The 237191-nt window shown below is 36.4% G+C and overlaps 1 protein-coding gene, 3 non-coding genes and 1 pseudogene across 8 annotated transcripts; 1 reads left to right on the plus strand and 4 right to left on the minus strand.

Annotated features, from left to right (window-relative positions):
• Positions 1 to 21555: 21555 nt before the first annotated feature.
• On the minus strand, positions 21556 to 236689 carry XPR1 (xenotropic and polytropic retrovirus receptor 1). 5 transcript variants are annotated; one of them, XM_042925578.1, is made up of 16 exons: positions 220197 to 220353; positions 217911 to 217987; positions 208628 to 208679; positions 102919 to 103020; positions 91448 to 91671; positions 88395 to 88544; positions 88045 to 88128; positions 82991 to 83072; positions 72914 to 73104; positions 72518 to 72697; positions 66504 to 66675; positions 65141 to 65335; positions 37520 to 37686; positions 33142 to 33281; positions 27157 to 27378; positions 21556 to 23971 (listed from the first exon to the last, which is right to left on the minus strand). In XM_042925578.1, exons 3-16 carry the CDS (start codon positions 208665 to 208667, stop codon positions 23911 to 23913), a joined length of 2010 nt encoding a protein of 669 aa, XP_042781512.1. In that variant the 5' UTR covers positions 208668 to 208679; positions 217911 to 217987; positions 220197 to 220353; the 3' UTR covers positions 21556 to 23910. The 5 variants fall into 5 exon arrangements, with proteins under 5 accessions (XP_042781512.1, XP_042781509.1, XP_042781511.1 ...); XM_042925575.1 differs by lacking the exons at positions 217911 to 217987; positions 220197 to 220353 and adding an exon at positions 236454 to 236689; XM_042925577.1 differs by lacking the exons at positions 217911 to 217987; positions 220197 to 220353 and adding an exon at positions 228719 to 228983.
• Positions 34903 to 35009, plus strand: LOC122212541. Its single transcript, XR_006199210.1, has one exon. It is a non-coding gene; the product is annotated as a U6 spliceosomal RNA (small nuclear RNA).
• Positions 52191 to 52271, minus strand: LOC122212507. Its single transcript, XR_006199183.1, has one exon.
• On the minus strand, positions 52348 to 52489 carry LOC122212517. The gene has a single exon (XR_006199193.1).
• On the minus strand, positions 138381 to 141545 carry LOC122211986 (annotated as a pseudogene).
• Positions 236690 to 237191: the final 502 nt, after the last annotated feature.

The following is a 237191-nucleotide window of genomic DNA, read 5'->3' on the forward strand; positions in this document are numbered from 1 at the left end:
AGCCAGACAGAGGGGGAGGGGTGGGAGAGCCATTTCTGTCAGAGAGATTAGCACAACCACAGGCATCCAGGTGTGAAACTGCCTGGTTTCACTGTTCTAAAGTGCAAAAGTTACACTGGAAAAGGCAAGGGCAGGGCTGAAGCTGCAAAGCAGGGGTGACTCCTCTGGGGTCCGGTTGAGGAGCTTGGGTGCTGTTCTGTGTCGTGGGAACCCCTAGGAGGTGGGCTACCTTGAGCACAGCACGTTTCTGGACTGGAGAACTAATTTACGTCCTGTGTATCAGAATCCATCATTACCATTTTCTGGAGAGAAGTCTAGGAGGAGGGACACAATCACACTAGGAGGTACGAAGCCATCACATAGCCTTCTTCCTAGGGCTCGTACAACTAGGGAACCGCTTTGAACAACTAAGGAAACCCACCATCCCAAGAAGCCTCCTTCCCCTTAGCCTGGGTGAAAACATGGCCTCAGTCCTCCTCCTCACCTTCCCCCAACACGTTCTGAACACGCAGCTTGAATAAGGAGCCGTATAGAATGTGGAAATCGGGTTTCATGTAGGATGAAGGGATGGGTGAGAGATGGTCCTATAAGGTGACACCGTTAGGGATGAGTGGAGTGGGAATGGGGTGGGAGGGACACCTCTCCCGTCCCTCTACTGTACTACCTGAAGGAACTTGTCCAACCAGAAACCCCAATTCTGTGCCTGCCCCTGTCTCAGTCATGAGACACCTGGTCTCAACACACAGGCAACGGACCCTGGCAGAAGCTTCTGGGGATGCTGTTCATAGCCCCAGGGACTTTTCTTTCCAGCAGAGGCCCAGGAGAGCACTGAGAGTTGTCTCCCTTGTGCCTGCCTCTCCCCTGCTTAGAACTCCCCCACCACTTCCTTGGGCCTGTGCGGACTCTTCTGAGACACGGCGAAGGGTTGATTCCGAGGTCTGACTCGTGGAGGTTCTGATTCTGTAGGCTGGAGTAAGGCCCAGGGGTCTGTCTCCTAATAGGCTTCCTGAGTGCTTTTCAGGCTCAGTCAGTTTGGAGAAGCACGGGCCCTGTGTGCAAACTCAAACCCCTTCGTATGGCCCTGTGGGCATCCGGTGTGAGCTCACGGCCCGACAGCCCATCCTGCACGCCTGCCACACGGAACTACTTCCAGCACCCCCCAGCCCCCCCACGGGCATGCTGGGTCATGTTTTCTTGCCTTTGCCCAGCCTTTCCTCCAGCCTGAACCACCTGCTTCCCTCCACATACGTGCCAACTTGACTGTCTCCTCCTGGAACTCCCACACAGCTCACATGGCACCTTCTCAGGAAAGCCTTCCCCAGTGCCTGCCACAGTCCTCCTAACCTGGGTTACAGCGCCCTGGGCCCACTGCTTCCAGACCATTTGTCACACTGGCACTTCACAGAGCACTTCCTGATCTGGATCTGTGTCCCTGGCCCCTGAAACGTGCCTGCCACATAAAAGGTATTGACTAAATGCCAGGCAGTTAAAAGAAGGAAAAAAAATCCTTGTCAGGTAAGGATGCCTGACAGGAAAAGAGGGGCGCTGCTTGTTCAAAGGATCAAGGTCACCTTCCAAAGGATTTGGTTCATTCTCTTGACTTGGCCCGTCCTGCCCCAGGGTCTGTGAGAAAGTAGGTCACTGGCAGGGCCAGGACCAGCACCCAGACTTCCTGGCCAACTCTGATTTTCACCTGATGTCCAGGCCTACTTGCCTCTGCCCTTCCTCCCTCTTTTCCAAACAGCCGTTTGTCACCGGCAGTGTTATGGGACTCCAATTCTGAGTGAGCCTGGAAATTTGGAGATAAAATAGCTCCCAGAAGAAGAAATGGATGGGGGAGGAGAGAGAGCAGATCATGAGAGGGAAGCACAAACAGGGTGGGAGAGGATCCCAGAAATACATACGGTCAGGCAACGTGACATCTGGGCCCTCCAGAGAGCAACTACCTTGTCATGCCTCTCTGCACACTCCAACACACACACACACACACACACACACACGTGCGGGAACACATACATGCCATGCTCTCCTATGCCACACCTGCCTAAACGGACCAAGTCCCAGGGAGAACAGAAGCGTGGTTCTTACCTGGCCTCAGTTAGTCTGAACCACTCCCCCCAGCAGGGAGCCCACTGGGGCAGGACAGGGACCTTCCCTGAAGATAAAGACTTTGGACATCACTGCCTTTGATGCCCACTCACCCCACATCTGCCCTGACTCTGCTAGGCATCTGTTCCTATGCCCAAGTCCAAACAGCAGCTTTTCATTTCATAATCCTAATCACAGGGAAATGACTAGGATTAGGAAAATATTTTAATACTCTCCCTCCTACTCTACCATGGCCTGCTCTGTGGTGGGGGCATCAATATGAGGAGAGGGCACCTGGCTTTAACTTATCTGTCAATAATCACTATCATCTTGGCTGAGTCAATTTTCTCATCTACAAATGAAAGCAGATTCAGGGAGAAAGATATTGGAGGATGAACTCAGCCCTGAAGTCATGTTTGTGACAGTTTTTCATCTTGAGAAAAGACAGAAAAGTGCTCAGAAATCTATTAATAATTTGCTTAAGACATATGAGAGATGATGAAGGAATATATTAGTATAATCTAGAAAAGTAATAGCCCATTTAGAAATAACTTTTATGCCAAAAGACATTTACAAGAAAGTTAATGGCAACATTGTTCACAGTACAAAACATCTGAAGACCATCCAAATGTTTATCAATAGTAGAAAAGATAATTTTAGCATATTTGTAAAATGGAATATGAGATATCAATAAAAATGAACACATGATAGCTACATAGAACAACGTGGCTGATTCTTACAGGTTGTTGAGCAAACAAGTCAAAAAAGAAACAGATGGCATTAAGCAGAAAATTCTTTAGAGACACATATCCTACATAGGCGGTCAAACTAGTGGAAAGCAAGAGAATTATTAAAACAGATAATATAATGGCCTCAGTGTGGGAAAAAAATGTCAGATGACAATTGGAGAGAAGGGTATGAAGGGTTTCAAAGGCAGAGGTAATGCTTTTTGGAGTTGGGTGGTGAATATATGGATGTTTACATTGTACATTATATATATATATATATATATATGCATATATATGTATATATACATGTGTATACACACACACCATATAATATATATAATGTATGTAATATGTAGCATATATATAATGTGCATACAACACATGCCATAATTTAAAATATATATAATGTACATACAACATAATTTTTTACAAATATAGAATCTATATATGAAAAAAAACCCTCTTTACCATCTATGTGAAAGAAGACCTGGGTAAATGGAGAAATATTTACTCCATGTTCCTGATACTTATTGTATATTATGAAGATGAAAATTTTCCTTGTATCTAAAGAGTTAAATATAATTTCAGCCAAGAGTCCATATATAGGCAAGAATATTTAAGAGAAAAAAATGTATACAAGAAAGAGAAGGAAAGAAAAAAAAGAAATGAGAGGAGGCTTACTCTACAAAATACAAAATTGTACTGTAAGTTTATAATAATTAATATAGAGATGGACTGATGCCAAAATAAACAGAGCAATGTAACAGAATGAATATAGTATATATATATATATATATATATATATATATATATAGTATGTATGTTGTATATGTACATGGTATACACACAGTATATTTATGCACATAGTATAAAAACAGATCCTAAACTTTCTTCATCTAATAAAGGGCATGTACAAAAAATATATAACCAGGATGATACTCAGTAGCAAAATGTTGAACACTTCTCCTGAGTTTGGGAACAAGGAAAGGACATCTAGTACCAGCACTCCTCTTCAGTGTTGTAATGGAATCCCTATCTGGTGCAATACAGCTAGAAAAAGAAAAGAAAGCATGAATAATGAGACAAAATTACTTGCCAATTGCATGATTACAAAACAATCCAAAAGAAACTCTCAAAATTTAGAAGTAAATTCAGCAAGGCTTCTGGCTACAGAATCAATATATAAAAATCTATTGTATTTCTATGCACTTAGCAACAGGTAGAAAGTGAGATTCATAAAAAATACCATGAGCGAAAGCATCAATCATCAAATGCCTAGGAATAAAATCTGACAAAGATCATTGGGAAGACTTTACATTGAAAACTACAAAACGTTACCGGGAGAAATTAAAGAAATGTGAATAAGTGGAGGAATACGCCACGTTCATTGATCAGAAAACTTACTGTCGTTAAGATGTCAGTTCCTCCAGGATTGATCTAAGTATTCGTTTTATAGTTCAGTAGGGCTGTGGTAATGAAGTGCCCCAAACTGGGTGGCTTACACAACAAAAATGTATTGTCTCACAGTTCTGGAAGCCCGAAGTCCAAAATCAAGGTCTCAGCAGGGCCATGATCCATCTGAAGGCTCTAGGTTCAGGCTTCTCTTCTAGCTTCTGGTAGTTGGCTTGAGGCAATACAACTTGAGTCTTCTCACATGGTATTCTCACTGTATGAGGGTCTGTGTCCAAATCTCCTGTTCGTATAAGGACATAGTCATATTGGATTAGGGACTCATCCTACTCTGGTATGACCTCATCTTAACTAATTACATCTAGCAACGGTCCTATTTCCAAACAAGGGCACACTCTGAGGTATTGAGAGTTAAGACTTCCACGTATAAATTTTAGGGGACACAGCTCAACTCATAACAGTACTCAATGCATTCTGATCTGTATTACAACAGATTTTCTTTCTGGTATCAATTGACAAGCTGATTCTAAAGTTTATATGGACATGTAAAGGATATAAAATTGTTAAGACAATTCTTAAAAAGAACAGTGCTGGAGGACTTATGCTAGTAGATCTCAAGACTTACAATAAAATGACTCCAATTCAGACGATGTGGTATTGGTAAAAGTATAGACAAATAGAATAGAGTGTCCAGAAACAGACTCACACAGGCACAGTCTCCTGATGTACAACCAAGGCTCTACAGCAGTGCATTGCAAGAGAGGATAATCTTTTCAATTATCAATGCGAGGTCAATTGTATATCCATATCAGAAAGGAAATAAACCTTGACCCCTTGACCCCTACCTCATACCATTCACAAAAAGTAATTTGAGATTGATTATAGAACAAAATACGGAAGCCAAAACAATCAAGCTTCTAGGAGAAAACAGGACAATATCTTTATGGTGTGGGTCAGGAAAATCTTCCCTGGGGGGCACAAATAGTACTAATTTTCAGACAGAAGTGATAAATTGGACTTTGTCAAAATTAAGAATCTCTGTCAAAAATCATCTTTAAGATACTGAAAAGGCAAACCACAGACTTGGAGAAGATGTTTGCAATATCTATATATGGCCACTATATACCTGAACTTCTTAAAATCAAGGAAAGACAGAAACCAATTTTTAAAATGGACCAAAGACTTGAACAGGCATTTCACAAGGAGGATATTCAAATGATCAACAAACGTGTGAATAGGTGCTCAAAATTATTAGTCATTAGACGAGTGTAAATTAAATCACAATGTGATACCACTACATTAAAGAGCAGAGGAAAGGGACCCTTGGGTGGCTCAGCCAGTTAAGCTTCAGACTCTTGATTTCGGCTCAGGTCATGATCTCACAGTTTGTGAATTCTAGCCCCACATTGGGCTCTGCACTGACAGTGAGCAGCCGGCTTGGGATTCTCTCTCTCCCCCTCTCTTTCTGCCCCTTCCCTGCTCACGCACTCTCTCGGTCAAAATAAATAAATAAACTTAAAAAAAGTAAAACAAAATAAAGAAAAGAAAAATGAGCAAAGTACATAAACAGTTTATAGAAGAGGGACTATAAACAGTTAATAACCATAAAATGGTATGTTTAAAATCATTAGAAAACAGAGAAATGAAAACAAACTATCCCAAAGTTATCATTTTAACACTTTAAAATAGCAAAACACGTTTCAATGTTAATCCTGAACATTGGGGAGAATACAGTTAGATGAGCTTTCTCATATACTGCTTGTGGGGATACAGCACTTTTAAAGACAATGTGGCATTATGAAACAGGGGTCTGAAGTATGCTAACAGCTCTGGACAAAGCAATGTTTTTCTTTCTTTCTTTTTTTTTTTTAAGGTTTATTTATTTCTTTTGAGAGAGAGACAGAGACAGCAGGAGCAGGGGAGGGGCAGAGAGAGAGGGAGAGAGAGAGAGAGAATCTTTGCTGTGCTGTCAGCAAAGAGTCGGACAGGCGTTTGATTTCCTGAACCATGAGATCATGACCTGAGCCAAAATCAAAACCTGAATGCTTAACCGACTGGGTCACTCAGGTGCCCCTGTCTTTCTTAAGATCTGTGTTAAGGAACTAAAAAATGAGGACAAAGATTTGATAAAAGGAAGTTCATTTGGCATTATTTATAGAGCAAAATATTAGAACAACCCAAATGTCCAACTAAAATGGAAATTATGATATCTTCAAAAGGTAGAGCATTATGTAGCCATTAGAAGTAAGCCCTATTTTGAAATGTGTGTAATAGGAATATGCTCATGCAAAAAATAAGTAAAAATTTTTTAAAAAGGAACATGCTCATGTAATAATAGCGTTAAGCAAAGAAGCAGGATATGAAACAATCTACAGTTTGATTTTAAGTATATAAAACATGTATGTGAAATCTACATTTGTACGTCTCTATCTGTATACAAAATAAGACAGAAAATACATCAAAATATTCATCTCTGAGTTTGGGGGCCTGGGTAATTTATACTTTTTGATATTTTCAGGCTTTTTACATAGGCAGAAAAGGAGTCATTATAATGTTATAAAAAGCATTTAGAGGAATAACTTTCCTCCCTGAGAGTATCAATCAACATTCTCTCTGCCATTTAATTTTAGAGGACCACTTATCACTGTCTTCCTTCTGTAAGCCATCAAATAAAGGAAGTGGCTCTTCTTGTTTTAAGTTTACTGGGTCAGTAAGCATCTTCCCTGATTGGTGGTATTGTCCCTTGCAGGGAACAGGATGAGTCTCCCGGGCATAAGGGAGATAGAACTGGGTAAACAGTACTCCACAGTGGGGTAGAGATAAGGAGTCAGAGAAATATACCTCACCCCTCTGAGTCAGATCCCTATTCCTAGGTGGAGGTTAGATATTATAGTCAATAATTATTTTATTCAGTAACTTTATTAAAATATATAATAATATATATTATATATTATATGTATATTATATTATATTATATATATATATATATATATATATATATATATATATATATTATATATATTTAGTTTACATCCAAGTTAGTTAGCATATAGTGCAATCATGATTTCAGGAGTAGATTCCAGTGATTCATCCCCTACATACAATACCCAGTGCTCATCCCAACAAGTGCCCTCCTTAATGCCCTTTGCCCATTTAGCCCATCCCCCCACCCACAGCCCCTCCAGCAACCCTCTGTTCTCTGTATTTAAGTCTTTTCTGTTTTGTCCCCCTCCTGTTTGTATATTATTTTTGCTTCCCTTCCCTTATGTTCATCTGTTTTGTATCTTAAATTCCTCATATGAGTGAAGTCATATGATGTTTGTCTTTCTCTAACTGACTTATTTCGCTTAGCATGATACCCTCCAGTTCCATCCACGTAATTGCAAATGGCAAGATTTCATTCAGCAACTCTCTTTCTTATTGTCCATCTCGCCTTCAAGAATGTAAGCTTTATGAGGGCAAAGACTCTGTATTTATCATTGTATGTCTCCTATGACAAAGAGAAATCAGGTCCCATAAGCTTGGGTAATAATATAGGCTATCTCATTTTCCTGGCAGGTCATTAGGCCCAAAGGCATTTCAGAGGTTCAGGGAAGTTTTGAACTAACAACAAAACAAAACAAAAACAGACTAAATGAGTTTGCCTTTGTTTCACCCTGCCTTCCTCAAAAGTAATTGACCATAGAAGCTGTTTCCCTCAAAATAACAATCGACATCCTGGGATGTCCACTTTGGGACCACCTGACCAGATGGCCTCTTAGGTTTCTTCTCACCAGGATCGGCCAGGCCTCTCCATCCCGGGGGTTGGGGGGAGCAGGCAGCTGCTGTACAGCACTTTCCAAGATCCCACAGAAAGGTCCACACTGCAAGCAGAGAAGCCTCCCTCAGGGCCAAGGAGCAGCCCCTCCCAGCTCTATTTTATTTATTTTATTTTATTTTATTTATTTTATTTTATATTTTATTTTATTTTATTTTATTTTATTTTATTTTATTTTATTTATTTTATTTTAGAAAACCTAGTACTATGAGTTAGAGACCAAAAAGGGGAGACTTTAAAAAAAAAAAAACAACCCAACCCAATTTATACTCTGATTCTTTGTCAATTTGATTATGTCAATGCACCTTAAAACTAACAGCCTCAGTTTGCCCATCTGTGAAAAGGGAGAGCTAGGGAGACTTGATTGGCACCCATAAAGCATTAGCCCTCAGAAGTTCCCAACCTGGGGTCCTCAGACACCTAATGGGGAGAAAAGCATAAGCTATTTCTAATATTTAAAGAGGTCTAATGGAAATTATACATTTACCATGAGAAGTGTCTTTGCTTTTGACTGGTATTGTATCAAGTCAGTATGGCAGCATTGGTTGTCAGGGGGACAAGGATTATTATGCAATAAATATGGTAGGTTTGTTGGACAGATTTTTTTTTTTTTTTTTTAACAAACTTAGTATCTGTAAAAGTAATAAAGAGATCAGCTGGTAATGAAAGGGTAAGGTGCTCCTGACTCAAGAGGTTGGGGCCCCAAACCAATTTAAAAGTGCTATGGTAGGGAGCAAAGGGGTGGGTGGGACAGTGGGGACGTTAGGGTGTCCTCAAGGAGCTCCTGGGAGAGGTCTCAGCTTGTGTGTGGAGGTGTGTGTTTAAGGTATGGAACGGCTGTGACACAGTGGCCCTTTTCAGAGCATCCTGGGAAAGGGTGTCAGTGGGCCAAGACAGGGTGCCAAGTACCATCTGCAGTGAGCTAAGGGAAGCAGAGCTCTGAGTCAAGTAGGCTCGGAGATCAGGCCCAAGTGGATTCTGTGCAACTTCTTAGAAAGCCTTCTGGCAGGGCCAGTGTCTGGGGGTTTTCAAGCCCTCGAAAGCTCTGATTTTATATGTGCGAAGTCCTGCCCCCATTGAGCCCCGCATCACCTCTTCATAAGCAGCCATGTCTACAGATGTAGTCTGTACAGTTCATTGCTGTTTACTTTTCCCTTCAAGATGCTGTTCACTTAAGGGGCATCCGGGTGGCTCAGTCGGTTAAGCATTGATTTCGGCTCAGGTCATGATCTCACTACTGTTCGTGGGTTTGAGTCTCATGTCCAGCTCTGTGCTGATGGCTCAGAGCCTGGAGCCTGCTTCGGATTCTGTATCTCCCTCTCTCTCCGCCCCTCCCTTGCTTATACTCTGTGTTTCTCTCAAAAATAAATAAACATAAAAAAAAAAAAGATGCTGTTCACTCAGAATCACCCCTCTGGATTCCTATTTTCCCTTCTCTCCCTTGGGTCCCTCCCCCGACATTTCTCCCCCAACATCCAGCTCCATTTCTGCACCAGCCTTGGGAGCTGGGCCCACGAGTTTTCTTTCTTCCCCAGGAAAGCAGTGGTGAAAACCATGTTTGGTAGATCCCTACACATCACCAAAAAGATGGTTAGCTTTTTCTCACTCTTTGATATGGAGCATCTAAGACAAAAAGTCTTTCCCTTGCTAATATTGATATTGAGATGATATCTAAGTGTTGGGCCATTTCTGTGAAGATTTAGAGGAAACAAGGACAACTGAAGGGGATTCCATTTGCCCCAGGACCTCAACCAGGCTGCAGGCTTTAGCTAACTGGCTAAAGCTGAAAAGGATTTTTCTCTAGGGTTTTTGAGACCAGAGCATTTTGTTGTGTGGCTTGTAAAAAGTTGTGTCTCACGGCTTGATAAATAAACGTATAATTTGGGGTGGAGGGGTTAGCCATTAATTAAACTATAGGGGAAAACGTGAAAGATGCTGACATGGACCAAAAAGATTATTGGGGGGACCATCTAGTGCCTCCTTCCAGATTATCTAAGTTACCTTAGAATTCTATAAGTTGTAGAAAAATGGATAGTAGTACAAATGATTTTTATCCATAGAAATGCCAGTTGTGTTTAGAGAAATTGCCCCATGAATATTGACCAGCCAAATATTGCTGATTTTGCATTTATTTATAAGTTTTTCTCAACGTTCCAGATGTCTATATGTTTGCCCGTGTTTTGGATTCTCTTTTAAGTAGGTTGTAACATTTTACTGGTTCTCTCATTAATTAATGACCTAAATAAAATTTCTGATGTGTGTCCATTTTATAGCTATAGGAGAGGCATGATTACACTCTCTTTTAAAAACTATCTTTTGACACATCCACAGAGAAAGGGCCATGTGAGGACACCGTGAGAAGATAGTCATCAGCAAGTCAAGAAGAGAGGCCTCTGGAGTAACCAAATCTGCTGATACCTTGATCTTGGACTCTAGAACAATAAAAAATAAATTTCTGTGGTTTAAGCTACACAGTGTGTAATATTTTGTTGGGGTAGCCTTACCAGACTAAGACTATATACCCAATTTGTTTATTCATTTACCTATAGATGGATATTTTCTTGTTTTCAGTTTTTGGCAATTATGAATAAAGCTATTAGCATTCATACACAAAAAGTTATCTTTTGATGAATTTGTTCAACTTATTTATTCAATTAATCTTTCCTAATGTAAGCTAGGCATTATGGCTGGACACCAAAGACAGAAAAATATGATTCTAGCCCTTGAGAACAGTCTAGCATGAAGGGGGGCGGGGGTGTTGAAGTGGTGGGAAGACTGAAAAGTTACCAGATTTATTTTTTTATTTAAAAAAATTTTTTTAATGTTTATTCATTTTTGAGAGACAGAGAGAGACAGAGCATGAGTGAGGAAGGGGCAGAGAGAGAGAGGAAAACACAGAATCTGGAGCAGACTCCAGGCTCTGAGCGGCCAGCACAGAGCCCGACGCGGGGCTCAAACTCACGAACTGCAAAATCATGACCGGAGCCAAAGTTGGACGCTCAACAGACTGAGCCACCCAGGCGCCCCAAAGTTATCAGATTTAGTAAAGATAAGGAGTGTTCTATCACTCAGCCATAAAAAAGGATGAGATCTTGCCATTTGCAACAACGTGGATGGACCTAGAGGGTAAAATGCTAAGTGCAAATGTCAGACAGAGAAAGAAAAATACCATACGATTTTACTTCTATGTGGAATCTAAAAAACAAAGCAAATGAATGAACCCAAAAAAAGCAGAAACAGACCCATAAATACAGAGAACACACTGATAGTTGCCAGAGAAAAGGGGGTAGGGAGATGGGCAAAATGGGTGAAGGAGAGTGGGAGGTATAGGCTTCCAGTCACGGCATTAATAAGTCATGGCGATGAAAGGTACAGCATAAGGAATCCAGTCAACGACAATGGCGTCGTGTGGTGCCAGATGGTAGCTACACTTGTGATGAGGATAGCATAATGTAGAGAGGTGTCCATTCCCTATGTTAATGCACTTGAAACTCATGTAACATTGTATGTTGACTGTACTTCAATTAAAAAAAGTAAAAAAAAAAAAAAAGATAAGGAAGCGTTCTAATGGGGAATAATAATGGGGGCACGTTAATCTTCTTGAAGGAGTAAGTGAGAAGTAGTGCTCGCTGGCACTGCCTGGGCAGGTAAAGAGCAGGAGGGGAGAGTTCTCTGGAGAATCAGCCTCACGCACAGAGACAGAGACACATGCCTTCCTAGAGGTTCCATTTTGAGAACAGGCAGAGATGAGGGTGGCCTAACAGACGGAGGTAAGTTTCCAACGGGCCTCGTGTCCTACAATGCATAGAACTGATCGTAGGTAACGTTTAAAATTACGGGAGAGTACAGTTTTTGACTTCTCATATCTCCTGGCATACCTAGAGGAACAAATACCCTGGTTTGATAAGTCACTGATGATTTTGAGTCACTGATGAAATGACACGGTTGGATGAGTGTTTAAAAAAAACAGACCCAACGACGTTCCAGAGGGTAGAGGCAAGATGGATTAGCAGCAAGGGACTAGCACTTCAGGGTGGGTTTCCAAAAGAAGGCAGTGAGAGGGGGTTGGGGGTGGATGGTGTTTGTTAGAGATCTGCAGCTGTGAAATGAAGGGGGAGAAGGAGGATGGGGACAGGGAGAAGTTGAACTGCAGTGCAGGGCTGACAAAACCTTGGCCAACCCAGCATGGAACTCTGGAGCGAATGCGGTAGCTCAGAGTGTCGTGTGTGGGGACAAGATGGCTGTGCTTTTATGTGCCCGGTATAAAGTACACTCACTCCATGTGGATTTGTCTAGTCACTGAACGTGTGTGGGTTGCCCCAGGAAGGGCATGGTTTTGAGTGAGGCAGCTCTCTGCCGCTGAGGCAGACCTTGAAGGAGCTGTCAGCTCAGACACTGTTTCCCGTAGCCCCCAGACCTGTGCCCACATCTGCGAAACAGGTCCTTTCTTGGAGAGAGGTCTGGGCAGTGTGTTTCTGTGTCCACCATAGTTCACTCTTTGTGCCATTCAGTTTGCTTTTCCATACATGTTCAGACAGCAGTTTTTTTCAGGATTCTGGTGAGCTTTTCTTCCTGAGAAGAAACTCAGAAGAGAGAAATTAGTAGGATGAGCCAGCCCCAAATGGTGCAGTGGGATTCTGGGTCACAAGTGATGCTCATCCATTGTGGATGCCTTTCATCATCAGTTACCAGTCCTCCTGGCTTCAGAAGCTAGTCTGATAGGACCCAGACCTCATCTCTAGGGGCGCGAGCCCCTTTGTAAGCTGAGGTTTCTATAGCTCTCTATTTACAGCCACTATTGGGCAAGAGAGTACCAGATGTGCCCAAGTCACATACGTTAAAAGATAATTTTATTTTTAGAAAAAAAAATCAGGACTCTCAGCCACAAAGATGAATGAATTATATGTGTATTATTTTATGTGTGTATTCAAGAAAGTCAAAAGAGCACAGGCATACTTGGCATTAAGGAATGCTGGGATGAATTGCAAGTAGAGACCAATTTTTTTTTCCAACAGGGGGAAGTCAATCAAAATCACTACCAGACGAGACAGCATTTACGTATAATTACCTACAATTTACAAAGAGTTGAAAAAGAGCTTGAAGACATGGAACATGACCAGAATCTGATAATCTGGAAAAGTATGCTATAAATGATGCATAGCGTCCACTGAAACAAAAACATCTTTTCTACACCTGGGTGCCAAACAGATTCTTCTCTGCCCACATCGTGTAATAGCAGCCCTTCCTCTTCCTGATGAGCAGGTCAGTTACACTATTGACAAGGTTACTCTTGCCTGCTAGTGCTTGGACATAGGAAGCTCACGATTCAGCGGGACTGCAAAGCCTGCAGAGCTCAGAGTTAGGGGGAAAGAAAGCAGAAAGTGGATTAATAAATAGGATGGTAAGTGCAGCTACTCCTTGGTACTCAGACCCTTGTGTCCTTTTTGTGGGCACAGTACCATATATAGGTTTTTGACTCAGTGCATATACTGAATCCTGGAGGGTGACACCCATACTCACAGAATGTTACCTCTGATATGGCACTTTAGCTAGGTCAGGCTGGCAGCTTCTAGGTGATGAATTGTATGCTACGATAAAGTGAATCCCATGGTCATGAGCTCTTTCACATAACTTCTATGCTGTTAAGTTGGTCTTCTAGTCTGAGGCGATATTATACGGAATCCCATGCCAGTGGATTGAACATTCTGTAAGCCTTCACATGGTGGTGCTATTTGAGACTCTGTGGTCAGGAATCCATGACCTGAATATGTACATGTGCTGAGAACAAAGAACAGACTTCTGACCTTTCCAGGATGGAAAGGGCTCAATGCGGTCAACTTGTTGCCAAGTGACGGGTTTGTCTCTTGAGGAAGAGCAACCAATATGGCGTCATACTGGGGACTTGGTGTTGCTCACTGCAGTAGGCGGGATATCTCCAGTGGCAGCAGTAGCCAAATTATCTTTGGTAAGTGAGAGTCTGTGCCATTGGCCCGTGGATAGCCTTCATCTCTGCTCCGACACTTTGTTCATATTTCCATTGTGCCAACACTGGAGTGGCCGATGAGAGAGGCTGGTTGAGGTCGGTGGGCTGAGTCATCTGTCTAATTGCTTGTCCTCTTCCTCATCAATGGAGGATGCTCTCTGGGGATGTAATCATGTGATACAGAGATGTTCCTACTTTAAGTCCACTTCTAAATTTTTTTTTTGAAGTTTATTCATTTTTGAGAGAGACAGAACGTGAGCAGGGAGGGGCAGAGAGAGAGACACACACACACAGAATCTGAAGCAGGCTCCAGGCTCTGAGCTGTCAGCACAGAGCCTGATGCAGGGCTCAGACTCACAAACCGTGAGATCATGACCTGAACCAAAGTGGGATGCTTAACCGACTGAGCCACCCAGGTGCCCCCCCGCAAGCCCACTTCTACAAGTCCATCCACATACCCCTACCCCGGACCCCTTATCCCTAATTTTCCTGTTTTTCCTCATCAGTTAGCCAAGCCATTTGCCACTATATATTCTAACCTTGGGGCACTTCTCTTTTCTACACCAAGTGGATGACCAAGTGCAATATTCAAAGCTCTGAGCATTGGGAGGATTTTCTCTCATTCCTGTCTTTCAGTGCTACCCCTGTGTGAGCCTGTAGTACAGCTGCTATCCAATTTCAGCTTTCACACATGGACTTGACCCAGCCATGAAACAACTCGGGTTTTTCCCTCCTTTCAGTCAGTCTTACAGGATCCCTCATACTGTTATAGATGTGCCCTGAAAGAGGAACTCTTGGGCAATCATGGTAGATGACAGGGAGTCTGAATTACCTGCTAGCACAGCCTGCTTGTGCCCTCTCATCCTGCTCGTGCTCAATCCTGGAGGTACCACTTCCACTTTATGATGGATCATCCCTGGGTCAGTCTCACGGGGTCTTATAGGGTGCTGCATTTGATGGGCAGTTTTAGGGACAAAATTAGTTGTTGACTCTTTCTACTAGGGCCCCCTAGCACGTTTGGAGTTGTTTTCCAAAGGCATACAATTCTTCACTACAGATGGCATGGCCTTGCTGGGAGCCTTGGGAACTTGCATTGTGATTCTCTCATTGGAGCTTGTCACAAACTCCACATGATGTCTTTCCTCACTCTAATCCCATGAGGTCTGTCAGATCATATGGCCCAAGGAGCGGGATTACCTGCATGGTAGCATGGGCTGGTTGCAGAGGCCTTTTCTGCTCTGGGACTCACTTAAAGTTGGCTGCCTTCTATGTCACAAGGTGCCGTGAATCAAAACGGTATCTCTAGGTATTGAATATGCTGACTCAAGAACTTGAAGAGGCTTACCAGGCATGTTTCCATCTTCATGCTGAGGTACAAGATGTAATAATTTGACTTTTGTTTTACACATGTCCTGGTTACTAGACCTGATTCTTGGACTCCTGAACATGTTACAGCTCCTGAATCATCTCAGGGTTTAGCTTCAACTCTCTGAAACACACATGTCTTATAAAGGTCTCCAGTGAGCTAGCCACCTCTTGCCCATCTGACCCTGTCAATATAATATTACTGATGTAATAGATAAATGTGACGTTCCGTGGGTGTCCAGATGGTACCAATATGTTTGAACTTAATATGGCCCTGGAGTAAAACTGTAATGTATATTACTTCCATGGAAATGGGAATTCTTTCTGATCTTTTGTTCTGATTGAAAGAGAAAAGAATACCATCATCAAATCAATGGCTGTATACTATACACTTGGGGTGGTATTGATCTGGTCTAATGCAGGCACTGGCCTGCAATTGGGGTTATTATATCTGAGATTGTGATAGTCTAGTGGCCCTTTCTATTCCATCTGGTTCTCTCAGAGACCAGACTGGTCAAAATAATAAGGATTGAGAGGAATTGATGAATAGAATATGGCAATAAATCTCTATTCTCCACTCCCCACAATATGACTTTACATTTTTATATGTCTGGGGTGGAAGGTTAATTTAAGACACTTCCACTTGGCCTTTCCCAGTATGATAGCTGTTATTTTGCCGACCAAGTATGCAAAGCAGGGGTTGGGCCAACTGCAAAATAGGTCATTCCAGTTATATATTGGCAGACTGACCATGGATGCTGTGGATCCCTATAAACTGGACATTGGTCAGGACTACATTTATTATCTGGCCACTATCATCAGACCCACTGTAACATGGGGGCCATGATGATTCAGGTCTTGGGCCATCAATAACAACTCAGGCCCTATGTCCAACTGTCATCAAATGTCTATTTCCTTTTCCCTAATGCACAGTTACCAATCATTATTGTGTGTACTTGCCATGATATTGCAGCATTTTTCCTCCTATGGACCCAGCCACCTCTTCTGTCAGCAGTTGTGGGTCTGAAAACTGGCTCAGGTTCAGAAATCGGGCAAGGGATTGTGAACTTTTACTGGGGCAACTGCCCTCGGCTTTGTAGTTGTCCATTGTTTATTTCTTCTGCTAGTATAAGCTGAGTAGTACAAGCTGGGTGACTGCCCACCCATATTGCTTCTAGGGACACTGTTCTAGTAATCATTCTCTTAACTTTCTATGGTTCTGACCCTGTCGTCTGCCACTCTGACCTTGCCAGTGATGACAGTAATTGTGACTTCCTGGCTTTGGATGGTTTTGTGCTGCCATCTGGCTCTAATGTTTCAGAGTCTTATCATCCCCACTGCTATCAAACAACATTGCTCTGTGGTGGTACCTTCACGGAAGAGTCAACTCTGAATTTTTAGTGATGCTAGTGCACCTCTGAACAGCATACCCCTTAGGACCTTTGTCCATGGCCTGTCCTCTTGGGCTTCCAGCCATAGTGTATCCAGAGCACCCCCTTTCCTGAGCTTTTAGCCCTACCCTCACTGCCAAGGCAATTCTGGAATTTTAATTCTGCTCAATAACACGGGCCATCACTTTTTCCATGTTTCTAGGAGCCATGCTAGTAGCAAGTTGGCACCAACTCCTGGAATCTTTGCTAGGGAGTTAAATTCTGTATCTTGGGGAGCACTTCCAATTTAAAAACTCTTCTCTATTCAATCTTATATTCTGGCTCCTCTCTTCAAGCAGCCTCAGGATCTCCTCCAACTCCTATCAATATCTGTAGACTGTCTTATGGCTCCTTTAGTGTATAGTCCCTATCCTCCCTTAGCTGGCCCAGCATGTCTCCAGCTGAGTTATGAGAATCCTCAGGGGTGCATGTGCTGTCTTGCACAAGAGAAGCCTCTTTACTGTCTCCCATCATGGAGAGGGGATGGGGTGTGCTAGTAAGGATTATGGATTAATAGGTCTATAGACTCAGACTTTTCCTAGGGGGTTGTGGAATCAAAATCTTTGCAGGAGTGGGGGGAGGGATCCAACTAGATGTTGCATCTGATGTGCCCCATTTTCCCAGTGAGGACACTGACCTTGCATAACAGAGCTGCCTTGGTTGTGTAACTGTCTGAAATTCTGTTACTCTATTAAGTTCTGGCTTGGTCTTCATTTTCTCTTCTTTTCTCTTTGTCTTCCACTGTACGAAATGAACTTTGTATGCAACTAAAGAGGTCCTCTGTTTCCACATTTGGCTTTCAATTGTCTGGTACTTGCCCTCAGCTGTTTATTATCCTTCTGTAGGCATCAATGACACTTAGAAAAGCCATCCAATCTCATCGCCCTACAGCTACTGTCTCCTCTCTACATGGATATGTAGTGGTAACAGGAGTCCAGCTCTCCAAAATACAACATATCATTTCACCTAATACTTGAGATTCTGTGTATATTAAAAAAAGACCTGTTGCATCAATCCATTAGATGCCTAATATTATCTAAAGAAAAAAGGCCATTTAAGATTATTTTTTAATTTAGTAAGAGTTAAAAATTTTTTCACCCTTGAAGTCTGTTTGCCCTAAACCCTCCTACAAGTTATTCCAAGTTAGAAGAATCATGTTCAGGAATCCAAGAAACCCAGAGAGAAAAACACAATCACACAAGCCATTCACCAATGACAAAGGAGTCAGCAAACTGTTGGAAAACAGAGCTTGTAATAATGAAAAAAGGACAGAGTTTGTAACCAATCACTTATTTTCTTTTAAAAACACAAAACCACATTAACTTTTTGCTTTATACAACCATCTAGAAACTATAAAACAGTACCACATTGTGCATTTAACCTACTTATCAAGAAGGGAACTCCACACGTCGTAAGAATTCTACCCATATAAGGAAAAAGGAGACAGCTAATAGCATAGTCACAGATACAACATGAGTCCAAGCAAGCATCAATTCTTTGACGTCACCTTTTCCATTTACCAGAGTGGAGAGAGTAAGAAAGAAAGCAAGGGCGAAAAAAGAGGGAAAGAAGCACCCACAGAGAACTAATCACATTCCAGTTACTTTTGACAACTATAGCTCAGGGTTTCATAGATAGTATCATTTGACCAACACAATGTGGTAGGGGGTGAAGGAAACATGATTAGAGGGAGAGGGTTTGAAAAGACAGATACATTTTACACCCTATTCCCCTCCTAAATAGTCTTGATACAAGCTTCTGTGCTAATCCAGAATATAGCAAGAAATTAATCTTAACAATGTGATAAAGCTTGAATTCTGCTTTTTTTTTGCAAATGTGAGTGGCTCACAATTTTACTTTACAGTTCAAAAGAATAACAATGTCATGACCAATTACAGGATTCTTTCAGGATTCCTTACAATCTTTCTCCCTATTCCCACCATGCTGGTGTTGCCACAGGACAATCAGGGACATTTGGGTAGGAACTTCAGGAAGTTTCGGTAGTAAGATGGAATCCTTGCTTTTTCTTAGAAGTCCACACCTTTCTGGTACTAAGTCTCCCCTCTGATTTGCGGTTGTACAGAGGAAAGGAAATAGAACTAAGGTAATATGGTGGAAGTTTAGTCAAGTAACTGGTTTGAAGGTATACAAGATGAGACTGTAATTAGCAGACACACTAAATCCAAGGCAAACAATTGGTTATTTGATTGTCCTCCTTAGGTTGATGGCACCATAAAAAACTGAAGGTGGCTTTGATATACTAATAAAATAAACCAAAGGTCTGCCACAAGGAAACATACTTTAGATGAAAATTAGTATAATGTTTCTCTTCACTTCAGGGGAAACTCTCATCTTGTCCCTCTCACTTCCTCTTCCACCATAAGTATGCAAGTATATTCTGGAAGATTCTTAAGGGGCAACTCAGCTATCATAGTTTTGCCAACTCATGTAAGAAAGGCCATTATGAACTGTACCAATCAGCAGGCTCATCTCCAATCCCAGGCAAACCTCTCATCACTTAAATTAAGCTCTTCCCAATCTAATGAGATTAACTTTTTCATGTTTGGTGAGTAGATGTGGTTTAATGCCAGTTAAATTATTGGTTTGTAGCACTGACCATTACAAATGTCTTATGCTCTAATATAATCAATTCTATCCCACATTATCACTGTGCTCTGACACTGTATATATAGATTGAAAATATAAGGCAGAAAGTTAGCTTTTAAGATTTACTACCAAGATGGACACCTGAAATGCAGAAATGTGTTAAGTAATTTATAAAATCTCATTTTAACTCTAACTCTCCTAATCATCATAATCAAGAAATAAAATTTAGATGCATCATAAAATGAACTAAGCTGGTAAATTTGATTCTTCTTCACCATTTTCTCAAGTTCTACCATAATTTGTATTGTCTTAACCTAGTGACTACAGATCTTATATGTAATGATGCTGGCTTTTTTATTAGGTTTGAGAAAACTGACGATTTTGTAGTTGAAAAGGCCATAGATTGAACTTTTTTTTTTTTTGAATCTGAGAAGCAATCTTAATTTAAAAAATTTAAATATGCTATATAGCAAGAAGTACTTATTTTCCAAGACAGGCAACTTTCATGCAAATTAAGGAGAATCATAATCTGAAATCTGTTTATCAAAGCGTAATCACTTCAGAGAATAAGTTTTTGAATAAAATAATGCCATGGATATGGTTATTTTCTAAATTATTTTCCTTAGACTAATAAATTTTCAGTTATTGCTTAGAAAATTGCATTTGGGCATAAAGAACCATTTCTTGAATAATGCAAAATAATGAAAAATGATGGGAAAATAAAGGCAGGTCTCTACCAGCAACATAACCACTGAGAGGCGAAACAGCGAGGCATCACCAATGCCACTGAGCTCACACACTTTCCTAACTGTCCTGCTTCTTGCTGCCAGGATCCAACATCTTCCTGCTCCTCTCTGCTATCTCCACAATTATTTTATTTTTCTTCAACTAAATGTCTGTTAATCTGATGCCTGTACAACTCAGTGATGTCACTTTTTTTTATTCTTAACTTGTTTTACCTCACTGGTTAAGAAAGGATGAACTGCTTTCTCATTATCATGAATGTACGTTGACCAAACCATGGTGAAAGGATACCATATATCCACAACTTACTTCCGGTAAAATCTTGTTAAAATCTTAAAACTCTCATGTTGAAAATTTGGGGGAGTTATGGATCCTAGGGACTAGGTCCTTCTTTAAGGGTCCATATAGGTTACTGATGAGGTGTCAGGCATTCTCGCACATCACTGCTGCTGAATCTGAAGTTAAGCAGCTTTCTTAAGAAAAATGAGATACTAGGAAAATAAGTTGTTTATGGGTTTTCAACTTCTTTCCAAATTTAAAAATTACCATTATAACCCAATTAACAATGACTTAATTTTTGATCATTTTATTGTCTCTCTGTATGGCATGAAACCATCAACTATTCATTCCATTCTAATGGCATAGGCAGGCTTAAGTATAGGTGCATACTTGTGAGTAGAAAATAAGCCATTTTTTCTGGGTCTTCCAATTTCTTTACACATGTCAACGAACTTTATTCTTTTATTTATACTTCCTTTTCATTCCTTTGGGGAGTATTTAAACTGATGACATAAATTGATTCTCAAATAAAAATAAAACTATAATTTCCAAACCTAAAATCAGATAAAGTTTTACCTTTGGTTAGATTGCTGCTCCTTTAAAATGACCCTGTGATATTAATTTCCTAAGAGTTCTAAGAGTTTCAGTGTACAGACGTCTCCAATAAAATATTAGGTAGGACACAGCATTGGCAACTGCTAGGGCATTTAAATGTAGAAGAGAAAAATGTACGTTGCCTTTTTTTTCAAAGAAAAAAATTTAAATGTATATTCTGTCTCCCAAACTCTTCCTCTTGATGAGGAATAGCCCTCTTTTCTCTTTACAGCTTTAGGAGGAAAATGAAGCTGTGTGTTTCAATACTTATTTGAGCATCTGTCATGGTAAGCTGAAAGTTACAGAAATCTTATCCTTCTTGAATAGACTATGCTTATAGGACAAACATATCAGAAAAGAATTCTAACATTGTATTGTCTATGAAAAAATAATACTGATTAGGGCCTAGGATCGTAACAGTTGAAAAAAGACCAAATTGGTCGTAGGATACACTGAAATAAAAACACTGGGGAGTTCAAATACCAAAAGTCAACTGCAAGACTTCATGTGTGTCATTATATAGTTTTACTAATAATAGAAAATGAAGTTGACAATTCAAATTGCTCTGGATACACATTAATTAGTACCACCAGTTTTATTTGTACAAGAAATGACTGGTCCACTGGACTTATCTAACTCAGTAATAATTACTGTTATTTCTCGACAGACCAGTGATATTTCCCCCATAGTTTTAAAGTACAAAAACAAAATAGAAAAAAAAAAAAATCCCAAGTATAAATAATGCAACCTTTAATCTATTATGGGTCACTAAATTGTTACCACTGATTATGATGATTCAATTTATTTAAACTAAAAAAAAAAAAAAAAAAAAAAAGACAGAGAGAGAGAGGTAATTAAACTATTCCGCTTCAGTTTTTGGGCCAACAAACATTGCTTGGCAAAACATAAAAAAACAACAAAAGCCAAAAATTTGTATGATTTTTCAGAAAAAAATCTCAATTTGGAAAGGGAAAAAATTTGGAAGTTTATCAGAATAAATCTGGAATAAACTCCTTTGGAAACGAACTATTTGTCAGTTAACAAATAGTGGATGGAATTTTGGCAGTAACAGTTGACTTGAATATAACCTACTGGATCACGACAGGTATGAGTGAAGACCTACAATACATGGCAGAAGGGCAGATGACAAAAGGGGCTTATTAATGGGTAACACCCACGTGTTTAAGACTAAGGAAGTGATAACAGCTCGTTTGTCTCTCGTCAAAACGACGGAAGTAATTTACTTTCACGAATCCACTGATGTTGATGCTGGAATCTTCAACTGGATCTAGCCGGATGGGAGGATTAAAACACACTTCACTTTTTCCTGGAATTTATATTAATTTTGATAGATAACAAAATGCTCAATTTAGTGCCAACCACATTTAGGAAAGTAAAATCCTTTAAGGTTGGGGCTTATTTGGATGATTTAGGAAAACAGGAAAGAAATTAGACAAGGAAGTAAAAATGGGCATTGTGCACAAACCATGAGAGCCTGAAATGTCTAAGAAATGTATTTTTTGTTTATGACCCAAGTTTAGACCCCCAAAATCTTAAAAGCAGGCTTTCTCTCACAGGAGGGCATGAAATACAATATTTATCCTTTAAAACTGCTGGGAGAAATGGCTGCCAAGGTCTGTTTTATTAATGTAATGTGAAAGAGGAAGGATTATTTGTTCTTTGCTCTCAAATATACGGTTTCCCCAAGACAGACTTTCAATTTGATCAAATTTTGGCTAAAGTAGTGAGTCCAGATGAAAAAATATCCAACAAAAGTGTAGGCAGTCTCTGAAATAGCTTTATCTTCTAACTCAGAGTTAGGAAAGGTTTCAATTACCCTAAATGCTGAAGCTTAATAAGGCATAACTTCAGTTGTTATGGTTGGAGTATGGGCAAATATATTCCACATCTGTTCCTTAAACAAAAAAGTATCAGACCTCTTAAAAAATGTCAACCAGTTGTGTGGAAGTATATAGATGCTTTGTTAGGAGAGACATGCTCAGGATTCTAAAGCAGCAGCAACGTAAAAACTCAGTAATAAAACTTTGGCTTAAAATTAAAAAAAAAAAAAAAAAGAAAGAAAAATCAAAGTCAAAGTGGTGCAAGTTATCTCGTGAAAGAGGTATTGCGGACTAAACCCTCAAATGCGGTCCAACATTAGTTTCCCCTGTCTTCTTTCACTGTTACCACCTTCATTGCACAGGAGTTATATCATTCTTTTATGGTTAAGTTTCATAAATAATGAGAAAACTATATGCAACAAATACATCATATTTCCCACCCACCCAGCAACCCTCCCCAAAATAAGAAAAGTTACATCAAATTAAAAAGTAGCTTCGTGAATGAAGGTACTGCTCTAAGTTGCACTTTCCCTGCAAGTGCAGCCAGTGCTTTTGCGCTGGGTATGAAGGAAAGGAAAAAATTCTCCACATAAACGGACAAAAAAGTTAAAAACCAATGTCCGGTTTCAACCAGTCAAAACCGGGCCAAGCGGAAGCCGAGGTATCTCGGTACCGTCCCATCAGAGGGTCCTTGCAATGCCTGTTCTTCATCCTGATAGGTATCTGTGTCCTTGTGATTGTAAACAATCCATAAGATACTAGGTTTTTGTTCCTTAAAATGTCCTCTGATTGGCAAAATGAAGTAAATATTTGTTTTAAAAATAGAAAATGAAAATTAAACCAGAAGAAAAGAAAAGAAACACAGTGAGCTTGTTTGGAGTCCATAGGATCCGATCTGGAAGAGCTCGGAAAATGTGTTATGTGTCTTCTCCTGTTTTCGGCTGGAAAGGTACTAGAGGTTGCGTTGGTCGAAGAAAGAATTGTAGAGTAGGAAAACCAAAGATGTTAAACTAGACCAGAGGCTTCAAGTGTTAGCTTCATCATCTGTGTCTTCTATCAATACCTTAGTGTCACGAGCCTTGGATCTAGGGAGAAAAAAAGCACACAGTCCATTATTAAAATACAAACATGTCATGGTATTGGATACATTTCCAATCTTACCACCATTAAAAACACATTGTAGGGGCGCCTGGGTGGCTCACTAGGTTAAGTGTCTGACTTCAGTTCAGGTCACAATCTCACAGTTCATGAGTTCGAGCCCCACATTGGGCTCTATGCTGACAGCTCTGAGCCTGGAGCCTGCTTCAGATTCTGTGTCTCCTTTCTCTCTCTCTCCCCCGCCTGCTCTCTCTCTCTGCTCTTTCTCAAAAAATAAACAAACATTAAAAAAAATACATTGTAAAAGGGCATTATATACTGCACCAGATGGACTATTCTTGGAGTTTCATATTCAGTTTCAGGTATTATTGGAAAAACATTAAGAAAATAGACTGCAACCAGAGGAAGGTAAAAAGAAAAATGGCAGGTCATGTGCAACAGAGAGAGAAATTATCCAAAATGAGAAGATCTGAGTTGATCAGCCATAAAAAAAATAATGAAATCTTACCATTTGCAACAACATGGATGGACCTAGAGGGTATGATGCTAAGTGAAATAAATCAGAGAAAGACAAATACCGTATGATTTCACTCACATATGGAATTTAAGAAACAAAACAAGTGAACAATGTAAAAAAAAAAAAAAAGAACACAAACAAAAAAAACAGACTCTTACATATAGAGAACAAACTGCTGATTGCCAGAGAGGAGGTGGGTGGAAGGAGGGGTGAGATAGATAAAGGGGATTAAGAGTACACTTATTGTGATGAGTGCTGAGTAATGCATGGAAATGCTGAATCACTATATTGTACACCTGAAACTAATATAACACTGTATGTTTATACTTGAATAAAAATAAAAGGAAAAGACCTGAGTTTGAGTATTGACTCTGTATGATGTAACTTTTGGAGTGTTAATTTTCATCTCTGTAAAGCAGGAATAATAATACCTATTTATATAATAGTACTTTTACCTCATAGAGATAGTGTCAATATCAAGTGAGAAAATGGATGAAATAAACATCAGCAAAGTATTAAACAAATTATGATGAGGTTGATAGAAATACTGCCATTTGAGGTACACACGAAACAAGGTGAGTAAGCCAGCAAAAGAGAAGACCTAAGGAAAGGCATGACATTTGTCTCCAAAAAGTTGACTAAGTATAATGTAGAAGAGGGAGGAAGTTATGTTAGAAAGTTATGTTAGAACTAGCATCAACTGGTTGAAGTTACTGTGAAGCATATTTCAGCCCAACATAAGCTATTAGCCACAATAACCATCCAATAATAAAATCAGGTGCCCCATCTACATAAACTTCATTATCATTGACAACTGTCAATCAGCATATGATGACCATCTCATCAGGATGCATTAGAAGAGATTCTTCTACTAGATGAAAAGTGGGATAAGATAATGTTAAGATACTTTTAAATTCATAAGTCCTATGAGGTACAAGCGGTACTTTGTGAAGTGGGTATTATTACTCCCACTTGACAGAGGTGGAAAACTGACGTTCAAAAAGGTAAAGAGTGTGTGCTAAAGGTTGCGTGAGTCACAAAGTCTGTACTCAAATTCAGAATTTATTTTAGATTCTCTGCTCTCTCCATTTCACATAACCTGTTCCATTGTTTTTTAAGTTTTTATTTATTTTAGGGAGAGCGAGAGAGCATAAGTGGGAGGAGGGACACAGGGGGAGACAGAATCCTAAGCAAGCTCCACAGTCAGTGAGGAACCTGATCTCACGAACCAGGAGATCAACCTGAACTGAAAACAAGAGTGGATGCTTAACCGAGTGTGCCACCCAAGTGCCCCTCTGTTCCATTGTTTTAAACATCTTCTTCTGGTTGCAATCTAATATCTCAGTGTTTTTCCACTTAACACCTGAAACTGAACGTAGTAATCTAGTGCCAAAAAGCTTCCTGGTTTCTGAAGCAGAAATAACATATGTTTAGACTGCCCTCTGCTGGTGACTAATAAGGATCAGCCATCCACATTTAGTAGCTCAATGAGACAACTGCCTAGTCCTCCAGTTCTTTTCAGCACTTACCCTGCTGACCCCACCTACCAACCCCTAGTGCCCCTCCTCCTGCTTCAAACTCTACTTCCTCACTATAATTGTATCATGCTTTGTTTTGATGTTCTTCCCACTCACCTCCCTGGCCATTCCTTTCCCAATCCTTTACTTCTTTTTTCTCTTGCCCGTGTTTCCTCAGGCTTAGCTTCCTGTTTTCTGCCCTTCTTTTCTGTACTTTATCTTCTTCAGAGAACTTCCAAATTCTATTTGAAGCCTGAGCAATTTGTACTCTGCTCCCTTCTACCTATGGGTTACTATTACCACCTCCTATTTTTTTTTTTTTTTTTTTACTTCCTCTAAAACATCTCCTTCTATTATTTTTAGTCCTACTGTAAAGCATCCTGACCCAAGTCCTCAATGTCTGATATGTAAGAATACTGCAGTGGCCTTCCAGTTGGTATTCTGGCCTTTAGTGTCCCCTTTCCCAACATATTTTGAAAAGTGCCATTAAAACTCATGAAAATACTACTTTCCTGTCATTCTTTCATGAAAAAAATTCTCTGACTCCTTCCTGCCTATAGGATCAAGCTTGTTTTTTCCAGCCTTTTACAATTATACTTCATCTATTTGGCTAAATTTTCTTACTCTAGTTCTAGTCACATGGCTTTTCCCTCTGCCCCTCATTTCTACCCTTATGTCTTCATCCTGTGCCTCTGGCCTAGTCAAGCACTCTCTTATCCTTTAGAAAACTGCTCATGCTCAACATCATTCCCATCCACTGTGAAATCTCTAGATTCCAAATGCAGCCACAATATATTCTACATTATTGTTCCTTTTAGGATCATACAAAGTTAATGACTTATAAAAATACTGCTGTGGGTATTTAGTAAGAAAATAAACACAATGGCTTATATTTATATAAGCTATTCATATATAAGAGCTCTTTCTGTGAGGAAACTGGTCTAAATCCCATCATAACCACTCTATAAGCAGGGGCCATATTCATTTCAATTTTTTGATGAAAGATAATGCAGAGGAATTAAAATGGTTGAATGCCAGTAAATTCATGTGGTTCAACCTGATACCATCTTAGCTTAATTGTTAACCAGTACTAACACCTGAAGGAAATTCGTTTCAGAAAAGCAGAAGCCATACATACTGAGAAGCGAGGCGAGGCCGGCGCAGGGATATGCTCTGGCTATACTTCCACGGACGGTTTTTCTGGCGGTTTCGTACCCCATCATCCTGGTCCATCATCTGTTCTAGGAGTGTCTGGTCATCTGCATTCAGAGGAGCCACAGAAATGTCCCGCACGGCACGGAATTCACCACAGTTATTCAGATGTTCATTCTCCAGGCGGAAGAAGTTCCACACAAATCGCCTTAGCAAAATAGGGTAGGTAGGTAAATTACTTATAAAATTTGAACATACTGTTGTAACCTGTAAACCTCCCAGTGTATCAAGTGTCCATTCAAGAAACAAAAACAAGGAATTAAAGGTTAGAATATTAAAACAGGAAAAGATGGTGTGGTGGGGAGGGAATAAGAATGACATAGACAAAAGGAAAATTCCAAGGGGGAAAATACAGCAGCGGGATGGCTATGTGTCTGCAGTTCAAGGCAGAGTCTAGGGCTGAAGACTGCATAAAGACAGTTATTTCAAGTCATGGGATTAAGAATAATGTAAGTGGAGGAAAGAAGAGGGCAGAGGATTCAACCATGGAACACTCCCAACATTCATAATTTGGGAAGAGGAAGAAGAACCAGTAAAGGAGTTAAGAAGGAATAGCCAGGAAGACATAGGAGTTTGGCTTCTGAGAAATGACGTGAAAAAAGTAAAGTTAAGGTCAGTACCAAGAACAGATACTGGATTTAGCAAAACAAAGAGGCAGTATGATACAAGAGCATAGATTCTGAAAGACTGTCTAGATTCGAATCATGACTCCATCATTTCCTAGGTGTAACGACCTTGGATGAGTTACTTAACCTATGCTTCAGTGTCATGAGTAACGTGGGACAGTAACAGTATCTACCTCAGAAGATTGTTCTGAGGAGTCAATAAGCTGATACACATAAAGGGCTCAGAACAGTGCCAGGCACATAGTGGGCAATACATGTTTGCTGCTATTGTTATTATTACTGTTATTATTAACACAAGATTATTAACACAAGCAATTTAGTTTGAGTATTGGGAAAAAAGACGAGTTGAATTAAAGGGAGAATGGGGGAGGAGTGTGAGAGCGGAGACAGCAAGTACAGACATCTTTTGAAGAGTTTTGTTGTAAAGGAGACAGAAATGGGCATGAATTGGAGGAGGAAAGTAGATTCAAAGGAGGCTCCTTGCTTTTGTTTTAAATGGGTGATAGAACATCTGAGTCTATTATTAAGCAGATAATTTTAAAGGAAAAATGAAATAAGAACCTCAAAAAGGAATTTTTTTTTATCTATAAAAAAAATTTTTTTTTCAATTTATAAAGCAGCATCATATGTGGAAGAGAAAGAACTGGGAAGGGAGTAGGTCTTGTAGTGATGGAGAGTTTCAGGTCCTAGACCTAGAGATTTGGGAAAATGAAGAAGAGGGGTTGACACATGGTTTGGAGAAAGTACTGACAGCAGCAAGCACAGTTTCCAGACGCTGTCTTATTTTATCAGACCACCCTGATAGATGTGCCCATCCTGACTCAGAGGAATGCCATACACGTCTGCAAATATCTTTATTTCATTTTCACTTGTGAAAGGTATTTTCAGTGTATAAAGAGTTCTAGGTAGGCAATTGTTTTCTTTCAGCACATTGAAAATATCATTTTATACTTTCTTTAAGTAGGCTCCATGACCAGCATGGAGCCCAATGTGGGGCTTTTACTTATGACCCTGGGATCAAGACCTGAGCTGAGCTCAAGAGTCAGGTGCTTAACTGAGCCACCCAGGGGCTTCTGAAAACATCATTTTAATGACTTCTGGTTTTCATTGTTACTTTTGAGAAGTCAGCTGTTAAACTGCCACTTCTTTGACGATAATCCTTTTTTTTAAAAAGGATTTGACGATAATCCTTTTTAAAAAAAATAAGCATTTTAATTCAAGTATACTATAGATATACAAAAGTGTGCAAATTATTAAGTGTGCAACCTGGTTATTATAAAGTGGTCACACTTTATAATTACCACTCAGAAATTAAAAAAATATAACATTATCACACCCCCAAAGCTGCCTTTATGGTGCTGTCCTATGTTCTAGAAAGTTTACTGATTTACCTTTCTTATTGATTTATCTTTCTTATTCATTCACTCATTCATTTATTTCTAATGTTTACTTATTTTTGAGAGAGAGACAGGAGGCAGAGAGAGAGAGAGAGAGAGAGAAAGAGAGAGAGAGAGACAGAGCACCCAAAGTGGGCTCTGTTGCTGACAGGGGAGAGCCCAATGGCAGGGCTTGAACTCACAAACTGTGAGATCACGACCTGAGTCAAAGTCAAATGCTTAATCTGACTGAGCCACCCAGGTGCCCCATACCTTTCATATTTAGTTCTGCAATGGAATAGATTTTGTATACAGTATGCGGTGAGAGTCAAGATTCATTTTCCCCCCATATGGATAGCCAGCTCAGTTGATTCAATATCACTTACTAAAGAACCTCTTTTTCTCCACTATTATTTAGTCACTTTTGTCATAAATCAGGTAATGCCGATGTATGTGTGGAACTGTTTCAGGACTCCCTATTCTGTTCTAGTGGACTATTTGTCTATTCTGTCACTAACACTAGACACTGTTTTAATTACAGTGGCTACATAGGAAGTCTTGATATTTGAGAGTATAAGTCCTATAACTTTTTTCTTTTCAGCATAGTCTTGGCTACTCTTTTTTTTTTTTTTTTTTAATGTTTATTCATTTTTGAGAGACAGAGACAGAACATGAGCAGGGGAGGGGCAGAGAGAGAGGGAAAAACAGAATCTGAAGCAGGCTCCAGGCTCTGAGTTGTCAGCAGAGAGCCTGACGTGGGGCTCAAACTCATGAACCACGAGATCGTGACCTGAGCTGAGGTTGGATGCTCAACCAACTGAGTCACCCAAGTGCCCCTAGTCTTGGCTATTCTTGATCCTTACTGTTTCCATGTAAATTATAGAACTGGCTTGTCAATTTTCATACACATAATCATTCATTAAATTTATTCCTAGGTATTTGATATATTCTGATGCAACTCACAGTGGTATGTTTGTTAAAATTTCATTTTCTAGTTGTTTAGGACTGTTTGTTAGGGCATTACATTTTTATTTATATTAACCTTATATTCAGGGACATAGCTATGCTTATTTTAAAGGTTTTGTGTAAATTCTTTTGAATTTTCTGCATATGCAATCATGTCATGGGTGAGTAATTAGTTTTATTTTTTCCTTTTTAATTCTTATACTGTCTCCCCAATGCACTACCTATATTTTCAGTATGATGTTAAAAACAAGTAACAACAGGCATAATAATCTCATTCCTGATCTCAAGGGAGAGCTTACAGTGTCTTCCCATTAAATATGGCCTTATTTATGTTTTTTGTAGATAATCTTTAAATTATTTATGAACAAGTATTGACTTTTCTCAGTATTGTTTCTACATATCTGAAGATTTTTCTCCCTTTATTCTGTTAATGTGGTGAGTTAACACAGATTAAGTTTTAAATGTTAGTGATTTTTGCATATTAAATCTCACATTCCTAGAATGAAACTAACTTGTGATGTACTATGCTATGATGTACTATGCTTTTTATATACTGTTGGATTCACTAGCTAATATTTTCTTCAGGAGTTTTGCATTTCTTTACAAGAGACAGACTGGTCTTCCTTGGAATGTCCTCCTAGGTTTAGAGATCAAAGCCATGCTGGTTGGACAAAATGGAACTGGGAAGTGTTCCTTTTATCGCCTCTTTTCTCTGGAAGAGTTTTGTGTAAAACTGGTAACATTTCCTCATATTTCTGGAGGAATTCCTTGGGCTTACCATTTTCCTCATGAGAAGAAGTTTAATATGAATATAATTTCTTTAATAGATACAAGCCTATCAAATTTTCTATTTTATTGGTTTTGATAAACAGTGCTTCTCAAGGAATTTGTCCATTCCATGTCAATTTTTAAGGTTTATTTATTATTTTTGAGAGAGACAGAGGGAGACACAGAATCTGAAGCAGGCTCCACGTTCTGAGCTGTTGGCAGAGAGCCTGACATGGGACTGAAACCCATGAACTGAGAGATCATGACCTGAGACAAAGTCGGACACCTAACCAACTGAGCCACCCAGGTACTCCTCCATGTAAATTTTTTAACTTACTGGCATAAAATATATCTTGAGGATTTTTGTTATTTGTAATTTGTGCGTTCTTTCCTTTTTTGCTTAATCATTCATGTTTAGGGGTGCCTGGGTAGCTCAGTCGGTTGAGTGTCCAACTCTTGGTTTTGGCTCAGGTCATGACTTCATAGTTTGTGGGATCAAGCCCCACTTTGGGCTCTGTGTTGACAGTGTGGACCCTGCTTGGGATTCTATCTCTCCCTCTTTCTCTGCCCCTACCCTGCTGGCACTCTCTCTCTCTCTCAAAATAAAAATAAACATTAAGAAAAAAGTCATGTTTAGATATTTATCAATTTTATTCGTCTTTTTAAAGAACTAACTTTGGCTTGTTAATTTTCTCGACTTTGTTTTCTATTCCATTAATTTCTGTTCTTTATGTTTCCTTCCTTCTACTTTCGTTTGGGTTTGATTTGCTGTTTTAAAATCTTCTTGAAGCCAAAGCATAAGAGACTTTTAAAAACTGAGAACTGAGGGTTGATGGGGGGTGGGAGGGAGGGGTGGGTGGGTGATGGGTATTAAGGAGGGCACCTTTTGGGATGAGCACTGAGTGTTGTATGGAAACCAATTTGACAATAAACTTCATAAAAAAAAAATTTCTTGAAGCTGTATATTTTTCCAATGTATACACTTAAAGCTATACATTGCCTTCTAAGCATGGCTTTAGCTGCATGTTCTTCTGTCACATTATCAGTTTCATTATGTTTAAAATATTTTAAAATTTCCATTACAATTTCAACTTTGACCCCTGGGTTATTTAGTCATGTATTGCTTGATTTCTATACATTTGGGAATTTTCAGTTATCTTTTTGTGATTTCAGTCCTCTGAAATTTGTTGAAACTTACTTTACGGCCTAGCATGCGATTAATTTTGGTAAATGTTCTACATGCAAGTAAAAGAATGTGTATTTAGTAGTTGAATGCAGTGCTCCATATATGTCAATTAGGTCAAGTTGGTTAATTAAACTATTACTGAGAAATGTTAAAATCTTCCCCTAAAATTGTAAATTCACCTACTTCTATTTTTTACCAATGTCAGTTTTTGTTGTTTTTTTTTTTAACATATTTTTAGGCTATGTTATTAGGTGCATACAAAATTGCTAGGTTTGGCAAATATACTTAGTGCAAAATTAGCTTTAGTGCTTTGCTTACCTTTAGGGTATCTGCTTTTACTTAGATTTTGGGCTATCTTGTTAGATTACCGATGTTTTTAGGAAGGTTTAAAAAACAATTCCTCTGGAATTTTTATTATTTCCAGTGAGAAGGCTGCCTCCTGAATAACCCAGAATGCCAAATTGCAAATAATGATTCTCAAAAGATTTTTATTTTAATTTCTAAGACTTTTTTTTTTAAGAGAGAAAGAGAGAGAGAGAGAGAGAGCAAGTGGGGGAGAGGGACAGAGGGTTAGAGAGAGGGAATTTTAGACAGGCTCTATGCTCAGTGTGGAGCCAGACATAGGGCTCAATCCCACGACCCTGGGATCATGACCTGAGCCAAAATCAAGAGTCAGATACTCAACCAACTGAACCAGGCAGGCACCCGTTTTAAGACTTTTTACCTCCCAATTTGCACTCATGAACCTTCCAATGGAGCCCAATTCTAAAAAAGCTTAAAAGCCATCATTAGTAATTATTTTAACTTTCCAAGAATTAATCTTTTAGATCTTCAAGTAGGATTTCCCAACTCTGAGGCTAATGAGAAGTTTGAGAAAAGTTAGAAAATTTAAGCCTTTCAAGTATATGTTTTAATGAATTCTAATTTGTAAGTATTGGGGTTTTTTTTAGGGGACAAAACTTTGATAGACTTTTTGGTAGTTTGCTTACCGGAAAACCTCAAGAGGAGCAAAGACAGTAGCAATGATGTCCCCAGAATGAGGCAACAATGTCATGGAGGTAATTGAGATTTGGATAGTCCAAGCAAAGCGCAGAATCACATCCTCTATGATGGCACAGTAGTAATAGGCCTGAGGAACAGTAAGCAAATTGAGTACACTTACCATTATGTTTCTCACAAATAAGCATACCTGTCACAGCACCAAGACTCACATGTCCCATCAACAAGCACAGATTAAAGAGGAAAAATGGTTTTATTTTTATTTTACTGTTTTAGAAGACCTCACCAATTTAATTTTTCTCATAAATAGTACAATATTCAAAATGAAGTTTTCCTGCATTTCATTAATCACTTAACAAATACATTTTATTCTCATATTGTATACCACGCTCTCTTTTAGACCCTAGAAATATAAGCCAGATGAGATCCTTGATCTGACTGAGATTATAAAGTGTACATCATATACTAATAATGACTCAATAGCAAAAAGATTAGCAGATTCATTAACTGTCATTTGTACTTTTATTCTCAAGTTGCTTCACTCTGCATTTGAAGGAAGTTTTTTGCCTTGTTTTTTGACGTCATTAAATAAAATGAAACTTGGATATCATATACATGGTTGAATTTAAGGAATGTTCTATTTTTACATGAGAAAGACAGCATTCAATCATTTTTTTCAAGTGCTAGTACCTAGTATCTAGGCATCCAATTTTAGCCATACAAAAGTTTTAAGTATACAAACTGCCAATAGACTAGAACTATAATTCATGGATTTGCTCATTCTTAATCTCTGGATAATCAGCTCTTTAAATATATGCATTTAAAAACTGGAAACTAGAACTGCTCTGGTAACTGCTATATGACACCATAGCATTTATTTTTTTAAAAAATTAACACAGGAATACTAGTCATGTTAGAAGGCTATTAACAAAAAAAAAAAAGCAGTCCCCTTGCCATCCTCTCCTCTCATTCTCTACAGACAATTTCAAAATTTGTAGCTATCTGTCCGAGGATTTATCCTCCATATTTCTAAATAATGTGTATATATTGCTATATCCTGGTTAATCAATTGTAGATATTATCCACTGCTTATTATCATAAATCTTATGAAGATTTAAACATATTTACATTTCTCTTTGTTCCTTTCCCCATCCACCAATGTAGCAATAATGCAGTTTTTTGATAAATTCACATCCAGTGAATTCATTATTAGGCCTCAATAAAGAGCTACAATTTCATGTTACTTTAAGAGTCCATCTTAAACTGATCTACAATTGACTATGTGGGGCTCATGTTACCAAAAACATGGAAGTCTTTTGGGAGGAATAACTTAACATGAGGTCATGAGACAAAGACAAGTTTTAATATGGAGATAACAAAGATACTTTCTGGACCTGGATGTGGTGCTCACTAATATGCATTGTTAATCCCTAGGAACTGATTTCAAGATTCATATAACTGTGTTCTTAAGTTTTAAATGAAGCTACACTGGACTCCACCAAAAGTTTCTTTTCCCTTTTCAAGGAGAATGAATCTTATTCCAATATTTGTCTTTTTAAAATTGAAAGGAATGTGGTGATCCAGCAGAACATTTTTCTTATAAATTTGCAAATTATAATGGAGGAAAGCATATACTTTATTTTCTAGGGTCATGAAAATATGCAGTAAGGAAACTGATTGAAAAACTCTATTCACTAATTTTATTACATAGAAACAAATAAGTTAGAACTATTTAAAAGGAGGCATGGATTGTGCTCGCTTCGGCAGCACATATACTAAAATTGGAACGATACAGAGAAGATTAGCATGGTCCCTGCGCAAGGATGACACGCAAATTAGTGAAGCGTTCCATATTTAAAAAAAAAAAAAAAAAAAAAAAGGAGGCATGGATTAACATTTATATAAAGACACAAACAGTTCATCTAAGCAATCAGCACAAGAAGTAAATGTATTATATGGCTCCGTAAGACAAGAACACAAGCAGCAATAAGGCATATGCATCTGGTGAGCACAAAAGTGCCATCACTAACCTGAGCTCATGTCTGCTCTCTGACTTGCCCTTATTAACATTACTGATTTCTTTTCTTCCTTCCTTCCTTTTTTTTTTTTTTTGAAGATTTTTTTTTAAGTAATCTCTACACCCAACATGGGACTCGAACCTATAACACCAAGATCAAGAATCACATGCCCCACCGACTGAGCCAGCCAGGTGTCCCCTGATTTTTTCTTCAAACGAGATTTACAAAGATATGTCTAGTACCTAGGCCATATATTCTAAATTTGCACATTGGAATTATTGCTATATCTTACATAAAAAAGATCAGTGTTAATGAATATCCTCCTTTCTGTCTTCATTTGCTTATGTGAAGTTACCCTACTCATTCTTTGTACCCACTCTCCTACCATCCATCTTCAGTCGTCACATGTGAAAACAGCCTTCCCTACTCACCAACTGAATATTACATTTTTACACACTTTTCAAAGTACAGTTCTGAGGTAGTGATGACATTTTGACATAGTATATGAAGTATTAGTAACCCAATCTATACATTCCCCCCCCCCCCCCATCACAGAATTTTAGAACTGGGAAAGGATCAAGAAATAATCTAATAGAAGAGAATACACTGTAGTATAGTTGCCTAAAGTTATATAGCTAGTTAGTGAGAGACCTGGGATCAGAATTCACTTACCAGGATTTCTAGTTCACTGTTTTATTTCTTTCAGTATTTGAGTAAAGACACTCTTGGTCTTTGACTTTTTAATTCAGGTCCTCCTACCCAAATACAGACAAAATCCTAAAATAATTCCTAAGGAATTATCCATATATTTCCAGACTACATTGGCACTCCACATTAACAAAAACCAGCTGAAGTAAATGAAAAGAGCAGTCTTCTTGATGCACTGAAGGAGTCAGGCACTTCCTTTCCTTTGTGCTTTCAAAGCCTTGCTCATTCAGTCAAGTCTTTATTCACTGACTCCACAAATATTAAGTCTACTATATGCCAGGAACTATGTTGGGCAGTGAGGGATATGAATACCTAAGCAGATAACTGTAATACAATGTGATAATTGTTGTAACAGAAATTTGTAGAGGGTAAAATGGGATTAGGACAAATGACTAAATATGCTTGGAAAAATAGTCTTTTTAGAGACAGTAACACTTAAGCTGACTTTTTAAAAGGAGGAACAGGAGAGGATGTGGAGAAAAAGAAACTCTTGTGCACTGTTGGTGGCAATGCAATTGGTGCAACCACTGAGGAAAACAGTATGGAGAAAAAGAAACAGAAATACCATATGATTCAGTAATTCCATTACTGGGTATTTACCCAAAGAAAACAAAAACACTAATACAAAAAGATATCTGTATTCCTTTGTTTTACTGAAGAATTATTTACAACAGCCAAGATATGGAAGCAACCCAAGTATCCACTGATGATGAATGGATAAAAATGTACACACACACACACACACACGCACACACAAACACACTGGACTATAAAAAGGATGAGATACTGTCATTTACAACAATATGAATGGACCTGAAGGTACTATGCTAAGTGAAATAAGTCAGAAGAGCAAGACAAATACCATATGATTTCACTCATGGGGACTCTAAAAAACAAATTAATAAACAAAAAGCATAAACAGACCCATAAATACACAGAACAAACTTGTAGTTGCCGGAGCGATGGGAGGTAAAGGAATGGACAAAATGGGTGAAGGGGAGTGGAAGGATACAAGCTTCCAGATAGGAAGTAAATAGGTCACTAGGATGAAAGGTACAGCATAGATCCCGGGATACAGTCAACAGGATTATAACAGTGCTACATGGTGAAGGATGGTAGCTACACTTGTGAGCATAGCGTAACATACAGGGTTGTTGAATCACTGTATTGTACACATGAAACTAATGTAACACTCTGTCAATGATAACTTCAATTAAAAATAAATAAAATGAAAAAGGAGGAGCAAGAGTTTGCAAGGCAGACAAAAGGGAGGGAAGAGGGTATCTGAGATAGAGGGAACTACATGTCAAAATTAGGTCACAAATTTTGTAAGTTATTTATTCCTCTGTTCTAGACTCTACCACATTATAGTGCAATTTGTCTACTTACCTGTTTAACATAGGTTATGGCCTCTTGGAGAACCAGAACTTTACTTTGTTTTTATTTTCTATAGTGCCCAGCAGTTGGTAAAAACCTGACATTTTTGTTGACAGAATGCATTAGTATTTTTTGGTAATTAGTTGTTTTTTTTCTAAGTATATTAGGTTGGGATTAGGTATGTACCATAATAGGGTTTAGCTGGTGATACACTTGAGTTTTTGGGGTTTTTTAAAAAAACAAATACAAACACTTTTGTACATACTTTTTGGGGGTATACAATCTCTTCCCGGAGAAAGGTGTTTTCTCCAGCATTCTTATCAAAGAGACCCCAGTCCATCTTCAGATCCCAGATGAGGGTATAGCAGGAACTGATGATACAAAACACAATCCAAAGGTAAAAGAATACCATGGTGTCTGAGTGACCTCGTTCTAAAGAAAATGGAAAAGTAAAAGAGAAAATTACTAGATTAAAGTAAAATTCTTCATTAAATAAAACTCATTTAAAAAGCAGATTCTTTCTTTATACAGCTCCATAAAGGAAGTAAGATTTTATATAAATATCCCTGGTTAGGGACACTAATAGAAGTTAAATAGTAAATCTGATTCTCCTGAAGTACAAAGTAATCACCAAGCATTTATCAAGTACATATAATTTGTACAGATGTGCATTTTTGGAGGCTGTATGCTGAATACATAAAAATCCAAATAACTGCAATAGAGGTTTTGAATATTACAAAAGATGTCATTTTAATTTTTGCCATCAGGTGGCAGGTTAGGGTCAAAGATGAGAAAAAATTATGAAACCCCACTAATAAGAAATGTATCACATGTGTTTCAACAAATTCTTACATTGTTTTTATTTTAGAACATTTCCTTGGTACACTTAGATCTTGTCAATACTTACTGTGAAGGCAACTAGATAATTTTAATTCTAGATAAAATGCCAGAAAGCAACACACTGATGAGGAATTTATCCTTAAGGACATATATAAAAGCAAATTTCTCTCATTCACAAAGCATGATATTTTTGCTTCTTTAGAGGTTGTTTATAGATACAAAATGCTGGGAACACTATAAAGTACACTAAATCAGAATAAAAATAATTTGTGTATGTGCTTATATAATTTAGTATTTTTCACTCTTAAGTGCTTCATATATTCTCTAAGGAAATTCTTTGCTAAGTTTTGAGAGTCATCATGATGTTATTTGTGTTCTCTAGATGCAGGATATAGGTATACAACTACTAACATAGTCCTCAATTATCAGGAAAAAGAGGTATGAAACATCTAATTCAAAAAAGTTAAAAATTTTGGTTAGTTTCCCAAAGGCATAGAAAATAAGGATGTATCATGCCCTCACCACAATCCTTCCTATTACAATAAATTAAAGGGTGCCTCGCTGGCTGAATTGGAAGAGTATGTGACTCCTGATCTCCGGGTTGTGAATTCAAGCCCCATACTGGGTGTAGAGATTACTAAAAAAATAAATAAACTTAAAAAAATTAATTAAAATTCTTCCTACTGAAACAAGTTTTTATTAATCATTTTTATGTATTAAAGTATTACTTGAGTACAGTATGATTCAAAGGCACCCTTCAGAAATTTATATTATAGTGAGTGAAAATAGCCATTTGTTATTGATAAACTTGAGCTCAAAATGAAGTATAAACAAAGCACTAGGGGAACATCAAGGAGAACAGGAATGTTTCCGACAGCAGGAAATAAGGGGAAGTAGCATGTGAGTTATTTGTAGAAGAGTAAACAGTGTTACAAAAGTCAGGCAGATGAGGCAAGGACATTCAAAGCTGAAGGAAGATAATGAACAGTCCTAAGGGTGGGAAAGTACAAGGTGTGTTTGAGGAGCTGCAAGTAATCTAAATATAGTGTGGGTGAAATATGGAGGATATAAGATAAGGGGTCTGATTTAAAATGAGGCTGGAGGGGCATCTGGGTGGCTCAGTTGGTGAAGCATCTGACTCTTGATTTCAGCTCAGTTCATCATCTCACCGTTTGTGAGACGGAGCCCACGTTGGGCTCAGTGCCGATAGCACAGACCCTGCTTAGGATTCTCTCTCTCTTTCAAAATAAGTAAATAAATAATAAAAAAAAAAGAGGCTTAAAAAATAAATAAAATGAGACAGGAAAAGACACTTGGGGTCTGACTATGGAATGCTCTCTTGGCACTTAAGATCAGATCTGTATTTAAAAAAAATAAGCTGGCAGGTTGCCTGCATCAGAATTACAGCTGATTTAAAAAATACAGATATGTTAGAATTCTAATGTTAATCAGTTCATACCAGCTCATAAGAACTGACTGTTATATTTTCAAAACTAAGCTGATTGTTAAAGTTATTATTAAAAATTAAATTACATAAACTTACAATTAGTTCTATTAAAAACAAAGGTAATAAAAACTCAAAATTCATTACTTCCTAATTAATTTACTAAATTTTGCTTTTATCTTTTTTTGGATTATGTATGTTTATTTTATCTGTATAATGGGAATATTATATAATGCTGTGCTGATATACATCTTTTCCCAACATTCAATGTTATCTTAGTAGCTTAACCTGGCTATGGTGGAAGTATTTACACCACGGAAATCAACAAACACTACAGATCAGTACCTCTTATCCCTACTCCCACCTAAGAGCTGGCACAACACTGTTTAGCTTCTTCTGGACCCAGAAACCAATATTTTTTAAATGGTCCACAGTGATACTAATGAACAGTCAAGCTTAGACATAAACACATTTTCAGGTTTAAACTATTTCTTTTTTTTAAATTTCTTTTTAATGTTTATTTATTTTTGAGAGAGAGAGTGACAGAGTGCAAGCAGGAGAGGGGCAGAAAGAGAGGGAGACACAGATTTTGAAGCAGGCTTCCAGGCTCTGAGCTGTCAACACAGAGCCCGACGTGGGGCTCGAACTCGTGAACACAAGATCATGACCTAAGCAGAAGTCAGACACTTAAACAACTGAGACACCCAGTTGCCCCAGGTTTAAACTATTTCCACAAAAACTCTTCTTCACCAATTGTGTTGAATTGTGTTGAATATTTATACTACAACATTGTTCCACATAAATTATCAATATAAAAGGCCTAACAAAATATTTACTTATCTTAGTTTAGTTGGATGTGTTCTGACATGTTTATTTCATTCTATAGACAGAGTCTAGCTAAGTATTATTCAGTAATCAACATCATGATTGCATTAAAAATTTTTATAACTTATCTACTAAGGTTTGCAAAGAATAAAGCAAATTCAGCACTTTATAGTAAAGTTCACACTGTTTCTATATTTTCAAAACAAGATCAACACAAAGAGAGAAAGACAAGCAACTTAACTGTAAATTATATCTGCAACTCTTTCTTTAAAAAGTGAATGCTTGGGCGCCTGGTGGCTCAATTGGTTAAGCGTCCAACTTCGGCTCAGGTCATGATCTCGTGGTTGGTGGGTTTGAGTCCTGCGTCAGGCTCTATGCTGATGGCTCAGAGCCTGCAGCCTGTTTCGGATTCTGTCTCCCTCTCTCTCTGCCCCTCCCCCGCTCATGCTGTCTCTTTCTGTCTCTCAAAAATAAATAAATTCAAAAACAATTTTTTTTTTAAATTAAAAAAAAAAAAAAAAAAAAAAAGAAATTTAAGGGGCTCCTGGGTGGCTCAGTCAGTTAAGCATCCGACTTCGGCTCAGGTCATGATCTCGTGGTTCGTGGGTTTGAGCCCTGCGTCAGGCTCTGTGCTGACAGCTCAGAGCCTGAAGCCTGCTTCCTACCCTGTGTCTCCCTCTCTCTGTGTCCCTCCCCCACTCGTGCCTTGTCTCCACCTCTCTCTCCAAAAATGAATAAACATTAAAAAAATTAAAATAAATTAAAATTAAAAAGTGAATGCTTACTATGTGCCAGGCACTTTATATATATTCTCATTTCATTTTCACAATAAACTATATTTCTGTTTTCTAGTAAAAGTAATGAAATGAGAATAAACAGATATTCATCAAGAGGTAAAAAATTAGTATTTCTCAAGTAAGTTCAGGTAACATCAAGTTTTTACTGAAAGCTGATTTTCTTTTCTAATTACTAAAGAAATCATCAAATTCAAATTATTATATAAAAGGAGATTGTGTGGGGGGGAGTTCAAAAGAAAAGAATTAATAATGAAATAAAAATCAATGTGCTAGTTTTTTTAATGTCTTAGCTTTTAAACACAAGTCCTATTCTTAGAGTGTAATTCTTAAAATGATATAATGGGTCAAGTGCTTCTTTCCTTTTTTTTTTTTTTTTTTTAATTTTTTTTTTAACGTTTATTTATTTTTGAGACAGAGAGAGACAGAGCATGAATGGGGGAGGGGCAGAGAGAGAGGGAGACACAGAATCGGAAGCAGGCTCCAGGCTCTGAGCCATCAGCCCAGAGCCCGACGCGGGGCTCGAACTCACAGACCGTGAGACCGTGAGAACGTGACCTGAGCTGAAGTCGGACGCTCAACCGACTGCGCCACCCAGGCGCCCCATCCTTTCTAAGCTCATATTATTTCCATGAAATTTCTGTGAAACACATACAAGGCCTTACTCACTTTTTAAAAGGCAGGTATTCCAACAGATTATTTTAGAATAAGAAATGTTTTACTTTACTTCTTCAAATAATGATTAGCATATACCTAGTCTACATGTGTTACATTTTGGTCTCTTTTTAATTATTACCCTTACTTGATCTTTCCCATCTCCCAAATGAGGAGTGCTTTTCCCTGAAATCATCTGCCTTTATTGGTATTCAGGGAATGCACTAGAAAGATATTATCACTTTAGGCAAGCAATTACATCTAATTCTCTCTTGGCTAACTCTGGTAGCCCACTTTAGTGATGTTCAGAATCACAGAAAATCAAGTCATTGCTATTCTACCCTGAGCTTCTATTATACACCCACCATGTTAGAAGCATAATTCATGCTGGAAATATTTATGGCAATGGTATCTACTGAATCTAAAACAAATAAAAACAAGCTTCTTAGGGTTTTGTACTCATCATTATCATAAAAGGGATAAAACAAAATAACATGTTAGGAAAAGTGCTGAGAGAGAAACCAGGAAAATTACATATGAAAATCATCCTGAACCACGTTTCAGGAAAGACATTTGGTTTTATTGTATTTTTTTTTTTCAGGGAAGGTATTTTAAAAAATGAAAAAAGTGGGACTGTGTTAACAGAAAGCGAATGGTGTTCTTTTCAACCAAAATCTTTCTACTCTGATAACAGTTTACTGGTTTTTAATCTGAAATTAAATAAAAAAACAAAATAGACTGGACACTGTTTTCAAAACCCAAACCTACACAGGCAAGCTGAATGAGTTTGGCATCTAGCAAATCCAGTTTTAGTCCCATAACCTAAAACATCAAAACACTAAAATGTAAGATTAATATGGTTCTCTAAAAATTAATAGATATAATACTTCCTTGATCTTTAGTGTGTATGTATGTTTCTTTTTAATTTTAGAGACACAGTGAGTGTGTGAGCAAGGGAGAGGGAAAGAGAGGGGGGGAGAGAGTTGGGGGGGAGAGGGAGTGAGGGAGGGAGGGAGGGAGGGAGAGAGAGAGAGAGAGAGAGAGAGAGAAAGAGAGAGAGAGAGAATATCTTAAGCAGGTTCCACGCTCAGCTCAGAGCCCAACATGGGGCTCAATCACACAACCCTGGAATCATAACCTGATCTAAAATCAAGAGTTGGATGCTCAACTGACTGAGCCACCCAGGCTCCCCTGTTTTAGTTAAAATGTGAGGTCACATGTATTATACCTTCTTAGGTGATTATCATATTTATCCTCACAACAGGCAAGAAAGACATTATTATTCCTGTTTTATAGTTAAGAAAGCTTAAATTTCGAGAGATAGTAAGTGGAAAGATAACTGGATTTGAAGTGAGAAAATCTGGGTCTGAATCCAGACTCTGCCTCTTTGCAACTCTGCGATTATAGAGAATCCACAATCTTAAAATGATTGAGACAAAAATGGAAATCATTAGGGGTGCCTGGGTAGCTCAGTCAGTTAAGCGTCCGGCTTGGGCCCAGGTCATGATCTCACAGCTCATGAGTTCAAGCCCCATGTTGGGCTCTGTGCTGACAGCTCAGAGCCTGGAGCCTGCTTTGGAATCTGTGTCCTCATCTCTCTGTGCCCTCCCCTGCTCATGTTCTGTCTCTCAAAAATAAATAAACATTAAAAAAATTAAAGAAAAAAAAAAAGGAAATCATTAGGTCTACGGATAAATGAGGAAACTAGACATAGGAATCTTTATCCAAGGAACTTTTTTGTACTAGTCAGCTTTCTCTATGTCCATCTCAATTCTAAAATGAAAAGGCAGTTCTATAAAACCATGAAGTAATATTAAAAACATTTCTATGGTCTGTGAAAAACAGAATTTAAATACTATACATATATTACTTCATTCTGTATATAAACTTATGTTTGTAGAAAAAGACAGAGGTGTCTATCCCTGATAAAGGAAGATTATTAAGGGGAGTCACTTTCAAGCATTTCTGAATTATCTGAATTCTATTTTTATAGTGATATATACACATCCATGTTTTGTATAATTAAGACGAAAAAGAAAAAAGCGGGCTAAGGAAAATAGTTGCTATTAGGGTAGTGATATTTTAGAGAAAACTTAAACAAGTCTTTAATATTGCTACATTGTTTTTGTAATAAAAAACAGTACAGAGGAATTCATTTTTTCATGCAACAAATGTTTAAATGTCTACTATAAGCTGCATTGTTTACTATATAGTTATAAGATTAACTCAAAAGACAAATTTATTCCTATATTCAACAAACATATGGTGAATGTCTACTGGGTTCCAGGTATATTTTAGAGAATGGGGATGTATATAGTGAAGAACTATTAAGGGCTTAAGTGTAAAAGAAAAAAGTTATAAAATAAAAACACAGCATGTAAGTACAAATGTAGAACTGTGCATAGTGGAGGAAATCAATCAATAAACCAGGCTTTCAGGAGGGGTAACAGCCAGGAAAAACTTCCTGAAGGAGGTACTACTTGAGTGGAGTCTTGAAAGTTAACAATCTTGAGTTAAATAGGTTTATGAGGCAGAGAGAGACAGAGCCATGTCAAACAGTGTAGAAACCAGCCATCCATCCATCCATCCATCCACCCATCCATCCAGTGAGTGAGCACCTACTACATGCACATGGTAGTAAATCTTATTCATTAATGAACAAATTTCCTGCCCCCATGAAGCTTACTACTTAATGGGCATAGACAATTATCAGATATACAAATAAATAAGGTAATTTCACACAGTGAAAAGTGACATAAAGAAAAAAGAAAATGGTAATAGGACAGACAGGTAGAATTCCTTTAAGACAGTGTTCAGACAGGGAAGATCAACCAACTGAGCCACCCAGGCACTCCCAAATCATAGCAAATTTAAGAAGACCAAAATCATGCCAATCTTCTTCTCTGACCTCAATGGTATGAAACTAGAAATCAACAAGAGGTAAGTAACAATATCTACAAATATGTGGAACTAAGTAACACACTTCTAAACAACTACTGGGTCAAAAAAGAAATCAAAAGGGAAATAAAAAATTATCTCAACTGAAAATGAAAATACAACATATCAAATATTGTGGGTTAAAGCAAAAAGCAGTTTGGGGAGGAACATTTGTAACAAATGCATATATTAAAAAATTAGAAAGATCTCAAATAAATCATCTAAATTTATACCTCAGGGAACTAGGAAAAGAAAGGGGAAATTATGCCCAAAGTTAGTTCAAAGGAAGGGAATAATAAGAAATCAGAGCAGAAATGAATGAAATAAAGACCGGAAAAACAATACAAAGGATCAATAAAACTAAAAGCCGGCTTTCAAAAAATAAACAAAATTGACAAACCTTTAGTTATACTAAGGAAAAAAGAGGACTCAGATAAACTAGAAATGAAAGAGGAGACCTTACACCAGATACTATAAAAATACAGACTCATAAGAGACTACTATGAACAATTTTATGCCAACAAATTACATAATGCAGAAACATGCCTAGAAACATACAACCTGCCAAGACTGAATCAGGAAGAAATAGAAAATCTGAACAGACTAATAAAAGGGAAAGGGGCTAAATGAGTAATCAAAAACTCCCAACACAGACAACTCCAGGACCAGAGAGCTTCACTGGAGAATTCTACCAAACATTCAAAGAATTAATACCAATGCTCCTCAAACTTCAAAAACATCTAGGAGAAGACACTTCCACACTCATTCTAAGAAGCCAGCATTATTTTGATACCAAAATCAGATAAGGACACCACAAGAAAACTACAGACCAATATCCTTGATGAATAGATGAAAAATTGTCAACAAAATATTAGCAAACTGAATTCACAAACACATTAAAAGGATTATATACCATGACCAAGTGAGATTTATTTCTGGCTTGTAAGGATGGTTCAACATATACAAATCATTAAGATAATATACATATCAATAAATGAAAGATAAAAATCACATCATCTCAACAGATGCAGAAAAAGCAAAATATAACATCCTTTCATGACAAAAACTCTTTAACAGACTGGGTATAGAAGATAACAGACTTCAATATAATAAGGGCCATATACAACATAACCCACAGCTAACATTACATTCAATGGAGAAAAACTGAAAGTGTTTCCCCTAAGATCAGGAACAAGGCAAGGATGTCCACTCTGACCACTCCTATTCAATACAGTACTCAAAGTCTTAGCTGAGCAATTAGGCAAGACAAAGAAATAAAAGGCATCCAAAATTAGAAAGGAAGAAGTAAAACTGTCATTATTTGCTGATGATATGATCCTCTATACAGAAAATCCAGGAGAAGTGCCTGGGTGGCTCAGTCAGTTAAGCATCCAACTCTTGATATCAGCTCAGGTCATGATCACAGGGTCGTGGGATTGAGCCCCGGTTTGAATCCCCGTGGGATTCTCTTTTCCTCTACCTCTCTCCCCATTCGTGTGCTCTCTCTCTCTCTCTCAAAAATAAATAAATAAACTTAAAAAAAGAAAAAAAACTCCCAACAGTCAAAAAACAGTTGGAATTCATCAATGATTTCAATAAATCAGCAGGATACAAAATCAACATATACAAATCAATTGCATTTCTTTACACTAATGATGAAACATCTGAAAAAGAAATAAGGAAAATCAACCCACCCATAATGGCATTAAAACAATAAAATAAAATACTTATAAATTTAACCATGGAACTAATAACAGACAATAATATCGTACTATAATTATATGTGATCATGCTGTATCAGCAATCATATTACAATATATAAATGCATCAAAGTAACACACTGTACCCCTTACACTTATACATAGATCAACAGAACAGAATAGAGAGCTCAGAAATAGACTCACACAAATATGCCCAAATAATTTTTGACAAAGGCACACAAGCAATTTGATGTAGGAAAAATAGCCCTTCGAATAAAAGCTGCTGGGGCAATTAGACATCCATAGGCAAAAATACGAACCTCAATCTGTCATACACCTTACGTAAAAATTTACTCAAAATGGATCACAAACTTGCAAATAAGACATAAAACTCTTAGGAAAAAAAACACAGAAAACCTACAGGATCTAGGGCTAGGCAAAGAGTTCCTGGACTTGAAACCAAAGGCATGATCTGTAAAGGAAAAACTGATAAGCTTAACTTCATAGAAATTAAAAACTTTTGATTTGTGTAAGACCATGTTAAGAGGATGAAAAGACAGGCTGCAGACTGGGAAAAAATATCTGCAGATACTACCCAGTGACTTGTATCCAAAATATACGAAGAATTCTTAAAATTCAACTATAATGAAACAAATAACCCAATTAAAAAATGGCGGAGAGGTCTGAACAAACACCTGACCAAAGAAGATACACATATAACAAATAAGTAAATGAGAAGACGTTCAACATCAGATGTCATTAGGAAATTACAGAGTAGATGGGCACCTGGGTGGCTTAGTCGGTTGAGCGTCCGACTTCAGCTCAGGTCATGATCTCACAGTATGTGAGCTCAAGACCCACATCAGACTCTGTGCTGACAGCTCAGAGCCTAGAGCCTGATTTGGAATCTGTGTCTCCCTCTCTCTCCATCCCTCCCCTCCCCTGCTCACATTCTCTCTCTCTCAAAAATAAACAGCTAAAAAAAAAAAAAAAAAAAAAAGGAAATTACAAAGTAGAACAGCAATGAGACACCACTATGCACCTAACTGACTGGCTAAAACCCCAAAAATTGACTACCAAATGTTGACATGGTGCAGGCAACAAGAACTCTCACGGACTGCTGATAGGAAGCAATATGGTACAGCCAGTTTGGGAGACAGTTTGGCAGTTTCTTACAAAAAACTAAACATAGCCTTATCATAATTGTACACCTAGGTTAAGTTGAAAAATTATGACCACACAAAAACCAGCACACATTTACAGCAGATTCATTCATAATTATGAAAAACTGGAAGCAACTAAGATGCCTTTTAGCAGGCAAATGAATGAACAAAAGTGGTACAACAACATTATTTAGCGATAAAAAGAAATGAACTATCAAGACACAAAAAGACATCAGAAGAACCTTAGATGCCTACTGCTAAGTGAAAGGAATCATCTGAAAAGGCTACACACTGTATGGCTCCAACAACAGGACATTTTGGAAAAGGCACATTTGTAGAGATAGTAAAAAGGTGAGTGGTTGCTCAGGGGGAAGAAGGAGGAAAGAAAGAGATGAATGGGTGAAACAAAGGGGATGTTTAGGATAATGAAACTATTCCATGTGAAACTGTTACAGTAGATATGTATCATTATGCATTTTTCAAAACCCGCAAAACTCTACAACATAAAAAGTTAATCTTAATGTAATACACGATGTTAATGACCGAGGAAACTGTATAACAATGAGATGGGACGGGGTGGGGCGGGTATAGGGAACTCTATGTACTATCTGCTCAATTATTATTCCACAAATCTAAAACTCTACTAAAAACTCAGGCCCATTAATCATTAAAAATACTAGAAAGAAAATCCTTGTAAATGTTATCTAACAAAGTGCTAGTATCTGAAATATAAAGAACTCTAATAATTCAATAAAGAACCAAACAATCCAATTCAAAAATGGGCAAAAGACATGAAGAGACAGTTTACAGAAGAGGATATACATACCAAATAAGCCTATGAAAAGATGTGCAACAGAATTAAAACCACAATAAGATATTATTACACACCTATCAGAACGGCTAAAATTTTAAAAAGTGGCATCAACAAAGGCTGGCAGGGATGCAGAGAAACCAGACCACTCATACATTGCTGATGAGAATGTAAAATGGTACAACCATTCTGAAAATAGTTTGGTAGTTTTTCTTAAACATGCAGCTACCACACGCTTGGGGATTAATCACAGAGATATGACAATTTATGTTCATCAAAACCTGTATATGGATGTTTATAGCAGCTATGTCCATAACAGCCTGAACTTAGAAACAACATAAATGTCATTCAGTGGGTGAATGGTTAAACTATAGTATATTCACATCACGAACCACTACTTAGCAATAAAAAGGAACAAGTTTGATTTGTGCAACAACCTGGATGAATCTCCAGAGAATTATGCTAAGTGAAAAAAAGCAGATCTCAAAAGGACTATATGATCCCATTTATATTAACACTCTTGAAATGATAAAATTATTAAATGGATTGCTAGGGGGATGGGAGAAAGTGGGGGTAGGAGGGAAGACAAAAAGGTAATATGAGGGATCCTTGTGGTGATAGAAACTTTCTGCACTAGTCTGTATCAATGTCAATATCCTGATTGTGATATTGTACATACTTTTGTAATATCATTGGAGAACGTGTATGAAGGGTACATGGGCTACTATTTTTAAAAACATTTTTTAAATGTTTATTTATATTTGAGAGAGAGGCAGAGCACAAGCAGGGGAGCCCTGGGAAGACGGAGAGAGTGGGAGGGAGACAGAGAATCCAAAGCAGGCTCCAGGCTCTGAGCTGTCAGCAAGAGAGGCCAACAACGCGGGGCTTGAACTCACAAACCGTGAGATCATGACCTGAGCTAAAGTCAGATGCTTAACCGACTGAGCCACCCAGGCTCCCTGAGCTCTCTATTACTTCTAACAACTACATGTGAATCTATAATTATCTCAAAATAAAAAGTTTAATTAAAAAATATAACTTGGCTGTTTCTCTAAAACCCTTACTGAGTTAACCACTCCCTCTTGTGAACCACCTCAGTACATTACATAATACTGATAATTTACGTTCTATTTTGTTGTTCTCCCTTATGAAACTAGGAGCTCCAGAAGGAGTCTTAAAAGATATGTTGTGTTCATCTATACATGTCTAGCATCAAACACAGTCTAAAACACTCTAGGTGTTTTATAAATGTTTGTTGAATAAAATAGATGTGACAGAGGTAAACAAGAAGGCAATTCAACTACTAAGTTGTATTTATATTCAATTTACTATTTGTTATAATTCTTATTTATTGGCTTGTCAATAATAAATGGATCTCTTCAGTGATTAAGATTGATTGCTGCCTTTCCAAACTCATTTAGTAGTACAACCAAATAATATTTCTGGAGTGGATAAAATTATGTGTTTCTGCCTTTTCTCCTACGAAGAGACACAGTTTCATTTATTAAGTAAATGGAATGTTATCAACCATAATCACTTTACAAAGAAATATAAGGATCCTGGGGCACCTGGGTGCCTCAGTCAGTTGAGCATACAACTCTTGATTTTAGCTCAGGTCATGACAAGCCCCGTGTTGGGCTCTGTGGAGCCTGCTTGAGATTCTTTCTCTGTCCCTACTCTCTCTGGCTTTCAAAAAAAAAAAAAAAAAAAGAGGCAATATAAGGATCCTATAAACTTTTTAAAAAAATATTTATTTTAGGGTGAGTACAAGTGGGGGAGGGGCAGAGGGAGGAGGAAAGAGGATGGGAAGCAGGTTTTGTGATGACAGGCTGACAGCAGTGAGCTCGATGTGGGGCTCGAACTCATGAACCGGGAGATCATGACCTGAGCTGAAGTCAGATGCCCAACCGACTGAGCCACCCAGGTTCCCCGTGGATCCTATAAACTTCTGACAAGGTCTCAAGTGCTTATTTTATGAAGCTGTAAGAAAGCTTCAGGTAGTACATTCATATGAGTAGGAATTTTTTTCTTAATTGAACTGGAAAAAATCAAGTCATAAACACAAGCTAAAGTTACAGTCAATTAAAAATGGAAATAAGATTGGATAAGGTTTTAGCAGCAATAATAGTAGGGTACAGTAATTAGAGTTGAATAAAGAATATAGATCACAAAAATGGAATCTAGAAATGTAAAAATAATAACAATATATATTCTACATTATGGCTAATTAACAGATTTAAAAAGAAGTGAGAATATATATAATATGAGGCATGCCTAGAGAGAGAGGGAATGCCAAAATCTTTTCCACCATTTTCCATACAACTTGCCAACATTCTATACTAGTATAACATATCAGATCTAAAAATGCCATCTGAAACAATTCTTAGTCTCAGAGTGAAACAGTCCAAGACTGTAATGCCTTTTTATAGAAACCTTCATTTCTTTTCTTTCAAATACCTTTTCTTTCAAATTACCTTTTCTGTCTAATTAAATGTTAGGAGCAAAACCTATATTATTTCAAACTTTACCAGTACTTCTGAAACATCTATTCAAATACTTACTCTAGGAACCATCTAATCAATTGTAGTCATCAATACGCTTTGAGATTTAATTAAAAATAAAAAGTTTAAACAGTCTCTAATTACTTTAAGCAGAATAAAAGCTGATGGAAAAACATAAAATCTTTTTTCTCAGTAAAGAATCCCTGATACTTTCTGGAGTTTTTTGGGTTGTTGTTGAGACTTCCATTAGAGTAATAACACTTTTGGTCTGTCTCTGCCCTGCTTTCTCATTCCTCCCTAAGGAACTTTACACCTATTTCCTTAGAGCCTTTTTATGAAACGGGGACTGCTGTTATCAGGTAACATGCCCAAGGTACTGATCCAAAGCCCATGTTCTCATTTAATACGTTCTATTGCTTCCCTGCTATTCATTGCTTGGCTGTCCAAGATCTCCTAAACAGTACAGTAGGAGGAAGCAATATCCAAACTCAGTAGTTTCCATATTTCCTCAACACCATATCCATTTATAATCTCTATTCTTTAAATTCTACTAGTATTTACTTAAGTGTGGTCAGCAGAAACAACATGAGGCACATGTTAAAAAGGCAAATTTTGGAGTCATCATCCTAATCCTACTAAAAATAACTGAAGTTGGGCCTGAGAATAAAGCATTTTTAAGTAACAATCTATGGTGATTCATATACATACTAAAGTTTGAGAATCACAGCAATACATCATGCTGCCTTGTTGGAAATATAACTTTTTAGTGTGTAAAAAGGAGTATATTCAGAGACAGAGAATTCTGGTTTTGCTACTGCTGCCATGTGACCTGGGTCAGGCAATTTAACCTTCCTAGCTTTAAAAAAATATAATAAATGTTTTACTTCCTTTCAGGGTTGATATCAGATTCAAAATGAAATAATGAGTGCCAAGAAGCTATGTACTGGCAAATAGCTCTATTAGAATAATAAAATATAAGGGGCTAAAAGCAGGGTGCCTTGGTGGCTCAGCGGTTAAGCCTCCGACTCTTGATTTCGGCTCAGGTCATGATCTCTCAAGGTTCATGAGATCAAGCCCTTGGTCAGCCTTTGCGTTGACAGTATGGAACCTGCTTGGGATTCTAGCTCTGTCTGTCCCTCCCCTGCTCATGCTCTCTCTCTCAAAATAAACAAATAAACTTAAAAAAAAAAATAAGGAGCTAAAAGAGCTTCAGAAATACAGTTCAGGCCTTTTAATTTTTTAAAATTATTATTAATACCTTTTTGCCCAGTCTCAGTCCGCTCTCAGCACATTCCATCACCAGGTTCCTAGAACTCAGATTGCGCAGTGGTCACGTCATCATTGACCAGGTCTCACAGTTACAGCTGCAGAGGCCTCCCTAAAGCTCCCTCATCTCCAGCCTACCTGCTGCCCCTAATCTCCTGGTCCTGGTCCCCAGCCCCACTTTGCCAGACACATTTTCATAATCTTCTCAGGCTCTGGGTTAGTGGCGATGCCAGCAATGGGGCCTGATCATATAAGGAAGATACCGTGAACTCATTGGGGGCTATCTCGGGGACTCGGGGCGTCCCTGCCCTATGACACTTACTATACTCCCTTGGATGCCAACCACCCCCACCTCTGGCTCCCAGTCGCAGGGCCCCTCTCAGGCCCAGAGGCCTAGGCTTCCAGCAGGCCTTTTAATTTTTTTTTAAATGAAAACAACTGTTTTTCCTGTTTATAAAAAGGTTATACATTCACCATAAAAATTTCATAAAAAGGAAAATAAAGTGATAACATTGGACAATCACTATTTATAAATTTTGACATTTAATTTTTATTCCTGCTTTAGAAATTTTTAATATTCTTTCATTTTCTTGCATAAGAGTAATAGAAGAATGTTAAATAATAGTGATGATGACAGATATCTTTGTTAGTCCAGATTTTATTTATCAAAACAATTTTTTTTAAGTTTATTTTATTTTGAGAGAGAGAGACAGAGAGAGCAAGCAGGAGAGGCAAAGAGAGGGAGAGACAGAATCCCAAACAGGCTCCATGCTGTGAGCAGAGCCCAATGTAGGGCTCGAACTCACGAACTGTGAGATCATGACCTGGGCAGAAACCAACAGTTGGACGCTTAACCGACTGAGCTACCCAGGTGCCATGAGAATGTTTATAATATTTCACCTTTAGTCATGATAGCTGTGTCTGTGTATAAAAATATAGTACTTCTATATTTAAGATGGATCCTTACAAATTTTATATATATATATATATATATATATATATATATACACACACACACACACACACACACACACACACACACACACATATATATATACATACACACACACACACACACACACACACACACACACACACACACATATATGTTTCTTAATTAGTCAGGGTCTCCTTGGCATTTGCTGAGATGATCACATGGCTGTTCTCCTCCAGTCTGGTGACATGGTAAACTATCCCTAAAGTATCTCAGTCATGGTATATTATTGTTTTAATATTCCAGTGGGTTCTAGCTCCTAATGTTTTATTTGGAATCTTTGTAGGTATATTCATGAGTAAGACTGGGTTATATAGTTTTACTGAGGAATATCTTTCTCTGAATTATGCAGGTTTTTAAAAGAAAAAAGATGCTTTCTTTTTCTAAGTTTTGAAACACTTTAAATAGCACAAACTGTTCCTCAAAGTTTTGAAAGGTTTCACTTGTGAAAACATTTGGGTCTGACACTTCAACAAGAACCAAAGGAATAAGGAAAGCTGTCCTTAATCTATAATTTATATTTTCTATGTTTTCCTGCATTTATTTTGCTAATTTATAATTTCCTAAAAATAAACTGTGCATTTTATCCAGATATCTACTCATAATTATTTTGAATTCCTCCATGTCTGTAGTTGCAACCCCTTTCCTAATATTTTACATGTGAATTTTTTCACACTTTCATCACAGATCATGGAAAGGATACCAATAACCAACTACCATCAATTATGCTATATTTACACAATTTAATCCTCATAATAAATTTGAGGCAGGAATTATTATCTCAATTAAAAAAATTTTTTTTAATGTTTATTTATTTTTGAGACAGACAGAGACAGAGCATGAATGGGAGAGGGTCAGAAAGAGAGGGAGACACAGAATCTGAAGGAGGCTCCAGGCTCTGAGCTGTCAGCACAGAGCCCGACGCAGGGCTCGATCTCACAGACCATGAGATCATGACCTGAGCTGAAGCTGGAAGCTCAATCGACTGAGCCACCCAGGCACCCCTATCTCAATTTTATAACCTCTAACTCTAAGAAGTTAAGTCACTTTCTCCGGGTGACATAATTAGCAAGTGACTAAGTTAACCTAGTCTTAGTCCACTTAGCTGTAAAGCCTACATTCTCTCCCTCAGCACAATATAGTGCCTTTCACTAAGATGGTGCTTTTGAAATTCCTACTGTCAGAAGACTTGATTAAATTGAGCAGAGATGGATGTAGCTCTCGAGGTGGAGACACTGCACTTTCTGCAACAGAAGGTTTAATGAAAGATTAAAAAACACTGATTTCAGATATCAAGTTTTTTCAGTTCTTGAGGAAGGAAGTATACTTAGTCAGGTAGATCTTCCTCTATTTACAATGGGGTTACATCCAATTAACCCATGAGAAGTTGAAAATATCAAGTCAAGAATGGGTTCAATATACCTAATCTACTGTGTTCAGAACACTTGCATTAGCCTACAGTTGGGCAAAACCATCTAACACAAAGCCTATTTTATAACACAGTGCTGGATATCTCATGTGACTGACTGAACACTCTACTGAAAGTGAGAAACAGAACAGTTCCATGTGTTGGTTGTTTACCCCTGTGACTGCGTGGCTGACTGAGAGCTGTGGCCGCTGCCACAGCCCAGCATCATGAAGAGTATCATACTGCACATTGCTAGCCTGGGAAAAGATTAAAATTCAAAACATGAAGTATGGTTTCTACTGAAGGAGTATCATTCTCACATCATCAGGAAGTCAAAAAATCTTTAAATTGAACCATCTTAAGTCATGGACTGTTTATGTATTCATAACTGAGAAGGAAAGAAGATTATACAACAGATCCTAGACTTTCAGTTCATATTTCCTTTCTACACCAGCTATGAAACTGAGTAGGCTTCAGTATTCCACTTTGTTTGGTAGATGTTCATTTCCTTTAAGGAGAGTAGGGACAAAATAGTTTCAAGCAATACAATTCTGCTTTAAAAGAAATTATGCCTACGGTTATTATTCAGAAGCAACTAAAAAGTATTTACAGGCAGTCTTGAGAATACTACATGAGGAAACACATCCATGTGATAGTTAAACACTAGGTAGATGCTTCATCTTCCCTCCTATTAAGTAGCAGCCCTATTTTTTTTTTAATATGTGAAGAAAATACTGCTTTCAATATAAGAAAAATTCCTTTAAAAATTTCCATGAAAACTGTATCTTATACCTCAAAGTACCAATGAAACTAAGCATTAGCTCAGTAGTCTTTTCTTTAAAAAAAATTTTTTTTTAAATGTTTATTTATTTTTGAAAGAGAGACCGAAAGCGAGCAGGGGAGGGGCAGAGAGAGAGGGAGACACAGAGTCTGAAGCAGGCTCCAGGCTCTGAGATGTTGGCACAGAGCCCGACGCAGGGCTTCAACTCACAAGCTGAGACATCATGACCTGAGTTGAAGTCGGATGCTTAACCGACTGAGCCACCCAGGCGCCCCAGTAGTCTTTCTTTTCCTATTTTGTTCACAACATTCTAAGAAGCATGCTGGCAACATTCCTTATTTAACAATATATATCAAGAAAATAGCCAGCTTTGGGCGCCTGGGTGGCTCAGTCGGTTGAGCATCCGACTTCAGCTCAGGTCACGATCTTGCTGTTTATGGGTTCAAGCCCCGCATCAGGCTGTGTGCTGACAGCTCAGAGCCTGGAGCCTGCTTCAGATTCTGTGTCTCCTTCTTCCTCTGCTCCTCCCCTGCTCGTGCTCTGTCTCTCTCTCAAAAATAAATAAACATTCAAAAAAATTAAAAGAGAAAATAGCCAGCTTTAACAAATACCTAATTATTACCACAGGTATTTCTTTGCCTTTTTTTTTTATTATTATTTGAGAGAGCACAGCATGAGCAAGAGAGAGGGGCAGGGAAGATGAGGGGAGGAAAGAGAGCAAGAGAGAGAAAGAGGGAGAGAGAGGGAGAGAAAAAGGGAGAGAGAGAGAGAGAGAAAGAGAGAGAGGAGAGGGACAGAGACGGGGAGGGAGAGAGGGGCAGAGAGAGGGAGAGAGAATCTTAAGCAGCCTCCATGCTCAGCGCAGAGAGCAACACAGGGCTTGATCCCATGATCCTGGGATCATGACCTGAGCCAAAATCATGACCTGAGCCAAAATCAAGAGTCAGACACTCATCTGACTGAGCCACCCAGGCACCCTTCAGGTATTTCTTAAGTGAATTTTAAAACCCTAACAAAGACTACAACTCTAATTATTCATATTAAAACATTTTCTTATCACTTGAAACAACACTAGTATGTTAGTATTTGCTTCCTTCCAATTCAAGAATGACTTTCAATTATCTGGCAGAGAAATTACTTACATATTTGGGCTGACTCCACTTTGCTCTTACTAATAAATGTCTTTGACTCCTGTTCCTGGCAACGTCTTTGGCTTTCCATGAATGTGGTGGCCATTAGGATGAAAGGATCAGAAAATGGGCCTATCCTCTTAAAAGTACTCCTTGAATTATTCTCTCCCAGTGTAGCTTTGTGCTTTCTCAAACAAATTTATTTGAAACGTGTAGGAATACCACACTGTTCTATCTGATCTTTCTTTGCTTACCACAAGTTTAACATTTGAGAAGAGCTCAGAGCATTCTATAAACTTAGAAGGCAGTATGACAGAGTAAAAATAATCACTGGGTATGAATTCTAGCTTTGTCACTGAACAGCTACTTGATTTTTGGGGCTCCACTGTTTTATTAAGATTCATAACCTGGGTTCTTCCACTTTACAGATGTATGACTTTGGCAAGTAACTTAGTCTCTCTGTTTTCAATTTCTTCACCTGTAAAATGACAAGTGCTTACCTCTGACAAAGATGCACTCCCTAACCTAAACCTAGTTAGGCTCCTCCAAGCTCTCTAGGCCTCAAACTTGGTGTCTGTTCTTGTCAAGCCTATGTCACCTAGTTGTAGCAAGAATCTCATTAAGCCATTTTAGAGAGAACCCCTTATCCTCAATATCTGATCATTCTAGATATCAAAATTCTTTATCCTCTACCCTTCATCTAATCACTCTGGTCTTCCTTTAGCAAGAATCCTCCTGTCAAGTCAGTTTAACCAGAATCATCCCTCAACCCTGATGTTTCCTTGTAGTAATTTTCCAACCACTGACCCTTCTTCTTGGCTATAAATCCCCATTTGTCTGTTCTATATTCAGAATTGAGCCTACCTCTCTACTGAGATCTCTTTTCCTCTACTTCAAAACTTCCTGAATAAAATGTGCTTTCGCCACTTTAATTACATCCAGCTCTGATTCTAATACCTCACAGGGCTGCTGTGAGGATTAAATGAGTTAATACATGTTAAGTGCTTAAAAGAGTGTTTGGGCCATAGAAATATTCAATAAATATTACCTTTTCCTTTTAATAATATCACTATTCTTCATCTACTGTTTGTAGGTGCTTTGCATTACTTTTGACAAGCTACTATATAATATTCTACATACCATATTATATTCCTATTGATGGACATTTATTAGATTATTTCAGTTCTTTATAATGCTGTAAACATAAGTTAACTTCTAGCCACTTCTCTAATTATTTCCTTAGAAAAAGTTATGGAAAGGGACTTACTAGTTCAAAAAGTATGAATGATTTTAAGACTCCTGGTAGGATTACCAAATTGCTTACCAATTTATACTCTATCAACAGAATGAGTGTTCATCTCTCCACATCCTTGATAGCAATAAGCATCATCACTTCTTTGATTAAATATTTCAATTTTCATTTCTTTTGCAATCAGTAAAGGAGAACATTTTTCATATGTTTATTAGCCATGTTTAATTACCCTACAAAATTATCTGTTTATATCCTTTTCCAATTAAAAAATTAGTTAAAATTGATTTGTTTTGTGTCAGATTAGGTTATAGTTTAAAAGTATTCATTCTCCCCAACACTCTTCTCTCATGATTCTTACCCCATTGACGTTGGGTTTAATAATTGCTTCAGGATGGGCAGACTTCCTTTGGGCCTAGACATGTGACTTGCTTAAGCCAGTAGGAGGTTAGCAGCTATCAAGAAAGCAGATGCTTAAAATGTGTATGCAGTAGAAACTGTTTCTGCTAGTACCATGGGAAGAGTTTCCTTGGGGTAACTACTGTCCCTTTAGTTGGTGCTCCACGGTGAAACACGTGTAACAGACAAAAACCAAACATGTAGGGAAAAGTCAAAAGCCCAGCAGGAACAGTTGCCTAAAACAGCTACCCAGCCACGTCCAGCCTAGTTCCACCAATTCCCAGCTGACCCACAGATGCATAAATGAGAATAAATTACTGCTGTTTTAAGCTACTGAGTTCTGGGGCAAATTATGATGTATCAATAGCTGATTAGTATACTTACTGTATTATACTATAAAACTCTGAAGCAAAGAGATTCATTCATCTATAATCTACTACTTAAGCCCTTATATTTGCCTATTCATTTTTTCCTATTCTTTTCTTTCTGCTGAAAATATCTAGACACAATAACTTTCATTGATGTGTATACTTTCCACCAATATTCTCATGTACAATTATATATAATTGAAATGAAAATTTAAAATTCTGTTTGCAAGCAATTGTCTTTAAATTCCTTTCCCATTAGGTAAAATTGTTCCATAAGTTGAATTCATACTGTTCAACTTCTTAAATTTAAGCATCACAGAGTTCTCTCCCTGTTTCTAAGAAATACACAGGTTATTTCTAAACTTTAAACTTTGTGCTTGAGTATTTCAAAACAACATAATTTATACAGAAATGCTAACAAACTATATCTACCAGTTGTATGGTAGACTACAGAAGGTGTAGGTGACTACCGAAAAGACGACAAAAATGATCTCAGGGTATAAGGATATGTATTATTTTTTTTAAGGTTTTTTTTTTTTTTACATGACAAAGAAGATACAAAGGAAATGTAATTTATTCAAAGCTGTAATTAATACTTTTAAAGCAAACCAATTTAAGGTGAAATATAAATGGGATTGTTGGTATAATATTTATAAAACCATTTAAAATTAGCACCATGCCAAGTAGATAAAAGCTACTCAAGAAATATTTCTAAAGTCAAATTAATAATCAGAAACAAACAATATCACATTTGATTTTAGCACTGGCAGAATTTAAGCCAATATTGACAAATAATGAATCCTTTAAAAAAATCTATTTCTTGTCTGCATTAGTTAGGCTAGAGGAATTACAGCCAAATATATCAAATTTCAAAAGGGTTAAAGATTTGAGCTATTTCAATAGTAAGTCAAAAGTGAAAGCATTTAGGGGCGCCTGGGTGGCTCAGTTGGTTAAGCATCTGACTTCGGCTCAGGTCATGATCTCACAATTCGTGGGTTCAAGCCCCGCGTCAGGCTCTGTGCTGACAGCTCAGAGCCTGGAGCCTGTTTCAGATTCTATGTATCCTTCTCTCTCTGCCTCTCCCCTGTTCACTCTCTGTCTCTGTCTCAAGAATAAACAAACATTAAAAAAAAAAAAAAAAAAAGTGAAAGCATTTATTCAAATGCATTGTTTTCTTTTTAATTTTTTTTTTAGTTTTTATTTATTTTTTGAGAGAGAGAGACACAGCGCAAATGGGGGAGGGGCAGAAAGAGAGGGAGAGAGAGAGAATCCCAAGCAGGCTCTGTGCTACTAGTGCAGAGCCTGATGTGGGGCTTGAATCCACAAAACCGCGAGATCATGACCTGAGCTGAAACCAAGTTGGACACTTGACTGACTGAGCCACCCAGGTACCCTAAATGCATTGTTTTTAAAAATTTTGTGTGTGTGTTTAAAACAAAAAGTTAATGAGGGGTGCCTGAGTGGCTCGGTTGGTTGAGCGTCCAACTTCAGCTCAGGTCATGATCTCCCAGTTTGTGAGTTTGAGGCCCCCATTAGGCTCTGTGCTGAAGCTTGGAGCCTAGAGTCGGCTTCGGATTCTGTCTCCCCTTCTCTTTGCTCCTCCCCAGCTTGCACTCTTTCTCTCTCTCAAAAAAAAAAAAAAAAAAAAAAAAAAAAAAAAATTAAAAAAAAAATTTTTTTAAGTTAATGAAACAAAAGTTTCCCTAGAGAATTTTTAAAAAATTGGTGTTTCTATTATAACAAGACTAAAATTTGGAAAGTCTGGCAAAGCAGCCTATTATTCAGGGTAAAAACAGTTACATATTGGCCATACCCCAGAGAGGAAGCACTTCAGGACTATGTGTGCCCACTCAAAACAATGAAATGCTTATTTGCTCTGAAGGCACTGAACTACTGCTGAGGAATCCTCATTAGGGGGCACAGCACCCCTTACAGAATGTTAAACAAGAAGGGATCTGGATGGGAACTGGTACTGCAAAACAACCAAGCAAACAAACATAAGTAAGTATTTTTAAAAATCTAATAGCAAATGCTTGTTAGCAAATGCTAATAAAAAGTCTAAAGTAAAATATGAAGTATTTTTAAAGTAAGGTTTTTTTTTCTTCTGTATATTCAGAGAAGAGCAAAAGAGCAAAATCCACTAAGAATTTATGAATATTTTAGAATGTTGGAAACTGTAAATGAAAAACAGAAAGTCTAATGAAGTGCGCTCTCTCCCCATCAACGGGTCAGAAATAACACAATGGCTTTTTCTATTATTGTACCTCCCACAGGCTTTTTCTTGCCAAAGCCAAGAAACCTCAAGGACATACAAAAAACATTTAAAACACTTTCTTGTCTCCTCCAATCCTAATTCCAACAAAAAAACTTGTAGGAGTTGGCTTTAAATTTAGGCTTGTAATGAAATGTGATTTCTTAAAATATGGAGATTGGCTGCTAGCTAAATTCCTTTGTGTCTAAAATTAATGATGGAAAATAAAATACACTGAAATGTTTAAAATGTGTTTCCTTCTTATTATACCAAGTGACAGCTAGCTGAAATATAATAAGTAGTCTCCCTAAAACGGGTCTAAGCCCCTCCCTCACCTTTAAAAAAATGACTCTAGGTACAGAAGAAACACTTGTGCCTTCATTCATCTTAAGACCTAACCTTTGAAAAAATCTTGAAAATACCCCCAATAATGCAGTTACTATGGTAACTCTTGTAGGCTAGTTCTCTGAAAAGACTCATATCCTTGAGTCTGAACAGGGATACCTCACCATCTTCTACACCTTCCTCTCCTCATAAAATTTATCCTTTACGGTAATACTTACAAATTCAATAGAAAAAGATCTACCCCATTAACCATACAAAATCTATCCTTTTGGCTCAATGATTATTTTTAAAGTGTATGTTTTCTGATACTTTTCCTCTTGGAATATTGTCCAACAAAACAACAGAAAGCAAATTCTACTTTTGATCATCACTAAATGCCAAATTTCCCTGTTTTATGCTTTTTGGTAAAAAGAAAATTAGTGATATAAATATTTAATATGTATCAACAATACAAAGGTTTTTTTTTTTTTTAATTTTATGGCTATGATAAGATATATAACCAATGGTCTCTCTAAAAAAAATGCTTGGTTTTTAAAAATTTGACTGTGGGACTTGAATCAAGTTCAGTGAGTGAACATCTGTGTTACATGAACAAGAAGCCAAACACATTCCTAATTGGTACTTGTCCATTATAACGCCCCTACCGAAGGGATCACAAGGGTTTCTCTTAGAAAGATTTTCCATAAAGAAAGACACACATATGCCAGCTCTAGACAGCAAAGAGAATTGTATTTCATTTAATGATAAATTCCATTTGTGTAGCACGTTAGAGTTTATAAGGTGATTCCATGTACACTACACCTTATTTAATCATTATAACAAATTTGTGAAGTAAACAGAATAGATACTATTATCTCCACTTAAAAGGTGTGGTTCTGCCTGAGGGGACAAGAGGAAGCCCTGGGCGAAAGAAGAACAGAAGTGGGAAACAGCAACACTTCCACCACTCACAAATTACACAGCCTTGGGCAAAACACATAATGGGATAACTGGAATTCTCCTTCACAGAAACAATAAAATAGCTTAACTATTACCTCTGGGAAGTCTCTACTGGGGGCCGGATTGGGACTTATGCTGTCTGTAGGCTATTATGGTCCCCTGCTTATTTTAATGTCTTTTTTTCCTATTGTGGTCAAAACACATAGCACAAAATTTACCATCTTAACCACTTCTAAGCATACCGTACAAAAGTTTTAAGCATATTCACACTGTTATGCAACCAATTAATGCCTTTTTACCTACCTCCCCTACTAGATCATAAATTTTTAAGGGCTAGAACGTTACTTTGTTTGTTGCTCCATTTTTAGTGCCTAGCACAACTGATACACAGAATATTCTCAGTAATGTTTACTGAATGCATGTTTATTCTATCTGCCTATCTATGCACCCAGTTACCCATTCATCTACCTACCCAACTCAGAATTCGAATTGAGATGTTTACACAGGGGTGTCTATAAACATGTTAATTTAAGTCAAAACTTTTTCTAATTTGGGTGACTGGTTTTCCAATCAGGGGACATGGCAGATAATCACTATAAACTAGATGAGTGTAATCTGCACTACCAAGATTAAAAAACAACACCATTTAAACAATGTCATAAGATACTGACTGTCCATAAACAAAGAAAGAGAATGATTCTAACAGTTAACAAATCCTTTTTTTCATTTAGTTTATGTTTAATATTTTACTTCCTTCAGTTTATTTTTAACTTTTTGCTTTCAATAAGAAAACCTGATAGATTAACAAAAATAATTACTGATGATGGACTACTGTGCATATTTTTTGGTATATAACTGAGGATCTGTCTAGAAAACTTAGCAATGCTCCAACAATTAAACTTCTACCCTCATGTATACAGCTATTTAACAAGGTTTCTCAGAGCTTCCCTATACAAAAACTGCAAAATGGAACAGAATAAGTAATATAGATTTATCTCAATAAGAAATGTCTATGTGATAATTATTAAAATTTATAACATATCTGTAACATTACTTTGGCCAGTTATAATTACAACACAGAAAAATCTCTTAGCATCTTCTAGTAATAGGTAATAACTTAATTTCAATTTACATATATATGTATCAGACAAAAGTCATTAAAACATAAAAATACAAATCATGGTGAGTATCATGCTTTTGTATTTAGATTACTTGGACACATTTAGTAGAAACATTTTAGCAGTTTTGTTTTAAAATGTGAATATTTAAAATACACTGTAAAAAAAAAATAAGGGGGGGGGGCACCTGGGTGGCTCAGTCGGTTGAATGACCTTAGGCTCAGGTCATGATCTCGCAGTTCATGAGTTCAAGCCCTGCACCCGACTCTGTGCTGACAGCTTAGAGGCGAGGCTGGAGGCTTCTTCATATTCTGCGTTTCCCTCTCTCTCTGCCCCTCCCCACTCATGCTCTATCTCTCTCTCTCTCAAAATAAATAAACATTAAAAAAAAATTATAAATACACTGTAAACTACATTTTTAAAAATTATTTAACCTTAAGATGAAAAATTTCAGATGTAAATTTTAAAATGTCAGAAAATACAGTTTAAATAATAGTTTAAAATAATAAAATTAAAATGATAATAATATAGTTTTAAAAATTCTTTAAAGGGATACATGAGGCAAAAAAAAAAAAAAAAAAGAAAGAGAAAGTCTGACGACCACAATACCATCCAAACCACTGCTTCTAGCTTTAGGTTATTAAAAGTGAAGCCAGTGCAGGTTTGAGGAATTCAGATTTTCAGCTTCATACTGAAGAGTACCAGTATAGTTAAAGATATGTTATGTCCTAAAATATTCAACCCCAAACCACTGTTACCCAGGATGCGAGAAAAGTAAAGGGTTCTTAAGGCATAGGGTACCATGTATCAAATCTGTTGCCTGACTTATAAATTCTCTAATCACAACCTTGTGAATCATGATGCATGCCCAGACTAAAGAACAGCATTCCTCAGCAAGAGTTAAAATTACGGGAGCTTTGAGGATGTGTTTCCTTCACTGAGGCACTTAGTTAAATTATATCATTTAACAAGAGTGCCTATATAGTGATAAAATTATTGGCTGCATTATCAATATTACTGTAATTGCAGAATCTACTGCTAAAAGTGGAAGTATGTTATAAAGTGTTCTACTGGACCAAATTGCAAGCCTCACAAAAAAACCACTGCTCCAACCTTTCAAGACCATCAGACATACTTTTTAGATAAGTAGCTAAGAGGTACTAGCTCAGGCTCCTAAAATACAGTGTCTCAATTAAGAAAAAAGTCACTGAAAAAAATTTACCTAAGTATTTAAAAATAATTACAATAATTTCAATAAGTAACATTTCTTTACCACCCAGCCTCTAAGGTGTGGGCTGATACTGATTTAAAAAGACAAAGATGGAATGCATTTTAGTAAAAGGAAGCAAGATCTTTGATTGACAGTTCTTGGAAAAAGGTTAAAAATTCAAAAGGACTGACTGCATGTGGCTCAGAACCTAAAAGCTTTTTTCTCCTCCCAACAGAAGAGCAGTCTCAAGTAATAACTGGTTGCTATGGAGATAAGAAACTAGAGAGATCAGAGAACTCAATTTGCAGTTAAATGGGCTGGAAACAATCCTTACTACTTGGTGAAGGAAAGCGATTAAAAATATACATGATTGCCAGAGGCAATCTTTTTCACCTAGCATTTCCCAACCTCATTAATGAACAAGAAGGCTAAAAAAAACAGAAACAAAACAAAACAAAACAAAAAACCAACAACAAAGGAAAGCCCAAGGTGTCTAAGATAGAACACACTGAACATAATTCAGGATTTCACATATCACTAAATCCTTCCTATTCTGGATGACTTTTTGACGGTACTTGTTATTAAATGCTGGAATGAGACTCAAATTGTGTTCAAGAACAAAATGGTATAGCTGAGGGGACTGGAACTTCAGTGGAAAAAAAGAGCATGATAAATGGAAAAGGAACCAGAGTAAGAAACAGATGTCAGTAGTAAAAACCCAGGTTTTGAAAAATCTCTTCACAGTCAATCGTAGAATACCTTTGTGAGTGCTGTAAAGGGCTGCGAACGTCACCGTGAAGAAAGTTGTTGAGTATTTCCCAGCATTAACTAAATGAGGAAAGGCCCTTTTTGTGTCTCGGTAGCGGCGCAGGCACTGGATGAAGCGAAGCCAAGCAGGAATGCACTGAACGATGGCCCGCACACCATACGAATATTTGTGGCAAATTTCTGGTTCTGTGCGGATTTCAAAGAAGAATTATTATTAAAAAAGAAACAAAAGACAAGTAACTTGTTCACATCATTTTGTTATATATTGTAACCACTCTCAAGTCCATAAAAGCAAGAAGCCTGGTTTCTGAATCACTTTCTTCTTTGTAACTACTATATTCTCAAACTTTTCATGAGCGATGAAAGCCAAAAAAGGAAGGTAAATATATAGGGTGGACCTATGGGGGAAAATCTGCCCTCCCAGATTTCTGACAACCTGTTCTGGAATCGTTTTCTTTGGAATGTGGTAAAACTGTAAGAAAATTAGAAGATGAGTACAGTAATCAAAGGAAAGAAAAGTTACTCTGTAATTTGAAATACTTGGAAAACATACAAATGCCACTAGTGACTCTAGTTAATTTCATGAACTCCAAACTGCTATATCACAATAGGTAGACAATGTACCTCATTAGCCTACTTTTTAATGAAGAGCAGAGTTTATATTTTTAAATGAGAAGAATGAAGTTGGTAAATACATTTTTCTTCAAATTCTGGGAATGCATTATAGTGGGATCAACCTACAACAAAGTTGTGGTCTGCTAGCAATCAATGAATATGTGTTGCCACTGGCTTCATTAGCTTTTTGCTAGTCAGATGTTACATAATCTGTCTAAATTTGGTCTTTGTCATTAAGGCAAAATTCCTTAATAACTCGAACTCCTGGCATACACCAAGAGTGGGAAAAAGAACCAGAAAAAAACACCCCAAGATCCTCAGTAAGAATTAAAAACGATCTACAATGACTTTCTCAAAGCCCTTGATCTAAGTCCAAATACTCAAGTATTTTTGATCATTATAAAGCAATACTGTGATGGAAACTGTTGGCACTAAAGCATTTGTGATATAACTACCAATATACTAGAAATTTTTACTTTTCTTTTTTTTCTAAGTTTTAGAATTCCTTAAGTGTAAGTTGCAAATCTCTTGGCAAATGGATGACTGAAATCCTAACATTTAATTTAAGAGCCAAATTGTATCAGATAAAGAGATTGCTAAAAGAGTGCCAAGTACATTTAATTAAGTTTGTATTATTGGATGAGTTTTCACCGTGATCTTACATTTCTTAGTTATCATTCCCAATATTTCTTGGTTTACACTGGCAGTTCAGAGGTATGGATGCACATTCATACCCTACCTTCTGAATTATTTGGCAACAGGCCCCCACTTTCATCCCATCTGAGCTCAAAACTGTAGAAGCAGATCATATATTCCAGGTCCATCAATATCACTGACAGGCTGTTCAGCTGATCGGCCAGCCAGAAATCAGCAAAGCCTACTTTATGGAAGGGGGCTGTAAATACTCGAAACTGGGAGAAAGAAAAAAATAAAAAAACACAGAAACAAGAAAGTTCACTTAAATTTCTCTAATTCTTGTCTGACCATGCAGCATGATTACTTTAGCTGATAAAATGGAAACCAATGAGCCAATCACAAACACAGGGACCTGGCAACAGTGGCTAGGTTGAGAATTAGTAGTGAACTGAATGAGTTGAATAGATAACTAAGAAAGGAAATTTAAGTGGGGTGAAGACAGGAATAGCTACAGTTAGAAAACAGAAAGCAGAGAGGGTGGAAAGAGTTGAAGCTGAAAGCAGAGAGTAGCAGAAGGGAGAAGCACTGAGAGGATGTGTAGTGTTAGGGCTCTGGGGTAAATTGTGCTAGAGACGCATGCTCTATAATAATTTCTGGAATATCCTCCTTCTTAACTGGGATGAGAGCTTTGCTACCTGAATAGAAAGCTCTTCTTTGCCTACAAGGGATAGGGAGGGAAGGATGTGCAACACCTGAAGCATGCCTGCCCGTTCTCTCACTGAAGTCACTTTCATTTCACTAATGCCATGGTAATAATTGTATTTGTCTTGAAATGATGCCACAAAAATAAGCTCATACCCCACTATTATAAAAATAATGTTAAATGAATTCAGATTAAATGTACTGAGCACTAATCCATGCTGCATATTTTTCTCAAAATGCTTTTTTCATAGTCCACTAACTGCAACAATTCTATGAGCTTGGCACTATTCATATCCCCATTTTACAGAGGACCTACAACAAACTCATCCTGACCTATTCTGTGGAAGACTGTTTACCACTGTAAAGGGAAATCTCCTGCCATTGCAGAGAGAAGATGGATAGATACTAACGTAATCATCAGAAACAGGCTCCAATAGTGCAGAATGCCTTGAGATGCCCTGAGAAAATTGAAGATGGAATTAAGGCAGCTTTAATCCTCACCCTGTCAGACCCTTTCTATCTTAAAAGCTAAAAATGAACTCCTAAAACAAGGAATTTTGACTAAGCAGCAGTTTTGAGAAAATGAGTCTAAATCTATAGCTCGCCTGCCATCTAGCTATATTCATTTAGCAGACATATTCAGCATGAAAAATAATGGCTCTCTCCCCTCAGACTTGGCTGGTTCTTTCTATTCTACCTCTAAACACTTCTCTTTATTATTTGAGGGAGATAAATGGCTACATGATGAATCCATCCTAGATATCAAGTATCTATGACAGGTATTGCCTTGGGGCTTTGGACGTTAGATCAGGTATCTGCAGGACCTAGTACAGGCTTTGTGATATTTTCTAGAGCGGATATATTTTGAGGCCATGGCTCAGTTTTGTAATCAGTCTCTTGCTCTTTCAATAAGTTTGCAATAAGCCTGAGAGACAAGCTATATCGTTTGCAACCATAAGGTCTAGATACAGCAAACTCTTTTTGGTAGGGGGTGGGGGCAGAGTGAGAACTGGGGGCTTAGTGGTTGAGATGTTAGTCATTTATTCATGAAAAGGTTCTGATGCCAGTTTATATAGTATTTTAAGAAACTGTGGGGTGCAGAGTGGACTTTAAAAATTCAAAGAGACAAACAAGAGTTTAGAACATAACACCAAAAGGATCAGGAAGTCTAACTCAATCTCTAGTCGTGGACTTTTGTGAAAATTATAGCCAAGGGCAATTTTCTTATTTCTCATGGACATGAGACAGACTACTGTTACTCTCATAATCTGCCAAATTCAGCCTCAAAAGCTAGCTAAGAGAGTAAACCTCCATATGAGCAGAGGAGGAAGAGAATGCATTAAATAAGAAAAGAGGGAAATGGGACTACGAAAGGGAGTGGCATGAAAATAGAAACTGGAAGGAAGGGAAAATTTATAGAAGAGAGCAGATGGAAAAAGGAAGAGGAGGGAGTAGTAAATGTTGGTATAATACAACTAATAAAGGAAGGAATATAATTATAGTCATTCAGCATTTAACACATGTCAGGCACTGTGGAAGTACAGAGATAAAACAGTTTTTTCTGTCAAAGACTCACAGTCTGGTTGAGCAAATATATACCTAAGGAAATAGCAACAGCACTGTGTAGTAAGTGCTATTACAGATAAACATGCAAAATACCCTAGAAATACAAAGAAGGGAGGGAGGGAGTAGCTGCATCAGAGACAGGGTAGGGCTGAGTTCATACTGAATTCCCTGATGTTTACACATAATCAAATTCATCTTAAATTTATCTGAATTCCCCTTCTTGAGTGAGAATTCTTTCTTTTCTTATTGTGGCTAAGGTCTTTCAACTTCTACATTGTTGTGATTTTGCTTAAAATGACAATGACTCACTGAGTAACAGTATTAAGAAAGCTACAGACAATTCAAAATATCTGATGTTTTACTCACATACACAAAAAAGCCATTAATAAGTTATTAGAAAGGATATTAACTAACATCATTTTCTAAGTTAATGCCGATAAATATTAAAGAAGATGAAGTTTAATTTCTGCTTTTAGAGGCTTGTGAATAATCACACTCTTTGAATTTTTATATAAAATATATTTATTAGTTTGAACTACTAGATCAAAGTTAAGTATCTTAAATAAAGTGACTACCAGGTTTAATTGTTAAATGGTAGTGGTCAGGAGTACAGATTATGGAATCAGACTGCCTGGGCTCACATTTCATCTCCATTACTTACTGGCTGTGTATTTAACTCCTCTGAACTTGGGTTTCCTCATTTATACAATGTGGATTAATAGCAGCTCCAACCTCATGGTTATTAAAAGGATGAAATAAATGAACACATACAAAATGTCCAGAACAGTGCATTATTAAAAGAGACTATCTCTCTGTAATCATAGTAGAGACATATGTAAAAATTTTACTATAAAACCAAAGAAAATATTGAAAAAATCAATTCCCCAATTATATAGGAAAGGACTTTAATTTTAAAACTTTAAGTAGTCTTCTAGAAGAATTGATTGGTATTTTTGTTTAGAAAATCTGAGGCAGTGCTTATGTTTCCCAATTGGACCTCCAATTAGGGCAAATATAGATCTACAGAGATTTATGACCTAATAATACAAACAAACTGTACCTAATTTGACATTTAAGTATCAAAATAAATAAATTTCTTTAAAAAATTTTTTTTAAGTTTATTTAATTTGAGAGGGACAGTGAGGAGGGAAAGAAGAGAGAGAATCCCAAGCAGGTTCCACTCTGACAGTGCAGAGCCCAAAGTTGAAGCCACACACTGTGAAATCAAGAGTCAGACGCTTAACTGACTGAGCCATCCAGGCACCCCTAAATAAATTTCTAATAAAATTTTTTTTAGCTTTTTTGAAGGTGGTGTATAGCATATAAATTCCATACATTCAAATTTAAATATGGATATAAACAGCATCCAGTGCGTACCACTATGGCCAAATGATACATGTTCTTTTCCATTTTTTAAAAATTGAAGAAGGAGGGGCGCCTGGGTGGCGCAGTCGGTTGAGCGTCCGACTTCAGCCAGGTCACGATCTTGCGGTCCGTGGGTTCGAGCCCCGTGTCAGGCTCTGGGCTGATGGCTCGGAGCCTGGAGCCTGTTTCCGATTCTGTGTCTCCCTCTCTCTGACCCTCCCCCGTTCATGCTCTGTCTCTCTCTGTCCCAAAAATAAATAAAAAACGTTGAAAAAAAAAAAATTGAAGAAGGATATGTACTTTTACTTAATGATGAGGCTATTAAAAAAGCTGTATCAGAGAAACAAAATATTTTTAACACTAGAAATAAGTCTCAGGGTAAATTTTTTCAGTAAGATTTGAATTAAAATAAGTCAACAGGTCACTTAATGTTAAAATGCTTTATATGTGTAAGATTTTCCTGTATACAATTATTATTATAAATATAACAAACCACAATGCTTCTTTCTGCATTTCACTGATTCTTATAGCACACTTATTATTCTTATTCCTTATTACATCATCATTGCCAACCTATTCCATCCATAAATCCTCATTTATTAACATACAGCAAATGCATTAATAAATGTCTACTCAATGGGGAATCATTTTGCTAATAAGAGTAACTGGTCATGCATCAATCATAGCTAACTATTTAAACAGAGAAGGATGCACTGGGGAAATGTTCACTTAACACACAACGATATCATTCCGTTATTGCAATGATGCAATCGTATTAACATCTGAGTCTTTGAAACCTCATTTCAAAATAACTTTATAGATATTTTACAATAATTGAGGCAGGAAATAATAGGTATTTATAATCTTAACATTATTTCCTTGTAACCAGGAGAATACTACATTTTTGTGCAAATAAGTTTTAAAACTCCACAAAATCTAGCAATAAAATGACAAATAATCTCAAGATAAAAAAGGTAATCTAATTTTGTTGTACTAACGGGAAATGATTTATTTTTACTATGAATTTCAAGAGAGAAAAAAATGTTCAAGTATTTCTTCTGTCTTACAAAAAATCCTTTAAAAATCATGTGTTCTAGATGATAAAATGTGTTAAAGGTGATTACATACTTAAGACTTTTCAAAATACTCTTGTACATCTAAGTTCTACACTTAGGCCTACAGTTTGGCCTAGTGGTACTATACATAACAGGAATGATTTGCTCTTACTTATTAGTATTTAATGAAATTAGAGGAAAATAGGGATATTCTCAATTTGTGGTAAAAATCCTACCAGAAGAAATAAGAAATACAAATAAATAACAATCAACTTTGGGGAAAAAAACATGAAGGAGATCTAGGCCATTTTCTTTTCCTGATTGCTATAAATACTTACCTGTACTGGAATATAAGTGGCTTTTTACTTGTTGTATGCTTACTTACTATGTTTTTTAATAGGAAGAGCATATTTTATATCTTCAGATTCAAAAAATTTAAATAATGCTATATATAGGGAATGTACTGCTAAGAACAGCAACAACAAAGAAAAAAGTTCTGCTAACCGTAAGGGACATACAAAAGGAAAAAGAATACTCCAGTTTTCAAGGTAGTATACTTTTCTAAGGTAGGAAAAAAGAGTAAGGCAATTATTATAGGAATTCTGAAAGTATGTGTAGAGATTGGTCAATTTAATCACTAATCTTCACTTTACTGTTAGTTGTAATTCATAACCTAAGAAATAATTACAGGAGAACATTACCAATTAATTTTCAAAACAGAGCTGGTTTAGTTCAGGAGTTAAGAGAAGTCCCTTCCCCAAGCTATCTTTACACCATTACAAAAAATACAGCAACTATTTTTGCAAGAGATTCTTTATCCTAATGTTTAAATTGAAAGATTTTGAGATTAAGAAATAGGTAAAGTGGAAGAAGAAATGGAATGTATTATAAACAAGAATCAAAGTCAGTTTCTCAAATTAAACCTGGTAATCTGGTAAAATATGCTTACTGATTTTAGAGAATGAATCTTTCATAAAAATAAAAATGTTTGGTTGACTATTTCTATCAATTTGACAGGAAAATAATAGTTTTACCACTTTTTAAAAAGGAAAAAAAAAGAAATTCACAGAGTTCTACATGTTATCACAGCTGGCTAAGTAATCTGTACTAAATAATAAGGCACTTAAATAGATCATGAATTATTTATTATTAATTTGGAAAATAATTTCAATATCTGGACACTTCATACTCCCTTTTAGGAGGAAAAAAACTGCATGAATAAGTATTTCTCCCAGGGCCACTGCACTATACAACATGAGGTGTACCAATTACACTATATTCTTTACCCTTGGAGCTAGAGCACCACTCACATAGATTACAAAGTGAACCATGCCTTCTGGAGTTGTGCAACAGCAGCCTTGGTTCCTCCTGGACAAAGCCAATGACCAATACACCACTCTAAAAATGGTAGACAAGTTTCTGGACTTACCAGCAGTTTAAGCAGCCAAAACCGGGATTTGTAATAGAAAGTTTTGGTGGGGTTGATAAGAAAGAAAAACATAAATCCATAAAGGACAAGTGGATACACATATGTGGGGATGACACTAAATGGAGCAAAGAAGCATGCCAGAAGGCTTAGGCACCACAATATCCCAAGGAATCCAGCAATCTGATAAAGGATGGGAAAGAAAAGAAAAGAGAAAAATTGTTATTTTTATTTTTTCCATTACTCAGAAATATCTTCAATAAAACAAAGGTAAGATAAATGTTTAGATGTTAAGTCAATAATCTTCCTCAAGTAAAAGATGGATTTCAGCACCCATTAAACCAGCGATATAGCTAACGTGAACTATATTTGTGGGACTTTATGTCTTGCTTTGATTACCTCAAAAAGATGTTGATGAGACAAATTGCTTCTTGGATTAAGTTCAAAGATGAGCACATGATTCACTCCAGCCTGTCTCCAACCATATGTGTTGATGCCCAGTAGAAAAAGGAATTCAATCAGAAGAAAGCCACCCCGATAGATTCTTATCAAGGGCCATATATTTCTATCTGTTTCAAGTTTAAATACAGCTGAAAAAATATCAATTAGTTAGTTAGAAAATTCATAATGTCTCATTTAATTGTCTTTCCTCGTAATTCTTGATGACACAGTCCTTGGCATAAAAAGTTTTTATAAATAAAACCTAAGCTTAGATTATCTCAAGAGCATGATAAACTTGTTTCCAGGTTCTTTCCCTTCATCATTTCATTCTGCAAAATTTCACCAGAATGATTTCCCTAAAACTTCACTTTGGGCATGTTAGTCCGTTGTTCCATTAGTTTCTTAGAAATACAGAGAATCACAGAAATACAGAGAATCACATATGGAATGACATAACTTCCTTGGCTTTGTTCAGTCATTAAACTGGTTATAGTATTACCTACCTCGCAGAGTTGCCGTGAAGATTAAAAGAAATGTTATACATGAAAGCGATTGAAAATAAAAGCAAGTGAAAACTGAAATGTCATATAAATGATAACAGTTAATATTTACAGAATGCTTACTATGTGCTAAGGACTGTTTTCTATTATTTTTTTTTTAATTTTTTTTTTTAACTTTTATTTATTTTTGAGACAGAGAGAGACACAGCATGAACGGGGGAGGGGCAGAGAGAGAAGGAGACACAGAATTGGAAGCAAGCTCCAGGCTCTGAGCCATTAGCTCAGAGCCCGACGCGGGGCTCGAACTCGGGGACTGCGAGATCGTGACCTGAGCTGAAGTCAGACGCTCAACCGACTGAGCCACCCAGGCGCCCCAGGACTGTTTTCTATTATATTTTGACATATAATAATTCATTTTACTTGTTTGTTTGAGAGAGCAAAAAAAGGAGGGGTAGAGGGAGAAGAAGAGAGAGAATCTTAAGCAGGCTCCACACTCAGTACAGAGCCAGATGTGGAGCTCGATCTCATGACCATAATAAGATCATGACCCGAGACAAAATCAAGAGCTGGATGCTTAACTAACTGAGGCACCCAGCCGCCCCCTTTTTTATTTTTAAATTTATTTTTAATTTTTATATATAAAAATTCATATAATCCTCACAATGGTTCCGTGAGTTAAAAACTATTATCTCCAGGGGGTGCCTGGGTGGCGCAGTCGGTTAAGCGTCCGACTTCAGCCAGGTCACGATCTCGCGGTCCGTGAGTTCAAGCCCCGCGTCAGGCTCTGGGCTGATGGCTTGGAGCCTGGAGCCTGTTTCCGATTCTGTGTTTCCCTCTCTCTCTGCCCCTCCCCCGTTCATGCTCTGTCTCTCTCTGTCCCAAAAATAAATTAAAAAAACGTTGAAAAAAAAAAATTAAAAAAAAAAACAAAAAAACAAAAAAAAACCTATTATCTCCATTTGACTGGTGAGGAAATTAGAGCACAGAGAAGTTAAGTAATTTGCTTAGGATTACCAAGCTAGTAGAGGGCAGAGCCAGAGTTTTAACTCAGAGAGTTTTGCTCCAAAGCGCACACTCTTAACCACTACATTCTGTTGTCCATATGCCCATACAAATGTGTAGTGCCACTATTACCCTATAGCCTTCCAGTTACTGTAAATTCAAACATGGTCTTGGAATTCAAGTTCTCTATCAGTCGGATCTCCAACTCACTTTCCCAAACTTATCTCACAGGGCTCCTAAACATTAATTCTTATCTCCTGATAAATTTTATTAGTCTTTTCACAAGTTTGCTTTTTCACACTTGCTTATATTGTCCCCTGTACCTAAAATGGTCTTGCTCTTTGTACCAATTCAAATTTTACTTAATATTTCAGAGCCAAATCCTTATCTATTCATACATTTATTGAATCAGTGTTTCGTTTTGAGCCTAGTCTGTGCCAAACATTTCAGTTTGGCTAATGATTTCTCAATTTTCCATATAACTATAAAATTTATTAGACTCACTTGAAATGTAGTTATATACTGGCTTATACTTAATTTAAATAACCATTTATTAGTTATCTTTGTATTCCTACAGTACATAGCATTTAATAATTTAAAAATAACAGGGTAGTGAAAACCTTTGTTTTGGAGTCAAATACTAAAGACCAGACTTAAAATTCTAGCTATTCTAAGGCAATTATTTTATTTTTCCAAGTCTGCATTTCCTTGCTGGAAAATGGGGATAATATCTAGTCTCATAAGTTTGTAAGATTAAATGTGATCAACATATATTACATGCCTAAAACAATAACAAGTATTCAGTATATATCAGTTTCTTTTTCCTTTTGCTTGAGGAAACCTCATTTTGTTCATTAGTTTCACAAAAATTTATTAGATGCCTTTTATACCTAACACCACTCAAAGAACTGGAGATTCAGTAATAAACAACAGACAAAATATATGTCTTCAGGAAACTTCTATTCTGTATAATGTCATACTGTCATAAAGGTTTTGAAGAAAAAAAAAGTAGGGTAAGGGGATGAAGAATGATGTTATTAGGTGCTATTTTAGGTAGGGTGGTGAAGAGGACCTCTCAGGAGATGACATTTTCAGAGATCTTAAGGAAACAGAGAATGAATCATGTGAGTATATGGAAGAATAAGGCTCCAAATAGTAAGTACAAAAGGCCCTAAGATAGGTATGAGCCCGGTGCTCCAAGAACAGGAAGAAGGCCAAGGCCACTATAATTGAAATAAATGAGAGGTAAAGTCATAAAGAGTTAGCCAAGAGAAGATCAGGTAGGACCTTTATAGTATCTTGTCAAGACTTAAACTTTTACTTTAATATATGAAGCCAATGAAAGGTTTTATACATAAGTGACAAGACCAATTAATAATATTAAAGGGCTACTCCAGCTCTTACATAAAGGGACTACAAAGGATCAAGCATGATAGCAAGGTTAGTCAGCAGATTATAAATAAAAAACTCTATATGGATTTAGATCCTGATTCTTAAGCAAAAACCATAGATACAACAGCCAGGAAACAAAAATAATAATCCTAAGTCTCAAAGAATGCACAATAAAACTACGAGAGCTAATAAATTCAGCCAAGTCGCACACTGTAAGATCAACACACAAAATTTAGTTGTCTTTGTATACATCAGCAATGAACACCCTGAAATGAAATTAAGAAAACAATTCCAATTACAATAGCACCCAAAAGAATAAAACACCTAGGAATTAATTTACTCAAGAGGTGAAAGACTTGTACAATAAAAACTACAAACATTGCTAAAAGGAATCTCATGTACATGGACTTACAAGACTTGATGTTGTTAAAATGGCAATGCCAAAGTGTTTTGGAGATTAAATACAATCCCTATCAAAATTCTAGTTTTTTGTTTTTTGGGTTTTTTTGCATATATAAATAGAAAAGTCATTCCTCAAATTCACATGGGATTGCAACAGGCTCCAGATAGCTATAACAACACTGAAAAAAGAAGAGCAAAGTTGGAGGACTCACATTTTGTGGTTTAAAAAATTACTAAAAAGCAGTGTGGTACTGGCATAAAAACAGACATACAGACAGAATTGGGAGTTCAGATATAAATCTATATACGTATGGCCAACTAGTTTTCAACAAGAGTGCCAAAATCATTCAATGGAAAAGAATATTTTCTTCAACAAATGGTGCTGGGATGACTGAATGTCCACATGCAAAAGAATGAAGCTGAACCCCTATCTCAAACCATGTACAAAAGTTAATTCAAAGAAAGAAAAAAAATAGAAAAATCAGGCTTTATCAAAACTTTTTTGCATCAAAGGACATTATGAAGAAGGTGAAAGACAACCTATACAATGGGAGATAATATTTGCAAATCACGTATCTTGGTAAGGATCGAGTACCCAGAATATATAAAGAACTCTTGTAACTTAAAATAAGAAGACAACTCAAAAAATGAGCAAAGGACTTGGGTAGACATTTTTCCAAAGAAATATACAAATATCCAACCAGCACATGAAAAGATGCTCAAAATCATTAGGGAAATGCAAATCAAAATATTAACAAGATACTACTTCACACCCACTGGGATGGCTATAATTTTTTAACTTTTTTTACCATCTATTTTTGAGAGACAGAGCGTGAGCAGGGGAGAGGCAGAGAGAGAGGGAGACACAGAATCCAAAGTGGGCTCCAGACTCTGAGCTGTCAGCACAGAGCCCAATGCGGGGCTCCAATTCCCAAACCGTGAGATCATGACCTGAACAGAAGTCAGACGCTCAACCGATGTGGGCCACCCATGCGCCCCTAGGATGGCTATAATTAAAAAAATAAATAAATAAAAAGGAAAACCATAAACACTGTAAGGGCGTAAAGAAAATGGAACCCTCATAAATTTCTGGTGAAAATGAAAAATTATGCAGCCTCTATGCAAAACAATTTGGTGGTACCTCAGAAGATTAAACATAGAATTACAACATAACTAAGTGATTCCACTCCTAGGTATACATCCAAAAGAAATGAAACCAGGTACCCAAGCAAATCCATGTATATGCATGTTTTCAGCAGTACAATACACATTAACTACACATCTAGCACTCCAAAATACTATACCCATTTTCACTCATTCACTTGAATAGCTTCACAGTATTTCATTGCACAGAGGTAAATAACATCATTTAGCTTATTAAATAATTCCCAACTGATGTACATTTGAGTGGTTTCTAGGACACTGTTACTACAAACAAAATGGCAAGGAATACCCTCCTTTCATATATGTCCTTGGCATCCTGTTCAAGTATGTTTGTAAGATAAATTTCTCGAAATAAAATTGCTTAACCAAAGTGATTGTATTTAAAAATTTACATATACTGCCAAATTATCCTCCAAAGACACTGAATTAATACTCTTACTATTAGTGTATGAGTGGCTATTTCACACCCTTCTATAAACACATCGTGACATTTAAACACATTTAAATAGTCAAATTCCTATCTCTGTCAAACCAAAAAAATGAAATACGATGTATTGTTATTGTATCAAATTAAATAACAGTTACTAGAAATCTGTAAGAGAACAATTTTTTAAAAATCTAATCAGGTAACTTCTCATCTTCTCAAAACTAAGTTATCTGAAATATGTGAATTTCAGACAAATTATTAAGTATCAGATCAAATCCCTTGGAGAAACTACAGCAATTACACACATTATTTTTTGATGTGAATGAAAAAAGAATCGTGCTTGTACATGCATTACTACTGCTGTGCTTCTCTCTCTGTGTTATCTTTCAAGTACCCGCTGGGACATAAATAAGCATAGACAGCTGGCTGTGCACTTACCCTGCCTCCCCCCCACCGACCACACACACAAAGATCAAACAAAGAAGAGTTGTGAGGTGAGAGAACATAATGCAGAAACACACATATTAAAAAACAAATGAGGCTGTCTCATAAAACAGTCTATATTTACAAAAGAAAACAAAACCTGAGTTTGTCCCTGAATTAAAAAAAATTTTCTTTTCAACTCACATGAAAAAAATGAAGGTTATTTTTTCTTATTATTTAATTATGATGATGATGACAACATCACCACACTCATCTTGGAAATAAAAGAAAAAATTTCACACATAAATGACTGAGGTTTTCTTAGAAAGAACAACTCCCATGATATACTCCATATAATTTATATTGGTGTAGTGCTTCACAACTATATAAACATGTGTTACTTACACTTCTTAGCTGATGTCCATGAAGTGGTCTCAAGCTATCTCCTTCACACTAGGTGATTTTCTCATTTCTCTTCTTCATAACCCAGTCCCTCCTCCTATGCCCCACCCTCTTCCCCCACCAACTAAATCTCTACTCCTCTGTCTCCTCTTGGAATGCCCTTCATTCCATCACATCCAGCATAAATGCCATCTCCTTCATAAAGTCTTCCCGGATGCTTTCATTTAAAAGTAATTACTTTGTTCCTTTGACCTGCTTAGAACATTTAACATTTTCCATCTTGTAGTATATTATTATTGTTTTAATATATGTCTTAATCTCCCTGGCATAAAAAACTTCATAAGGAAAGGGATTTTCTTATATCTCTTAAGGCTTGCATCAAGCTTAATTATGAGATACATAAAATTTACCTGTTGAATGAATGAATTCTAAAATAACCCTGTGAATTTAAGGTAGTACAGTCACTGAACAAATAAGGAAATTATTTAAAACAAGTTAAATGAGAGGCGCCTGGGTGGTTCAGTCAGTTGAGCTTCTGACTTCAGCCCGGGTCATGATCTCATGGTTCATGGGTTTAAGCCCCTCAATGGGCTCTGTGCTGACAGCTCGGAGCCTCGAGCCTGCTTCAGACTTTGTGTCTCCTTCTCTCTCTGCCCCTCTCCCACTCATGCTCTGTTCTCTCTGTCTCTCTTTCTTTCAAAAAATGAATAAACATTTAAAAAAATGAAAAGAAGTTAAATGATATCCTTAAACCAAAACAATTAACAAACAGTAGTGTTGAGACTGAGATACGGGCTAGGCCTTTTGAAGACAAGTCAGTGTTCCTTCCTTAACAACTAGCTTGATAATCTAGGGTTAGGTTTTTTTTTTTTTTTTTTTAATTTTTTTTTTTTTTTTTAACGTTTATTTATTTTTCAGACAGAGAGAGACACAGAATGAATGGGGGAGGGGCAGAGAGAGAGGGAAACACAGAATCGGAAGCAGGCTCCAGGCTCTGAGCCATCAGCCCAGAGCCCGACGCGGGGCTCGAACCCTCAGACCGCGAGATCGTGACCTGAGCCAAAGTCGGACGCTCAACCGACTGAGCCACCTAGGGTTAGGTTTTTTATTACAATACTCCCATGCAGTCTATATAAGAAGACTGCACTCACCTAAAGAAACAGAACTAGATTAAAATATGATAATAAATTATACCAATATTAAATCATGAGCTTATAGTGGGCCATAATTATTAGATGTAATTTTCAGTAGTTGGTAGGAAGGAGAATTCTAAAAACACAAATGAATAGGTCAAGTTCATATGCTAAGAGTCATTACAACTTGGGTTATAATTTCATAATATATAATTGACAATCTTAATTAAGAATGTTAATGAGGAGAAATAACTTTGGTAAATTTTTTCTTAAACATTTGCTATATGTGTTGTACTGTGTTAGGAACCTAAAATACGAAAAATGAAAATACACAGTCCCTGCAATTGAGAATAGTAACTGTGACAGTGATAGAAACTTTCATGTTCAGGCACTATTATGATTACTAAACACTGAAAACAGAATATAATGGATATTTATACAAAACCATCGTATTTTTTACGTTTATTTATTTTGAGAGAGACAGCATGTGCGGTGTGCGGAGGAGGGGTATAGAGAAAGAGGGAGAGGGAGAGGGAGAGAGAGAGAGAGAGAGAGAGAGAGAGAGAGAGAATGGCCAGCAGGCTCTGTGCTGTCAGTGCAGAGCCTGACACAGGGCTCGATCTCATGAACTGAACCATGAGACCAAGACCTAAGCCGAAATCAAGAGTTGGATGCTTAACTGACTGAGCCACCCAGGCACTCCACAATACCATCTATTTCTAAGTTTCTTTGTAGACTTTCCTGAGCAAAATTTAATCCTTTATTAATGATTCAAGTTATCATTATAAGCATAAGAACACAGACTCTTGAGGTATACCATGACTATGTGCCCTTAAAGTAAAAGTCCTTGAATGCAAGAACCTTTGAGATTTGTGTCTTTTTTGCTGTTTGTGTGTTTTTGGTTTATCATTTAATTCCATCTCTGTCCTCTTTCATCCATTCCAATTTCCACCAATATTTTGTTTATTTTTTTAATGTTTATTTATTTTTGAGACAGAGAGAGAGAGACACAGAGGACAAGTAGAGGAGGGGCAGAGAGAGGGAGACACAGAATTTGAAGCAGACTCCAGGCTCTGAGCTGTCAGCACAGAGCCCGACGCGGGGCTGGAACCCACGAACTGCGAGATCATGACCTGAGCTCAAACTGGATGCTTAACCAACTGAGCCATCCAGTCGCCTCTTCCACCAGTATTTTCTGAGCTCCTTCTATGACCCAGGCAGTATTCTAGGTGCTAGAGATACAATGGTGAACAGAAGACAAAAGTCCAGGTATCAAGGAACTTACATTCCAGTAGGAAAACAGATAAAAGAAACATAAATATGTAATATTATGTCATGTACTTAAAAGTGCTCTGAAAAAAACTAATGTGGGCTGAGGAGACAGAACAGGCTATTTTAGGGTAGGGTGATTAAGGAAGGACTCAGTGAAGAAGTGGCATTTGAACAGAGACTGTATGAATGAAGTGAAGAAGTAAGCCACACAGACATCTTAGGGAAAAAGCCTCTTAGGCAATTGCAAGGGTTCATAGATGGGATGATATTCAAGGAACACCATAAATGTACTTGGAAACACAGTGAGACCAAGTGTGGGGAGGATGACAGGGTATAGTCAGAAAGCCCATAGGGGCAAGACCCTATAGGTCTTTTAGTCTATAGAAAGAAGGTTCAACTTTATTGTAAGAGAAGCCATAAAGAGATGTTGAGGAGGACAGCAATATGATCTAACTTACATTAAAAAAAAAAAAAAAAAGAAGAAAAGATATTGGTGGCTATGAGGAGGCAAGAGTGGCTGCAGTGAGTGCAGTGAGGCCAGTTCAGAAGGCTGGTGTGGTACACTAACAGGACACGGCTGCTTATACAAGGATGGCATTGGTGGAAATGGTCAGATTCAAAATGGGTGAAGGGGGTGGAAAGTACAGGCTTCTAGTTACAGAATGAACAAGTCACAGGGATGAAAGGTATTACAAAAGTGTTGTATGGTGACAGATAATAGCTACACTGTGGCAAGCACAGCATAATGGAAACTGGTTGAATCACTATGTTGTACATTTGAAACATCTGACACTCTGTGTCAACTGTACTTTACACACACACTGTTAAAGATAGAGCAACAGGCTTTGCTGGTGGATTGGAGATAAGGTATGAGAGAAAAGAGAGGCTAAAGGTTTTTGGCCTGAGAATCTGATAAAAAAAAAAAAATGATGATATATAGAAAAGAAAGTGTATTTGGGAGTAAAAAATATTTTTGTCCATGTAAGTTTGAAATGCCTATTACTATCCAAATAGTCAATTAGATATCAGAGGAGAGAGTAGACATACTTGAGAGTCACTGCCATACAGGTAATATTTATGGCCATAAGCCTGAATAAATTGCCTGGGTAGGAATTGAATGTCGACAGAGAGAGAATTTGAGGATTTAGTCCAGCAGTACTGCCCAACATTTGGATGTCACAAAGAAAAGAATAGTTAGCAAAGGAGACTGGAAAGAACTTCCAGCAAAGTTTAACAAGAAAAGCTGCAGAGGGTGGTTTCCCAGCAAAACCAAGTGAAGAGTTTCAAGAAGGGATGATTCACAATGTCAAATGCAGCTGAGGGCTATGTCAAATTCTGTTGGGAGGTTTAGTAAGATAATGCCTCCCTTGCTGTTATATCATTTCTAGATGTTGGGAGTGCACTTGCTTCCAGCAATCCCTTCTACCTCTTTCTAATTCATAACTTTTAGAGGATAGGAAATTATACAACCCAGTTTCTTAAAATTATATGGAGTAATTGTAAATATGTTCTGGAAAGGATGTGAGAAAGACTCCAAGAAGCAAAGTAAATAAACTTTAGTGCACAAATTTTGTAATCTTATTTACTCTCATCTGTGAACAAGGGAGTTGAGGTTCTTGATAACTGAACTCTGAAAATGTATAAAGAAATTGTACATAAAAACTAGAAAACATGGAGAACAAAAGTCATAAACTAGTAATGTTTTAAAAGGAAATATGTCCAAAAGGAAAAGCAAACTAAGCAAATGACCAAACACTGCCCCATCTCCCCCAGTCATTTATAAAAACAAAAAACAACCCTGACAGATTTCTCTTTCAGAAGCAGCTTTGTTAGTTTGATACCAGCTTTGACAGAAGGACAGAATATAACATGGGCATATTAGTAAGAATAATTTAGCTTAAAATTTTAAATGACTTACCGGCAAGCACAAGGGTAATATTCAGTACAATGAATATTCCACAAAACAGGCCAACTCTAAAAGTAGTCCATGCTGGTGCAGGCTGTAGACAGAAAAACAGCATGCCAGGTATAGGGCAAAATACTGCATACATTCAGCATATGATCTAATAAATTAGTACTATGAATCCCAAAGCTCTACCATGAAAACAAAAATATTTTATGAACTGAATTTTTATAAATCAGAACCAGAGAAACATCCTTCATCCTCCTATAATATGAAAACAGAGTAGCCAGTTATTCAAATTCTTTTACAGAAATCTGAATTACTAAATAAACAAGATTATAATCATAGACGTCAAAGTATACATACACTGAGTTTTCCTTATAGGAGAAACCTGAGTGCAATTTCATTTTTACAATGTATACATCTTTAAATTTCATAAGTCACTCTTTACTCAGAGTTCACGTAATTGGTAGAAGGAACCATGGAGACAGTGACAAGATTAACAACAACTATTTTCTATACTACTTACACTATTAATACTGGGATAATTTAAAGTGAATTTTTATTTATTTATTTTAATGTTTATTTTTGAAAGACAGAGGGAGAGCGTGAGTGGGGGAGGGGCAGACAACAAGAGACAGAGACAGAGAGAGAGGAAGAGAGACAGGATCTGAAGCAGGTTCCACGCTGACAGCAGTGAGCCTGATGTGGGGCTCAAACTCATGAACTGCAAGATCGTGACCTGAGCTGAAGTCAGATGCTTAAGCAAATGAGCTACCCAGGTGCCCCTAAAGTGAATTTTTAAAGACATGCTAGAGGGGTGCCTGGGTGGCTCAGTCGGTTAAGCGTCTGACTTCAGCTCAGGTCATGATCTCACAGCTCGTGAGTTCGAGCCCCGTGTTGGGCTCTGTGCTGACAGCTCAGAGTCTGGAGCCTGCTTCTGCTTCTGTGTCTCCCTCTCTCTCTGCCCCTAACCCACTCACATTCTGTCTCTGTCTCTCTCAAAAATAAATAAACATTAAAAAAAAAATTTAGTTCTGTGTTGTTTTTTTTTTTTTAATTTTTTTTTCAATGTTTTTTATTTATTTTTGGGACAGAGAGAGACAGAGCATGAACGGGGGAGGGGCAGAGAGAGAGGGAGACACAGAATCGGAAACAGGCTCCAGGCTCCAAGCCATCAGCCCAGAGCCTGATGCGGGGCTCGAACTCACGGACCGCGAGATCGTGACCTGGCTGAAGTCGGACGCTTAACCGACTGCGCCACCCAGGCGCCCCTAGTTCTGTGTTTTAAAAAAAAAATAATAATAAAGACATGCTAGAGATTCTCAAGAGACTGGTATATCTGAATCTCCAGAGTATAAAGGTTAAAGAATATTTTTCTCCATTTTAATGCAGATTTATATCAACTGCTTTCTAATATAAAAGAAAGTACCTGATATTTTAAAAGTAAAGGGATGAGAAACACAGGAAAGAGAAAATATTGTGGATTTAAATATTTGCAATGAGTGTTATAAAGAGATTCTGCTGGTTTTTAAGGTGATATTATATTTAAGATGGTTTAAATGTTTTCTAAAAACCTTTAAATGAAAAAAAAATTGAGACTCCCTCCGACTTACATATTATTGAGTAACAGGTATCTGCAATTGTTAGTTTAAGACTGAAAGCATCCAGAGGGAAGACTGTCATTTGTATTTAAAAATTTTTTTCTTTAGTTTAAAAATTGTGTAATTTATCATATAGGAAAGAACACATAAAATGTATTTGAACTGTTAAGGAACTGAATAATAAAGTGTGCCTATGCCTATCACTCATCTTTAGAAACAGAACATTTCTATTAACTTTGACATCTCTAACCCTTCCAGATCCATAAACCTTCCCCCCTCGCCAAAGATAACCATTTACGTGTTTTTTTTTTAGCTTTACCAACTCTTCATGCATTCAGAAACACCTTAATTTTTTGAGATTAATTTTATTATTAATAGTTTTACTGAAATATAACTGATATATATTAAAGCATACACATTTAAAGTATCTAATTTGATGTTCTGATATAAGTAAACACTTATGAAACTATCACCATAATCAAGACAATGAACATATGTATCACCTGCCGCGCCCCCCCGCCCTCCCCCGGCCAAGAGATTCCTCACGCCCTTCTGTAACACTTTTCCTCTCACCACACCCATCCTACCCCTAGACAATCATGGACCTTTCTGTCATTATATAGTAGTTTGCATTTTCCAGAGTTTCAGGTAAACAAAACCATATAGAGTATGTACTCTCTTTTGGTCTGGCTTCTTTCACTCAGTGTAATTATTTTGAGATGCATCCATACTTTCCATATATCAATGTTTATTCCTTTTTATTGCTGAGTAGTATGCCATTGTATGGATATACCATAATTGTTTATCCATTCACCTAATTGAAAGATATGAGTTGTTTCCAGTTTTAGGCTATTATGAATAAAGCTGCTACAAAACATTTGTGTGCACATCTTTTTTTTAAAAAAAGGATTTTATGTATGTATGTATGTATGTATGTATGTATGTATGTATGTATTTAAAAGTAAGCTCAACACCCAAACTCATGACTCCAAGATCAAGAGCTGAATGCTCTACCAACTGAGGCAAGCAGGAGCCCCTTGTATACACATCTTTATATGAAAATATGCTTGCAATCTGCCTTGGGTAAATACCTATGAGTGTAATGGCTAGATTATATGGTAGATGAAGGTTTAATTTTTAAGAAACTGCCAAATTGTTTTCCAATATGGTTGTATTATTTGATATTCCAATAGCAGCGTATGAGATGTCAGAGCTTTTGTTCCTCCAACATTTAGTGTGTCATCATTCTAATAAGTATATATTATCTCATTATGGTTTTAATTTGTATTTCCCTATGACTGATGATATTGAACATCCATTTACGTTTACTTGCTACTTATCCATCTTTGTGTGTTTGGTCAGATTTCTTGCCCACTTTTAGTTTACGTCGTTTGTTTTCTTATATTTGAGTACTGGAGTTCTTTACACGTTTTGAATACAAATCCTCTGTCAGATATATTTTGTAAATATTTTCTCTTAGTCTGTTGCTTTTCTTTTCATTCTCTTAATATTGTCTTCTGAAGAGAAGTCTTAAATTTTGATGAAGTGCTTTTGGTTTTACTTGTTAGATCTCTGCATAAACCAGCCATCAGGATGTTTTCCTGTATCTTCTTCAAAAATGTGTAGTTTTTGGTTTCATTTAGGTATACTTAAAATTAACTTTTGTATATGATGTGGAGTTCTAATGTTTTTCTTTTGCAGTTGGAAGCCAATTGCTCCAGTGTCATTTATTGAAAAGACTATCCTTTCTAAGCTGAACTGTCCTTACATCTTTATTAAAAATTAGTTGTACTTAAATCTTTACATCTGTCTTTGCATCTTTATTGAAAATTAGTGCACAGGGGCGCCTGGGTGGCTCAGTAGGTTGAGCATCGATTTCAGCTTAGGTCATGATCCCAGGGTCATGGGATTGAGCCCCGTGTCGGGCTCCACACTGAGCATGGTACCTACTTAAGATTCTCATTCTCTCTCTCTCTCTCCCCCTCTGCCCCTCTCCCCTACTCACACACTCTCCCTCCCTAAAAAATAAAGAAAAAAAAATTTATTTAATAAAAAAAAAAGAAAATCATTTGTCCATGTATTCATTGGTCTATTTTTGGACATTTTATTCAGTTTCATTCATCTACTTGCCTATCTTGACACTAATACCACACTGTTCTGATTACAGTAGTTTTAATAAGTTTGATAGGAAGTAGTCTCAATCTTTCAACTTAGTTGTTCTAAAGTTTTTATGGTTATTCTTGGTCCTTTGTATTTCCATATAAATTTTTACATTTGCTAACCAGTTATACATACATAATAAATATAAAGACCTATTGAGATTTTGAGCTGGATTGTGTTTTATCTATGGATCTATTCAGGAAGAAATGATACCTTAGAAATATTGGGTTTTCTAACCCATGAAAATGGTATATCTCTCATGCATTTGTCTTCTTTATTTCTCTTAGCAATGTTTTAGTTTTCAATGTAAAGATGCTGTACATCTTGTGTCAGATTTATCCCTATATATTTCTATTTTAATTATAAACAGCATTTAAAAATTTGATTTCTAATTATTCTTGATTATATATATATATACACAAATATATGCAATTTATTTTATATGTTCATCTAATATTCTGCAACCATGCTAAACTCACTTATTAGTTCTAGTAGCTATTCTAATAACTCACTGCATTTTTCTACACAGGTTATCATGTCATCAGCAAAAACCCCACCAGTTTTAGTTCTTTGTTTAAATCTGAATGCCTTTTATTTCTTTTTCCTACCCTCCTGCACTGGCTAGAATCTCTAGTACAATTTTGAATAAAAGTGGTTAGATTGAATCTCCTTTTTTGTCCCTAGTTAGGGAGAAGGCATACAGTGTTTCATCATTAAGTATAATATTAGTTGTAGGTTTTTGCCTTTTATTAGGATAAGGAAGCTTTTTTTGTTATGGATTTCCATTCCACTGTGGTCAGAGAACATATGCTCTATGACTTAAATCCTTTTAAGTTTATTGAAACTGGTTTTATGACACAGAATATATCATTTAAATGTTTTGGTATAACTACTGTGTAGACATCATTTAATAAATTTTTTTTAGAAATTTTTTTAGAACCTTGGCATTTTGGATGAAGATATGCAGTACCCGAGCATACCTGAATCCTCCACCACATATCACGAAATAAAAACCTCATCTTAATCATTTAAGGAGACCCGGAAGTTAGGATGTCAATAAAAATAAACAAGAGAAGGAGCACAGAATAAGAAGAGAAAGGTGAGAAGACATTATAATTCATCATGAAGTGAGATGTGGCATTTAATATTTTAAAAACGAAATAACAATAGTAACAACTACTTTTAAAGTTTGGCTGACATATATTTTTTTAAGTAATGAAACTAGAATTTTACCAGCTAAATAGATTATGTTCATTACTAAACAGACAAAACCAACTGGCCAGACAACTGGAAGAAAATACGAACCTGAGCAGCTCCCAAAGGGGGAACACGTAAACGCTTCATAGCTTTTTGTCTGTCACCATCTTCAAGTTCATTAGTCACTACAGCCTAGAAAGACACATTAAATTTTGACACAGGTTATACTAACCTTGAGTAATACATAAATAATTCTGAACCATTTATACATACGGTATTCTGATAACCTCTTGGTGACTATATACTGAATAAAAAGCAAAACAAAAAAATCATGAATAAGATTATATTCAAAGCCAGCAAGTAATTACAAAAAGGGAACAGAGATGAGGAATTATTTCATTAAAAATAAGACATTAATTTTATTGAAAATATATGGCACACAAATGAAATTACTATACCTCAGTTTCAGAGATGAGCTGGTTGATTTTCTTGCACGTATAAAAAGGCGCCACTTCTACATGAGCCACTCGCCAATCTGCTCCACGAGATGTTTCCAGGATCTTGTCATGCTTTTTGAGGATTTTTCGAAACCCTGTAAAATTCAGATTCTACAGAAAGAAATGAGAAAAACTACTGTAATTTCCACCACCATAAAAGGAAAACAATAAGCACTATGCATTGATGAGCTGACTGAGGACTGAGTACTGAGAGAAATGGCAATGCTTTCATACAAGCATTTACTACTAAAAAGATAAGACTCTTCTCTCTTATTCCATCTGTTTATTTCAAGGTAGTATCATCAGTAATGGTAGTACCATCAGTAATAAAAGAAACCTTGAACTATGAATCCTAGTATTTCTATTTCAAGTAAATTAATAAAAGTCTTAAACTCAAAACATCTTTATTTCCATTTTCTTATGTACAATATTCTCAAAAAGGCTAGTTGGTATTATTTTGTTTCATGATCAAAAGAAGACTGTCAGAAAAATGTTTGGATTTATCATACATTGACTACATTTCTTAGTTTTGTTTTCCGAAGGACTGGCATAGCTATGTATTTTACCTCTAATGTGCAACCATTTATGAACAAGCATGGAAAAATGGAAAATCATCTATTTCTTTTAACTTTCATTTTACTTCCATCCATTCTCAGTTTGGGGATGGGAGTGTGAAGAGAGTCAGTAGAAGTGATCACATACATAGGGTTTCACTGATGGTGGGTGAGAGCTTGCACTCTTTCTCCATTTCCACAATATCAAAATAGTATACTTTTTTACATTCTCAAATTGTTGTTTTTTTGATCAACATGCAAGAAAAAGCAAGAAACCGGCTTTTCACGGTTCTTTAAACCAGAGGCTTCCAAATTTGTTGATCACATAGTCCTATCAGTAAAAAAATTGAATACTGACTCCAAATTAGACTTTGCATGCTTCCTAGTTTGTATATAATTTTTTTTCTCATACTTTAATAAATCATCTTAAACTTTCCTTGGGGTGCATACACCATGAATTAAAGACTGCTTTCAATTTTCCTTTCTCCTCACTCTCAATATAAATATATTCTTACAGAATAGCCAGCCTCAAAGAACAGAGAATGGATCAGAACTTTTATAATTAATGATTATTTTTGTTTTCCCAAACTTTTTTTTTTTAATGTTTATTTGTTTTTGATAGAGAGAGAGGGGGGGAGAGAGAGAGAGAATGAGGGAGCATGAGTGGGGGAGGGCACAGAGAGATAGGGAGACACAGAATCCAAAGTAGGCTCCAGACTCTGGGCTGTCCGCACAGAGCCCAATGTGGGGCTCAAACTCACAAACCATGAGTTTATGACCTGAGCTTAACCAGCTGAGCCATCCAGGCGCCCCAAGGAGCTTTTTATAATGACCCCACACAAAAGCTGGTGGGAAAGTTAGTAAAACAAAATTTAAGAGGGGTATTTCCCTGTAACACACAAGCATAATCAATGAAACATGAAACGTTAATGTTTTATAGTATTATAAGAAAGAATACATTTTTGTTTCTTTTTAAATATAAATTATAATGCTATAGATAAATTTCAAAGGAAAATAATTTCTCATGATATGCTTTACTATTCTTCTTTGAATGATAAAATATTAAATTATCAAAGAAGAACACAGAATTATGAAAGAGATGGAAATAAGTACATGCATTAACAGCTTAGATTACTGCAGATATGAGACTATAATGTCTTCTTATTTTAAAACTCCCAATTTACCCCTAGAATACTTTTGTTGTATAATCTTGAGTTTTCATCCTGTGATGATTCTAACCACAGATTATTAGTACTAATCACAATAAAATGGAAAAAGAATAGTATGTAAAGTCACTAAATTTAGAGATTAGAGAAGCTTTTGCCTACTGAAATGTTTATTATTGAACAAATCATCTGTTTTTCTATAAATCTGTTATAGAGTCAACTACGTAAACAAATCTGTAAAGAATTAGAAATTAATAAATGCCTTCAATTTCCGTAATTTAATGTACATGGTAGTAAGGCTTTACAGATTGGATTTTAAAAATAGTCATATATCCTAATTGCATAGATATTCAGTCTCTATATATATTTGCTGTGACCTAATTTCTTTTCTCTCACAAGAATTCTTTTCTACTTAAAAAAAAAACCTTTATTTTAATTCTAATGTAGTTAATATACAGTGTTACATTAGTCTCAGGTGTACAATATAGTGATTCAGTAATTCCATAAAGATTTTTTTTATCACAGAGTCATATTGCAGGCTGCGGATAATAAAATTGGAAGGATTGTTAGTTGTAAATTGAAAAGTCAGTATCTTTTATAATATTATTAGTGTTAGTTTCAGGAAAGTTAACTGTCTAATTGCCTTTGTGGAAATTTTATAGGTTTGGAGGAATATAAAGCTCTTACATAGCCAGCGGTGGTTGGGTAAACATACACAATTTCTTATTTCTATTCACCACTACCACAGATGCCTCTAAAAACAGGAAGCAAACCATTAGGAAGCAAACTGTGAGTGAATATAGTGAATGTTGTACAAAAAGTTTTCAAAAACTGATCTTCAAAAACAGAAATCTTTTCACAAATCTTTTTGATGTTTATTTTTGAGAAAGAGTGAGTGAGAGAGAGAGAGAGAGCGCGCGCAGAGTGGGAGCGGGGGAGGGGCAGAGAGAGAGGGAGACAGAATCTGAAGCAGGCTCCAGGCTCCGAGCTGTCAGCACAGAGCATGATGTGAGGCTCGAAAGCACGAATCATGAGATCATGACCTGAGCCGAAGTCAGACGGTTAACTAAGCCACCCAGGCGCCCCCAAAATAGAAACCTTGTTACACTATTTTGCTACCTTTGATATGTGGTTTTTAGCCAATAAGAACAACTGAAATCACATTAAGAACCTAAAAAATAATGACATGCTAAAGATTTCCCTTTTTGGATTGGCCCGTTAGTATAGTTCACGGTTAATTCCAAATTTCTCAATTATTTGAAGATTCCATTCTCCAGGGTAAAAACTGAAGTACCTGATAGTTCTGCAGCAGGATAAGACTGAGGTAGAACTCGCTGAAGGCCAGTTTAAGGTCTTTAATATTCCTATGTTGGACACGTTCCTCGTGGGACAAGTGGAAGACTGGCTTTCTGCGTTGTCGCAGTGTAGTAACGCCAGTGCTCTCTTTCTGTGCATCCAGTGATGACTGAAGCTCATTCTGAAGTGTAGCAAACCTGCGCTGAGCCTCCGCAAGCTTCTCTGTTAAAAAAAAAAAGAAAGAAAGAAAAAAAAAAGAATTTCAAAACATCAAGATAAAAAACCTGGTAAAGTTCTCACTGACTTCTGAATTTTTAGTATTTATTCCAGTTTGTTTCCCTAAAATTTCTAGGGAAAAAAATGTTACATGTAATATTTAGAACTGGATAGGAAAAAAATGTTTTGGTGTAACATTTCATCCTATCATTCTATCCCACGTTTCCCTCCCTGTAAAACCTCAAGTGTACCCTTTGTTTTTACAGATGAAGATACAGAATTTAAAAAGCCGTGAAAAGTGAGAATGCAAAATGGTACAGCCACATTATAATCTGGAAAACAGTTTGTCCATTCTCGAAAAGTGAAACATAGAGTTAGTTACCTTAAGATGCAGCAATTTCACTCCTAGGTATATACCCAAGAGAACTGAAAACATACGTTCACACAAAAACTTGTACATATACATGAATATGTATTCACAATAGTAAAAAAAAAACCTGGAAAAATAGTTAAAAAAAAAACCCTAAATGTACATTAACCAATGAAAGCATAAGTGAAACACACACACACACACACACACACACACACACACACACACAGGAAATATTATTCAGTCATAAAAAAGAATGAAGTACTGATACATGCTACAACATGAATGAAACTTGAAGAAACCATGGTAAGTTAAAGAAACCAGACACAAAATGCTACATGTTATCTTATTCCATTTATATGAAATGTCCAGAACAGGCAAACCCAGATACAGATTAGTGATTGCTAGGGTCTAGGGGGTTGGAAGAATGGGGAATGACTGCTAATGGGCATAGGGTCTTTCGGGGATGATGAACATGTTCTGGAATTATATAATGGTGATGGTTGTACAACCTCGTGAATATTCATGATTTGAATCTCTCTCCTCAGGAATACCTCAGTCTCTTTTAATCGCTTATGTGAGTAGTCAGGCTTCCTTGGGATAATCTCCCATTTTTTTTTTTAATGTTGATTTATTTTGAGATAGTGCGTGCACATATGTGTAAGCAGAGGAGGGGCAGAGAGGGAGGGAGACATAGAATCTGAAGCAGGCTCCAGACTCCAAGCTGTCAGCACAGAGCCCGACATGGGGCTCAAACTCACGAACCACAAGATCATGACCTGAGCTAAAGTCGCACAGTTCACCAACTGAACCACCCAGGTGCCCCAATAATCTCCCGTTCTTAGTCAACTGATTTGGGACCCTGAATACAGCTGCAAAATCCCTTCAGAGCAACACCTACACAGATGTTTGACTGAATAACTGGGAAAAGATAGAGAATACATGAGGAGGATGGAATCTCAGAGGCCTCCTTAGAATTATGCTATCTCTGGACTGATGCAAATTTCTAGAGACTCCAAATGCCACTTGGTCCAGCAGTCAAATGGAGATTTATAGTGTTCAGGTTTAACTCACAGTGGACCCAGATGGTCCATGAACTCACACTATGATTACTTTCTCAGTTCTAGAATGTATAACTGGAATAGAAACATCAGGCCACTTATACAAATCTCACATTGACTCTGACCCAGGGATAAGGGCCATTATTGTCGGAAGGACTAGTGGAAGTTCCAAGAACTTCTCCCTATCAAGATAATAATCAAGAAGCAAAAACACATTCCTAGGGGAACTCCAGAGCTTAGTGCCACAACCAGAGACTTGAAAGACACAGGGATGTTGATATCTATCGTTCCCCATTTAATTCATCTATTTAGTCTGTGCAGAAGTTGTATGGATCTTGAAGAATGACTGTGGATCACGGCAAATGTAATCAAGTGCTCATTCCGACGTCAGCTGCCATTCTAGATGTGGTATCATCACTGGAGCAAATCAACACAGCCTCTAGCACCTGGTATGCAGCTATGCACCTAATAATACAGCTTCTTATCTGGCAGCAGATGCCAGCATTGTCTGAGCCCCAGAAATGGCATCATTCCCCATAAGTACTGGTCAGCCACCTAGTGGTAGGTTGAATGCAACTGGATGCAGGGGGCAGATCTGTCCTCTCTGGAATAAATGTATTCTTGATATGGTTGTGCCTTCCCTGCTCATAACATTTCTGGCTAGCACCACTATTACCTGGAATGTCTTATCCATTTTCATGGTATACTACACAGCTTTGTTTCTGATCAAAAAACTCATTTCACAGCAAAGGTAGTAAAACAATAAGCATATCCATGGAATATAATGGTCCTACCACATACCCAGAAATTGCTAGCTCAAAGAAAGACTTAAAATGAGAGACAAAACTCTTGAAGAATAGGGTTCTGCCTTATAGCATTAAGACCATTATATTGGTGTTTTCGCAAACACAGTCAAAATACAGAGTCTACGAATCAAGGAATGGAAGTGGGAGTGGCTCCTTTCACTACTATACTAAAAATTCACTCACCCAATTTTTGCTTCCCAGTCTGCAACTTGAGCTCTATTGGTTAGTTCTCAAGAAGAAATGCTTCTTTCAGAGGAATACAACAACAGTTACACTGAATTGGAAGATGAGAAACACCTGGCCATTTGGGGCTCATCATACTACTGAACCAGTAGGCAAAGAAGTTGTTTACTGATTAGTGGTTGATCCCAATGACCAAGGGGAAAGTGAATTGTTGATATACAACAGGAGCAGGGAGGATTGTGTCCATAACCCAGGAGACTCTTTGGAATATATCCTAGTATTTCCATGACAAGTAATAAAAATTAATGGGAGGCCACAGACATCAAAGAAAAGAATTATTGACGATTCAGACCCATTAGGAATTGAAATCTGGGTCATTCTATCCACTAAAGAACCCTAGTCAGTTGGGCTTCTGGCTGAAGGCAAAGGGTAGCGGACAAGGCAAAATCATAGATACAAACTATGGCCTCTTGACTTCACGCTCTTTTACATAGTTTGTATTTTCCTCTTTTTGTTGCATTCTGGGTAATTGCTTCAGCTCTATGTTCAAGTGTATAAATTCTCTTTTTTTAAATTTTTTTTAACATTTATTTTTTAAGAGGCAGAGAGAGAGCATGACCAGGGGAAGGGCAGAGAGAGAGGGAGTCACAGAATCTGAAGCAGGCTTCAAGCTCTGAGCTGTCAGCACACAGCCTGACAGGGGGCTCGAACTCATAAGCAGTGAGATCATGACCTGAGCTGAAGTCGGACGCTTAACTGACTGAGCCATCCAGGCGCTCCTATAAATTCTCTCTTAATCTCTACCTAATTTACAGGTTTAACTGGTTAAGATATTAATTTCAGTGATTATATTTTAATTATTAAAAGTCCTAATTGGTTATTTTAAAAAGTCAATTTTGATCGTTTCTTCTTTGTTCATGGTTTTGATATTCTTCTATGTCTTTAGCCATACTAAGCATATTGTTTTATTTTGTATCTAATTAATTTTGCATATTTTATGCTGCATCTTACTGTTTTGTAGTTGAGAGGTTTTCAGGATTTCTTCCTAATCATCCATATTGTAAGAAAAAGAACTATTTACCTATTTTCAAATCTCCAACTGAAAAGGCAAAATGAATCTCAAATTTCTTATTAAAGCCAAGCATTTCCACTGCAAAGTTGTTTATCTTATTATCCTTCTGATCAAAAACAATATAGAACTTTTTGGTTCTTTCTTGGTTCACTGTGCACTTAATGATTCAGTAATTTTTTCGTGATGCTTCTAGATCAAAAGATACATATAACACTTCTGTTTTATTAACAACTTAAATATTTATGCCCTAACCAGTAAAAAGCCATATGAAAAAACAGTATACACAAATACATACACAATATATAATGAAAGAATGTGAGACAAGGTCAACTATAAATTACTTGGCTGATTAAAAATCTTAGGTAACTTGTAAGACCCAAAAGCCAGAAAATCGTAAGTATATGAATGATCAACTTTTACTGTTAAAAGACTGATACACGAATTTGCTATCTGTTTACCATCCTTAGCCACAAATGTCAATACATAAATTTTGTAATTATTTACATCTTTCATCATATGGATATTAAAAATGAAAGTAGTCCAAAAAATGGAAAGAAAGAAGAACTGTTACTTCCTGCATGCCAGCAATGTCATGAAACAAATGCCTCCCCATCTGGCAAACTCCTCACTCATTTTACAAGGCTAACCTCAAATATTATTTTCTACATAAAGTCTTTCTTGCCTAACAACTCTCAGCTACAACTTGAAACTCCCGCTACAGGGCTCTCATTAGACCACAAACATGCATACAAAGCACACTGAACATATAATTCTTTGTTTATATGTTTGTTTCATTAACCGTGAGCTCTCTAAGGCCAATGCTTCTCTCTTGAGAGCAAAAAAAAATCTTCATGTTTTAATGGTGAGCAGTTTTCTAATAGCTTTTTCAGATATACTTTACACAGCATAGAATTCATCGATGGTAAGCATAGTTTGGTGATTTTTAGTAAATCTGTGGAGTTGCACAATCATCAACACCATTCAATTTTAGAACATTTCCAACATCCCATACACTTCTGTCATGGCCACTGGCTGTCATTCCTCATTCCCACCCCTAGCCCCAAGTAACCACTAATCTGCTTTCTGTTTCTATAAACTTGTCTTTTCTGAAGGAAATTCCTTTACTTTTATAAAGGAATCATACGATGTGTTGTCTTTTGCATCTGTCTGGATTCTTAACATAATGACTTTGATGTTCATCCACAGGAGTTTGTTCTTTTTATTGTGAATTATATTTTGTTGGGTGGATATACCACATTTTGTTTAAATATGCATGTTGATGGACAATTGTTTCTATTTTTTTACTATATAAATTATGCTATTAATATTCACATATAAATTTTTGTGTGGACTATCATCATCATCTTTATATTATAAGAGCTTGCATACAGTAGGCTCAATCAATGTTTGTTGACTGAGTGAATGAATGAATATGTAGGAAAAACTCTCTAGTAATCCAAGTGCCTATAGAGAAATAGAGGAATAATAAATGCCAGGGGTATTTTGCAGTTTTTGAACCAGTGATTCTCTTCCTTAAGGGGAAATGGAAGAGCACATAAAGGAAAATCCTTGTTTGGAAGTAGGGGAGTATAAAGCATATTTCAAAAAAGAATTCAATATTACCATAGTTACAGTGTTATACTTAGAAAAAGGGTTTAATACTTATCAATAGGTTTAAAAAGGATGAGAAACACTGCTTTTGACAAGTGTCCAAATCTATTTTTCAATGACACCACAGTTTTCTAGAGTCAGGGCTCCAAAAAGTTCAAATATATGGGACAGCACAGAATTTGGGAAAAGGTATATATGTACACAAAAATGTACTTTGGCCTATGAATTAAACTCTACAAATATACTTAAGAAATAAAAATGAATATTTCTAAGTAATTTTATGAATACTGATAAAAATAGCCTATCTTGGCAATAAATTCCAATCTCTACACATTCCAGTAAATCCAGTGACTGAATGAGAACAGATTATTTTAAGAATACATGCTTAATGCCATAAGCTCTCAGATAATAAAATATTTGATAAAAATTTCCAATAACCATTCAAAACTTTCAAAGCACCTATATGTCCCTTAAAGACATTAGGGACATTAGGGTTAACGAGATCTTATTTTTATTTATTTATTTATTTATTTGTTTGTTTGTTTGTTTATTTTGAAAGATAGAGAGTACAGAGTACATCTGAGCTGTCAGAGCAGAGTCCAATGTGGGCTTGATTTCGCGAACCATGAGATCATGACTTGAGGTGAAATCAAGAGTTGGACGCTCAACGGACTGAGCTACCCAGGGACCCCAACAAGGTATTTTTTTTAGTTTTCACCAGATTTATATATATTTTACTTTTAGAGAAAAGTTATTTCAGAACTATAAACTATCTTAATAACAAAGCTATTATAGTTATGCAACTCAAGAATAATTGTTGATAAAACAACGTTAGTGTTTTAGAATACTTTGATTTTTTTGTATACTTATCTTGCAATGTTATGATCTTGCTAATTCAATTTATGGATGTCAGTATTATTTGAAATACAAAATTTGTAAGACGGCTGACCCATCCTAGATGATTCAGGGTAGTTAATTGTTATATTACATGACATTTTTGTGCTTTTATCTGGAATTCTTATTACCTGAGATTGTTACACCTCAAATACTGAAGTCTAAAATTTCCATGTGTGGGTAAAACAACTCCAGCCTCAGCAGACTATCTGTTATACTCCTCAATCCCAAATATGTCATGTACTTTGATTTCACAATGCATCTGGATAGGTGTTTCCCTGGAACACTGCACTCCAACTCCTCTCCGACTGTTATCCTCAATATGCTACTCCAAGAGCATGTGGAGATGCCTACGCATTTTCAAGGATGCAATTTAAATTTTACTTCTTGTGTAGGCTTTTCCTCAATCCCTCTCTTTTCCTCTAAGCAAAGTCAATGGTTCTTCATGTCACTTTCCACAGTACTTTGCAAAATTTGAAAATACCAAGTATCATATTGTACATAAAAGAAATAGTACAGTTGACCAATACACACAACAGCTATTCTACTATTCCATTCTACTATTTCTTCTCATGTATTTTTTAATTTTTATTTTAAAGTTTATTTATTTTCAGAGAGACAGAGACAGCATGAGTGGTGGAGGGGCAGAGAGAGAGGGAGAGTGAGAATCCCAAGCAGGTTCCACGCTGCCAGCGCTGAGTCCGATGCAGGGCTTGAACTCACGAAACCATGAGATCATGACCTGAGGTGAAATCAAGAGTCAGATGCTTAACGGACTGAGCTACCCAGGTGCCCATATATATTTTTTAAATACCCGAGATGACCCCTCGTATTTTAATTCCCTGACCCATGTGTAGAGTTGCAACCCACAGTTTAAAAAAAACATTACTTTTGATGACAATCGGCTTTTTTATTAAGATGCCATCCGGCAACTGTGTTACTCCATGACCATGGACATTGCCCATCTTCTCAGTCTTAGAAAGAAAGAAATGATATGACAGAAGAGAAGGACAGTGGATATGTGGATAGTACATAAATAATTTCCAACTTCTCCCCACCTCCCCATTCTTTAATAGCTCTGAAGTAAATGATTCTGTTGAAATGAACTTAAGAGAATCATGATGTAGGAAAAAATAATAGGACAATGGGAATTTTAAACAATATCACAGACCCATGATCACGCTAATTAATATATACTTAATCCATGTCTTTACACATATGCAAGCAAACACATACACACATATCAGTCATTAAGCCATAACTTAGCTATGTGGGTACTAGATACATATGATCACTTGTAAAATGAATATTTACTATTTCAGTGAAAGACATACTTATGTTTTATTACACACATTCAGTGGCATAATAATATACAATGCTTCAAATTCAGTAAGAATAAAGAAAAATAGACCTAATAGGATTACAGGAATAACTGTAATAGGAATAGTTCTGAGTAACTATTATCCAATTGGTCTTGCATATATATGAAGCCTGAAAATATTCTATAGCCAAGAAATAAATCTGTTTCTAATGCCATAATTTTCATACTTCTGAATAACACTACTGTAATTTCATTCCTTCCCTCCTACCTTTCCCACCTCCCTCCCTCTTTTTTGGTAAAGAACAGAAAAGCTCATAAAATTGCTGTGAATTCAGAATAATTGAAGCCAAAAAATTAGGACAGGTCAGAAAAAACAGACTGTTTAGAAACAAAGGAAGAAGCCCTTAGCTATTTAAAACATTCCAACTGGGGCGCCTGGGTAGCTCAGTAGGTTAAGTGTCTGACTCTTGATTTCGGCTCAGGTCATGATTTCATGGTTTCGTGAGTTCAAGCCCTGTGTTGAGCTCTGAGCCGACAGGCGGAGCCTGCTTGGGATGCTCTCTCTCTCTCCTCCCCCTCACCGAGCCCCCCCCCCCCCCCCGGGTCTTATAGCACTCTCTCTCAAAATAAATAAACATTTTTTAAAAAGGCTTGCCTGTTTTAATAATGGAATATTAAAAGCAACAGACACATTCTAACATTTTGTTTTTATGTAGGCACATAAAAACATGGCTTGGAAGGTAAGTATTTTGAATGGAGAGAGAAAGCAAACTGGTTCAAAGAGAAAGGTACTGTAACATGAAGTCATTAATATTACCAATGGAAAAGGATATTACTGATCACCACAAAAAAAGATCTCTGACACTATCGCCTCTAGAATTGATGCCATTTTTAGTACTAAAAGAGACCTAGGAGACTTCAGTAATTAGTAATGTTATCACCAAAAAGGAGCCTTCCTTTAAAAAAACTTCCCTCTCCTCCCACAGTCTAAAAGATTTTATATATTAATATAAATAAAATAAAGAGCAATACAATGACTTACATGACTGACATCAAACTATTGTCAATTGTTTCTAACTCATTACATGTGGAACCCTAGAGGACTGGGAATGAATTTGCTCATCTTACAAGGTACATAGAGGCCTAAGAAGGTTAAATGGTAAACTTCTTCTAAAAAAATAGTAAGGTTCAGAAATCCAAAACATAACTGGTAGGTAACAGAACTGGTATGAAAATAAATATGTACATTTTAGTAGTATTCATTCTATGTTTTGTTTGGCTTTTATAGCATTTTTTGGGGGGTACTTAAAAGCTTCAGTCAAGACTATATCTCACTTGAAAGTGACCATTATTAGCTGACCATTAAATAATCTGTGAGATATAAGTGGTGGAGGTAGGTTTATACACTAAACTCATCCCTGTTATTTTAGTTATTTATAGTTTTTCTGTGTCCTAGTCTCTGAGGATTGCTGTCTATAAGATAATCTGCCACAGAGCAGGTGGCTAAATAAGGAGGAAAATGATACTGTCTAGAACAAGAGCCAAATTCTATTTCTGTCAATCATGTCTTCATATTACCCATCACTTCCTGACCTGGCAAAAAGTCAGTCTGAAGACTATCAATTTGTACCTCCTCTGTGGTGACATCAAGAGACATGCCCTACTGGTCCTGCCAACACACTAGGAAAAAGGAAGTCATTTAATCACAGCCTCCAAACTTTCAATAGTAGAAAGCCTAAAATTATTTTTGAAAAATAATGAAATTTAAGATACCATTTTTCAAACTAGGGTTATAACTCAATATGGAGTCATAAAAGCAATTGTGTGGATCATAAATTGGCATATTATAAGTCAAAGAGAAATAATTATAGAAAACAATATATACTACACATAGTAAGGATATTATTCCATGAAAAAATATTAATTATTTAAATATACTGCATATACACACATATATAGATGCATACAAACATACATAAAATACACATATCTGACTAGGTATGATGGGTCACATGTGTATACAGTTTTTACTACAACTTAACACGCAGTATATATATCTCTTATTAACAGTAGATATTTTTTTTTCTTTGTATACTAACAAGCATTATCTACTCTTTGTGATCTCAATAATCCACATAGAACTGGGCTCAGAGATCTTTCCAAAAAAAATTACAGAAAAAAAAAAAAAGCTAATAAACTTGGCCTTTATATTTTTCATTTACAGGCATAGGTCATATCCTATAGCCTTTTCTCAGTCTAAACACTCTTTCCCCTGCAAATGCCTTCCTCTTAGCTTCCTCTTCCTCATTCTTCATTACATGGCTGCCCTCTCCTTCTCTGTCTACACTGCTAGTTCCTCTTTCACTCCTACTCCTAATTATGGAAATTATCTCTGTTCTTGCACATTGCAATTGTTCTGTACATTTTCCCCTTGCTGAAAATCTATCCACTGCACAGTTTCAAATAATATTGCCATTTTGTCTCTGCATTCTAGGTACTTACAGTGTAGTGCAAAGGACATGCTATGCCCTTTCATGGCTCTGTGTCTCTGCATAAACTGCTCTCTTTGCCTAGGAAGTCTAGCCATAAGGGAGAGGTGAGGAGAACTAAGGCATTTGCTTCCTTTTTTGTTTCTTTTTTGCTAAAAGGCAGTGACTTGCTAAGGAGATTAAACCAGTTAAAAGGAAAATCAACGATGCGTTTATTTACTAATTCTTAGAAGAAATAATTACTGGCGCAAGGTCTTGAGGAGCTAAAATTTAATCAGTAGTTGCAGAGATTTGCCATGGACTAAAGAGGGATATCTTTTCTAAAAAGATTGGAGGGAAATAAATCAGGGTAAGAATGTGAACAAGTATTTTGGGGGAGGGGTGGCCTAGATCTGCATAAGTATTAAACACCAACAGGAGCTGAAGGCCTTTATTTTTATTTGTAAGGAAGGAGTATAGTATAATGAGCATGATGGAGAAGATGGTGGGGTCAGAAAATTCAAGACAATGGAGTTGGGTCCAGAAAAATATTTTGGAGCATGGAAAAGGGCACTGATTAGGACCTGTGGGTAGCTTTGAAGACACAGTTAAGAATGTAACAGTGAATTTACACTGGTTCAAACTTGTTCTGGTATGTGATTTTTTCCCCCAGCTATCCTAAGCACCCAGGGAATAGGCATGGAGAAGGAAAGGCTGGATTGGTTCACAGTTGGAATTTTGCTAGGCAGAAGCAGTACAAAGCAATGAGGGTAAAGGATTTAAAAAGCATAAGGGACAACACGGTTAAGATGACTAACAGAGAGGGAAGTAATTCTGGGAGGGGTCTTGTCAACTGGAATAGATGAAGGAGTCAAGAAACTTGAGCTCTGTGAGACAGAAAAACAGAAGTTAAAGGACTAGGGGAGTAAACATATATAAAAAACAGAATTTTAAAGGGTCAGATATAAATAAATAGAAGTTCTAGTATTTCCTCCTCAACTCCAATAGCATCTTGTAGATGCCACTCTGGAGACAATGCTCTAGAGAGATAGAAATGAGTATTCCATACAATGGAAAGACAAAAGAAATGTAATTAATAAGCAGGAACTGCTTATTTAGCTTATTTAGCTGTAATTTAGCTTTGAGATGATAAAATCAAATTTCTGAGTCTTTAAAGCTTTAGCCTGGACTTGAGCGAAGCTCTACAAAGTACTGGTTCACAAGGAGGTTCCCAAATCCTTGCAACTGCAAAAGAATCTAGGCAATGACCATATTAGGCTTAAATACTGAAGCACCAGATGCATTCCTACCTTAGCTATAGAAAACATCCCTAAATGCAGTATAGGAAGGAAAACAAGCCACCATTTTAAAATAATGATCAGAAGGTTAAATAAACAATGACATGCAGAGTTTCTCTTTCCGTAACAGCAGAAATTCTATTGTATGTTGTACCAAAAAACTACTCACCTGAATAAAATGTGTTGATTTTGGCAAGTTCCTTTTCACAGGTTTGGAAAAATTTTTCTTCAAACTTGGCAAAATACCTCTTTACTGTGTCCTCATCTGTAACTGAAAGCAAGGAAAACATTTAAATTTAATGACCAAAGGTCAATTAAGAAAGCTAGGGAAAGGGTGCCTGGGTAGCTCAGCGGGCTAAGCATCTGACTCTTGATTTCAGCTCATATCTTGATCTCAGGGTCATGAGTTTAAGCCCCTCACTGGACTCCATGTTGGGCGTGAAGCCTATTGGGAAAACACAAACACAAAAACCAAAACAAAAACCAGGCACCTGGGTGGCTCAGTCGGTTAAGCGTCCGACTCTTGATTTCAGCGCAGGCTATGATCCCAAGGTCCCTGGGATTGAGCCCCGAGTTGGGCTCTGCCCTAGCAGGGAACAGAGTCTGCTTGGGATTCTCTCTCCCTCTCTCTCTCTGCCCCTCCCCCACTTGTATAAGCTCTGTCTCTCTTGGTTTTGGCTCAGGTCATGGTCTCACAGTTTCATGAGTTTGAACCCCGCATCAGGCTCCACGCTGGCACTATGGAGCCTGCTTGGGATTCTTTCTCTCTCCCTCTCTCTCTGCTCCTTCCCCACTTGCGCTGTCTCTGTCTCTCTCAAAATAAATAAATAAATAAACTTTAAAACATAAATAAACTTAAAAAAATACGTTAGGGAAATAAAATTTAAACTTACTACTTTCTTAGTATTCAAAATGACAACAATGAATTGTGAACCATATTAAGAAAAGACTACTAAAAGGCCTCTTTATAGGAATGCAGCCATTTTTTAACTGGATGAGACTCTAAATCTCCACTATGATAAATTTACAGTGGTGGAGAAAATAAGTGTTCTAAGACTTGGGGACAGGAAGACACTACTGGAGACAGAGGTGATCAAGGAAGAGTCAAGGTGTTGGGAGTTGAAAATGAATAGGATTCAGCAAAAGTAAATATTTCAGGGAATAAAAAAAGGAACAAAAATGAAGACATGAATATGTAATATGTTCCTGGAAAAAAAAAATGAATCAATTGTTCCTACTATATTAAATTGCTATCAACTCATTTTCACTTAGCTGCACCAGCATAGAAAAATGTAGACTGATGGTTATAAATTAGATATTTTAAGGCTACAGATGCTGGGTATGAACATAAGTGGGTTGAGCAAATGGGTGACTGTGCAAGTATAGTGATAAATGGCAACAGACATCTTCAGGATAAGGAGTGGTATGCATTCTGGCAAGTGAGAGCATATGTCCATCTAGCTAGTTGCTGCCCTGTGGCAATAGGTGGTTAAGGTTGTCAGATCTTCCAATTTTCAGGAGAAGTCATAAAATCTAGATATTTTAAAAACACAGTATAGGCCAATCAATATATGTCTCTGCAGGCTGGATCCACTTTGTGAGTTCTATCATATAGCTATTAATTTACTGAATATCGTAAGTACAGACATATGTAGCTTCAGGAAACCCACCTCCCCAAGCCTAAATGGGTATGTTTCTTGCCCGAGTGAGATTTGACTAGACTCCAGATGCTAATTATAATACAGAACTATCCTATTTCTGGATCTCTCGGGCATCCTAAGCTTAAAATGTCTAGGAAAAAGTATAGATTCTTTTATGTCCCTCAGATGTTTCAAATCTTAGTGCAATCCCCAAAACCCTTAAACAATTCAACTATCCAGGAATAAGAGAAAATGGTATTTCCTTGAGTAATATGCAACACCTACATATATACTATTTCTTTGTATCAGAGATACTTTAAACAAAAACAAAAGTTTAAAGTGAAGTTGTAGGGGTGCCAGAGTGGTTCAGTCAATTAAGCATCCGACTTCAACTCAAGTCATGGTCTCGCAGTTCTTGAGTTCAAACTGTGCATCAGGCTCTGTGCTGACAGCTCAGAGCCTGGAGACTGCTTCAGATTCTGTGTCTCCCTCTTTCTCTGCCCCTCTCGCACGCTGTCTCTCTCAAAAATAAACATTAAAAAATTTTTTTAATTAAAAAAAAATGAAGTTCTAATAAGCATGTCAAATCTATTCATTTAATTTGAGTAATGCAAATGTGAAAAAAAATACCACTACACAAAACCTTGAGTTTTATTTGTATATCTACTTCTTTATTTCTTATGCTTTAGAACTTAATAGATAATGCAGGATTCTACCGATTTTGCAGGGAAGAAAGGATGGCCACTCTTAACTTCCTCATGTAAGCTCAATAATTTAGGTACACTAAAGGCTATAGCTGCCCAAGGCCACTGAGAATTATTTTTTCAAAGTATAAAGCAGGTCAAAGCTTTCTTTCAAGGTGACCTTGAGTTAGAGATGATCCATGGTAACAGATGCTACTCTTATAATAACTTCTAGCTGTAGCTGATTTAAAATAAGAGTTAATTACCTATTTTCTTTTCATTTTTATTTTATTCTTCATTGTATTGTTAGGAAAGAAAACCTAAAACCAAAATATGGGCTTGGTCATACTTACTTTGTTTCCCTATTAACAGAGAGCTTTCATTAACACACATTAACATGAGATGATGGAAATAAAGTTGTTCACCAAAGCGATTTAAATATAGCTTGTTTTAAAAATAATTTTAACATACTAATATTTATATAGAGGTTGCATATTCAGCAACATCAACTATTTAAAATATTACCAAGAACAAAGAAGCCAAAAAACCTAAATAAGCCTCATGTATTAAAGTATGTAACATTCTACTCATGAATCAATCTCATATGAATTCTTCATTTCCTCAACGAGAGAGTGTTTTATCTAAAATACCAGCAGTCTCTTATGTAGATTTCTGGTTCCCATATAACTTAATGCCCACAAATTACAAGAGGGTAAGACAAGCTTACAGCAACACTAAAAAGTAATAGCAAAAAAAGAGAGAAAAGTAATAGCAAAAAGAGGGAAGAATTATACAAAAAAATAGATTTGCATATACAGATACTTTCCCTTTTTGAAAGTTCAAGTTACACCACTTTACTTTTACATAAAAAGACATAACATCAGTACCTGTTTTTGCTAACTGAAAAGAAACCTGAAGAGGATTTCTGCTTTTACAAAAAAATGTTTTTTAAAGTTTTCAGCATTTGTTTTGCAGCAGGCCATTACAAAGGCAGCCAGCACCCTGGGCAGTGAGAGTGACCCCACAAAGCACCTTCCCCGAGAACTGCACTCAGTATCTCAGCATCAAGCCACCATAGCTTTGAACCATGTCAGTGAGCATCTGTGCCTTATCTTGATTTATTTTGTGCATCTGTGACCAAAGTATATCCTAAGGTATCAGAAAAGCATAAGAGAGGGTATTTGGGGGGCCTGGGAACACTAAAAATTGTTTCTATATAAATTAATGGTAACAGTATCTTCACTATACATCATTTTGGCTTATGAAAGGTTTCATAGGAACAGTCTATTTTGGGGGAAACTTGTACACAGAGATTTAAGATTAAGATAAAGGGAGCATCAAATCAGTGAGGAAAGAATGGACTATATAAAAACAGGGTTGAGCCATCCATTTAAATAAACTCCAAATGGAGTTAAAGAAACAATATTAGAAAATAGCAGAAAAAAATTAAATAACCCTACATGGGGAAAGTTACCCTACACACTACACAAAACAGGCCATAAAGAGAATGATTGACATTCTCACATAATGAAAAATCTCCATTCTACAAGATACCAGAAGCAAAGTTAAAAGACAGGGAAAATGTATCTGCAACATTTAAAATAAAGGATTCACATGCAAAATAGACTTTAAAAATTTCTTACAAATCAGTATTACAAGATATTCCATACGAAAAATGGGTACATTAAAGGAATCCATAGAAAAATACAAATGGCCAATGAACAAAAGAAAGGATGCTTAACAGCCCAGATATCAGATGTTACTTCAAAATAATGAAATATAATTTTTCAACCATCATAATGGAATAAATTTTAAAGTATTTTTTCAGCAATGGTAAAGGTAAATGAACTCTTGCTCCCTGTTGGTGAGAATGTAAATTTGCAAATCCATTTAGGAAGGGCCATCAAAATTTTCAGTGTGTTCAATCCCACATGTAAGAAATATTTCTAAAGGAATCTCTGCACAAAAGGATGTGTGCACAGGGATGTTCATGCAACACTGTTTTTAATAGTAATAAAACAAAGTAACATCCAACAAAAGGGGAACAAATAAATTATAATATCATATAACACTATGCAGCCATTTAAAAAAGATAGACATACATCCTGGTTATGTATGAAAATTGTAAGACACTGCTGATGAAAAATTTAAATAAGAGAATATATACAGCATGATCTCATTTATGAAAAAATATGTGCATAAATCAATATTCATATGTACATTCATAGAAAGAAGACTGGAAGAATGCATAACAAACTGTTAATTGTGGTTATTTCATTTGAAAGAGGAGAAGGTATGAAAGGGAATCTCACATTTCACTATCTATATTCTATCTATATACTGAATTCATTACAATGAGATGTAGCCACGAATGATAAATAAATTACATTGTATAAAGAGTATTATTAACTGGAAGGAAAAAAAGTAACATGCGGCATACAAATCTTTAAATTATACATAGTAAAATCTAACCAGCACAGCTAGTTGAAAAAAAGTTAACTGTATCAGAATTTAGATGAAAACAGGATGATTAAGCCCTTCACCTCAGTTATGAGAAGTTGGTGGAATGCTGATTTCTAGAATATCAATTTCTATTATGCTTCCTATAACCTATCTGCTGAATAATGTTAGAAATTAATAATCCTAAACTGAAGAAACAGAATTTTAGCGTTCAGAAATCAACTAGCCAGTTTCCCGTTTTAGAGTTGAGAAAATACAGGTGTAGAGAACCTAGATAACACGAGGTTTTTTCCCCCTCCAGTAACAATGTAAATTTTACAGAAACTCACTATATTTTCTTATTATAAAATAAAGAATATAAAAGTGACATCTATTTGTTACTGAAATGTTATGCACTGAACTGTGCAGCCACCCTCTCCTAAAATTTAAATGTTGAATCCCTAATCCCCAGTGTGATTGTATTTAAAGTTTATTTATTTTGAGAGAGAGCGCACAAGCAGGGGAAGGGCAGAAAACAAAAGAATCCCAAGCAGGCTCCACACTGTCAGCACAGAGCCCAACGTAGGGCTCGAACTCACAAACTGTGAGATCCTGACCCAAGCCAAAATCAAGAGTCAGACACTTAACCAACTGAGCCACCCAGGTACCTCCTCGATGTGACTGTATTCAGAGGCAGGGCCTCTGAAGAGGTTAATTAAGATGAAATGACATCATAAGGATGGCCTTATTCCAAAAGGGCTGGTGTCCTTATGAGAAGAGAAAGAGACATCAGAAATACCCCTGTATGTGGACACCGAGGAAAGGCAGGTGAAAAGTAGCCAGAAAAGGCCCTCTGCGAGCCATACTAGAAGAGCTTGCACCTGATCTTGCATTTTAATCCTCCAAAACTGTGAGATCATAAAGTTCTACTGATTAAGCCACACAGTCTATGGTATTCTGTTATGACAGCCCAAGCACACTAATACAATGAATTTAACATGTCCTTAATTCAGTAATTAATCTCAAAAGATTAAGCCTACTTTTAAAAAAGGTAGCATAAATAACTACAAATCTTAACAACACATATCAACAATTCTAAGATTAGCATCAACAGGAAAAATCCCTGGAAGACAAAGGGGTGAAAAAAATCCAGAATTGGTCAAGAATGATTCAGAGAACACTGCTGTAGAGAACCCTTTGCTCTGAATTAAATAAATATTAAGTCAGCTATACTAAAGAGACAGGGAGAGAAAATGAGGGACAGATTTCTTTGTCATTCTATTATGGTCAAAATTTTACCTCAAATTTGGAGATGACAGAAAATTTTTTTCTCATCCACCCCCAAATTAGGAAATTAATAGCAAATGACTCTAAGAGAACTAATCAAGGTAAAACATCCCGACTGCATAGCAACCACCATCAAGTGCTTTTTGCTGCAACTGTCAGGAATATTTTTCTTTTTATACGAGACTTGTCATTCTACTTTCACATGCAGTCTCTCAAAAATCTACTTCTTAAAACCATTATTAATTTCTTCAAATATCTTATATGTTCCATTCAACTTTTTTTTTTTTAATTTTTTTTTTTTAACGTTTTATTTATTTTTGAGACAGAGCATGAACAGGGGAGGGTCAGAGAGAGGGAGACACAGAATCTGAAACAGGCTCCAGGCTCTGAGCTGTCAGCACAGAGCCCGACGCGGGGCTCGAACTCACGGATCGTGAGATCATGACCTGAGCCGAAGTCGGCTGCTTAACCGACTGAGCCACCCAGGCCCCCCCGTTCAACTTTTTATTACAACTTTCCATGTTCTTAATTTCCAGCTCTATGATACTGAAGGGAGGGATTTTTTTTTTTTTTTATCTTTTTAGATCTTATGTCCAACATAATGTCTGGTAGACAGTATGTGCTTCATACATTATTTTTTGAAACTGCTAATGTTGAAATGATGTTAATAATGTTTGCAAAAAATTATGATGTATTTATTAAGTTTTAAAAAATGAAACTCCAGGGGCACATGGGTGGCTCAGTTGATTAAGCGTCTGACTCTTGAATTTGGCTCATGTCATGATCTCATGGTTTATGAGATCGAGCCCTGCATCAGGCTTCACCCTAACAGGGTGGAGCCTGCTTGGGATTCTCTCTCCCTCTCTCTCTCTCTCTCTGCCTCTCTCCCAGTCACATACTCCCTCTCTTTCTTTCTCTCTCAAAAAAATAAGCACTAAAAAAAATGAAACTCCAATAATTGGATATTCATGCACAAAAGAATTAAGTTGCATCCCAACCTCATGCCATATATGAAACAGCTAAATGAATCAAAGACCTAAATGTAAAAGCTAAAACTATAAAACTTTCAAAAAAAAACAGGCATAAATCTTCATGACCTTAGATGACACAATGGTTTCTTAGATATGACATAAAAAGCAGTAGGGATGAAAGAAAAAGTTGATAAATTGGACTTCATCAAAATTAAAAACTTATGTGTTTGAAAGAACACTATGAAGAAAGTAAAAGAACCCCCACAGAATGGGAGAAAATATCTACAAACCACATATCAGATAAGGTCTAGTATCCAGAATATATAAAGAACTCTTAGGATTCAACAATAAAAAGACAGATAACCCAATTAAAAAATGGGCAAAGGATCTGAATAAATATTTCTCCAGAAAAATATACAAATGGCCAATGGCATATGAAAACATTTCAACATCAACAATCATTAGGGAAATGCAAATCAAAACCACAATGCCACTTCATATCCACTAGGATGGCTATGATTAAAAAAGAGAGAGACAGACAAACAGACAATAACGAATACTGACACGAATGAAGAGACATTCGCACCTTCATACATTGCTGGTGGGAATGTCAAAATGGTGCAAGCACTTTGGAAAACAGTTTGGCAGTTCCTCAAAAAACTAAATATACAATTACCATATGATCTAGCAATTCCACTTCTAGATACATACCCAAGGGAAGCGAAAACATGTTTACACAAAAACTTATACACAAATGTCTACAGCAGCATTATTTGTAATAGCCAAAAAGTGAAAACAATCCAAGTGTCAATATATCAACTGATTAATGTATAAACCAAATATGGTCTACCCATATAATGGAGTATTATTCAGCCATAAGAATGAATGAAGTACTATTACATGCTACAGCATGGATAAATCTTGAAAACGTTATGCAAAGGGAAGAAGCCAGGCACTAAAAACCACACATTCCATTTACATGAAATGTCCAGAGCAGACAAATTCACAGAAGCAGAAAGTAAATTAGTGGTTGGCATGGGCTGTGGGGGGGGGGGGGGGGAGGAGGAGGGGATGAGGAGTGATGAAATGTTCTGGAATTAGACAGTAGGGACAGTTGTAGAAATTTGTGAATGTATTAGAAATTACTAAATTATATACTTTTAAAGGGTAAATTTTGTAGTATCTGAATTATATCTCAATAAAATACATTTTAGCTCCAAATGCACTGATAAATTAAAACATTCATTTACTTATTCAACAAATAATGATTGTGCCTATTAGATGCTAGGCTCTGTGCTAAATGATGGGGATATATAAGTAATGATGAACAAGATGGATGTGACTCCTGTCCCTTAAAGACTGTGCATTCAAGTGACTGAGGCAGAAAGAAACTCACACAAATAAAAAAAAGAATTACAAACTGAAAAGTGCTGTGAAGGCAACAGGGTATAAGAAGGGAGGTAGGTACTGGGATGTTTAGCTATCCTTCAGGCAGGGTAAGAGATGGTCAGCAAAGATCTCATCTTAGGAGATGACATTTAATCTGAAACCTGAACCTAAAGGACGAGAAAGAACAAGAGAAGAGCAAAATAGTTCCCAAGAGTGGTAATAACAGATTAGGAAAGGAGCTGGGGTGCTTGAGAACCTGAAAGGCAGGTTACTATGGAACTGAACAGCAGGTAGTGATAGATAGGAGGTTAAGATTAGGGCGGTAGGCAAAGGCCTTTACACATGGGAAGGCCATGTCATAGAGTTTGAATTTTATTCTAAGTGCAATGGAAAATATTGAAGGGTTTTAAGCAGGAATCTAAAAAGTAGAATTAGTTTACTTTCACTAAATGATTATTTAAAATAGCATTTCCCAGGACATTAGGTATGAGATGAATGGAGAAGAATTCCAAGGAATTCAAGTAAGTTTGGGAAGTATGAGTGCAAACAGAAGTCAACTGATCTTTTTAAGGTAATAGTTCTCAACTGGGGATGGTTTTGCCTCCCAGGAGTTATTTGGCAACGTCTGGAGACATTTTGGGTTGTCACAACAGGAAGGGTATTGCTAGAATATAATGGATAGAGGACAGGGATGCTGCTAAACATCCTACAAGGGCCAGGACTTCATCCTCTCTCTCCCCTCCTTCTCAACAAAGAATTATCCAGTCCAAAGTGTCAACAGTGCCACAGCTGGAAAACTCTGCTTTAAGGGTAAAGAAGCATTACTATGCTAATAAGCATTGTTATTATTCTATGAGAAGGAGATATAGTATATTGTGTTTCTCAAAGTTATTTATAAGAATATAATCTTTCTTTGGGGTGGAGGGGGAATGGCAGGGGAAAGATGAGAAAGGGGGTGTAGAGTATCTAGCAAAACTTCCAAGAACATTACTCTGTGGAACACTAGTTGGAGAGGCACTAACTTTAATATCACCTCTTTATATTTTTATTATATTCCATATCCAATAGTTGCTATGACTTCTTAGCCTCTCAAAAACTACTCATAAATGAAAGAGCTGATGAATAAAAATTAACATGTGACTGGGTTCCATCACATATAGGAAGAATATTTAGCACTACTGATTTCATGTTTTTAAGGAGAAAAGGTGTTTTTTTTTTAAGTGTGATTTACAAATTAGGAATAAATAACTTGAAATTCTATTTTTTCTCAAATGCTACTTCATCAACAGATGGGTGAATTATATAAAGCATATGGCTAAGAAGATTTCAAAAATAAAAATGTTACTCTAAAATCACTGGTGTAGTAGAAATAGAACTGGGAGTCATTCATTCAACAAGTATTAAGTCCCTTGTATGTACCAGGCAGGCACCAGGGATACAATAATAAGCAAAATGCATGTAGACTCCACCCTCAGAGATTACACTCTACCTGAGGAAACAGACTTTAATCAAATAATCACACAAATACACAAAACGTAATATGGGTTTTGAAGAAAATGTAAACATGAGAAAAAATAGCAGTGGGATCTATCTAGTCTACAAGGAGTTGCGGGAAGGGAGGTGTGGGAGTTTCTGAAGAAGTGTCACCTCAGATGAAATCTGAAGGATAAGTAGGCATTTAGATACAGCTTAAGTGCTCTAAGCATATAGATGCTGTGGAAGGAGGCATAGTACATTTGAGAAACTAAAGAATATGTGACTGGATGGAATCCAGGGGGCAAGGACAACAATGGTGGCAGTTAAGGCCAAACAGGCAAGCAGGGATCTGATTGGTTAGGATCTTGAAAAATAAAGGGCTAGCCTTTTTCCTATGACCAACGAGACATCTTTGAAGAATTTTAAGCAGAGGAATAATTGTGATCAGATATGCTTTGTAAATAAAGGGATATGGGAGACCACTCAGATGTAGCACAATAGTTACCATGATAGCCTTAACCAGGGTGAAGCCACTGGAGATAAGAAGTGGAGAAATTCAAGAGACAATATTGAAATCAATATGGTTTTAGTGACATATTGGATATGGTTCTATTGTCAATTACCTGCATTACCTTGAATAAGTGAATCTCTGGCTCTTGTTTTCTCTTTGACAAATGAGAGCATTTCATTAGGCAATCTCTAGGTCCCCCTGCAGTTCCAAATTTCCTATTCCATAATTAAAGCTGCTATTTTCTGCAAAACCCAACTACACTGAAGGGTCCTAAGCAAAACTTTATGATCTATTTTGAGGTTCCATCAGATGAGGTTAATTAAAAGTGCTTTTAAAATAGTCATGGTAGAACAACAAAAAATTCTTTTAATTCAGACAGTGACATGTAATTGAGATGAAATTATTGGCACTAACTCTGATACAATCAAAAGTATTTATCACCTCAATGAATATTTACCTAATGTCTGCTAGGCAAAAAAAATAAAAAAATAATAAATGAAATACTGGTAATTCTAACATGAGCGCAACTCAATAGTAAAGCAGGTATTATATGCTAGTGTTTTCAAATGTGTTTTGTCCCTGTAACCTCTAGAAGAATTTTGGAAAACTTTCTTACATATATTTAAGTTATGACAAAAGATTCTGTACACATTTAAATAGTTTAAATGTAATTTTTGGTGCACTGTAATTATTTACAGTTTAAAACAAAATGACAGTTTCTTTTTTTTTTTTTTTTTAATGTTTTATTTTTGAGAAAGAGAGAGAAAGAGCACAAGCGGGGCAGGCCCAGAGAGAGAAGGGAACAGAGAATCCAAAGCAGGCTTCACTGACAGCAGAGAGCCCCATGCGGGGCTTGAACCCCTGAGCCGAAGTCATACGCTTACTCCACTGAGCCACCCAGATGTCCCTGCACCTATTTATTTTACAAACATCTGGTGATTGACTAGAGACATGGTACAAAATTCGGTCCAGAGAAATTATTAATGTCCCTCATCATGTTTGTGTATGCCTGCACATTATTATACTTCTCTGTGGAGTCAAAAGAACTTTTTTATGTGTTGATGTGCTTCCCAATGAAAGCCTCAAAATACTCTGTTCATTTTGTGCTGGATTTCGTCATGAAAAAAATAGTTAAGAGGGCATTAGTAAATTTGTAGATCACATGCTTGTTGTGACAATGAAGTGGGCACAATCCATATGAAATACTAAGTATGGACTTTTCTTTGGGGTAATCAGAGACTAAGTAATTTAGGCCAACTTTCTCAGGGAGAACAACTAATGTTGCCAACCAAAACCAGAGCTCAACTTGGAGGAGGTCATCAAGAGGACATAACCTCTGATTGACCTAGTAACTGGCGAGGGTGACCGTCATCCCCCCCCGGTTGTCCTAGAAATGTACACTCTGCCTGCTGTTCCCAGAGTGGTCATCCTGTTCAAGGGTGCAGCATGGAGGGCAATATGCTGTTGAGACCCCCTGGACGGTAGATGGGACTGAACGCAGTTAAGGCTTTCATATCCACTTTTAGGATTCTGGCGGGTGATCCAGAGATCCTTCTCGCTGATGCCAAGATAAACCTTGTGGATAAGTCCCCTTGCTGGTTAAACCTGCCACCTCCCAATGCGGAGCGGCCTGCCTTTTTCTTCGTCTCTCCCTGCCCTTCGTGTCTAGCGCCCAGTTTGCGAACCAACAGAAACCCAGAGGTAAGCCTGGCATTTGGGGCTGAATTTTAGTGAAAACATCATCATCCTCTACCTCTCCTTAGTTTCCCATCTGCTTCTCAGTGAAAGGGCGGGCCTACGCCAGCCGACTCCATCTTGTTCTGTGTCCTCCAAAATGACACTGTTTCTAATGTGGCTAATGGAATTTAAATGCCATCACAATATGGTAACTACTATCATTCATTATTAAATATACACACAACAAGCTCTTCTTTAACAGTTGGAAATTTTATATCATTTTGGGTTTTTTTTTCCCATTTTGTTTTCTTGAATTTGCATTTCTACTCTACTCATATTACAGAATTTATTCTAATATATTTTTAGGTTTGAAAGTCATTTATTGATCATCCTATCATACTTCCTAGCCATTAAATATACATAAATTACAATTTAAATACAAAAACTTTCCTAACCATAAAGCTCTAAATATTAAAATTTCTTCTGGACTGGGTTATCATTAGAATTATTAGAACATACTACATCAACACAATATAAATATGTAATAAATTTTGAAAGTATTAAACATAAGTAAAATGTTACTGGGAATTGGAAAATAAACTTAATTTTTAAATTTAAATAGATAGAGCTTTCCTCCCAATTAGCTCATATACTCACTGATAAATGTTACATTATTGCTAGCATGATGAATATCACATTGGTAGAATTTAAGAATATTGTAGAATGAGACAATTAAGAAACACTGATGGCACTATTTTTCATCTTATAGATATAACTGCTGAGAAATACTTTTCACATAAATAAGATCAGACTGAAAGTTTATTGTAGCAATGTGAATTTTCTGAACTCCTTACAAGTGTCTTCCAATAACTGCATAGGGATTTTTTGTTAAAAATTAATTTTAATAATACACAAGCTGACAATTAAGTCTTCTTTCCAATTCACTGACAACAAACAAAGAAAACAATTTTACTTCAAAAGGATTTGTTACCCTGTAAAACAAAAGGATTTGTTACCTTGTTTTTTAAAAAAAGTTTATTTATTTTGAGAGAGAGAGCGGGAGAGGGGCAGTGAGAAAAGGAGAAAGAGAGAATCCCAAGCAGGTTCCACATTGTCAGCTCAGAGCCTGAGGCAGGGCTTGAATTCATGAACCTTGAGATCATGACCTGAGCCGATATCAAGAGTCAGACACTTAACTGACTGAGCCACCCAGGCACCCCAGGATTTATTACCCTGTTACTCACATTCTAAGCATCTACACCAAGAATTTGAGTATCTCAGACTATTCCTTTGGGGGCTACACAGGTAAAGCATTGTAACAAAATTCAGATTTAGCAAAAGACAAAGCTTTCTTTTAAAAAATCAGGGCAAGACCATTTGAAAAGGAACTGCTTGGCTGCTGGCAACTGCTAAGGCAAATCAATTTCAGGATTTAGTATGGATGGGAGATTTGGAAATGAATTCCCTTGAAAGACAATAAATAAAGGACTTTCTTCCAGCACTGTTCTTCATCGAATCATCATGGCAAAATACTAATTTGTATACAGATGATATTTCCGAGAGAATTACTTATTCTTTACTGAATGGTTTCCACTTGCTAATTCTGATAACCTAATTATTTACTTCATATAATTGGAAAGTGACTGACATTATTTAAATCCACTTACTAATTAAATTTATCTAGTTAAATCCACCTTCAGCTGAATTATTACTAATCACAGTTCTTTTTCACTTCTGCAAAGCAACAGGTCATAAATATTATTAAGAATGGAGTTACTATAAACAAAGAAATATAAAATATCTGATTACCTAAGACGAATAGTATTAGTTTAACTGAATTTTCAGTTTTTTCTTTTTTTTTTCTTCTTGCAAAGATGAGTACAAGAATGAACCATAAGAAGTAAAACCACTCTGGTTACTTATTCCAGGAATAAAGCTTTCAAAGAACTATAATTATGTAACTATCTCATTTCTCTCTAAAGTGCCAGGCACACAGCTAAAGATAGAATGCATTTATGATGAATGTAACATCAATATTCCAATCAGATATAAAAAGTGAGGAAACAGGTTTCTAACAAAGAAAGTACCAAAAAATTAAGGTATGTTTTATTCTTTGTTAATTCCTTAAGCTCCATAAATTATTGAAAAATTTCTTCTATATTCCCAAATTTTATTCTGATATCAAAGCAACATAACAACTAAAATATATACATATAAGTTCTTAGCTCAAATTCCCTAAAAGTCAGGGTTTCATATGCTTCCCTCCTCCTCTGTATTTTGGGACTATTCAGTATTCTTCAAATTAGGCCAGAAAGCAACAACCAATAAAGAGACTCTTCCAATCATTAATAGATAATTAACAAAATGCATCCCAGAATCATACTGAGAAATATGAGACCAAAGGAAAAGTATATAAAGTATTGAAATTTAGGAAATGAACAAGTGACTACTAAAATGAAATTTTTAAAAATGTTCAGTGATTTTGCATATTTTAAATAGGAGATTTGGACAGGTGGCAAAGTTCCTATTTTCTCGAGGAAAAAAAGAACACTTTCAATTCAAGTAAAAAAAAAAAACAAAAACAATTTCTGATCCCAAAAATAACAGTTTTGGCTCCTAATTACATATAGACAAACTTACCACCTAAGCAACTAAAGCATACTCTGTAGCTGCATCCCTCTTAAAACAATACATGGATTGAGATGGTGACATAGGAGGCTCCTGAATTCACCTGTACAACTAACTTACAGAGCAACTCCTTTCTGGAAAAAAAAAATCCAGAAACTAGCTGAGGACTCTTAAATATCAGACGAAAGAGAAAATGCCCACATCACCCTTAGTGAAATGATCAGGAAAGACTGAGACGCACTCTCACCATAAACCCCACTCCCCTAGCAAAGTGCCAGACAATTGGGCACTCCCAGAGGAGAGAAGCTTCTCCCAGAGGAGAGAAGGGGTTGATTCCCCACATCTAAGGAAGACATAGAAACACAATAATGGTTCAATGGTTCAATGGGTTCAATAACCCAGTTTCAGCAATGCAGATAATCCATACAGAATATCAATAAGCAAACAATGGACTTAAACTAACCAGATGAGCCTAACAGACATTTACAGAACATTCTATCTAACAATAGCAAAATACACACTCTTCTTAAGTACACATGAAACATTCTCCAGGATACATCATATGTTAGGTCACCAAACAAGTCTGAATAAATTTAAGAAGGGTGAAATCATATCAAGCATCTTTTCTAACCACAATGACATGAAAACTACAAGGTCTATGTCTCAACCAATATAGCTATCCTGAACTATATTCACTTTCCTGGATCAGCCATACTTTTCTTACCTTTGGATCTTAACACAAGCTGTTCTTCTGCCTGAACATTTTCTAAGTACTCCAAAACCACCTCTTCCCTTACCCCCAACATTCATATTCACATTATCTCCCTTGTTTCCCTTACACTTAGCCTCTTAAATAACTCTTCTCAGAAACATTACTAACCATAACAACCCCGAGAATATTAATTGACTATAAACAGTCTATATCTCCTGGGACAAGGAGTGTCAGGTAAATTTCAGGCACAGAAGAGAAGAAGGAGTACTAGAGAATTGTGCCTTGGGGAGCTAAAAAAGAAGAAAAGCTACAACGAACTTTATGTGTTGAGTGGAATCAGAGATATCCGTTTGAATTAATGGTTGTTAAATATATGTAGATAAAGAAACACAGAAATAGATAGCGTGTTTATGCAAGGGTTAACACACACACACCCTGGCTCTATCCACTATCAGAATGTAGGAAAAATGTTACTCTAACAATGAGCACATCTAGAGCTCAGACCTTGATTTTTAAATACCATCTCCAATAAAAGGAGTCAGGGCTCTTAGGAAAAGAGATTGATTCCAGGGCTGGGGCAGGGAAAATATGAGATGAACCTCGAATATCTTTAATACCTGAAAATAAATTCTCACAAAAGGATGGGGGTATGTCAAAATGACATAAGAGCCAGCCCCAGCCTGAAGAAGCTTCCAAAGTCCAAAGGAATAAAATAAAGGATAATATTGTATTATAATCCATAGAATAAAACAACTGTCCACAGGTCCATATTGATCCAAATAATTAACTGAATAAGTAAATAAATGTGGGGGGAAAGACAGCTCTCCCTTACAGAAGAAATCTAATTAGTAAAAGTAGAAGGAATGAGGGACTCCTGGGTGGCTCAGTTGGTTAAGCATTCGACTCTTGATTTCAGCTCAGGTCATGATCCTATGGTTGTGGGATCAAGCCCTGTGTCAGGCTCTGCGCTGATGGCATGGAGCCTGCTTGGAATTCTCTCTCTCTCTCTCTCTCTCTCTCTCTCTCTCTCTCTCTCTCTCTCTCCTTCCCTCCCTCCCTCCCTCTCTCTTTGCCCATCCCCATATATGTGCATGCACACACATGCTTTCTCTCTCAAAATAAATAAATAAAACTTTTTAAAAGAAGACTTAAAAAGGGAGCCTGAGTGGTTCACTCAGTTAAGCGTCCGACTTTAGCTTAGGTCATGATCTCGCAGTTTGTGAGTTCGAGCCCCATGTCAGGCTCTGTGCTGACAGCTTTGGATTCTGCATCTCCCTCTCTCTTTGCCCCTCCCCTGCTTGTGCTCTGTTTCTGTCTCTCAAAAATAAACAATCATTAAAAAAAAAAAAAAAAAAAAAAAAAAAAGAAGGAATGAGAGGAATGTAAAATCACCATTAGGCAAACCACCACAGTATTTAACTGATGTAGATTAAGATAAACCTATGGATGCTTAATCAGTACACAAAATTTGAGGAGCAAGAAGATATTTGCCCATACAAAGGGAAAAATAGTAACTTCACAGTGCAGAATCTAGGCAGACACCCTTTAAGCAAGTAATCAAGGTAAACATTACCAATAAGACATATCAACATCATGTACCACCTGAAATAATGCATTGTGAAGGGCACATTGTTTCTGTGGTATTCTTGACAAAAAGGCATAACCTGAATCTACGAATGAAAAAACATCAGACCAAAAAAAACTTAAAAGATATTGTACAAAAAACTCATCAAAGTCCGGTATTCAACAAAGTGTCACAGTCATAACTAAGGAATTGTCACAGATTGAAGGAGAATAAACAGGTAAGTAACTCAATGCGATGTGGGATTTCATCTTGGATCCTTGTACAGAAAAAGACACAAAGAGAAAATCCGGTAAAATTCTAATAAGGTCTATAGTTTAGTAAATAATATTGTACCAACATGTTTAGTTTAGTAAATAATATTGTACCAACATGTTAAGTTCCTGGTTCTACTAACTGCTATGGTTAAGTGAGATGTCAACACTGAAGAAAACTGGCTAAAGAGCATAGATAAACTACTATTCTTGCAACTTTTAAGGTTAAAATTATTTCAACATAAAAAAAGATTAAATTGTCTAAGGTTTGAAGGCAAACAAATTTAAAAATTAAAAACAATTTAAACCTAGACAAAAGAATGATTTAATTGTGATACCATTTCTCAAGCTACTTAATGTATGAGTCTAATAACAAATCTTAAATATCAATATTATATATTCAACAGCAAATATTTTCTAAAATACCTGTTATGTGCCAGGCACTGTGCTATTGACCAGGCATGCACTGATCAAGAGTGCTAACACAATCCCTTTGAGAGAAAACAGATAACTAAGCAAGTAATTATAAGAGCAATGCACATAATAAAAAAGAAAGCACAGGATGCTAAGGGGGCATGATAACAGGAACTAAGCCTGTGTATAGTGGTCAAGCAAGTCTTCCTGACAAAAGACACTTCAACTGAGATATAAAGAAGGAACTGAGGGATACGGGGCAGGAGGAAGTATGTGAGTGTTGAGAGCATGGCTGACTTGAGAAAAATATCCAGTACTGCTGAACCATACCAAGTGAAAGTAATCTAAAATGAAGCTAAAGATAGAGACAGGAGGCAGATGAAGGGGCTTACTGTGAGATTTGTAAAAGAGTAAGGAGGGAAATAATATGGCCTGATGCACTTGTACACTTAAAATAGGACACATCATAAATCCAGGGGGTGAAAAAGTTCTACCCACATTTAGGATATCTGTCACCAGGTGAAACACAGCACATGTTTAGGGAAGACAAGACAGTATAAGCTTAAATTCTATGTTTAGGCAACTTTATCATACAATTTAGATCTTAAAACAAATGCATACTCCTTAGCATAAATGCAGTTCTCTTCAGGTGACTTAGTTATTTAAACTCAATTCATCTAAACATCTTTCAGCTCTCTTCTGTGTCTTATGCCAAGGTCACTAAACTTTGTACACACCTTGGCTCCTATATTTCTCTGAGCGGCCTGGTGTAGGCAAAATACTTGTTATTCAATACATACTAGGAGAGATCATAATTATTTCAATAAATATTTCACTTAATTTGAGAGTAAGAGGTGTTTAATCCTACCTTTGCTTTGTCAATTGTCAAAGTAATGATATGCTCCTTTGAGAGACAGAAGGATATGCTTTTTGTTACAGGGTTACAACGCCACATCCTCAGTGTTTAACTCTGAATGTGCATTAGCACCTCACTGACTCTTTCACAAAGAAATCAGACCTTAGGTTTAACATTTAAAAAGCATCAAATTAAGGAAAGTAAGTATTCAAATATAAATAATACAATATTTCTAAGAAGGAACAGGGTGGGAATTCTCCTTTATAAAAGGAAAAACACTATTCAAAGAGTTCCCAAGACATAAAAATAGACACAAAAGAAAATCAAAGACACCCTAAAAACTGGCATTCTTAACCATAAGTTCACAGATCAACTATAAGGAATTCCTCCTGAAACTAGATATAAAATCCTAGGACACATCTGCATTTTTTTTTTAAATACTTAAATTGATTTATTTCCCTTAAAGAAAATTAAGATTCACTACTTCCAGAATGCTAAAATTTCTGAAGAGAAGGGCATACAAGAGCAAGTCTTTCCTGTTCCAGGATGCCTGGAACAAATTAGTGCAAGTGGACTGCAATTGACTGAACTTACTGAATGTTAGCCAGTGAAAAGCATTGCTTTTTTTTCTGAACTTATTGAAATCTTTAGTGGTAGAATTTTTATTCACATAAAGAGAAGTAAAGTCCTTTTATTTGGGAAAGATCCTGAGAAACATTACCAACAACAGCTTAGAGCCTAAAGAACACTGAGAAATGGCTCTAGTTACTAAAGGAAGGAATCTGAAATATCTAAATAAGCTGGAATAGATTTAGTAGAATAAGAAGCCTTTAATTCTTATACCAAAGTTTATGTGCTCCTCAGACTCACATTTAATAGTTTCTATTTAACTTTGTTAAAGGGTAGCATACATAAATCCTGCAGACTAAAATACCTGATGATTTTGTTACACAAAACCCTCTGCATGTTCTGCCTTCTCGAAGTCCTAAAGAACTGCATAAATGTAATCTTAATCACGTCTTCGATCTTAATTCAGGTGCATTCCCCAAAAAGGTTTAACAGAATTATGGGGCTTGAGGGTTTCACACAGAAGCATCAATTCTGACCATTTATTTCTGGCACATAAAGTCCAGAAGCAGCCCTATAAATCTTCTACGGATGAAGCAGATCCTCCTAGAAAGCTATGAACAGGACATAATGTACATCTCCAGTGTTTACACAGCATTCAAACTAAATAAACTCCACAGCAAAACTGAATTTTAGGCCATACCTCCACTCATTAAGTTTAAATAAAAATTAAAAAAATAAAAGTTTCTTGGGGTAAGAGTAATTACTTAGTCTTTGTTACGAAAGATTATCAGTACTCTTACCATTCATCACTATCCCAGCCACTATTTTGAAATATCTTCTCCATGAACAGATATGTATGTGCATGTGCTGTACAGAATTGGGATCATTATCTATGTGTGCAATGTTTATATTTTTATGTAACATTCTGTTAAGAGTACATAACATTACTATATATCCTCTTAATATCATGATTTTAAGGGCTTGATAGTGTTCTCTCACGTGAATGTTCTGGAATTTATTTTGTTTTCATATTACTTGGAATTTACATTATTTTTTCAAACTTTTGCTACGTTAAGCCATGCTAGAACAATTTTACCCTTGCATTTTTTATTCATACATCTGACTTAAGAAAAAGTCAAAGAATATGGAATATTTACAGTTTTAAAAGGGAACTTTGAAAAACATTTAAAAGAGAACCAAATTATAGCTAGCAATTACTGAATACTTACTATGTTCTATAATAAGCTGTGTGGATTATCTCTCTTAACATTTACAACCACAGGGCAGGTAACATTTTTATTCTCAGTTTTAAAACGGAGAAATAAGGCTAAAGAAGGAAACTGTCCATGGACACAAAGGAAGTTAGTGGCAGAGCTAGGATTAGAGCCCAGGTCTCAGGCCTAAACTTTTAACTGCTACAATAACCTGTCTCAGTGTTCTCAATGAGTTGGTGAATATGAAAGTACTAATCAAAAGTAAGGAATTAACCCAAATCAAATTTTATCATAACCCAAATGCCTATATTTCCTGAAAAGAAGGGGAGAACCGTAACAATGCCAGACACATACCGATTTTTCTAGTTCACTATCTCCTATGACTATTTGGAAATTATTATATTAAAAGATCACCAAATACTATATACAATGAGAAGCCTACAGGCAACTTATACCTGGTTAATATTCTATAGAAATCTGCAAAAAACAAATGCACTACAAGAATTATCATTTTACATATTTTTACAATTCTTACACTATGAAAATGACTAAATATTTAAAAAAAATTTTTTAATGTTTTTTATTTATTTTTGAGAGGCAGAGAGAGACAGAGCATGAGAGAGGGAGGGGCAGAGAGAGAGGGAGACACAGAATCCAAAGCAGTCTCCAGGCTCTAAGCTGTCAGCACACAGCCTGACGCAGGGCTCAAATCCACGAACTGTGAGATCGTGACCTGAGCTATGGTTGGATGCTCAACCGAGTCATCCATGCACCCTTAGATCCATCTTTGAACAGTCCGTTTTCTCTTGAAAACTACAATTAATTCCCATTACCATTTCGTGAACAAAATTTCAATTATTTTCTAACCAGTCATCCCTATGATATCTAAATTCAATTTCCTATTGAATTTGAATGAGTGAACTGAGTGGGTGGGAGCTTTTTCTAATTATTAAAGCTCTTCTACTTATACTGCTTTAAAACTGTCAGCAATTCAATTTTTTAATGCTGTATTTCAAAGTTTAATACAAAGATACAAAAATTTCTTTCTTTTTTGAAAAAAAACAAAGAGAAATTATCTGTTTGGAACTCAATTAGTAAGATTCCCTTCTTTCTCTTAAATCCAAAAACTGATTCGTAGTTTCTTTTTTTTAAATTTAAAAAAAAATATTTATTTTTGAGAGAGACAGAGAGAGACAGTATGTGAGCAGGGGAGGGGCAGAGAGAGGGAGACAGAATCCGAAGCAGGCTCCAGGCTCCAAGCTGTCAGCACAGAGCCCAAGGTGGGGCTGGAACCTAAGCTGTGAGATCATGACCTGAGCTAAGTTGGTCGCCCAACCCACTGGGCCACCCAGGCGCTCCTGATTTGTAGTTTCTAACAAGAATTTGGTTAAATGAGGAATGGAAGGACCAAGAAAAGGAACAAGAGAAATTCCTTAAAATTTGCTTTTTTTGGGCGCCTGGGTGGCTCTGTCAGTTAAGCGTCCGACTTTGGCTCAGGTCATGATCTCACAATTGGTGAGTTCGAGCCCCACATCGGGCTCTGCACTGACAGTAAGGAAGAAGACTGTTTAGAATTCTTGCTCTCTCCTCTCTCTCTGCCCCTGCTGGTGCTTTCTCTCTCTCAAACAGATAGAAAGATACATAGATAAATAGATAAATAAATACCAAAAAATACAAAAATAAAATTTGCTTTTTTTCCCTTTTGAGTTGAGCATTTGTAGCTTCAGCCTCAAAAACTATATATGGCATCATGACTCTTTGGTCACCATTTTTGGAGGCAAATTTATTTGATAACAAATAAAACCTGTATTAAACAGGGTTATGAATAAAACTTCTGTTAAAGGGAATTATGAAATAATAAATTTGTAGTTCACTGCTCACTGCTTCAATTTTTTTTCACTCCAAAATAAGAAATAAAGGGCAAAAGAATATAAACATGTAATGTAAGAACACAAAATAAAACCTTACTTATTGATGATTTTTTTCCCCCTGAAAGCACTTCCTCCCTCTGGAACAAATGTTTTTGTAGTTTTAACCCGTGTAAGCCTTATTTACCATAATTTACTTTCGAATTACAATTTCACTGAAAGGTTTTAAAAAACTGCTAGAAATACTTAACAGTAATTCACTTATAAGTACAATGACAATTTCTTTAAAATTTTTTTGAAATTATATCCCATTCCTTTAAGTTTACATCTCAAGCCTGAGCCACAAATGTAAAAGTTTACCTCTTACTTAGAATTATATTTGACAATTAAACATACCCAACACATGCCTACTGCATGTCAGCTATGCACTAGATTCAGTGTTCCTTTCCTTAACGACATCAGAAAAGTAATACAATTTACCGAAACTATCCTCATTCCTCCAAATTTTAATTTCATTCCTTTCCATTAGCACCAAGTTGTACAGAAAACATCTGTTATATACCTATATAATGTTTTCTCAAAATTCAAATTTTTGCCTTATTGATCTCATAGCATTAGGATATGTCTACAGTACCAACAAATGCAATCTTCCCAGATATTAAGATAAAAATATTAAATTGCAACCTACTAAATACAGGCAGAAGGGCATGATGACAAGGACTGTGAACCTGGAGACAGAAAATTTAAGTTCTCTCAGTTCCATTAATGGTAAAACTATACAACCACAGTGAGTTAAACTCTCTGTACTTCAGGGATATTTTGTTTTCTCATTTTTTTCTATTTTCTTTTAGATTTCAAGGGTTTATTATCTCCTTGAAGATTGTATGATAACGCCATAAAAAAATGATGAAATGGTAAAACTCGCAGTACTATTTTATGTTAAAAGTTCGGAAAAGGGGGCATATATTTGAAAGCAGTATCAGGTGGCACTTGATCCGAATTTTTGAAGTTGAGGAAAAATCTAGAAGTTACAGAGAATAGAAGAGATATAGGGATGCCTGGGTGGCTCAGTTGGTTAGGCTAATCCAGCTCTGGATTTCGGCTCAGGTCACTATCTCACGGTTTTTGTGAGTTCGAGCCCCACACTGGGCTCTGCGCTGACAGTGGGCCTGCTCAGGATTCTCTCTCTCTCTGCCCCTTCCCCTCTCGCTCTTGTGCACTCTCTCTCTCTCAAAATAGATGAGTAAACACTAAAGAGAGAGAGAGAGAGAGAGAGAGAGAGAGAGAGAGAGAGAGAGATTAAAAATTAAGAGACACACTTTGCAAAAGGACCTGGAACTGAATAATGAAATCAGCACAGTATATGTTAGGAGATTAGACTAGCTGGAGCTGATGCAAATGTAAAGATCATTTAGAATTTCATGGATTATATACATTGTGGCTGCAAAAAAATGGTTTTGAGGCCAGACTGCCTAGGTTCAAATCCTAGCTCTGCTACTTACCAGCTGAGTGCTTGTACAAGGTCTAATTCTTTCCACTATTCCTAGACAGAAGCAATAAAGCAATGGAAAGAGAAAGGACTATACCAATGCAGTGATCTATTTATCTATTATCTTGAGTATATTGTGCTGTCCAGTTGTTTGCCTATCTCTCCACAGACTGCACATTCTTTGCCTAGTTAAAAATCTCCCTGAAAGCTGTTTCTCTACAATGCATTCTGTTATCACTGAAATAATTTTAGAGTTCAAAATACCTAAGATATTCCCAGGTATAAAGCTCATCTTAGAGATGCCTATGTTAAAAACCTAGAATAGAAGCATGACCAATGTCATGTTAATGTCACAGATTCCCATTACAACATTTAACAGAAAAAAATACTCAGTCACTCACAAAAATGTATTTTTTTTTTTAAAAGCACATTTATGCTACATACCCCTTTTTAGAACTTACAATAATCATAGCTTATATCACTGGTCTCTAAAGTGGGATGACTGAAATTGTGCAAAGTAATCACATGGGGTGGGCAAGAAAATATTAGATTATCTATTTGTACATTTTATTCAAACAAAAATTAAGCTTTACTAATATGTAAACTGCAAATAAATAGTTAGTACCCTTACTTGGTCCATAGTCTGTCTGACAGTCATGTTTACTTTCAGTATGTGAGGTATTCTAAGAGAAAGTGGGAATTCTACAACACAGAGAATTCAACAACAAAAATAAAAACAAAAACAAACAAAAAAAATCCTGGTTCATTCATTCAAGTCCATGCTGAGGTTTAGTAAGTACCTTAGTAAAAAAGTTTGTGGACTATGTTATAAAATGTCAAATTACCCTCACAAAATGCATAAGCAGACTGAAAATATTCCTGCTAGCATTCAATCAAATAAAGTGAATTACCAACTGGGAAAGAAAGAAAGAAGTTGGATCTCTCCTTCACACCTTATACCAAAATAAATTCTAAATAGATCAAAGAGTAACCATAAAAAGTGAAACTACAGAAATGCTAGAAGAAAATACAGAAGTTTTAAGTGTCTCAAATCATAAAAGTTCTATAAATGCAACTACCTAAAAACAAAATCATTTTGGGGCGCCTGGGTGGTGCAGTCGGTTAAGCGTCCGACTTCAGCCAGGTCACGATCTCGCGGTCCTGAGTTCGAGCCCCGCGTCAGGCTCTGGGCTGATGGCTCGGAGCCTGGAGCCTGTTTCCGATTCTGTGTCTCCCTCTCTCTCTGCCCCTCCCCTGTTCATGCTCTGTCTCTCTCTGTCCCAAAAATAAATAAAAAAAAAAAAAAAAAAAAAAAAAAAAAACACCAAAATCATTTTCTAAATGATACAAACATCATCACAAGTCAAAACCTAAACCACAAATTGGACAAAAGTATACATAACTCATATAACAAAGACCTAATTCCCTTAACATATGAAGAGCTTCTCTAATAATTTTTTTAAGCTTATTTATTTGAGAGAGAGAGAGAGAGAGAGAGAGAGAGGAAGAGAGAGAGAAGAGCTGAAGAGGGGCAGAGAGAGAGGGAGTGAAAAGCCCAAGTAGACCCCAGGCTATCAGCGCAGAGCCCAATGCAGGGCTCAAACCCATGACATGAGATCGTGACCTGAGCCAAAATCAAGAGTTGAATGCTTAACCAACAGAGCCATCCAGGTGTCCCTCTGATAATTAACCCATTCTTTATATACCTAGTGAGCAAAGACAAACTCTGCCAGTATGTGTTAATGAAGGAGTGAAGGAAAGCAGCACCCATACATTCCTGTTAAGAGCATTAAAAAACAACTCTATGGATGGCAATTTAGCAATTTTCATTTCTAGCAAATTATCCTAGAGATACCTACACAAGTATAAAACAACATATGTAAAATAGTCATTACAGCATTGTTTGTAGTATCAAAAGACTGAAAAGAGCCTAAATGCCCATTATAGTAAGACTAAATAAATAACAGGAAACTCGTATAATGTAATACCACGCAGCATTTTTTTAAACAAAGGAGCGGTTGGAATACTTACAGAATAATCTCCAAAATATGGGCCCCTGGGTAGCTCAGTCGGATAAGCGTCCGACTTCAGCTCAGGTCATGATCTCACAGTTCAGGCCATGATCTCACAGTCTGTGAGTTTGAGCCCCACGTCGGCTCTGTGCTGCAGCTCAGACCCTGGAGCCTGCTTCAGATTCTGTGTCCCCCAATCTCTCTGTCCCTCCCCTGCTCACATGCTTTCTCTCAAAAATAAATGTAAAAAAATTTTTTTTAATAAAAAAAGAAAATAAGTTGCAAAATATTGTGTAAAACAAATGAAAAAAATTCTAAGAAACTTGTGCAGTAATGCCTTAGGGACACCCAGCCACATAGCAAGGGAAAACAGATGGAAGGAAGACTTTCACTATACACTTTTGTATATTTTGCATTTTTACACAATCTATATATATTTTCTACTGAAAAACCTAATTGATATATCAAAAAACAGCACTGCAAAAAAAAAAAAAAAAAAAAAGCAAAGCCATCGACAGAATATCTTAACATAATCACAAGCAAACAACATGAAAAAAGTGGAGCAAGCGCTTACATTCCTAATATAAGGTCACAATCAGTCACACTTTGAAGCAAAATTAGAAATGATCTAATCCAGATCTGACAAATTTGACTAATGAAATTCAAAAAATAGTAATAAGGCTATCTGAAATACATCCATTATCATCAACAACAAAATCTGTCTTACGTATTTATTGTGATGTGTACTTTCTAGCTAATGACAGTATGAAGCTATCAGGATTAACAGGGGATTTAACAACTAAGTATCTAAAACATGGAGATAAACCTTTATGAATTTGTCAGCAATGACTTAAAGTCCAAAGATATTCCAAGTATTTGATAAAATTTTAGAAAGCATAATGAAAAATGTTTAGAAACTGCTTTTGTAACTTCTTCATAGCTACAAAGAGCCACATACCACTGAGGAAATGGATTCCTTCTGCCATGGAAAGAAAAATGCTAGAATGACGCACACAAAATATATGGAAACAAAAACACAATTACTTTTCATCATATACTACTGGAAAACAGGTAAAAAACATTGCTGATGGCTTGAAGAAATAAAAAGAAGAAATTATACAATGTTGGCTATTTGCTTGAATAAAAAACAGATTTTCTAATATGTCTCAGCTTATGAAATTGCCATATTTTATTTTAATGGGGAAATACAAGAACAATTTTTGGTGATACACTAAAAACATGTACTGGAGAAGATACATTCTTTAAGTTTCTATAAACATAATATTTCTTTATTAAGATTCTGCAAAAGGTATAATTTAGGCAACTATTAAATCATGCCCTGATGCAATATTTTTGGTTAGTGCATTAGTTTTAAAACATTAAAATGAAACATGTAATTTAGTAAGTTCAGAACTGGCTATTAAAATTCAGCAAAATAGGGGCACCTGGGTGGCTCAGGTGGTTAATCGTCTTGACTCTGGATTTCAGCTCAGGTCATGATCTCACGGTTCATGAAATCCAGGCCTGTGTCAGGCTCCACGCTAGCAGCGCAGAGCCTGCTTGGGATTCTCTCTCTCTCCCTCTCTCTCTGCCCTTCCCCCCACTTGCTCTCTAAGTAAATAAAAAGCTTAGCAATACAGATAATATAATTAAATATAATATAAATATAAATAATACTTCAGCAGTTGTTCATTTACAACCTTAGCACAACTCTTTTGATTTTGTGTATCATGTTATTCAAACCCTTTATTTAAACTGATGTAGTTATTTAACTATCCAGATGTTTACATCTTAATTTCCAATCCTAAGAGTAAGCTCATTTGGAATAAGAATTTTGGAATTCCCTCTTTTGCCTAGAATTTGTTGATTTCATTCTTAAATTCTGGGATACAGAATACTTTTATTTAAAAAAATACTTTTTAGGAGAGCTAGGTGGCTCAGTCAGTTCAGCATCCGACTCTTGATTTTGGCTCAGGTCAGGATCTCACAGTTCGTGAGATTGAGCCCCAGTCTGGCTCTGCACTGACCACGTGAAGCCTGCTTGGGATTCTTTCTTTCCTCTCTCTCTGTCCCTCTCATGCTAAGGAAATAAATAAACATTTTTGAAAAAAAAACCTAATAAAAACAGTAACATAGTTTTACATATGTTAAATAAGAAATACACATATACCACAGTAAACATGGCACTGTACCTTAAAAAGATCTTAAGTTTGCTTGTAGAAATGGTTGTCTGAAAGGCGTTTATGAATTATTGTGAAGTGAAGAGGGCTAGCCATATAACATCAGGGAAAGTTTACACCAGATGTGAATGGGTATGGCACATAACACAAGTGGTAAAATAAGGTAAATGGTAAATGTTTGAGGTGTGCACATGTGTGTTTTTTGTGTCTTTCTACAGAGCTTGGTTTAGTTGGGTATAATATTCTGAGTTTACCTAGTGTTTCGTAAGGGTGAAACTACACATAAATAAACACAAAATTCATGTTGGGGTCTATCTGTTCCCTAATACAGTAATTGTATTGGAACAAACTCATGTTTTCAAATCATGTGTTACATGTTTCAAATCATGTGAACTAATTATATTTAGAAACTAACATCTGGATACTCAGTGTGCTCATTGTTATTGGAGTTTTGATTCCCATTCCCTCTTAGTACACAAAACTAATGCATGTATGCATACATACCCATGTACGACATCAGCCTATGTATGTCGAAAACTATGAGCTCATCGTAATATCTCCAATGCCAGCCCAACACCATACAGTTTATTCTAGCTTTATCCTTCTCCATATCTGTAATTTCCTCCCCTAAAAGAAGTCTGGCTCCTATTACCTTCAACATATTTAGTTATTTGATCAAGCCTCTGTGTGTAACCAACATGACTGCAGTGACCCACTCCCACCCATGCAGGTGCCTTCCTCATCCCATTCAGGTTCCAATACTGTACACTGGGCTTTTGGAGTAAATTACTAGGTGCAGGAGAGTAATGGGGAGAGAGAAGGGGAAGAGAGAGGAAGAGAAAACAAAAAATGTTTGTTTGTTTTTTAAAAAAGGAGACATGAAAAATTTTGAAGGAGAAGAGCCCACTGTTACAAAGTTATTTTAAAATATAAGAAAAGAGAAGAATACAGGCAGACTTTGGTTCCACATCAGTAAGTACTTTTCTGCAATATAAAGCAGTTTCATCCTTTATAAAACATTATACTGTGGAAAATTTCAAACATACACAAAACTAGAGAGAACGGAAATGAGCTCTCATAGACATGTCAATTAGCAGGAATAAAACAAACATATTGGACACAGGCAAAGAAACTATTAATCAAAGTAAATGATGCTAACTTTTCCACAAGGGGTCATTTATACAGTATAAGACACAGTAGGACCCAGGACTCTACTCTCCTTATGGAACTCATATTCTATAGGAAGGATAAACAAGACATTAAGTAAACTAAGGTACTTTCAGATTGTTTTAATGGCTATGAAGAAAATGAAACCAGGTAATATGATACTGTAACAAGTGCAGGGAAGGTGACATTAGAATGAGTGGTTTGAGAACATGTCTGTGAAGAGGTGGCATTTGAGTTGAAATCTGAATGACAAGGAGGAGCTAGCCTGGCAAAAACGTGAGGACAAGTGTAATAGAAAATACAAAGGCTCTAACGAAAGTTAGACATGTTTGAGGACATACGGGTTTTAGTGGTGGGAAACCGTACTGTAAGAGAACTATAAGAACAATAGTGTGAAAGCTGAAGAAATAAAAGTGCAACTTAAAATACATATTCACCCATGTGTCAACCATTTATAGGAATGTGCATTTAGCACTGTGCTAAGACTACACTAAAAGTGGAAGACATTTCCTACTCTCAGCCAAAATACAGTGTGTTGATTTTATAGACCTACATCACACTGAGAACAGTACAAGATGATATATAATTGATAAAATATTACATTACTACCAAAAAAGAGGAAAATTAGTTCCTCTTGGATTATTCATTAGCAATGCCACTGAAGTGACAATTCTAATATTTTCAGCACTGACTTTATAAAGATGATTACCTTAACAAGTACTTTCTAATTATTCTTTTTTTCTTTTTTCCAAAAGAGTCATAACTATGATTTGTTGAGCATCTATCTACATTATGCTAGAGTCCTGAATTGCCAGAATGCCATTACCATTTTGTACAGAGCAAAGTTAGGCTCAAAGTGATTTGCCGAAAGTCAACCAACTGGCTGAGTTACGATTCAAATTCAGATTCCACTACTAACACAGTGTCCTTTCTACATAATTATCCTGGGCTTTTTTTCTTTCCTATTTTTTTAATGTTTATTTATTTATTTTGAGAGAGAGAGAGAGAGAGAGAGAGAGCAAGCACATGTGTGTTCAAGGGCAAGCTCTCAGAAAAGATAAAGGTAAGAATAGGGAGATACCAATATTATCTAATGCTTTATGGCAAACTTCCTATCCAAATAAATTTAACATCTACAATGAAACCATGCCAAATGAACCACCAAATTTAGCCATATAATTTACATGAGAGAGTGAGACTAAATAATCCTTTAAAAAATTCAGTCATCTAACCTAACTACTATCCTTTATTTTGTCACGTTTCTTCTGATCTTATTTATAACCAAAGTTCCTTTTCCATCCAATGCATCTTCTGCCAGCCAAGGTTAGCATTCAAGTCTGCAAGTAAGTATTAATTAATACAATAAACATTCAACTTTCACTTGAAGGTTCAATCTTATTTTCTCTCATACTCATACTATCTCCTTCCTCTTTTTCCATTACTAAGTGTCACAGACGATACTATCATTACATTGCTTTCTATATTTATAAGGATCCCAGCTCATATCCCCAGACTTATGGGCGACACATTTATTCCCCTTAGACATTAACTCTTCCTTTCTCCTTCCTCCATGATGGAAACAAATTTCAACAGTCTATATGAAAGATGAGCTCAACAACCCTTATACATTTAAAATTATAGACATGCTGATGAAATTTATTTCAGTGATTACTGCCATCTGCTTTTTCTATTTTACAGGAAAGAGGGTCTGCCACTGCAAATTGAACTATTGGTTCATTTAAATTATTCTACCTCTGAAAGTAACCTATATTTAATTTTCTAGGAAATGTATAAAACATCAATACATTGTTGTACAATGTTATTGTACATCAATACAATAACTATAATATTATGGAAGAATACACAAAATTTCAAAATGCTATCAGCAGGTTTGGCTGTTTTATAAGTAAATCTTGCTTTCCTTACAAAGTAAATCTACTAATATAAAATATGTCTTAAATTTTTAAACAGCGACAGATAAAAGATATGGATTAAAAGAAGCTTCAAAGAAATAGCTTCAGTTTTCTGTAAAAATTAGAAACTTACATTTTCTAATATATTCCATTCCAAGTATTATTTATTAGGTACTGATATGAAAGGCATCTTTTGAATGACAGGCCTTATTAGAAAAGCTATACCAAAGAGTTCCTCTATTTACTAACAGCTTGAAAATTTGGTCATAATGATCTCAAATTAAGGAAGTTACTAATGATCAGACAAAAAATACATAAATGAATAAGGTATGCCTGTAACTTGTGGGTTAACAATTATAAAAAATATAGGCATACGGATCAGAAATAAAAAAAATAATAGTTTTTAATCACAGACAACATAATGTGTATGTACTATATCCTCAGAAATCTACAAAAGCAGTGCTATTACTAATAAGTTAATGAGGTTTTGGATTATAAGGACAATATACAAAATTCAATTGTATTTCAACATTCTAGCAATAATTAGGAAATAAAATTCTAGAATAGTATCATCTATGATAGCATCGAAAGTATGAAATGCTTAGGGACAGACTGAGCAAATATGTGCAAGATCTGTACATAAAAGCGTGGAAAACAGAAACTTTGGAAAACTAAAAATGTTAAAAAAGACAAAGTAAACAAGACTTAAATAAGTGGAGAAATACTACATGTTCATGAACTACAATGTTCAACATTGTTAATGTGTCAATTCTCACCAAAATGATCTATGGCTTTAATGCAGTCCCAATCAAAATCCCAGCAGGGTCTCTTTGGGGTTTTATTTGTTTTTACAAAATTTGACAGGATTTTAAAATGTATTTGGAAATGCAATAAACCTAGAATAGCCAAACAATTTTGAAAATGAAGAAAAAAACTGAAGATTTACACTGTCCGATTTCAAGACTTACTATGAAGCAATAGTAATGAAAATAAGTGTTACACGGGCATAAGGATAAACCCTGTGGAGTATAACACAGAGCACAGAAAGAGGTCGGCATATGTATGGTCACTTGGTTTTCTACAAAGATGCCAACATAATTCAATCCTTCCTGTATATATTTGCAAACGTACATGAGAAGGAAACACTATTACTCTATGTTATTCTTCTGGAAGTAATAGGATTAGAACGTGTAAAGGCTTACTTTTCCCTGATTAGTAACTATTAAATCCACATAGAAAGGTATCTCACTGTTTCATTTTCTCTATGTTTAGCAATTAGTTCCTCTCCTTTGGGAGCTGGAAAGCAATCAGCTATGCACCACAGAAATACAGCTGGCTTTTCTTTTATTTAATATAGATGAAGGTAGGGGAAGTGAGTATACTCTGAATGCGTAAGAAAAAAACCCCTGTCAAACAGAAGCTTTAAAAAAATGTTTTATTCTAGATTAGAAATGAGAAGAAAAATCAAAATGACAGAAAATATAATGCTGTTAAAGAATCCATAATATATCTTTGGAATGAAAGAAAATCAGCTTGTGACTGTAACCAGTGTCAAAATGTGTTGTTGTTTTTTAAAAATAAGATCATTTCCTTATTAAACTGGATTGGGACAAAGGGGAAAAAGAACAAAAAGTTTCAAAATAAAAGGAAAAATTTAAATTACTCCTATTTCTTGGAAAAACATTTTCAAGAAAATTTTGACAAGTATTATGGTTCACAGGAGCTTTCCAATATTTAATAAATATTATATTTGTTATGCCTATAATGTCCCTCTTTGAAACAGAACTGAGTATTGGTATTTTTAGACATGAGAGCTCCCAGCAATGGAATTCGAAAGAATATACTATTCCCTCAAATCTTCATTTGTCCTTTTTAACTAAGATCTGTTTTTAATATAAGGATGAAAGTGACAATACTAAAGAATATAACAGCCTTGAAGTTAAAGCCAGTGTTAAGAGTTTTTTCTTTCACCAACCCTGATTACATTAAATATGGTAGATATTTTTATTTTCTTTAAAAAGGCCAAGGGGGAGAAAAGGAGAGGAGAAAGGAGTATTTAATGAATGCCGTTCTGTGCAAGACACAGAGGTGTTCTGCTGAATGTTTAACAATCAGCCCTTGGGTGGGTGTGTGTGTGTGTGTGTGTGTGCATGAAATGTGTGTTTGTTATAAATATTGAAGGCTATAGGAAATAATTTAAAAATTATAATAAAATATACAATAGTCTTTATTGTAAATTTCATAAAGCCAGCTTACTCTCACAGAATGCTCTTCTGATTTCGCCAAACTCATGAGAAGCCAACCAAGGGTTGCAACTGATGGAGTGTAATTCCAATCTAAATGTTATTTGATATTTTCACTTAAAGAATAAAAGGAACGTGAAACAACAATGATGTATGTCATAACCTCATTCGTTCATCAATGATATCAGCAACTTCTTTGCTGAATTAGATAACACATGCATACCTTGGAGATATTGATGGTTTGGATCCAGACCACTGCAATAAAACAAATACTGCAAAAAAGTGAGTCAAATGAATGTTTTGCTTTCCCAGTGCATATAAAAGTTATGTTTAGGGGTGCCTGGGTGGCTCAGTCAAATAAGTGTCTGACTTCGGCTCAGGTCATGATCTTTCCGCTCATGAGTTCAAGTTCAGATGTCTGCACAGAGCCTAGAGCCTGCTTTGGATTCTGTGTCTCCCTTTGCCCCTCCCCCACTCTCGCAAGTGCGCTTTCTCTAAAATAAACATTAAAAAATTTAAAAAGTTATGTTTATACTACACTGTAGTCCACTAAATGTGCAATAGCATAATGTCTTTAAAAAACCCAATATACATACATCTTAATTAAAAAATACTTTATGGGGCACCTAGGTGGCTCAATTAGTTAAGCGTCTGACTCTCGATTTTGGCTCAGGTCATGATCTCCTGGTTGTTGAGATCGAGCCATGCGTTGGGCTCTGAGCTGAGCATGGAGCCTGCTTGAGATTTTCGTTCTCCTTCTCTCTCTCCCCACCCCGCCCCTGCTCACGCTCCTTCTGTCTCTCTTAAAATAAATAAACATTTTTTAAAGTACTTTATATGCTGGGGAACCTGGGTGGCTTAGTCGGTTAAGTGTCCAACTTTGGCTGAGCTCAGAGCCTGGAGCCTGCTTCGGATTCTGTGCCTCTCTCTCTCTCTCTCTCTGCCCTTCCCCCACTTGAGCGCTCTCTCTCAAAGATAAATTAATTAATTAAAAATATATGCTAAAAAATGTTAAACATAAGTTGAGCTTTCAGCAAATGGTATCTTTTTGCCGATAGAGGATCTTGCCTCAGTGTTGATGGTTGCTGACTGATCGGGATGGTAGTTGCTGAAGGTTGGGATGCTCAGGCAAAATTTTTTTTAGGCCAATTAAACTAATTTTATTCAGAGTAAGTTTATCTATTCAATTACAATATTAACACTCTCTAGAGAGATTTTCTAGAGACAATAAATGTAAAATTTAAGAGGTAGAAATCTATTTAGTCTTTTATAGACCACATATTACAGAACTTGCAAATGAAAATTTACACATATAGAAATGATGACAATACTTAAAGGGTGAGGATTTCCATACTGAAACCCATAAGATGTCATATTTTAAACACACGTTTCAAAAAGGGAGAAACTTTTTTTTTTTTTTCTGGTGCAAAAAAGGCGATTTTATTAAAGCATGGGGACAGGACCCATAGGCAGAGGCTGGTAATAAATTTGGGAGCTGGGGAAGGTAAAATCAAAAAAGGGAGAAACTTTTAATAATTTAGCACAAAATCAAATTACATAGGTGGTACATCCCAGAAAACACTACTTTAAACATGGATACCTGGATCAAAATTCGTTTGGTAGCTTTTAATCAAAAATGAAACATGCTTTTATGTAAAATATAAAGTACTTTTAAATGTTTCTAGAAAAGTCTCTTTGTTACAGTTAAAGTACTAACTTCATTATTTGTGCTCAGCCTCACCTATACACACACAACATGAAATCAGGTGCCAACAAAATCCTGAAGGCAGGTTCTCTTAGTTGATGGACACTTAGGTTGGAAACAAGAGCCCTTCGTTGGCAAGCATTAAGAAGAAATAGTGTCAAAACCTGGCTAATCACTTATGAAAACTAAATACTGACATCCCTTTATTTCCTTTATCTTCCATATGCTTTAAACTCTTATGACGGACTGTTTCGAGTGAGGTTTCATGGTGAGATTTCTCATGTCTACTGAGAGAGCCCTGGGTTGTGTTGTACTTGCTGCGGTGAACCCATGAGCATCTCTGTTTGACTTTCTCTGAGCTGTTTGTGAATTTTCTGTTAAGGGGTTTGGGAAGAGTGTGTCTGTGTTCAGTCTTCTAAGATTGCATCTAGCAGCCCCTGTTTTTTGCATTGGGGTAACTGCTATTTGAATTTTTTAACTGCAGCATTTGTACTGTTGCTCTAATAAAGTTTAGTTTGTTTTAACAGCCATGAACAGGGACGGCTATTGTTAACTGTGCTATAACCATTGTAAAAAGTTTTATAGGAGATTTAACGTTTTTTTTTTTTAAATGCTTATTTATTTTGAGAGAGAGAGAGAGAGAGAGAGAGCACGCACACATGATCAGGGGGAGGGGCAGGGGCAGAGAGGGAGAGAGAGAATCCCAAGTAGGCTCCCTGCTGTCCGTGCAGAGTCCACCATGGGGCTCAATACCATAAACCATGAGATCATGACCTGAGCTGAAATCAAGACATCATCATTATCCTGTGTTCAACCTCACCCATACACACACAATGTGAAATCAGATGCCAACAAAACTCTCTTAATCTTTTGACAAAATAACCTCTGCTTCACAATATCAAGACCTTAATTATCCAGTCATCTCTGCAGCCCATGGAGGGTCTTTTAACTATACATTCATAATCACACACACATGCCAAACCAAACCTTCAGTGTTCTGCCACAAGAGCGACACCTTACAAAGGAACCTCTTTTAACCAATATTTTCTTGTCCAATCTCAAAGTCATTCTGCACAGAGCAACAGAAACTATTTAAACGCCAAAAAGAGGAAGAGGAAGAACTGGAGGGAAAGGCACATGTGCCATTTGCAAACCCTTAAGCTTTGTGAAGAGTGATCCAAGAATCATCTCTTCTTTCGAATCCAAAAGTCTCCATGCTCGTTTAATATCAGAAGTCCTGGAAAAAGCACAGAAGTGCTTCACTGCTCTGAAGTTATATTCTAGTGTCTCACTGAGAGAAAACAGCTGGCCAACACATCAGGCCATGTAGTGGTCCTGATTAGAATTGTCTTTGTCTCTCTCCATACAGCCTCTGTAAGAGATTCAATTCTTTTTCCTATCTCCAGGCTTTACTGGAAATTTCAGCTGATTATACAATTCAGAACCCAGAAGATTATGACTAAGAGTCTTTCTTGAGGTACCTGGTTGGCTCAGTCAGTTGAGCATCTGACTTCAGCTCAAGTCATGATCTTGCAGTTCGCGGGTTCAAGCTCCGTGTCAGGCTCTGTGTGGACAGCTCAGAGCCTGGAGCCTGCTTTGGATTCTGTGTCTCCTTCTCTCTCTGCCCCTCCCACACTTGTGCTCTGTCTGTCTGTCTCTCTCTCTCTCGCTCTCTCTCTGTCTCTCAAATATAAATAAACAAAAAAATGTTTAAAAAAAGTCTTTCTCATCTTCATTATTCTGACAATAGCAGCATCACCCTGATACTGTCTGTAACACACTGATACTGTCTGAAACACTCTCTCAAGTGGTGCTGACTTGTCCTTCAATGGTCTCCTTCATCTGGATCTGGTTGATCTTTATTAGAAAAACCCTGAACTCCCCAGTGAACATGAATGCGTCCCCATCTTTCACCTCCTTCCTTTTGGGACTTTTAACCAGAACTTGTGCTTTGCCACAGGCCAAGGACTCTAAAGCTCTTCTCATTTCACTGTCTTCTAACCCTGTGGACATTTTTTTATTTCTTCAAGGGTGAATGGATCCCCTTCATGGAACATGAGAACCACCAGCATGTGGAAGAGGGACACATGGAACTCCTTTTCTTCCTTAAACTCTGCTTTTAAAACAGCATGACCTGGGGTGTCTAAGTGGCTCAGTTGGTTATGCGTCCGACTCTTGGTTTTGACTCAGGTCATGATCTCACAGTTTGTGAGATCAAGCCCCACATTGGGTTCTGTGATGACAATGGGGAGCCTGCTCGGGATTCTCTTTCTGCTCCTCCTCATTTTTTCTCTCTCAAAATAAATAAATAAACTTTAAAAAAAAGCGTCCCAATTTAGTTTGTCACTGAAGTTTTCAACCATTGTGCTTTCCGAGATAAAATGTCTTAAATATTTCCTGAAGTTTAACCATTTCTGAAGTTTAACCATCTAACTAATCCATAGATTAGTGTATTGTCCAGGATCCTATCACAAGTACATTCACTGTTAGACCTATAGAGCATGGGTCATTTTTATTGTGCACCATACTGCTTGAAATGAACCATGAGGTCCTTGGAGACCTCCATGTCCTTGAATATGCCTTCTAGCTTGCTGGTGAAAGCAATTATCACGCTCATGCTTTAGTTTTGACAACATAGATTTTTCAGCATCTACTGAGGCACTTTTCCCCACAAGGAGTCTTTTTTGCTGAATCTTTTTCATAAAATGCTTCAAAGCATTTGAATGAACCTGAATATTATCATGACCTTGTTAAGAATCCTCTCCAGCTCTTCATCTATTGCTTCTTTAACACTCACTCTTAATTTTGAACCAACAAGCTTTGCTATCAATTCTGCAGGCTTATTTGGCCTCTTATTGATAAATGTTTCAAAGGAGTCCTTCATCAAGTTGAAGAACTTCTCATTTCTCTGAAAACACACTTCTATCACATTGCCCATCAGATCCTTAAAATCCATCAGTTCCTGTCTATGTCTAGGTCTATGTCTTTTTCGGGACTGATGACAACTGTTGTCCCAAAAGTCTGGATGTACTTGCTCCAGTGCGGCGGCAGGATTTGCTGCCCGCCCTTCATGTGGCTGAACAGCTGGTACATCTGAATGAGGTCAGGCACTCTGTTCTCATCAAGCAGGTGGTCAAGCCCTTTCTGCAGAATTGCTGTTAAATGTACTCCTAATAGCTGTTTCTCCACATAAGCAATCAGTGGTTTCTGTGTGCTGTGGTCTAAATACATGATTACTTGGTCTCCTTCTTCCTCTAAACACTTACTGACATGGTTAAGATATTCTGGAATCTCTCTTTCTTGCATTAATCTGTGGCTTTCTGCATCATATAAACAATTAGTTTCTGCCAAAAATTTCAAATGGATCTTAATATACCTGAAGGTCAGAGAGCATACTCAGCTGAGTTCTCAGTAAATTTCAATCCACTGCTTCAATGTTCCTTTCTCATTAAATTAATAGCAAATTTCCATCAATACTTTTACTCAGATGCATTTTTATCACTAATGATCTGCTTTCTAAAAAGTTCCAACCCCATATTCCAGACAGAAGGAAGTGGGGAACTCAGAAATACAAAAATGCAATCCAAAAACAGGAAAATACTTCTGATAATGATCATTTGTCTGCAATGATCTTGCCAGCACACGTTAATCTTCTTTAAAAATAAAACACTATCTAGGCTTCTCTAAACTGAAGGATCTGTGCTTGGACATGATCTTCACAGACCTCGCGCAGCTGTTTGTAGAGCGTTGGAGAAACTTTCTGAGAACAGGTATTTTCAACATCCTGGTAGAGCTCTTCCAGGTTGCATCTGATGGAGGTATCACGCTGTATGGCTTTCACTACCTCATGATGCTTCTGCCAGGTATTCTGAGCGCAGCTATCAGGCAATTTAGGTCTGTCTCAGAAATTTTTGATCACTAGTTTCTTGGAGGGGCCACCACCCCTAGGTTGGAGGTGATGGGCATGGCGAGGAATGCAGGCGTGGTGAGGTTGTTGGTGTACCCAATGAGTGCCAAGAGGTTGCCCTCTCTGGGGGTATCATTGGCCAGGAATGCAGCCAGGAAGCAGTGGCTTCCACCACACCCTGTTGGCTGCCCAACCACCACCTCCCAGCCAGCTCAGACAATTCTTTTTTTTTTTTTTTTTTTAAATGTTTGTTTATTTTTGAGAGACAGAGCGTGAGTGGGGGAGGGACAGAGAGAGAGAGGGAGACACAGAATCAGAAGCAGGCTCCAGGCTCTGAGCTGTCAGCACAGAACCTGACACAGGGCTCAAACCCACCAACCCTGAGATCATGACCTGAGGCAAAGTCCAATGCTTAACCGACTGAGCCACCCAGGCTCAGACAATCCTTAAAATAAGAAGACAACAGTGAAGTTTGCTGCATTGATTGACCCTTCCTTTAACAAATGATTCTTCTGTAGCATATGATGCATTTTACCCACAGGAGGACTTTCAAAATTGGAGTCAATCTTCCCAAACCTTGCCACTGTTTTTTATCAACTATGTTTATGTAATATTCTAAACCCCCCCCCCTTTTTTTTTGTCATTTCAACAAAATTCATAGCATCTTCACCAGGAGTAGATTCCATCTCAAGAAACCACTGTCTTTGCTCATCCATGAGAAGTAACTCTTCATCCATTAAAGTTTTATCATGAAATTGCAGTAATTCAAACATAATAATGAAAAAGTTCAAAATACCACAAAAATTATCAAGATGTGACACAGAAACATGAAGTGAGCAAATGCTACTGGAAAAAAATAGTGCCAATAAAATTACTGGATTCAGGGTCACCACAAAGCTTCAATTTGTAAAAAACACAGTATCTGTGAAGCTCAATAAAATGAAGTGCAATAAAACGAGGTATGCCTGTAGTTTACAGTATTTCATCAACTTCTGAGTTACTAACAATAACAAGCAACAGACCCAACAAACTTTTAAGTTTAATCTGCTTTATTGGTATTTTTCTATCACTTTCTTACATCTAGACAACCATCAAAACAATAAATCAGTATTTTTCATAAATAAATAAATCAAAAAAATAAAATAATACCAATTTCTGTGGTATAAATACTATCATGCAGATTTCAAGGTACCAATGTAAATGCACTGAACACAGAGTTGGGAAGAGGTATGCAACAGCACATCATTATATGGTATTTCACCATACAGACATAATAGACATACTGTACAAGGTAGCCAAATAATTAGGACGTGACCGGTTCAGCATTATTTTTGCTTTTAACATAATTTAAAGTTTGTATCATTTAATTTTTAATGATGGCTGTGTTTAACAATCAGCTCATAAGATCTCTAAAGTTTTAACAACTGGCTCTTATGAAGGGGTGCAAGCCAGTTCCAGTACACTACTGGTTGGATCTCATGTAAATGTTTCACAAACAAGGGAACTAAAACTTAGCAGTGATTTGTTTAGGATCACATAGCAGGTAAACAGTAACTCTCCAATTCAAGGTGGTATATGACTGACTCTAAATTTGTGCTGTATCATACTAGGTTATCAAAGATATAATTTATACCAAACCTCACTAAGATTCATATAAGGATGTTTTTCTTTGCAAATGTTTAAGCAGAAACCTGTTTCTATTGTGCTTTTTGATTTCAAAGAACAGACACTCTAATCACTTTACATAAGGGAGAGTTTGCTGCATGGACACAGGGTTTTGGTCAAAAAGCCAGGGACCCACCCACAGAAATCTTAACAGAGATGTGCTCCTTGGGAAGTAGAAAGCCACAGCAACCGTGGGATTGGCCAGTCTTATCTCTTAATGGCTATAACATCTCTATTTTTCTGTGTACATGTGTTTACTCCATACACACATTATCTCATTGTTTCTGCCCCGCAGATTTCAAAGTCAGAATAATATTTCTGTAATGTCTCATATTTAATTAGCAATAAAGCCTTCCCTATTAACTTATTTAAAAAAAAACTTCACTATCCAAATTTAAGATAACTTATTCATTATCTACTGAATGACAGTAAGTGCTAAAGAAACAATAAATAATCCCTATACTTAAGAACCCTAAAATTCTAACAATGAAGACAAACTTCATTATTAAATAATGGGTTGATCTGTATGGGCTAAAAAGTAAAAAGAAACAATCCACTACCAAATGAATGGATAAGAGTTTTCAACAATAGCTCTTACTTTTTTTTATGGGATAATTTTTAACATTTTCTGAAAACCAGTGCTTCCTGATAGCCAGTGAAGATAAAAGTTGTTCATAGGCAGCTACAATAATCCACTGAGGCAAAAATGTTACAATTACTAGTATTCTTAAAAAAAAAAAAAAAGTATACCAATTTCTAAGTTTTGGATTCAGGCAATGTAATTATATAATATTTAGATTCCTTGATCAGATCTATCTACTAAATAGGTTGTAAGTGAAGACAGAGTTGTTGCAAATATTAAATAAGCATGTACCGATTATTCATAATTAAGAACAAAGGATCACTTGTCATAAAAATAATACAATTAGATTTCAATTTAAGTGAACTATAAAAATCATGAAGCTGATTTCAATCATGCTACATAAAATAAATGTAATTTAAAGTCAGTTCGAAAGATGGGCATGTTATATACAATGCAACACATTTTTAAAAATTTTTTTTAATGTTTATTTATTTTTGAGAGAGAAACACAGAGTGTGAGCAGGGGAGGGGTAGAGAGAGAGGGTGACACAGAATCTGAAGCAGGCTGCAGGCCCTGAGCTGTCAGCACAGAGCCTGATGTGGCACTCGAACTCACAAACCATGAGATCACGACCTGAGTCGAAGTCGGACACTCAACCAACTGAGCCACCCAGGCTCCCCATAAGGCAACAAATTTTTAAGTAATTCCTGTACTCATGTCCCTCACCACCCCTCCCAAAAAAATTCCCCTTTCAGGGGTTAATGAAGCTTACCCAAAGAAATGTATTAAAGAATAGCTCGGTTCTAGCAAGATCTAGTTTTTGTTTGTTTAGAGGGGAAGAAAATAGTTTTTTAAGCGTCCTATTAAAAAAAAACAAGCAATCAAGGTTTTGGTTTTGAGTAAGATGTAAGCATATGCCATCTGTCTCTCCCACTGAATTCATCTGTAAAACCTAAACAGAACGCATGCAGCAGTTATTTGAAGGCTCTGAAAAGTAAATAGGATCAGACAGTTTGCTGGAAAAAAACAGAATTTGAAGTAGCAGCAAAGCAGCCATCAGTTTGGCAATTTTTTCCTTATTGATATCCATTGGCCTAGACTCAATGACACCCCCAAACCCAAAAGTGGCCATCAGCGCAGACAGACTGAGCTTCAAACAGCCTGTAAATCCGACTTGAGGAAAAGAAAAGGGATCTCTTAGCACTCAGTGGAGAGAATCTCTTTTTTTTCTTTTATCCATTTTCTTCCACCCTAGACCCTAAGAAATTCTGTGGTAGTGGTGGCAATGACAATGGTAAGAACAGGGACTTGCAGAGGCTAAAACACTAAGGTAGGGAAGGATTTCAGCTCAGGTCATGATCTCACAGTTCATGAGATCAAGCTCCGTGCTGACAGCACAGAACCTTCTTGGGATTCTCTCTCTGCCCCTCCCCCACTCGAGCTCATTCTCTCACTCTCCCAAAATAAATAAATAAACAACAACAAAACCCAAAAGGAAACAATCAAGTATAAATATAACAAAATATACATAGATCTGTAGCTTTAAAACTATAAACCATTGATGAAATATATAAAAAAAAGACCTAAATAGAGAGACTTACCACAGGTCATAGATCGGAACACTAAACAGTAAAGGGGTCAACTTTCCCTAAATTGATCCATAGACTTAACATACTTCCAAATCAATATGCCAGGGGGATTTTTTTGTACATATAGATAAACTGAGTCTAAACTTTATATGGAAAAGCAAAAGAACTAGAAAAACCATTAAATTTCTGAAGAAGAACAATAAAGTCAGAGAAAGCACAGTATCTGATTGTAAGACATTGTCCATAGTACGGTATTGGTAAAAGGACAAACAGCAACATAACGCAACAAAACAGGACAGAGTCCAGAAATAGACCCTCAAAAATATGGCCCATTGATTCTTGACAAAGGTGCAAAGACAATTCAAAAGAGAAAATAGAGTCTTCCAGCAAATTATATTAGAACAAGTGAACATCCATATGTAAGAAAATGAACTGGTCTAAAGCTCACACCTTCTATAAAAATTAACTCAAATGAGATGACAGAACTAAATGTAAAACTGCAAAACTTTTAGAAGAAAATAAAGGAGAAAATCTTTGTGACCAGAAGTTAGGCACAGAGTTCCTAGAGATGATACCAAAGTGAAAAAACTGAAAAATTGGACTTCACCAAAATTAAAAACTTTTGCTATGCAAAAGAACACTGTTAAAAGAATGACAAGACAAGCTACAGACTGAGAGAAATATCTGCAGTGCACATAATCAACAAAGGACTTATATTCAGAATACATAAGGAACTTTCAGCACTCAACAGGAAGGATACAGACAGCACAAATAAAAAATGGACAGAAGACTAGGAAACAGAGATGGCAAATGAAAAGATGCTCAATACCATTAGCCACGAGAGAAATGCAAAATAAAAACCACAGTGATGAAAATGTTCTGAACTTAAGATTGTGGTGATGCTTGCACAACTCTGAATACCTAAAAACATCAAAATTGTTCACTTTGCATAATTTTGTGTTCTGTAAATTATAATGAAGACTCTAAAAAAGAACCACAACGAGATACCATTTATTTATACACATATTAGAATGGCTAAAATAAAAAAAATACCATATCAAGTGTTGGTGAGGATGCAGAACAAATGGAACTCCTTTGTTGCCAATGGAAATACAAAAGAGCCGCCCTGGAAAACAGTTGGGCAGTTTCTTACGAAGCTAAACACAGACTTAACAAATGACTCACCAATCCCACTCCTGAGTATCTAGAGAAATAAAAAACTTATATTCACACAAAAACCTGTAATAAAAGGAATGAGTTATTGTTAAAGTAACAACTTGCATGAATCTCACAGGACTTACACTGTATGAAAGAAGCCAGTATCAAAAAGTTACATATAGGGGCGCCTGGGTGGCGCAGTCGGTTAAGCGTCCGACTTCAGCCAGGTCACGATCTCGCGGTCCGTGAGTTCGAGCCCCGCGTCAGGCTCTGGGCTGATGGCTCGGAGCCTGGAGCCTGTTTCCGATTCTGTGTCTCCCTCTCTCTCTGACCCTCCCCCGTTCATGCTCTGTCTCTCTCTGTCCCAAAAATAAATAAAAAACGTTGAAAAAAAAATTAAAAAAAAAAAAAAAAGTTACATACATATTATTCTATTTATGTAGAATAAACTATATAGATGGGAAAAAGACAAAAAAACAAAACTATAGAGATGGGAAACAGGGGTTATGTGTAGGAAGAGAGTGGGACTGCAAAGAGACAGCTCAAGGATTCTGGGGTGACAGAACTACACTGTACCCTGATTGTGGTGGTGACTATACAGATTGATACACATGTTAAAATTCTTAGAACTATACACCCCCAAAAAGTAAACCTTACTGTATGTTTTAATGTTTACTTATTTTTGAAAGAGGGAAGGAGAGCACAAACAGGGAGGGGAAGGGACAGAGAGAGAGGGAGACACAGAATCTGAAGCAGGCTCCAGGCTCCAAGCTGTCAGCACAGAGCCCGACGCAGTGCTCGAACCCACAAACCGTGAGATCGTGACCTGAGCCGAAGTCGGATGCTTAACTGACTGAGCCACCCAGGTGCCCCATCCTTACTGTATGTTAACTTAAAAAATAAAATTTAAAATGTCAACAATCAAATCACAGTATCAATTTATATTATCATGATTGCAAGAGGCCATTTCCCAGCAAGGAGAGACATGAAACAAAAAGGAAGAATATAATTTTTATCAAATCATTTGTTTTATAAAATGCCATTTTAGGTTATAAGCTGAATTTCCTCCAGTCTTACCAGCCTGTAAGTGTATTAGTGATTAACACCCATGTTTACAACCGGTTGCCCTTACTTGCATAATATCTCATATCTCCTTTCGGTCTCTACTCCCCCTGGACCCCAGTTATTTGTGAGAGGTTTTCTTAACATCCTGTTCTTATTTCGTTAATGTCTGATTCTTATAGTCACTTAAGGGAAGTACTTCACTATTGCTAATGCTGACTTTCCAAATCTGAAAATCCTTAAAATAAAAATATGTTTCTTTAGTCCCCAATACATAAGAGACATGCTAGGTTCTTGCAGAGGTGAGGAGAATGCCCTGTCACTATAGTTACTTCAGGTTCCTTGAATGTGCCATGCTCTCAACTCTAGATCCTGATAAAGGTTCTTCCCTCGACTTGAAAAACTTCCCCACCTTTATCCTAGCTAATTTATCCTCCAAATGTTAGCGTTAAAACTTTAATACCTTAGACAACATTCTCTGATCCTCTCAGATTTTGTTAAATCCCCTTGTCATATTAGTCTATAGCACTCTGTATTTCTTCTTCACAATGCTTACATACTTTTAATTACTTATTCAAACTCACTGTTGAGTTATAGACTCCATGAGGATAGGGCAAGTGTCTATTTCGTTCATTGCTATGTTTAGTATATGGTAGGCACACATGACTGAGTGGTTCCTGTATATCTTGAGAGGTAATGATCTATCCCTGGAAGTGTGAAGACTGCATGAGCATCTCAGTCATAATGCAAAAGGGATTCATGCAAGGGATGGGAGGTGAAACTAGAAGACCTTCAAAATCCTCTGAAACATCTTACAATAGTGTGAATTACAAAATTCACCTAGTAAGAATACAATGGAACATACACTAAAACTATCCTGAACAGGGGTGCCTGGGTGGCTCAGTCAGGTGAGCATCCAGTTCTTGATTTTGGTTCAAATCATGATCCCAGGGTCGTGGGATCAAGCCTCGCATTAGGCTCTATGCTGAGCCTACTTAGGATTCTTTCCCTCCTGCCCCTCTCCCTAACTTGGGCTCTCTCTCCCTAAAATTAAAAAAAAAAAAAAAATGAAAATGAAAATTGAAATTAAACTATTCTGACCATAATTTATTCTTTACTACCTTATTTATAAATCAATTTTTAAAACTGCAATGCCTCAGTTATTAACAGTTAAGATAACTAATATAAATTAATGTAATTAATATCATTATATTGTAGATGAAGGTAATCATTAAGAGGGAGTTCAAGTGAAGAGAATGTCAGCTGACCAGCTCTCACCACTTGATCAGTCAATAAAATATTTAATAACTATAGATAAATCAAAGACTTCAAGCTTTGGTTAGACATAGTATTAGCACTAAATATACCTAAAAGATGTTTGAAATAAAAATTCTGAACAATATTTAAAAATTTAAAGGCCCAAGCTCAATCTTGTCTACCCAACTGAATTAACAGATGCTGCCTATTTTTGTTTGCAATACATACCATTTCAAAAAATTAATTATTTAGCTAATATTTTCTTTCTTATGAAATCTGGTGTTAACTGGAAATCAATTTTTCTTAAGTTTAAACAAGTTAAATGTCTAGAGAGCCACAATGTAATACCCAAATCTGTTTCAAATTATTTAAAAAGACACTATTTGATCACTTTTCAAATAGACTTGGACTATTAAATACAGAACAGATACATTCTGTCTGACAATATGTATTTCTGAATTCAAGTGGGTTTTTGCAATTCAACAGACATTATTCAATAAAGTCACACTAAAAACATATTGAGATCAAATCTCTCTTATGAGTAATCAAGGGACCTAAATTGCATCTCTGTCATTCCTCACTGGCTCATTACCAACGAGGATCTCAAGACCCTTAACTAGTAACATCTACAAAAACCAAATAAATAAAAGTTACAACTTTCCAGTAAAGGTCACATTCTAAGGTTTATCTTCTTTGTGCTTCAACTTCCCTTCTAACAGAGAGGGGCACTGCTGAAAATTAAATAATTTTTTGTTTATTTATTTATTTTGAGAGAGCAAGAACAGGGGAGGGTGGAGGAGGAGAGGGAGAGAGAATCCCAAGCAGGCTCTGCACTGTTAGTACAGAGCCCAAAGCAGGAGTCAAAATCGTGAACCATAAGATCATGACCTGAACTGACACTAAGAGTTGATGCTTAACCCATTGAGCCACTCAGGCACCCCTGATTAAATACTTCTTTTTGCAATTCACCAATGACATCCTTATTGTTGCTAAGACAGACCCTTTTCAGTCCATATCTTCTAAGAATCCTCTGCTGCATTTCATGATACTGACCATTCATATTTCTTGACACCATATCTCTCATCTTGGTTTCCAAAATACTAATCTTCAGGGTTGGTTCTTCCTACTAAAATCTACCACCTATATGAGGAAAACATCAAAATCTTTATCTCTGGCCTATATTGAGATCTAGACTTATACACCATGCTGAACATCTGCCCATTACCTGTCCCCAAAGACCTTGGATTTAATTTACCCGAAACTGAATTTGGCAACTTGGAAGTGTACTGGAATCAAGATTACCCAACTTGAAATCCTGGCCCCACCACTTTCTTATTAAATGTCTGACCATGGGAAAAATACTCCAAATCTTTCTTTGACTGTTTCTCTCATCTATAAAATAGGAGTAATTACAGCTAACCTACACCTATAGGTTACATTTTATAATGGTGAATAAAATCAAGGTCTGAAATGGTCAATCCTTATCTTACCAGGGAGATTTATTTTATGTTGAAATATGACCTGTATGGCAATGGATTTGCAAAACCAAAAAATTACAGCACTTCTAAGAATCAAAGATGTAATTTTCACACCACCACATTTTAGCGACATTTCTGTTACCAGTAAATTCTGTTATCAGTGAAGTATACATCTTATCATTTTTTTGAAAAGTTGATATTAAATTGATAATAACTAAGGAATATTAAAGTAGATACTGCCTCTCAACATAATGATTATTTCATTCACTATTTAGTCTTTATTTGGGGTTTAGCAAATCAAGTGGTATTTAGTTTAGATAAGTACTGTTTATTTGTCTCGTTATCATAATACTTCAACTAGCAGCAGCAGCATGTGTAAAAGAAACCACATTTATTTAAGCTCTTTAAAGTGAATCTGTGATTTAATTATAAGCTTCTTACTCAAAATTTTGCCAATCCCAGTCCCTAGCACCCACAAACGCTTACTTTCCCCTTCAAAGTATGCTGCATTATGGTTTTTGCAAGTCCCAGGTACTTTCACCTTGGTAAGCCACTACCTCTATTTTTAAAAATATTGAAAATTACATTTTATATCTGCATTAGTAGAAAGATGAATATAATCCGGGTTGGGTTCATTATTACATATTCATTATTCCTATATTCGTTCTTCTTTTGATTTTAAAATAAATTGAAATTGACTTTTCTGCAGGCTCCTAAGAGAACTGTGGGCCCTACTGTGGGTACTGTGCTCACAGTGCCTAGAGGATAAACTAGCCCTGCTTCAAGATCCTGCTAAAAGGCCCACTCTCCTAGATATTCACTCATCTCTTCCCAAACTTCCTCAAGGCCAAATGTCACCTTCTTACTCTCACAGCACTTGGTTCTCTTTTTCCTTGTAACATTTATCTCACTGAATTAGTTAAGAATCTTCTTCCTCCTCCTATGGATCATGGCTTATTTTTTTGACCACCTCTCACCTCCAGGATTTGGCACATGATCCTGGTTTTTTATTAAACTATGTGTTAATGTATTCAGGAGAGAACCCACTTTTCTTCTTTCCATCTTTGTTTGTAGAAGGAAGAGTAAAATCAGAACTGTTAGAACAGAAAAGACTGATGAATACAAACAGTCACACACAATATCCAGATAGAAAGAGGTTTTTAACCACGTGATATAAGATCATGAAATAGCCAAATGTCTCAAGGCAAGCTAACTACTACTCCTAGTTAATAAAGTATCAGGACGATCTTATGAGAAGTTGTTAATTCAGTGTAATATAGAAAACTGAAGATGACATTAGATGACCAAGGCTTCATGAATATAGAACAAAGAGGAGATTCCAGAGGAATTGAAGACAGGTAAGAGGAAAAAAGGAGGAGAGATCATTTTACTATTAACATCTTTCTGAAAAGGACTATATTATATCATTTAATCTCTAAGCAGATGGGAGGAGTAGGTTCTTAAGAGGCAGGGGCTCTTAAAAAGGAATAAAATGAAAGTAGTTCCAGCCTACTACAAGGAAGTAAGTGAACTCATACTAGAGAAGACAACTATCACATATAGGTTGACTGAAAGAATTTGGTGCCTTTTGTGGCAAATTGGCCCTAGTACAATAGTTAGAGTATTTACTCTCCGGTCACTTACAGAATTAATAAAGCAATGGTTTTAAAGCTAAAAATATGTGCACATGCTAAACTTCAGTTGTTTTAACTTGTGAAGTTTTTGTTATGTAGTATTGCCAACAGTTACTTTATGACTTTACTATAATTTTGGAATTATATAATATAAATAGCTTCAATAACTTATGAATGCTTTAGGCTCTTACAGAGTCTGACTCCCTAAAATCTCCTGTCAAATATAAAGCAGAAACTAAAAAAGGGGGAGATACGTATAAATTGCATGGTCTTTAAGAAGATACAAAAAACTCTTTAAAATTTTTCAGTGACAAAGCTATAGAGCTTACCAGTAACTCTATCATTCCAAAACTGTGGGAAAAACCCTAAAAAATAGAGGACATCTGCTGCATTAAAATATAAAATTAAAGAGAATGTTCTCCATCTACCCAACACAAGTATTTTGTAATTTTAAATACAAAGAGCGATGATAAATCGAAATGTAGAGGTCTTGGGGGATATTTGATAATTCCACTGACCTGTGTAAACACACCACCTGTCCAAAACACACTAGTCTATAAATAATCATAGCTCTTCGCATCCCCAAAATGGAAACATCGTTTCAGGAGGAGAGCAAAGCAAGAGAAACAACTGTGTCAGGTTGAAAAACAGTCTGAACTCTATTTTGGGACCACTGTTCTGATGGTCAAACATTTTACTTTCTTAGGTAGTATTTTTCAAAAGAACAGTCAAATCACAGGTTAATAATCACAAATTAACTTATCAGTTAAAAACAAAATAAAATTACACTTTTGTTCAACTAAGTTACATTACACATCAGATCATTTTATTCCATAGGCCAATTTGTCAACTAATTTCTTTTTAAAGATTTTTTTTTAATGTTTTATTTATTTTTTAGAGACAGGGCGAGCATGAGTGGGGGAAGGGCAGAGAGAGAGGGAGACACAGAATCCAAAGCAGGCTCCAGGCTCTGAGCTGTCAGCACAGAGCCCAATACGGGGTTTGAACCCACGAATTGCAAGATCATGACCTCAGCCAAAGTCAGACACTTAACCGACTGAGCCACCCAGGCGCCGTCAACTAATTTCTAGTTTCATTTAGTCCATTCTGAAAATGAGAGTTCTAAATAAAATTAAAATGTATAACTGAATATATAAAATAAAGTAACAATTTAATTTAAGGTCTAACTCTCTCCTTCAAACATTTGTTAAATGCTCATTGTATATAAAAAAATCTAAACCCACTACTGTGTCTTAGGACATATTTTACCTATATTGGGACAATGACTTTCAAACTATGACCCACATAACCAGTGGAAGAATGATACTTTCAGTCCCTGCTGAAACCCAAGCTAGGCAGAACTTCTTTCCTCCCCTCTCTCAAAGACCTACTTTGATACTATGTCAAGTGGTATTCCGAACCAATTACTAACAACTAACTAAGCCTACCCTCAGTCTGTCAAATTCAACACTCTGGCTAAATGTCAACAAATGGTATCAAAAAGAAAAAATAGGAAGATAAATTTATCTAAATGCTGAAATCTTATAACCTGGATTTCCTCCAGCGTCAGTACAAAATACAGAAATCACCCTGTAAATTCTAATGACATCTAACAACCACATGCTCTGATTTTACTCTCTGATCAATTCTACCTTTTAAACATTCTGATATGGATAGTGTAACTGATTAAGACATTCTAAGGGCATAACTCCTGAATAGAAGAACATATATAGAATTTTATTTGCTGGCTGGTACAAAAAAAGACTATAACATTCTAAGTCTGTGTTTTTTCAAACTTTAGCATGTATCAGAATCCCTTGAAGAGTTTGTTAAGAACACAGATGTCCAGATCCATCCCTTGAATTCAGTAGGTGTGAGGTAAGGTCCAAGCCTAGGTGATACTGATGCTATTGGTTCAAGGGAGCTCATTCTGAAAATCACTGGTCTAATAATGTTAAATTATAATATTCATTTTCATGTCCTACACACAAAATTGTACCTCAAATTGCTCTCTCAATTTATAAATGTTACTTTATGCTAACAGTTTTCAAATTTCTCTTATTGGATGATAGATAATTACCATAATTTATTTCCTCCAGTCTTTTATGTTGTACCTCTACCAAAAAAAAAGAAAAAGTTTTAGGGCGCCTAGGTGACTCAATCAGTTGAGTGTCCAATGCTTGATTTTTGGCTTGGGTCATGATCCCAGGGTCATGGGACCGAGCTCCATGCCGGGGTGAATGTAGAGCGTGGAGCCTGCTTGAGATTCTCTCTCTCCCTCTGCCCCTTTCCCCTGCTCACACACACACTCACTCTCTCTTTCTCACTCTCTCTCAAATAAAAAAGAAAATAAATGTTTCCACAATGCAACTTGAAAGTCTTCAGCAGTTCTATCCTATATCATTATATGATTATATTTGTCATTCCTCATCAATGAAATTTATTCTCTAAGACACTATGCTTTGGTTTGGTTTAGATAACTAAGTTTGTTTTCCTCTTAATATTTCTTGAAAGATAATCTAATAAACATTATTATCATATTTAAAAAAGCAGCTCTTCTCCTATCTCCTAGCCTTCTCTGCTCTCTTTTCTTCTGTCAGAACCACTTATTTTTCATAAATCACATTTTGGCTCTAATCTCCAAGAAATAAACAAATCAATATTTATTAAATATCAAATTCAAACATTTGATCCACTAGACAGAACCCTAACCTACCTTCCAATCTTATCTTTCAGATTCTCTTATATAATCCCTGTTCTTGCAAGTCTATCTGCTAACTTCCCATTAGATTTCATCCTTCTTCAATGAAAAATTCTATGCTCTCCTCTTTCAATTAATATCACCCTTAAAATCAGTTTAAAACAGGTATTAACACACTTTTCCCTGACTGCATTCAATTCATTATAACAATTTTTAATCTGCTAACATATATTACATCTGAACTGTATTATTTTGTACCTTTCAAAACTGCGTTTTTCATTCACTGTATATTTTAATATTCAAAAAAATGTGAGGTTCTTTGATTTTTTCATATCTCCATTTAAAGAAAGCTATATTCCATATAAGACAGCATGCAATAAATGCTTACTGAATACCACAACTTTGACAAATAAACAAGTTTAGTAAATATCAGTGTGGAAAAGAATGTTAGTGCTTACCAATATAATTGTAACTCCTCTTCCGCTTGGCACACAAATAAACAATACTTTCCAGTTCCTGTGCAATTAGGTGGGGCCACATAACAGAGTTGTGGCCAACAGAATGCAGATGGGAGTGATATATTCCACTTCTAGGTCTGGGCAATTAAAATCTCCCACACAATATCCTACACTCTTTCCGTTTCTGTGGTGACCTTAGAGGTCACAGGTTGAAAATGACAGAAATACATGATAGAAGAAGTCTGAATCCTTAAATCCCCTTTTAGAAGAAACTTATCTAGGAGAATAGCCTGATCAGGCATATCCACATTGGATTTTGTGTGAATGAGAATTAAACCTTCATTAAGTTAAGCCACAGAAACTTGCATTGATCTGTTACAAAACTGGCACTACTAATACTCATATAGCCAATAATGTTCAGAAAATTAAAGAAATTGGGTTTTTTGCAATTTCCCAGAGATTTAACTACACATTGTTCTAAGTGCAGTCTTAGAGTATTAATAGACTTTTTCATTCATCAATCAACATTCCCATACTATATTAAACTATTACAATAGACTATACAGTATAATGAAGTAGATGATACAGTCTGACACCTAAAATGTATTTGAAAATGATTTCTTACACAGTATTAGAACACTTACATTATTTTATTCACTTGGAAATAGAATTACACTACACCTGAACTCTTCACAAGGGCTCTTTATTTCTAATATCTATGAAAAGTAAGTTTTTCAAATAAAAAGGGAGAAAAACAACTAATATTGTGGCCAGAATAGGTTTCTTCCATTTAGTAGGGAACAAGTGTTAATTTTTAAGCCACAATACCTGTGTCATCATATCCCATCATACTACCCTGATCCAAAATAAAGCAAGAGTCAAAACTTTTTTAATAGTCACCTGAGAACCACTGTTTTGAAAAGTACATTGTGCACACATATATACACACAAACCATTTGCTGTATGTAGACAACAGAAAAAATGAAGCAGGAACAATTTAAACTGTGTATCCTAATTCAAATAATCAAAATCATTTGATTTCTTGGTTTAAAAAAAAATCTTCCCTCAAAGAGAAAATAATTTTAGGTGTACAAAGCACATGGAGTTAAAAAGTTAAAATACAATTTAAGATTTTAAGTATCAGCAAGGACACCAGTTAAGATTTCCTAACAGAGGATCTCATGTAAAGACCAAATTATTTTGACCAGTGTTACTTTCTATTCAGTGTACCAAGTCTTTAATTTAAAAGAAAAAAAAAAAATGTTTCCCCTAGTCTTCTGACAGCCCTCATTTTATTGGCTTCCTGGCCTTATAACTTCTATCGCCAAGATAAAATGTTGCTAACAAAAATGTGCCTTTCTAAAGGTAAAGAAATCAAGAACAGATGATCCCCCACTGCTAGAGGAAACTGTAAACCTCTGTGAAATATGTAGACCATGTCTCAAAATGGGCCTCATCCCCCAAAAACTTTTCCCTCCCTAATCTATCACATAATAGTTGTTAGACTTAGTACAGTTAAAGATTTTAATGAAAATCATGACATTAGTGTTGGTGAAGAAATCCAGAATGTACTTAGGAAACTTTTTAAGTCCTACCATCCTTTGGCTAACTACAACGTAAGAAGCAGCTTTCTTATGTTGATACATTCATTTCTGATACAGCGTTAAGCTGTTCTCTGTAGTCCATATATGAACACTGTGTGTAACTCAAAGAGGAAAAAATGATAACTAAGTCACATTAGTAAAGAATTAAAGAAATCTAAGAAACAATTTCTGGTATGTCACTGATATACGTCACACCATGAGGACAGTGTTGCAGTCACTGAGCTAGGGGAATAAAAAAGTCTGTCCAATTCTTAGTAAAATTGCAATGTGTCTTAGCAAAATACTTAATATGAAAAAGAGTTAAACTCTGTAAGAATTACAGAATTATACCGTTTTTTTCCTTCTTACATATAATATCCCTCCTGTTTCAAAAGGGATAATAATTATAAACAAGCATTTGAAAACAAAGGGTAATATTTTTCTTGTTTGTGTTATTTCATATCAATATATTAAGTCATTTAAAGTGTCTCATATGCTTAACTAAGGAAATACAATAATCATAAAATTCTTATTTCTGTGTCATAATTTTAGCTTTATTATGTCAAAAGAGGATAAGCCAGATTAAAGCTATTAAGAATGTCTGGAACATATCTGTAAAGAAAAAAAAAATACACAACTCTTGGTGAAATCATGATGTGCTTGTATTATTTTTTTTTCTGCTGTACATTAACAGAAGTATTAAAAGAGAAAATATTTATTAAATGTACTACTTGGAGGATCTTGGGAAGAGGGATTTGCCCAATTCCAGCATGTGTGACGGAAGTACTTGGCTTGGCTTCTGGCCTGGAGAGGCTACTAAAAGTTCAACCTAATTCCTTATAAAAAGTTCCAGCAAAGCAAACTTTTAAAAAGATCTATATGATCAATCACTATTCTTGCTGAACTTACGTAAAGAATTAGGCCAAGTTTGTTAAAACTAGATTTGTTTTACATGCAAATTAATCTTGATTTGGCTATCTCTGGAAATGAGGGTCTTTAGAGAGAAAAACTATGTTGCAATAATGCACATTTATGGATGTTAAATTCTAGTTGTCTTTAAATGTTTGCCTAAATTAGACAACTTGAGGTAAACCTCAGAAAAACTGTCACAATAGCATAGGTATGGACAATCTTCTTGCTTGTCATTTTATGGGGATAGTAACAGGACCCCATGGGTATATTATTTAAACAACTGGAAAATGGGATAGATTTCTCCAACAATTATATGCAAAGACTTTTTCACTGTAGATCTTTCAACAGATAAAGACTATAGTACTTTATTATTCACTTGAGGTCGGGTTAATTCATAAATCTCTAAATATGTACATCATATCCTTCCTAAATCTGATCTGACACTTACTAGAAACACACCCTATATAAACCCAAAAGACCTGGTTTATTTAAAGGATTAAAAGTACTTTACAGCAGGGGACTAACTCCAAAATGAAAAGGCCCCTACTGGGTCATATTACTCCCAATGCAATAAAGTTAGAGAGGCACTCTTCATGCACTCCTGTATCTAAATAAAACCCGTACCCCCTTTACAGGAAATCAGCGAGCAAACTAATGTGCCTTCTTATTCCTGTGAATCTGTGGAAGACCTCAAACTTCTCTTATGATGGTTGCAAACTTTCTTTTTCATTCTCCTTTCCCAATTTCTACTAACAATTCCTTCTCACAATGAGCCATTCAAAAGGATCATCACAGATATTTGAGTTACAAACCAAAAAGACCAATCTGATTCCTGCTGCCCGTTCCCAGTCCCATCTGAGGATGCTTCAAGCCTGACATCTAAAAATCTCACTGGCAGCACTGGTGGACACTGGGTTTGTAATTTGCTCTAGCAAAAAGCTGTGTATACAAATGCTGTGTATCCAGATTACCAGAGAAATATTTCTGGATTTCTAACTGACATGAATACTCAAATTAGCGCTTTAAACAATTCCTCTCTTTCCCTTAGTGATTGGTTATTAAACTCTTGGACTGGAGGATTTTTGTCAACTACCAAAGGACTTTTATTGGGGTTTCTTTCTTGTTATTCTAATTATGTTTTGCTGTTTTCTCCCATGTCTTTTTGCTGGGTGCTGAGATTCCATCACTACAATGACTTCTTGACGACACAAAATCCTTAACCCACAGAGATACCACCTTACTGTCCACTGTCGGATTCAGCTGCCTCTACTTGTCCTAACTCCTCCATACCTTCCCTGATTGACGAATATTGACCCATATAGGTAGAGACAGCTCTACGCCCCTACTCAGCAGGAAGAAGCTACAAAAGATGACACTTTCTACCTTCAACAACCTTAAAGATTTAAGGGTCAAAATTGTTCAGAGGGGATATGATGAGGAAGCTTGAGGCAGGCTGAGGGGCAAAGGCACAAGCTAGCACCCCACCCCCTGCCCCAAGGTGGGATCTGTATGATATTCCCTGGACACTCCTGGCTACCCAAGAACAAAGGAAAGGGGTTTAGGTGCTTGCCATGGTAATATGGGAAACTAAGGCAAATGAAAATTTAAATTCCCTTACTGCCTATAGCCCATTGACAAGGCCATGTGACCGATGGACCAGCAGAGTGACCTCCCTCTAGGAGCTCAGCTGCCTCAAGGATGACACTTTGCTAGAGGCAAAAGAGAACCCTGGCTTAACCTTGTCCCACCCTTGAGGATCCTATAAATCTACTTCCTTTATCCCAACTGTTCCAGGATATATGCTGGCAATCATGCTCCAAGCTTATGCTCCCCGCCCCCTTTACATCTGAAGGGTCTCATGACTGAGGTTTTATTAAACAGCTAGCCCCTCAAGGTCCTGGAGACTTTGCTCCAAAATTCCTTAGAGACTTACTCTATCCCTGATCCCCTCCCAACCTGAGGGTATATAATGAGTTACCCGTCAGGACCCCCAGTGCAGCTCTTCCTGCCCGTGGGTCCTGTCCCCTGCTTTAATAAAATCACCTTTTTGCATCAAAAAAAAAAAAAAAAAAAAAAAAAAGTAAACAGAATTTACACTAGAATGCTGACTGAACAGGTTAATCTTGATTTCTAAATATTTACTTTATGATTTCTGTAGAAAATCATGGGAAAAGTTCATAACTGCTTCACTTGCTATTCCAAAGAAAACAAAAAATGTAAGTAAATTTAATTATCTAAACATATTAAGGAAAGTTTCTACAAGGTAGAGCTAAAACCAAAATAAATTTTTAAAACTCCAGTGAAATCTATGCTTATTTTGATGGCTAATCAACTGATAACTGTATATATTAAAGTCATTTTGTGTAGATCGCAATAAATTTTAATTTTTGTAATAGATTGTATCAAATTTGTAATATACATTATGCATCCGATAAATGAATAAATTGCTAAAGTCCAATTTTCACATTGTTTTTCCAGCTATTAAGGAATTTCCTGAACACCTTAAAAAAGTCATAATTTCTATGTCTCACAAGACTGCCTACTACACTGATAGATAATGTAATATACTCTACATAAGAAATGTACACATTTTTGTAGTGTGTAAGAATAATGTAAATTGATTCTTTTATTATATTTCATAGCAGAGACTTTTGTGGGAGGAAGCTAGACTGCATTCTCAGGTATACTCACAACTGGGATATATCTCTGAACCCAGTCCTACAATGTATAAAAAAAAGTTCCTCAATTATACCCCTTGCCCAGTTAATTCCTCTACATACCTCAATTCAAAGATCACTTCCTCAAGGAAACCCTCTCAAATTATCCACCCCCAGCTCATCAAATCTCCTACTATAAACTCACAAAGAACCCTGCACTTCTTCAGATTACTTGTTAAAAACAAGGTTGAGAACTTGCATGATGCTTCTCTATATTATTAGACTATAAACTCTACAATCACAGGGTCTGTATCTATCTTGTTTACAACTTTACCCTCTTGCATAGTACAGGTACTCAATCAATATTGCTGAAAAAAATGAAAGATTAATAAAATGGTTTAACTATTAAGAAAGTACTAGTATTAAAAAATACAATTTTCTAACCTTTCAGTCAGACGAGTTTATTGTTTCTCCCTATCACCTTCTCTAACAATAAACTTCCTTGTTGCATATCCTTTTCTTAAATGGCACTTAAAATGTACACGGTCCTAATCTTATATCTCCCAATTAAAATATAAACATCTAAAGGATAGATACTATGTCCCTTACTAGGAACTTTTGATCCTGTATTTTGACTTCAAAAATATTTACTTTATAGTGACCACAATCTTCAACTCCCTCTTACTTGTCTTCTCTCATCAGATCTGTCCAACAGCTCTTTTGTAAAGTGTCTTATGTTGCTTCTGTTGCTTTTTCTGCCTACGTTACCTCTGCTATCAGTAAACAAAGGAAATTTCCTTCAAAATGTATTCTATAGCTGGAGGAATAAAAGTGACTGATATTGTCGGAGTAAGGTCAAAAAGTACTCCTTGTGAGAAGAAATGGTTCATCTAAATTATATACAGGAAAGGAGCTTATTTTTTAATGGTTATTACAGCACCCTTTTAATTTAAAAAAAAATGCTTGGGGCGCCTGGGTGGCGCAGTCGGTTAGGCCTCCGATTTCAGCCAGGTCACGATCTCGCGGTCCGTGAGTTCGAGCCCCGCGTCGGGCTCTGGGCTGATGGCTCGGAGCCTGGAGCCTGTTTCCGATTCTGTGTCTCCCTCTCTCTCTGCCCCTCCCCCGTTCATGCTCTGTCTCTCTCTGTCCCAAAAATAAATAAAAAATAAATAAATAAATAAAAAATAAAAAAAAATAAAAAAAAATGCTTACAGACTTCTACTTTTGAGAAGAATGAAGTCGGTCAATGCAAACATACTGCAACAACTAAAAAAGGCTGGATAAATTTTAAAATCTTGTTTATAGAAGTATCAGAGCACTACGGAAGCCACAAAGACTTCGAGACAGAGGAGAACTATTCAGAGTAGAGTTAATCATCCATCACCAGTTGCTTTTTTGTTTCCAGACTGAGTCAATTTCTGATTCAGGGCATGGGCTATGGACTGGGCTTGGCCTAGATAGAGAATCTCTGAAGGTGGGGTGGGGAGCAGAACCCACTAGCTTTTAGTGGTTGTATGGGCTCACAAACTTGAGCATACACAAAAACCTGGCAGAAAGGGGCTCTGCCTCAAGTACACAACTGATCAGTATGCTTCCTTCTCAAGACATTTGCCAGGTTTTGAAGGTACATAGGGCAAGAGGCTGGAAAATGGGCTGAGAACCACTGAAAAACAGAACTGATTTCCTGTAGCATTTCAGCACTGAAGTGACAGAGATCTGCCAGGCTCTCAATCAAACCACCTAAAAGCCAGGATTTAGGAGCAAGGACAACAAGAGTTTTAATGAAACTACTAAAACTGTATTGAAGCCCCAGCCAAGCTCAATCTCTGACTGGACTGAAATACTCAGCCACTGACCTATCAGCCTAAGAGAAAAGAGGAAATCATCTCTAGTCAAGGAAGACATCATCTGAAGTCTCTGAGCTTTTTTAATATAGCGTTCTACATACAATGAAAATAGGCAAGAAAACATGGTAACCAAGAGGAAAAAAGCCAGGCAATAGAGGAGACTCACAGATCATTCAGATTATTGGATTTAAAAAAAAAAAAGGACTTGAAAAATATCTATGACTAATATTTTAAGAAAATATTGGAAGAAATGGATATAATAGATAAAAAGATAAAAAATCATGAGAAAAAATATAGAAACAAATGAAATCGATATTACACAACTGAAAAATACAATAATGAAAATGAAATTAAGAATTCAGAAGGCGGATTTAATAGCAGATTAGATAAGGCAGAAGCTAAGATAAGTATACTGGAAGACAGTTCAATAGAAAGCATCAAAACATGTTAAGAGAAAATGGAAATACAGAAAAAAGTGCTAGAGATGTGTGAGGGATGCAGAAGGGCTAGTATACATGTACACATGTAGTTAGAGTCTCTGCTTCAGAGACTGGAGATGGAGAGAATGGGGAGAAACAATATTTGAACAGATAGTGGCTGAGGACGCTTCACAAACCAACAAAAAAAAAAATCCACAGATTCAATAAGTTCAGCAAACTTCAAGCTGAATAAACACAAAGAAAACCACACCTAAGCTCATTCCAGTAGAACTGCTGGAAATCAACAACAGAGGGGGGGAAAAACTTAAAAGCATCCATAGGAAAAGAGGCTAATATTACCTTCAAAATATATTACTTCAAAAAGCAACAGTAAGACAGGCAGCTGCCTTTCCATTAGAAAATACTGAAGCCAGAAAGCAATGGAATGGAATCTTTTAAGTGCTGAAAGAAAAACTGTCAACCTGGCAGTATATTCCCAGGGAAAAAAAATCCTTGAAAAAGAATGGTGAAATGAAGTTTTTTGACAAACAAACTGTGGCAGAATTCTCTGCCAGCAGATAGATCTGCAGTAAAAGAAATACTAAAGGCAGTCTTTTACAAAAAAGAAAATCAGGGGTGCCAGTGACTCACTCGGTTAATCACTGACTCTTGATTTCAGCACAGGTCATGATCTCACAGTATGTGGGACAAAACCCCATGTAAGGCTCTGTGCTGACAGTGCAGAGCCTGACTCAGACTCTCTCTCCCTCTCTCTGCCCCTTCCCTGTTCATACTCACACATTCTCTCTCTCTCTCTCTCTCAAAATAAAAAAAATAAAAAAAAACATTTAAAAAAAGGGAAAGGAAAATGATCTCAAATGGAAAAACAGAAATGCAGATAAGGATGAAGAATACCAAAAGGGCAAATATGGAGTAAATAAATGTGGGGTTAATGACTATTAACTGTAAAAATATTTGTAATTATTTGCAGAATTTAAAATACATGTAATATATGTAGTACTAAAATGTGCAACAATATATAAAAAGTGGAGGGCAAAAGATGAAGTTAAAGGTTCTAAAGTTCTGCTGAGGATGTGATAAAAGCAATTTGCATTTGAGTTAATAATTCAAGAATGCATTTTATAATCTTCAGTGTTAAAAAGTGTAATATTTATCAGTCTCTAGAAAAATGCAAATATTAAATATCTGCCACTATAAAAGCACAAATTATATAAAAATTATATAGTTATAATTAGACACAGAAAGCCATTGTAAAGCCAAACAAATGATTATTGATGTGAATTTACAAAAACTAAACAAAACTTGACAGAGTAGATTTCCACTAGAAACCTTTTATCCTTATACAAATATTTCAGGTATAAAACTAAAAAATCTGTTATAAATACAATACAGATATGCTCAGGCTGACAGCCATAAAAGCAAATTATGTAAGTTGGTAGAGTCACCTGAAGAATGAGTCTAACAATATAATCAAGAAGATAGAAGGTATTACAACATACGTATTCCATATTTACCCAGGCACTCAGCATCCCTAGATTTGGGTCTGATTAGAGCTAATCCAAGGAGACCTACACCTGATGGTTTATATACCAGGACATTTACCGGGGAAAAGTGGCTGTAAATCTGTGGACATAGAATGTAATAAATCACATATACAACGCAAAAAAGATATACTGTAAGAACCAAGAGTGTTTAAGGTCATAGAATTATTAAAGTTCTACTCTAAGGGGCATCTGGCTGGCTCAGTTGGTTGAACATCCAACTCTTGATTTAGGCTCATGGTCTTGGGGTTGTGGGATCAGGCTCTGTGCTGAGTGTAGAGCCTGCCTGAGATTTTCTCTCTCCCTCTGCCCCTCTCCCCTGCTCACACTCTCTCTCCCTCTCTCTCTCTAAAATATAAATAAAATAAAATAAAATAAAATAAAATAAAATAAAATAAAATAAAATAAAATAAAATAAAACAATAAAGCTCTAAGTCAATAGAAAAAATTTTAAAGGATACATTTAGGGAACTGTGAAATAATAGAAAAAATACATATTTCAGTCCCTGTCCCCAATTCCTAGCACAAAATTCTGAGTTCCTAAAACCCTTCTAATCTCCTAAACCTAAGTAATAAAAACGCTAGGAAGATCTTTTGTTCAACTGTTTGGTCTTTGACCCTGGTTCCTGATACAGAGCTCCTAAATCCCATGGAGTCTCCTGGGTGATAGGAGCATCTTTTGTTCTGGTGAGAAAATGTTTAGTGGGCTCCTAGAAGGGGGCTGGTCACCAGAAAGACCAAGCCATAATTAGAAGCTTGGAACTTTCGGCTCTATCCCCTATCCTCCAGGAAGAAGAGAGGGGTCAGAAATTGAGTTAATGACTGATCACACCTATGTAATGAGGCTTCCATAAAAATCCCAAGGTACAAGGTTCAGGGAGCTTCCAGGTTGCTGGGAGAATAATGTGCCTGGAGAGGGCATGGAAGCTCTATAGCCCTTCCCACATACTTTGTCCTGTGTGTATCTTTCATCTGGATGGCGATCTATATCCTTTATCATATTCTTTTATAATAAACCAATAAACATTAAGTGAGCATTTCCTTCAGTTCTGTAAGCCATTCTAGCAAATTACTGAACCCAAGAAACAGGTCATGGGAAACTTGATTTATAGCCAGTCAGTCAGAAGTGCAGGTGACAACCTGGGACTTGTGACTGGCATCTGAAGTGGGCCTAAGCGCTTAACTTGTGGGATCTAACATTAACTCCAGGTAGTAGTGTCAAAATTGAATGAAATTATGGGACACCCAGATGGTGTCACAGAGAATTGCTTGGTAGAAGAAGAAAACTTACACATTTGGTAACCAGAAGAAGAGTCAGAAATGAAGTGTTCTGGGGCGCCTTGGTGGCTTAGTCAGTTGGGCGGCCGACTTCAGCTCAGGTCATGATCTCGCAGTCTGTGGGTTCAAGCCCCACATCAGGCTCTGTGCTGACAGCTCAGAGCCTGGAGCCTGCTTCTGATTCTGTGTCTCCCTCTCTCTCTGCCCCTCCCCTGCTTGCTCTCTGTCTGTCTGTCTGTCTCTCTCTCTCTCTCTCTCTCTCTCAAATAATAAACATAAAAAAAAAAAAAAGAAAGAAATGAAGTGTTCTGAGTAGTAAAGGAAAGACATACAGAAGAAATGAATTTTTCCTACTCAGGAACTATATTCAGAAATTATACTCACCTCTAACTTGAAGTGTTCCTCACACAAGGAATTTATGCTTTTACCAAGTTCCCATTATAACTGTTAGGTAGAAGCTAGACAAGAGCAGTGGAAGGAATGCCCCGAGGTAGAGTCCCAAGTCCTTGAAGGGGAATGATACAGACATGAGCTAGAGGCAAGGACTATGATATAAAAAGCTACAGGATATAAGCCCAGGAGCTCAACATCCTGACCTCATGGCTTCTAAGACTTTGGGTCTGACAGATCAAGAGCCACAGGTATAGAACATACACTCTCCTCTCCTACCTTTGCCACAGGGTAACCACTAGAGTCATTACAGTGCATTTGCTTTATGGGATACAGCCCACCCCACACCCCCAGACTCCCACATTGAGAAAGGCTGCCATGATAGTTCCAGTACAAACTTTGTACTCAAAATTTCCCCCTCCCAACCTGTGGGAGAAGCTGCCCAAACGATTGGAAGCAGCCTCCATTAGAGACCACCCTACTGTACTCCACAGCTCCTCCTAGACCAGAGAGACCCAATAACATCCAATTCGAAAACAACCTAGGGGCCACTTTGACCTTGAGAAACCTGCCTGCTCTACCACCTTAAGAGTGTACCTTGGCTGTAATAAACTGCTTTGTGCTTGCTACTTTCCTTCTGGTTTATCTTTATTTGAGCACAGATCCCCACAAAAATGTTGTAGTGGAGAATCCAAAGACCAAGACCTTCATTCACACAATACAGACTCCATCTCACCCCTAACATTACCATGGGTCACATAATATACCTCAGTTTGTATCCACTTGGGGACATAGTTTCAGAATCTACCTGAATCACACCACAGTTTGTCCCAGTAGTTTTTTCATGGTGACTCCAGGCCAGAAGAAATACCTAATACTTCCATTTACTAAATAGTTAGATCCAAATAACTTAAGTATTTAGGTCCTCTTGAGCACCATGTAAATTCTAAAATCACTGAAATCACACTGGACACCACCATGGGCAATTCCTGATTTCAGTGATTTTCATACAGTACTTGTATGTTACCTCAAAACCACTGAAAATCCACCTTCACAAATATATAACATCAAAAGGAATGTAGTAAAATTGTGAAGTAACTGTAACTGGTGGTTTAAGCACTTTCCAACAGATACATTTCCCTCAAAAATGTAATGTAAATCCTGTTGGTTTCCTACGGCACTCCCGAGCATCTCTTGTGCACAGTTTGGGCATCTCAAGTACAGTAGAAATCAGCAATAACTCTGTGAAAGAATGAGTAAAAGGTTACTAACAGAGACTGAACACATAACAGACAATTAGTAAGGGAGAGAAAAGGGAGTAGGGTACAGACACAAGGTATGAGAGAGGAAGAGTGAGCGGCAAAGAGAGTTTTTAACAGAATATTACCTAGAGAACAAGAAAAAGACAAAGACAGGAAGAAACAGAGACAGATGGTCAAGGAGAGACAGAAAGACAAAGAAGGAGAGACAAAATGAAGGAGACAAATGGACAGACAGGGAGAGAGAAAAAAAAAAAGGCAAAGGGGGAGAAACAGGTTGACTGGTGGTCAGGAACAGAGACACAGTGAAGTAGGGAGAGAGAGACACACAGAAACAGATGAACAATTACAAGGAGAGAGGGTCAGACAAGGGTGAGACACCATTAGAAAGACAGGGAGAGCGCCTGGGTGGCTCAGTCGGTTGAGTGGCCAACTCTTGATTTCAGCTCAGATCATGATTCCAGGGTCATGGGATCAAGCCCCATGTAGGGCTCCACACTAAGCATGAAGCCTGCTTAAGATTCTCTCTCTCTGCCCTCCCCACTCGACTCATGCATATACACACATATGCTCTCTCCCTAAAATAAGAAGAAAGGCAGGGAGAGATAAAAAGGGAAAGAGTGAATCAGAGACACAAGGAGAAACTGTTGGTGAGAAAAAGGCAAGAAGGACATGGCTATCAGGACCAGGAAGGGACAAGTGAAAGGAGAAAAGACTAAGAGAGACAGAGAGGCAGTGGGCACACAAGAGAAAAGGAGAAAGGAGAGCAGGAAGGAAGAAAGAAAGGAACTCAGGGAAGACAGAAGGGAAGGAAGCTTCCCCTCACACCACCTCTACCCAGGGGAACAAAGATTGTATCATCAACTCATTACTTAAAGGCATGATCCCTACAGTTGAATAATACATGAAAAAGAACCAGGAATTAGCACGATTTAAAAAAAATTTTTTTTTAATGTTTATTTATTTCTGAGACAGAGAGAGAGCATGAGTGGGGCAGGGGCAGAGAGAGAGGGAGACACAGAATCTGAAGCAGGCTCCAGGCTCTGAGCTGTCAGCACAGAGCCTGACCGGGGGGGGGGGGGGGGGGGGGGGCTCGAACTCACAAACCATGAGATCATGACCTGAGCCGAAGTCGGTCGCTCAACTGACTGAGCCACCCAGGCGCCCCAGCACAATGATTATTAATCATATATTAGTATTAATGGCACAGCTCTGAACACCAGGGGTCTTTCTGGCCATAGGGGAAAATGTCTCACTCTGCACAGTATTAGAAAATATAATCTACACTCTTACTTCAGATACTAATATCCTCATTGACAGAATTTTGTAGAGTTTCGTGAGCTTCCAAGGGTCTCTGCTCCAAGCATCCAATATAATTTACCAATAATTTCTTTTTTCCTAAAAAGACTAAAGCCACTAAAATAAAGAACCAATTTCAAAAGAGGAAAATATTACATTCTAATTCATTATGTTTTCAGGACACACCAGCAACACATTGCTTTTCAATGTGTTAAAAGACTACATAAGCTGGGGTTTTTTTTAAACAATTTATTGAAATTTCAAAATTAATGAAACAGAAAGTAGACAGAAGAATAAGCCCCAATATGTCTAATGTTCAGCTTCAACAATTATTAACACTTTGCCAATATCATCATCACATTTTAACCACAAAAAATAAAACTATAAATATATTTGTAATTTTTTTATTGTTTAAAAATTTTTAAATGCATTTTGATTTAAACATATTGGGACTTTAAATCAATTACTATACTGCTAATTATTATGAAATTATCATACAAACGTTTAATTTGGGTTTCCAGAATTAGAACCTCTGTTCTTAGATTCAATAAAGCAATGTCTATGCATTTCCTTGGTAGCTATATATGCCAGGTTTTCTAAGTATTTTACAAATGCAGATTATTCAAAATCTGTTCCAGGAAAACAAAGTGTTACCATCCAATGATCAGAATTATGTTTATAAAATTAATTTGGAAAATATATTATAGTTTATATAATCCAGTGATTCTCACACTTAGCTGTACAGTATAGTAAGCCAAAGGGCTTTAAAATATACAGATGCCCAAGTTCCAAGATTCTGATTTAGTCAGTTTAGGATTCATCCTGTACATTGAAATGCTTTTGTTTTTGTTTTGAATGTTCCTCCAGATGATTCTAATGTACAACCAGGGTTAGGAATCACTGATCTAGTCCAGCTTCCTATCAAATACAAAATTTCCCTCCAATATCCCTGTGTAGTAACCATCTGACAACTAATTCCAGTATTTACTATATCTCAATCAATTTAACTTGTTAAACACAGAAAGCCAGGGGTGCCCTGGGTGGCTCAGTCAGTTAAGCATCCAACTCTTGATTTTGCCTCGGGTCATGATCTCAGGGTTCCTGGGATCGAGCCCTGCATCTGGCTCCCCAATGATAGTGCAAAGTCTGCTTGGGATTCTCTCTCCCTTTCTCTCTCCGCTTCTCCCACTTGTGCATGCACACACTCGCTCTCTCTCTCAGAAGGAAGGAAGGAAGGAAGGAAGGAAGGAAGGAAGGAAGGAAGGAAGGAAGGAAGGAAGGGAGGGAGGGAGGGAGGGGAAAACCACAAGCCCAAGGTGTTGTCACTTAGACCAAGTTCCCAAACCAGGGCTTAATACTCCATCTAAATACAGTTTCAACCTCCCTAGATAAGAGGACTTAAAAGGTCAGCCAGGAAATTATTCTTTCCATCAGTGCCAATGGATCCTCATCAATGTTACCTGGATACTCTCTGTCCCCAAAGAAAAATGAGGTAATCTGAATAAGATACTGCTTTTACCCTAGTCTCCCCCGAAACAATTATTTTCTTTTGCTAATCACTTTCTTCACCCCCCCACCCTCCATCTTTAAAAATCTTCCATTTTATACAACTCCTTAGAATGACTCTCTACTTGCTATATGGAGTAGATGGAGTACCGCCCAATTCATAAATCATTTAATGAAGCCAATTAGATCTTCAAATTTATTTGTTTGAATTTGTGAAACAGATTTTAGGGCAATTTTGATTATTTGAAAGTTCTAACAAGCAAAATTTGCTGCTCCATACCTACCTACCAAATTTTTACCTTATGTAGTCATATAAAATTCTTATTCTTCTTCATTATCAGAGCTATGAAGAAAAATTCAATATCCTTTTAAGAACATGGTACCTATAACCATTCACATTACTCCAGAAAAAGATGATCTGATTAGTGCTTCACACGGTATTATCACCTTTCTTGTTCTATACAACTTAATACAGACCATTAACCTTTTTTGAAAGCTGTATCTTACTACTGGCTCAGACCAAAGAAACAGGTAAATCCCTAGATATTTTTTACATTAACTATAATCATGTTATCATTCTCCCATTCTACAGGTTTTTTAAAGTTATCATTTATCCCATCCTAATATATCTAACAGTGGTGTGCTGATAAATGTGCTCTAATGTGGCAGGCTGATTTTGTAGCTTTTACCAATATCTATAATATAAATACACCCATCACGGTCAATTTCAAGCTACTAACTAACACCAAACAAGGGACTGGGAAAAGATGCAGACATTTATCATAAGGCCACATGAGGCAGCTCCAGCACACCACTAATTACAACTCATCACTCTTAACTGGAAGTTTCCATCACAATCTTCAGAATCCTGTTTTGAAAATACATTTTTCAGCCCTTCCTACCCCAAAGATTCTGATGCAGAGTGTACAGACTGGAATCCAAGCATTTGTATATTTTTAACAATCTCCAGGTGGTTCTGAATGACACACCCCCATAAAAAAACATTTTTTTTAACTCATCAAGATCTTTTTTTTTAATGTGTCTTCTGTCAAAAGAGACAAATTTTTTTAATTGCTTCATGAAAAAAATTTAAACCATGCCTTGTCTTCATTAAAATAATTACTAAAAATAATAAACTAAAACTTTCCCTTTCAGCTGGCACAAATCTGTCAATACTCTGTTAGAAGTTGTTTAATCAGCCACAAATCCCCCTAACTATATTACCATCCATCTCACATTTTTCCTCCTGTCCACTCGTGTGGCATGACAAGTTAAAAAACTGTCTTCCTGAAATTTTTTGCCTATGTCATTCTCCTAATCAATTAGGAAAACCAACTTTAAAAGAAAATTAGGTGAATTTAGCATGACTTGCTTTTGTGAACCAATATGCACTCCTAGAAGATGAGCAAATTACTGAACACTCAAAAATAATACATTTAAATAAGGTCCAGTTCCAGGAAAGAGGGAGTAACTAGAAGCCAAATAGCACACACATTCAACAACTGGAATACTGAATAATATACCTAAGTGATCTGTTTGAAAGTAGCAAGTAGCTGCTGAAAGAACATACACTAGAGGTAAAAGACTCAATTCCAGAGAGAGAAGAACCTTAGAGAGGTGAATTGACCTTCTGTAGCTGCTGAGCCTTGCACACTGGCTTATTTGATGCTGTGGCATGAAGCCAAGAATCTGGACTTTGCCTGTGCAAAGAACTGCAGCTGGGAGCCAAATAAAGCAATAAGGTTTTTAACAGTGACAAATGCTTGCACTTTAAGAAATGAAGAAAAGAAACAAACAAAAAAATAAAAATATAAAAGGGGGGACACCTGGGTGGCTCAGTGGGTTAAGCATCTGACTTCGGCTCAGGTCATGATCTCTCAGTTTGTGAGTTCAAGCCCCATGTCAGGTTCTGTGCTGACAGCTCAGAGCCTGGAGCCTGCTTTGGATTCTGTGTCTCCCTCTCTCTCTGCCCCTCCCCCGCTTACATTCTGTCTATCTCTCTCAAAAATAAATAAACATTAAAAATGAAAAATTAAAAAAAATGAAAAAAGAATAGTAAGTTAACCCAAAGAGGGAAAAGGAAATAAAAAATAATAATTTTTAAAAAGCAGAAATCAATAAAATACAAATCAAGGCAAACAATAAAGAAATGAAACCAAAACAGTGCTTTGAAGAGATCAATAAAATTGACTTTCATTCATACTGATCAGAAAAAAAGATAATATACAATTTTCCAAAACTGAAATGAAAGACAACCTATGTTACAGATCTTGGAATCATCAAAAAATAAGAAGGGAGTATCACAAATGCCTTTTGCAAATAAACCTGACAATTTTAGAGGTAATATTCAAATTCCTTGAAAGACAAAAATTACCAAACCTTACTCATGAAGTATATTAAACTTCTAGTAAAAAAAAAAAAAAGAAAAAAGAAAAAAAAAGAAAAACCTTCTCATAAAACTATAGCGCTTTTTATCAAATAGAGGAACATAAGTCTCAACCCATTCTATGAGACCATCATTACATTCCAAAAAAGGAAAACTGCTGACCAATATACCTCATGAACAAAGACACAAAAATCCTTCACTAAATTTTAGCAACTCTAATCAGGAATATATAAAATAATTAATAATAATAATAATAATAATAATAGTGTCATGACCAAGTGGGATTTATCCCAGGAATACGAGGTTAGGTTTGACATTCAAAAATGAGTCAATGTAATTTACCATATTAACAAAATAAAGAAGAAAAAATATACAGTTATCTCAATGGAGGCAGAAAAAGCATTTGACAAACACCAACATCCATTGTTCATAAAATCTCTCAGTAAAATAGGAACAGAAAAGGTAACTTTCTCAATAGATAGAGGATCAACAAACACCTACAGCTACTGATTCCACCAGTGTCTCCATACTTATTTCTGAGACTTTATTGAAAAGAATTACTTCTTGAAGCGCCTGGGTAGCTCAGTCAGTTGAGCGTCAGACTTCAGCTCAGGTCATGCTCTCAGGGTTTGTGAAGTCAAGCCCTACACTGGGCTTGCTACTGTCAGTACAGAGGCCACTTTGGAGCCTCTGTCCCCCTTCTCTCTGCATCTCCCCCATTCACACACTCTCTCTCAAAAATAAACATTAAAAAAAAAGAGAAGAATTACTTCTTCAGTGTGATATTCAGGAGGTATATAACAGATCTAAAAATAGGATTAATGACCATAGAGGTAACTCTAACAATAAATTAGAACTGTAGTGTTCTCCTTTGCATCCTTATCTTATTTGTGGAGCAACCTCATTACCTAATAACAGGTAAGTCTCCTTATAAATTTCGTCTTTTGCACCTTATTGTCTCACATCTTTTTATTTACTTATTTTTTAAATATTTATTTATCTTTGTGAGAGAGACAGACAGACAGACAGACAGACAGAGTGTGAGCTCGGGAGGGGCAGAGAGAGGGAGACACAGAATCCGAAGCAGGCTCCAGGCTCTGGGCTGTCGATGCGGGGCTCGAACTCATGAACCATGAGATCATGACCTGAGCCGAAGTCGGACGCTTACCTGACTGAGCTACCCAGGCGCCCCCTCACATCTCTTTTTAAAGACATTCCGAGCTTCTGAGGCTAAACAGAATCTGATTCTACTCTTAACAAAAACTTTGGGAGGTCAAGTGTAATACTAGCCTCTGAATGAAAGGCCTTCTACATCCATCAGGGGCTTTGCTGATCAACGAAATTAACCAATTGATAAATTTATTAAATCCTCAAAGCAAAGGAGACATAATGAAGTTTAAGTTCCACTGCTGCCAGACCCAATCTATCAGAGGAGAAAAATAAACATTTTAAAAATGAGATTGTTTAACTTTCAACTATTTTTTTTTTTCAGGTAAGCTCTATACCCAATGTGGGGCTTGAACTCACAACTTGGAGATCAAGAGTCGCATGTTCCACCAACTAAGCCACCCAAGATCCCTAAACTATTTTAAAATTTAACAAATAAAGAACTATCAGTTATATACATGATAAACAAAGCCAAATTTATTTGACTTTTCCCAAAACTGACTCATTCTCTTTATTCCTATTGCTTAAACAAAACTGTTAATACTGCTCATTTCACTTAGTGCCTCCCTCCTACTATTCTCTCATCTACCAGTCCACAAATTTTCTCCATGCCATTTTATCCTCTTTCATAATTTTGATTATGTTTATAAAATTATGTGTGCTCACATCTGCCCAGATCTCCCTACATCTTCCTCTATAATGTTGGTCTACCACTGGCTAACCACTCACATCTCCTTCTCCGTTTTTAAGGATTAACCTAATTGGTTCAGTGAGATGTAACCAAGTCAGCTGCCCAACAGTACCCTACAATTTTATTCAAACATGTCCTTTTTTTTTTTTTTTTTCTTTGGTACTGCAACAGCATTGTATGGTGACACATGGTAGTTATACTTGGAGTGTACACAGCATAATGTACAGAGTTTCTGAATCACTACTTAGTACACCTGAAACTAATACAACATTGTGTGCCAACTATACCTCAATTTAAAAATGGGGGAAAAATACATTGAGATACATTATCATTAATTTTCATAACACCAGAGCTAGAAAACTGATGACGATGAGAGAGGGGCAGAGTGAGACTGACAAACTAAGAGAAAATTCATATTCACTGGAATAGGAAAGAAAACATCTGACTTTTAGCAGCAGAATTCTAAGGTGTAAATAATTTCCAAAAAAGAATTTAATGCCTAATCAAACCAATCAAACTTGAGAGTGGTGAACTAAAGATATTTTAGACATTCAAAGTCTTTAAAAGGTTGGGGCACCTTGATGGCTCAGTTGGTTGAGCATCTGACTCTTGATTTTGGCTCAGGTCATGACCTAGGGTCATGGGATCGAGCCTTGCATCAGCCTCCATCCCAGGGCCATAGATCAGGCCCTGCATTGGGCTCTGCATTGAGTGTGGAGCTTGCTTAAGATTCTCTCTCTCCCCCTCTGCCCTCATCCCCAATCACGTGCTCACTCTCTAAAATTTTTTTAAAAGTCTTTAAAGGGTCACCATCCCCGTATTCTTTCTAGCCCTCAGCCCTGTAAGATGCATTATGTATTACTGTCTCTTGCATTAATCTTAAAGCATCTTTTGATGAGCTATAGCATGGTAATTAGACAAGCTTGTGAGTTCTCTGATAGAATTCTGAGTTTTATCACTATCGTACAGCTATGCACATTACACAGATCTTTCTAGTTGCTGAAACAAAGAAAAGATTTTCCAGTCTCGTGTGATGATTTCAAACATTCAGGTGTTAGACAACTGCATATACTAACTGGTCACTATTAGAGGCTGGAAATAGATCTATTAATTTCAGCAAGGTTAGCCCTGTCTAGAGTTGTCCATAGTGTCAACTCAGCTAAAACAAAACAAAACAAAACAAAACAAAACAAAACAAAATGGCCACTTTATGGATTATGGCAAGACATGTTCAGCAAAAACCAAAATTCCTTCTTTCCTTTTCAGTCCTCTCCTGCTTCATAACTATTATCAGAAGCAGGAATGCACCAGTTCAGCACCTAGCTCATTAAAAGGTGTTTAATAACTAACTGTTGACTGGCCACCTGCTGAACTCACTGACTAGAAGACTGTATGAAGCCTGGCTCCAGAGCTGCATGGTTAATTATCTTTCCTGATTCTACAGTCTGGGAGCAATATGGGAAATGCCCATAGTAACTGGTCATAAAGGCCTCCCTAATTAGCAAGCAAATCAAAGTATGCAATAGAGAAAAGGGTATAGAGGAACAGAAGACCAAATTCTGACCTTGGCCTTATAGATGATCAAACTGTACTTTATATATGCAAATTGATGTATGATCTGGAGAAGATAATTAACTCTTAGATAAAATCTGAAATGTCACTGTTACAATTCCATGACTTTTTTTTAAACTCTGAGTTTTGTGTTAAAATCTAAATTACATTCAGGTCATTTGCAACTCAGTGTGAAGAAGCTTCAGGTTCATTTACAAGACAGAATATAACACAGAGTACAAAGCTTTGCGAAAACAGGGAAAAGGGTATATAAACAAGAGTGGATAAAGTCAGAGGGGTGCCGGGGTGTCTCAGTCAGTTAAGCACCTGACTCTTGATTTTGGCTCAGGTCATGATCTCACAGTTTGTGGGTTCAAGTCCCATGTCAGGCTCTGCACTATCAGTGCAGAGCCTGCTTGGGATTCTCTCTCTCTTCCTCTTTCTCTCTGCCCATGTGTACTCTATCTCTCTCTCTCTCAAAAATAAGTAAACCAACTTGAAAGAGAAAGAAAGAAAGAAAGAAAGAAAGAAAGAAAGAAAGAAAGAAAGAAAGAAAAGAAAAGAAAGAAAGAAAAAGGGAGAGAGAAACAGAGAGAGGGAAGGAGAGGAAGGAAGGAAGGCAGGCAGGCAGGCAGGCAGGCAGGCAGAGATTAGCTTCATTTCTATGAGGGAGCAGCTCCATAGACCTCTGTGGTATTGAGCTTCCCTTCACATGCTTGAGGGCCATCCAAAATCCAAAACGGAAATGAATATTCATCTTTAAAATCCATTTGTAGTAAAAACTCAACATGTATGTGATCTTTGCAATCTTGATCTTTGCAATCTTGCAATTTTGATATCAAAACCCTCTGGTAGCTACCTGGAGCATTCACTTGATGTGTATGATACTTGATTTCTGGTCCAACAGTCAAGAAAAAACCCACCAACAGTCTTTTTTACTTCCAAAATGCATTTTTAATCCACCCATTTAATTTGGTCTCCACTTGTGTACTAACTTGTTATTGCAAACTAGTGTTTTGAAAGTGGTTTTGCACCAAATTGTGATTTGAACTTGTTTTGAATAACCTGTTTTGATGAAATTGTTTTGAAGTTTGATATTGAGACTACCCCATCAAGCTCTCACACCTGCAAGACCAGGCCTCTGGTTCCCTTTGAGCCACAGTCCTTCCAGCCAGGAAGCTGGTGTAGGGCACCCTGATGGGCTTCTGAGGCAGATCAAGCTGTGGTTTACCAGGCTTTTCTTGGGTAGCCACAAGATGAGTGGATCTCTGCCTCAAATATTTTCTATAATGATCTATCTACTGTGCATTGGAAGCCACATAATGAAGCAATATAAAGTTGAATAAAATAAAGCCCTACTTTAAATTCATAGATGATTAATAAAAAATTTCAAGTAAAAAAATTAATTATATTAGACAACCTAGCAAAAATGGATAAATTCCCAGAAATATACAATCTTCCAAAACTGAATCAGGAAGAAATAGAAAATCTATATAAACTAATTACTAGACAATGAAATTCAATCAGTAATCACAAAACTTTAAACAAACAGAAGTCCAGGACCAGATGATTTCACAGATGAATTTACCAAACATTTAAAGAAGAGTTAATACTGATTCTCCTCAAACTATTCCAAGAAAGAGAAGAGGAAGAAAAGCCCCAAATTCATTATACAAGGCCAGCCTTACCCTGATGCCAAAATTAGATGAAGACACTACAAAAAAAGAAAACTCCAGGTCAATATCCCTAATGAACACAAATGTTAAAACCCTCAACAAAATATTAATAAACCAAATTCAGTAATATAGTAAAAGAATCATTCACCATAATCAAGCGGGATTTATTCCAGGGATGCAAAGGTGATTCCATCTCTGTAAATCAATCAGCATGATACATCACATTAACAAAATGAAGGATAAAAAACGTGATCGTCACAACAGATGCAAAAAAGCATTTAACAAAATTCAACATCAATTCACGATAAAAACTCTCAATAAAGTGCATTTAAAAGGAACATACCTCAACATAATAAAGGTCTTATGTGAAAAACCTACAGCTAACAACATACTCAATGGCTTTTTCTTTAAGATCAGGAACAAGACAAGGATATCCATTCCCACCACTTTTATTGGAAGCCCTAGCCAAAGCAGTAATACAACAAAAAGAAATAAAAGACACCCAAATAGGTAAGGAAGAAGTAAAACTGTCACTATTTGCAGATGATGTGATATTGTATATAAAAAGCCCTAAAGACTCCACCAAAAAACTACTAGAACTAATAAATGAATTCAGCCAAGTTGCAAGATACAAAATGAATACACAGAAATCTGTTGTTTCTATACACTAACAACAAAGCAGCAGAACCAGAAATTAAGAAAACAATCTCATTTATAATTACACATACACACAAAAATTCTTAGGAATAAACTTAACCAAAGAGGTGAAAGATCTGTATTCTAAGAACCATAAACACTGATGAAAGAAACTGAAGACGGCACAAATAGAAAGATATTCCATGATCGTGGACTGAAGTATCAATATTGTTAAAATGTCCACACTACCCAAAGCAATCTACAGATTCAATGCAATCCCTATCAAAATACCAGCAGCATTTTTCACAGAAACAGTATAATCCTAAAAATTTGTATGGAATCAAAAAAGGTCCCAAATAGCCAAATTAATCTTGAGAAAGAAGAACAAAGCTAGAGGTATCACAATCCCAGATTACAAGATACACTACAAAGGTACAGTAATTAAAATAGTATAGTATTGGTACATAAAAAGACACATAGATCAACAGAACAAGATAGCCTAGAACTAAACCCACACTTATATGATCAATCAATCTAAGACAAAGGGGGCAAGAATACAGAATAGGGCAAAGACAGTCTCTTTAATAAATGGTGCTGGGCTACATGCAAAAGAATAAAACTGGACCACTTTCTGTCTCCATACACAAAAATAAACCTAAAATGGATTAAAGACATAAATACGAACCAGAAACCATAAAACGAACAGAAAACAGGAAGTAATCTCTTAGACATGAACCTTAACAACAAATTTATGGATAGGTCTTCTCAGGCAAAGGAAACAAACGCAAAAATAAACCACTGGGACTATACTAAAATAAAAAAAAACTTTTGCACAGCAAAGAAAACCATAAACAAAATGAATAGGCAATCTCCTGAATGGGAAAAATATTTGCAAATGACAAGTTTTAAAAATCTTTAAAAATAACAATTATTATGATGATGATGATAGGATCAGTACTGTAAGAAAACCATACATAAAAGTTTCATGAGAAGACAAAGATTAGAAAAGGACATGACATTTAGCTGGGAGTATGAGTTTGCTAGTTACATTTCAAGACAAAGGGCATTCTAAAACCACAGAACTAAGATGCACAAAACCAAAAAGACAAAAGTAATTGTTATCCAGACATCAGCATCCCTATTCCTATCTTTGAAGACAAATAAATAGGTCTCAGGTAAAAACAATCACTATAAATAAAAATATTCATGAATTTGTGAGGTCAGAATGAAGGTGTTTCAGTTAAAATGTTTTTTTTTTTTTAGCCGCAAATAACATAAGACCTAAATAAAAAATGGTTTAAACAAGAAAGAAATTTATTATCTCACATAACAGGAAGTCTGGAAATAGGGCAATTCCAGGGTTCATTAACTTTGGATCAACATCAAAGATTCAGACTTTCCACCTTTTTGCTCAGCCACCCTCAGCATGCCAGCTGTTCCCCTTGTAGAAGATGGCTGCAGCAGTTTCAGGAATAATATCAACACAACAAATGTCTATGCAGGAAAGGATTTATTTCTTCTCTTGGGTTTCTTCTTATAAAAGCAAGGAACTCTACATAGACATCCATACTCCAGAAATCCTCACCTCAGGTTTTATTTGGCAAAGCAATCACATGCTCACCGCTAAACAGTGTCCTAAACCAGTCATTTTAAAACTTTTTATCTCATGACCTCTTGTATACTCTTAAAAATTATTAAAGACCCTCAAAAAGCTTAGTTTATAGGAATAATATGTATCACAATTTACCATAATAGAAAGAAGTTTGAGAAATGCTTACAATATGTATTTATCAATTTGCTTAAAATGAAAATAACATATTAACTAAAGATAACTTTTCCAAAAGGTAAAAAACTTAATGAAAAAAATGTCAGTGTTTTATTATAATTTTGTAAATCTCTCTAATACCTGTCTTCTCTTTCTTGTCCGTTGAGTATCTCACATCATATAGTCTCTGGAAAAATTCCACTATGCACTCAGAATGAGATTTTCTTTTTAATTAGTAACATCTTAGCAAATAATGATGAAAATAGTTTATACATCACATACTCCCAGAAAAGATCTCAAAGACCCACTAGGGTCCACATTTTAAGAACCTCTGGCTTAAACCAAATGCAATTCCCCTGAGGCTGGGAAGGGTTCAATTTCCCTGGAACAAAGCAACTCAAAACCTGAAAAAAACTAGAATTCAATTAGCAAGTGAAGAAAAGTAGAAGAAAGAGAAAGACTATTTAAAAAACAAGCTATAGCAACCAACAGCAGCTAGTAAAGGTGATTGAGAAGGGAGGGTTTAAAAGTCTTAGACACTAAAAAACTGTCATAAAATCAATGCTATAAAACAAAATGAGGTTTAATTTGAAAAAACTATTAAGAAATCACTTGTAACAGGAGCGCCTGGGTGGCTCAGTAGGTTAAGCATCGGACTCTTGATTTTGGCTCGGGTCATGATCTCACAGTTCCTAGGATTGTGCCCTGTGTCAGGCTTTGCTATGACAGCACGCAGCCTGTATGGGATTTTCTTTCCCTCTTTCTTTGCCCCTCCTCCCTCTCTATTTGTCTCTCTCTCTCTCTCAAAATAAATAAACTTAAAAACAAAAAAGAAATCATTTGTTACAGAAAATTTGTGCTACACAGAATATTTACCCAAATCTTACAACCACTATGAAACATTTATGCAAGTAAACAAATAATCTGAATTCCTATTCTATAATCCCTGAGATATTAACTACATTCAGTTTAAATGACAGAAGAGAAGCAAGGGTTGAGGTAACTAAGCTAAAGTACAGTACAATTACTTTTATATAAACAGAAACATGTGTTAACAAGGCATAAGAATCACTATACTGTACACCTGAAACTAATATTACACTGACTAGAATTTAAATAACAATTTAAAAACAAAAATAATAAATAATAAATAAAAACTTGTTTAAAAAGAAAAGAACGAGGTATAAAATCATAACCGGCAACTTCATTTGTAAGGTAAAATAAGTTCTGCAAAAAGTTGCAAATTGACTTAATTTTATCAATAGAGAGTTTTTATTCAGACCTATGGAACAAAGTGTTTTACTCTTTAATAGTTGTTAATCCATTAACAGCACTAACAGTACTGCCTCACAATTCAAACTAATTTTAACTCGTTTTCTTCCAAACACTGGCTCACTATTCAACAATATCCTATGAATTTAACACCATTCACTGAATACTGTTAGGAAAATTCTCACACAAACCAAGTCATACAGTGCCTGCAGGCTAAAGATACTGAGAAACTACTATAGAGCATTATGAAATACACCCCAAACTTTAATTACTTGTCAAAGACTTAATTACATTAAAAAGTAACTACAAAAGGCATTTGAACCTATCCAGTGTCCCACACCTACAAAGTTGGAACTCTTATGGGTATAGGTACTTGTATTTCACCACAAAGTTAAAACTAAACAAGTGAAATTTAGAATACCCATAAATAAAAATTGTTTCAATAATTCATACCAAAAATATTTCTACATACATCAGTGATAATATCTTAGCAAAACAAAGTACATTTTATTTCATCCTTCTCATTGCAAATGGCCAGGAGAAAAAACAGCCTCCCGAGGTCACCAACTTTTTTTTTAAGTTTACTTACCTATTTTTGAAACAGACAGAGAGAGAGAGAGAGAGTGAGCAAGTGAGGGAAGGGCAAAGAGAGAGGGAGAGAGAGAGAATTGCAAGCAGGCTCCGCACTGCCAGCGCAGAGCCTAACAAGAGGCTTAAACTCACTAACAGTGAGATAATGACCTGAGCCGAAATCGACAGGGGACACTGAACTGACTGCACTTCTTAGGCACCCCCAAGGTAACTAACTTTAAACAGGGCTACCTTCACATCAATAAAGTGAACCCTCCAGTCCAACCTTAACTCCTCAAAACAATCCATGCTCCCAAATTCTTCATATTCCTACTTACCTTAGTAATCAACCAAAACTTCCACAGTAAGCCTACATTAGATGTCAGAATGAAAGCAACCTTAGAATCATATCATTCTGTACTGTTAGAAGAAAGAAAATAATAATTGTTCTCACCCATTTGAAGATTTCTACAATTCTCAGGATGTTTTATAAAAATTGCACAATGGAATCTGCTTTTGAAAAATAATATATTTAGGTTCCAGCCAACAGAAATGAAAGCTTAATTCCAAGAGGAAAAAAATAATTTGAGAAGCCACCTAAAACCACAATGTCAAATGTCTTAACCATGTAAAAGAATGACAGAGGACAAATAAAAGAACAAAAAAGTTGGGGAGAGAGAAAAAGAGTGGGTAAAAGTTAAGGAAAAAGAGTAATTGAATGAGAAACATGTCAAATATAAAAAGAAGGTATATTATCTTTTTACTTGTAAGAGGTCCAAAACTGATCAGAAGAACTGTAATTTCTTACTCAATCACTAACTAGTGACCTTGGGGAATTTGGTTCGTCTCTCTAGGTTTCTGTTGCCTCATCTTCTAAATTAAGGGGAATGGACAAAGTCAGCTTTTCCCAAAGTGCTTCACAGAACTTTAGTCCTTAAAAAGAAAAAATGGTTCCACTTAAATAAATTTGTGAAACATTAATTACTGTATCCCCCTTGCTCTGAGATTCACAATGTATAATAAATAATAAGTAGGGAATGCCCTAGAGTTAAAAACAGTAATAATAATATTAATAAACCATAGTATAAAATCCTATTTTTGTTTTACAAACTGTTTCCCCAACTTATTTGGTCACAGAACACTCGCTCATAAATCATTCAACATACCACAGAATATTCTTTATGAAACATGAACCAAATAATCTCTGAAATCTCTTATTACTTACATCTATGAGTCTAAGTTTATATTTCTCATATATGCCACTAGACATATTACCATTAGAGAGTACTCATTTTAGCACACAAATACATATAAGGAACAATGAAATTCAGGCTCCAACTTGGAAAACAGGGCTGGGGCAGAAAAATACTCTAGAAGAAGTCATCTTCTAAACAGAGAAAACCTGTTTCTTCTTATAAAACTCTAAGTAGGGAAACCAGCCAAAGATCCTTCCTGACATCCAGAAAAAAAAAAAGAAGAAAATGACCCTAATGTGGACAGGAATAGGTATTTCTGCAGTAGAACTGAAAAGAGTGCCTTTTACAAGTCACTCTTGGGAATTCCAAGCTGATGGCAGTAATACTTAGTATTAGGGGAATTTGAGTAGCATGAATGCTCATAATGGAGATTGTGACAACCACCAAAAGAAGAAACACACTCAGACAGAAAGAATTCTAGAGCTCATACAGCCCAGTTTATCTGATACATGAATCCATTGACAACATTCCACATGAAGGATCGTCCAGTCCAGTCTTTCACTGACTACCTCCAGGAACTAGGAATCACATGGATAGCTCAATCTTTTAAGATGAAAATAATCTCACTAACATTTTCTTGTTGATCACTGATTTTTTTTTTCTCATATAGATGATTTCAAGACCTTTCAAAGACCTCTTCTTTCTGAACTATAGTTTGATGACAAGATGGTTCAGTGGAAACAATGCTGAAATGATCTCCAGAAACTGAAAATCCAATCTTCAACACTTGTCACAGATTATCTGGGTAACACTGAGTAAACCAATAGCCCCTGGTTTTGGTTTCCTAAATTGAAAAATAAGGCAATTTCTAAGATCCATAAACACTCTAACATCCTACAATTCCAAGATTCATTATGGCATGGTTCATCCACTATAAATCTCTTTACCCTGGCTAAAGGTTCTAGTGTGTCTAAACCCTTCAGTGTGGTGCTCAGAATTAAATACAAATGGTCTATTCAGTAAAGAAGAGTGCAATTATTTTCTTAATAATATTTCTTTTTCTTAATACTAAAGAAATTTAATACTTAATTAAAAGAAATTTCTTTTTCTTAATACTAAATTTACATTAATAAAAGCTTTTATCAAATTAGATTTTCTGAAGCCAAATTACATTCAAATAACCATACCTTGTATCCAGGCACCGTGGATCCTAACAACTCTTAACCAATACCGCACTAAAGTTGCTCTCCCTTATCCCATACTTTCCAAACTGATTTTTTGGTACTGAGTATAAGATTTGAGATTTTTCTTAATTAGTCATCTTGATATGTTTAGGTCACCATCTCAGTCTTTTGGATTTCAATTGATACTCCAGAATACTAGCTATTCTTGCCAATTTATTAAGTGGTTGATTTCAATAGCATGCTACTATCAGTAGTTCTTAACAAAAACACTGATTAAAATGCTAATTAAAATTGATGATCAACATTAAATAGTAAAGCTTATACCCCAAATTCTAGAAAAAGAAGAGCAAATTAAACTCAAAGTAAGCATAAAAAAGGAAATAAAGGTCAGAGAGGAAACAAACGAAGAGAAAAATCACTGAAATAAAAGCTGGTTCTTTGAGAACAATAAAATTAATAAACCTCTAGGCAAGACTGATCAGGTAACAAAAGGAAGACACAATTGCAAATATCAGTAATGAATGAAGTAATATAGCTACAGCTAGTAAAAGAATAATACAGAATATTATGGGCAACTATGTAAATCAACAATTTAGATTAAATGTACAAATTACTTGAAAGACATCAGCTACCAAAGTTTACTCAATAAGAAATGAATAATCTAAATACCCCTACTTAAACCTTCCCAGAGAGAAAATTTTAGGCCTAGATGCCTTCATTGCTGAATTCTATCAAACATTTAAGGAAGAATAATACCAATTTAATACAAACTCTTCCAGAAAACTGAAGAGGAAAGAATTTTTCCCAATTCATCCTATGAGGCCAACACTACCGTAATGCCAAAACAAGGCAAAGATATTACCAGAAAAGACATCTATAAACAAATACAGATGTAAAAATTTTAATAAAATTCTAGCAAATCTAATTCAGCAATATATTTAAAAAGTATGCAATGACAAAGTAGAGTGCTATATATGGAGTATATGTATCCTGCCAAAATTCATATGAATCCTATGCTCTATGTGGTATTATTACAAGATGGGGCTTTTGGAAGGTTGCTCAGGTCCTGAGAGTTGAGCCCTCATTAATGAGAATAGTGTTCTTTACAAAAGAGACCCTACAGAGATTCCCTCATACCTCCTACCATGTAAAGTTACAGTGAGAGGGTGGGTATTAGTGAAGGAATGAACCCTCAACAGATACCAAATCTGCCATTGATCTTAGACTTCCCAGCCTCCAGAACTGTGAGAAATAAGTATCTATTACTTATAAACCACTCAGTTTATAGTATGTTGGTAGAGTAGCCCAAACTTAGAAATAGTATTTATCCCAAAAATACAGAGTTGATTTTACATTTAAAAATCAATGTAATTCATGATATTAACAAACTAAAAACAGAAAAACTATATGATCATATCAATAGATGTGGAAAGAGCACTCAAAAAATCCAACACTACTTACTCCTGATAAAAACTCTTAGGAAATTAGGATAGAAAGGATGTCCATTCTCACCACTTCTATATCCAACATTCTGTTAGAGATTCTGTCCAGTGTAATCAGACAAGAAAAAGAAATAAAAGATATCGAGATTGGAAAGGCAAAAGTAAAACTGTATTAGAAGATGACAGGACGGTATGTGTAGAAAATCTGACAGAATCTACAAAAAAAGTTCCCAGAACAAGTGAGTTTAGCAAAGTTGCAGAATACAAGATCAAAATACAAAAATCAACTGTACTTCTATTTACTAATGGTGAATAATTGGAAATTGAAATGGAAAGGCAAATACCATTACAACAGCGTCAAAAAATGTTAAATACTTAAGAATAAATCTGACTAAAGATGTTAAAAATTGTACACTAAAAACTACAAAACATGTTGAAAGAAACTGAAGAATACCTAAATAAAAAGATATATCTTATCTATAGGCTTGAAAATTAAAGATTAAATTTTATAGATTTATAGAATTAAAGATTAAAGATTAAAGATTATAGTTAAGATGTCAATTGTCCCCAGTATAGAGATTCAACACAATCCCAATCAAAATCTCAGTAGGCTTTTTGTAGAAATGGATACCTTATTCTAAAATTCACATGGAAATGCAAAAGACTTACAATAGCCAAAACAAGCAAAAGAACAAAGCTAGAGAACACTACCTGATTTCAAATTTATTAAAACCTACAGTAATAAAAAAATAGACCCATACATACACAGACAACTGACTTTTTTAAAATACGCAAAAACAATGCAGTGAAGAAAAGGATGGTGTTGGGGCGCCTGGGTGGCTCAGTCGGTTAAGCGGTTAAGCGGCCAACTTCAGCTCAAGTCATGGTCTCACGATTTGGAAGTTTGAGTCCGGCATCAGGCTCTGTGCTGACAGCTCAGAGCCTGGAGCCTGCTTAGGATTCTGTGTCTCCCTTCCTGTGCCCCTCTCCCACTCATGCTCTGCTCTCAAAACTGAAAAAACATTAAGAACAAAAAGAAAGAAAGGATGGTTTTGAAACAACTGATACCTGTACTCAAAAAGTGAATTTTGTTCCGTACATCACATCACACACAAAAAATTAATGCAAAATGTACTGTAGACCTAAATGCAAAACCTAACAATGCTTTAGATGAAAACATAGAAGAAAACCTTTGTGCCCCTGTGTCTTAGTTCAGAATGCTATAACAAATCACCATAGACCAGGTGTTAAACAAAAATTTATTTCTCATAGTTCTGGAGGCTGGGAAGTCTGAGATCAGTGTACCAGTGTGTTCAGGTTCCGGGGAGACATTCTTTCCAGCTAGCAGTCAGCTGCCCTCTTATGTATCTTCACAGCAGAGTACAGAGAAAGAAAGCAAGCGCTCTTAAGTCTTTTCTTATAAGGGCATTAACTCCATTAATGAGGGCTCTACTCTCAGAAACTAATACCTCTCAAAGGCCTCACCTCCGAAAGCCATCACACTGAAGATTAGGTTTCAACATATGACTTTAGGGGGAATACAAACATTCATACCATAGCACCATGAATTACACAAAGAATTCTTAGATCTGACCAAAAGCATGATCATAAAAAACAAATTTATAAATGAAACTATATTGAAATTTTAAAACTTCCACTCTTGAGAAGACAAGTTTAAGGGCATGAAAAGACAAGCTACAGACTGGGAGAAAATCTTTGCAAAGTCTACCTCTGATAAAGGTCTGGTATCCAGACTATAAAAAGAACTCTCAAAACTCAGGAATAAGAAAACAAGGAATCTAATTTTTTAAATGAGTGAAAAATTTGAACAGACATTTCACCAAAGAAGCTATACAAATGGCAAACAAACACAAGGAAAATACTCAATTATCATCAGTCACTGGAGAAATGCAAATTAAAACCACAATGCGATATCACTATATTCCTACTAAAATGGCTAACATTAAATAAACTGACAGTACCAAGTACTGGTTAGGACATGGGAAAAATGGAATGCTCATACATTGTAAGTGGGAATGTAAAATGGAACAATCACTTTGGATCTGAAAATAATTTGGAATGAAAAAAGCCTAATAAATGAAAGTTGACATTGTATAAATAAACATATTTACATAAAACGTTAGGAAATGCAAACTGATCAATGGTGGAAGAAAGATCCAGTTAACGGAGGAAGAGTAAAATTAGATGGGGTGGGAAAGAGGGATTATGAAAAAATGTGACGAAACTTTTGGGAGTAATGGATATGTTCACTATCTTGATTATAGTGATTATTTCATCAGTGTATACAAATGCCATAACATCAGATTGTATATTTTAAATATATACAGTTTCTTAAGTATCAGTCATACCTCAATAAAGCTGTTAAAAATATATATTAATCAGGAATAAGAAAGAAAAACTGCTTTTCTTATCATTTTACATGCTTATAAGACTATAGGTATTCAAGGAGTACTTTTTAAAAATGCAGAGTAGACTTCATTTCATTTAGAAGAAAAATTTTTTATAAAAACAAAATATTTGGGTGGCATGGGTGGTTTTGTTGGTTGAGCGTCCAACTATTTGATTTTGGCTCAGGTCATGATCCCATGGTTTGTGAAATCAAGCCCCGAATTAGGCTCCATGCTGACAGTGCAGAGCCTGTTTGGGATTCTCTCTCTCTCTCTCTCTCTCTTTCTCTCTCTCTCTCTCCCCCTCCCCCACTCGTTCTCACTCTTTCAAAGTAACTAATAATCTTTAGAAAAAACCAACAAAATGCTTAATTTTATAACACAGAAAATTAAATGTTGTATTTATGAAACTGTTTATAATTTTTAATTGCATGATAATACATCCATAAAAACATTTAAGAAAATTCATAACCATGCTTGGTTGGCTTAGTCCCATGTCAGACTCTGTGCTTACAGTGTGAAGCCTGCTTAGAATTCAATTTCCCCCTCTCTCTGCTTCCCCCACTCAAATGTGTGTGTGTAGTGTAGTGTGTGTGTGTGTGTGTGTGTGTGTGTCTCCATGCATGCACTTTCTCTCTCTCTCTCAAAATAAACATAAACTTAAAAAAAAATTCATAACCAGATTCCATTCTCCTGTTCTTCTGAATACCTTGGGCTTCAAGTAGCCAATTATCCTAGGAAAAATTACCCTGTAATAAAATCTCAACTAAAAAAATTTGTAACTACAAAGAATCATTCCAGACATGTATATTTACTGATAAGATTTTTCTTATATTTTTATGGTAGTAAAATTATATAACATAAAATCTCCCATTTTAACCATTTTTACATGTACAATTTAGCAGTATTAAGTACACTTACAATGTTGTACAACCACCACCACTATTTCCAATCTTCTTCATTACCTTAAATGCATATACTACAGTAATCACCAAGTGTTTATTAAATGAAACAATAGCAGGAAATTGAAGATACTTTAGAACCAGTCTTGTAAATCACAGATGATGTGAAAGTCCACAAGAACAGAAGACAAAAATTACTGGCTAGTGATTAAATCCATCTGATAATTCAGAAAATTTATATTTGTAATACATGTTCAATTATGCTGCATGTCTACTTAATCTAAAAACAGTGTAATACTGACTGAATATAGTGACCTCAGTCTACTTAGCTTTTCTAATTAATTTGACATAATTGTTTTATTCTAATTTCTCACTAGGGGTTCTTATGGACCTAAATAAGAAATGCTAATTGGAGATACCACTGCCATCCTCTTTGAGAGAAAATTGGTATATAGATTGAAGATATCCACAAGCAAAAGCAGAACCCCAAAAGATCTCTTCTTACTAAGAAATAAAAGCTCAAATCCTTCTAAAATATTTTTTACAAATGTCTAGAATTTATGTTTACAACAAACAACTTTTGCTTCTGCTGGGATATTACAAATAAACATTGTGCAGATTTTTGGGAGAGTTAAGGTAAAAAGAAGAAAAAGATAACTAAAATCAGGAAGCATAACTCTCACTCTTCTAGGGTCGTAACACACAACCTAAAGAGAAGAGAATGAGGTCCTCCTGTATCCCACAGCCTTATTCAGATAGTGTTCTGTAGGCACATTAAAAAGTTTAAATCTCCCAAATCCAAACACCACCATGGACAGCTCTAAACTAAAAAAGAATTCCACAAATAAATTAAATTACTACTCCATTCTAGTCAAAAGTGAACGAAAAAAAATCTATTCAAGTGTTTACCTTGTTGCTTCTTTTTTTGACTATTATCAAAACAAGAAAAATACCATTCTAGCAATTGTTTAGATTCCCCAAGATTAGAAACTTAAATATGAATGCAAGGAAGTTTCAAAAAAAAAAAATTCTACAAGTGACATAGACTGAGAAATTAGCAGGCAAAATAATGCCAAAAATTACTTTATTGTAAACCTGGTTTTCCATTTAAGTAAATTCCACTTAAGAATTCTCTGTGTCTTGGGTGCCTGGCTAGGTCAGTCCGAAGAGCACACAACTCTTGTTGTCAGGACATGAGTTCAAAACCCATGCTGGGTTCAGAGATTACTAAAAAAAACAAATAAAAAAAAATGGGGACTCCTGGGTGCCTCAGTTAAGCCTCTGACTCTTGATTTCAGCTCAGGTAATGATCTCACAGTTCAAAAGTTCAAGCCCCATATTGGCTCTGTGCTTACAGTGAGAGCCTGCTTGGAATTTTCTCTCCCTGTCTGCCCCTCCCCTGCTCACTCTTTCTCACAATAAATAAACTTAAAAAAAAAGAAAGAAAGAATGCTGTGTCTTGATAAAAGTGATGGTTGCACAAAACTGAATGTACCAAAATGCCACTAATCTCAGTATACTTTAAAATCCCCACCTTGGACTCTGTGCTGACGGTGCAGAGCCTGCTTGGGATTCTCTCTCCCTTTCTCTGCCCCTCTCCCTTGCTCTCTTTCTCAAAAAATAAACTAAAAAAAAAAAAAAAAAAAATTAAAAAATACAAAATAAAATCATTAATTTTATGTTAATTTCACCAAAAAAAAAAAAATGCTTCTGTGCATATTCTGAGTCATGTACCTAACTAAAAATCATGAATCTGCTTTTCCCAATACTCTTAAAGAAGCAAGCATGTGGCCTTAAGTGTTAATAGCAGACAGCTGGAGGACCCCAACATGAAGAAAGACACAACCACAAAAAACATAAAACTTGCAGAACTGGAGACTGGATGGTACCACTTAAAGCCAACAGTCCTCTGTATTTCCAATTGTGCAATCCATTCAGAACAGCACCAAGACTCTGTTTTTGAATGTGGATCACGTGGAACAAAGAACTCACAATGACCTCTGAATTCTAACCTGCATTAGACTAATAGCCCCAATGTTGGGTCCAATTAGAGTCCAACTTTAAAAAAAATTTAAGCCCCTTAGAAATTTGGTGTCATCCTTACAGCTCACTATTCTCCTCTAATAACCTTTGCTTCATTTAAAGTGCTCTACTGAATCTCCACTGAATGTCCTATGTACTTGCACCTCTGGTTTTGTCCTGTTGCTTCTCTGTGCCTAAACAGCCCTCTCCTGCAGCTGTAACTATGCTTCAAGACCCAATTCAAATCTCACCTCTTCCATTACTCATTCTTTTACTACATTATTTATGAACATTCTGCTATGGTCATTGTGAATAAACTGCTACTGAGAATATCTACCCAATATACTGTGTTATTCTTATACTGTTAAAAATTCCTCTCCGCTGTAAATACCCTAATTTAGTTACTGTGTCATTAGTGAACTATATCATGTTTTTCCTTAAGAAGAAAAACTAGTTGTAGTCTTTTAAAAAGATAACAATCCATCCTCCTACCAAGATGACAGACATCCCATACAGAAGAAATAAGAGTATAACAATAATAAATCTTACAATATAAATCCTCTTATTCTGTTCCATCCTTTCTATAATTTTTTTTTTTTAACGTTTTATTTTTGAGACAGAGAGAGACAGAGCATGAACGGGAGAGGGTCAGAGAGAGGGAGACACAGAATCTGAAACAGGCTCCTGGCTCTGAGCTGTCAGCACAGAGCCCGACGCGGGGCTCGAACTCACGGACCGCGAGATCATGACCTGAGCTGAAGTCGGACGTTTAACTGACTGAGCCACCCAGGCGCCCCTGGTTCCATCCTTTCTAAAAGGAATGCACAAATTTAGCTATTTCATCTTCTTATTATAGCAACCAAAAGATTCCTCTGTGAACAGCCTAATAAGAACATATTTCATACTGCACAGCAATTGTGGAACAAGAGAAACTCTTAAATATATTTAATCACACTACATTTGCAATGCCTGATTCAAAGTGTAGACATTTCAAACTCAAACAAGATTTATGTGCCTCAGATATGTACATGCAAAATTAATTGCATTATGATAACACACCAATATAAATTCAATTTCCCTTTCTAGTCTCACTGATTACACCTCTTGTAACAATCACAACTGATCAATTTCTCATCAAGAACCACAAATTGGCACTCCGCCTTATAGGTGATAAACTATGTTTCACCTCTTAACCTTCAATGAAGAAAATGAAAATTTAATCAGTATAGGTAGATTCCCTACTCCACTCTAATCCCAAAGAGCTGTACATGTGGTTACTATGCCTAACGGTATTATTCACTCCTAAAAAAATCATCACATTTCACCTTTTCAGCTAGAGTAGATACTTTCTTAGTATACTAAGAATCTAAGCTTTAAAGAATAGGTATTTTATCTTATATACATACATTTTATCTTATATACATACATATATACATACATATATGTATATATATACACGTATATATATATTTTAAACATGTGCATGTACATATACGTGCGACATTACATGTATTTCTTTCTGCTAAAAAACAAAGCCTAAAAACAATGAATAACTCAATGGCATTGACACTTTGAAAGAAGTGCCCAGTATGTGGCTTCTAAAGAAATTAAGACTCCTTGGTTATCACTAAAAGAACTAATAAGAGGGTTTTGTAAAATAGATAATCCCAGGTCCCAAGCTGGAAAATCATGAGTGTGGAAAAATTCTGTCATATCAGATAGAAAAGAAGCTATCAAAGATTGTGACAGTCATATCAAAATAAATGAGGAAACCACCTAAAGAGGCTCCCACTGGGCCAAAGTTGAAAATCTGATCAATAATAAGGATAAAAACTATACTGGACAAAAACACACCAAGTATGTTTAAATAAAATAATTCATTAACACACTTAAAAATTTTTCACTGGTCATCTTTGGAAAATGTTAGAAAGCCAATATTATTTTCAAAACTAGAAAATAAAGGATGAGAATTAGGCAATTGACCTACCTTTCCTATATCTATAGCTAAAGATAACCAGTTTACAAAGGAAAGTTTCCCTTTACAGAATTCTGGCTAATAAACACAGGAAAGCTGGAATATCACCATTTTATGAACCTTAATGAACTCATGAATCTAGGACTAGGCGTTGACCATCAATAGCTTGTAACATTACAAAGACAGAAACAATCTGATATTAGATGTGCCCCCTAATAGAAGTACACACCAGCACCTATAAAGTGTTCTTGGGAAAAAATATATATGCATAACCTTTAATCTGAATTAAATCAAGCTTCTAGATTTAACTATAAATTTGCAGGAGATACAAGAATAGAAACTATGTTAAAGTACACTACAGGAATGTAATCAGTAAAATCCAGACTCTGGGAGACAAAACCAAACTAGCCAGTTTGTCCTGCCAATAACAATAATAATAAAAATTTTTAAAGAAGAACAGAAAATATAAGATAAATAAAAGAGTTGGAGAGGAAACCTATAGATCAACTCTGACCAAAAGAACTTTCTTCAATGAGACAAATATTCTGTCCTGTAAGGTTGCCCCTAACTTCATGGGGCTACTGAGTACTTGATATGGTGGTAGTGTGATTAAGGATCAGAATATTCCATTTAAATTTTAATTTAAATTAATTAATTATTTATTTATTTAAATATAACTTATTGTCAAATCAGTTTCCATATGACACCCAGTGCTCATCCCAACAAGTGCCCGTATTCATATACATTGTATTATGGTATATAGTATGTATACTGTATGTTAGTATATTATATATATATAGTATGTATATTGTATATTAGTATATAGTATATATACTGTATGTATATAATATATAGTATATATTAGTGTATTATATGTATATAGTATTGTATACATTGCATGTATATGTGTGTGTGTGTGTGTGTGTATACACCACATCTTCTTTATCCATTCATCAGCTGATGGACATTTTGGCTCTTTCCATAACTTGGCTATTGTTGACAGTGTTTCTATAAACATTGGGATTCATATGTCCCTTTGAATCAGCATTTTTGTATCCTTTGGATAAATACCTAGTAGTGCAATTGCTGGGTCATAAGGTAGTGCTATGCTTAATTTTTTTTAGGTACCTCCATATTGTTTTCTAAGGTGGCCACACCAGTCTGCATTCCCAATTTAATTTAAATTTAAATAGCCACATGTGTCTACCATATCAGATGGTGCTGCCATAAACAATGAAGAATTAAGGGACTTATTAATCAATCTGTAATGCATCATATGATGGATCTTATGTGAGTCACTATTCAAACAAGTGAATCTTTTTTTAAATGTTTACTTATTTTGAGAGAGAGCATGAGTGCACACGGGGGCAGGAGGGGGAGGTGGGGGAAGGGGATGTGGAAGAGGAGAGAAAGAATCCCAAACAGGCTCCATGCTGTCAGCATGAGCCCCAGGCGGGCCCAATTCCATGAACCATGAGATCATGACCAAGCTGAAATCAAGAATCTGATGCTTAACCAACTGAGCCACCCAGACATTCCACAAATGAGTCTTTAAAAGAAAAGAAAAAAAAGGTATAAAATAATGAGGGAAATGTAAATCCTGTCAGATATTTAATAATGTTAAGAAATGACTATTACTATTTTTATGTGGTAATTGTATTTTGGTAATGGGGCAGAGATTATCCTTTAAAAATATTTACAGATAAAATGATATAATTTCTGAAATGTGCTTCGAACTAATTAGAAGGGAATGAAAGAAGATTAGACATTGTATCGATAATGGCTAAAGCTGGGTGATGGGTAAATGGGATTCTGTATACATTCCTATATCTGTATGTCTTGTAAAATTGTTGTAATAGAAATTTTGGAGGGAAAAGAGGACTGTTAACTAGTATGCTAGGAAGACGTTTGGTTTTTTTTCTTGTTTGTTTTCCCCAAGACAGATACTAGAAATATAAAAGAAATCCCTAGGAGGGATGGTTTGGAATACTTTGCAGGTAACTCTGGTTACAGGGCAGATAAACTCTTTATTTTATACGCTCAAGCCTAACTATCTATCTATTGCCCAGTTTTTCACTTTCTGGATGTCATACCTGAATTTTTCTTTGACATCATTCGACAGTTCCTTTCAAAGTGGTTAGAGCAGAATGTAAAAGCAAATGCCTCATCTGGACCTACAGATATGGTTCACGATTTGAAGTAAGGACATTACAATGTATTTTTTTCATTTTAGACTTGGGGATATGTATAGTAGGACAAAGACATACCACCGTCACCAACCCCAGCCAAAAGATATCCATGTCAAATCCCTGGAACCTGGGATGTTATCTTATTTGGGAAAAGGTTAAGATATAATTAATAATCCTGAGATGAAATCATCCTGAATTATCCAGGCAGCCTTAAATCCAATGACAAATATCCTTAGATACCAGGAGAATAAAGAGACAACGTTGAAGACAAAGTGAAGAGTCAGAGATTGGAGTGAAGTGGCCACAGCCAAGGAAGCCGGCAACCGCTAGAGGCTAGAAGAGGCAGACTCTCCCCACCAAAGTTCTAGGAGTGTAGCTCTGTCAACACCCTGATTTCAGACTCTGACCTCCAGAACCGTGAGAGAATAAATTTCTCTTATTTTAAGCCACAATAAGTTTGTGGTGGTTAAAACAACCACCGAAAACTAATACAAGGAATTATCTACTCTTTCAAATATTGACTACCTAGTCCTTCCTCATACCGACTCAATAATTGGAAGTTATTGTGAATCTAAATAACGTTTGAGCATCTTTTCCATTTTGAAGGCAGGAATTTTTGTTTCTTTTATTCAACGATGTATACCTACTGCTGGAAACTGCTCACTGATCATAACTTTATGTTTCTTTCTACCTTTCTCAGTAGCATTCTTTCATTTAACAGTTAAAGTGGCTCTGCCCAAAGGAAAAAAAAAGGCATAAAGAAGAATTTATCTTACTTTAAACTCTGCCATCTGAAAGCTTTAACAATGTTCCAGATGTCTAATAGCTAGTGTGGAAACTCCATCTGAAATCACCAGTTTCATGCATCTGGTGTGTTACCTTCTCCTCTCTAATGGAGAGTATATACCAAGAAGTCCCAGAGCTTTTTTGTTTCATAATTTAATGTTTTGTAATTATCCCCTCTCTACTTCATGACCCTCCCTCAAACTTACCATAAAAAAAAAGAAAGCACTGTGTAGTAAATGACACAGTATCTTTATAAGTTACTGATTTTTATAAGGAAAGGAAAAATTGAAACACTGAAAATACTCTATTCTGTGGTGTGGAAAGGATAATAAACCTGCATTCCAAGCATTTCTTCATTTCTTCTAGCTTCCTACCTGTATGCTACTCAAAGCTGATACTCATTTTTGCCATGTAATTTTACCACCTACTTATATCATTATCTTATCTTCTAGCAATGAGCATCCAACTACATTTAATTCTCCTTCTGTGAAAGAAAAGAAGGAATTTCATTAACTTGAAGAATAATGCTGTTTACTATTCAGAAGCATATCTTTCCAATTAGTGAACTGGTTTAAGGTTAGTGGCACCTTTAAAGAACACACAATATTATTTCTGAAGGTAATAATACTTACTATCTAGAAGCTACCATTTCCACAATATAAATGAATATGAAATTATTTTCCACTGCAAACATGAAATAACACCCTTCAGAAATAACTTCATTATACACCTGAAACTAATGTAGTGTGTGTCAACTGTACATCAATTTTTTTAATAAGAAAGAAACAAACAAACAAACTTCAATACATGGCTTGAATATCAATCAGATCTTTTCATCCTTTCTTAAAGAAGCTAATGGAGAATTAAAATTGTTATCATTTTTTTTAATGTTTATTCTTGAGAGAGAGAGAGACAGAGTGCAAGAGGGCCTAGGGGGTTGGGGGGGGGGTGTGGCAGAGACAGAGAGGGAGACAGAGAATCTGAAGTAGGCTCCAAGCTTTGAGCTGTCAGCACAGAGCCCAACACAGGCCTCAAACTCAAAAACTGAGAAATCATAACCTGAGCCAAAGTTGGACGCTTAATTGACTGAGCCACCAGGTACCCCCCAACATACATTACTCTTAAAGAGATGACAATTATCTTGTTGGCTTGACTCTTGTCTCAACTTTCACTCTTAGCCATCTGTATTTCTCAATGGCTCTCAAAACAAGGTTGCAGTGACTACAAATGAATCTAGTGTCTCATTTTTAGGGTTAAACTCTCTACTAGTCCCTGGTATACTGTCCTCTCATGCAATATTAACCCACTAAAAGCAGAAAGATTTTTGAAAATTGATAATAAATGATTAAACGACACTAATAGACAAGTGGAACTTAGAAAGGACACTCTCCTGCCATTGCTCACCTGAAAGTGTAGCAAATTAGATATAGCTCTCCCTATTATGAATATCAAATCATTTTATTTCTAGTTCAGAAGAGTCATGTAAATAATTTTTAAGAAGATAATGATACAGGATAACAAAATGAAAACTGGGGGGAGGGGAGATATAAGATTATAAATATCATGAGAAAAGTAATATATTATGAATGCATAGATTTGACAGTAATTATATACATGCAAAAACTACTTCATGAATTTTAGAAATGCAATTCAATCTTCCATCCTCTAGGACTAAAAAGCAAGCTCACATCTGTTAAAACAACAAAGACCTGGGACAGAGGTGAGGTAGAAGAAGATGCCTAAGTGGACTCTGTCCATTCAAGCATATAATCGGAATGAATAATTTACAAGCATACTTTCATCTTCAATGCCACTAAGAGCTGAATTCTAAGGAGCTTAGGGAGACTGTAACACATCTGCTAACCAAGTTCAATAAGCAGAGGGAACCTAAGCAAAAATGATCCAACAAAACCTGTTTACAAGATTGGGGAGGCGGTGGGGAGACTAAAGAAATGGCAGAATAGCAGAGACTAGTGTAATAATGGTCAGGGACCTGTGTCCTTAACTATATCTATTCATTCCACCTCAGAAAATCCAATAGCTGTATTAAGCCAACTGAATGAGAGAGCTGTATTAGGCTAACATTAGCTATATCTTCTCCCCATCAAGAAGAATATAACAGGCAAAATGTAAAAGGGAAACCTTTGTTTACAAAGATTTTTTTCAGTAGGTCTTTCCATTTTAATTCAAATAGTCTAAAAAGTGTATTCCACGGAGAACAAACTGAGGGTTGATGGGGGGGGAGGGTAGGGGAGAGGGGAGAGGGGAGAGGGGATAGGCACTGAGGAGGGCACTTGTTGGGATGAGCATTGGATATTGTATGCAAGCGATGAATCACGGGAATCTACTCCCAAAGCCAAGAGCACACTATACACAATATATATTAGCTAACTTGACAACAAATTATATTTAATAAATAAATAAATAAAATATTCTACCTAGTAAACATATATGAAAAAAAAATCTCCAACAATTTATATATGATTTCTCAAATTTATGCCTACTTCATGTATTTTTCAAAGGAAGCATATCAAACATGTAAAAACATAAAAAGTAATTTAATGTCTTAAAAAAATACACAGTCACTCAACAGCTTATAAAATATGATTTTTCAGCAATCAAATGAAACTCTACATTTGGCATCAAGACAACAAGATGCCACAAAAACACAAAATGTTTAAACTAAGATCTTGTATCATCTGCTTCTCTACCGGTTCTGAAGAAATGCTACATTGTCACCTGAGACTATACCTTATGAAATTACAGTGTTAGCATTATAAAACAATAACAATAAATAATATGCTTAGCCATCTAACCAGGAGGTAAAATTCTGCATCTAAAGATCAAGTTTAAAAATTAAAAAACAAAAATAAGAACAAGAAGCAAGCTATGTTATTTTGCTCCTTTTTTCCCCACAAACAGTACTCTGGCTTCAAGGAAGATTGAGCAAAAGGATTCATTTTTATTCCTACTCATTAACGTGCTCAATAAATATGTAAGGTATTTAAGATACTTGGTATAAAACAGGAAAAAAAGAAAAAATCTCTGATGTCAAGGGACTTATACTGGTCTCAAAAAAGCTAATAAATCATTGCGGGGGGGGGGGGGGGGGGCGCGGAGCCATAAGATACCAGAAACTGAGGGGCACCTGGGTGGCTCAGCCAGTTAAGCATCAGACTTAGGCTCAGGTCATGATTTCATGGCTTGTGAATTCAAGCCCCACATCAGGCTGTGTGCTGACAGCTCAGAGCCTGGAGCCTGCTTCGGGTTCTGTGTCTCCCTCTCTCTCTCTCAAAAATAAACATTAAAAACTTAAAAAGAAAAAAACCAGTGACAAATACTATGCAAAGAAATAAATAAAATGGTTGACATAATTTAAGTGACTGAGTGGATACATAAGACTGAATATTCAGAAGGTCCTTCAAAGAACACAGCTACAGAATGATCAAATGATTCTCACTCATCATGGCAAGAGCTAATAAAGCCTTACTCAAAGAGAAAGCTTGGCCTGATTCAGGTACAGAAAGAAAGGCAATGTGACTAGAGCCTAGTGAACAAGGGGGAAAATGGCAGAATGTGAGGTCATGAACACAGAACCAGATTATTTAGGGCCTTGTAGGTTAAAGTAATAAATGTTTCCATTATACTGTCACACTGTATGAAGGAGCCTTATGAAACTCCACTGTCGTACTTTTTATAAAATTATTGTTGGGGATACTATTCATCACATACACCAAATGCTCTTCATGAAGGTCCAAAGGAAGAATTTCTCTCAAATCTCATGTTCAGTAACAGCTGAACTTTTTCTAAGAAACTGATATAAATTTAACTTATGTGAATTCTGAAGTTAATCATGCTCTCATCTATTCCCTGATAAGAATTAGCTTCTAGCAATTGTATAAAACCTTAATGCCATCTATTTTTTAAAATAATGTTTGCTTTTAGAATAGTTTCAGATTTACAAAAAAGTTACAAAGATAGTCCAGAAAGTTCTCATATATACCCCACAAGTTTCATCATTAATATCTTACATGCCTATGGTACATTTGTTACAATTAATAAACCACTACTGATACATTATTACAAACTAAGATCTATAATGTACACAGATTTCCTTAGTTTTTACCTGATGTTCTTTTCCTATCCCAGGATCTTTACAATATCTAGTTTATACACTAAATTTACTAGAGCTTTATCTCACTATTCTTTTTTTTCTTAATGTTTATTTATTTTGAGACAGAGAGAGCATGAGCAAGGGAGGGGGGAGGGAGGGAGGGAGGGAGGGAGAAAGGGAGAGGGAGAGGGGGAGGGGGAGGGGGAGAGGGGGAGGGGGAGGGAGAGAGGGGGAGAGAGAGGGGGAGAGAGAGGGGGAGAGGGGGAGAGGAGGAGAGGAGGAGAGGAGGAGAGGAGGAGAGGGGGAGAGGAGGAGAGGGGGAGAAGGGGAGAGAGGGAGAGAGGGAGAGAGAGAGAGAGAGGGAGAGAGGGAGAGAGGGGGAGAGAGAGAGACAGAGAGAGAGAGAGAGAGAGAGAGAGAGAGAGAGAGAATCCCAAGCAGGCTCCATGCTGCCCCAAGCCTGACATGGGGCTTGAATTCACAAAATGTGAAATCATGACCAAAATCAAGAGTTGGATGCTTAACCAACTGATCCACCTAGGTGCTCCTCACGATTCTATCTTAATTCTCCCCTTATTCTAACCTCTATAACTACTGTTATCTAATATATTTTATCTAATTCTATAAATCTTCCCCAGTACTTCTGGGAACCATGTGGAGTAACAACAACAATAAAAATGAGTAAAGAGACATTTCTTGAAAGATACAAATAGCTTTTTCCCAACAAGTCAAACAGTTCAGTATTATTCAAGGCAACACTTCATACACCTTTTAAAATACAGAGGGTCAAAATAATATCCAATTAAAAATTTTATTCAAAGACATCTTTTAAATAAAAATGAAAAGAATATAAAAAATCATTTTTATATTCAATATTAGTTTAATCTCTGGAATTCTCCCTTTGTCGGCACATACAGCATCTGTAATCCTGATTGTCCTTATTGAGCCATGCAACATTAGCAGGTCTCAGATCACACAAATCTAAAATGGGGGTGAGGCAAAATGATATTTTAAAGTCCCTTTCAGTTAGAAATGTCAATGATCTGTTATTTCTGTGACCTAGGTTTACCATCAGGTTCTCATATTTTGCCATCACAATTAAAAAGTAGAAAACATTAATGCTTCTAAAGGAAAGACAGTAATTTTAAAAAGAGAATGTCAAAGTCTGAAACTGTACTTGAAATTAATTCAGAGTAAAAACAGATTAATATGGCATATAAGTTATATGAACAGTATATAAATTTGTACATATATAAATTATATAAATCAAAAGTACCCTGGGGATGCCTAGGTGGTTCAATTGAATAAGTGTTTGACTCTTGACTTCAGCTCAGGTCATGATCTTACAGTTCCTGAGTTTGAGCCCCACGCTGGGCTCTGCACTGACAGTGCGGAGCCTGCTCAGGATTCTCTCTCTCTTCCTCTCTCTCTCTGCCCCTCCACCGCTGGCATGCTCTCTCTCAAAATAAATAAATAAACTTAAGAAAGAAAGAAAGAAAGAAAGAAAGAAAGAAAGAAAGAAAGAAAGAAAGAAAGAAAGAATTTTTAATGTGCCCTGGAGTAGAGGGAAGTTTCCCCCAAAAAAGGTATAAATATTTACCCAAGTAGATTAATTCCATAAAGTCACTGAGATACCAAATTGGGGGGGGGGGGGGGGAGGAAGCATGAGAGAAAAAGTAAAAAATGTATCAATTTATATTTACTACTTGTTCTCTATCATTGAAAATCTGACTATGTCAGATGGGTATTGCAATTAAGAGGTCTATTTTCACATGTATACTAAATTATTTTGTCTCAAAACAATCCCGATTATGAAGGTGTCACTAATTCACTGTTGGGGAACCATGAGTTGGCAGTTTCATTTAATCTGTCCCAAATACCCAAAACCTCACTGGCAGCAGGAACTGTAAAAATACAATACAGTTTAAAGGTTTTTATCATCACTTTCCAAACATTCCTAAAATACTACTCCATTAAAGATTAATTCCAAGGATTCTGAGTATCTGTTCTCTACACTAAAAAAAAATCCACAATTCTATAACTTTAATATTCTCATTCTACTGTCATGCTATGCTGCTCTACAAGTCTTTCTGCAGAAAAAAAATTTTAAATAGTAAAATGCTCTAATTATTTATGCCATTATTTAAAAACCAATAAGGGGCGCCTAGATGGCTCAGTCGATTGAGCGTCTGACTTCAGCTCAGGTCATGATCTCAATGGTTTGTGACTTTGAGCCCCACATTAGGCTCTCCGTTGTCAGTGCAGGGCCCACTTTGGATCCTCTGTTCCCCTCTCTCTCTGCCCCTTCCCTGCTCATGCTCTCTTTCTCTCTCAAAAATAAACATTAAAAAAAAAATAAAAACCAATAAAATGTATAAACTTTAACATAGAATTTCATCACTTTTTCAGTCATATAATATTTCCAAATGTAAATATTTATCAAAATAATAGAGATTACACAGAAGAGTAGATAATAATACACAGAAGAGTAGATTAAATACAAGTTGATAAGGAATGCTTGAAAATAAGTCCTTAAGCTTTCTTAATGTATATTACTTCAGAATATGAGCATTTCCTAATTACATGACATCTATTTTAAAACTTGTTTTATTTATTTATTTTGAGAGAGAGAGAGAGAGACAGAGAGAGAGAGAGAGCAGGGGAGGGGCAGAGAGGGAGGGAGAGAGAGAATCTCAAGCAGGCTCCACACTGTCAGCACAGAGCTCGACAGGGGGCTCAAATTCATGAACTGCTAGATCATGACCTGAACTGAAACCAAGAGTCAGATGCTTAACCAAATGAGCCACCCAGGTGCCCCAATAAGAAATCGATTTTAAATAAAAAGAGACCCTTTATTTTCCAAAAATCAATGTATATATCATCCATGAAATTCACTCTCAAAAGATGAATGAAGCAAAATACCATAAATCTGCATATCTACTTATTTGAGTAAAAAAAATAACTTTAAGTGAACATGTCTTGATTTCTTAATGCATTGAAATTATTTTGGGGGGAAAACTGAGATCTTTTTCCCTAAGGTCAGGAAGAAGGCAGGGATGTCCACTCTCACCACTATTATTCAACATAGTGTTAGAAGTCTTAGCCTCAGCAATCAGACAACACAAAGAAATAAAAGGCATCCAAATCAGCCATGAGGAGGTCAAACTTTAATTCTTCGCAGATGACATGATACTCTACATGGAAAACTCAAAAGATTCCAACAAAAAACTGCTAGGACTGATCCATGAATTCAGCAAAGTTGCAGGCTATAAAATCAACACACAGAAATCAGTTGCATTCCTATATACCAATAATGAAGCAACAGAAAGAGAAATCAAGGAATCAATCCCATTTACAATTGCATCAAAAGCCATAAAATACCTAGGAATAAATCTAACCAAAGAGGTGAAAAATCTATAAACTGAAAACTATAGAAAGCTTATGAAAGAAATTGAAGAAAACACAAAAAAAATGGGAAAATATTCCATGTTCTTGCACAGGAAGAACAAATATTTTTATGAAAATGTCAATACTACCCAAAGCAATCTACATATTCAGTGCAATCGGTATCAAAATTACACCAGCATTCTTAACAGAGCTAGAACAAACAATCTTAAAATTTGTATGGAACCAGGAAAGACCCCGAATAGCCAAAGCAATCTTGAAAAAGAAAACCAAAGCACGAGGCATCAAAATCCCGGACTTCCAAGTTGTATTACAAAGCTGTAATCATCAAGACGGTATGGTACTGGCACAAAAACAGACACTCAAATCAGTGGGACAGAATAGAGAACCCAGAAATGGATCCACAAATGTATGGCCAACTAATCTTTGACAAAGCAGGAAACAATATCCAATGGAACAGACAGTCTCTTCAGCAAGTGGTGCTGGGAAAACTGGACAGCGACATGCAGAAGAATGAACCTGGACCACTTTCTTACACCATACAGAAAAATAAACTCAAAATGGATAAAAGACCTAAATGTAAGACAGGAAGCCATCAAAATCCTCGAGGAGAAAGCAGGCAAAAACCTCTCTGACCTTGGCTGCAGCAAGGGAAACAAAAGCAAAAATGAACATTGGGACCTCATCAAAATAAAAAGCTTCTGCACAGCGAAGGAAACAATCAGCAAAACTAAATGACAATGGACAGAAAGGGAGAAGATATTTTCAAATAAAATATCAGTTAAAGGGTTAGTATCGAAAGTCTATAAAGAACTTATCAAACTCAACACCCAAAAAAACAAATAATCCAGTGAAGAAATGGGCAAAAGACATGAATAGACACTTCTCCAAAGAAGACATCCAGATGGCCAACTGACACATGAAAAATGCTCCACATCACTCATCATCAGGGAAATACAAATCAAAACCACAATGAGATACCACCTCACACTTGTCAGAATGGCTAACATTAACAACTCAGACAACAACAGATATTGGCAAGGATGCGGAGAAAGAGGATCTCTTTTGCACTGCTGGTGGGAATGCAAACTGTTGCAGCCACTCTGGAAAACAGTATGGAGGTTCCTCAAAAAATTAAAAATATAACTACCCTATGACCCAGCAATTGCACTGCTAGGTATTTATCCAAGGGATACAGGTATGCTATTTTGAAGGGGCACATGCACCCCAATGTTTATAGTAGCACTATCAACAACAGCCAAAGTATGGAAAGAGCCCAAGTGTCCATCAATAGATGATGAATGGATAAAGAAGATGTAGCATACACACACACACACACACACACACACACACACACACACACACACACAATGGAGTATTACTTGGCAATCAAAAAGAATGAAATCTTGCCATTTGCAACTATGTGGATAGAGCTAGAGGGTATTATGCTAAGCAAAATTAGTCAGAGAAAGACAAAAATATATGAGTTCACCATATGGGGACATTAAGATACAAAACAGATGAACATAAGGGAAGGGAAGCAAAAATAATATAAAAACAGGGAAGGGGACAAAACATAAGAGACTCTTAAATATGTAGAATAAACAGAGGTTTACTGGAGGGGTTGTGGGAGGGGGGATGGGCTAAATAGGTAAGGGGCATTAAGGAATCTACTCCTGAAATCACTGTTGTACTATATACTAACTAACTTGGATGTAAATTTTTAAAAAATTACTTAAAAATATGAAAAAAAAAGAAATTATTTTGTTTGGTTGGTTTATTTTTAAATGAGGAAAAAGCCCACTTTATTAATGAAAAGTAAAGGCACTATCTTGAAATGTCTTACAAAGTTGGAAGAAAATAATTCACTAGTTCAAAAAACTGCATCTGTGGTCAACTTCTTATTAACACTTTCATATTCTAAGCATTTCATCAAATAAACCACTTCACTCTTACAAAATCCATTCAAGTCACTGTTCTTTGACTATAATTATAAATCCATTCTACCTTAAACAAAAGTAACATGAAATGTGAGGAAGCTACTTATTTTACTATACCTCATCTAATATAACAAGTCAACAAAAATGTTTAATTTTAATAATGATGTTATGTTTTACCACTTAACATATGTAATCAATACAGCTATTACTTAGATTCAATTCAATAAACATTTTTAAAAATATCAATGTCCTCTGGATGCTTTAAACAAAAAAATACTCCCATATTCTCATAGAATAATCAAAATATCAATGAACTTAAGAAGTCTATAAACCTACTTACTATTTAAAAGAAATTAGCATTAACAGTATTGATCAAAAATTATTTAAGATTTATGGCAGGGGTTCTCAACTTTGGTTATTATTAGAATCACTCGGGAGAGTGTAAAACCACCAATGCCTGGGCTTCACTCCCAGATCCTATTTTAATTGGTCTGAGATGGGAACCAAGTATCAGTACTCATAAAACAAGACAAACAAACAGTGGTAAACTGAATTACGCATATAGCAGATTTGAGAAGTACCAACTTATGGTATACTATGGTATTCTTCAGTTTTAAGATTAAAAAAAACAAAAAAAAAACTTGCTCACTGGTACCAAAAGTTTTAAGCCTACTAAAAACTTAAGGTATAGAAAACAAAGAGAATGAAAAGAAAAAGACAATGTTCAAAAAGATAATCAAGTCCTAGCAAACATTTTTGCCTTTAAAAATGTTAAAATTTGGGGGGCACCTGGTTGGCTCAGTCAGTTGAGCATCCAACTCTAGATTTCAGCTCAGGTCATGATCCCAGAGTTGTGGGATAGAGCTCCACATCAGGCTCTAAACTGAGCATGAAGCCTGCTTAAGATTCTCTCTCTCTCCCTCTGCCCCTCTCCCCTGCTTGCATTCTCTCTCTCTCTCTCTCTCTCTCTCTCTCTCTCTCTCTCAAAAAAGAAAAAGAGAAAGAGAAAGAGAAAGACAAAGGAAAAGGAAAAGGAAAAGGAAAATAAAAGGAAAAGGAAAGGAAAAAAAACAAAAAACAAAGAAGGTGCCTGGGTGGTTTGTCTGACCCTTGATTTTGGCTCAGGTCATAATCTCACGGTTGGTGAGATTTGAGCCTCACATGGGGCTCCATACTGACAGCTTGGGATTCTCTCTCTGCCATGCATGTGCTCTCTCTCTCTAAATAAATAAACAAACAACAAAACAAACATTCAAATTTAATACCATATAAATATAGTAAATTAATATAGTACCGGAATCAAATTAGACAAAATGATAGTAACTTTAATAACATTTTCTAACCTCAATACCACACAGAACAGCATTTCTTTAAACCACTTTTCAATATCTTCAATTCTCAAGTATCTCAAAACAGAAAAATTCATTTTAAGAAAATAAAAATTACATGGTTTCAATGTGAGTAGAAAGAATAAACCAGTATGGAATATTTCCCTTGTGAAAGTAGCACAGACATCTGCATGATCAGCCTACAATACTCCCTTTAAAACAGGATCCAAAGAAGTTAATGCCTCTGGATGATGATATTAAAAAAAGTTCTTTTAACTGTAAGTATTTGTCATTTTAGCATACTTTCATAGAATTCAGTTTTTCTCTAATAACAGCTAAAAGTGTATGAAGATTACGAGCAACATGAGCCACCATGAAGGGATAAATAAAGATCACCAGAACTTCCAATACCTGTCAAAATATGTTTGTTACAAAATGGATGGTAAAACTTAAAAAGGAAAAGAAAAGAAAAGAAAAGAAAAGGCGAACTAAAGATAAGTAGCATGACCTTGGGAATAAAATTAAAAGAACCAATAGTAAAGCAAATTAAACAGAATGAAGAAATCAGTTAAACTTCCATGTAATTTCATTTTTATTACATTCTTAAAATACTTTGAGATGTACTCTTTAAGACACATAAAATAGGAAATAATAACCCAATAGAGAACTAAACATTGTGATAAATCTTCAGTGTTTTCCATTAAACATTAGAAAATTAAATATATTAAATATATTATAATCCAAAATTCAGTGACATATTATAAAACTAATAATACCTAAGTGCCAATACCCTGGTAAGATTTCAAGATGTTAAAAGGAAGCACATTTTGAATTCAGAATGGCTAGAGATGAAAGATGTGAATTTCTAAGTCATTAAAGAAATGAGATTTTTAATTATAGATCTATAGTTTTATTAAACAACTTCAGCATCTGTCACATGTTGTAAAAATGAGCCTCCAAAAGTTTGTCACTTGAATGACTTCATAGAATTTCAGTTTGGTATCTCATAAAACATATTAATCTGTACACACTCTAGATTATTCTTGGCATACACTTTTTTTTTCAAATATTTATTTACTTATGTTTTTATATATATAATTTATTGTCAAATTGGTTTCCATACAACACCAAGTGCTCATCCAACAGGTGCCCTCCTCAATGCCCATCACCCACTTTCCCCTCTCCCCCACCCTCCCATCAACCCTCAGTTTGTTCTCAGTATTTAAGAGTCTCTTATGGTTTGCCTCCTTCCCTGTCTGTAACTTTTTTCCCCCTTCCCCTCCCCATGGTCTTCTGTTAAGTTTCTGAGGATCCACGTATGAGTGAAAACATATGGTATCTGTCTTTCTCTGACTGACTTATTTCACTTAGCATAACACTCTCCAGTTCCATCCATGCTGCTACAAATGGACAGATCTCATTCTTTCTCATTGCTTGCCATATACTTTTTTACATACATCTCTTCTGAAAAATGTGGTATAAAATCTTAAAAGATTACTCAGCCTCAGAGGGAACACTCCCTCAAGAAACTGTTGAATTAGTTCAGTTATTTAATGACACAAGAACTCTTACAACTTTAAATTACAACTCTCCAAACCTATCAAAGGTTAAACCCATAAAGAATGAGTTGGTGAGCAGAAGCTGAAGTAACAGAAAAGATCAATAAAGATAATTGGAGAGAGATAACTATTGTCCTTAGGTCAGTGGTTTTATGGCAGCTGAGCTGCACACATGCATACATATACATTCTTATATCACTTACACACACATATATGTAGTTTTTTTCTACTAATCCACATCTAAAGACATGGCATAAATAGAAAGTAAAAACTATGTTGCTCAGACTAATTACGGATTAAGGACTCATAAAGGCTGCTATAAAATACACTGGAGGGAGCAGGAATGACACAAATAAAAACTTTGACTTTAAACCAAACAGATTGTGTATCTGTGATTCACAATGTTAAGGTGATTTAAGAAGATACTAAGAGATCCATCATAGGATAAATGTAAGCTAAACAAACAAAAAGGTTTGATTGAAATATAAAGTAATCATAAAATACATTTTTAAAAAGCATAAAAGATCTATATAATAGGGCTGGATATATTAGTTTTATACTATTCAGTTTAAAATATCTTCCCTTTAAAAGGGGTTTTATGTGACTATAACAGGGATTAATGCATCTTACCCTCCACAGAAGGTGCCTGATCCTGAGCTGAATACAGCATATCCTTGAAAGCCTATTAGAAAAAAGAAAAGTTCATGAAATCACAAGTAATCTTTACACTAAAAGCATTTGAAGCTAAACAGTTACCTCTTTTTCAATATCCAGATAATGACTACATGATTCCCTAAATTGAAAATTTAATAAAATACTTCAATTAACTTTAATAAAGTTAAAACCCAAATATTATACTTTCATATTAATCCAGTATTGTCCAATCTTTAAGAAAATGGCTAATATATACATTTTAAAAATTAAAGGCCATTTGGAAAAGAATGAAAAATCTCCTGAGAGATCATAAACTCTCTTGACTTCAAGAAAATGGTGATAGAACAATGGTCCTTGAGAAATACATGGAACACTGCTTAAGAAAATATAAAACACTAGATACAATTTTTTTAAATTATAGTAACATAAATGTAACATAAAATTCAGCATCATTTTCAAGTGAACAATTCACTAGTGTCAAGTACATTCATACTGCTATGTAGACAATCTCCAGAATTCTTTTTATCTTAGATACAAATATTCTTCAGTGGAGGTTTGGAAAGTCCTCCATATCAGTTACAGGTTTATTTTTTTTTCCCCAAACCAGTGAATTAACTACCAACCATATTTAGGTAATTTGGATAGTTGCAGTTTGGTCTCCCAATCAGTGGTCTGGGCCAGGACTGAAAAGTACTTCACTATACCTATCAAAATAGTAGAATCAATCAAGTGGATAAAGCTCCAGTGCTGACGAGCCATTCATAAACAGGTGGCTTTATCCAGTTCCAAAGCTTCAAAGCTTTAAATGCAATCTAACTTCTGGTGGTCACCCAAAGTGGCCTCCAGCATTCCTCAACAATTGACATTTGGAGTCAGATAATTTGTTGGGGGCAGGGAGACAGTTCTGTGCACAAGATTTTTAGTACTATCCCTGCCATCTAGAGACCCATTAGACTCATCTAGATACCAATAGCAATGTCTCCATCAAAGCTTTGTGACAACCAAAAATGTCTCCAGACACTGCCAAATGTCCCATGGGACACAAAATCAACATGCTTTGACCCCCTGCCCAGAACCACTGCCCTAGAGTCACTAAAGCATATAAAACCCCCCAAAAGAAGAAATAAACCTTGAGGGTGACCCATTCTGTATTCAAGTCTAGTAAATTGTATTCTTCCCAGGTGAATTTACCATATGCTTTATACCAGTCACCAACCTGTTAGTTCTATTACTAACCAAGCCTGACAAGATACAGTAAAAAAGATTTCCAGTGAAGCAAGGAAAATTAACAACTTTAATTCATTTTTGTTAATTTTAACCTATGTTTTATAAAAATTTTTGTAGGGAAATTATACTTACAAATTTTTAATTTTTTAATGCTTATTTTTGGAAGAGACAGAGAGACAAAGCATGAGCAGGGGAGAGGCAGAGAGAGAGGGAGACAGAATCTGAAACAGGCTCCAGGCTCTGAGCTGTCAGCACAGAGCCCGACACAGGGCTTATGAGATTATGACCTGAACCAAACTGGAACACTTAACTGACTGAGCCACCCAGGCACCCCTATACTTAAAAATTTTAACATCATACATGTTTAAATCTGTAATATTCAGTAAGATTTACTATATAAAATTTGAGTTACAATAGTAATGTAATTGTGGTATAATAAAAAATATTTGCTGTTTGTTTCAGGTTCCTGGCATAAAGCTCTGAAAACCTTTGGAATCTGTTCTTTTGTGTACTAATGAGATAGCTCATGGGGGTGGGGGAGGAATGGGGAATGGCTCTGATATAGCTTCAGGATGGGGGCTGGTCCCCAGAAAAGCCAACAGCCTGATTAATGTGATTAGAGGGCGAAAACTTTCAGCACCACCCCCAAATCTCTGAGGAAGAGAGAATGGCTGGGGATTGAGTTCAATCACCAATGGCCAAAGATTTGTAGTCAGCCAGACAGAAGTGTGGGTATCCTGGGTACCCCACTTATAGCTGGTATCTCAAGTGAGAGTAGTTTTGTGGGACTATGCCTTTGCCCATGGGGTCTGGATATTTAGTGTCAGAATTGAACTAAGTTACTAGATACCCAGTTGGTGTCAGAAGAAAGAACTGGTCAGAAGTAGTGACAGAAAACATGTAAACAAAAACCTTTTTTACAAAATCTTCATTACTGGGCCACAACTTTTCTAAAATTGCATTTGAAGCTCAGCCTCATCTTTACTGACCACTAATTCTTAAACTTATTTGTGCACAAAAGCCCTGAGTATGACAAAGGTATGGAATTTCTTTTAAGAAAAATTTATATCAATTCATTATATTCTTTACAATTTCAGATGTCTCAGGAACCACTAACTTCTAACCTAAAAAAAGAAGTTAGTCCAGAAGATTTTATCAAACATCAGAAAGACTTTATGTCAGTGTGGATTAGGATTTTTTAATTTTTTTTTAATGCTTATTTATTTTTGAAGGAGAGACAGAGCGTGAGTGGGGGAGGGATAGACAGAGATGGAGACACAGAATCCGAAGCAGGCTCTAGGCTCTGAGCTGTCAGCACAGAGCCTGATGCAGGGCTCGAATTCACAAACTATGAGATCAAGACCTGAGCCGAAGTCAGTCGCTTAACCGACTGAGCCACCCAAGTGCCCCAGTTTGGATTAGAATTTTATATTAAAGTCTTACACAAGTGCAGAGTGGTGGTTATGTTACAGTCTTCCATCAGATATTTTAAGAGAGTAAATTAATAGATTGCTTAGAGCAAAGTAACTCTCTAACTAGAAAAATGTAAGGAACACACATCCAGCCAGAGAATACTTATGGAATTAAATCTATCATAACAGCAGGTAATACTAGAGACTCAAATATCTGAATGAAGTTTTTCTACTTCTGGAGTATAACAGGCATGTATACCAAAATTAAATGATGCTATCAGGAAGCAAATAAACCATTAACGACTAGCATAGTGGCTACTACACCATAGAAGCTCAATAAATAGTTCTTGAACTCAAAAGTATTTCTTCTTTGGAGAAAATTACTTTAAACATGAACAAAGCACACTGAAAATGCATACCAAGTAGTACCTTAGTGACGAAAATGAATTAAATTTGCAAAAGGAAAGCTTACCAAATTAAGTTTTTAAAAGACAATTAAAATTTTATAAAGAGAAAAATGATGATAGCCTTCATTTTGATTGTAAATCTGAGTCACAATTTCATTTCAATCAAAACAATTCTGGGTAAAATCAGAGACAATTATTTTTGCTTCTTACTACTTCAGTTTTCCCTTGAATAAGAGACCTTCTAAGTTTTTTATTGTAATAAGTCTCTAGAGAATTCCATAAACAGGATACCTTTGGGGCGCCTGGGTGGCTCAGTCGGTTAAGCGTCCGACTTCGGCTCAGGTCATGATCTCACGGTCTGTGAGTTCGAGCCCCGCGTCGGGCTCTGTGCTGACAGCTCGGAGCCTGGAGCCTGTTTCAGATTCTGTGTCTCCCTCTCTCTCTGCCCCTCCCCTGTTCACACTCTGTGTCTCTCTCTGTCTCAAAAATAAATAAACGTTAAAAAAAACCAGGATACCTTTCTATTCCTGTGACAGGAGAATAGCCCCAATTAGGAACTACGAGGGGGAAGAGCCTACAAAGTAATGTCTATATTAATTATAACTATAGATTGTTATCTACGATATGAGAGCATTTGCCTAGGTTAGGAGCAGAATCCAAATACACAAAACAACATATTCAAAGAGTTTCCTCGATTTATGCTGTTTTACTTTAAAGAAATCCAGTACTTTATATACAACTCCGAATTTGTACACTAAAATCAATACACATTCATGTGCATTACAAGAGATTTCTTTGATTTCCAAAGGATTCAAAACAATCTTTTATATCAGCATCTCTAAGGTAATCTGTTAAATTATTTTGTTAGGTTATAAAATATATTAAAACCAAACTCTGTTAGTGCTTATAAGAACTCATATAACAGTAAAATCTTACAAATTAAATCCAAACACAACAACAAAACCAATACTATTCAACCAACAACATTAATGTGACAGGAAAAAAATATGTTTGCTAAAACAAAATCTCAACTGGCAACATGAATACAATGCTGTCATTATACCTGTTCTTCTGAATTTGGAATACCCATATGACTATTAGATGTGATATAATGCTCCTACTACCTCTCTCTACTATGAGGGAGCATAATACAGTGACTAGGAGCTATGCAGTCAGACGATGCATATGAAAACCAACTCTACCACTTAAGAGGTGTGTAACCTTGGGAAAATTAACCTCTCTGTATATCAGTGTCTTCATCTGCAAAACAGAGTAATCTCACATACCTCACAGGTCTATTATGAGAATTAAAAACTCTTAAAACACAAATCCTTATATTAATTATAATTCATGATTATAAATGAAGAACACTTAGAACATAAAAGATACTGAAACAATGTTAGTTAATCCTTTGCAAACTACCGCAAAACTTACATCATACAGTGGGCTGTAGCATCATTTGGCCATCTACTATTTGGACATGAATACATCATTTATGTATTAGATATGCCTCAGTCTTGTAGTAGTAGTACAGTATTCTACCTGGAGCCAACATGACCAAACAAGCATAAACACAGGCACCGCAACTCCCGGCATTTACCAGTTTATAAGATGGTCATCTAGATGATCTAGACTATACTATTATATTTTTAGAAAATCACTGTCATAAACATACTATATTTTTAATTCTCATAACCTACAGACTCCTAAGAAAATACATGGAAATCCCAGTTTGCATAGCTTTAAACAAGGTCTAATTATATTACTTAAACTTTCTGTAAGATATATATCTATTGCACAAAATAGGGTATAGTTCAAACCTAACGTGTGTTCAATAATACTGCCAATACAAATTTCTTATGTTGTTAATTTTTAATAACCCGTAGATCATCATTAATCTCCTCTCCAAAGCACAGGCAATCTCACAGGCCTTTCCACAAACTCAGATCAGAAACTAGAAAAATTTCTACTTCCTATCAACTCACCATTAGCCTCAAATATATACTACAAATATTATCAACTCCATCAATTAAATAACCTACGTTGTTCTCATTGGCTTCAATATTCACTCAAAGTCAGCACATTGGAATTTAATTATTGATTAATAAGCAATAAAATAAACACAGGCATTTAAAGAGGAAGGGAAAGGGATTATTTGTTATAAACCTTTAAAACAGTCATATTCCCTGTTAACAGTGTTTAATAATTAGATAAAATTTACATCAGACTTTTTTAATCCAAAAATTTTTCTAAATGGAACTCCTGAATAACAAAATTTTGATATATTCTTCAAAATATGTACATCATGAGGGGCGCCCAATTGGCCCAGTCAGTTAAGCATCGGAATCTTGATCTCAACTCAGGTCTTGATCCCGGTGGTGAGTTCAAGCCCCACGTTGGACTCTGTGCTGGGCATGAAGCCTACTTTAAAAACAAACAAACACAGACATCATGAGCTGATTTATAGCACCCCAGAAATATTCTACAATGATTTCTTTTTCAGTTTCTGCTTCCTCTTTTTGCATTCCCTTTTTAGTTTTTTTCACCAGAAATACTGGGTAGTCTGTGAGTAATGTGCAAGTCAGGTACATATGACATGGTTTCTTTGTCTCATCATCTAGAAGTCAGTCATGTTTTCATGATATTAAAGTATTAAGGACAGTTCTGTAAATCATGTTATATACCTCAAGAGGGCATCCAACATTCTCATATGTCCTATACAAAGAATCACCATCTAATGAATCTTCATTTCTATCCTCAAATAGAAATAAACTAACCTAACTCTGTTTTTGATGATAAAAATAATCTGTAAAGTCAACAAAAACTTACACAAATTCTTATAATCTAATATATTAAAGTTTAAAATTAATGTACTTTTGTACATACTTAATCCAAAATCTACAGTATATTAGGATTATGCACGACTCATAATTTTCATGGAATTTAAAAGCACCCCATCAGCAAAAGGCAGTTCACTATGCAAAAGTTGTTACATTAAATTATAATTTCAATTATTAAATGTATAAAATATATATTATAAAATAGGAAGAACTAATTTGGAATATTCACATTTATAAGTTACTGCACTAATATATTCTGATATTCACGGACATGGCTTTTACTATTTCTATGTAGATATCTCCCAAATCTGTATCTTCAGCCACATGTCTGCTAACACAAACTCAGAATGTTCAAAGTTCAATTCATTTCTTCCCAAAACATGCTCTTCTCATGTTCTGTATTTCTTTTAATGTCATTGCCAGTACCCAAATCACAGAGATTCACAATCTCAGTTATCACTCATTCAACAAATACTTATTGAGTACCTGCTATGTGCCAGGCACTGCTCTAAACACTTAGAATACATCATGAGGAAAATAAAAATCCCTGTCCTAGTGGAGTTAACATTCCTATATTCTCCTTCTTTTCACCCATGAGTTTAATGATCTGGTTCATTCAATGCCACTACCACAACCTCATTTACATATCTCCTGTATCCTTTTACCTACACTATTACAGTGAACTCTGACCTGGTTTACCAACTTAGAGATTTCCATCTCTCTAAAACATCTTACAACTCCTGCTTCCTTATCAATATTCCCAAAGCACCAGTCTGATTCTCCTGCCTAAAAACTTACAAGGATTTCCCAATGGTTATAAAATAAAGCCCATAATCCTCTGCTGGCCTCTAAGGCACCCAGGATGGTTCAAACTATCTTTCTAGGCTTATATTCCAAACTGAAGAAAATCACTTTCACTTTCACAATCTAACCCTAAAGCCAAAATGAATTACTTATTACTCATTTTAGGAACTTCAATATTTCTTCCATCTTTGCCTTTGTTTACAACTACTCTCTCTACTACAATCCCCCACCCTACCCACATCTTCTAAACCTAACTTCCAAATCTTAACCATTTTTCAAGGTCTAGATCAAATTTAACCTCTTTTATTCATTGTCCTGATTTTTCCAGCTGGAAATCATCACTCTCTCCTCTGAAATCCTGTAGTACTCTATTTGAAACCATTTATAGCACTTAATATTTCCACCTTATATTTTAATTATTTATCTGTGTCACTTGGTCCCCATATGACTATAAAGTATGGGTATTAGCCACCGTGCTTGTACTTGTATAAAAGAGGTGCACCATATTTATAGATTATTAATATCATCATTAAGGAAGTTACCATGCTTTATTCATTCAATGTTTATTGGATGTCTACTCTGTACATTATGCCATAAAGAAAATAATGATGACTCAAACAAGAAGTCACATAAATAAATTATAACACAATATATTAAATACGTTTTAAAAAATGAGCAAAGCATATTGAAAGTCTAAGGCAGTCGCAATAGGGGGCCGAAAAAATAGGTGAAATATGGGAAAGAGGAGGACACCAAGAAGCAAAAATCAAGAAGCAAAAAAGAAACATTAAACATGAACTAAGGGAATTAAAGATCTTCAAAATTTTGAGCCCAGGTAAAAAGAAGGATGATTAGTGACACTATTAACTGACCTGGAAAAACACCAAAGAAAAACCATGAGCAAAAAAAGATAAAAGAGATTGGATGACAAACCACTTTGGTATCTACAGAAAAACTGAGATAGCAGACAGATGAAAACAGAGATCTACAGTTTATTTTTTTAATGTTTATTCATTTGTTTTGAGAGAGAGAGAGAGAGAGAGAGAGAGAGAGCAAGTGGGGGGAAGGGTAGAGAAAGAGGAGACAGAGAATCCCAAATAGGCTCCACACTGTCAGCACAGAGCCTGACATAGGACTCAATCCCACAAACCCTGAGATCATGACCTGAGCCAAAATCAAGAGCCAGACACTTAACTGACTGAGCCACCCAGGCACCTCAGAGATATACAATTTAAAAGACAGGTCAGAGCTAGTGGTTAAGAACTGGGAATCACCTACATAAAGGTGACAGGAAACTGCCTAAGCTTGGGGTGCCTGGCTGGCTCAGTCGGTAGAGGTAGAGTATGCTACTCTTGGTCATGAGTCTGAGCCCCACGCTGGGCATGGAACCTACTTAAAATAAAAAAGAAACTGCCTAAACTGTAGGTAAATATAATTTCTCAGAAAGTGAGAAGTGGGCCAAGGACATAATCTTTTGGAATACAAAGCAGCAGACAAGACAATGAGAAAAAAATCAGATATATATACACACACACACACACAGTGCCACAAAAATTAAAGGAGCATTTCAGGAAGGAAGAGATATTAGTCAATGGTATTGTAATAGTGCTGTATGGTGACAGATTGTAGATACACTTGTGGTGAGCATAGCCTAATGTGTAGAGTTGTCAAGTCACTATATTGTACACCTGAAACTAATGTAACAATGAAAAAAGAAAGAAGAGATATTAAAAATTATCAAAAGTTGCTTAGAGAAGAGATATCTGCACCCCCATGTTCAGTGCAGCATTTATTCACAATATAAGGCATGGAAACAACCTAAGGGTTAACAGATGAATGGATAAAAAAAAAAAAGAAAAACAGCAAATAGAGTAGTGGTTATGATGGGGGGGGGGGGAGGATGAGAGGATATCAGTTAAAGGCACAAACTACCAGTTATAAGGTTAATAAATTCTGAGGATCTAATGTACAGCATGGTGATTATAGCTAATAATATTTTATTGGATACTTGAAAGTTGTGAAGAGAGTAGACCTTAAATGTTCTCACCACAAAAAAGAAATGGTAATTATGTGATGGGATAGAGGTGTTAGTTAATGCTATGGAAATAATCATTTTACAATATATCAATGTATTAAATCATTATGTTGTACACCTTAAACTTACAGTGTTATGTCGATTATGTCTCAATAAAGCTGAAAAATAACTTAAAAAGAAAACAAACATCTGAGCTAAGCAAAACAACAATCAAGGAAGGGTGCATAATACTCATAATTTTTCTGTATCTTGAGCAGGATGGTGAATATAGATGTCTATTCTGTCTAATTGGAATGTTATCTATCCATCTACCTATCTAATTGGAATGCTGCAACTGAATTATAAAGAAAAATAGCTAACGCTGGAATGCCTACACTCTTTCTACTTCAGAGCCTATATCTGAAACTATCCATATGTAAGATTTAAAAAAATATAACCTTAAGTTAAAGGAAAGAAAAATAAAAAGCTGCTTAGAGATCAAAAAGAAAGAGAAGACTAAGAGGAGGTTATTAGATCTGAGGATCAGGAGCTCACCTGTGACCATCAATCAATGGTTTCAGAAGAGTGATCAGGCAGAAGCTAGATTAGATTGGGTTGAGTACACATGAGGGCTGAGGAAATGATGGCCACAAATATCGATCAATAATAAAAGCAATCATAGTTACATTTAAATGCCTACTATCACATATCATTTTGAATATTTTAAACACACTACTTTAACTCTAATTTTATGAAACACAGAGCTTTAACTCCTTAATGTAAACGTGATCCTCATTTTACCACTGAGATCTGAAACTCAGGTTACTAAAGTATCCCACCCAAGTTTTGTACATTCTATAATCCACGCTTGAGAAAAAGACACACAGCCCGCTATTTCAAATGAAACCTTATTTTCTAAGATTTACTTCCAATTTTGGCAACTCAATTTTCTGATATTCTTTTATTTCTAAAACTTTACTACCATTAGATTTTTATATCAAGTGAGGGACCTAGCCTCTGAGATGATTCTTCCAAAGATGAATCTTCCAAAGGATTCTTTCCTCCCGGTAGTAATGTTCTTGTGCAACCCCTCCCATACAAAATACAGCTGACCTATATAAACAATAGAATATTGCATAAATGACAGAATACTGTTTCCAGGGCTAAGTCATAAAAGACTCTGTGGTTTTCATTTTACTCTCTCTTGGATTATCTACTCTGAGGGAAGCCAGACTTTAAAAAAAAAAAAAAAAAAAAAGGCAGCCCTATGGTGAGTTCTGAATGGTAAAGAACTGAGGCCTTCTGAAAAAAAGCACAAATTTGCAAATCACCAGAGTTAGCTATCCTAGAATTGGATCCCCCAGCCCCAATCCAGCCTTGAGATAACTGCAACCCCAGCTGACATCTTGACTGCAACTTCACACAATACCCTGAGCCAGAACAACCCAGTTAAGCTGCTTCCAAACTCCGGACACACAGAAACAACATGAGATAAATGTTTATTATTGTTTTAAGCTACTAAGTTTTGGGCTATATAGATAATCAATACATGAGGTAGATTCAAAAAACATTTTTATATCACAGAATGTACATGTTATTAGATCATAACCAACATCTTCTGCTCATCTTGATCAAAGTAGCTAAGATGCTTATCCCTATACATATACCAAATAATGGAAAGAAAACTTATGACAATTTCAAGCAAGTGATTTATTTAGCAATAATAAGCAAAATTGCATTCCCATATATCAAAGCCACCAACATTGTAATTTAACTCACACTGAATACCCTTGAGAAGGCATACAGCCACACTTTTAACCTGAAGCAGGTCTGACAGAATAAATCAGCATCTTCCTTGTCTAAGGATGCTATTCTGACGATAAAATAAAGCTGATAACAAATGCTCTCTTCTAACTAATTAAATCTATATGTCTCATTCTTACATTTATTGTGGTAACAGCTGTAAATTCTGAGGGCAGAGAGCAACCTCACCTCAATTTTTATAGGCCACAGCATCTAGCATAGTACAAATTTAAAATATACTGGTAAACTTCACAGACTTTGTAACACAAAACCTAAGTGTCCGAATCAGCACATCAGTTAATTTTTTTAAGTGTTAGCTATTATTTTTTTGAGCTTTTATAGCAGTTCTAGTTTCATGAACTATCAAAATGCAAACAAAGTCCTTCCTTAGTTTTCTCAATTTTCATTATCTTTTATCTCTACACAAATTCAAACCATTTTTATTTACTAGACACAAGAAAAGTTCTTAATGCTTTTGGCTTCCAGCTCTCTTTAACATGTAAGTTTTATACAGGTTGGTAAAACATGTTAGATTTCTGCCCAAAAATAATAGTTATCACAACATAAAATTCTCACGTTTGCTCTTAGTAACAGTTTGCCAGTTTAACTGAACAAAAACAAAAAGGAATCCAAAAGCTCTGCAATACTGCAATACTGTTTCCAATGTCTATAAAAATTATAAACATGGTTTCTTTCTTTCTTTTTTTTTAAGTAATCTCTACACCCAATGTGGGGCTTGAACTCAAAACCCAAGATCAAGGGTAGCATGTTCTTCTAAGTGAGCCAGCTAGGTGCCCCCAAAATGGTTTCTAATCTATCGGTCTCAGACCACTTCACAGCTTCAATTTCAGTACCACAAAACCTTAATAAATTGGGTATTCTCTGGAGGCTGAATAACATTTCCCACAAAAAAAAATACTACTAATCAAAATACATTTGTACTTAATAAAATACTACCATATTTCATTGAGTCTAAGACATTATCAATTGTTAAAACACACCATTATCTTATGAATCATTAAGAAAGAAAAGCATTACCAATTAAACTATGACATCTGTAAGATGAATCCCAATTTCAAAGGTGTTGGATAGTGAACAAGGCAGTGTACATCCTAGAATCTATGAAACACAGTAATTCATTTTGTCAAAAGGTAGTTTCTCAAGCAACGAATTCTTTTTTATTTTTAAGTTTATTTATTTATTTTGAGAGAGAAGGAGAGAGAGGGCAAGGGGGGCAGGGCAAAAAAAGAGAGAGAGAGAATCCCAAGCTGGCTCCATGCTGTCAGCGCAGAGCCCCATGCAGGGTTCAATCTCACAAACCCTGAGATCATGACCTGACTGACAAGAGCCAGATACCTAACCAAGTGAGCCACCCAGGCACCCCATCAAGCAATGGATTCTACAAGTCCAGCTACCATCATTTGGTTTCCAAGAAATTTCATGACACTTAAAGAGAGTCTTCTTAAATTAAGTACTAACACCCTAAAATGTCTGTTGAATAAATGAGTAAAAGTTACTTCAGTGGCTTATTTTTAATAATGATAGAAATTAACAGCTCTACTTTACTGAAGAGTATCTTCTATAGATCAGGCTCTTGCTGGTACTTTCATATATTATTACATATAATTCTCACAATAACCTTGAAAGGTAGGTACTATCCTCATATTACACACAAGAAAACTGAGGTTCAGAGAAAAAACTTTGTAAAGGCCTCACAGACAATAAATGAGGGAAATGCAATTAAGCCAAAAATTTAGATAAAATTAAAGCTACTTCCTCTACTGTCTTCATATATGAACAGATTTCATAAATCCTCAAAGAACATTTTGCTTTATCCTACTTGGTCCTCAAAGTTATTTTCCTCACTCTGTTAGTAGCCAAATTTCTTTTTTTTTTAATATTAATTATAATCTATTGTCAAATTGGTTTCCATACAACACCCAGTGCTCATCACAACAGGTGCCCTCCTCAATGCCCATCACCTACTTTCCCCTCTTCCCCACCCCCCATCAATCCTCAGTTTGTTCTCAGTATTTAAGAGTCTCTTATGGTTTTCCTCCCTCCCTCTCTGTAACTTTTTCCCCCTTCCTCTCCCCCACGGTCTTCTGTTAAGTTTCTCAGGATCCACATACGAGTGAAAACATATGGTATGTCTTTCTCTGACTGACTTACTTCACTTATTCACTTAGCATAATACCCTCCAGTTCTGTCTACATTGCTACAAATGGCCAAATTTCATTCTTTCTCATTGCCAAGTAGTATTCTATTGTATATATAAACCACATCTTCTTTACTTATTTGTCAGTTGATGGACATTTAGGCTCTTTCCATAATTTAGTAGCCAAATTTCTCAAATGGTAAGTACATACAGGTTGTCTCAATGACTTTAACCTCTTAAAACCTGGAAGATAGTTTGCAAAACACAATTTATATTCAGAATCCACCAATAAGCTCCCTTTGTCACATCCAAAGCCTATTCTTTTTCTTTTTTAATGTTTATTTATTTTTGAGAGAGGAAGAGAGCAGGGGAGGGGCAGATAGAGAGGGAGATAAGAATCTGAAGCAGGCTCCAGGCTCTGAGCTGTCAGCACAGAGCCTGACGCAGGGCTCAATCTCTTGAACCACAAGATCCTGACCCGAGCAGAAGTCGGGCACTTTAACTGACTCAGCCACCCAGGCACCCCCCCAAGGCCTATTCTTAATTCTCATTCTTACTGACCTGTCCACAGAGCATATCACTGCTAATAACCCATTTATCTCTACATCTCCAGTCTTGTAACAATGTATTTTCCAAGACTTCCTCTGTTTGCATCTTTACTTTTTTGCCTTACATACTTTCCCTTAGTGAATTCTTTAATTACTATCTCAATTATAATAATCTTATCTCTTAATACCATTTTTCAAATCCTAGCTCCTTCTCTACACACAGACATCTCACACATGAAATCAGCATATTTAAGATCTAATTTCATGAGTTTACCATTCCCAAAGGTAGCTATCCTCTACCAGTTTCCCTAGGTTTAAAACTTTATATTGAATTCTTCCCTCCTTCACTCCTTATAAAATGAATATTGAGGCACCTACACAATAAATCACTGTGCTAAGCACTAGAAAGTGATGCATTAAAAAATGTTTAATAGTATTACTTTATGCCTACCAATGATATTTTTATTTAATTTCAAATATTAATGATAATAAAATGATCCAACTACTAAAATATTGTGTATGTTTGCAAATTTCACCATTTGTAAGGAGGTTGTTACTTTAATGGGATATTCTGTGTTTAGCATGGCAGGTTCACAAAATATGCATTAAATTATTATTAATAATCACTGATATCATTAAAAATTTTAAATCATTGTAATTAAAGCTGGTTAAATAATGGTTTATTAATAAGTGTTCCTTACATAAAACCCACCATGTTAAATAATAGTCTCTAAAATGAAACAAAGGTTAAAGGAGAATTTCAAAATACTGCATTTGATCATTTCTTTCCCTAAAATATTTTTTTTCTCTAATACTGTATGTTTATAAATCAATTCTACTAAGGCTTCATAACAAAAGAGTGAAAGAAAAAAAAGTTACCAGCTTTCTTCCCAGTTTTTCTTCTATCCCAAAAACTAAAGAAACTGTCAAAAATGTTTAAATTAATCTTTTTATCTCAGCAATAACCATCAACAAGTAACAACAAAAACTTTGTGTTCTGTGAAATATCAGGCTTTTTTAAAAAGGTAAACTTCTTTCATCTTCCATTTATCCAACAAATGAATAAGCAATATCTAAGTTGTTTTTTCCCAGTTAGAGTTTCACTGATTCCCTTCCCCAAGTTGTCTCAAGAATAAATAAATTAGAGGGCACTTGGATGGCCCAGTCAGTTGAGTGACCTGCTCTTGATTTCGGCTCAGGTCATGATATCATCGTTGTGAGATTGAACCCCAGGTGGGACTCCGCACTGGACATGGAGCCTGCTTAAGATTCTTTCTCTCCCTCTCCCTCTGCCCCCCCCCACAAATAAATACATAAATACATAAATAAATACATAAAAATTAAAAGAATAAAATCAACTAGGAAACTGCTCAACTGTTAGTTTCAAACCACTAGAGATAGATATGTAATAATGGCTAATATACATACAACACTTACTACACGTAGTATTATTACTTACCACACATATGTACTAAGTGCTTTCCAATTATTAATTCAGTTAATTTCATATGATCCTCTAAAGTAGGCACTATTATCATGTCCAATTTAAGGATGAGAATACTGTAACACGGAAAGGCTAAATGACTTGCCCAAGCTCACAGGATTATTATAATAACTTCAATTTCAGTGGTCTCTAAAGCAATGTACTTTCTAATTTCTCCACCTATCAAGAACAGAACTGTTCAAAGTCCATGATACTAACCAAACAAATTCTAGAGAAAACATTTTGCAGCCCTCTCTAGCAAATATCTAATGGCAGTATAATTTGAAGTACTTATATTTCAAAACTCCTATTTCAAACAAATATATTCAACTCAAAAAGAAAGGTTTATAAAAAGATGTATGAAATCTGTGATTAGAAGTGGTAACTAACCTGCTCATTAACACTTTTGTTATCTACTATTATAAAAACATTTGAAAAACAACAGAAAGATATATCTCAATATATCTCAATATATCTCACTGATCACATTTGAGTTTATTACCTAAAACTAAAAAAAGAACTAAATCTGCATTCACTGACTAAACAAAAGAATAAGAAAACACTAAATTGATATCAAAGTAATTTATTTCTAGAGCTCTAGCCACATTCTGTGGGGACAAACATGAACTTTTCTTATTTTCTGCATTCATTCTTCAACCATGCTCTTATAAATTTCTTTCTCAACCTTTAATGACATCCCAGATAGATCCCATGGCCTTTTGGTCACTTTCAGTAATTTAAAAAAGAAGTTGCTAGGGGCGCTTGGGTGGCTCATTCAGTTAGGCATCTGACTCTTGATTTCAGCTCAGGTCATGATCTTAGGGTCATGAGATCAAGCTTCATGCACAGAGCCCACTTAGAATTCTCTCTCTCCCTCTCTCTGCCCCTCCCACACTCGCTTACTGTCTCCCTTAAAAACAAAAATTAAAAAAATTAAAAAGTTGCTAAACATGGTAGACACTGCCAGATGCTTGATGTTGACAGGTATCTATTACTCTGCCTGACATATACACAGTAAGCATTAAGTAAAATTATATATCATTACTATCAAATTTTATCAAATCTAAGATGTAATATACACCATTAATAGTAATTAATAGTAATATACACCATTATTTTATGTGCTTCTAAAAATGAAAAATGTATCTGCAAATTAACCTACAACACAACATTAATTATAAGACATATCCTGATTTTGGTATTAAAATATGGGAAAAATACACACTAAAATTGATTAATTAAGCTACTATTCAAGCCCTCAATATTTTCAGCTATACTGTTTGGTTTTCCTGTCTTTGGTCTTATTCTCTCCAATACATCTTCCAAGATCTAAATTATACATTTCACTTTGCACTGATCCCTCTCCACTAACCTCTTCTTTAAAATCCTTGATGTTTCACACCCAGGAAGTGTTTAAACTCAGCAAGGTACTCATCCCTTCACCCCTTGATCCCTCCCAGTCCACCCTTCCAACCTCACTCCATTAGTTCTCCAACATATCCACTAAACCAGATTTCATTAATATGCTTAGATACTTCCACCTATTTATGCCTTTGCCTAGTATTATTCTGTCTGCCTAGATTACCCCCCATGTGGAGCCTGCTTGAGATTCTCTCTCCCTTTTCCTCTGCCCCTCCCCTGCTCATGCGCTCTCTCAAAAATTAAAAAAAAAAATTAAATGTTTATACAGCAGTGATACGCCTCAGCAATGTACATTGGTGAGCAGGAAGCCAATATTCTTATCCCAGGCTCTCCTATCAGCTAGTTTCAAGACTCTGACCACATAATCTTGGCCTCTCTACCTCAATTTATTCATCTATAAAACAGAGAGGTTGAGAAGGTCTTTCTCAACTCTAAAACCAATTCTAGTATTAGAAATTAAATTTTCATTAAAAAACTGAAAAGAACTAAAAGTAGATATCCTCTAAAAACTCCCAACAATTCACTCAAGCTATTTGGTTATACTTAAGAATACACATGTGAATTTCACCTCAACTAAAAAAAAAAAAAAAATACAGCCTATAACTTAAATAATGTCTAATTTACAAGTGAACAGGGAATTTATTTCAAAACCACATAATTGTTCTTAGGTGGTTTTCTTACTATATATAAAAAGGTTAAGGACCATTTTTAATATAAATATTAATATTTAACATTAATTCATTCATTAATTATTGATATAAATATCACAGGTAACAGGAGTAATGGCTAAAATCAACAAAGCCATTTTCCAAGAAAACTTGAATTGGGCAAGCCCAGAGTGACAAATTTTAAGGCTCAGTTTATACAACATTAATACCATTGAGCTCTCCAGAGGAGAAATAATTTTTATAACAAATATATAGCTCTTACCATGTGCCAGGCATTGTTCTAAGCACTTTCTATATTTTAACTCCTTTAATCCTCCCAAAGACCTAGAACTACTATTATTATCCCTATTTTACAGATGAGGAAACTGAAGCACAGAGTGGTTAAGTGACTTGCCTGAGGTCTCTCATCTAGTAAACTGTGGAGCTGGAATATGAGCTAGGCAGTATGGTTTAGAGTTTGTTCTCTACGCATTTTGAACATACTAGCATACAAGGCAAAATAATAAGCAATAAAGTGAATCAGGGTAATTGTGTTAACTCAGCCACTAACCAAGTCATGTAACCCTGAATCACTTAACCTCTCTAAACCTCATTTCCCATTAAGTAAAAAAGGGAATTGGGCTAAATAATCTCAGAAATTCCTTACGGGGATAATTAACATTCCATGATCTATCATCTGGAAGCCAAATGCCACAACTGCAGCATACAACAGCTATGCCCACTTTATCTTCCTCTTTTTACTCTTATTACTAATATCTTATCTTTTTCTTATGGCCTCATCTTCATAAGGTCCTCTATTTACCAGCTGCCTATCTAATAATAGTTACCCTGATAATCTTGAGGAAAATATAAATTAACTCTGGCCTCCAGACCACACTCTACTACCTCCAAAACTTGCAGACTGAGACCTAGGACTGAAAATAGACCAGCCATTACTTTAGCAGATGCTCAAGAATAGGTCATACCAGGGGCGCCTGGGTGGCTCAGTCGGTTAAGCGGCCGACTTCAGCTCAGGTCATGATCTCGCGGTCCGTGAGTTCAAGCCCCGCGTCGGGCTCTGTGCTGACAGCTCAGAGCCTGGAGCCTGCTTCCGATTCTGTGTCTCCCTCTCTCTGACCCTCCCCCGTTCATACTCTGTCCTCCCTCTGTCTCAAAAATAAATAAACGTTAAAAAGAATAGGTCAGACCACATCAAACTCTATATATGTATAAATAAAGGAACTTATTTATTTTTCCAAAGGTAGTAATAAGAATTAAAAGAAGGCTATCCACAATTAGCAGTATCAACATAATCAATTACTCAATGGCTCTAAGACTCAATTTCCCCAATCTATAAACAGAGCTGACAACCTACCTTAATGGCTTGCTAATAAAGAGAAAATGTTTTTAAAGTACTTAACATAGTGCCTAATACAGTAAGCACTCAAAAAATAACATCTGTTGTTACTTACAATTCCTGTATAAAAGCAAGAGCTCTAGGAGGGCCTGAGGGGCTCAGTCGGTTGAGTGTCCCACTCTTGATTTCGGCTCAGGACGTGATCCAAGGGTCATGGGATCAGGCCCTGTGTCAGACTCCACCATGCTTAAAATTTTTTCTCTCTCTCTCCCTTAGCCCCTCTCCCTCCCTCTCTCTCTCTCTCTCTCTCTCAAATAAAATTTTTTTAAAAAGCAAGAGTTCTAATGTATGACAGATTCAATTTCAAATCCTACTTGGTCTGCTACTTGCTAGGTATGTAGCCATGAACAAATGATTAATCTAAAATAAAAATAATAAATCATCTACCTTGCAAAATTGTGAAGATTAAATGAGATTATTCTATGTGAAGCAGCTGACACTGGGTTCCTAACTGCTCGATAAATGTCAATTCCATTCTCCTTAATGACAAGCAGACCACATATCACCTAATTCAATTCAAAGAAAAGAGAACGGAATTGGGAATCCCCAAGAAGCCAACTTTTTCCCCCCTTACATCCTTTGCAGTGGGGGAAATACCTGAGAATTCTCACCCAAGAGATTCCCTATTCCCCTACGTGCTTCCTAAAACTGGAGAACTTTTTCTCAGGCCATCTTTGAACCTTCTGAAAGGAGTCCTGTGTTCTAAGGCAGTAACTCTCAGAAACCCTTTCAGGGAGGGGTGGCTGGCTGGCTCATTCAGAAGACCATGCAACTCTTGCCTTGGGGTCATGAGTTTGAGCCCCATTATTAGGTGTAAAGATTGCTTAAGTAAATAAACTTAGAAAAAATTAAAAAAAAAAGGGGGGGGGGGTGCCTAGGTGGCTCCATCAGTTAAGCGTCCAACTTTTGATTTCAGCTCAGGTCATGATCTCACACTGGTAAGATCAGCTCCGCACTGGGCGTGGAGCCTGCTTAAGATTCTCTCTCTCCCTCTCCCATGCCCCTCCCCTGCTCGTATGCTTGCACACATGCATTCTCTCTCTCTAAAAAGAAAAAAAGAAAAGAAAAAAAAAAGCAAAGAGAAAGAAAATGAGGAAGAAAGAGAGAGAAAGAGAGAGAGAAAGAAATAAAGGAAGGAAGGAAGGAAGGAAGGAAGGAAGGAAGGAAGGAAGGAAGGAAGGAACCCTTTCAGGAAGCTCAAAAGATCCAAATTCTTTTTTTAATAACACTACAAAACTTCACTTGTTTTTTTCATTCTCGTTCTTTCACAAGTAAACAGTGGAGTTTCCCAGAGGCTGCATGAAGTGTGATAACATGTCTCTAGTAGAAGGTGTGCTTGTTACACTCCTGTGTTTTAAGCATTTCTCAGTTTTAATTTCTAATACAACATGTATCAGTAGACACTAGAATCCTCAATAATTTTTAGGAGTTTCAAATGGTTCCAAGACCAAAAAGTTTAAGAACCACTGCTCTAAAGTACAGAAAAAGCCTACAAAGCACATGCATTACTCTGTGAATTATAACTTGACCAATTTAGCCTAAGTAAGTCACACAATAATCTAAAAACGTCCCACTTTACTGAATGATTACATTACAGCCCTTCAATTTTCAAAACAATCTCTTGTTCTCTCATCATTTATGAACAGACAGAACTATGTCTAAGGACTTATATCTCCACATTCCTAGTCTTCAGTCTTTGTAAATATTGCAGGTCACCCTCAATGAATAAGAGACTATATTTGCTTAATTAACATATTGTCCTCTTGTTACAGAGACGATGAAGTTGTAAGTTATGCTTACAGCAGGTTAATTATACTTTCCCCTGACCTCTAATAAATGAACAACTTTTTAAGAATTTTCTGATCAGCCCCTATAGACACCATACCTGCATGATGATGGGAATGGGTAACTAAATCTGTTCCTAGAAACAAATTAGATGGAAAGGTATAACAAAAAAAGTTTAAAAGTTCAAAAAGCTAAGGAGAAAGTCTCTTAGCCATTTACAAGTGACCCAAATTTATAACAATGTTCCAAGTCCTCAATCTGCAATCTTTCCTTTCTATACCATTTTTAATTCTGAAACACTGCGCTGACTGAAATACAAAGCCAAAACCAGAGGTGCCTGGGTGGTTCAGTTAAGCATCTGACTTTATCTAGGTCATAATCACATGGTCCCTGAGTTCAAGCCCCACATCAGGCTCTGTGCTGTCATGACAGCACAGAGACTGGAGCCTACTTCAGAGTCTGTGTCTCCCTCTCTCTCTGCCACCCCCCCCCCCCCACATTTGCTCACATTTGCACATGCCCTCTCTCAAAAAAAAAAAATAAACATTTAAAAATGAAACAAAAACAAAAAATACTATTGTTTTTTCTATTTTTTTTTTAAATATTTATCTACTGGGGGAGGGGGGAGGTACAGAGAGAGAGGCAGAAAGAGAAACCCAAGCAGGCTCCACACTGCCAGCACAGAGCCTAACTTGGAGCTCGATCTCATGAACTGTCAGATTGTGACCTAAGCCAAAATCAAAAGGGAGATGTTTAACAACAGAGCCACACAGGCACCCCATCTTTTCTATTTTTAAGATAATGAAAGAGCTTGAGTTTCAGGACAAATCTATCAGCCTACAGCAAATAGTAGAACCCCTATAAACAGCTGTTGGAATGAATGGATAATTTAAGGCATTTGTTCATGAGCTTTGTCTACCTGGCTTCTTTCAGCATTTACTAGGTAAAAGGAATACGTGAAAAGGCAAATACAACTGGGTAAGAACCCTAGTGAATTTTGACACTGCTCTCAATTGCAAAGACTAGTTCAATACCAGGCAATCCGCAAACCAGCTTTGGTTAAGCTGCACAACTTGAACAAAGTCTTCCAAACCTTTTTTAAATATCATATCACTATCAAAAACAAAAACAATAGCTTACTATGTACCTCCTCCAGTATATGTATATTTATTGATAAATTATATCCTTCTACAACTGTGTACATAATAAAACAGAATTTTTTAAATAGTTTCTTTAAAAAAATTTTTTTTAAATATTCATTTATTTTTGAGAGAAAGAGAGACAGAGTGTGAGCAAGGGAGGGGCAGAGAGAGAGGGAGACACAGAATCTGAAACAGGCTCCAGGCTCTGAGCTGTCAGCAAAGAGCCTGACGCAGGGCTCGATCTCGGGAATGGCAAGATCATGACCTGAGCCGAAGGCAGACACTCAATCCACCGAGCCACCCAGGTGCCCCTAAATAGTTTCTAAAAGATGAGATAATGATAAACAATTTTTATCTTTCATTTATAAATAGTACAAAAATATTTTCAACCTAAGAGATTACCAATACTTTTAGAAAACAACATACCTGAAAAGCTTATTTTTAAAAATCTAAGCTTAACATTTTGTGATATGGTATTTCAAAGGTCTAGCTTAAACTTCAGGAATTAGTTGATTATGAAACTTAATTATAATGGTTATAAATTGAAAAACAAACCACAAAGACTCAATATTCTTAACACATAATATATGTTTATGGTGAAGTTCACTATGGAAGACAGTGAACTTACTTCAGGTGTGCTTGTGTGGCTCAGCTGATCAAGTGTTGGACTCTTGGTTTCAGCTCAGGTCATGATCTCAGAGTTTGTGAGATTGAGCCCTGAGTCAGGCCCTGGACTGATAGTGTGGAGCCTGCTTGGGATTCTCTTTCTCTCCCTCTCTCTCTGTCCTTCCTGCGCTCTCTCTCTCTCTCTAAATAAAGTTTTGAAAAAAATCTTATTTCAAAGAATTATCCTAATTATTTTGAATTGGGGGGGGGGGCAAACTTCTTGTCAGATCTATTAGAAGTATGATTGTTTTTGTCTGTAATTTGGCTTACCAAAAGCTAGTACTAGAAGTAGAATTGTCAGCTCTGCCACTTTTTTGTTCACATGTGCTTGCTTTAGTGGTATTACTGTTGAGGTTCTTTACGGAAGTCTTTTTTTTTTTTTTTCAAGTTTATTTATTAACTTTGAGAGAGAGAGAGAGAGAGAGAGAGAGAGAGCAAGTAAGGTAGGGGCAGAAAGAAGAGGAAGAAAGAGGATCCCAAGCAAGCTCCAGGCTCTCAGCACAGAGCCAGATGCGGAGCTTAAACTCATGAACCATGAGATCACGATCTGAGCCAAAATCAAGAGTCAGAGGCTTAACCAACTGAGCTACCCAGGCACCCCTACAGGAGTCTTTTTAAGTCCTATCCATTTTATAAGAGTTAGTTTAGTCGAAACTAGGTAACATCTGTAAATTCTACACAACCATAAACTAGAATAATTGCTATTTGCTTAAAGTGAACACACAAGTAAGAAACCTATTAGCAATCTTTCTCTTTTTCTCAGAACACCTCCTAACAAGGCCATCAAACTCACCCATTTATTAAATATTAGTAAAATTTTGTCTTATGCATAAAAATGAATATAACTAACAGTTCTAGTATTATCTTCTCTTACTCAATGGGAGTTTTGGGTACTCTCCTTTGGGGGCCATGGCACGAATATACTTAAAACCCCTAGCCAGCACAACTCAGTCAGTCTCTCAAATGCTTTCCAGATTAGGACTGGATTTGAAGCCAGGACTAACTTTCCATGGTCACCCCAGGTCAAATAAGATTCTTAGGTTCTTATGATCTGGGCCTTCATCCAAAAGCTGATCCAAAACCAACCTTGAGGGATGGATGGACAAGTATAATCTTTCCAGGATACTCATCCTAACACACTTTATTATACAAATATAATAAAGAATAGTAATAGGTTCCTCTCTTATACAACATTCATTCACTCATTTAAGAAACATTGGTAAATGCCAGGCATCTTATGGACACAATCATTTACAAGTGTTATCTTAAATACACTATACCGTACTTTCATTTGCAGAAGTGCCCGAAAGAAAAAGTGGTTTGTGCCCCATCGGGTGGCCAAACTGGAAATTTCAAACAAGTTCTAGCAAGACAAGTTAACCCTAACTAATCAACATAATACCTTTGGGAAATTGAAGCTTGCAACACAAGTGTTCTCATGGGATAGTTCTATAAATGAAAATCACAATAATGTCAGGGCAATGTTTCCTTACAATTGAAGATAGGGATGTACCGTTTATGCAGAATCTTTCCTTTTCCAAATCCTGCAAAAAAATTAATCAATGACTATCCCTTTTATTTATTTAAGTTAAATAGGGGCGCCTGGGTGGCGCAGTCGGTTAAGCGTCCGACTTCAGCCAGGTCACGATCTCGCGGTCCGTGAGTTCGAGCCCCGCGTCAGGCTCTGGGCTGATGGCTCGGAGCCTGGAGCCTGTTTCCGACTCTGTGTCTCCCTCTCTCTCTGCCCCTCCCCCGTTCATGCTCTGTCTCTCTCTGTCCCAAAAGTAAATAAAAAACATTGGAAAAAAAAAAAAATATTTAAGTTAAATAAAAGTTTCAGTGGGTCAGTTTTCCACTCCCAAATTAAAATCTCATCAAAATTTTCTGAAAGAACTTTAATTTAATAATAGTCCTAAATTTGTTCTATCTTCTTCATATATCAAATATAATTAAGCCATTAAAAAATATAGAAATTTAAAGCTAGATGGGTCCTCAGAAAATATAGCCCTGCGAGTTTAGAAACCATTAAGACCAGTTCTCTCACCTTACAAAGAACCTAAAGCCCAGAAAGAGGAAGTAATTTCATCAGGGTCACACATCTAGGGTGACCTGACTCCCAATGCTTACACATCTATGCTCAAGAGGCTAGCTATCTATATGTGATCCTAGACAGATGACTTAACCTCTCTGGACCTTTGTTTCTTTGTCTGAAAAAAAGAGGAAGTAGATAGTGTTCAAATTCCCCTGAAACTCTAAAATCCTGAAATTTAGATACCTCATTATTTTAGGAACCTACTCAACTCCAGTATACACTGAAAAAACCATTCCTAATTCCTGAGAAACCAAAGCAGCACAGGACCCTAGGGATGAAAACACAAGTCAGCAGCCGAAGGCACGAAATATATTTGCTTCTTTTGCTAATATTCTGTAAAATATTAACATGGCCATACTAGTCTATGTGGTTGAAACTGGTCTGTTAATTTTGATTAATCAATTACAGAGCTCTAAAATTGCAATCACTGATTCTAAATTTTTTTTAAAGTGCTCTTATAAAGATTTATTGATGTTCTATTTTCTATGCCAAGATTTACACTCAAATAGATTACTGGAAACAGGGATGGTTTCTGCTCATTTGTGTTTATTCTCTGTAAAAGCTATTCACAAGTGGATCAAACAGATTTTCTTTATATGGTTTCTTCTTATTGCTCTCTTTTATGCTTTATTATTCTGCCTACGAAGATTGAGTTTATGAACTCCACAATTTATTTCTGAATTAGAAATTCTAATAATTTTTAGGTTATTTATGAGTAATAACACTAATAACAATTTTAACATTCCAAAAAGCAAAAACCATTAAAAGTTAAATAAAAAACTATGGGGGCGCCTGAGCGGCTCAGTTGATTAAGCATCTGACTCTTGATCTTGACTCAGGTCATGATCTCACGGTTGTGAGTTCGAGCCCCACACTGGGCTCTGCACTGGCAGCAGGGAGCCTGCCTGCGATCCTCTCTCTCTCTCTCTCTCTCCCTCTCTCTCAAAATAAATAAACTTAAAAAAAAAAAAAAACCTATGAACAGGGTGCCTGAGTGGCTCAGTCAGTTGAGGGTCCCATTCTTGATTTTGGCTCAGGTCATGATCCAGCATCAGGTTCTGTGCTAAGAATGGAGATTTTCTAAGCTTAAGATTTTCTCTCTCTCTCTCTCCCTGTCCCTCTTCCTCTACCCCCCTCCCCACTGGCACACTGTCTCTCTTAAACAAACAAAAACCTATGAATCACAATGGACCTTGAAAAGCTCTCTGGCCCTATATATTCTTATCTTATGGAAAAGGAAAGAGCCCTGGAAAGATAAAAAGATTGTCCCCAGGGTCTCATAGCTAACATATACAATAACTAGCATTTATTGTGTGGCCATGTATACACAATAATACACATAATTATAGATGTAAAACAAAATTTTCAGTTTCTATCTAATGCTCTGCTTATCTCAAATAAAATTTAATGTAGTGAAATGACATAAAAACCAAAGAAGCTCAACAGTTCATCATGGTCCACAGCACTAGAAAGCACCCTAGTCTAGACATCAGAGGTAATACCCTAGAATTTCACCACTAGTGCTTGAAAAACAAATTCAAGTGTCTATTGCATGAACAGTGTTTCATGAGCATAATCTTCATATATCAGAAACTACGTGTTACTGCATTATAAGAAGATTCTTTTCTCCAGCAACAGCTAACATCTTTTAGGATGTCATTTTTCCCCAAAGTTTTTAAGTTGCCAAAATGCCCAGACTCTGAAAACTCTTATTTATGCCTCTTTAAATATTTTCAAAGGAACAGCACCAGCTCTTGAGAAACAATATAGCAACACAAATCCCAACCCTATAAAGAAATCTTTTTAATGGCTCCAATTCACAAAGAAAAGTGCTCCTTATTTAATTGTGCCTACCAAACAATGAGTTCATCTGGGACAGGAGTTAGGTAGTAGGGACTCTGCAGAATAAAATTTCAATTAGCCACAATAAATGAAATTTTTTTAACACCTTATAATTGCCCCAGGAAAGATAATGCAGTCACACATGTGCTCAGGAATTCTGTCCCTCTGTAACCAACCTAGAGTAACCCAATTGGGGTTAGTGTCCAAAGGGAGTATATGAATGAGGAGTCCCAGAATTACTGTGGTCACTCCAGCCACAAAGCTGACATTACAAATCAAGAGGTAATTGCATTTTCAAACTAAATCTTATGTTACCCCTTCCAGCCTCAGCTACTCCAAATTAATACAATTCTATGAAAGTGCTGTAATACTTAAAATTAATCACAGCATACAACTAGCCACTATTACTTTTGCCCAAATCGAGCATTCCATACATACTATATGACAAGTGTAAGATGTTGCTTCAGCATGCTTTTCCTATGCCTCTGTGAAGAACTGGCAGTGGTGCTGAAAATTACTACAAGATGAAAGACCAATGCCCTCCTTTCAATAAAAACCATCATCTGGACTCTAGCCAAGGTTTTAAAACTGACCGAGTGTTATTGGAAACAATAAATCAAAAACTCCACAGGCTGAAAAGCTAGTCCCTTATTTTATTCTTACAAAATGTAGCCACAAAACACTAAAGAAAATTAAGTGAAAGAAAGCATTAATAATTCTGGGTGTTTCATTTCTGGCAATAATCAAATACTGTATGTTACAAGGTGAATTTATTTTACAATCTTCAAGGTTCTGTTTACTTACACCTCTTTCCCTGTCTTCCCCAATTATTACAACTGCTTTATGAAAAATAAACTTGTGCTATTGCCTAAACATCCTATCACTGAACTTAAATAGACATAGACAACTAAAACATTTTAATTCATAAAATGTAGCTAACATATTTGAGTTCGTATTGATTTTATACTCTTTGTTCCTGCACATACATAGATGTAAATTCCTGGAGGTTACAGATAAGTCTTTCTTTCTCTATCCAGGAGCTGAATTGCCAGTTACTGAGAATAACCTATTGCAGTGCTTAAAAGCTCTTTAGGTATCTTGCCTTCTGAAAATATATATGGGTTCATTATCCTTACTCGTTCCTATATTAATGTAAGGTTCCTCATCAGTACCTACTGAATACCCTCCAAGCTGTTATCACAGCAATTAGGGGGGAAGGGGGCCATGATATCTACAATACATAGGTATGTTTTAAAAGTACATTGTTTACAATACAGTACTTTTCTCCCTGGCTAACAAAATTTTAGAAAAGAAAACCTGAAAAATGTAATTATTCTCTTCTCTTCCCTTCTTCCTCTTCCTCCTTCACTCCATTCCAAAACAACAGGACAGTCAAAACCAGAGATGTGATTACTTTGTATACTTCATGCAATCAGTAAAAAGACCGTCACCGTCTTATTATCAAAACAGAATAGATGATTACAATACGTTTGCATACAGTAACCACTGCATATGTGATATACATTTAAATCAAATTTCAACCCTGTTACAAAGCCTTTGTCAACAGTGGGCAAGTGGGGAAAAGCGGAAGGGCTCTGTGGAATGAAGAAAATCGCTAACGGGGCTTATCTCGGAAGAGGATTCCTTGGTGAGAGGTGAGCAGAGAGAAACAAAACCTAACCTTGGCGAGGGGGCGCTCGCCCAGGGTGGGGACGAGAGGTCAGAGTGAGTGGGGAGGAGGGGATTAGCGCGGAACCGCCGCGACCCCGGGCTGCCCTCCCACCACTACTCCCCCACCTGCGGCTCGCCCTCCCACCACTATTCCCCAGCCCCGGCGGAGCTGTGCCCTCCCTCCCGGCCCGCCGCCTGCATATCCGTTACCCCGGCGGCAGCGGGGCTGCGGGGGAGGGGAAGGTCAGCGGGGCCCAGAGCGGGGCAGCCGCGGCGGGGATGCCGCAGTGGCTCCCCGCGGCACCAGGTCAAAGTCCGCCCAGGCGCGGGGAGGCAGCAGGAGCGGAAGGCGGCAGCGGAGGTCTGCACTGGCGAGATGGTGGCCCCTCCGAGTCCTCCCACACCCCAGCTGCTGCCGGTACCTCATACTGGATGTACTGCTTCCTCCACTCGGGAGTGATGTGCGCGGAGAGGTGCTCGGCGAACTTCATCCTGCCGTTTCCCCCTCACTCCCACTCCGGTCCAGCAGTTACTGGCGGCGGCGGCGGCGGCAACAGCGACTCCGACTCCTCCCCACATGGGCCCCGGCGCGGCACGGCGCTGCGCTTCTCTCCTCCTCCGCCGCCGCCGAGGTCTCCTCAGAGCCGCCCTCCCGCCATCTTCCTCCTCCTCTCCATAGCCCCGCCCCGTCCCGCCCTCTAGACGTCATCGCCATGGTAACCGCCTACGCCGCACCAACGAAGAGGGAGGGATAGGGGGCGGGGTTTGGGGGGGGACATTCCTCGAGGCGCCTCCCCTTCTGGGCCGGACGTGCTGGAGGCACCTCCCCTGACCTCTTCCGTCTGACTCCCGTTGGCCTTACAGCTAGCTGCTCTCTACCGCCTGCCTGGAAAGCGGTAGTTTTGTTATTGCAATTAATATTAACACGTAGAAAAAATAATTCACACAAGACGTTTGTATTTGCAAAGAATTGTGCAGTTTTTCATTTTAATATTTGTTCTTCATAAAACTCTTAAGGATGGATCAACATTAATCCAAATTGAGTGAGTAAAACAGGCTAAATAGTTAAGGACCAAATGTATTTAAAAGAACTGTATTTTACATGCTCTAGGTGCTCAATAAATGCTTGTTGAATTTAATTACAGACGTCAGTGCCAAAA

The sequence above is a fragment of the Panthera leo genome, chromosome F3 (assembly GCF_018350215.1).
Source record: "Panthera leo isolate Ple1 chromosome F3, P.leo_Ple1_pat1.1, whole genome shotgun sequence".
In the NCBI taxonomy this organism is placed as follows: domain Eukaryota; kingdom Metazoa; phylum Chordata; class Mammalia; order Carnivora; family Felidae; genus Panthera; species Panthera leo.

Coding starts and splice junctions, on each gene's coding strand:
- XPR1 (XM_042925575.1), bottom strand. CDS start 236,522: ATGAAGTTCGCCGAGCACCTCTCCGCGCACATCACTCCCGAGTGGAGG. Junction 208,680..236,453: donor AGCAGTACATCCAGTATGAG/GTACCGGCAGCA, acceptor TTTTTCTAATAG/GCTTTCAAGGATATGCTGTA. Junction 88,545..91,447: donor TCCTGCTGCAGAACTATCAG/GTACTTCAGTTT, acceptor TTCTTTCTGTAG/AATCTGAATTTTACAGGGTT.